The 239047-nt window shown below is 36.4% G+C and overlaps 15 protein-coding genes and 1 non-coding gene across 24 annotated transcripts; 7 read left to right on the top strand and 9 right to left on the bottom strand.

Annotated features, from left to right (window-relative positions):
* The first annotated feature begins 3181 nt into the window (after positions 1-3181).
* LOC142981133 (putative Rho GTPase-activating protein CG5521) lies at positions 3182-28346 on the top strand. Of its 2 annotated transcripts, XM_076126822.1 has the most exons (34): positions 3182-3410; positions 4729-4839; positions 5793-5810; positions 6461-6632; positions 6725-7305; positions 7378-7671; positions 7922-8097; positions 9651-9797; positions 10256-10437; positions 10524-10606; positions 10684-10835; positions 11164-11341; positions 11651-11770; positions 11998-12096; positions 12182-12283; positions 12510-12733; positions 14911-15014; positions 15355-15485; positions 16829-16983; positions 17395-17520; positions 17870-18037; positions 18987-19083; positions 19531-19715; positions 21379-21534; positions 21818-22040; positions 22770-22908; positions 23289-23397; positions 23717-23877; positions 24489-24674; positions 25022-25148; positions 25546-25701; positions 25882-26040; positions 26125-26371; positions 26530-28346. In XM_076126822.1, the coding sequence occupies exons 1-34, from the start codon at positions 3305-3307 to the stop codon at positions 26754-26756; spliced, it is 5601 nt and encodes a 1866-aa protein (XP_075982937.1). In that variant the 5' UTR covers positions 3182-3304; the 3' UTR covers positions 26757-28346. The 2 variants fall into 2 exon arrangements, with proteins under 2 accessions (XP_075982937.1, XP_075982938.1); XM_076126823.1 differs by lacking the exon at positions 5793-5810.
* LOC142981135 (endocuticle structural glycoprotein ABD-5-like) lies at positions 20062-21263 on the bottom strand. The gene is made up of 3 exons (XM_076126826.1): positions 21093-21263; positions 20886-20995; positions 20062-20586 (listed from the first exon to the last, which is right to left on the bottom strand). The coding sequence occupies exons 1-3, from the start codon at positions 21102-21104 to the stop codon at positions 20400-20402; spliced, it is 309 nt and encodes a 102-aa protein (XP_075982941.1). The 5' UTR covers positions 21105-21263; the 3' UTR covers positions 20062-20399.
* Positions 28347-28432: 86 nt separating the features above from the next.
* mr (anaphase promoting complex subunit morula) lies at positions 28433-30892 on the bottom strand. Its single transcript, XM_076126824.1, has one exon. The coding sequence runs from the start codon at positions 30787-30789 to the stop codon at positions 28459-28461; it is 2331 nt and encodes a 776-aa protein (XP_075982939.1). The 5' UTR covers positions 30790-30892; the 3' UTR covers positions 28433-28458.
* Positions 30893-31726: 834 nt separating this feature from the next.
* On the bottom strand, positions 31727-32410 carry Nop10 (Nop10 ribonucleoprotein). The gene is made up of 3 exons (XM_076127019.1): positions 32234-32410; positions 32047-32089; positions 31727-31877 (listed from the first exon to the last, which is right to left on the bottom strand). Exons 1-3 carry the CDS (start codon positions 32285-32287, stop codon positions 31780-31782), a joined length of 195 nt encoding a protein of 64 aa, XP_075983134.1. The 5' UTR covers positions 32288-32410; the 3' UTR covers positions 31727-31779.
* Positions 32411-32556: 146 nt separating this feature from the next.
* Epp (Ecdysteroid phosphate phosphatase) lies at positions 32557-54254 on the top strand. 3 transcript variants are annotated; one of them, XM_076127016.1, is made up of 14 exons: positions 32557-32767; positions 32925-33165; positions 33293-33488; positions 34050-34139; positions 36782-36951; positions 37907-38045; positions 39602-39697; positions 44820-44999; positions 46616-46668; positions 47247-47404; positions 47907-48073; positions 49583-49721; positions 50310-50419; positions 50637-54254. In XM_076127016.1, exons 1-14 carry the CDS (start codon positions 32622-32624, stop codon positions 50888-50890), a joined length of 2139 nt encoding a protein of 712 aa, XP_075983131.1. In that variant the 5' UTR covers positions 32557-32621; the 3' UTR covers positions 50891-54254. The 3 variants fall into 3 exon arrangements, with proteins under 3 accessions (XP_075983131.1, XP_075983132.1, XP_075983133.1); XM_076127017.1 differs by lacking the exon at positions 34050-34139 and having other exon boundaries at positions 32558-32767; XM_076127018.1 differs by lacking the exons at positions 32557-32767; positions 32925-33165; positions 33293-33488; positions 34050-34139 and adding an exon at positions 34733-34755.
* Positions 54246-62728, bottom strand: Alg12 (Alg12 alpha-1,6-mannosyltransferase). The gene is made up of 8 exons (XM_076127015.1): positions 62526-62728; positions 62320-62452; positions 62008-62181; positions 61461-61614; positions 61012-61156; positions 60437-60663; positions 57128-57268; positions 54246-56761 (listed from the first exon to the last, which is right to left on the bottom strand). Exons 1-8 carry the CDS (start codon positions 62649-62651, stop codon positions 55468-55470), a joined length of 2394 nt encoding a protein of 797 aa, XP_075983130.1. The 5' UTR covers positions 62652-62728; the 3' UTR covers positions 54246-55467.
* A 297-nt stretch (positions 62729-63025) lies between these two features.
* puf (ubiquitinyl hydrolase 1 puf) lies at positions 63026-97960 on the top strand. The gene is made up of 57 exons (XM_076127138.1): positions 63026-63199; positions 63348-63444; positions 63739-64493; positions 64605-64876; positions 65016-65234; positions 65784-65984; positions 66111-66189; positions 66272-66344; positions 67070-67188; positions 67612-67720; positions 68143-68320; positions 68697-68846; positions 69512-69639; positions 69805-69883; positions 70130-70308; positions 70607-70787; positions 71073-71223; positions 71673-71976; positions 72373-72568; positions 72889-73017; positions 73226-73405; positions 73704-74037; positions 74291-74415; positions 74758-74877; positions 75277-75399; positions 75688-75840; positions 76241-76352; positions 76583-76797; positions 77191-77359; positions 77731-77957; positions 78372-78575; positions 78946-79118; positions 79658-79824; positions 80036-80126; positions 80612-80789; positions 81123-81263; positions 81622-81782; positions 82099-82225; positions 82418-82528; positions 82677-82753; positions 83100-83208; positions 83732-83890; positions 84780-84962; positions 86633-86779; positions 86997-87161; positions 87347-87628; positions 87846-87980; positions 88355-88545; positions 89875-90072; positions 90368-90531; positions 90807-90922; positions 91258-91510; positions 91727-91912; positions 92104-92243; positions 92466-92600; positions 92782-93040; positions 93161-97960. The coding sequence occupies exons 1-57, from the start codon at positions 63157-63159 to the stop codon at positions 93430-93432; spliced, it is 9924 nt and encodes a 3307-aa protein (XP_075983253.1). The 5' UTR covers positions 63026-63156; the 3' UTR covers positions 93433-97960.
* On the top strand, positions 89249-89320 carry TRNAC-GCA (transfer RNA cysteine (anticodon GCA)). Its single transcript has one exon. It is a non-coding gene; the product is annotated as a tRNA-Cys (tRNA).
* Positions 97961-98664: 704 nt separating the features above from the next.
* LOC142981315 (iron-sulfur cluster assembly factor IBA57, mitochondrial) lies at positions 98665-100102 on the bottom strand. The gene is made up of 2 exons (XM_076127139.1): positions 98884-100102; positions 98665-98803 (listed from the first exon to the last, which is right to left on the bottom strand). The coding sequence occupies exon 1, from the start codon at positions 99933-99935 to the stop codon at positions 98916-98918; it is 1020 nt and encodes a 339-aa protein (XP_075983254.1). The 5' UTR covers positions 99936-100102; the 3' UTR covers positions 98665-98803; positions 98884-98915.
* A 388-nt stretch (positions 100103-100490) lies between these two features.
* LOC142981111 (uncharacterized) lies at positions 100491-115463 on the bottom strand. The gene is made up of 7 exons (XM_076126795.1): positions 115283-115463; positions 104894-104988; positions 103076-103390; positions 102465-102627; positions 101513-101656; positions 101053-101257; positions 100491-100959 (listed from the first exon to the last, which is right to left on the bottom strand). Exons 2-7 carry the CDS (start codon positions 104961-104963, stop codon positions 100723-100725), a joined length of 1134 nt encoding a protein of 377 aa, XP_075982910.1. The 5' UTR covers positions 104964-104988; positions 115283-115463; the 3' UTR covers positions 100491-100722.
* Positions 115464-116336: 873 nt separating this feature from the next.
* On the bottom strand, positions 116337-125295 carry LOC142981121 (uncharacterized). The gene is made up of 4 exons (XM_076126809.1): positions 125012-125295; positions 121841-122017; positions 118201-118328; positions 116337-117951 (listed from the first exon to the last, which is right to left on the bottom strand). The coding sequence occupies exons 1-4, from the start codon at positions 125103-125105 to the stop codon at positions 117163-117165; spliced, it is 1188 nt and encodes a 395-aa protein (XP_075982924.1). The 5' UTR covers positions 125106-125295; the 3' UTR covers positions 116337-117162.
* On the top strand, positions 119785-128808 carry LOC142981123 (uncharacterized). The gene is made up of 4 exons (XM_076126810.1): positions 119785-119833; positions 127043-127172; positions 127833-127986; positions 128459-128808. The coding sequence occupies exons 2-4, from the start codon at positions 127057-127059 to the stop codon at positions 128684-128686; spliced, it is 498 nt and encodes a 165-aa protein (XP_075982925.1). The 5' UTR covers positions 119785-119833; positions 127043-127056; the 3' UTR covers positions 128687-128808.
* Positions 128809-129846: 1038 nt separating this feature from the next.
* Positions 129847-150127, top strand: LOC142981050 (putative helicase mov-10-B.2). Of its 2 annotated transcripts, XM_076126709.1 has the most exons (20): positions 129847-129939; positions 130012-130181; positions 130393-130495; positions 131051-131213; positions 132855-132982; positions 135513-135616; positions 136691-136804; positions 137341-137437; positions 137587-137683; positions 138088-138193; positions 139925-140095; positions 140813-140960; positions 141428-141576; positions 141712-141846; positions 142195-142388; positions 142967-143121; positions 143524-143642; positions 143929-144040; positions 144601-144777; positions 145300-150127. In XM_076126709.1, exons 2-20 carry the CDS (start codon positions 130081-130083, stop codon positions 145570-145572), a joined length of 2646 nt encoding a protein of 881 aa, XP_075982824.1. In that variant the 5' UTR covers positions 129847-129939; positions 130012-130080; the 3' UTR covers positions 145573-150127. The 2 variants fall into 2 exon arrangements, with proteins under 2 accessions (XP_075982824.1, XP_075982823.1); XM_076126708.1 differs by having other exon boundaries at positions 129877-130181.
* A 642-nt stretch (positions 150128-150769) lies between these two features.
* sas (stranded at second transmembrane protein) lies at positions 150770-207987 on the bottom strand. Of its 3 annotated transcripts, none has more exons than XM_076127210.1 (19): positions 207715-207987; positions 186415-186556; positions 162111-162619; positions 161483-161669; positions 161062-161191; positions 160369-160513; positions 159510-159897; positions 158890-159106; positions 158396-158604; positions 156657-157898; positions 155849-156155; positions 155464-155662; positions 155046-155182; positions 154416-154606; positions 153807-154110; positions 153462-153565; positions 152922-153080; positions 152511-152591; positions 150770-152237 (listed from the first exon to the last, which is right to left on the bottom strand). In XM_076127210.1, exons 2-19 carry the CDS (start codon positions 186533-186535, stop codon positions 152230-152232), a joined length of 4638 nt encoding a protein of 1545 aa, XP_075983325.1. In that variant the 5' UTR covers positions 186536-186556; positions 207715-207987; the 3' UTR covers positions 150770-152229. The 3 variants fall into 3 exon arrangements, with proteins under 3 accessions (XP_075983325.1, XP_075983324.1, XP_075983326.1); XM_076127209.1 differs by having other exon boundaries at positions 152511-152594; positions 207715-207986; XM_076127211.1 differs by lacking the exon at positions 156657-157898 and having other exon boundaries at positions 152511-152594; positions 207715-207983.
* A 3856-nt stretch (positions 207988-211843) lies between these two features.
* On the bottom strand, positions 211844-231844 carry Klp3A (kinesin-like protein 3A). 3 transcript variants are annotated; one of them, XM_076126734.1, is made up of 19 exons: positions 231118-231842; positions 230708-230809; positions 230146-230337; positions 229470-229629; positions 222176-222387; positions 221530-221692; positions 220578-221097; positions 219989-220177; positions 218629-218802; positions 217945-218148; positions 217414-217568; positions 216922-217070; positions 216364-216608; positions 215809-215934; positions 215211-215405; positions 214636-214902; positions 214285-214340; positions 212414-212501; positions 211844-212127 (listed from the first exon to the last, which is right to left on the bottom strand). In XM_076126734.1, exons 1-19 carry the CDS (start codon positions 231356-231358, stop codon positions 212119-212121), a joined length of 3447 nt encoding a protein of 1148 aa, XP_075982849.1. In that variant the 5' UTR covers positions 231359-231842; the 3' UTR covers positions 211844-212118. The 3 variants fall into 3 exon arrangements, with proteins under 3 accessions (XP_075982849.1, XP_075982850.1, XP_075982848.1); XM_076126735.1 differs by lacking the exons at positions 211844-212127; positions 212414-212501 and adding an exon at positions 212776-212852 and having other exon boundaries at positions 231118-231843; XM_076126733.1 differs by lacking the exons at positions 211844-212127; positions 212414-212501 and adding an exon at positions 213957-214220 and having other exon boundaries at positions 231118-231844.
* A 1089-nt stretch (positions 231845-232933) lies between these two features.
* Positions 232934-237952, top strand: LOC142981080 (uncharacterized). Its single transcript, XM_076126761.1, has 3 exons — positions 232934-235578; positions 235942-236145; positions 236537-237952. Exons 1-3 carry the CDS (start codon positions 233134-233136, stop codon positions 236615-236617), a joined length of 2730 nt encoding a protein of 909 aa, XP_075982876.1. The 5' UTR covers positions 232934-233133; the 3' UTR covers positions 236618-237952.
* The last annotated feature ends 1095 nt before the right edge of the window (positions 237953-239047 follow it).

The following is a 239047-nucleotide window of genomic DNA, read 5'->3' on the forward strand; positions in this document are numbered from 1 at the left end:
GGCCGGTAGGTAGTTCCCCTCATCGAACCTATTATAAGTTATTGAATACTGATCGATTTGTTAAGAGACCGATTTCACAAGACTCAAGTTTGCAAATTAAACAGCTTATTCAAGAAATTTAACAATCAATACAAAAAATACAACCGATAACACTCAAAAACTGACGAAACTTTTTCGTCCTGCTTGTGTCATAGTTGTTCGAAGCTCAAAATGTTCATAGTTAGTTCAAAGCCGCTCTTAGGGGTTAAGGACTGTTTTCTTAATTGGCAACAACTGGTACCGTCTTTCTTCGTGCCGTCTGAAGCCCGGAGACATACCACTACAACTCACTGATCGTTTACCGACCGATGAGCGAAACTAGTTGTGGATCCTTATGAAAATGCTTATTTTGCATGAACCCCATTTAGGCCAGTTACCTTTATTTGTCATATGTAGGTACGTAAAGTCTAAGTACTATGTCGTCACTTCAAGTTGGTTTTATTGCCCGTTTTCCTCTTTTATTATCGTTGTTATTGTGAAGCGTCAAGAATCAAGAGGTATTGACCGATCTTTACTTAACATGACGTCATTATACAATATAGTATAATTCCCCTAATTTCTAAGTGGATTTTTTGGGTTTATCTTACAGTGAAGTCGAAAAATACGTTAAGCAGATTAATTATTTTGTTCAATTTAACATCCCGTCGGGTCGGTATATAACGCAAAGGTGTAAGTAAGAATGTATGAAAAGCAACTACATTTTACTATGTAAGTCCCTTGTAATAAACGGCTATTTTTGTATGACGTGGCAAATACCAAACTAATAATAATTATACTAATAGAATATTTTAATTGAAATGAGAAAAACATCATAGCATCTTGCACGTCCGGGAATCAAACCCAAGCTTTCGTGATCAGCCTGCAGACGCATGCACTAAACCTCTAGGCGTTGACCACAGAGGCACTGTGTATTTTCTTATCACCTTTTATTTTCACTTTCGGCCATGGTTACTAAAATTATACATCTTACAGTCAATAAAATGCACAGTACGTAATTGATGGTGTATGTCACCATTAAATAATGTATGGTATATAAAGTACATTTACTAAGTAACATGACGTAGGTAGTCTTTAATGATTGCTCTTAACTGTAAATAACTTAACGTACGAGTGAAGTTTATCAATCACTTGATTTTTCCTTGTGTCTAGTTCAGTAGAATTTATCTATTGAAAATATGTTTTGATTTATGACTTCTTTTTAAAAGCGGGAGTCACCTTCTCCCATTTATAATGACCGACTTATAAATGAGGATGGGTTATATGATTTTATAAAATAGTTTTTATTCTATTATTCCAGGAATGTTAGATATGAGCCTGCATGTAGGTGCACTCAATCTATTAAAGTATTAAGTATGTACGTGTAATATAGTAAACCCCCTCAGCCCAACATCTAGAAATAAAACCCGTCGCATCTTAGGTATCTTTAGGCCAACGGTAAACTGAAGTAAGACAGTTTGCTGGTGTGGATGGGACGAGAGAAGAGGCGATTCAAAAAAGTAGCCGTGAGATTGTTCCTAGCTCTTCAGCTCGTGAATTTCTACGCCCTTTCCAAGCTGGAGTGGTAGATTCAGTAATTGTAATGTAATCCTAAGTGTCAATATTTGACTTAAGTGAATAAAATCGATTTTTAACAGTGGAGGCATGAATTCCAATGCCTGAAAGGTGATTATCTCAGTAGGTATTAGGACATAAAATGTATTTCTGCTGCTAGACTCTGGAAACAGTCGTAACTTTAAGTAAACACGACTACCACGACGTAATAAGTCTATGCCAAGAGAAAAGAAGGTGTTTGCATTTGTCAATGCCATGGTTACGAATAATACGAGTCAATATATGTATAGGTATTATGCTTAATCATTACAGTAACTGTGTTTAAATTTGTAGTTAGACATAACTATTATTTTTTCTTTATGTTTTGTATTTTTTATCTGATTAAATAAACTTTTGAAACTCAAAGAATATTATGATATCAAACAAAAATTAAATATCTGTATTACCATTTTTATAATTTATTTATTCTTCAAGTTATGTAAGTAGCCAGTAGGATAAGGCTGGATAAATAAGGATAGGTTATTTGACATTTATTTATATCTAAGCTATGAAACTAATATTCCCAGGTTGGTATATCCACAGGCGGAAGTACATATCTAACTTACAACCCGAGATCTATAGCAGATGTATCATGCAGTCATAAGCGCTGCGCCATAGATATTATCATAAGTTATAAGTTTTTTTTAATTGGTTAATGCTATCATCTAACGAAAAGTTATGCATCTCAAGGTTACTTAAATACACAAATCACTTTAGAAGTAGGTACATAAGTTTCTTATGTTAGTGAATTAAGTACACGTATTAGTTTCTTAGCCAAGGGAGTCGAACCACCGCTGCCTTTTTAAACTTACAATATAAGATATTATGTGTCTGTTTAGAAAATAAATATAATTTATTCATATCCAGGTGCAGAATAGCTGTACTAAACATTGTAACGTTATATTGATAACTCAGCAAACTGTTATTACGCTTTACAGTGGGCGATACCTTAGAGATGAATACACGGAACCGGTTTACTGGTCATTCCTACTATTTTGAAACCATCACCCATATCTGCTTAACCGCAACATCTATTTTTCTTCGACCTAACCGCCTCAAATTACACATGTTAAAGTCAAGTATATATTGCTACCAATTTCTTATGCGTATAAATACCCCTTTAAAAACTAGGTATAGGTACTTGTCATGTAAAATATTTTAAACAAATTATTTGAGATATATTTTTTTTATAAATTCCATTACAAAGCTTAAAAAATACCCACGTTTCTATTTATTACAATAATGCGTCTAAATAAGTTGTTACCAACTTTTAACAAAGGAAGAACGAATCGTTACCGTTGCCTTTGCCATGTAAAAACGTATACGTTTCATTCTACGGAACTGAACCTTACACAGTTTTATCAAGTATTTATATTATTTGATACGATTAACTTTATACTTCTTGTTAAAAAATACCCTTAAATAGTTAAATAATGTTTGTTTTACGACAATTTTTTTTAACCAGAGCTTAATTTTTATCAGACAAAGATAAGTAACACATTTACAAAATTACGTGAAACGAACCAACCAGACTGTTTACGTCAACCGAGATTTTTATGTAAGTGAAATGTCAAAATGGGAGTGAAAACTTAAAGAAAACAATGTGAAATTATCGTATTTTATATAGTGAGAATGAAAAGAATCTACGTAATGACCCTATAAGACCACATCCGAAATGTTTACTAAGAAATCTCACCAAGATGTTAAGAAATCTACAGTTAAAATACAGGACTCCAAAAAGGATTCTGCAACCCGACTAAAGCACTTAAAAATCGTTTTAGGTAAGCAAATATAGGTTTTTTAAGTTTCCAGGCCGTAATAAAGTAAGTAATAGTGATGTTGACGAACTATAAAGTTTCCGTAACATCGTCACCTAACACATTCCGTACATGCTAATTAGTCGAGAATAACTGTAGTTGATGCGCCTCAACTTACAACTGTTTATTGTGTCGAGGAAGTAGTATTTATAAAAGTTTCACTTTAACTTTATTCCTGTAACGAATACTTTATTAAGCAACGTCCATTTAACAAGTGTTCAGTTTTTTATGTTGTCTCTGGAAAGTGTGTTACATTTGTTTCAATTTGCGATAAATCAACCATTTCTAGGTTAACGTCGTTATGGTGATCATTGTTGTTTTACATTACAATGAGTTACAAGAACTAATAAATTTTGTTACCATATCTCTCATGCTATTAGCATTAAGTGATATTTTATATTCTAAAGTCATCATTCTGCATTATTATTGTCAGTTATAATTATCTTTCTTCATTTCAATTAATAGGTGATATTAAGTGCTCATTATTTATAGTATATAACCACAATAATTAGTATAATTGGTGATAAGGATAATTTTGTATTGACAACATGGAACATTATGTTATCATTGTAATGAAAATAGAATTTTCCTCTATAACTGGCTAGACCTTCAGAAGGTATCTATAGGTGTTATAAACATAAGATAATATAAATACTGATGATATCATTTTTCTATATGTATGTGACTCTTAGGTAAACTATGAGTCATGTTTGTTTTATTGATATTTTAGACTATAATCTCTAAGGACAAAGATAAACTCAAAATTTGTTGAATGTAATCAATCAGAATCAAAGAATATATATTTTAAGCAGTTGAGATTAAACTTCATTGACATTATTTCTACTCATCTTGATACCAAACTTTTAAAGGTAGTTTGTAAGAAGCTAGATCAGTTTTGGCTAGCTATAAACTGATGTAGATAGAATGTCAACTTCATAGCAAATTAAGCTAAGGCCACACCTGCACCAACATTGCTATCATGCAATAAGTTTAAAAAAAAACTATTTTATTCTTGAATTTATATTTATATTGATTGATTAATTTTTATAAATTTGAACATCATCTTTCTTAAACTGTTAACAATTAACGGTCAGTAACACTACAAAGTACACCAGATCATGCAATATTTTTGTTCACATAGTAATGGTCTTAGGACAGAACAAATTAAAACATTATTCTAGGTGCACCATTCCTTTCCTACTGTTTTCCATAGATTCATATTGGGAGATAATAGTATGTATATTGAAAGTATCAAATAAAATACTGTTATATATTGTTCCAGAACACTTTGATGTTGATGAATCCAAAACATATTTTGAAGGCAACTTCAGTCATGTCTACTTTATCCTGTACGACAATTTCATCCAAGCTGAAAATAATCTGAGGCAAAGAGGTAAGGAATACACACTTAATATACTATCTTCTCATTTGTGATATGTGAAAATAAATATGTAGTATGTTAATATAGAAACTGAAATCTTTTAAAATGTCAGTGCTTCTAGTTGGGTATACACTTGTTAGTAAATGTTATACAGTGTGTTGCTACTAATACTATTTAGAAAATGACACAGAAAGTAACTTTTTCACTATAAATATTAAATACCATCAGAGTTATAAAATGTGACTTAAATTTTAGTGACCTTTTGTACATAAATATGTTTGAAGAGACTGCCTCTGTGGCGCGGTCGGTAGTATATGCGGCTGCCGTGCGAGAGGTCTCGGGTTCGAATCCTGGGTCGGGCCAAAAAGTCTTTTCTGAGATTTTCTGTTAAGAATTTCTTAGAGATTGCCCGGAGTTAAGAAGTTGAGGTCGAAGACCTCCGTGCCTCGGAGAGCACGTAAAAGCAGTCGGTCCTGCACCTGACCTCTCACTGGTCGTGTCGGTTATCCGTCCCACCAGACTATGAGAGTGATGGAATAGAGAGTGTACCTGTGTATTGTGCACACACTTGGACACTATAAACAAAGTCCTGCACAGATGGCTAGTTTCAATGAAACTGACCGCCGTAGCCGTATCAGCTAGGAGGACATTATGCTTAAAGACATAAATCTGATATTACTGTAATTTTAGAGTCCTATTTCACACTTTTACAAACTCATGCTGAACCTTATTTTTAAATAGAATAGTGACATACTGCATAGTAATACTTTCCAGTGTTTACCCAGTCATAGATTATAATTATACAATTTAATCTTACTAAAAATAGCTACTAGACACATAAAATAGATTTGATGGGCATAAACAAAATAATGTCTAATCCAAACTCCTTTATAGCTGATTTAATTTACTACTAGTACCAATTGTACACATGTTTACTTATTATTTTTCTGTTTTTTGCGGTACAGAACTTCCATTTCATCTCGGTGAGTTTTGGGTGTTTTGATACATCAGACAATCAGTCATGAGCCATACATCAATCTTTATGCCATTATTTAATTAGCTAAATAATGTTTACATTTACAAGCAAGTATTATAGTCAATTAAATTCACTTAGGTGGAATGTACTTCACCAAATAATGAAGTTGTTTCATGGTGTAAATGTGAACATTATTTAACAAAATCATGGAGTATTTTGATATTTAATTGTATGCATTGAGTTTGGTGCTTCACATTGACCTTGGTAGTTGTCATTATCTTATCTGTAGAACACCATCAAGTTATCACAAACTACTGTGTTTAGCATGACTCATTCTGGGATGACAAACAATAGCTCTTGGGCATTATCCTTTTAACATAACATAAAATTAAACAAAGCCCTGCTTGGGACAACTAAAAATAATAATACCATGATATTTTAACATTTACCTTTGCTGTACAAGGATAGATTAAATTCTGTAACAGAGTTATTACTCATGCCTATAACCAAATACGTCGCTAATGGGTTTTACAATAGAAACATAATAGTTCCTTAATTACCATATTAAACTACATTGTCTCCAGCTTCATAACAATCAAATGTTAACCTCACACTTACTCATTTGCATATGAACTGACATTTGTCTGTATGTTCTAGTCCACAAGGCAGGCAGAGAAGAGTTAGAAGGGGCATTGTCCCTTCTGGAAAAAGTATTATGTCTTCTACCAGAGCTCATCGGAAGAAGATGGCAGTTACACTCAATGACAAGGATATTTTCAAAACTCCTCCATAGTGGTAACTCACAGAAGTTAAGAGCTGAGGCTATAAGGTATTTAAGCTAAAGAAATATTAAAAGTTTCTGTCATACAGTAGTTAATTAATATAATAATCTTAATATTAATAATCGTTACCTATTTTTAGATATTTTCTGCTGTGGTATCAAGCACTTGGTGACAATGCTCCAAATGAAGTTCATAAAATGTTCGCGACGCTGGTGCCGGGTATGCCTGAGCCCACTATACTGCCAAGTGGGTCCCCACTCAAGCCAAAATCACTGGACATTACAGTGAATCCAACTAATGAATCCGGCGACTTTAGTATGGAAGACATCATGCATCATCCCAATTTCAACTCGGCCGCTGATAATGCGAAAAAGATAGTCGTAGAACAGACACCTACAGGCATCATGGGCAAACTGGCTAATGTATCAGCGTCCATCTTCCACGATACGAATGCGTTAAACCCAGTACAGAGTGTTGAAATCCAACCACTGCTCCCGCCAAGTGCTAACGAAAAAGCTGTTGACAACGAGACCAAATATTTCTTTGAAATACTTCTCGATGGTATGGCGACATCAGTTACGAAGATACAATGGAGAGACAGATGTCACACGAAGGCAATGAGATGTTTCGCTTTTCTGCTGGAGAAATTCAAGATTTATTATTTGCCTGTTATCTGCCCACAATTTAATAATAAGAACTCCTTGTATAAACCTAATTTAGGTAAGATTTTACACTTTTGCATGCTATTAACTTTAAATAAAAAAAGATTACTAACTTGTACTATATTTCCAGAACTCCCAGTGCAACACAACATATTAGAAGACGACTACGTACTATGTCGGGTTACATTGATTAAATGGGTGGCGAACTACGCTCACTTTATGAAGAAGCAAGGCAGTGACGGTGGGCAGCCTTCGTCCATGACGAGTACGGGCTCGCACTTGCCGCACTCGAACACGCCGACCCCGGCCACCTCGCTGCACCACGAGGAAGAGACCTCCTTCACTGTAGGACACCCATCAGACTCCAGTAGAGCGTCGTCACATGATTCCGCCTCTAATACTCCACATCCCAGTTTAGAGTCAGGTTTGTTAACAGTTTTTATTTCCTAAAACATATTATTTCATACTGATTCCTTTCCCGTTTAAGTCCAGTTTCTACAATACAAAATGACTCAAACCGACCATCTACGACAGTAATTACTCACTGCAAACAAACAGAGTATCACTCAATCACTCAACAATTATTTCAGAAATAAATTGCCATCCTAAAATGTTATTTACTTATATTCTTGAAAGATCTTTAAACCTGATTAATATCATATTTTTATCTACAGGTGTTTTTGAAGAGTTAAGTTCAGAGCAAGTGGTCCGCGACGTGTTATGTTGTTCGTCGCGAGAGCACGTGGACTTCACCATCGAGGTGCTGCGTCAAGCCTTCCTGCTGCCTTTCTCTCACGCCGCCGCCGTACGGCGGGTCATCGCGCTTTATAAAGACTGGATACAAATGAATGTATGTATTACTAGCTGACCCGCGCAACTTCGCTTGCGTCCAATAAGAGAGAATGGGTGAAACTTTTCCCCGTTTTTGTACCATTAATTACTGGTACTCTGCTCCTTTTGGTCGTAGCGTGATGATATATAGCCTATGTCCTTTCTCGGGTATCAAAATATCTCGATACCAAATTTCATGCAAATTGGTTTAGTAGTTTAGGCGTGATTGAGTAGCAGACAGACAGAGTTACTTTCGCATTTATAATATTAGTATGGATTTTATCAGATTGTAGTAGCAAAAAAGGTTGAAAAAAACTCAACAACATATTTTTTTTTATAAAATATAGCCATTTAAATTAGCTATTGTAGGGAGGCTGCGTTGGTAATATTCAGAATACACTCCAGTACGATAAGTAGTTCACGTTAAGACCTGATTAAAAACAGTCCAACATTCAAATTAGTTCGCGTTTCTTTTTTACTCTATCAAAATATAATTAAAACGGAAACAAAATAATAAATTCGTTTCAATTACTTCTTAAAGGCATAAAATAATATGTAGAAATTGTTATAGTTACACGTTTATTAAAGTGACCATGGTTTCTAAAAGGTAACCTATAGTTAGTGGTAATAGCGTCGCGTGGTACGCATCGCTGCCCGTACGCTAGTTGCTCAATGAGCGCAACCACTCCGGGTTAATTAACTATTCTGATAATGAATAATAATATACGCTTACATCGATCATGTCATGTTGCTTATCATAAATGCATGTGCAATATATATGGAGATACGGTATGGAATTATATTTTACTAATGTTGGGATGGATGTTTGTTACTCAATTACGGTAAAACTGCTGAACAGATTTTGATGAAATTGAGTACACAAATAGATTACCATATAATCTAGAGAAATACACATAAGATAAATCGTGATGTCCCTAAAAATCATTTCACGCGGATGAAGTCGCGGGCTAACACTGTATTTTTATACATATTGTTATGTCCTATCTGTTACGTCACCAACATTGTACAAAGAACGCGGTCATCAAGTACTTTCAATTTAAAAGTAATTAGGATTTAACAAAATAACGTAATCATTATTTAAAAATAGTTGTTTGAAAAGTATTTCTAAATTAAACTAAGGTTTTCTGAGGTACCTAAGTAAATAACTACAATCTAAGAGTTCCTAGTAAATTAGAACAGGCCTAGAAGAATAGAAAAAGTAGTTACAATATGTCCGGTAACTTATTGAAGTCTGAAAAGTCGCTATTCCAAGTTTTATAGTATACTAGCTGACCCGCACAGCTTCGCTTGCGTCACATAAGAAAGAGTGGTTCATAATTTACCCCATTTTTGTAACATTTTTCGTTGCTACTCTGCTCCTAATTGTCGTAGCGTGATGTTATATAGCCTTAAGCCCTCTCGATTAATGGTCTATTCAACAAAAAATATTTTTTCAATTCGAACCAGTAGTTCCTGAGATTAGCGCGTTCAAACAAACAAACTCTTCAGCTTTATAATATTAGTATAGATGTACATGTATATATTTTATAGTATATGTCTAATTTGTTATAGGTGGCCGAAATCCCTCCGTTCTTAGTAGAGAACACGTTTGAACAACAAGGTGGTGGCGAGCCCGCAGCGCCGCCGAGACGACTACGTAACGACTCGTACCTCGGCGCGCTCGGACGGGATAATGTCATGGTTCGAGCTGGACTACAGGTATGAAATACTACTGTTATTATCGTAAAAACTGGTGTAATGTTTCTTTTTAGTATTTACTCTCTTAAAAAGTCAGCTTTTTTAGTTATGAACAGAATTTACTAACTAACACTCAGCCCTTACCTAATACAAACAATTCAAGCTTACTTTAGAGAAGAATTTTTCTAGCAAATCAAGAACCTAAGGACGTCAAAATACAATCAAACATTGCGCCATTTTTGGATAACTCGTCTGTAATGTGATGTATGGACAACAATCTTAAACTAGCAGTTAATAATATAAGTCTAACCACCGGTTTCCGAGTGCATTTAGCGGTAGTTTATCTGTTCAATAGCTTCTTTTTTATATGAGCTTAAATGAATAGATAAATTACTGCCAATTATACCTCAGACACTGGAAACCGGAGTCAAGCCCTGTTTTTTCTGAAAATATCATTAATTTTTATAATCTTGTTTCAGAACGTGCTACAAGTGTTCATGACGCAAGCGGCGAACGTGTTCCTAGCGTCCGCGTCGCCAGTGGCGCCGCCTGGTGCACTCAGCCAACAGCAACTGTTGGAGGAACAGACCGACACCTGCAAGCGTGTACTCAACATTTACAGATACATGGTCATGCATGTTGCTATGGACGCTAATACATGGTGAGAAATATAAAGGCTTTTATGGACTTTCTTTTAAATGTATGTTTTTAGAATAGTAGTTTACCTATTTGTTTTCTTCTTCACAGGGAACAATTACTGCTGGTGCTTTTACAAATTACATCGTTGGTACTTACTAAAGTTCCGCCGAAACGTAAACAAGAATCGTTGGGTATGTGAATTTATGACCATGAATATACAACTTTATATTTAGATGATGATGTATAAAGAATTGATTTTTGCTTCTAGGTGGATTTCTTGCGCCTCCCCTCTTCCAGACTTTGATAGTGACGTGGATAAAAGCAAATCTGAATGTAGCGGTGAAGTCGGAGTTGTGGCAGAATTTTATGGAATTATTGACACGATTGACGCATTGGGAAGACTTAATCAAGGAGTGGGCGGTAAGTTTCTATTGACTTATCAAATCTAAAACATGGCATTATTAAGTTATTTATATAAAAGATAGCTAACTAAGCACTAACAACCAGTTCAAAGCCGATCTAGATTCTTAGGCCATCCACACATGGAGTTTGCTCGTTCGTCGCTCGAGCGTGCAAGTAATGCGAGTACCGTGTAATAGTCGCGGCAATGCCGAACTAAGTGTTTTACCGACGTTCGAGTGCTCATGTAACGCAATGTATTATCGCTAGGTTAAGGAACGTTGACGACCTATGTAGGGGGACGCCTTATTATATGTTTTCAATGTAATAAAATTTACTTGTGGTATAGAAAACGATGGAGACGCTGACCCGCGTGCTGGCGCGGCACGTGTACTCGCTGGACCTGTCGGAGAGCGTGTGCGGCGAGCGCGGGCGCGGAGCCCGGCGCGTGGCGGCGGCGCCGGCGCAGCTGCCGCGCCCCGAGCGGCCGCACGCCGCCGCCGCGCACCACGCCACCAGGACGCCCGGTACGTGCCAAGAATACTACACCACACCTACACGAATACCGAAATGTACAGGATATGTTGACTCATCAAAACGCCTTTGGAAAACACGTTCTTAATGCAAATTTCAAAAAAGGATTCTACGTCAAATATATAAGTTAAGAGTGACTTGCGCCCTTGTTCTGTCAATCAGTGTAAATAAGTTAATGCCTAAGAAATTGTAATTTATCAAAAATGCATGCGTATGAAACTACACGTATAAATAATTATGCTTGTGTTCACCTACTTAAAACTCACCTTGTAATATAATCAGCTAATATTTTTTTTTCCTAGGAAAATCACCGAAATCAGGGCACGAGCCCCACACGCGTAAAGAGACTGGCAGTACTCGGCGTCAATTGACAAGGTGTCGGAGTGACCCGCATCTAAGCAAACATGCGCACACGCATACCGGTAAATATATCATACAGTGACACCGTTATCTGTTATATGATTAATGTTGATACTAAAATAATTTAAATTTCATCAGCGTTTTTTAACGACTCTTTAGTTAAATGGCAATCAATTTAAAAATCATTAACGAGAGTGGTCAAAAAATTACCGGACAAAAATTCAGCTTTGATTGATTGTATTGTATAGTGAATGTGTCATGGATTTTAAATATTGTTCTCTCTTTTTAGAAACCAAAGAACCAGCCAATGACAAACCTACTAGGAGATGGTATTCCTTGGATTCGTTAAGAAACTCATCACAACATGAGGAGCGGGATTCGGCGAGCGGTAAATACATACACTTTTTACATTACTTGAAGATGAGACAAAAGTTTTAAAATATATGGTACTTTATTATTATCGTAATCCTTAGGTTCTCGGTCGCCGTCGCCCGCTCCCTCTAGCGGCGTAGAAAGCAGTTCTATCAAAGACTCTCCACTACAGATTGATCTAGCTTCGGATGGCGGGAATGTCGGTGAGTATAACATATTGTTTTGTTTGTTTCTTATACCAAGGAATGTTTATTTAATTATTATGTTTATTTAATTTTAAATGTCCAAATCCTATGAAAAATATCTAGAAAAACCTAAGAAAAAAATCTTTGAAAAAGTTACAATTGAGTCATTCGTAGCTGCTATTTACGGTAGCACACCCAAATCGTAGAATACACAGAAGGGAGCTTAATGTTGTTTCGTGTTCAGAATGGACGGAGAACGAGTCGTCGGACAGCGCGGGTGGGGCAGGTCGCGGCGCGGGCGTGGGCGTGGTGATGGGCGGGCGCGCGCGCGGCTGGCTGCCCGACGTGGCGGCCGTCATGTGGCGCCGCATGCTGGCCGCGCTGGGCGACCCCAACCTGCTGCGCGACCCGCACGCGCACGCCAACCTCTACAACTATCTCATACACCTCAACTGCACGCTGCTCAAGGTGCCTATACATACGTCGTACATACTGCGTATACGTTTTTTTCATCCGCATGGGTGAAACTCTTATACAAAGTTTTCTTTTTCTTCGCTAAGCTAATAAGTTCGTATACAAAGTTCTGTTTGAATATTACTGCGGGACACGAATTTCTTAGCTCTAAATTTAATTAAAACAATCGTATACTCGAAAAATTTAAGATTAATCGATAAAAAATTATAAACTGAAAAGTCGTACTTCGCTTTGACGGCTAAATCATTGTAAAGATTTTTATGGAATTTCAAAAGGGAACTGTTGCTTAATGGTGTTGGTTTTGTAGGATATATTTTTCTTTACAATCATCCTCTTAAACTAACTGCATTAAAGAGGAACCACAGGTAAGCTAGCCGTAATTTTATCATAACAATTGTTCTTACTAACAACAACACCAGTCAGCGTCCACAACTGGGTAGTTATATTCAATTGCTGCGTACATTCGACCATATTTACTTTCCGCGTCCGACACAGGATTTCGTTTTCATCTATCGTTTAAGGAAGCACGCATGACTCAACGTGATTAGCCAATACGTAAAAAGAACGTCTCAATGGTATTGCGCGGTACAAGTATAAACAATGATTCAATCTTTATCATCTCGCATTTCATCTGATACCTCTTATCGGAAATTTCTTTTGTTCTAAACAATTTTGCCATTCTTGTTATGATTTGAAATATGTGTTTGACATTGTCAGTGACAAACAATACGTCGATAAAAAATATAATTATAAAAAAAATAGGCCGTCTTGTTTGTAGTATGTTTTTTCTATTGCGTGTTCGTGGTTAAACTCGACAAGGAAAGGACATCTACGTTTTTAACCGACTTCAGAAAAAGAGGAGGTTCTTAATTCGTCGGAAACTTTTTTTTTACATTATTGTACTATCTTACCGTGGGTTCACTTTCACGCCTATTATGTTACATAGAAGAAACTGAAGTATTCCGATGACAATCTGTTCAAATACACGCAAACGTATCAAATATATGGAGTACATATGTGCAAACGTAAATAATGTTGGACAAGGTTATGCATATGAGAGACACGGTTAGTGACATCGTTACACCTATGCCTTACAATATGATATAATGTTGAAGAACTGAGGTTGCTACTGTTTATGCTATTTTTGGTTTGATTATAAATTTAACTGTACGCACACCTAAAAATAAATATGATCAAGGTTTTGTCATAGTTGTTCATTTACTTAGGTATATCTTAAAGTCTTTTATAATATGGGTACTTTAGTCTGAACATTTTTGAACTTAGGGCAGCAAATCCTATATCGGATATCGTAGAAGAAGAAAATTCCTTTTACAACACAGTCAGGACTCCACGGCGTCACGGGATTCACGTGCCGATCATATTTCGGTTAACGAAAGCGGAAGAAACAAACCGTGTCATACTTGTGATTAAATTATACACAAGAATTGCCAAATCGAGTTCGTTTACCCACCCACGTTGAGTAAACAAGATTTACGTGGAATTGTACACATTAAATATGTTCAAATTGAACCGGTATCGTGAAACACTTTATGTAATGTAATCGTGTTACACCAAAGCCGAGCCATCTGTTAATGTTTATCACAAATAATGGCACGCTGGTACAACTTATCAGTCGATATCTGTCGATGTTTGGCAGATGGTGCAATAGAAAAATCATTGGCATTCATCTCAATTGTGTCATTTGTTATTGTTTTTATAAATAGGGCGTTAGTACAGCATCGTGATCGATCGCGAGGGCCCGCGCCCCTTGAATGGTGTTATTTTCTCTGTGCGAACTGTTGTCCAAGTCGAAAGTTTTCAAAGACTGCCAATGCGAAAGAAGAGCAGGAAAAAGGAGACTCCTCAGGAGGCTCAGGAAAAAAGAGGTCTCGTGTTTATACTTGTGTTATCATTCATATTGTGGGTAGTTTCATTATAATTGAATCGGTTTCGTTTGTTTTGACGTTTGGGGAATGTAATCAAGGATATTGCGTATCACTTTTACACAAACTTAATGGAATATAAATATGAATTTAATAACAATAGCGATTATTGGCGATTATCTTCAGAAGTGGACCGAGATGTTTCGAAGGCAGTACTTTTGTTCGGTGAAGGGTCGTTTGAATGTGGGCTACAGTGAGTTTGTTGGTGAAACGCTGTGTTTGTTTCAGATAAGCGCGAATCAAACTCTAAATGGAAACACGGAGATCCATGTGCCGTTCAACCTCGTGGCGGGCTGGTGTCTCGAGGCCGAGGCATTGCCGCCCTCACACAGGTATGATGTTATTATAGCTTCTGATGTTGCTTTTGTTTTTATGCATTTGCGTATAATTTTGAAATGAGAATCGTGTAATTTGTTTCAATACAATATAATGAGGTGTAAAATTTAATAGAATTAGCAAAACAATGCACGTCATGAAAAGAATAGGGACTACTATGTTGAAATCTATTTGTACTTTTGTTTTCATCATTGTACATGAAACTGCATAACTTAATTTATTGTTTTAACAAACCCACCTACTTGTTATTAAAACCATACATATATGTATATACTTTGATAAAAACTATGGTTGTCAATAAAGTACCGTGTTTAAAGCATTGTTGTTACAACACAGGGCTGGCAAGTTGCTCGCTCTGCGGCTGCTATGCGAGTCGACGCAGGCGCAGGGCCCCGGCGCGCCGTCCTCATGCAACAACCGGCTGCACCTGGCTCATCTCAACTTGTACCAGAGAGCACTGCATCATGGTACGTTATACTTCTGTTTATTTGTTTTGTACTACGGAGAAAAGTAGGAAAACTAGTTTTAAAGCCTGTTACCGTCAGCCTTAGCCATAGATTGTTCCTATTTGTACCTACTTATTCATTTAGAAAGTTTTGCTTATTGAGGCTCTTTTCTTGAGCTCAAATACTGAAATGTTACTTTTATTTTGGTAACGCTTAAACATACCTTTTAGTTTCCTTAATTGCAATATGTATTGCGACAGTCTTTTTTATCTAGCTTCGCGTAATTTAACTGTGCGTGTTTACGTACAAATAATGGTTTATTTATTTATTAGAAGAATTAAATGTTGCTTAGATAAAACAAGTATATCTAGTAACAAGTAAAACAGAAATAAATTAAATTTAAAAAAATATTGAATGAACATTGAGGCCTACAGTTCCTTAAACAGCTCATATAGTGACGAATATCATGTATAACAAATTACTTACTTCAATTGTTTCAATGTGCAATGCACCCAAAGTAACATTTATTGAACTCTTAACCTTATAATATCCCACGTCACAGATTTAGACATTAGACCACTAACAGGATAGCGGATAATAAAGCAAATATTAATAATAAATAATTTTACGTATTTAGTACCATACTTCTAACACTATACCTACTTATATGATTTGAATACCCATTCGTTTATAAATTTCCTCAGTACGATCATGGTCTAAAATAAATCAGTTTATTTTTGTGAGGCCGTTAATATAACTTAAGAAGTAATAGTAGAAGAAAAATGTCTGATACAAAAGTTAATGCTATGCAAATATGTTCTGCAAGTCATTGTTTCGGGAGTGGAAATCCAAGTTACTAAACAATGTTTTAGAGAACTTAGGTAATTTATTGTTATTATTAAATAATGACTGAAATATAATAAAGGAAAGTCTTTATTATATTGCTGTCTTCACTTTCAAATTTCACAGTGGTACTGATACATATTATTATAGGTGCCTTCATTGTTTAATGTTGTAATATTAAATCAGAGGTTATTCTTCGAACCCATATATTGTTTTTAAACACGAGAAAACCGTAAACATATGACATAAGTCATAGCAATCAAACTGTTTCACTAAAAATAATGTTAAGGAAAACGTCGTAATGAAACCTTTCATAAAAACAGTTTTCAAATCAGATGTTTAAAGGACGCAATCAACTCTCACATAGCCTATATTCTAGGCTAAACTATTCCCTCATTCGGGAAGACACTTGCCCAGCAGTGAGACACTAGGCTAAACCACTCCCTCATCCGGAAGACCCTTGCCTAACAGTAAGACAGCAATTACCAATTTTTTTTAAAGTATGTTTCTGTGTTTCCTAGGTCTAACGGGCGAGGATCGTTCAGTAGTGGACGTGCTCGTGGAACATGCGGCGCCGCGCTACTTGTCGCTCGCTCTCGACGGATACTCGCTACTACTACTCGACTTCGTACACGCTTCAACCGTAGTACTCAACTCATCTGATATGGGACCTTCGGTAAGCAAAACCTTTTCAAATCTTTTTCATTTATGTTTTAATTATGTTTTGGTTTTTTTTTTAAGTAATTTACGATTAGTTATGCATAATTGTGGCTTGTTAAGTTTAATACTAATCGTTAGTCCGTCTTTTTTTAAGGTTGTTGAGGTAATAAAATTATTATAATTGAAGGAAATTCAAAGTATAATTTACTGATTGCTCACATTTTAATCGAACTTGTTTTAGTAAGGTGACCTTATATTTAAGTTGAAAGACTTTGAAACTTTTTTTACTATTGGACTTGAGAGCCTTTATTATATTATGTTTTAGATCTTAATTACAAACAAAAAAAATAAGTCCAAGAATAATTGATTATACCTGAGTAATGTGTGTCGTCTTAACAACGTCATCTAATTTGTTTTAACATCCCAGTGTCCTCGCACGGCGGCGGTGACGTTCCTGGGCTCTCTGCTCTCGCTGCCCGACGGCCTAATGGACGCGCCTATGTTACAACCCTACCCGCATCAATACAACACCGTGTCTTGTCCCGATCTTAAGGTAAGTCATTACGAAATGATTACTATTATTAATAAGAACGTCTAGTTTTGTTTCTATAGTTATTACTTTATCATTTTATGGTAAATTAAATTAAAGTAGCGTTGCGAGTATTGCGTTGTGTTGGCCCTTAATTATTACAAAATAAATTAATCCGTGGCGTAAAGTAAGCTCCCACGATACCTAATCTTAATGTTTAGTTTAGTATAGTAAGTTCCCCAAATACCTAAACTTAATGCTTTGATGGATCTGGGCCATGACGCCACACTTAAGTATAAAAGATCTATGAGTTTTAAATTGCTTATAGAATGTGAATCATATTTAATATGGCTATCATTATCTTGTGTCGCAGGAGCACGTGCTGAACATCGTGGTGCGCGTGTGCCGGCGCGAGGGCGGCGCGGCGGCGCGCTGCGCGGGCGCGTGCGCGCTGACCGCGCACGTGTGCCACCTGCTGGCCGCGCGACACCACTGCGCGCGCCTGCCCGCCTACGTCACCTGCCTGCTGCAGATGCTCATGGTACCACTACATTCTATTCTTTTACCAATATACTTATTAAAATTCATGCAACATTATGCCAGACCCAAAGACATTTTCAAAAATTGAGACTGCTGTTTGTGGAGTACAAAAAGTCTTATTTTTTTTCTGTAAAAGTTTAACTCATCGGAACGATAAAGATGAGACGACTCTAGTCAAAATAAATAAAGTTAGCATTAAGTTAATAGATTTTACTTCAAGAAAAATCGTCGAGTTCAAATAAATGTATTAGGTCATTAGAAATCACGTAACTCTAAACAACATTGGAGTATAATACTGATTATTTTTGTAAGCTTCAGTAGCCGATCTAGGTTTTACCACCCATACGCGTCTCGCCGTAGTCACTCTACAGGTAAAAGTAGATGCTCTTATTAGCACTTGGTTCGCTTTCTCTTTCATCTCATTAGCGTAGTGTTACACGATATATTTGACGTCAGTTTAGAAATCGACATGTCGACGGTGCCTTATGTGGTGTACGATGACGTCATATTACCGAAAACGGTTACTTTTATTTAGAAATGTAAACGACCTTGTCAAGAAGAGGCAAATTCACCGCAATTTTCTAGCGCCTATTTCGTATGAACTTTATGTCCACAAGGTAGGCAACTTAGCTTTGTGCGTATTTTTAACTCGCGTGAAGCTTGTGGACGCAATGTCTCGGTATCACGCGAATCGATTCGCGTTGAATTTGCCCCTTCTGGACAAGGACTTACTCTTTTAGTTGATATGATAACTTGATATTTGTACATTATAATTATTGATCATTGATCTTAGTTTTTATTTTTCACGCTTTTACTAGAATCACCTGAGTAACGTTGTTGTAGTTTTATTTTTACACCGTATTGATTATAAACTAAATGTGTGTCGTTGCAGACATTGTAAGAATTTAGTTTCTTATAGATAATTAATAATTCTGAATATTGTTTCGCAGATGAAGAATAAGAACATAGCGAAGGTGGTGAGTGACTGCGTGCTCACTCTGGCGGACTACACGGACCGAATCGTAGAACAATATCCTGGGCTAGCTGGTAAGATGATCCTTTTTACCCTCGTGTAAATTTAATTTATCGAGTTTATGTGTATAGTATACATTTATACAAGTTCAATTTACTTTAGTTATAATAATAAGTACATACAAGTAGAAAATATTTAAAAAATGTTTTCTGATAAGCTATAATTTTGAGTTGAAGTTTAGATATTTTATTGATATTTTGAAAGACCAAGCCGTGAATTTCTTACTGTTTCTTCTCACGAGCAACAGCTTTTCCGAAACGGTGTTAGATAAAAAATATTTTGACGATTTCAAATACTTGTTAAAATTTATGAAATAAAGCATATTTGACTTTGACTTTGATATTTATAATAAGCTTTTCTCGTGTAAATAACGTAAGCACATGGTATCAGTTACGGCACTCGAAAAAAAAAATGTTTTTGCTGTTAAGAACACCTGCATATTCTTTTGTTTTTATCCACAGGTAAAATAATAAAGTGGATATGTGCGTGCCTAGCGCAAATATCTCCGAGTAGTAGTCGCGACTCGGTCAAGCCACTGGCAGGGTCACTGTTATTGTGTCTCGCCGAGTTCGCGGTGCGATGCGGTCCTACGTACCTCATGCAGGAGAAAGACGGCGAACAGTCGCTACTACTCATGATATTTAAGGTAAATATTGGCTTTTAATTATTTTGTTCCTTATTGCCGACTGTAAATATCTCTCCTTTATCCCTTTTTACATTCCTTGATTATGGATTGTTCACACATATTATAATAGCATAGATTTATCAGTCTTAAATGAAAACATCTCATCTTGCTCTTGTATTGGGTGATTAGACTCAAAACGTGTTAAAAGATTAATGGAAGAAGAACATTGTGCGACATTGGTAAAAGATGTATGATTGTATTGTGTTTTCTAAAGTATGACATATTACTCTTAAAGAAGGTCAAGGAAGCAGTCCTTTATCCTTGGACTAGCCGTTTATATGGGGAAGTATAGGTAAGAAGACAACAATTTCAAAATATGTAACAATTATATTTACATACCGCAAGATCGCACAAAGATGAAAATGTACTGCATAATTAGTTCGCGTAGTAAAACCTACACGAACTACCAATATTGAGCAAAGATTTGGCCAACAAATGTTCAATAGCGTTCTATGAGAACGTTTGATCAAACATTTGCAGACACAGTCACATCCAGTGCAAAAAAGGCATAAGTGAACACATATTGATTCTAACTTATGACTTTCTTCCACTGAAAATGCAGCATTGATCTTCGCTGAAAGAAAGACCTAAGTGATTTTAAATTAAAGTCACTTTACGTCCTTTTTCCATTGAAGTTCTTTTGATTTATTGTTGGTCAACGTGTTCTTGGGGTTGGTAGCCGTTTTCGTCAGCGGTGAAGGTGACAGTGTAAGTGAGACCGTCGGGGCCGACGTATTTGTAGGAGCCGGTCACTTCGAGCGCCTGGTGGTCAGCGTCCAGCTGCTTCAAGGTTCCCTTCTCTTGGCGGGAGGTACCGTCACTGGTCTCGAAGCTGAAGAAATAAATCATTTATTAGGCTGATGATATTTATTACAAAAATATTTTCTATTGTGGAACGTTTTTTGAAAGATTGATACTTGTTGGTCGTTTGGTTGGTGATTGATAAGTCGGCGAGCTTAGGTGCGGTCAGATTTTTTGACTAAATTTCAAATATGTCAGTATGTCAAATCCATTTATAGAGTTAGAGAAGGGTTGAGTTACGATTGTTATATTGGGATTAATATTAAGAATGTACAATAGTTGTATAGTCAATAATTTAAGTTAGCTAGTTAAAATTAAAAGTAAACTTACTCGAACTGGTAGCCATCGGGGGCGATTTCAGAGTCGTGCTTCAGAACGTACACCTGATCTTGAGCCTGTTGGGCGGCGGCCACCGCGAATAGGGCAAGGGCGCAAAGTACCTGAACAATTCAAATTAAAACATTTACTATTAAAAGTGTTCAGACGAAAAAAGACATAAGAGATTCTAAGTAGTTAAAGTATGGTAGATGTACTTACGATCTTGTGCATTTTGATAATGTGTGGGTGTTTGTAGAGTAGGTGACTACGGCTGAAGCAGCTGTTGACTGATACATTCTCTTGCAAGTGCCGCCGTTTTAAACCAAACGCATGTTCGATGACAACACTATCACCTCCCGCGTAATATAGTGCTAATGAATAAAAACAACTGCAAGACAAACCAAAACTGTATTGTTACACAAACACTTATTTGTTCTATGACAAAATTTACTCTCTCAATCTATTTATCGATATATTTGACTCTATCTTGATAATTATATTGCAGGTTTTGTACGCAGTTATGAAAGGCACTAATGGATCTAATATTGAAGGCCTATCGTTACCTGTGGACGAAGATTTTGACCCCAATATACAACTGGACAATCTGGGACCAAAGACCTCACCCGCTTCTACGATCGATGTGAAGCTATGGGCACAAACGGTAATTAAAACTTTATGTTTTAAACATTAAGATTTAACTAAGTAATCATTATTTATTAATTTAAACTTCATGTACAGTATTGGTACATCGGCGGACCTAATACAAACTACTTTGTGTAATATCTTTGCTATACTTTGACGAGTATACATTTATTTCCATCATCTCTTAAAAAATACTGAAAATTTTCACGTTCTGGTTTCAAAATTTGCACATACGCAGGAACTACAACCCTTTCAGTGTTGTCACATAGATTATACTTGACCTTAATGTTTTTTTTTTCTAGATATGCACACAACTAGTGTTGTTCCTGGGCCACTGGCCTCTCTGGAACGGGTGGCAGGTGTCATCGTCGGTATGTGAGCAGCACGACAGTCCCGCGCTGGGCGGCGAGCTGGGCCCGGCCGTGCTGAGCGCGCCGCACGTACAGCTACTGAGACTCAGTGACGTCACACTCGCCTCGCTTATTGAGCTGCCTGCGCTTGACATGCCTGCAGCCACCACGCCCGGTATGTATCGAATTAAGATAAGTATTTTATATAGATACTAAAAAACTTCTATTGTACATGGGGTCGGGGAAAAGTCTTATCGCATTATAGTACGTATGAACTTGTAATAAAATCTTTTCTCTACACAAAAAAGGTCGATATTTGGGTACCTCACGAGCTCACTGAAAGAAACCTAATGAACCGTGTACTAATTTGGGATTTTTTAAACAAAAGAGATTTTATTACAAGTTCATACATACTATAATGCGAAAAGACTTTTTCCGCGACCTAATACATACATAGGTCTGGTAAATAAATGAATTTTAGGGTTTACGATACCTTATTGGCTGCCTGACATTTCAGACCGTTGCGCGTTTAAGACCCGTTAGAAATTTTGTATTATGTGTACAACACGTAATAGTGTAAAATCTTTAGGTCTGGTAACTATTTTAAGCTTGGTTGACAGATTCCCATAACCAACCGGAGGGTAACAACTTACACAGTAAAGCAACTTTAGTTTGACTGTAAATTGTTGTGTAGTTTTAAAGATAGCTTTTGATTGCCAACTGCAAACTTAAGACAGTATTAAGATTGTCAAACAACATATCCTACTTATATTAAAAATGCGAAAGTTTATGTATGTAAGTATGTATGTTTGTTATCCTTTCACGAAAAAAGTATAAGACACATTATTATAATTAGGGCAATGAGTGTCCTTAAAATAAAAGCTAACAGTTGTTTCGTGTCCAGGGTTGATAACGTCGGACCGTCAAGTGCGAGTGTTACTGCGCGACATCGCTGGCAAGGCGTGTTGGGACGCGTCGGCGCTGTACTACGACCCCTCCGTCGCTGCTTCAGAAACTATTGAACCGCTAGAACTGCCTGATAGGTTTGTAACTAATTATATAAAACATACGTACATTATATCACATCTGCTATACTCGAAGGTTTAGACAGGTAACATATTATTTAATACATACCTAACTTCACGCTTGTTATAACAGATTGCTTAGGAATGGTTGGTGTGTATACGTTTCGCCATTTTAAATGTTAGTCCCATGTGGAGGCGACACTATTGTCATACTTTCTTACAACCAGTCATGTTGTTCATATCTGACTTTTATATTTAAAAACAAATGCATGCGTGTACTCATACGTAACGTGTATGTATTGTACGTATACGCTTTTATAAAAACTGACTTTTCTCATAAATGACATGTCGATGTACTTTTTATTTGACTTCTTTAACTTATTATGTTTTTGTTCCAGTACTGAATGTCCAAGAGATAACACATTATCGTCTCTTCCTCCACCATTGCCGCCAGACTTGTTGCCTGACTACAAGAACTGCCCGCCGGATAAACATCAACTAGACCATGTAAGTGTATATTATTTTTGTATGTCGTACTTCTCCTTGTAAACTTATAGTGTACACCTTTAATCTTATAACCCGGTAGAATGAATAACTTAACTTCACGAACCTGACCGAACGCTGGTCTTATAGTTTAACCGGCGCTTGGTCAGACGTGAAACCAACGGCTTTACCTACTTCCCGAGGCATGAAAATTTACAGCCACAACTTCCTACCTCGGTGCAATCTACTAAGTATTTTTGGCAGAAATAACCCGGGATCTGAATCCGAATACTCTGAACGGCACTCCATTTTCAGTATTATTATGTAATCGTGTGTGGTGCAGGTCCTGGCGTACATCGGCCACACATCGCCCGAGGTAGTGTGCGGGCGGCGCCTGGACGAGGCGGGCGCGTCGCCGCTGGCGCCCGGTGCAGAGGACGAGCTCGTCGCCACGCTGGTAGCTCACCGGAATCATGAGCGACACTACCTTGCTACCAGGGACAGGTAACTACGACCAATTACATAGCTTTTAGTACTTTTATATTGATGTATTCTCTCTAAACACGGTTGTAAACTTAACTGATCTTTGTAAATAATATATCGTCTGGCGGAAATTGATTAGATTCAAAGGTAGAGTCAAGCCCAGTTCTTACGGTAGTTTGTTTTTTCAGTCTTTTTATCTACATTAGATTTTTTTAAGTTAGGTCCAAAATCCATCATGTTTTTCGAGAATAACCGAAATACCTTGTTCACGTAATGTTATTATCGACGACTTTGGTTTATACACGTTTAACAGGAATAACAAAATTTTGTTATATTTTTTTTATAAGAGACCTGTTTTCTCTGCATAAAACCCTTTCCCTTTTAAATACGATTTTACAAAAATAATATCGGCAAATCGATCCACATCTCCCAGGATATCATGACTGCTTTGTGTTTTCTCCGTGTTCTGATCTTTAGAATCAAAATTCTGTACAAACGCGGTCGGAAGGGATAAAAAAGTATCCTATGTCCGTGTCCTGTCCTTTCTTTCGCTACTCTACTCATTTTCAACTAAATCGGTTCAGCCGTTCTTGGGTTATAAATAGTGTTACTAACTATAATAATTTGTTCAGCATGCACAGCATGGAGGAGGAGGATCAGTCCCGGCTGGCGGGCGCGGAGGCCCCCCGGCCGTTCGGCGTGTGTCGGTCGCTGGCGGCGCAGCTCGGCACGCTGGCGCCGGCGCGCCGCCACCACGCGCAGCTGCTGCGCCGCACCGACCGCCTGCTGCGGGAGCTCCGGAACCTTGATGCGCAGAGGTAATCACTACAGACACACGTATAATAATACTAATTGCTAGTGTTTTCAACGTCTGTAATTAGTAAGTATCATTTAACTAGGCGTAGAAAAGGGGTACAGAGGTAAGACCTTCTGTCTTGCACTTCTTGCCTACGTCTTTCGTGACCGCTTAAAACGAGATAACATACTTTGCCATATTAAGGAACAAGTAGGTCGGTATTACATGCACATATACGCATGTATATTATATGTACGAGCAATGGATCGTATCCATGAAATCGTTTTTTAATTTCAGCATTCCGATGTGAGTAAATCATTTAGCAGCAATTTTGAATGTCCCTAAACTAAATAATGCTCTGTTTCACAGATGTCGCGAGACGCACAAAGTGGCGGTGATCTACGTGGGCAAGGGTCAGGAGACTCGTAACGAGATCTTGTCGAACCGCTGCGGTAGTCCCGCCTATGAAGCGTTCCTTGCCGCGCTGGCGTGGGAGGTAAACATTCACACACTTTATTTCAATTTTTAGAATACTGGCTCAAGAGATTGCCTAGTAGGTCTTATAACACTGCATGTATATTTGCCCCATATACTGTGACTGAATTGTGATGACTGATAAGAGTTCTGCATAATGCATTCTGGAGTAAATTGAAGAATAAATTCTTACTCTCTTATTCATAAACACACTATAAACCTATTTTAGTAAAACAACTACTAAAACATTCTCTCTTTCATTTCGTTAAGGAGTGAAAGAAACAAAACACTTTATAAGCCTTTCATAACTTCATTTATTTTTATGAATAAGAGAGTTAATAATTAAGTGTTCCTGATTTGGAGCTACATGTACGCAATTATACTTAATATAAATGAATAAGTAATCAACGTATTCATAGGTGGAGTTGGAGAGTCACGTGGGCTTCACAGGCGGGTTGCGTGGTGGCGGCGGCGGCGGCATATCCGCGCCGTACATCGCCACGCTCACGCTGGAGGCGCTGTTCCACGTGGCCACCAGGATGCCCGCCGACACACCCGACGCTATACTTAACAAGGTAAATACTTAATTAACCACACACCGCATTATACGGGTCATACCTGGGAGGAATGAAATAGAATTTATCTAGGTTTTGTCGTGTGTACAGCATTTTGTGCTTTTTCAATTAAACTTGTTGCCATGGCCGAACACATGAAGACCAGTATGTTATTATATTAATATAATTATTTTGTTCTAGACTCGCCATCTTGGTAACGACGAGGTGCACGTGGTGTGGAGCGAACACTGGCGCCCGTACAAACGTGACACGCTGCCCACGCAGTTCTGCGACGTGCTCATCGTCCTGTACCCACTGCCCGGGGGACTGCTGCGCTGCACCGTTTCAAGGAAACCTGACGTGAGTAATACAAGCGAGCACTAAAGCGCGGTAACCTAAACTGAAACACAAACAAAACGCTAATACGAGCTATCTTCCTCGCAGGTGTCGGTGTTCGGTCCGCTGTGGGAGGAGTGCATCATCCGCGTGAGCTGCTGCGCGGCGCTGGTCCGCGCGGCGGCGTTCAGCGGCGGGCGGGCGGTGCGCGCCACCATGCCGCTGTACCAGCACGCCTACTCCGAGCGCGCGCGCGAGCTGGACGCGCTCGTCAAGCACCACACCATGCCCACCACCTTCGAGCACTTCGTGGAGCGCGTGCGCCAGCCCGTGCCGCCGCCCGCCGCGCCGCCCGGTAACGAGCCCGCCCCGCCCCGCCCCGCGCGCCCCGAGCGCCGCCCGCGCCCCCGCCTGCCCGCCCCGCCCTGACCCTCCCCGCACCTCCCCTCCCGCATGCTAGTCGCTAGAGTGGCACCGGTGGCGCGACCTCCTCTAATAGCGCTGTGATCACAGATCAGGGCAGCGGGCGCCTGGCGGCCGCGCTGCTGGACCACGGCGCCAGCGCGTGGAGCGGCGGCGCCGAGGCGCACGGCGTGTCGCCGCGGCCCAGCAAGCGCCTCGGGCCCTTCAAGCGGCCCGCGGCCGGCGCCGGGCCGCCCGCGCCGCACGCCGCGCCGCCGCTCAGCGGGCCGCCCGCGCTGCTGGCGCCGGCCGGCCCCGCCCCGCGCCGCAACCGGTGAGCTGCCGCCGGTGACTGCGCTGTCCGCTTCGACTCCCAGTGTACGGTAGATGCGATCGGCCGCCACGTATTGTAGGTGCATCGATGCGAAACGTATTACACGCTAGCGTCGATAGGCGACAGTGGCCGTGGCCGATCTCCGAGCTGTAGAAATTGTCTCCGGTCGCTAAAAGCTATTATGGTGCGTAACTTAAATGTAGTTGTCGAAATTTTGTAAGATATTACGCCTGATCTGTTTTTATTTTTGTTATTCGAGAGTATTGTAGATAAATTAACAAAATTATTATTATTTATTTTGAGCAAAGGGAGTATTTCGTGAGGATGAGTATACAATGATTTCTAATTGATTAAATAGAAATTTTATAACATTGTCCGGAAGAATCATCGATTGTTTACGACCAGTGAGTGCCACTGGTCGCAATCTCAGAACTGTTTTCGGAAGCTCCCGCTCTGTATGTTGAGTTGATTCGTCCATCGAGAGATTATACTTATTACTTAACGGACTTAAAGGAATTTTCATGTACTTAATATTTTTTAAGCTTTTAATATCTGTAGAGTCTTGCATTTAAAATGTAATGTACATGCTTGCTGTTGGCTTAAACGTGATGTGCTACAGTAGTGTTGAAATGTTTAAAACATTTTAGCAAATATTTTTATGTAAATGTCTTCGAAATATTTAAAATTGAAATACCAACGATAACCAGCAACCATTCGACATTACATTGGTGTTTTCTGTACATATGTAAACTAGATGTAGAGCTTTAACTGTTGTAGGTTTGTTTATACAATACTATTTATTATTTGCATAATTGAGATTTAAATCATATTTCCCTTTGTTGTTATTATTTATTATCTGTTTAGTGAGGATGTATATTGGGTCAAAAATAAGAGGGTAGTCACCAGGTACAATTATCCAACCAAGTTGAGCAGTATACTATTTTAGTATCAATATTATTATCATATTTCCACACATCAAAATTAGGAAATTTTTAATTAAATTAATCTCTTTTTTCTAAATTCGATATTTTGTTATTTTCATTTTTATCTTTTTATTTATAAATTGTAATGATGCTACTAAACATTCCATTCTTGATTGTTTGTCTTGATAATTAAATAAAATGAGATAATGTGGTGGTAATATTGTGTAACAATTGACTTGCATTTATGGTTTACCTGTGGTACATACACATCAACAAATCTGATGCATTCCATTCAAAATATATTTTGAAGAATCTGTATTGTTTCTCAGTATCTCTTTAGTTTAATTCATTATTAGTTAGTTATTTATTAATCTGAATGATTATTTCCACTTTTTAATTTTAAACAGTATTTTTATAGTTGTTAAGACTGACACAAGATTATGTATTGCAAACACTAAGTATTAAAATGTTATATTTTATTAAAACTATGTGGTGGTATTACTTATAACTTATATTAGAGCTAATTTATTATTGCTAGTATTTTGTTGATTGAAATAGCTTCAAGAATGTCACTTATTATAAGTAATCCAGATATTAACCCACAGACATTATCTAATGTAACCAAATTTTTATATTTAAAACAATGTAAAAATAAAGTTTTGTTAAACTTTTGCAACTTGTTTCCTTCAATGGTACCCTACTTCCCTAACATATAGAAAAGGTAATAAAAGCTATGTACATACATTATTATTGTATAACAGTTTATTTGGCATTATCTTAAATCTATGTCTTGGGCAGCTTATACATGCCACCTTGCAACACAAGCTGATGAGTTCTCACTTTAGTATCCAAAAACTGTCTAAGTTCTTGCAAACTGCACTCAGTACCTGGTGCTTGTGATGCAAACATCTTCAACATCTGGTGAATACGATCCAATGGCAGAGAATCCAAGTTAGTAAGCATACCAACTATGTAAGACCAGAACACTTGAAGTTCCCCTTCCCTCTGGTCGTGAGCTGAAGCCATCACACTCTCAGTCTCATCATCCTCACAAATCATCTCCTGAACTTGATTAGTTGCAACATTAGCTTTGTTTGCATCTGAACCATCCACTAGTACATAATAGTCTGTATTCTTCTCAGCTATGAGCCCCATTGATTGCCAGTATGTAATCTTTCTTCTCAGAATAGTGACAGGCACTTTCATTACCTTATGCAATTCATCTATTGACCACTCAGGCTTATCTTGAAAGTGCATAATTAATGTTGCATTGAATGGTGATACAGTTAAATCTAATTTCTTATCACCAATCTCAATTTCAATATTCACATTTCCTAGGTGAGGTTTCCAGCTTAGAGTTCTATTACCTTTCAATGCCTCAAATGATTTTGTGTAAGCTTCGAAATGTTGTTTTATTTCTTCTGGTAATTCTAAACTCTCATCCTTAAATGGTGGCCAAAACTGAGCAGATAGAATCATAGCATTTGATGTGAATTTCTTATTCAATGTTTCAATTTCCTTGTCCTGATGAATGAGTGCATTAATTCTCTTAGAATCTGATATATCCTTAAGCATTACCTCACAGTAGTGAAGCTGGGACTCTCCAAACCTTAATTTCAATAATTCAAGGTATCTGATTTCCTTTTCTGTGTTTATTGCACCTTGAGCCAGCAACCTGTCAGCTAGCAGTGTTCTGTACTCATTCACAAACAGTTCCTTGCTGCCATACACATTAACTAACATAGATATGATATCATTAGCTCTTCTTTCACTTGATTCCAAGGTAGGATCAGCATCAACAGGATCAGGGTTCCATTCATCCCATGCTTCATCTCTGTCACTATCAGCATCAATTTCTGCTGCATATTTGACCAGTTCTTCAGCCAGTTCACTCCCAGCTCCATCTTCAGTCAAACTACTAACAACACTGCGCACTGTATCATCTCTGTTCCTCAAGTAATTCCTAACAGGTTTTGTTACAGTTTCAAGTATAACACCTGATGGATCCAAATGTCTCAATGCTCTGATAGTTGTTACATATGCTGTTAATATATCAGGAGTGTTCACTCCGGGGTGAAGCAATCTTGTTTCTAAAGCAGTTTGCAAGCTTTTACAAAGTGTTGTTCTCAGATCTGTCTTTTCTAAACATAGTTTTATGTCATCAACAGCAGGCTGTGAGTCGGGGTATTCTATGATTATGTTAAATAACTGATCTATTCTTAATTTGGTGTAGCTATAGTACAGAAAGTAGCTCAGCTTTTGCTTAAACTTTAAGATAGCATTTTGAATATTTTTGTCATCAGGAGATGGCTTTGATGATCCTCCACAGTAAATTCTAGTCAGCCATGACATCACTGTAGTGTCTAGCCAGTTTTCTAAAAAGCTAATGTGAGACACATAAAAACTGCCCTTGCAAAGCTTTTGAATGTGAGATTCTATTCTCATTTGAATAAAATTAGTTAAAACCTGTCCAGTAAGCCTCTCCAGTAGTTGTAACTCCATCAGTTTTCTGTTAGTCTCATGAAATACTTTAACAATGTACCTGCAGTTGCAATCAGTGCATTCATTTGAACATCCTGCACAGATGACATCTTCACCCATGTCAGAGTTCTCATATTCATTGTCAAACACGTTGAAGGATACTTTGTAGAAATGATTGATAATTATTTGGAAATCCAGAGGTAACTGAGACAATAGTGTGGCTCTAACAAGTTGTTTAAACCCAGAGACAACATCTTTTTCACCATATATTGGTTTACTATCACTGCAGCTATTGTTTAATATAGATAATCTTTGCAACATTCCGGAAAAATTCGTTACAGCTTCAAACAACTCATTTACTGCAGATTTGAATAGTTGAAATCCTTTGACTTCTTCTTCCACTTTCATAAATTTGGCCCAAAACATAGGGGCTACATGTTGACGAAGATATTTCTCGATGTGGATAAAAACAAGATCTCGTATTTTGATCTGAATTCCCAAGCCGATAATGATTTGCTGAACTTCTTCATACTCGGCGACATCACAGTCGCTGAAAATTGTATCGTTGAGAATTGGAAACGCGTAGTTTATCTTATTCCAATAAATTTTTAACTCTTCTTTTTTATAAGACATTCTTATTTGAAGAGGAACGAAATATTTTTAATGGTTTATTGCTAAAATTGTTAAATTAATGTCTTTTCCAAAGTTGACCAAAACAACTTCTTATTTGACGTTTGAACGGTCAGTGGTGACAGTGATAATCTGACGTTTTTAATACAGTTCGAAAATCTTAACGGCTTTTTTCATGTTAGAAATAATTTTACTTTATTACGGTTTCCATGTTCATTGGATATTCACTTTTGGTATTTTTAAATAAGAAAACTAAAACCATCAGAAACCTAAAAGACCAATCGTACCTTTAGCTGCGGAACTTCATTCTCTATCGCTACGCTAGTGGACTGCACTAAGTAAATACCTAAACTCCTTCTTGCTCATTTATCAGTTATAAGTAGTTATAACGACAATAACACTAAAGACACAGTATTTATCAATCATTGCTTACATACATCTTTACGTATTTGTGCCGTTTGGGGTTGAAACCTTGGGACCGTGGGGCCCGAGTGCTCGTAGTCTCTACCGAGAGATTGCGAAGCGTCTCGTCGATGCTACGCGTGACCAGAATGCTGGCCTTTACTTTGGTCAAAGAATTAGCATTGCCATCCAACGTGGCAATGCTGCCAGCATTCTGGGTACGTTACCAGTCGACGATGGTGAGGAGAAATTCTACGACGCGTGACGCACTCCTTTTGTATCCATATTTTATATTGTAAATATATTGTATAATTGTAAATATTTTGTTTTTTTAAATTATTTCTAGTTTAGTTTAGTTTTTAAAAGTTACTTATAGTTAAGTTTTATTGTAATAAATTTCTGTACATAAATACTACTTGAGTAAATACATTTTAGTTGTTTTGAAGTTAGATATGGCATGTAAAGTTAGTTTCCTGTATTAAGTAGGTACCTACAAAAATGAGATTGATGTAAAGCAAATTGAAAATAAAACTCCAAATTATTTAATGTCTTATAATTAAAGTAAAATTAAAACTAACATTAAGTCATATCTTATAATACGGGTTCTGGTTGTTGTGTAAGAAGTAGACCGAATCTCTTCTTGATTATGATTCTTTGCCTTGAAAACTTGTCCTCAGGGGAGAAGCGAGCTGAAACAAAACATCACAATGTCAATTATTGGGCGAAAATTTATGGGCATAAATTAGGCATATCATTTTCCATGATAGAAAACTTTAGTTATTGCCCTATAACTTCGTCAAGATAGTACAACATGCCCAACATGAACGAGTCAAGTTTTGAGAAATACAGTTCTATTACCTGGATGTGCCGATAATGTAGGCTTTCCATAAGGATCAATTGTCTGAAAATAATCAAAATTGTACATTAATAAAGCAAAGTTACTTACAAATATTGTATTTAAAGTAGAACACATTGTATCGAATTGTAAACAAACACGTGAGTTTAAGGTTATGAAACGCAAGTATATGATAGTTTATGAACTTACAGAGAGTGTGTATTGTCTATCTCCTTTTTCGTTTATGTAATATCTGAGGTACATTTTGAAGTAGTTTAGTTGTGCTTAAATTTCAAATAAGCAGGGATATTATGCCCAAAAAATAATGCGCAGAAATCTGTCCGCCGTTCCAAAATGTCAATTTGTCAACAATGAATGAAAATTGACTTAAAATGTTACCATTCGAAAATTAGTGCTGCCACTCTCACAGACAAAAAGTAAGTGTTGTTCTTTCCGAATCGCCTAAAGATTTACTCAAATACGGGCTTAGATACTTAGTTCACCCCTAGTCTTGTATTGGAACAGAAATGTCATGTTTATCAGTCAATAGGAGTCAATGTTTGTTTGATGGCAATTTCAAGTCCATGGCTTGTTTTTTATGCAGCGAGTTTGCCGTAGCCTGCTAGGTCATTTTGTGAAAATGGCAAATCTTCCTCCAAGGAAGGTGTCCTCTTCCAGCAAAGCAAAACAAGATGCTTCTCCACTTCAAATTCTTCTACAAATGGGATTTCCTAGACACCGGGCGTTAGTATAATTAATTTTTGTAACATATTTATCCCTTTTACGTTGAAATGTATTATACTAAGCTTATTATGCTATTCAGTACTCTCGAGCCTTCAATAATTAAGTTATATTTTGCCTTTATGTGTTGAAAATGGTGAAAACTGCATCTTATTTTCAGTTTAAAAGCACTTGCTGCTACCGGCAACCGCAGTGTCCAATTAGCATCTGATTGGCTTCTAACTCACGTCAATGACAGCCACATCGACGATGATGAGCCGAGAGAATATATTTTCTATGCAAGTCCTACTGGGCCACTACTCAGCCAGCTCTTGGAGTTCTGGGATAAGTCGAAGACAGTCGCTGGGTGGAATGGAGCTCATAATTTTCCTCCTCACATAACTTTAGTTTCATTTTTTAAGGTAATTTTGTCTTTCATTTAAATGTAATAACTCCTTTGTAATTTGCACTAGCAATTTGCCTTAAAATGTAAATTATTTTTTAAATATGCATTACAAATTGAAAGGTAAGTTGCCTAGTGTATTTCAGGCACCAGATGAGACATCACTACAGCTAGGGAAGGCAGTGAAGCATGTTGTTGAGAATGTAGGCGAGCCTCCCAACTGCCCTCTCAAGCTAGAGCCTTATGTATCACATAACTTTATGGGGCTGTTTGTCTCAGAAGAACATGCTGACTATTTGAAGAGGATTGCTGTACAGTATGTGAAACAAGTTTCTTCTGTTTGTAAGTATATAAATATAATAGGCTGTATCTTTGTAATAGTTTGAATTTATCATCCTTCACACTTTTGGTGTTACACAAAAAATTCTCTTCATAGTAGTACCTACTGTGTTTTTAAAACACTTTATTGTGTATCAAGCACATATACTTGATTATGAATATAAAAAAAAATGTTTAAATAAAATGGTAATCTTAAATGGTTCTTCAAAGTCTATTTACTGATAATTCCAATAAACTATAAAAAAATAGGGAAATTATTATTTAAAAATGAAAAATAATAAACTGTTATAAGGCCAATTTTTCCATACACAATTTTATTCAATGAATCATTTTATTGGTTTCTCATTATACTTATGTATTTTATCTGACTTAGGAAAAATTGGTCAAAACAAATTTTAATGTAATCACAACAATTGTCTCCCTCACTCTACACACAAGTAGCATAGCAATGGACACATCACTACCTATATACATAATATATTCCCGTAGACCTGTTCCAGATAACACTATGTATTATAAATACCTGCTATTTATGTATACCTAATACTAGCGTCTCTAATCTAGTGGGTGTCATGGTGGATACTTATGAACATCTGGATGTGTTGGGAACATGCTTTCCATGGTGTACCATGCCGCAAGAGAAACCCTTTAAATGTAAGACTCCTAGAACCACTGGTGGTTAAATGTGTACATGCTGATGTCTAAATAATTTTGTAGATTTTTTAATTTTTGTTCTTGGTTACACTATATCATGAGGGTGGTATCCCATCTAATAATAATATGGTTAAGGCTTTAATAATGATCAGATATTTTGTTTGGCCTTAGGAACTATAATGTTTGGAAATCTCTGAGCTTAAATTGTAATTAACATTTTAGATGTGAATTTATGTACACATTTAATTACTTTGGCAACCCCTCCCTGTGGTCCTATTTAAACCTAGCTGTTGTATTCTTTTTTTTATCATCAACTTTATAAATGGTTGGTTCAAAATGCAATTAAAATTAAAAGTATTTCTTAGTTAAAGTTTCTTATTATTTATTTTGTGCATAATTTAGTAATTATTAGAGTATTTGTAAAAAAGTAATTTTTCAATAACATAGATTAAATAGATCCCTATGAATTCAAAGATAGAATTTATTATTAAGTTTTGATCAAATTCTGAGAAGATTTATTACATCAAAATAATTGTTATTTAATTTTCATTTATCAGCTACTTTGTAGGCTAGAGAGTTAGAAGACACCTTGAGCATGTGCATCACGCTTTATAAGGTAATTGTTGTTTATTTTTAATGGAAAAGCAATTTCGAAATGGGCTGATGTAATGTGAAAAGTGCCCCTTTCGAAATTGCTAAATCTGTTATTTTTATTTAGTTAGTTTGCTTATCTCCTTTTTATTATTATTTTTGCTTCAAAGACCGAATACGTAGTTTCGTTTTTTTCTTGTAACATCTAAAGGATTTTGCTAATTGATCACAATCAAACCTTAGACAATGTATTACAATGATCTGACTAATGGGTAATATTCCTTCCTCTAAAATTAACAGTAGATTTGCAAATACAAATAGAACTAGTGTCTCGACGATCTTATTCTCGTCAAAAAGTTCGCGGGCTTATTGAGAAATGTCTCATATATTCATTAATTGGAGTTTTACGTAATAATTATTGTTAGGAATATGCTTGATCGTGTCATTGAACCCCCGGCATTCCGATATAATAAATATCGTAAATATCATTGGACAACTCACACACGGTCATTTGATTCCAAACTAAGCAGAGCTTGTACTATGGTAACCAAATAACTGATAAACATACTTATATACTTCTAAATACATACTTATATAGATAAATTGACATCCAGGCTCAGAACAAATACTCGTGCTCATCACACAAAGATTTGTCCCGGGTGGGATTCGAACCCACCACACGCGGCGCTACGGTTGCTGCGGCGAGGTGACCGCTTAAACCACTGCGCCAAACGTGCAGTTAAATCCGTGATATAATAGTAATTCCTTATAATCCGCGCGTTAAACAAGCGATTTTTCTATATGTAACCTATACTCACTATAGTGATTCATAGCATTATAATGCGATGACCTTTTCTTCATATAGTAAACATGTTTATCGAACTTCATCCTTGAGAATACGATAACTACCTATAAGGTCGTTGGCTTTTCCGTTACATAGTCATGTGGGAAATGGGTGTTCCTTGTAACACCATAAACATCTTTTATATTATTCCTGCCATTCTAGTCTCAATGATTTAAAGTGATTTGGATGCTCTTGAACTAATATTTAAAACTAGCTGAGAGAGAATAGGTCATCATTTTCTCCGTTTTTGTAACATTTTTTACTGGTACACTGCTCCTATTGGTCGTAGCGTGATGATATACAACCTATAGCCTTCCTTGATAAATGACGACCATGATCCACTCAACAATTACCATAATACGAGAAAAGCGTTAATAATCGTGTACAGACGATTGTGCAGAAAAGCCATTAAACAGCACCGTTACTAAGTTCTCAGTTGTATCTATGTAGTTCTTCTCTACTAAGAAACCCTACATGCTTTTTAAAACCATCCTCATATTGCCCTGCATTTTTAAGACGACGCAAGCCTGTAATCCTTTTATTGATCAAAAATAATTCAAATCTGTAATCGTTTTCGGTCTTTGAATATAATCTGTTAATTTGTTTGCATGTTTATATAATTAGCACTAGTATATATCTATCTTTACAATTAATTAGTCATTCTTGGTACAGGTGTAATTATTATCTTATTTGGTAATCGGTTATCACCCTCAGACATTATTTTTCATAATAATGAAGTCTTATATATCTTTATTAGCTGGTAATGGATCTTATATCATCCGTAAATAAACGCCTGTTGAAAAACCATTAATTGTCAGGCAGTTGTATACTAAACTGTAACCGCGCGGTTAGTTGCTCCCGCGGTCAAGCGATGGTGCGTATAAAGGGAGCTAAGTCCCGGTTTCTGAGAACATTTAGCGGTAGTTTATCTATTCAATAGCGTTTTTTATATGAGTTTAAAATCTTTTAAATAGATAAACTACCGCTAAATTTAACTCAGAAACCGGGGGTAAGATTATTAACTGTGGTCTGATCCACCACCTTAAGACATCACTTTTCACCACTACACTGCGCACTCCTGGGAGTGAAAGGCTTAAAGAAAAATCAACATATTCTTTTGTATTAAACATGCGACGCACTGGCTGCAGTACATCCCACAAATCCACTTATGCCTTGAGTTTTAAAACTGTATTCTTCTGTCATACAGCAATAAACCTAGAAGCGCACGTAAAGTCCCTCCACATTACGCTGGCATACCACTTCGAGGAGGCGGCTTACGACACGTTGAAGGGCCTCGTCGATCACATGCAGCCCTCGGACCACTCCAGCTGGGAGTTGCGGCTTTATTCCAGAGACCCTCGCTTTGCTAACCATCAGGTGAGTGGACTTGATACCAAGTTTAATTTATTAATTAACTAATCTAGAGAGATTAGAGTAGATCTTGGTTGTATTGTTTTGTTTGGTCCTTCAGCATACCTTTTATAGTCCGACAACTTAGTAAAGAGCCTTGGCATGCCTGGTTTATCTAGATAACAATGCCTAATTATGATTTTGTAAGAAGTAATAATTCTGTGTTTTCCGTATAAAGTAGCTGTATCAAACAGGTCACCGTCAGCTGTTTAAGCCTGCGGTTTATTGATGTTTCAAATTCGGTTTTTTTTTTACCTTTGCCAGCCGGCAATCTTACATACAAGGCTCTCTACTAAGTTGTCGTACTATAATATTGGGTAGTCGATTGGCCGAAGGTCTTAACTTAGTTCGTTAACTTCATGATAACATTAGATGATAAAGCAGTGTTATGTGTTTTTCCGTAGAACTCACTTGTTTGGCCTTATTTGTTTGTTTTATATGGCAAGTTGAATACTGGTAGTAAAAGGGCGCAACATGTGATAAATTGCCATTTCTACATCTCTATAGGAAAAGTGACTGATTATAATGAGTTAATCGTAAAAAATGGTTGTAAAAACAATTCTCCCATATAAACTAAAACAATGCAAAATAAGTGCCCATTGATAAGCATAATGGATGGCACGATTGCAATGTTGATTTAATACTTAAATCTCGGAGCATAATAATGGTGTTGATAAATACAGAAATACACTGCCTTAAGGCCTAGTTGTCAAGCGTGACTAATAATCGTCACGGCCTGAGTTCAATACTCAAGGTCAAACCGCGTTATTGGATTTCTTCAATAACAAATTCTTAGAAACTCTTCAGTTTGGATTTTTGGAACTATGCCAAGTGGATGGCTCGTGTATTACTAAAATTTGTCTGCCGTCTCAGGTGTTGAAGTACCTATAATAAATATAACACGTGTATTTTTTCCCTCTAGGTGTATAAAGTTACTCAAGGCTACACGCCCAAGGCGAGTGACGAGTTGGAGCTGGTGTTAGGGGACTATATTTATATAGAAGAGAAGGAGTTTGACAGTTCTCCTGACGGATGGGTGCATGGGACATCTTGGCTCACAGGTATTTATTGAACCAGACTTTGAAGCCTGCATGTAAAAGTCATAATTCGATTAGGAAAATGTCTTTTCGTTCGTGAGAATATATTTTTTATGTCGTGGCTGAAGGACAAACTTTGTATATTTGCAAATGCAGACTTGGAACGCTTTGTAAAAAATCTTGAAAGCTAGTAAAGTAGTCACGGTCTAACACGACACGGAAACTTTAGTGATACAATAATCTATTTTGTTTGTTGTTCAACCTCCTTTCTTATGAATATTGTTATCGTCGACGTGTTCCATTATTATTGGGCGTTATTGTGCTATACAGTGTTGACCTTTATACAATACTGAGACTCGGGAAACTTAATTTAAATTGTAAATTTGTCCTGTTGTATGTTATATGTTTTGCGTAATCTGGCAATATTGGCAATGTTTGGTGCTTGTGATATTATTAGTAAATAGATAACTAGTTATCTAATCATCTAATTTTATATAATTTGGTCTTTTGTGTGGTCTCAGATAAGAATATTTGATACGATAACGTTTAAATAACAGTTATGTCATAGCTTCTATACAATATCCAGAGTAGTGAGCACGCGGGGTCTAGTTATTCGTTGAACAAACACATGTGTTTATTACTAACATGTTTTGCAGTTATCAGCGGAGGTGTTACATCACCTCTGATTAGCATTCTGTCGTTACGCCCGAAATATAATATAGGTTTTTTTTTCTTTCACGTCGGTGAGTGCGTAGCTTTATCGGTTGATTGTACTCTCCGCTTAATTGTGTGCTGAAATAGCGTACCCTTGATAGCGACAAGCCAATCACGAGTAACTTTTATACCTACTGTCAGCTGTTTTTAACACAAGCCGGTCCTTGTACACAGTTTATTTGTGTTACTCTTCGTCACTAAATGTTAGTGCCAGTGTATAGTTGACAGTTAACATCTGTTAGTGTGTGCGTTCGTGATTTGATTGGAGGTAATCAGTGTAGTGTGATTAATCTGTAATCTGACATTCTGTCACGTGACAGCAACTATGACGAAGATAGTAAAGACTCTTGGATTATTGAATTTGAGGATCGGAGGTTAGTTTAATGCTGTATAGTTTAATATTATATTGTTCATAGATAATGCGTTTATTTTATTACTATTGTTAGACAGTCTTACGTTGAAGTGAGGTGTAAATTGCATTAGTCGCTTAGACTGAGTCGTGATGTTTGTGTTTTGTTTCGATTTTGCATTCTAAACTGGGGTTTTCGCTTTGGTTTAATTATACAATAATTTTATTTGTTTACATCCTCTTTATTACTGAGAAACTCATTACCTACTAATTGATTTAATAACATAAAACTAAGATCTCACACTAACCAGTTGAATGAGAGTGGGGGATGTAAACATTGCTACTTACGTCTACCCGGTGATACTGAATAATATAAATCAGTGATTCGCGGCTACGGCTTTGTTGCCTAAACAAAGCTCAGCTTACGAGTGACGTCACAGCATCCGACCGTCATTCGGCCACCATCGGCAACTGTCGGCATCTAACCGTTGAATGTTTTTTTCAAACGTTGTTTTAGGAGTGGGTGGTTATTTGCCGGCCGTGTTTACTAGACGTACGGCGGAGTCTGACGCCTGGACGCTACATCGCGCCATCTTGCTCGGAAACAACAACAGTGAGTTTATTTACATTACCTATTTATCTATATAGTTATATGATAGTTAATTTTATTGTCAGTGACCGCTCCACTGAACTATGCCACTTCACTTTAGTAGTAACTTATCAAGTTATTTGTAACAATTAGAAATGGTTCTTTTTTCTATCCTTTGTTATTATCTAGCGGTTGAATTTGCAAATTTGAACTTGATTTAAGCTTATGTTAAATAATTTAGTTTTATTCAACAATATTATCCATTGTTTTCTATGAATTCGAAAACTTCGTTGCTAAGGAGCTAATTTATCGATAAGTTATCAAAACTTGTTTATTTAGTATGTACTTACCTACTTAGTTTGAATAATGAAATTGTTGTTTACAGTAGCTATTTGTATTTGGTAAGGAAAACAATTTGTTTTTTTTATTTTCACACTTACTTACCGTATGTATTACCATACTTCTAGATATTTTTCAAATGTTTTTGAACTTACGCCTTTTCGTTATGTAGGTTTTAATATACCTAACCTATATACCTATTGTGAAAATCCATTCCTGTCCCAATATTTGGCGAGTAGACAAGGGTCTCCCGGCATGAGGGAGACGTTAGGCCTTGAGTCCCCCATCCTGGCCAAGTGCGGATTAGGGGACTAACTGGTTTTTTAAATTCAAAATTGAATGCAAGTCCTTGGTTTACCCTACTGTGGGGTGACAACTGGTTTAGAATATCGGGTTACTAGGTCTTCTGTGTTTAGTTTAACTATATACGAATTATTACATACGGCTAGTATCAACACTTCTCTGCTTACGAATCGTCTCTCTAATTCAATTAGGTTGCGCATAGTAATTGGGAATTGGTGTAACTGGGTGTGTAATATTTACCAAACATTTCACTCTATGAAGGTATTTATTTTAAAATTCCAGTGTCTTTATAATTAAACTCATTTTCAGTTCTACAAAACTGGTCTAGATAAAACTTTGAGTACCTAGCAGCTTTAAAATTTCTTCACTGTTGTTAGCGTCTTTACATTCTAATAATATCAATAACGTCATTACTCAGCACCACAGTATTTAATAATAGTTTATATCTATAGCACTGTGTGCGCAATTACTAAGCGAGAGTAAAAAATATGGGTTCAAAGATCTTCAAATAGCTCTCGGACATTTGCAAAACTTTACAACCAAACTTACTTTGCATCGTTCCTGCTTTTCTGATCACGTCTCCTATTTTGGATTTGGTTCATCAGGAATATCAGACGACTTTCTTTCACGAAAGTTTTTCTGGACTCGATTAGGCAGTTTCCGAGCTTAGCTTAAATAAACTAACACAGAAGAGATAAGCTGTATCTCTTACAGCAAGATGTTTAGATAAAGATATACCTACAAGCAGATGTTATTCCAGTCACAATGATTTGTTATGATTTTAATCTCACCGGGATGATTATCATTATGTTCGGACATGTGATACTTGACAGAATCACATCAGTTTTCTAGATGAAAGTTTATGTAATAGCGTGATGAGATAGAGTCAAAATTCGAGAAATCTTTTAAAGAGATAGTGCATCGAACTTTGAGTATTAAGCAATGGAGCCCGTGTATTAATACGTTTAATCGCAGTGCCGAAATCTTGTGACTGCATTAATACTGTAATATGTTATAATAGACTATCGAGCATAAAAGCATCTGCATTTAGTTGCAGTATTACAATCACGCACTTGAAACAACTGTTTCAAATGCAGGTTGTATGTCGGCATAATAAAGCAATCGTTCGGTAATGGCATTTTGAAAACTATTGATTTGGCTATGTTAAATGTATCGTGTGTTTCTCGACCCAGAAGGCATGTCATTTAAATAATTATCTGCATGTAACCACGTTATTTGCGTTATTCTGACTCATCTAGTGTCAATTTTCCCTTCGTAAATAAGCCTAGCTAACAATCGAACAGAAATCTGAAAAATGCCATAATATCTGTTAAAGAATCCGTACAGGGTATCACGTCACCGTTGCCTTGGCTGCCCTTGACGACGACTGCGCCCAACCCTTATTCACCCACTTCGTAACGATCCGTGCTCACCGCCCACGTCTTTGAACTAAGTACATACCCAAGTACCGCATACATACTAAAATTAGAAATGCGAAAGTACCACCCTGCCATTTGTCGCTGTATGCCACGAGTGCCTGCTAATCTGATTTTTATTTAAATCAATCACTGTGTGATACATGATATCGTAGGAAAGGATAACAGTATAAAATGTAAATACTTAGGTGGTTATTTTATCCCAAAAAAAGACCACGCGAGCTATCCCATTGGTGATAGATCCAATCCATGTTGCACCTCAGGGTCCCCGCTCCTATAGTAATGTTCTGCCCAATTTCTCTTCGGAATGTTTCTCCTTCTCTCTTCTTTATAGCCTGTAAACAATGGATAAATGCTATTTGTTTTATGAATCGTGTTGTTTATGGATATTAGACATACTTATTGTTATCGCTATTTTATTACAATGAGACCGTGTAATTATATTATAGCCGTAAAATATGTGTCAGGATTTTGTGGTTATTTTACTTGTATGTATGTCATAAGCATAAATTTGCTATATTTACGAGATTCTATAAAAAATGCGTGAGTGGTGCATCCCAAAAGTAGCTTATCTATACGAATTATTTTGTTTCCAGTCCGAGACATATTCTTCGACACGTGAATAATCCCTCTGCTGACATTGTTATTATTTGAAATGACGAACAATAGAGACGATTTTGATCGCAGGAAAGGGTCCTTCGATCTGCTACTGAGTTGTGAATTCATTTTAAAAATGCCATAATAATAAATATTTAACTCGTTTTGTTAATGAGTTCCCTTTGACTGAAGACCCCGAACATAACTTTCATCTCTCCCAATAAAATATGCCTTGCAAGTGACCAGTTATCAAGATCTATGGTCCGATAACCACGCGCCACAGTCGTACGGTTTTCTACGATAACACGCACCTGGCACACTGCCTACATGAATCATCGATACATCAAAATGCACAGCAAGATTTCTATGAGTTTCTTTAAAAATTTTCGGTCACAATGATTTGTTGAAATCCTATCGCCGAATAAGCCGACAGTGTTAATCTTTGCTTGTGTACACAGTGACTCAAAGCAGGGATTTTTATCTCTGCAATCCTTCATACTTTTTGTATTGTTACATCATTGTTTGCTGACAATTGATTAATTTGTGATAATAGGTATTAACTTTTAATGTATGAGTAATATGTTAATACTGGGTCTATAATAAGTCTTTATTATCGTTCTGGTAAAAGATTTTGCCAGGTGGGTAACGAAATTTTCCCTTGCGATTTCGTCATGGGTTCTTTATTTGTTCAGCTGGTTCAACTCACTATAAAGAAATACTTATTTACATTATCGTATACGTATTTCGATGATTTACTATTGTTAAAAAAAACTTACTTTTAAAAATTTCGCTCCTAATGGCACTCAACAAAGCTTATAATGCAATAATAAAAAAATAGTGAAAACAGTAGCAGCAAGAACGATTATTCTATAATCACGTAGCATTATTCTAGACACATTAGCATATTAAATGAATCAACTTCACAAAATAGATAACACCTTACGTCTAAGTTTTTAGCATTTGTGTTATCGTGACGGCACTCAAAGCACTTGTGTTTTCCGTGATCTACTCAATATTTAATGATATAAGATATGTAAACACAATATATGGGGACTTGGAGGTGTAACGTTGTCATTTCATTTCATATCTTGTTGTGGATTACACGAAATCTTAAGAGGTGAGTTCTTGCCTTACATTTGTAATTTGTTTTGCGATTATAATGTAGTTGGCTTTGCGTGGTGTTTAAGAGTTAAGACGTCCCTTTCGTTTCAAAGTAATACCAATGTACTAATGCATCATTTGTTCTATATCCTCCGATATAGCAGTGAATTTATAAATTGCAAGTTGTTACTTATAATATGTGTGGATATTACATGGCATATAAATAATTTTATTTCGATTTCAAGTGCCGGCTTACGCTTCGTGTGATCCACGACGAATTGCTTAGAATGTAACACTTGTATAAAAAAGACGGAATGGTAAAGAAACAAAAATTTGTTTTTTTGCAATGTTCACTCTAAGATACTGTGACCTTGTATCCTAAATGGTGTAAATGTAACACGAAAATAATTGAGAATAGAACCAGTTGCTCTATTTATACTTGTTTAAAATCGTCGCTTTCAATTAAGTAATATGGCACTTGACTACAAGTAAATGAGATAAAACACATTTTAGTAAAGAAATACGGTGTCGTGACGTCACGTTTCGTATTTTCGTTGGTATCAGCTGCCTCATAAAATTATTCAGTCTGTAGTACCTACCTAATTACAATCTCAACATTATTTACGAATAAGAGTAGATAGCCCGAGCATTTTAGATGAACCTTTTACGAGTAGGTACCTACAAGTTTATTCATTTTTCGTTCCACTAACCAGTCAGCTACCCAATTGAGCTTTAAAATTAATAGACTACCTATGTAGTTGAAACTAAATTATAAGTTTCATGTGCTCATCCTAACCTTTCAGCACTTTTGAAAGGGTTATAAATGTCCGTACTATCAAATCAATAAAATCACATTGTCAAAAAAGAATCACAGGTACCTTCGCGTTTATACAATTAAACAGGAAGTGAGAAGTTTATTGCGGGAATGGAATAAGATGAATATGAGTACCTACCTACAATGTTGAATGTTGTAAAAAAGTTCGCAATCTCTCAATTCTGCACCGTGTTGCTCGTATTATTTGATGCTATTTCAATGCACTTAATTACGAGTCTGTAGCCAAGGTGCAGCCGATATCGACATAATATACCTAAGTACACTTAATACACTGGATAAAAGTCTTATCTTGACATTATCCAAACACGAGAGTGCCCTTCCGACCTCTACCTTAAATATACCGTCTACTATTGTTTAATTTCGAACCAATTTAAGATAAAATTGAGATTTATGAACATACACAAATAGGTATTTATAGATATCAAGTTGAAATTCGTTGGTCTAATTATATTGTTTCATTATTTTGTGTACGGCGGGAGTGAGAGGTTCTCGAAAATGGAGTTACAACACTTACTACTGGTTTTGTTTTTCGTAGGTTCGGATTGTAAATCAGAGTCTGATTCGAACACTGACGGAGAGATGGCATCGAGTTTCCCTCACGAGGACGCTATGGCGCTAGGCCATGACATGTCGGAAGAGACTTACAAGGAATGGGACAAGTACTGGAACGCTGTGCGGACCGATAAGACTGAAAGCATCATGAACGTGACGCACGGTGAGTTGTATAAATATGATTGATTACCATTTGACTATTTGATAGTCAGGTGCTCCCGAAGTGAAGGAAAATATCGCGGAAAAATTGTGCATAAATCGACATTAGTCCGCTTAAATGTTTAGCCTCACTCATTTAATAGTTAAACCTTGTCAAAACTTGAAGGACTAGCAAAAAATATTGTTAATTTGGTTATTAAATCAATTCAGCCCGTGTATTTCTTGCCAAGTATTTTCTTAAATATAACAAATCAGTTTAAAGTCCATAAGTCAGTATTGATAAGTATCATGTTATCAAAACTTTTGAAGACTTCAACTTTTACATTTGTGTTATCATTTGTCACAGTTTTCTCGAAAACACTTAAATAAAAATCGTATATCTTTAGAACAGTGAGTTTCATTCAACTCGATAAGATTCGCGTTAATGTTTTTTTGTTCATGATGACAAAGGTCAAATGCTATTGACATTGGAGTGATGTCAAAGTGCAACTTATTATAAACTGTCTGGACTGTCTCTTGTCTCGATCTCAATTGATTCGACTATATCGATTGACTATCTAAGACTATTATTATTCATTAGACTTAAAAAATACGAGGTGTTTCTCAATTCATCTGTTTGTTACTTTTTATTACGTGGGCTGATTTCGGTGATTCTTTTTGAAAGGTTCCCATGGCTTATTTAAATTTGAGCTAGATTTGACAAATAGTTCTTTGATAGCTTTAAAACTATATTATACTACTGTGTATGTTGATAATATTGTTATGATCATGTTTGTTCGTAGTGCTCATAGTAATATTTCGCTTTGAGGTAATTTTTCTTTGGTAGAATTATTATTGTACCATATACAGATGTATTGGTGTAAAGTTTAAAACGTGTTCCTAGTTTCCTTACTGCTTGTAAGCTTATATTATTATATAATACTCTTATTCTATTCAAGGAGGATTATGTGTCTGAAGTGTCAAAGAAGTGCATTTATTTCAAGCAGTCTGTATCTCAATTGATTAATCACTTAGATGACTAATTTACTACTTTAGAACTAAGAATAGAGTGTATGAAGAGTTGTCTTGATAAAGGCAGGAACATAGTTTCCATACTTAGCTTCTCTTATAAATTACGTGTTATGAATAACAGCAATCACATTTTGTAACAATAACTTCTTAGTAATACAAGCACTTCAGATTCACATGCGTCGTATTACGCTCTACCGTGATTAAGGGAAGGTTCATACCTGACGGAACATACGTCGCGTAACGCCAGAATAGACAAATGTATAGAAAAACACTTGACCGTTCACGCTGAACTGATGATGCATCGTTGCGAATCCCATACCATTAAGGCTACGCCCGACGCATCTTCCGTTAGATGTGAACCGTCCCTAAGCCTTTCATTAAAATGAGTTGATGCCTGAAACTTATCTAGATGGAGGCATTGTTTTAACATTATGAGGGTAGAATGTGGCACTGCGATTATCCGTGTGTGGTTTAGTGATGCATTCTATTTTTCTAATAAAGGATTCATTCATTTAATTAAATGCTAAGATGAAACACAATTATAATAGTATTATGTATTTGGAAATCTTGTATGTTTATTATAATGTGTTATTAATTTGGTATTTCTAGGTACTCCCATTGACTGGCGCTGCAATAACACGGCGCAAGGAAATGGACAAGCGGTAAGAATACACTTCTATGAATTTAATATTAGAGCCCCTAGTACTAGTTGATCTTTGAACTAGATGTATCAGTTAGTAATTTATGTAATTGTAACTAGGGTAATAGAACTGATATTGAGTAGTGAGTGTCAATCAGCGTCATTACGCGCAAGTTATGCATTAAATTAGTAATTCATTAGTATTTATTGTTGTTGTGAATGATACTGGGTGTCTAAGATCATACGGCAGCTGCTTAATTGGGAGCGACTTAAAAATAATGAGCGCAGAATTAATTGTTGTTATCAATATTTAACGCTGTCTCATGTCTGTCCATTTACTTTGTAAACAAATTCTCTGAAAAAAAAGGCTTTTACTGGCAATAAATTTGTTAAATACAACTTTGTAACTCAAAAGCATGTAACGAAAGCTAACTCTAAAAAAACAGTTTGTTAAAAATTGCATATTGCACAAATATTGACACATTTTGGCATTGTCAGCTTACTTATGTAGTCGAACTATCTAAACTTAGCAATAGATTTTGAAAGAAACAATCTACGTTCTGATGATGGCTGATCACTTTTTTGATGTGTTGTACTTAGGCTAAGTCGAGTGAAGAGAAGGGTCGCCGCTGGGTGTTCGCGATGCGTCACGGCGAGCGAGTGGACCTCACGTACGGACAGTGGGTGCCGTTCTGCTTTGACGAAAACGGCACCTACGTCAGGAAGGACCTTAACTTACCCCTCAAGCTTGGTGAAAGGTACGATTTTTTTTCTATATCTTTTTTCTTTAGCCTACAACTTAGTGTCACTGAAGCCGCTCAAATATGTTTCTGAATAAACACTGGCCTTATACAATAATATCACTATACATCTCAATTCTCAACTAGAAGTTAATACACAGTGTAAATATCAATATCGATGAACTATGAGACTGGTGTCACAAAAACTCTTATATAAAAGTTACCTTGTGCAAAGTATTTCTTTCGCGTCCCCTCCAATAGAACTGCCTTAAGGAACGTTCATATCTGACGGAAGATGCGTCGGGCGTAACTTAATTTGTATGGGCTTCGCACCGTCGCATCATCGGTTGATTGTGAACTGTCGAGGGTTTTTCTATACATTAGTCTGTTCTGGCGTTGCGCGACGAATACGCGACGTATGTTCCGTCAAATATGAACCTTTCCTTAGTTGAAAGCTCTATAAATCAACTAGAACGAACTTCATGGTGCCTTTAAAATTTGTGTTTAATTTGTACGACAGAGCGGGCGGCAAGGACTCGTACGCGAAGGACACGCCCCTGACCCGCGTGGGTCAGCTGCAGGCGCAGCTGGTGGGCGAGGGGCTGCGGCTCGCCGGCGTCAAGGTGCACCACGTGTACGCGTCCGCTGCCTACCGCTGCGTCGAGACCGCACATGCTTTGTTACAAGGTATTATTAATCTATCTATCTATCTATCTACCTATCTATCTATCTACACCGCCAATCACCGTGCATAGTCGACGGCAAGTGTTCCAAACGGTATCCACGAAAATTGACGGCAGAGACCATTACAGTACATTATAGTTATCCAATCCTTGACTATTATCCGTCGGTTAGCGGTCAACCTAGTGTCAAAGTTGTTAAGCCGCCCGAAAGGCCTTGGACATGGCTTAACGACTGTTATCTTAATTGACAACAACCGGGACCGACTGTTTACGTGCCTTCCGAAGCACGGAGACGCTCAATTCAAATACCATTATGCGGTCGCCCATCTATAGAATGACCGTTGCTTAACCCACAGATCGTTTACCGACCGGTGAGCACAACTGTATTGTTAATTTGTGGTTAGGAAGTTTACTATTACACTTATATTCATGTCGCTAAATAGATACGTAGCAGATAGGTTGATATTTTAAATGGTGGTCAGATGTGGTTTTGTGTGCATCACAAATAAAAGTTATTTTTAATTTACCGAATGGCGAATATTAGGTCGGGGAAAAAGTCTTTTCGCATTATAGAATGTATGAACTTGTAATAAAATCTCTTTGGCTTCAAGAATCACAAATACTCAGTTGATTAGTATTAGTATTAGACTACACGGTTCATTAGGTTTCTTTCAGTGAGCTCGTGAGGAGCCCAAATATCGAGCTTTTTTGTGTAGAGAAAAGATTTTATTACAAGTTCATATATACTACAATAAGACTTTTTCTCCGAACTAAAAGTTACGTGTAATTTTAAAATAAAACGTCTTATCTTTTATTTCGTCTGAGTATAACAAATTTATTTTTAATTTTACGTTTAAATACATTTTATCCTCAAGTCATGTAAAGATTTCTCTGTCAAGGTTCAATTAAGATACATTGTCTGTAGGTAATTATGTTATCTGTAGATTTTTTATGAGGAAAGGAAACACAGTAAAAACTTTTTTTTTCCAATAGATAAGCTATCAGTAACTGTCAATAGGTCGTGAGTTTAGCAACTACTGGTGAAATTAAGTAGAAGTAATTTTAGGTAAATTTTATTCTCTTTAAGTCTCGTAGCAGGTACGCAGGTATGTTGATAAGATATTTCTTAAAAATAATTAGGCCATTTAAATTGCGGTTGTACCTATAGCGTAGCATATTTTACGAAGAACTTATGTTAAGAATTCTGATCAATGCTATAACTACGGTTAAAGTAAAAAAGTTCCCTGGCTAAATATCAAGCGCAGCATCATAAATATTCAGGTTCACAAGAACAACTTATTAAAACAACGCACCAGTACCGTAAAGAGAATCGGAAACTCACGATCGCAAAAAAACTTATCATACTCCAAAGATCTTTCGGTAGAATTTATTTAAAGTTCAAATTAATTAGCTTCCCTAAAAGTTAAAACTAAAATTTTCAAGTTTTGACAAGCAACACGCATTACGTCTATTTCTATAGTTCTTATATATGAGACTCTATTTATAATTTCAGGACTGCAAGCGGACCCTTCAATCAAGATCAAGGTGGAGCCAGGTCTGTTCGAGTACAAGATGTGGCACTTGGCTAAGGGCATGGCGCCGTTCATGACGCCCATCGAGCTCTACAAGGCTGGCTTGAATGTCGATCTTGAGTAAGTATTAGTAACTAGCTGACCCGCGCAACTTCGCTTGCGTCTCATAAGAGAGAATGGGTCAAAATTTTCCCGTTTTTGTAACATTTTTCACTGGTACTCTGCTCCTATTGGTCGTAGCGTGATGATATATAGCCTACAGCCTTTCTCAATAAATGGGCTATCTAACACTGAACAAATTTTTCAAATCGGACCAGTAGTTCCTGAGATTAGCGCGTTCAATCAATCAAACAAACAAACAAACTCTTCAGCTTTATAATATTAGTATAGATAACATTTAACTACCAGTTCACTGCTAAGCTTGCCTTTTCTGATGCTGAGCAATGTAGTTAAGTAGTTTCCCCACCACCGTTTTATAGCTGTTCAAAAACCTCTTATGCTTAGTACTAACATTCAGTTTAACTCGGTCGTGTTGAGGGTTTTGTAATTGTTACTTTCCTCGTTTTAGGTTAAAAATATTGCGTGATACCGTATATGAGTTGGGTTCATAATTCCAAATATACTTAGCAATAATTAGACAGATAAGCAATTCTGTCTTGCTTTAAGATGTTTTCATATACATGACTGATGTTTTGCTCTTATTTACAGGTACCGGCCATACAGCGACCTTGACATTAACACGCCGGAGTCTTTAGAAGAGTATTACAAGAGAGGAGAGTTAGTTGTACAGTCTGCCGTCAATGAGACTGAGAAAGAAGGTAATAATATTTCTATGCTGATAAGTGTTGTAGATGCGAAAGTTTGTCACTTACGCTTGTTTCGTTTCACCTAAAGACTGGAAACTTACTAAAGAGTTTTGACGTTACAGTTAATTTCTTTATTAGTTATACATTTATTTTTTAATTAACTGAAATTTAATTAAAGGTCCAGGCTTTTTAAACAAATTTGACTGACATAACGCCTTTTATTTTACAGGCGGCAACATAATCTTCATCGGCCACGCAGCCACACTAGACATCATGGCAATCGCATTGAAGCGCCTCAACGAGCCGCAACGCAAAGACTATCCCCCTTACAAGATCCATCCCAACCTACTTCGAGTACCGTACTGCGCCTTGGCTGCTATGAAGGACAAGCCGTGGCAGGTAGTATGCCCCCCTTGCCCTCCTTCCATCAACTCTAGCTCAGGACGATACGATTGGAGATGGCTGGCTAAAACTGAAGACTAAGGCTTTGTTTCTTGCTACGCTAAATTGGTCGCGTACATTACATGAGAACCGTCGGTATAGAAATATCTACCGCGGTGTTCTTTCCCATAGAACTTTGTGTGAACTCATAAGTTGTATTGATGTATGCGACTGATGTTAGCGTAGGAAGAAATTATGCCTAAGGTATTAAGTACTGCGGCGATACAAGTGTTGTTGTATTCTTAAGTGACGCTTGGTTTGCCAATATACCCGTTTCTAATGTCCGTTTAGCCTCTTGGAACGATGTTTTGCCTAATGGATTATGCACTTTGAAAACAAATAGAAAACAGATTAACTGTCTGTTTTAGAATCAACTGATTTGGGTTGCATACTATAATTACTGAACCACATAAAGATATTGCTAATTCACATAACAATTAAAGTACTTAAAACTGAATAATCTCTTAATAACACATTATCTCTGCCGTGTCCTTATGTGAAAAAGGCGTGATTTTATGTATGTAAAAAAGGACACAAGTAATTCACATTAAAATACAAATATGTGAAACAAAATATGTTAGTTCAATAATTGAACACGTTATTTCGAAAAGGGCACATGTAATATTACTAAAACATAAGTATGTGTCCTTTATCGAAGTTACATAATTCGTTTAGACTATGAAACAATGGAAGTTATTTGTATCACAAAACATTGTTCCGATGGCTTCAATATTATTATTATCTTTGTATAGACATGTTGAAACGGGTCCTAAGTGTTGTGATATACTTCGCAAGTATTAGTGTAAGTTTAGTATATCTGTTAGGTATTTACTGCTATTCGTTTTGCTATTATTAGATCAACGCATACAGTGGCTACTGAAATACAACTAGACTAGAAAATTGTAAAGAATATACAATACAAAGTCTCTCAATAACAGCCGTTTGCGTTGGGTGCTTATTCTTTGTGTCGAATATAAAGATTGTACTTTATGTGACACAGTATAAAGTGCATATTCCAATACTTTACTATCTAGTTGGTAATAAATCGTTAAAGTATGCGTTGACTTTTAAAGGTGCACCCATGATTAATCACTTGTTTTATAAACGTTGCAATCTTCGACAGTGTAATCAACAAAATATGCAATGCTTTGGATAACTTTCTCGTACCATTTATTATAATATTTCGATATAAGTATGTATCATTAAAACTTGAAGACAAATATCGTATGCTGAGAGCTGAGGGCAATTTTGCTTTGTTCCCTATTCGTATGCTTGACTTAAAACTGGGTTAATATTCGTGCCAATGAGTGATTGTTTGGTGTTTAATTACAAGTGACTACTTATGAGTGTGCCGACTGTGCCTCATCATAAATAGCTGTTTCATCTGTACATAGCGTACAAGTCCTATGTTGTATTCAATCCGTTGCGATCAACATAAAGTTCAACTAAGACGTTGCTTATAAAATTGTGAATCATTACCGTGTGTAATTAAAATGCTTTTAATTCAGGTTCTATATACTTTTAATAAAGATTACGTTTGTACTTATAATAAATCAAGCTTCTCCGAGTGCTAGTTTCGCTGTAAACTTTACATAGTTTTTGACATTCCGAACATCTTACATAGGCCAATTTACACATATCAGTGAAGTTACAGTCCGACTTAGAGGCGCCCATAGCCAGTTGCGTTCACCGGTCGGTAAACGATCTGTGGGTTAAGCAACTATTGGCGCGGTCATTCCATAGATGGGTGACCGCATAGTGGTATTTGAACTGGGCGTCTCCGTGCTTCGGAGGGCACATTAAAAGTCGGTCCCGGTTGTTGTCTACTAAGATAACAGTCGTTAAGCCACGTCAAAGGGCTTCCGGGCGGCTTGAACAACTTTGACACTAGGTTGACCACTAACCATACGACAAACAAACAAGTCCGACTTAGCTTACTTCAATTAGCACATGTACAGTGCATCTCCTTCATCAGTGATCGCTGGCGTTGGCATTGTCACTTCTTCTTCTTACTTGTGTCATCACTGATAAACATACGTTCATAGAAAATAATTACATGAGAGAATTATTAACATTCTGACGGGACTAAGCCGAAACTGACTTTACTGATGTGTGTGAATCGGCCCTAATAGTCGTAAAAATAAAAATATCGTGTAATAAGTGTATAATCATGTAATATTAAAAATCGCATTTTATACTTCTGGTTCCTAACAAAGCTATATCTATATAAAGTCTATCTTCAAACTATTTTATATGTTGCGTATACCTTGACATAGATGTAAGTGCTACAGTCGATGTGTTTCATAACAATAAAATAACTAATACACTGATATGAGTGATATGTTTATACAGTATTTAACTCTAGTCAGTGCTTGAACATTAACCCTCTTATTCATAAAAATATATGAAGTTATGAAAGGCTTATAAAGTGTTTTGTTTCTTTCACTCCTTAGCGAAATGAAAGATAGAAAACATATTATAGTGGCTTTTTAACTAAAATAGGTTTATAGTGTGTTTATGAATAAGACGGTAAATCATTATTGTCTTGTATAAAATAATAGGTTTAACTTGTATGAGGATATTGAAAGCGCGGGGCGTGGCCAATAAAGTATACGTGTACTCGTTTCTATGTAAGAGTGTACGATTATAGACGAACAATAATAATAATAATATTATTATACTTGTTAACACTGCAACGTAGCGCTTTCATCGACATCGTTACGAGACAAAGGTGTAAAATAAATTATTATGTACTACTCGACCACATGAATGAATAACAAGATACATATTACACTAGTACGAAATGTTTCTTCGTTGTGTTGTGTGAATTTGTGAAACTAACACCAATTTTGATGTGCTTTTGTATTCATAGCTAATTACTAAGTTATTCAGCCCTAACACTGGCTGGCACCATCTTTAGGTTTGCTTATAAAAATATCATGTAGTCAGTAATGTAAGCAAGTCTTGTGATCGAGTAGTACATATTATTATCATATTGAACTTTTAGTAGTTATGCTACGAATATTATATATCTAAGCAGTACAGAAACTGTGGGTAAGGCTTGCTACACACATTCGGTTGGGCAATATTTATTGAACAACAAAACCGACTCGACACTCGTTCGGCTTGTGCCAATCGCGTTCATCGGGAAATATTCGGTTTTGCCGCCCGGCTAGGTTGATGTCAAACCGAGTATGTGTATAGTAAACCTCATTTTACCCTACAGTTGTCATTAGCTGTTGTACATGTATGTACTTCGTCGGTACCTGTGTATATTAGTGAACTTATTTCTTTGTATGCCTTATTAGACTGATTAGATGTATGTTCATCACACTCGTATTAATGTTAATTATAAATATTTGTACCTATTACCAACTGGGTAAAATAAAACACTATATGAATGATATTGGTATATTTTATTTTTCTTTACAATCTGTTAAGTTGCAGTCGTTGTCAAATTAATATCTGAACTTTACCGAGATATAACTGTTATGCGAATTTACTAACCCAACTTGCTAATAATAAAAAATCATATGTTACTAAGTTTTTTACGGTGAACGGTGATCACCGAAAACCACTACTCAGTTGGACAGGATAATTGTTTTTATTCAACACTCGCTCACCCGCGCAGCTCAGCTCACGAATTTTCGTTTTTCTTACTAATTTTTTAGTATTTTCTCTCCCCATTTAAAACTTTCCCGTGTGTATTACAACGATTTTTTAAAAACATTAAGTATTGTTATTGGTTGAGCCGTTCTTGAATTTTGCGCTTACCAACACATTTTTATTCAGAAGAACATATCCGTCATTTAATACTCCTTACACATAGCAGATATTTATCTGACAACGACGGTATGCTGTTATTTACAACATTTTCCTTTAATGTACTTACAATAACACCTATGTCTGACTAGAAAAATTGGGACAATTTGATCAACAATACGGTTAAGAAATGCAGAACATAATCACATAAGCCGAAAATAATAGAAAATGCTAGTCATTACCCATTACTTAATGAATTAAGGCTTCGAAGGCACAACATGTTCACAAAACATCCATCATAGTTGGCACACTTGGTTAAACCACACTTTTAACAATGATGTAGGATCATCGGGAACTTGTGAGTAAGTAATGCTCTACTTAACTAAACTTTAGATTTAAGTTTCAAGATTTTTGGCACTTAAAATTATCAATGTGTTCCTCATATATTATGCAAGAGCCTCTTAGAGTAAACTACACTCACTATCAATTATTTACGGCCAGTTTCTTAATGAAAAGTAACAACCAAAGTATAGTGTAAAGTAAATTTGGCTGTTACTTTTGATGAAGGTACTGGCCATTAAAAATGAAAAAAGTTATGTAACTTGCCAGCATGTTTCACAGATATTGTCAGAGCCTCTTAGGGTAAACTTCACTATTGATTATTTACATATGGAAAAAGTTACTTGGATTTCTATGCATTAGCGCTTCCTTAAAGTTTCTTCGAAAATATGATTATCGAAAAGACTCACCTATAAGAATTCCTCACAAGCCCAATTCTAGCTACATCTACACTTAACACGAGATCAAATTCAAACAAAACAGGACCAATAGATATGTATAACATCAACATCACACAATTACTTGTCAACATTCGTGTAATTCATCTTCTCAGATAAAACTTCTTCAACTATTCTCTGTATCATAAGTCTGTCTTCCATTCTGATGTCTTCCGGCTTCGTCTTATCGTCGTATATTTTTCTATCTAACAATCTAACTATCACTTCTTCTACAATAGAATCTACGTTTTCGTTCGTAAGATTTGCCGCTTCAGGTATGTTTATTAAGTTTTCTGATGACGTAGTTGTTTCTTTACTTTCGCTTTTCGCATCATCTGTTTGTGTTATTTCCTCTTTCTGTTCGTGTATTAATTCTGCTTCAGGTATGTCTCCTCTACCATCTTTTTCTTCCAACTCTTGAGCGACATCAGATATGATACTGTCTTTAAGTTCATCATCAATATGTTTATGACGTTTCATTATTTCTTTTAATTTCTCTTTGGCAGACGCAACAACTTCTTTTCGAGTTTCCAACTTTATTTTCTCTATAGCCTTTTTCTTTCGTTCTTGTCGCAGCGTTTTTAAGTCATCTATAGCTTTCTTAGCTTTCTGTAACTTTGGACCTGTTGTTATGTTTTCTTTGGATTCTGTAACTATTGGGTCTTTTTCTACTTCTTTTGGTTCTAAGATTTCTTCTTTAGCTAACACCGTTTTGTCTTTTTTGCTTACAATTACCTCACTTTTGTCATCATCATCCATATCATTATCATCAACATTGTCTGGTTTCGTTTCCTCTTTAACTGGTTCTTCAAATATTTTGGTCTCCTCTACTTGGGTTTCAGTAATTTCTTCAATCTTTTCCTCTACTGTTTCTACAGGTGTTTCAGTTACAGTCGTTTCAGTTTCCTCAGATATATTTTCTTTGATACTACCATAGTCAACAACATTAAGGATTTCCTCTCCACTTATTTCAGCTAATTCCTCAGATTCGAATTTAGGTATAGTCTGAGTAAATTTGATATTATGTCCATGTGGATGTTGACGGAAATCGTTCCTTTCTAGAATAAAGATCGCTGGTTTTGTCTTAATCCTAACAGGTGGCATTAGTTTATAGTTCATAGCAACTTGAGAAAAAGATTCTATGCTATCTAAAATCGCATGTGTTTGTGAAAAGTATTTCAGTTTCGCTGAATATTTGCTCTTAGCCTCTATAAGGAGGTGTGTGTACTCTTGCAGCTGTTCGGGTAATAAAGACTCGTTTTTACTGTACATCCACTGGTCATGGATCTGCGTGTATCTTGTAACACCGGTCTGCGCTGCTAAATTACAGATATGTAGATGGACGTATGGTTCGTTTTTCAATAGTTTGTGGAACCTGAAAATACGAAATACATAAATTTTTATAGATGAAAATCGACGACGATTGTAATTTTTATACTTTAAGGGCCTGTTCCACAACTTATAGATAAGTGCCTGCTATTGTACCTGATACAAAAAGTGGCAACAGATGTATACACAAGTCGAGTTACGTGGTGTAACGCCGCCGGAGTGCGACGTCACAGTCAATTCTACTCGTTAAGCATATCAATAGAATCCGGTCGTAATAAAACAATGTTCGGAGTTGCTAGTTATCCAGGCTACTGACGTATTATGTTTTATCCTAAAGTAAATTGTGTGGTCCTGGTTTCAATGGATAATAAATTTTGTATAATTTAAATATAGAACAAAATCTCAAACTCACCTAGTAATAGCTACTCCACCCGGGTAGTTTGTCATAGCTACCAAAGTAAATGCTACTGATATGATAATATTACCAATGATTATGACGATTGTTCCCCAAAAAAGTAATTCAAAAATAGGAGCTTTCGTTCTTCTTATATATCTGGAAAAGACAATAAAAACCACATTAATAATTACTTATATTACAACTAATATTCTTCATTCTCATTGTAGCTCTATACCTAAGAATGACACTTATTACAAGTATTTGGGCTACGCTAGATAAATTAACCAATCGTAAAAGTTCAAGAAAGCCCACAATACTAGTAATTTTAAATGGAGAATGTTACTAGGTATGCCAAATCACTTTAAATTTGTGACACAGTATAGCCTGTGTGTATACATATAAACTAGTTTTTGTTTCAGTCAAAAATACCGAATAGTTTTGATTTTATAAGCATTCAAAGTTTCGAAAAATATTGAGTCCCGCTAACGGCCGCGTGAGTGGTTGTGACGTCATACTACACTTGCGCCGCTCGGGCCGCGTCCCGCTTAGGGTCAGCGCAGACCAAGAGGAGCGCAGCGGAGAGGAGTTTTTAACGCACTTGAAAATCAACTTTAAATTAATTGAAATAAAGTGCATAATTGCTTGAACCTGACAAAAAATGCTCGCGCGTCCTCGAGGATGCGCGGGTATCCCCGCGCATACTCGAGGACGCGCGAGCATCGTACGAAAAATTTCAATGTTGTTACTGAGTTTAAAGAGAGAGAACGTCATTTTTATTCTTCTTCAGTCAAAAGAGCAATTATAATCATGGCCCAGTCTACCATTGTTGACGAATTTTCACGAAAACTGGCCTGTTTAATGAAGAATGGTAACCTAGAAAGTTTTCCTCGCGCAGGCTCGAGCAGTCGCGAGCATGCTCGAGCATCCGCGAGCCGTAAAGAAAATGCTCGAGACCGCGCGAGGATTATTCCGGTCTGTCTGCGCTGGGCCTTAGTATTAAGTTGCCAGTCGTTGTTGTTGGTGTAATAACTTGCGCAGTATTTTGTTGTGTTTGCGTCCGCTTATTACATTTTTAGTGTAGTAATAGTAAATATTATTCAATTAATAAAGTGGATGAAGGATTTGAAAAAGGGCAATCGGATAATCTACCTAAAATAGATGAAAATAATGGTTGCGCATTATTTATCAACAAATAGAGATTTTGTTGCCTCCGAAATCCTTTTTATTATTATAAATGCGAAAGTTTGTGAGAATGTATGCATGTATGTATGTACTATTTATTTATTTGTACTATTTACTCCGTACGTTTGGCGCAGTGGTTTAAGCGGTCACCTCGCCGCAATAACCGTAGCGCCGCGTGTGGAGGTTTTGAATCCCATCCGGGACAAATCTTTGTGTGATAAGCACGAGTATCTGTTCTGGTTGTCAATTTATCTATATTGTCAATTTATCTATATATTGAGAAGTATATGAGTATGTTTATCAGTTATTTGGTTACCATTGTACAAGCTCTGCTTAGTTTGGGATCAAATGACCGTGTGTGAGTTGTCCAGCAATATATAATATTTAATTCAATATTTAATGTATGTATATAGGTATGTATGTACATATATATATGTACGTATGTATGGATGTTTGTATGTATGTATGGATGTTTGTTACTCTTTCACGCAAATGTGACTGAACCGATTACAATGATATTTGGTATATAGGTAGCTGAAGGCCCAGAATAACACATAGGCTACTTTTTATCCCAGAGTTCCCGAGGGATCGGGATTTACACGGGAAGGGTTTCCATGGAGACGAAGTCGCGGGCAGCCTCTAGTATATTATACTTAACTAGCCGACCCGCGCAACTTCGCTTGCGTGATGCGTCACATAAGAGAGAATGCAGGGTCATAATTTTCCCCGTTTTTGTAACATCTTTGGTTGCTACTCCGCTCCCGATGGCCGTAGCGTGATATTATATAGCCTATAACCTTCCTCGATAAATGGTCTATGTAACACTGAAATAATTTTTCAAATCGGATCAGTAGATCCTGAGATTAGCGCGTTCAAACAAACAAACAAACAAACAAACAAACTCTTCAGCTTTATAATATTAGTATAGATTAGTATAGATGACTATTTGTAATATCTATACTAGAATATTAGAAAGCTGAAAAATTTGTTTGTTTGAACGTGCTAATCTCAGGAACTATTGGTCCAATTAAAAAAAACTTTCACTGTTAGATAGTCCATTTATCGAGGAAGCCTATAGGCTATATATCATTACGCTACAACCAATAGGAGCAGAGTACCAATAAAAAATGTTACAAAAACGGGGAAAATTTTGACCCATTCTCTCTTATGTGACGCAAGCGAAGTTGCGCGAGTCAGCTAAGTTAGATATTCACGATCACGCATATTATAAAGAAACAATTTTTAATCGAAATAATCACGTACTTATTGATTTTACATTTTCCCTGCCACTGTAAAATCAATAAATTCGCGATCATTCGGTTAGAAATTGTTTCATTATAAGATAAAGTTAATTATTATTGCTTATATACTTACCTACATAAAATTTAATTACATTTAGGCACAACATATGATTTCCTAGTATTTGAATTGAACATTTTTAAAAGTATTTAGGTATAATTTCAACGCACCGAGCGCGCGACCCCAAGCGGACTGTGTGAGCCAGACTGAGCGTAGTGTAGAGTGACGTCACACCGTCCCCGAGAGCAAGCGTCGTGCGGTTACAACTTGTTTTGCTTATAAATCGGAAACTAATTGAGATATCGAAGTAATTCTTTCACTAGTATTTTTTATTTTTAACAAAGAATAAGGAGTGCTAAAAATCAAAATTTGTTAACATTCTCCATTGTTTTGCGTTGCATAACTATTATTAGACTGGCATTTAGGTCGGCGCAATTTGCGTCAAAACATCAGGCAAAATCTGGGTTAAGTTGGACTGGACCATTAAACATACATAAGAAAAAGGCAGTGTTGTATGAAATACAACACGCATTTCACCATTAACCCATTGACCGCCACGGTCGGCTATACTCGACAAATCAGAAAGTGCTCACGACGCTTTCGTCGGCAAATGTCGAGAAAAATATAGCGTCGTGAGCGTATAGCCGACTATGGCGGTCAAAGGGTTAACAATGTTAGTCCCGTGTAATAGGAGGCGAGCCTATTGTCATGGGCACGTTGCCTAACTCCGGACTACTATTAAGAATAATCATCTATTAGTCCGGGCCACATGGGGTAGTGACCACAAATCCCTGAGGAATAATTTTTAAATAACTTCACATTATTCTTATTTCTCATACTTACATATAGGAGCAAGCCGCGGCTGACGCCATGTTGAGCAAAGGGAATACGTATATAATAAACCTAAGTTCTTTGTGTGGTAGGAACGAGTAGAGCAGTATGTACACGAAGGCGGGGGCCGCGTATTGGATCATTCGCTTGTCTAGGAACAGTCCCACTGGGATAAGGACTAAACTCGGGCCGAGGCCGCGAGGTAACGCTGAGTAGATGTACCAGAGGAATGGAGATGTCTGTAAAGCTGTTAAGGAGATTACTTTATAATAATATAATTATATACTTTTCGTGTACAGTTGTTGCTGTTACACACAGTATACAAATTTTGAGATTTAAAATTCGTCTTTTCGATGAATTGCAGTAAAAGTTGTTGGTCCATAGTCAAAGATAGACACGAAAATAAAAAAAATATAGTAAACTGTGTTATCAATTTTTTCAGGCCAGTTTTACCAACATTACTGGCCTTTCCACATATCATCACTGCTACATATCAACTTGACAGTAATATACGTCAAAAGATAGAACTGAATTCTAATCTAACAGTTTATCATAAAAATAAGTTAAAATTATTTGATAAAGGATACACCCCAGTCAGAGCTCTTGTTCAAGATGGTGTTGTACCAGAACACCTCAGCCTCGGGCCACAGCAGCCGACCCCAGAACAGTGAGTCTACTGCCACTGTCAGTGCAACTAAACCAATTCCAGCTGGTATTGCTATTTTGAATAATCTGCAACAGAAAAAAAAAATTGTTACTAGATTGCTTGTCTAAAAAAGACTAGACAAGTTAGAGGGTTTTAGTACGAGATCATTTTTATTTTGACTTATGTAGTTCATCATAGACATTTTCAGATATCTAAAATGAATTATTTTTTTCAGGATTTAATTAACAGTGTGCACACACCATTATATCATGTATAATAACTTCTTTGGCAACACCAGAAATTTGTATTATTAGTCAGTCTAAAGTTAATCGTTTTTGGCATATTAAGGTCCAAAAGTATTTGAAACATGTATAATTGATTTGTACTTACGTTTTAAAATCAATCTTCTTGAAATACAAGTCAATGATGAGGAACAAACCAAATAACATGGCCAGTTCTGCTCTGAATATTATTATTGAAGCCCCTGCTGATATAATAAACTGCTTGTGTTTGCCTGACAACCAACCTTCAAATGCTAGGAGCACTGGAAAATAAAAAATTACTAATCAATAAATGATTAAATAATTATATTAGCTGGCGGTCCTGTGTGACAAGATATATGGATGAGAATGGGGCAAGAGCTTGTAAAAATCATAGAAAGATTGTTAGATTGTAGACAGATTTTTATTTATAAAAGATACTGATGAAATATAAAGCAAATAAAATTAAATATAACTTGATGTTACGACTAGGTAATCAGACACTATTAATAGTAAAGGATAAATGTTGTCAATCTATAAACTACACTTACAGTATCCTCAAAACAATTTACCTCTTTAATTATTATACTATTATCATCAAATCTTTTTAGGTTCCTTTGTGGGTACAAAGGAACATATAAAAATCCAGAAAATCATAGTCACAGTTTGCTACTCACCCAAGGGTAGTACCATAATATTAGGTAATGGCCGACTCATATAAAACATGAAGTGGTACTGTGTCACTGTGATTAGTGTGAACCACCAGGCAAATGTGTTGCCGAACTGCTTCTGCAGCGCACTTCTCAAGCGGCTCCATGATCCTATTACTGATAACGCGAGTGTTAGACGAACTAGAAAAGAAAACAAAGATTTAGCTCAGTATTCATTGTTTTGAAAACAAAATTATGTTTTAAATGATGGCACAATTCTTTAAACTCAAAAATATACGAGGTAGTTTTTGTCAAAACTTATTGTCCGTAATTACTAACCTACATATTGCATCCAAAACTTGTTGATTCCAATAAGATGTAATATTGACACTACAGGAACAGATAGTGCCGATATTACGAGCGGCCCAACAAAAGTGCGCGGCACAACTCCCGGGAACTCGTTATGATCATACTGGAAAAAGATAGTAATGAATAGATCGCTATAGTAAGCGACTTATGAATCCAAAATTAGATTTTGTAGACACCTGTGATAGGTTATGTCGTAGATACAAAATGTCATGAGTGGCTTGAATATTAAAACTCTCTTCTACTTTCGTAAACGGGCATAGCAAGACATGCAAGCTGGCGATGATATATAGTAATTGGACCATTTCTTTTGATACAAGCCACAATAACAACCAATCAACCCATATCTTCTCCTTGAACTGCCGACAAATGTCAGATTAGACAAATGTCAAGTGTTATTGACAGAAGAGCCAAAACAATAATATCGCATCACTTATTCTTTAGTCGACTATGAGTGCAGTTTCTGTACTTTTGTTTTATTAATAGTTTTACTACATAACAGAGCAATAGTTTTAAATTAATTGATACATTACGAAGAGCTATAAACTGAATGTATAAATACAATTTAATTTAAATCAGAGAGACTTTAAATATGCAATAAATTATAATTAAAATTTATTATCGAATTGACAACAAAACGTAGTTTTGACAACAATCGTCAACAATGGTGGAACGGATACCGTGACATTTTATGGCAGTATTCGTTTTCTGATACGAAAAATATCAATAATGATCAATAATTCACATGAAATAACCTGTGCGATTATATTGCAATAATATTTCGCTCTATCTTGACATAAAACAATAAGAATGTGTGATGTTTGTTCGGAGTTTTCACAGCTTTTAGTAAATTGTAAGTTACATTGTTTCGAAATTTAGCAGCCCATTTGTTCTCTTTATGTATTTTCTTTATTCCGAAATAAACATTATAGAATACGATATCGTTCAATGCAATGTTAGTTATAATAAGCGAATATAACACTGTCGGATCGTGGTTTTAGGTGAATCCAGACTAACCGACGATGTGTCCCAGTATCCAACAATAAGCCAATCGGAGCTAGAAACAGTGCTAAACTACATTCTTTCTTGGCCACAAAGGTAATACACTTAATATATTTCCGTACACAGTCATATTTTCTAACATAACTCCCAAAAGTGCAACAGTCTAGATACATTGCTTTGTTTGAGATCTTTCATACACCTGTGTAGTAAGTGTTTACAAAATTATACAATGGATCACACTTAAATTGTTAGTTTCATTCATGAATATAAGTTTATATGTAGTTAAACTGTTGTATTATACCTTTGTATAAAATGACTATTGTATTGCCTCCTTGTAACTATTGTATATTAATGAATTTTACATGTTAGTAAATTTGTGTATTCTTCTAGGCAATGTATGTGTTGTTACCGGGATGTGAAGAATTTTGAAAGATTCTACCTTGTAGTGCAAAGCATACTATGTTTGTCTGTGTGTCAACTGAAACAGCTAAAGGATGATTTGATCGAAGCAGCTAAGACAGCACCATCACCTGATAATGCACAAGAAAAACAAAAACCTGAAGTGGCAAGTCCCACCACGACTGAGGATAAGAACAATGAACAGAATGAGACCCCACCAGAACCAGAGACACCTAAGCCTCCACCTGAGAGCCCGGAAGAGCCCAAAAATGCTGAGACACCTACTGTTTCAACTGAAGACACTGAAGTATGGTCCATGCAGCAAAAAGAAAAGCTCATGCACATTGTGTCCAAAGTGTTCCTACTGAACTTCCCTCTGTACTTAGCATGTAAACACTCAGCGCTGAGCCGCTTAGATGATTTGTCTGCTCAAGAGATATCAAACCTCAGTACATACTGTGACCTTCATGATACGGAGATACCAGCTTACTTGCTTAGAAATGTCAGCCTGTTCTGCAAGCTTGGAGGAGTGTGTGCTATGACAACAGTGTTTGAACAAGCCACCCCAACGACACTGCCACTGTCTATGGCACATGCTATTGTAGCAGCTGTCGGTAATCTCAAGCTATGGCTGAACTTCAGGGCAGTTGCACAACTCTTTATGCCATTGAGAAGCAAGATATTAAAGTACATGTGCAGTCTGGAGGATAAAGATCTTAGAGTGCCAGCAGTCAAATCTATGGCAGGTAAGACCAATTGGAGACTATTTCTTATCGTAATATATCTGATTGAATAAATATTTTCAGTTTTTGCAGAGAGGTGTATAAATATAACAAATTGTAAATTGTTTTCCATAGATTTTATGTGGGGAGCAGCTAAGGAGCCTTTAGACGCGCCACTGGCGTTCGACGGCGATGGTCTTCAGCTAGCTTTCAAGTACTTCAACAGTAGTACTCTGACGATGCGCCTGGCGGGAGTGGCGCAGATCAACGCACATATCGCAGCTCATAATGAACTGTGCGCGGGAGAACCGGCCGCCGACGCTGAGGTGGCGGGACAAAGACTGGCCACTTGGCTCACTTTTAACAACATCATTGAACATTTGTTTGGACCTAATCTTCATGTGGAGGTCAGTGATTTACCATAAGACTTTAATAATTGCTCTGCTTACTGTTTATTTGGAATTTTCTGTACCAAAATTATGTACAAAGGTTTTTTCAGAATACATTTGCTAAGGTTCTTGTTTTTTTTCGGGTCTGTGTGTGCAGGTGATAAAGCAATCTCATATGATCCTGAAGTTCCTGGCTGTAGAGGGGCGCGTGACGCCGGACCACGTGTTGTTGATCTGGGCGGCGGCGCAGCTGAAGCACTGCGGGCGCCAGGTGTACGACCTGCTGCCCGGTTTCATCCGCGCCCTCGCTCCTAAACCTTGTGCACATTTATACAGTCTACTGTGCGCTTTACCACCCAAGGAACACACTGAACAGGTTAGCTTTTTTTTATTTGCTGGCTGGTTGATTTTTAGCTGTTAATGACTTTTGTTTTCAAGATACGACTGTCCTTGGCGCAATTTCCTTGTGATATTTATTGCAATAATACTTACTTATATTTCATTTGATATAATATGAGCAAAGCATAAAACTTATAATATTGTTATCTAGATTGCAATGAGGAAAACCCACCCAGTCCAGTTGATAAATGATGTGTTTTTGTTTGATACAGGTATACAATTATTTGTCCTTGATTGCAATAAGTTGACTTAATAATATATATCTTGTCAATACTTAAATGCTACACAATTACAATACACTGAATTCCGAGGTTCGATTCCCGGATCAGGCAAAGTATTGTTATTATTTTATGTCGTACAATTCTAAGTAACAGCCTGGAATAAAGACACTTAAATGACAGTATATTAAAAGTAGTATTTCATCATAGAATATTTTATTGTACCTTTGAGGGTAAACTGACTATATAGATATTATAGCTTATAGAACATAAAAACAAAACATGCAAGAACTTATTTGGTTTCCCAGAGTCTGTACTTAGCGTCGGCGCTGATGCGTGCGATGTGGTCCCGCGGCGGAGGCGGCGGGGCGGGCGCGGGCGCGGGCACGCCGCCGCCGCTGGCCGACGAGCCGCCGCTCCGCCCGCCGCAGCCGTCCTGCAAGCCGCACCACAACTCCTCGTCTGAAGCCAGCGTCAGCATGGACCAGACTAACTCTGATGATGATCCCGTAAGCTATTTTTTGTTAAGTTATGTTTTGATTACAATATGTCGTGTTAATTAATAGCCTAAAGTTACGCTTAGTTGTCCAACTTTGTTATAATTTATCGGCGTCTTAATCTTATTTTTTACATAGTGTGAGGAATTGAGCACATCTGGCGAAGAGGCCGGCCCTACTCCGCGCAAACAGAGCAAGCATCAACGTGAATTGACAGGTGAATATAACCACATACTTACTTATAATACCATAGGAATCTATTATGTTACGCATTGTAATTAAATCTATTTATGTGCCAGGTGAACAAGAATGGCTACGAGAGGGAGAAGAACTGACTAAAAAGGAGTGTCCTACACTCAAATCTTGCCAAAAGTAAGTGCTTTTGTTCATACAGCTCTTTAAGTTAGATTCAACTGTAATTTTATGTACGGTATGTTAATGCAATATAATTATCAGTTAGGAGGCCGTTCATTTATATAAAAGTGACGATTTCAGAAACTTCTTAAAACCCTGCCCATAAAATCTCTTGTGCCTATAAAATCTCTTGTGGCTGATGAATAGTTTCAAATATATTTTTCATTCTATCATTTCTGTTGTATGTTATATGAAACGTATTTCTAAGGGTGTTGTGGATCATTGTTATCAATCGACATCCGTCGACGTCGATTGGTGTAGTAGCTTTCATTGATCGACTAATACTGGTCGTCTAACCACTCCATCGATCGTCGTTCGATGTCATCGATCGACATCGGTCGAGGTTGATCGATTAGTGTGATAGCTTTAATTAATCGACGGATAACGTTCGACTATTTACACACAGGGTAACGTGGGGAGCTCAACCAGCATGATTGACGTTCAAGTTGACTTATCCATTCTACCATTGATCGATTGTCGATCGATGACATTGTACGACGATCTATCGATTGTCGATCGATGACATTGTACGACGATCTATCGATTGTTTAATCGACCGGTAATTGGTTTGGTAGACACTATCGATTGACGTCGACTAATCCATTCTACCGTTGATCGATAGCATCCATCGACGATCGACCGATTGGTGTGATAATACTCTAACATAATTGTTTATTGTTAAGACGCAACAAGCGTGCCGGCAGCAGTGGCAGCGCCAGCAGCGGCGCGGAGGAGATGCTTCGTCCGCGCAAGAAGAAGTTCTACAAGAAGCGCCACAAGCCCGCCAAGCCCAAGCATTTCCGTGAGTGCATGGTCCATACACCACATCACATTCTAACTTATTACTATCATTCATTAATCTTTATTTAGTAGTCTAAGGTAATTTTTGTGTAAGTGAAAAGTTTTACGTTAATTTAAAGTTTGCAAAAAAAGCTAAAGGGGATCTTATATTCATCTCAACACAATTATTTTTCCTGCTGAAAATGAGAAATATTTTTTTAGTTCGTAAAAAATAGATCATCTATTTGGAGATTCTCCTGCCTTTGAAACTGGAATAAGAGGGAGGCCACAACTCTTAGACCAGCGTCGTAGATCTTTACAACTCGTCCTAAAGGACCGTTGTGGCCAAGCCCTTAGGGGCAGTCGTTTTTTAAATTTTTTTTTATATTCAATTCAATCGTCATAACAGAATATGATGTATTAAGTCTTGTTTATTGTTGAGCAGCGACACAATTGAAGACGGATCTAGCTGAGTCGGTGTCCGAAGTGGAGGAGGAGTCGTCCGGGAGTGACACCGCACACTGCCAGCTACTATGTGACAATGTCGAAGCTAGGTCAGTACTCAAGTATTTCCTTCGATTATTTATTTTTAAAACATCTAAATTTTATTATATGGTATAATCAAATTTAGATGTTTTAAAAATGAAAATGAAATGAAAAGATGTTTTTTTAGTAGAGTTTGAATCTATATATTATGCTAGTTAAACTTCCTTTACTTGTACCCTGTGTCCATTGTTTGTATATTTGTAAAATACGACATAAGAGCAATCCCCACGTCATAAGAGCAATTCTTAGTGCGGTAATTGTCTTTAAAAAAAGAGGACTGAAGAGGATGTCCAGCCTCGCCCTCCGTTGAGATAACACATTTTTACCCTTTCATGCACAGGCTTAAATTCTTTCATTCTTTGGTAGCACAATTTAATCTCAGTTTTCATGTGAACTACGTATATACTAACGTCAATGTGGTATATCACAGTCGTCGTCTAATGGAGCTGCGCTTAATGGAGAGCTACAAGCGTCGCGGCGGCGCTGGTGGTGAGGAAGAAGAAGGCAGTGCATCGTCAGCGCTGTCGCCACACTCACACCCACACCTTGCTGACTTGGATGAAGACGATTCAGCCTGCGAGGAGGAACTCGCACGTCTCGCGCAACAGGTACTGCTAGTTTATCCCTGGCAAGACTTACGTATATTTCAGGTTGTCTTTCGTTAGGCGTCGTTCAATTTTTGTCGCGATGTACAATTATACGAATCGAGAAGTGAGAATCATCTCGCAATCATACATAGTTATTTTCATATAGTGACTTATTCTTTCAGACACTGCATTACCCCAAGGTAGAAAATGCCTTTGGCATTAAGTCCACCTTTAACACTTTTGTATATAAAGTTTAAAAAATAAATAAAAATCTCCTGCGATATTGCTAATGACTCTTCTTACTATTGTTTTGGATTGTAATATTCATATTACACCATATTAACCTTACATTGTGCTATGTATATAATTACTAGTAAAACTTGACTTGTGTGTCCAGGCGCAGTGCCTGACGGAGTACCAGGCGGGCGGCGGCGCGGCGGGCGGCAAGCGCGCGCGCGGCTCGTCGCCGGCGCTGGCGTGCGACGTGGACGACGTGTGCCGGCCCGGCAACACGCTGCTGTGGGACCTGCTGCAGGACGGGGCCATTGTGAGTTGTATGACCGCGCCGGCACAACTTACTATATCTGCAACTTCTATTTCACACCTGAATCTATATATACATATTATTATATATAAATGAAACCCGTTTTCCGTGGTCACGGCATCACGCGTAAATGGCTCGACCGATTTTACTAATTCTTTTTGTGTTGTATTTGTTATTATTAGGAGATGGTTCTTACGGAAAAAAATATTAAGAAAATCTCACAGAAATATTGAAAAATAGACATTTAATTTTGCATATTTTAGGCGGTACGAAGTTCGCCGGTCACCTAGTCTGTGATATAATGGCTGCCTTTACACATACGCTCTATCGCGCGCTTTTGTTGGTTCACGCGCGATAGAGCGTGTGCGTTAAGGCACCTAATGATCATATCAATGGTTTATCAATGGGCGGCCATGCACCCTCCGGTCAACCGAAAAGTTCTACTTGTTCGGGTAGACCGGACCTTGTACGTGGACCTAGTAAATTAGATGTTTAGCTCTCAAAACTACAGGTCGGATTACATAGATATCCTCTATGGTTAATTCAAACGTGTATAGCTGGTGCTAGTTAATATAAATGTTGTAGGTTAATTGTCGGTATCCTGATCATTCGACAGCCTTCTAATTATGATGAATGACCTCAGAAAAATAAATAACTCTATGTTACAGGAGCAACTTGGCGAAGGCTTAGCGCTCGAGGCAGAGAAAGCGCTATGTGCGTTACTATGCTTCAGTACCGACAAGTTTATAAGAATCAAGTTCATTGAGGGATGTCTCGACAATCTTGCCAATCACAGGTATACTATTTATAGCATGTATTTAAGCCAAATGCGCATTATCTTGCATTACTTTATAACTCGTGCTAATGACTGGCATGTGTTATTCTATACTGTGTAGTCTTTTAATAATTTAAGTTCATACTTTTGTGATGTTAATATACCAATGTAAAATTGTTGTTTCAGATCTGTTGCAGTTTCACTTCGATTATTACCGAAATTATTCTCGTCATTTCAACAATTACGCGGCATGGATATGCATCAGGTATGATTGGTTAACTTCTTATTCACAAATTAATTTCTTTTGTATTAAAATGAGCGTGTTGCATAGAAAACATTATAAAAATTAACTGAAGCATATACCTAAACATATCCTATTTTTGGGCAAAGATCTTCTGGAATGTGAGAACTAGCTCTGAGCGTCTATATTGATTTATTTTATGAGGGCTATATAAATCTAAACTAAGAATATGTTAATAGAACATGTTTAAAGTACAGCGTGACTGTGCAGGTGGTGATGTGGGCGGAGCGCGAGCGCGGCATGATGCGGCTGTTCCTGGAGGACCTGCGCCACTACACGCTGCAGCACAGCGCCGACGCGCCGCACTACGCGCACATCACCGAGCTCACCGTGCGCCTGCACTTCCTCACCGCCATCTTCTCGCCCGTCGGCTCGCCGCAACACTTCCGGTACAAAACATACTTATACTATTTATTGCAATATTATAGTAACCAGAAGGAAATTATACTGAAGTCAAAGTTTACGATTACTCAACATTTCTAAAACTGAAATAGATTATCTCAAAAATCACTGGTTTTTATCGTTATCATATTCGTATTTATGACGAAATTTTTCAATGACAAAATTATAAAAGCTTCTGTCTAGAACTGTTCAAAACATTAAATTATGAGCTTCAAATTTAATCACAAACATCCAACCAAAAGAGACTCTATTATAAAAAGGTTTAATGTATATTCTCTTCATCAGCTTAACAGTGGAGCAAGTAGAAGAGCTATGGAACTGCTTAGTGGTGCGCGGCACTAGCGAGTGTGCTGACTGTCTGTACTCGTGGCTGCTGTCACACACCAAGTCGCCTGATCAACACGCGCTCGGACTTGATGCTCTCAGGTTCCTTTACGTCGAGAAAATGCCTACGCTGGACCCAGAGGTAGGAACTACAGTTCTATAACTACCATATTTTTAATAACATGTATAGACCACTTTTCCAAAGCTTGTAATATAAAACTCCGTCTGATAAAATTAAGCACCTTTTGCAACTCTGTTGTAACTGTTAAGGCTTGTGCAAAAGCACTTTGTTCAGTTCCGTTATATTCCACACGATTCCTTTATAAGGCTTATAAACACGGCCTGGCCTTTGTTAATAGCTTCAACAGTCGGTATTCTTCAAACTCTCATTTTGTTTGAGTCATAATGCAAGTATTTCTTCCTACAGACGATAAGCATAATGGGTCTAAGTCTATATCAACAACTATGCAACCTGGCGCGTATGGCGCTCGGCACGGGCGACTCACGGGACACCGCTCACCCACACACGCGAGCTATGGACCATCTGTGGAAGATTGCGTTACGGGCTAATAGTACAGGTAAATATAGCTACGATTATGGTGACATGACACAATATGAATACCAGTACATTATAAAAAAGAAATGGATAGAATATGCGCGTTTTTATATTGGGAAAAGTGTCATTGAAAAATACGTGCTCGTGCAATACTTAAAAACGCCGTTCTGACTGTGTTTACCACGTCATAAAAAATCCCTTGGTGAGAAAGCTAAAGCGTTTTTATATTGAGTATATTGTCATTGAAGTAAACGCGCATGTGCGACATCGTTTTGTACTTAAAAACGCCTTTCTAACTATGTTACAAGACTGTTACTTTTGGTCAAATTGCGCAAAGCATTGTCTAGTTACAGTAAATCTGAGCCTTATGTAATTAACAGTTTTAATAACTTCTTTCTCTAGCCTTTAATGAAGAACTAAGTTATTTATTTAGCTTCCTTCAGAAAGTAAAGTGTCAATTATCTTTTGCAGACGTATCAATGGGCGCTATTCAATACTTGAACAGTTACTACATGGGCCAGCAGCTTCAACAAGAAGATGACTTCGTAGCCAAGTGCATGTTCCACCTCTCATCGGCCGCCGAGAGACTTATAACTAAGAAACAAGACGGGGAGGGCACGTCACTGGCTCAAATGACATGTGAGGAGGTGAAAGAGGGAGAGAAAACGGTTGACAAACAGAATATATATGAGCATATGACTGAAGAGGCAGCTTTGCAGTGTATACAGAGGGCGCTGCTGTTGTTGAAGACTCATCTTGATACTTTTAAACGGAGGTTAGTAGCGTTATCTAACCCCCGGTTTCTGAGTACATATAACGGTAGTTTATCTATTCAATAGTGTTTTTTATATGAGTTTTAACGCTGTTGAATGGATAAACTACCGCTATATGAACCTCAGAAACCGGGGGTAAGTGATGGTTTCAGATATGGAATTAGTATTAGAGTGTAATACAAAAAAGAACGTTTTTTTATAAAGAAATCTATTCATTTACGTCTTTTTTGTTGATTTTAGAAACTTGTACTTAGGGCGAACTTTTTTATCTAATTTGTTATTGCCGACGTAAATGATGAACTTTTTAATGATACTCTTTATAAAGCTGTAGGATAGCCTTCAAGAGCGCTTATCATTTAACTGATAAATCAATTATTATTAACGTAATATTTTACTAGGTACGCGTATCACCTACGTCGCTGGGCGCTAGCAGAGTCAGGAGCATGGGAAGGCTGTGCCCTAGGCGCGGGCGGCGGCACGGTCCGCGTCACATTACAGCCGGCCGGCGCCGGGCCCCGCGCGTCGCTGGCACTGCACCATTCCGACCTTGTAGCGCATCTGCGAGCACACGTGCATGTGTGGTGGGAGAAACAGGTATGATATTACACGTTTACCTTTACTCGTACCTAACTGATAAGATTTAAACTCTTTCCTTGGATAATCTCGATTATTCTCTAATATACATTATTCTTATATATTACCTTATGAAAATAGTATAATAATAGGTATATTGTGTGATATTTTTTTACGGTTCTTAAAAAACATGTTTAAATAGAGTCTGGATAGGTTTATTTATGTCGAAATGAACATACATACATAATATGTGGAAAGGAATGAGTTCTTTGCTCAAACTAGAATATGAGTTTACAGTATTTTCTGCTTCAGCGTTAAATCATTTCGTTTTAATTACTTAGATTCAAGGCGAAGAGGGCGTGACTGCGCTTTCGACAGACGGACCACTGCGAATGATAACGCAGGGACAGGAGTTGACCATAGACTATGACGAGAGGACACTTTACGACATGGGCTTCAAAGATAATCAGGTAATGTTTCATCAGTCATGTTTACAATTTCCACTCAAGCAAGATTGAAATAAAAGTAACTATAATGTCTTCTTTAGTATATTTTTTTACATAACAACGCTTTGATGTGCGCACCAGTACCTTACGTGTAGGTATTCGTACGTCTTACTTTAAAACTATGTATGTCTATTTAACAGTATATTTTAATATAGTATTGTTATGTGAACAGTTGGTGTTCGTGTCGGTGGGCGTGGGCGGGCGCGGCGCGTGGGCGGAGTGGCCGTCGGCGCAGCCGGCGCCGGCGCGGGCCCGCCTGCCCACGCTGCTGCTGCTCGACCCCACCTACTTCCATCATCTCTTCACGCTCATGCAGGCGCTGGGCCAGATGAAGGAGCCCGGCGCTAATGGGGTATGTACCTCCATCTAAAGTTTTATTTGACTGTTTGATTTAGCACGCTAAATAACTGTTTCCGAATATATTAGCAAACCTCTGCGAGGAAGTGAAATAATATAAAATTTTGTATAGTAATCCACGTAATGATTACTTATTTAGAGCGGCGTTCATCCGTTCCGGCGCACAAAGATATTTGGCGCGTACGATAATGATGAATAGTTTTGAAACAGCTAAAGGCATGGTGTTTCAATACATGCCTGTAAAACTTGCACTGCTTGTATATGCGTCACCTAATAAAATCCCTTAATTACAGGAACCGGTGGCCCACACTAAAGCTCAACTCTTATCCCGTCGCGTATGGGACATACTACAAGCAGTACCGCTCAACCCAACACTGCTTGAAGCGTTCCAGAATCCTATCGAAAGCAAGCTACCAGAATTATTGGACCCCACGAGTCCTCAGAAACTCATGTATTCACTCCACATTATTGACAAGCTGAGCTCAAGTAATACTGGCACGCCAAATGTGAAGGAACCTACTGCTAGTACCGAAAAGAGCGAAGAGGAGAAGACGTCCGTTGAGAATTGGAATGAACTGTTTATTAAGAAGGGAGGGTTGAGATTGTTGTATGATATTATGATGTCAGGTGTGTATCCAATACAGTTTTTAAGTTATTTTATCCTGCGGATCCTGAGGATAGTTTTTACTTTTTCATTTAAAAAGCGACCCATCTATTTTTCTATCAGCCATATGTGTCCCACTGTTGATCAAAGGTCTCCCCTCTTTTCTTCCCGATGTAATCTGTGTTTTGTTTCTTATAGTATTTTTCCAGAATTAAACTTTATCTTTACTAATCTTTATGAAATGAAAGTGCTTATCATGTTATTGTTATGTCATAGGTGTACTACAAAGGAGCGACGACAGTGAATGGCGACAAGATTGCCTCGCTCTATTACTGCAGCTATTGTGTCGTATCGGGACATTGCCGTCTTCGGATCCGGCGCAAACACCCAAATTACACCCAGTAAGTAAACATTAATAAATAAGAGCTATAATAGAGCATCCATGTTATTTTCCGCTCTTTTCGTGGTTTGTATCTAGAGTTACCCTCTTATTTATAAAAATATATGAAGTTATGAAAGGCGTATAAAGTGTTTTGTTTCTTTCACTCCTTAGCGAAATGAAAGGGAGAAAATATATTATAGTAGCTTTTTAACTAACATAGGTTTATAGTGTGTTTATGAATAAGACGGTCAGAATAAAAAACCAATAAAATATAATTACTTTACTTATATGAATAAAATAAAAGTTATTAAAAGACTATCGCTCCGTGATTTTCTTATTACATATAGCTTTTTTTTTGCAGTCATTACTATCGTTGATGAGCGTAGAGGAGACGACGGAGAGGTTGATATCAATACTTTGTGAGGCAGCTACACTTAAAGAACCCACCACTTATAAGACTGGATTCTGGGGACGAGCACAGGTATGTTTTACTTTTATCACTTCACTAGCTGACCCGCGCAACTTCGCTTGCGTCACATAAGAGAGAATGGTTAAAATTTTCCCCATTTTTGTAACATTTTTTACTGGTACTTTGCTCCTATTGGTCGTAGCGTGATGATATAGGCCTATAGCCTTCCTCGATAAATGGGCTATCTAACAGTGAAATATTTTTTTAAATCGGACCAGTAGTTCCTGAGATTGGCGCTTTCAAACAAACAAACAATCAAACAAACAAACAAACTCTTCAGCTTTATAATATTAGTATAGATTTAAGCACTAGTCATTTAGTAACCATAATTTGATGTGTCTATGTACCATATTATAACTCACGTATTTTGAAATTGTAGTGGTAATTAATTATTATTGTTTTATTTCCTAGGTGGTTCAACACGCAATGCGTATGTGTGTGTGGTGGGCGCGGGGCGGAGGCGACGCCGTGGCGCTAGCGTGGTCGCTGCGACGAGCCGCGCCCAGACTACTGCTCGACGATGCTGATCCAGCGGTAAGTAATTTAAAATTGAAATTATTTTATGACTCAACTTATATTATGAACAAAGTAGTTAACCCCGCTTAGCCACAATTAAAGCTCAACTGTACGTGCCTCTTTATTAAACACAAATTAGTTTTACTTTGACCAGTACTATAAGCAAAGTGCAAACAAATTAGAGACTTCTCTTATCAGTATACAAAAATCAAACTTCGCTTTTCAAATGTTTACTAGTTAAAATTGATTATGCTCTAACAGTAAATACTGCAACGATCAGTGTATACCAAATGTGTCATGTCCCAGGTTCGTCGCGAGGCGGGCAGCGCGCTGTACCGGCTGTGCGCGGGCGGCGAGGTGGCGGTGCTGGCGCCGCTGCTGCAGCTGCTGCTGGAGCACCTGCCGCGCGCCGCCGACATGCGCCCGCACCACACGCATCTGCAGCACCATCACTTGCATGTCAGTACATTCACATAACTAGATAATAATAGTTCAATTGAATTGAATTTGATCGAAACGTCGGGTAAACAAATAAGGTATTTTAATTTTAACCTTTAATTTTCAATCGCGCTTAAGACTCGTTACATTACAATAATAGTTGTTGATGCAAAATATCAACACGGCGACCCTCTATACGTATTAATTAAATGTTACTTTACATAGTCAGGTTAAATCTTGACTACGCTTCCACCAAAGATGTTCAAAGTACCTTGAATAACGGTGAGCCAGGAAAAGCTTTATCAAAAAAAACTTTCTGTGTTACACGCTCCTGTTCTAGCAATTCTATTGATGGCATTTTCTTTGATGCCTAAATATTTTATTTTTATTATCTTATAGTAATCATATATTTCCATTGCAGTCTGTCCACCACCACGCGGAAGAGGGCAAGGAGCCGTACGGACCAGCGTGTCGGGATTACTTCTGGCTCGTTTGTAGACTAATTGACGGTTTACCTGAAGATTTCTTCAAAGGTGAGATCTATATATATATTTTTTAAATACACAAATTTAAGTAAGTGGTAAAATGATAATAAACTTCAGTTCAGTCGTTCTGAAAATTTGAAATGTTTTCCTATATTTAATAACTGCGTGTAATACTGCAATAATTATCATGTTCCGAAATTCAAAAGTGAGTCATCATTATAAATTGAAATAATAATATTCTATGAAGTACCAATTACTTACAACAAATGATTTCCCAGAGGGTGCAACGTCCGAAGACAGTGGCGCCCCCGACCTGAACGAGTTATGCGAACAGATTCGCTCGTCGCTCGACAAGCGCGAGATCATAGAGCGGCGCGTGGAGCCGTGCACGCCGGACGACGGGCTCTACGGACAGCTGAGCCTGCTCACTCACTTGCTCAAACACCCGCTGAGGTTTAAGACGTCGGACCAAGGCACTAGGACCTTGGAGATGGTGAGTTCGTGTATAAACTAAACTTTTTTTAAATTAACTGAATTCTTTAAAAACGATGAATAAATCTATATCTATACTAATATTATAAAGCTGAAGAGTCACATAGGTGTTAACAAAAATCTGTGCTTTATTTTTTTCGAATTCCCAGGCCTGACAAGGATCTTAGAAATTACCTAAGGTGTACTGGAATTCCGTAATTTACGTCCATAATGGCTAAACATCTCCGGTCTAAGTACTGTATATTATTGTCGAAGTGGTTCAGTTTAATCACGCGGAATGTAAAACTTATTTTCTTCACTTCTGTCTTAACATTAAGGCACTACGAGCACGAGATTTTCTATTTCCTTTTTTAACTTGGTTCTCTATCATAAATTTATTATTTTTCTGTCTTAGGTGTTCGGTTTTCTATTTGACGTGCCGAACCCGGACAACAGAAACTTGCCTAAATGCAAGTCGCAGAAGTCTCGCGCGGCGGCCTACGATCTTCTCGTGGAGCTGGTGAAGGGCGCGCCCGATAACTACATGGTGCTGCATAATAAACTCATGGAACATCACAAACCTGGTAAGTAAAAACTTGATTTTAGGTGTACTGTGTTTCGTGGTTACCCTTTTAGATTCTGTTGAAATTCACTGTTTAGCTAAGAATAGTCATTAAAGTAAGTTGCTTTTACAAAGTTATGTTTAAGACATCCATCATCCAAAGCCAAGGCTTTTACAAAAATCTTATCTCGACCGTAAATCCTAATTTAAAAACTATAAATCCTTTTACTTCTTTAAAGTAGTGAATCATTTTTGCTGTCTTAAATTGCTTACAACTATCTTACCTTTAGTTCTAAATGCCTGACGTGATTGTTTATGACTACTTAAATTTCTACGATAACTCACTATTTCGTAAACTATTGTATTGCTAATGATGATTTTTTCGTTCGTCAGGTCCGTCATCATCGTACCCGTGGGACTACTGGCCGGCGGAGGAGTCGCGCTCGGAGTGCGGCTACGTGGGGCTGACGAACCTGGGCGCCACGTGCTACATGGCGTCGTGCATGCAGCACCTGTACATGATGCCGCAGGCGCGCCGTGCGCTGCTGCAGGCCGACGTGGCCGCCTCGCGACACGCGCCCACGCTGCACGAGATGCAGAGGATGTTCGCTTATCTCATGGTAAATTATAAAACATTATTAACAGACTTTAAAGGTTTTCCTTTTGTCGCGAATTTTATTGATTTACGAACTCTGTATTCTTTTGATAGATCAAAAATCGAGATGAAATACTAAGGTATTGTTAGCGTAAGATTTGAAAAAAAAAGTGTTTATTTTTTTATAGTGATTAGATTAGATTAGTTAGAGAAAAAAAAACATTTTTAAAGGGATTCTAAGGATAACATTCTGATCTCCGAAATGGTATTTAATGATGTTTTATTATAGTACTATAGAGCTCAGAGGATTTAATGAATAATTTGTTCAGAACTCGAAGTGTCCAGAAAGTGCTGTAATGTATTGCAATGCAACATTAAGTTCTTCTTTATCACCCGCTTGCTCTTCAATTTGCTAATACATTAACATTCTTTGTTATAGGAAAGTGAACGCAAAGCCTACAACCCGCGTAGCTTCTGCAAGGTGTACCAGATGGACCACCAGCCGCTCAACACGGGCGAACAGAAGGACATGGCGGAGTTCTTCATAGACCTCGTGTCTAAGCTCGAGGAGATGACGCCCGAGCTCAAGAAACTTGTCAAGACGCTGTTCTGCGGGACGCTTAGTAATAATGTCGTGTCATTGGTAAGAACATGTTTAGATATTTTGTGCGTATTAAAATATTTTTAGTTCCTTTTAAAAAGTATTGAGTGTGTAACAGTAGGTATTAATTTGGCAGCTAAATGTTGATCTGCTTGTGTGTTATGATACGTGTACGGACGTGCGCGATTAGATTATACGCTCTTACCTCTTAATAAGCTTCGGTTGGTTTTACGTGACTTAACTTTATAAAAAGTTTCCATGGCAATTTTCAATCCGTATATCTGGTAAATTTAACTCTGTTAGTTCATAGATAGTTTTAAATGAACTACAAATAAAAACTTCGATTTTGTAACTAGTTTTTAAAGTTTGTTAAACAGCGTAAAACATTTAAGTAATCTTTTCTTGCCTTCAGGACTGTCCGCATGTATCGCGGACGTTGGAAGAGTTCTACACAGTTCGCTGCCAGGTGGCGGACATGCGCAACCTGCACCAGAGTCTGGACGAGGTGACGGTCAAGGACACGCTCGAGGGAGACAACTGCTACACGTGCTCGCAGTGCGCAGCCAAAGTGCGCGCCGAGAAACGGTACTTTATACAAACGCTTTATTTTTATCTTGCAATGTTTTGTTTATTGGGGTAATGTGTTTTTTTGTTTCAAACTCATGTGAATTCATTAAAATTATTTCCTCATTGGTTATTTAAAATTTTAAATGGATATGATCCTAAATTAAACCGAAGTTAAGTTACAACGCTAATTAATTCTGTAGTAATTTTCAATTCTCATTATTGGAATTACTGATTTTTTTCTGTCTGTCTTACATGACTCTAAATTAATGATCTTAAGCTGCAATGTAAATTAATTCTGTAGTAATTTTAATTCCTCATTTGGAATTACTGTTTTTTTAAGTCGCCTTAAGTATTTTCTAAGCCGCCATTTGCAAATGAAAATACCATACTCCATATTTTTGAATATAATAAATAAATAAATACTAATATAAAAGACTACACTCTTTCGTCTGGCAAAGGATAAGACGAAATATGCAGAGCTGGTTGACAACCTTCACTAGTAGGAGAGGCACTTTAAGAAGAAGAAGAATATAAATGACTATATTTTTGTTCTACAGTGCGTGTTTCAAGAAGCTCCCCCGCATATTATGTTTCAACACGATGCGCTACACGTTCAACATGCTGACGATGTTGAAGGAGAAAGTGAACACGCACTTCTCGTTCCCCATGCGGCTCGACATGTCCGGATACGTCGAGAAACATCTCATGCCCGCGCAGTATCAAGGTACATGCAATAAAAATACTATATTATTAATTTTGATGAAAAACTATAAGAGACACAAATCTGTTATAATGTTTTTATCGCAAATACTGTGTTGGATAAAAAATATCCGTCGAAGTGGTTTCTATGATGCTAGCGACTATTAAACTTCCAGTAGCTTCCTTTGAAAGTTCGTCGTATCTCAAATTAAAATATTATTGTTTTTTATTTAAAGAAGAGAAGAAGAAATCCGCTGAGAAAAAGGAGGGTGAATCTAGTCCAACAGTAGAGAGTGAAGACAATTCAGAATTCGAGGAACATTATGAGTATGTATTTCTTAAATTAACGAGAACTATATACTGCTGCTTTGCTTAATATTTTTTACTTATTTATGAAAATATGTTCATGAGAATATCAATGGTATAAAATCTAGCCAATAATTAAACTAACAGTTATAAAACTCTTTAAAAATAAAAACAATGGAGAGAAAATGCTCGCACTAATATATACGTAACGTACGTACACGCACTTGTTGGCGTACACCATAGACATGATAACTTTTAAACTCTCGCGTTGCATGTTTAATGTATAATAGAATACGGAAATTAACGCAAACACTGGCTGACGTGGTCAGCCTGCGACCATGGCGAGTGCAACCTGCGCCGAGACGTTAGGCATTTTAAGGTAAAATGCGTATTCGCGTTAATTCCCGTATTCTATTATACATCATAGACATGTTCTCTAACTCAGTGCTCGTTTAAAAAGATATAAATATGAAACAATAGGTATAACAGCATCACTCGTTCCACAGGTACGAGTTAATAGGCGTGACAGTACACACGGGCACGGCGGACGGTGGGCACTACTACTCGTTCATCCGCGACCGCGAGCACGACCACCACGACCGCTGGCTGCTGTTCAACGACGCCGAGGTCAAGCCCTTCGACCCCGCGCATATTGCTGCTGAGTGCTTCGGGGGAGAGATGACGGTAAATAGTGCTAATATATTCATTACTACATTACTTTGATACCTTTAACAAAGACAGGATAAACATTCCCGAGAGAATTTTGTAGTAACTTTTAAAGTATTTCATTTCGCGGTGCGTAAACGGATGGATTACTAAGTGCGGTTACAATGCTTTCATTTACGTACTTATTCGCGCGTCATCTAAGGTTAAGCTGCTAAACTCACTCTTAAAAAACGCAATTTTTTCTTACGTTATTAGTAATTTAAAAATTTCATTAATAATACTGACGTCTTATGTTAATTCCTATATTTATTTTATTAAGTATGGATATGACAAAATATTATTATTTTTCAGAGTAAAACCTACGACTCAGTGACGGACAAGTTCATGGACTTTTCGTTCGAGAAGACGAACAGCGCTTACATGTTGTTCTACGAGTGGAGTCCGCCGCGCAGTCAGCGGGGCTCGGAGTGCGGACAGCTTGATGAGGCACAAGTAAGTTTGTTACAAACACTATAGACTTTCAGATTGTGAAACCATAAAAAATATTGGGATTTACGTTAATTATGCCCGTGTCTGAATCGTGTTAGGAAAAAATTATCGAAGCAAAACCTTTTTTTGGCACTGAAACAGGACATTTTAAACGGCTTCTTTTTAATTCCTGTAGAGAAATTAACCTAGTCCACGCTCCTATTTTCTTGCCTTCCCAATACTGTCGTCTTGACACAAAAATACCTACATCTTAAACTATTATACTCAATCGTTCCCTATTCATTTGTATAAGGGTCAAATTTGGACAATACAAATATTCCTTTAAATTAAATAGTACATAAATTAATTGTTCCTTTTCTAGTCCTCAACAGCGGAAGGCGCGAGTCCAAGCTCGTCAGTAGAACGGCGCAGCAGCGACGCGGCGCCATCAGTCAAACTACCGCCAGATCTACTCAAGTGGATATGGGACGACAATATGCAGTTCTTACACGACAAAAATATATTCCAGCACGCGTATTTCACGTAAGTTCTTCAACAGCAACACGTAATTTAAAAAATAACACAACACAAAATTGCTAGTTTTAGTTCCTTTTTAGACTATAATTTGCAAAGGTGGAATTTACAGCCTTAACTTAGATGTTTCCGTAAGAATATACGCAAAGGAATTCTCCTTTGCGTATATTCTTATACGCGTCGAAAATCGCAATTTGGAATGACTCGTAGACATTTTTTTTTGACGCATGTTGATCTTCAGTTTTTGACAATATATTCCTTGAAAGCCTTACGAAATTTTGATGAATTCATATAAAGTTTTAATTGTATTTTCTCATTTGTTAAGGTTCATGGGTCAGATGTGCAGTTCAGTGCCGCAGTCTCTGTTGACACTAAGGCCCGAGGTCACGGAGGTCGCCGCGCGTCTCTCAACGTCTTTCTTCATTGAAACTTTTATACATGCTAAGGAAAAGGTAAGTTTTTCAGTAGACTACCTTATCTCACACTATCCCACCATTAAATTCACCATATGTTTTTCAGAAACGATGCCATTTTATCTAAAGCTAATTTTAAGAATGTCTTCTGATGGTAATACTTAATTTTTTATATTTTGATTTCGAACATATGAACGTTGTTCTAAAAAGCATTTTTCTTTTATTATTTAGCCAACAATGGTGTCATGGGTGGAGTTAGTCACGAAGCAGTTCAACGCTTCGGCGGCGGCGTCCGAGTGGTTCCTGGGACACATGGCCGATGATACGTGGTGGCCGATGCAAGTAAGTACCTATTATACTATACACAATAAATATTATGAAGTGGTTTAAAATAATAACAATAATTTTAAATAATCAATGATAATAAAAATTAAATGTTTTAAGATACTTATGTATCTTGATATTAATGTTTTTATTTCTATTGTTTCAGGTGTTAATAAAATGTCCGAATCAAATGGTCCGTCAAATGTTTCAGAGACTTTGTATGCATGTAATACAAAGACTCAGGTAAATACTTTAACTTATTGTTTCAAATTTAATATGAATAACATTGTTTTCTTATATATTTAAATGTTACAGGACTACTAGTATAAAACAGTAGAGATATTTAACCTACAAGCAATGTTTTTGCGAGCTACGAAAGAGTTTTAACTCAGTATTTCCATTTGCAAGTTAAGTTGGACCCAATAGCGTGAACCACAAATATTTTTTCCGTGTGGGATTCGAACTTAAGTCGCCAAGAGACGACAAGTAATGAGTCAAGCCACTGCGCCACCCGCACTTTGCACTTACTGCTCAGATGTAGTGTTCGTTTGTATGATAGTAGTATTATAATATGTATGTATTGTTTCAGGTCTAGTCATTGTGCGTTGTACCTACAAGGTGTGGAGGAGGGTGAAGATACTAGCAAGTTGGGCGAAGCGAGTTGTGTTACTAGGTTTATAAGAATGTTGTTGTCATTGGTAAGTTGAACACAGTTTTTGTTACAATATACTGTAATTAGTGCAAAAGTTTCGTTGCTTGTAACATCGTTCAATCCAAGTTAGTTGTGTAATACGTTCTAACATGTAACTACTTAATTAATGATAAATTATAAGTTATATTCTAATATTGAGTACAATTAAGAAGCGGATATAGAGATCAACCTTATTTTTTGAAGTGTCTGGTTAGTAGATATAATCGGCCGTAAGGCTGGTTAAGGGACAGAAAGTGGTCTGTTTTCTTTCGGGAGCAGTTTTTAACCTTTCGTATGCGCGATATAGATGCAACGCGCGTTTAAAATGACTCGGCAGATGGGACATTTTTGACGCGGCGCAGGTCGATCGGCATACGAAAAATTATTTAATAATATTCCCTGAAGTATTAGCATGGTTCTTACGGGGAGAAAAAAATGCAATAAAATATTAAGTTTTAAAATAAAGAATTGATTGAAAGGCGGTACGAAGTTCACCGGGTCAGCTAGTTAATGATAAATATCAATGATAGATGGAGAACGGAGCGCGGTCGCACTTGCGCCACCTGACGGAGTATTTCAGCCTGCTGTACGAGTTCAGTAAGATGGGCGAGGAGGAGGGCAAGTTCATGTTGCGCATCAACGCCATATCCAGCATGGTCAACTTTTATCTAGGACAAAATACTACTACGGTAAGTTAAGTTTATTACAAGGTTTATTCATATTTCGTGCTAGAAATGTAATTAGAATATGGTAAACAGACTTTACAACAATGCAAATCACAAAAGGAAACTACTTCTAAAGACTTAAAACAATATCGTAGGAGAGCAAATATTCGCTATAGTAGTTGCTTAGCGATCACCTTATCTACTATATTTCTGTTAATCCATTCGAAATCAAACCCATGACAACTAGAGCAAAGGCAGTGCAATGACCGCCTTTATTTTAGCACTACACTTGACTTCACTCTCTTTGTATTTGAAAACAAACACATAAAACTTGAGCAACGGTAGTCAATACGGTAGTAGCCTACCAGTCAAATCAGCTACTGTTTATGAAATGTCAAAAACACATTTAGTATAGAAATACGTCGTAGTGACGTCACTATATCATATTTTCGTTGGTATCAAATGAGTGTCTAATAAAATGTTTCAGTCTGTAATAATTACAAATTCAACAATATTTACGAAATAAGCTACATAGTCTGAGAATTTTAGATGAATAATTTACGAGTACTAGTTTAATAATTTTTCGTTATCCCAGGCAACTACCCAATTTACGATTACTATTCGCTATTAAAACTAAGGCTAAGTTCATATGATCGCGCAGAGCCGCGGTACAGATTGGAGTAAACAGCTAGCATTGTCTACATCTCCGCGCGGTAACAGAACCGAGAAACCGCGCGCTTTCTCGCGGTTCAAGAACTAGCGCGCGGGTCGGAGCGGGACGCGCGGTATCGCGCGGTGATGTAGATGATACTGGCTGTTTACTTCGATCTTTTGTATCGCTCGGTCGAAAATTCCGCGCGACTCCGCGCGATCATATAAACTTAGCCTTAAACTCATTATTATTATTTCCCAGACGGAGTCTCCAGCGGAGGAAGCGGGCGGCAGTGGTAACGCGGAGAGCGGCGGCGACAAGCTGCGGCCGGGCGCGCTGGACAAGATGGTGGCGCTGGTGGCCGGCCTCGTGGAGCGCTCGCGGGACGCCGCCGGGCACCTCGCGCTGGGAGAGCCTGATGCGCGCGCGCTGCTGCATGCCAAGGTACATGTAACGACTGAATGTGTCCGGGCGCGCTGGACAAGATGGTGGCGCTGGTGGCCGGCCTCGGTAGATGTGACGACTGTATAATGTGTCCGGGCGCGCTGGACGAGATGGTGGCGCTGGTGGCCGGCCTCGGTAGATGTGACGACTGTATAATGTGTCCGGGCGCGCTGGACGAGATGGTGGCGCTGGTGGCCGGCCTCGGTAGATGTGACGACTGTATAATGTGTCCGGGCGCGCTGGACGAGATGGTGGCGCTGGTGGCCGGCCTCGTGGAGCGCTCGCGGGACGCCGCCGGACACCTCGCGCTGGGAGAGCCTGATGCGCGCGCGCTGCTGCATGCCAAGGTACATGTAACGACTGAATGTGTCCGGGCGCGCTGGACAAGATGGTGGCGCTGGTGGCCGGCCTCGGTAGATGTGACGACTGTATAATGTGTCCGGGCGCGCTGGACGAGATGGTGGCGCTGGTGGCCGGCCTCGGTAGATGTGACGACTGTATAATGTGTCCGGGCGCGCTGGACGAGATGGTGGCGCTGGTGGCCGGCCTCGGTAGATGTGACGACTGTATAATGTGTCCGGGCGCGCTGGACGAGATGGTGGCGCTGGTGGCCGGCCTCGGTAGATGTGACGACTGTATAATGTGTCCGGGCGCGCTGGACGAGATGGTGGCGCTGGTGTCCGGCCTCGGTAGATGTGACGACTGTATAATGTGTCCAGGCGCGCTGGACGAGATGGTGGCGCTGGTGGCCGGCCTCGGTAGATGTGACGACTGTATAATGTGTCCAGGCGCGCTGGACGAGATGGTGGCGCTGGTGGCCGGCCTCGGTAGATGTGACGACTGTATAATGTGTCCAGGCGCGCTGGACGAGATGGTGGCGCTGGTGGCCGGCCTCGGTAGATGTGACGACTGTATAATGTGTCCGGGCGCGCTGGACGAGATGGTGGCGCTGGTGGCCGGCCTCGGTAGATGTGACGACTGTATAATGTGTCCAGGCGCGCTGGACGAGATGGTGGCGCTGGTGGCCGGCCTCGGTAGATGTGACGACTGTATAATGTGTCCAGGCGCGCTGGACGAGATGGTGGCGCTGGTGGCCGGCCTCGGTAGATGTGACGACTGTATAATGTGTCCAGGCGCGCTGGACGAGATGGTGGCGCTGGTGGCCGGCCTCGGTAGATGTGACGACTGTATAATGTGTCCGGGCGCGCTGGACGAGATGGTGGCGCTGGTGTCCAGCCTCGGTAGATGTGACGACTGTATAATGTGTCCAGGCGCGCTGGACGAGATGGTGGCGCTGGTGGCCGGCCTCGGTAGATGTGACGACTGTATAATGTGTCCGGGCGCGCTGGACGAGATGGTGGCGCTGGTGGCCGGCCTCGGTAGATGTGACGACTGTATAATGTGTCCAGGCGCGCTGGACGAGATGGTGGCGCTGGTGGCCGGCCTCGGTAGATGTGACGACTGTATAATGTGTCCGGGCGCGCTGGACAAGATGGTGCAAGATGGAACATGTGCTAATTATGAGCTTTTTTGAACCACCTTCCCATAATATTGGCAAAACTATATGATTCGAATTTTCTATTTAATTCAGTTAAAAAATTTGGTCATATAAAGTAATTGTAAATAAAAATAGGGTTTTAAATATTCATACGTGATTGTTTGTTCGGCAGGGGTTCCCTTTCATCTACCAGCAGACGCGCGACTGTTTAAACTTGCAACAGACGCGGTCTCTGATCTTCGCACTGTGTCGCTGGAACGAGCCGCTCGCACAGAAGATCGTAAACATGATCTTCCAGGCCATCGCTAAACATTCCGAGGTATTTGTCAAAAGCAATTTGCTCCGAAATACTCATCTTGTGTTTTCAAATGAACCCATTTGTTATCGTTATAATTGTATGCCACCATACATTGAAATTTGTCCTGTGCTTTATGACTTCACAGAATTGACATAAGGCAGTTATGAATTCGTGAATAAAATCTTATGTTATTAGTAAATAAATAAATAAATAAATGTTATTCTATTGTTGTTTACAGAGCAGTAGTCCGTTTTTTAAGTTACTAACCCTGCTGGTGGAGGGCAGCGGCGGCGGCGCCGGCGCCACGGGTGGCCTGCCGTGCTTCACGCAGCTCGTGCTGGCGCGCCTGTGGGACGTGGCCGACGTGTGCCCGCACGCCGCGCTCGAGTGGCTCGCGCTACAGGTACACTGTTTATCTTTGTGTGATACGTGTTTGTATTATGAGGTTAGTGCTTATGATAGAAAGGACTATTTTCCGATTCGCCTAGTCATCTACTAGGCGAATCGGAAAATAGTCGTAGGAACATGACGTGTTATAAAAAAAGATTATTGATATTATAAGTTGATATGATGATGGTGATGGCGCAGGTGCCGCGCAACAAGGCGGCGCACGCGTGGGCGCTGCGCACGGCGGAGCGCTGGGTGGAGGCGCAGCTGCTGGGCGCGGGCGCGGCGCGCGTGCGGGCCGCCGCCGCGCTGCTGCTGGTGGCGCTGGTGCCGTCGCAGCACTTCCGCGCGGGGTACGCGCGCGCGCGCCCCCTGCCCGCGCCGCACCCGCACGCGCACGCGCCGCACGCGCCGCTCGCGCCCGCCGTCGCGCACGCGCCCAGCGCCAAGCTGCCCGACACCGCGCACCACACGCTGCACCAGGTATACTACACGACTATATATTTCCTATCGAAATGTTGAAGCCCTTTAATAAGAGACGTAAAAATTAAAATCAAATAATTTCAAACATTATTATTAATTACGTTTTTACAAATTGCAACTTTAAAAAAAATATTATATAAAATCTCTTATTCCCGAAGCCATATTAAAACGTAAATATTACTGGCAATATTTACCTAAAATTATTTGTGTTTTCTAGGTGTACACAATGCTGCTAGGCAAGTTGAAGGCGGCTCGTAAATACACAGACATCGCGGTGCACGGCACTATGAAGCTGACTGCGTACTTCGGTGTTATGTCCTACTGCGTCGTCAGCAGGGTTGAGAAACTTATGGTAAGTAACTAGTATTTACAAAACTAATTATAAGTCAAAATCGTAATCATAATCATCATCACCTATACTGCCTAGTAATCAGATTGAGTTACATAGTTGATCGTATATTTCTTTTAAATAACATTATCTAATCGGACATGTTTACACAAATCTAGATTTTAAAAAAGCATATCTTTAATTCTTAATGCTGTCGATTACCAAAACAATTATGTATTAATCTCTTTCTTGAAAAATACTAAAATTGGCAATGTCCTTATAGTAAATATTATTGCTGTGTTAACAAACTAGTAAATCAGCATTCTATGTTTGTATATTTCATTTTCACTTTAAAGCTTCCATATAAAACTCAATATTAAACTGACGTATCTCCACAGTTCGGTCAATACTTCAACGACCTATGGGACCTGTACCACCCAGCTATATCGGAGCCGTCAGTAGCGGTACATCCCAACAAACAAGCTCTCCTTACATTCTGGCACGCCGTCTCGGTCGACTGCCCGGAGAACGTGCAGCTAGCCGTCGCCAACCAACGTCTGACCAAACATATCGCATTCAATTATATACTGTAAGTATTAGTAGTTAAGGTAGATTTTTATGATGAGACATCCGCCCGCAGCGTCGCCAACGTGTAATTTCATCAATTTTCCAAAAAATCCTCTGTTAGTGTCTCTCTCTCTTATGCTCGGTTTCTGAGGCAGCGGTAGTTTATTTATTCAAACTGTTTTTGTATATGAGTTTAAACGCTATTGAATAGATAAATGTACCCGAGAAACCGGGGGTTAGTCCTCTACACTTTCTTAGAAATCTTCACAACAAATTTCAACTGTGCATTGTCCATCAGTCAGGCAGTCAGTCAGTAACGGTTTTGATAGTCTAAGCAGTGAAAGATAAGCATTTTCGTTGTTCGTAAAATATATTTTCGAAGTAGTGTGTTTTTCATGAATAATTAAGTAATCGGTAAGGAAAACATTGAGACGAAACTTTCCAGCCTGAGCGTTCTTTATACAGTCATTAAAGGAATACAACATTCATACTCTGCGCTATGACTATTGTATACTAGTTAATTAGTAAAAAAAAAATACATTTATCTATTTCCTCAGCCGAGTACTCTTTCACTGATAATGAAGTTCTTAATTAATTTAAATAAAAAAAGATTATCAGTGAAATAATTGTAGCGTATCAGTTGTACTTTCAAAGGAAATAGCGATAACATAAACAATTACAGTATTTCGAGTGAACTGATGTGTTATTTCGTTCCTACGTTCATCGGGGATATAGCTCAGTGGTAGAGCATTCGACTGCAGATCGAGAGGTCCCCGGTTCAAACCCGGGTGTCCCCTGCCGGCACAGATCGACGTTTTGGACTTTTAGTCATTGTATTTGAATTTATTTTTGTATTTTTATGGTTTTTTCAGTAAAATATCACTTAATTTACCTAAAAATGCAACTATTTTTTTTATCATTGTTATTTTTATGTAAGTTCTCTCACATTTTGTTAATTATTTAGCAGTTTTTTATTCAATTACATTTATATTATTAATTATACATAAATAAATGATCGATAAGTTTAAAAAAGATGTTGCCCTGATAATTTTATTCGTTTCGTATAATAACTGAGGGTTCTTTAGTAACTTAAGGATTATGTTACTAGAAACGTCATTTATATAATATTAGGATAATTAATACAAATGTAACATAAATTAATAATTATTATGATTGTTGAACATATCAAATATAATTATAGTGGCTCCGAGTTAAGACAAAAGACGTCCGCTAGTTTATAATAGAACTAACACCTGAGTGTTTCTTTAAAATTGAATATAAATAATACAAAATTAAATAAAAAAAAATACCAGTCCAGTATATACAATATTGTAATATTGTGTTTGTGTAGCGCTGACCACGAGGACGGTGAGGTAGTGGCGTATAACCGCGCGATGTTGCCGCCGTACTACGCGCTGCTACGCCTGTGTTGCCGGCGCTCGAGCGCGTTCGCACGTACCCTCGCACAACACCAGAACATACACTGGGCGTTTAGGAATATTGCGCCTCATGCACATCTGTATCCTGGCGCCGCTGATGAACTGCTAAGGTAAGCAAAATATAACTAAAATAAATTTGACTTTGGGCAAGTATTAACTCATTTCTACATGTTTTTAACTTTTTCTTGGTAAGTTTGTACTCAATATTTATACAGCTTTTTTTGTTGGTTAGTTTGTAAAATTGTAAAAAATACTGTGCTATTACAGCTGTCTCCTTTAAAAAAGAAGCTCTTTTAATGAAATAATGTAGAGTTGGCAATTCGGAAATAGTTTTTATAATATTTGTAAGATAAATTAGATAGATGATTAGTAAAAAACATTATAAACCATATTTTTTTGCCCCAGGTTGGCCCGTATCCTGGCGGCTCGCGGCGGCAACGGCAACGGCAACACGGGCAGTGCGAGCAGCGGCAACGGCAGCGGAAACGGAGGCAGCAGCGGCAGTGAAACCGCCGACGGCAGGGAGGCCGCCGCCTTTCGCAGGAGCACGCTCTCTGCTTACTTACAAGGTACGGTTACTAACTACATTTTTCAAACGAAAAACATATTTATGACGAATTTTCTTGATTTATTTATAACAAGTTTTTTACTTAATAGGGTTGTTTATTACCTAGTAGATTCTAAGAGCCGAATAGAACTTTATATCAAGGATCCAGTTTTTAACAGATTCCCATATTTCGGTTAATTCGCCCATCAAATAACAGCGCTTTGAATATAATTTATTTAATTTTGAAATAAATGAAAATATTGACACTTTTTATAATAAATTGTTATTGTTGCGTAGGTCTAAACGGCAGGACATGTTGGACGACGTTAATATCAGCGTTCTGTACGCTCGTTGAAAATGAAGATGACAGACTTTACGTCGTGTACAACGGTGGACTGCAGATGACGTTCGAGGTAAGAACAATGAATTGAGGATTATTTTATGTTGAAATAGATTTTTCATAACGGCAGTTAGTGCAACTTTTGCTAGGATATTTTACAGGTTCCATCTATGGGTCGGATGAAATCTAATTTTGTGACACATTTAAGAGTGATGAAACAATATTTGCGCATGCCGTAAAGTGTGTGTCGTTCTATTTGAATCTTTTCAAACTGCGAACGTATACGTCGACGTGTTCGTCAACTGCGTATACTGCATGCCTGTTCGGTACTCTAGAACTTGACCGCTACGACCGATATGACGGGTTAACTCTATTGCCCGTGTATAACAAACACTGTTGTGGTGCCAGGCGCTGCACAGCCTGCACGCCGTGTACGTGGAGGGGTCGGGCGGCGGCGGCGGCGGCGGCGGCGTGCGCGCGGAGCTGACGGCGGCGCTGCGCTGGGCGCGCGCGCTGTGCCGCACGCTGCGCACGCGCCGCGACAACAAGGAGGCGCGCGCGCTGCTGCTGGCCTGCAAGGACTGGCCCGAGTGCGCGCGCCGCCTGCTCACCATGCTCAACCTGCACCACCGCCACAACCACCTGCGCGACGCCGCGCTCGGTAAACGCACACCTCTATTACACATATTTTATCCCTATTTCTACTTTATTCTTTTTTATTTACCCATATAGCAGCATTAAAAAAAACGGCTTACTGCATATACAATTCAAAGTGATTTTATTCAATAAATGTACTTGAAAATAGCACTTTTCTATCAAAAACTTAAGATTCATATTATGTTGAATGGAACAAAACTAATTTAGTACTGTTGTACAGGTGTGTTGCGTGAAGTGGTAATGATCGGTGGAGGCGCGGCGCTAGGCGCTCTAGTCCCACTCGCGGCAGGAGCACAGTGTGCGGCGCGCGCCCGTCACGCGCACGTATGTGCCGCACGACCTCTGCTTGACCGACACAACGCACATAGACTCGCCTCGTCTTACAGGCCATATCATAAGTTCATAGGTAAGTGTCACGTCACAGTAATACACGTGCCAAATGCATTCAAAAAGACGATGATACACGAGTTTAAGTAATAAGTAATTTCTCAGAGAGGATAATGTAATGTTTATATTACTGACCATTTGTAGGTTTTAGAGTTTCTTGCGAGTTCTTCGTACTAAATTCTCTTCTAAATAACGATTCTTTTTGAACAGATACATGTTGTCGCGTGGCTCGTACACAACGCTGTATGTCGGATCAACTCGTGCTACTATCAGCACTGTGTGCGCTAGAAGCGGTGCCGCTACGATTCAACTACTTCGCTGCCTTCTGGAGGGACGTCGCTGCCTGCCCGGTAAGCACTGCTTATGAAAGATATATGATACTGCTCTAGTAAATAACTTTGTTTTGATTTATTTACTATCCCAATAAAATGTTAAATAGACGATCGAATTACGTGATAGTTTATTTCTTAGTTCTGTTTAATTAAATTCTACTTTTCCTTTTCAACACTAATTCAATGTTAAAATGTTATGCAAATACAGTATGTCATTTATTAACCATGAACGTTTTGTAGGCGGACTCGAAACTGGAAGAGATATTGTTGGAGTGCAGTGTTGCGGCTGAATACGTGGACGCAGTGTTGTTTGACGAGCGCGAGTCGCTCGAGGATCCCGTCATATTCCAGTTCATGCAGCATTACTATCCCAAGGTACGTTTTGTTTTTTTTTATTTATTTCAATATTTCTACATGACAAAGAATTTGTATTAGATCTTTTCTTTCTTTGACGTATGACATTAGTTCTCTTTTTATAATTTTATTGAAATTAGCAAGAAAAGACACCAGAAAAGTAAACCGATATGTAATGCTACATAAATATATTCGTTTACAGCTGGGCGGTGGCGTGGTGGGCGCTAGTGGGGCAGGCGGCGCCGGGGGCACGAGCAGTGCGGGCACGGGCGCCAGCGTGGCGGCTGATGCGCTAGCGGACGAGCTGGCGGCCGCCGCGCCGCGTGCTCCGCTGCGCTCGCTGCTGGCGCCCGTGCGTGCTCTGGCGCTGCTCGTGACGCGCGCTCAGCTGGCGCCCAACCGAGCGCGGGACTTAATGCGGGCCACGCGCGCGCTGCACGCACGCCTGCAACACGCTACCGGTACGTATACGTCCATCATCAAGATTTTTTTTATTACAGTGTCGTATGAACAGCAATAGATATTTTAGATTATAAATCCGGATTTGAGAGTAACGTACACGTATTTATGTGCGGGTGCAGAGGAGGAGACGTCGGAGCCGGAGAGCTGCCCGAGCACGGCGCGCGCGGCGCGCACGGCGCGGGCGGGCTCGGGGTCGGGCAGCGAGGCGGAGGAGGCGGGCGACTCGCTGGGCGCGTCGGGCAGCTCGTCGGGCTCGGAGGCGGGCGCGGCGGGCGCGGCGGGCGCGGCGCGGGCGGCGCCGGGCGCGCAGCTGGGCCACGCGCTGGCGGCGCTGGAGGCGGCGCTGGCGCCCGCCGCGCCGCCGCTCACGCCGCCGCCCGCGGACCCCTAGCCCTAGAACTTGCTGCTGGCGCTCACGCGCCTCTACTTCCCCAACTTATAATCGACGACGAACCGGTGGGTGCCCGTGACCGTTTCTCGGTGTTTCGATTTTGTGAGAAGGTCACGTTCGTCGATCGGAACGCTCCGTGGCGCAGCAGCTTCCCCCTCGGACTCCGGAACTCCCTCTGCTCGTGGAGATCCGCCGCCCCCCCGTATTTGATGTTACGACGTATAGTGTGACGCTCCGACGGTAGCGTGTGTACGTTGCGTACTGTCGTGTGAGGCCCGTCGGTAGACTGTTTTTGCGTAGATATAATATTGATTTAAACGTTGACGTCTCAGTTGCGAGTGCAAATGTGAAAAATTTTAAATGTTTCGGTTGTCTATTATTATATGTAAGTTAATTGTATATACATAGATTTGTGATCGTTGCGTTTCAGTAAGTATATTGCGAATATGGTTATTATTTAGTTAGCTATTGGAACGATACAGTGACTTGTATGTCTACGATTTTGACTCGCGTTTCGTGTAGTGTAATGAAACGTTCGTATAAAACATCGATGTTTAGTATACATTCCAAACTTGTCATCACAAATGTCTAGGACTCGTACACGTAGTATATGAAGTATAACTTGACGCGTCTGCTCTGTGTCAGTCTCTATGTACACACAATAGCTAAGCATGTACCGTACAGACTAACATAGAGTAGACTGTAATAGCTGGGCTCGTGGAAAAGAATCGTAAGCATTTTATCAAGCACTTAGGTAACTTTGTCGCACATGTTTTAGAACTGAACAATTTCTCTGCTCAGTAGTGTTCTATATGTATAAAGTATGACTTACACAAATCCCATATAATCATGATACGCTGATACGAAATTCATTCAATCGTTCAAAAATGATGTCGAATAGAAGAATTTCATTCTTTTGTATAATATAATGAATTGACACTTATCTTTTACGCGAGCTCAGCATCTGTAGCGCAGTATAGCGATATACCACACTTACAAACTAGTGGTACATCGTTATACTACTGATCTCAATAACATATCTTTAGTTAGAGATAGTTTGTCTGGTTACTAAGCATCTAAGGAGGCCTATCTGTAGATATGTTATGGAGACTAATTTGACGAAAACTTTGATATATCAATATACAAAGTTGGAGTATAATGTTTAGAATAGTGGTTATTTGTATATAGGTATAGCGCAGATTGACTGCTTTTTGTTGCCTGATTGCTCATTTTCTAAATAATGCAGATAAGGATTAAAAGTTCAAAAATGTGCCGTTAACAATTAAAACGTACGTAAAATAGAAGCAAAATACGAGATTCGAGATGTTGAATCCGTGGCGCATACAATTACTGGAAAATGTATAAACATTTTTTGTAAACTTTTGTGGACCATGGTTTTTATGCCGCCTATACTGTATTTGTTTAATTTTACATACGTTTCAAATTGAACTACGGCACTACAATTAAACTTTATATAATTCTAATCGGCTACTCTATTCAAAAATCGTGCAATTTCGCAACAAAGAGCAGCGACACGCGCTGTCACATAACTAAACATGACTGCATCATCTCCTTAGAATAGTCAAAACTTTATTAGTAGTTCTATGAAACAACAGTCAAGTTTCACAGGCCTACTAATTGTGATGCCCCGTGCTTTGTGTTATTTATTTAATTTGTAAGAAATTATCACATTTGTTGGCCACACGGCGATTTGAAGACTGCAAGATTTCTTTTTTAATGTGTAAATGTTTGTAAACTAGAAATCTTACGGTCAGTAAGTGTTTTGTACTTTGTATTGTGACGTCATCCCTTACTTTATAGTTTATCCATGCGCCATTTGATCTAAATACTAATGAACTCGGATAAACGCCATAAATGTGGATGTATCTATACATCTGTTTCTAACTCCCCAGGGTTTTAGTATTGGTAAAATAGCGCTGGATAAACTATAAAGATAATTTTATTGAATTAATTAATGTCGCTAGGTAGCATTTCTCTCATATTGCAGCTTATCAAAGCAGTTGTACGATTTTAATACAGCTAGATGTTTATAATTCTTCTATTTAATTTCACTGCTACCTTTTTGCTTTTTCTACTTGAATAATCGTAAGAAATTCTATGCTCATTAACGTAAGGAGTAAATGTGTATTTCAATCTTCTAAGTTATATATCCTCTGTCAGGAATTCGTAGACGTCGTATTTAAATAGTTGTAGCTTTCAACTGACGTGCATTTCTTACTTAGGCGGTGTTCACAGGACAGCACAGTCGAACGAAACCAGTTCACTCAGAGATTTTCCTTCCTACTTTTTAGAAGTCGACGATCTAAGTGGCGAAGGCCGACTGTACTGTCCCCGTGAACACCTGATTAGTGTGTTTAACTATACTGTCAGTACCTATGTGTGTGTGACTGTCGCAAAATTGATATTGTATGTCAAAATTATAATTATGTACATTTAGGCTGTGAGCATTTTGTTAATTTATCTTAAATATTATCTAATTAGTCAAAAATGGATACCCCACCCCACTTTTAGTGTCTAAGTATGGAGATGCTAACGACAAGATCAAAAATCACCCGTCCAAGGCGCGTACTTTTTATTTGTTTTAGCGAAATTATTAAAATTAGGCCAGTATGAGTTGATAGTTGGATCTTTATGTCCTTTCTAATCGTAATGTCTGTGTAAATGTTTTATCTTAAAGTATATATTTCTGTAAAATTTAAACATTTTTCTCGAAATAATCGATTTTAACTGCTATCATAGGTATTTTGTCTGGTGTAAACTTGCATTAAATAGATGGCAATATAAATCACATTCACTGCCCAGTTCAATAAGGTTTTAAATAATTAGTCAATATGAATCTTATAATCTCACGTCGTTTAGAAGATATACCTAAATCATATAATTTGTATATAAGGACATTTTACCTCCAGATTGTTACAAAAACCTGTCCATTTTATATCTTTACTAGCTGACCCGCGCAACTTCGCTTGCGTCACGTAAGAGAGAATGTGTGAAAATTTTCCCCGTTTTTGTAACATTTTTTACTGGTACTCTGCTCCTTTTGGTCGTAGCGTGATGATATATAGCCTATAACCTTCCTCGATAAATGGGCTATCTAACACTGAAAGATTTTTTCAAATCGGATCAGTAGTTCCTGAGATTTGCCCCCGCCGCCGCGGCCGGCCCGTACCGTGCCGCAATACTAATATCGTGATATCTCCTAAACTATATGTCTAAATAACACACTGTAAACTGCAAAAATAATCTAAATTAAATGCTCGTGATGATGAACTTACTTATTTTGATAAGGATATATGTATTATTGGTTATATCACCAGTTAAACATCACCCAACGAATTAAATGTTTTTTTAATACAGAAAAGTAGTTTTTGTGACTTAAATAAAAAAGCTGGATATATGTCATCGCGGACTTTTTTGTAGAACTAATAAAGACCAATGTTTTTGCTATACATTGTTCTTACTTGTATCCAACGGTATAAGCGGCGCACGCACAAATGCAATCTTCAATTAGATTTTTTTTCTGACTTCTTGGACATAAATCGCTATAACTCAGCTAATATAGTTTCAATGTATTTCAATTATGTATAAAAACCTGTCGGAGAAAATACTCTTTCTATTAGTGAAAACCGCATCAAAATCCGTTGCGTAGTTTTAAAGTTTTATGCATACGAAGGGACTACAGACAAAATGGGCGACTTTGTTTTATACTATGTAGTGATAGTGAACACTAGCATGACCTATTTACGCTATAGTCCATCACAAATAATTGTCTAGAATGTTTAAAGTGAAGTTAAATGTTGTACGTAAATCACACATGTATCGTATGTAATCGTAATCTCTCGAATATCGTATTTATCTGTACACGCGTACCGCTTCTGTAGCTACTTACGTGTAGTTGCATGTGGATTTCGCTATCGAAACAAAGCAATAATATTCAACTAAATACGAATTAATCAATAGAATAATTCTCAATTTATCATAATAATTTGTATTTGATTGATGTACCTATCGTTATAGATTATCACATTCGATCGTATTTCGTATTGAGTTACAATGCCGTATTGTATGGAGTGGCTCGCGACGAGGCGGGCATTGCAGTCACTGGGACAGTTTTATATTGGGGTTATGAAAGTAACGTGGTGCTAACAATTTGATCAGAGTGACTGGAACATAAGACAAAACATGTATTTAAGTTTGTCCTGTTTTAGAGCTTATTAATATATACAACTTAATATAACTATGCTGTAATTATCTTTATTAATTTTAAGATTATAATTTGTTTCTAATGAGGTGTGGCGTAAGATGATCGCAAACGTTGTGTGGTACTTACTGTGGTCGCATTGTACCCCATTTCGTTTTATGGCTTTGAATTTGTGTATTATAATAAAATGTGTTACTGAAACTAGAGTTTCAGTCGAATATAACTGTGTTATTGAATACAATTTGTGAAAATTAATGAAAATACTGTAAATCGGACTGGAAAGCCAAAGTAAACAGTATTTTATAATAGCGTTTTTTATTTCAAACCTACAAAAGTCCTATCTATACTAATATTATAAAGCTGAAGAGTTTGTTTGTTTGTTTGTTTGAACGCGCTAATCTCGAGAACGCCTGGTCCGATTTGAAAAATTCTTTCAGTGTTAGATAGCCCATTTATCGAGGAAGGCTTTAGGCTATATAACATCACGCTACGGTCATTAGGAGCGGAAAATGTTACAAAAACGGGGAAAATTTTGACCCATTCTCTTAGGTGACGCAAACGAAGTTGCGCGGATCAGCTAGTTTATTTCATAAAAACTAAAGTGAAAGACGTAATGATATAACTATCTCCAAAAATATAATATTATCTTATTATTTTATTTGAGAACTCTAACCTTTTGATACTGAACATATAGATTTTTACAAACTAAATTTGCCTACTTATGATTTACAGTTAAAACAATAAATGTAAGTGAGTAGTGATATTGAGAAAGAAAAAGACCAGCAATTTACTTATTTCTTTTTTAATTGAACTAATTTATTTTTAATTTCGACAGGAAATGTCTCTATTGATTTATAAGCACAATTGAAACAAAAACATTTTACATAGAAAAAACTGCATTCTTTTTTGAAGCATACACTTTTATCACATTCAGCACATTGAGATCCTATGGCTATCAGCTCACCCTTTCCTGGAGGGCTGAAGGGATCCTTCATCACATAACATGGGTATTTCAGATGTATATTCCTTGAGAATGGTGGGTTTGTGCCTTTGTACTGAACTTTTTCTTCAACATCACATGAAGAACACTTGAAATCATAAAATACAGGCTCTTCCTTTTCCTTAGTCTTTGTTTCTTCCATTTTGTCACTGAAACAAAATTATGTTTATTATTTACATCTAAAATAGAAAATAAACCTTATACACTATTACAATAAAGTATGTATTACCTAATAACAGCAGTAAAATAGTTTTACACTCATTATTCTAGTTTAGCAGCAGCTTTTTCTTTAGGAGCCTCAATTGGCCACCAACTCGGTCTAACAACTTCAAGTGAATGTTTACCAATTATAAGAGCTTTAGCCTCAAGCGCTTCCTTTATCCTAACTAAACCTAACCCATAATCATTGGCCCATGTTTTAAATTTGCCTATATTTGACTTTTTATCATCATCTGTTAAAATTGGTGAGTCTTTTTCTATTTCCTCCTCTATTATATCTTTGAATTTGAGAGGTACTATCCTTTTTCTTACAACACCTGTATGGTGTACTCTAGCTGTCAATTCTTGACCAATGTAGCACCCTTTATGAAAACTGACTCCATGTAGATAATCACAGTTGGCTTCCAAGGGGAAACAAGTCCCAGGTGGTAAATCATCAGCTCCTTCACTAACTCCTAACTTGTATCTCAGATATTTATATCCAGTTTCATCTTCTGCGGTCACTGTTTTTTCCTGAATGACAATATCTACAATAGATGGGCTTGCACTCGCGTTTATAACAACTCTGTGGCCCAAATTTGTAAGACGCGGATCCTTGTAAAAGTTAACTTTACCTTTAGGGTTAATTTTATTATCTACGTCTACTTCGGGAGATGATATAAACGCAAACAATCGTAAATTTTCACTCATGTTTGTTATGTCTACATTTCGTTTTAATTTATAAATTTTAAGATGTTTCTGTAGAGCGTTGTGCACAGTTTTATCGCATTCCAATAAGAAGGAGTCATTGCCTTCCCACTTATGGATAAGAGTGTCGTATAGAACTCTACCCTTATTATTTAGGAACATAGCATACATAGAGTTTGCGCCTTCTTCGAAGTGTTGCATATCATTGGTAATAAGCCCTTGCAGAAATATCGGTGCATCGTTACCGCTGACTTTTATCAATGTTCGGCTTTCCAGTGGATATAGAATCCTAGTCGGTTTCTGACGAAATACATTTCGGACAAATTGTCTCGACACTTTTTGTTGAAATAAGAGTTTATTTACCTGATACAACATCTCTTACTGATCGAAATTCTGTATTTTATTATTCGTATTTATAAACTATACTGAGTGTTACGCATATTTCTATTCAACAAGAATTTCTATATTTATTTTCATTCGATTCACAGTGACAGTTTGAGTCAATTTTGACACACTTGACACAGCTGTCAGCTGTTGCAAATGTTGCTGTTAGAAAAAATAAGTCATAAATATTACTGAGCCTAGCCGCTCCATAGTAGAAATATAATAACGTTAAAATATAATAATAGTATTTACCTACTTATGATTTTATTTTAATTGTATTTATCGATATTTATTCCTTTTTATAGTTTTTCTATTAAAAATACGATATGATAGTGACCGCACTTCGATTTCTCTATCGTAGCAATATTTTTAGCTAAATACTTTTTAGTTTAATGATATACGTGATACCTAAAAGATTATTATCAGTTTATGAACTATACCTGTAATACAGCCTTTACGTGGCGCAAGGTAGTTAATATCTATTCGTAAATGGATCAACACCAATATTATGGCACTGGTTTGTGTGTACTTATAATTAAAACGAACTTTAAATTAAATAAAGGCGTTTATTTACTCATAACTTAATAAAGTAATGTCACAAAGTAATAAAAATAATCATAAATCTTTTAAAACTAATATTGACAAGCACTGTTCGCAAATATGCTCATATTAAATGTTTGCATATTTAAAAAGTACCTGAGTCAAAAATATACTCCAAAATATTTTCCGAAAAGCGGCAGCTTGAAGCACGATTTAACAACATATATTTGGAAGTCTATCAATGATTTTCAAAGCGTTCTTGTGGCGTGTACGCCATTTCAATTTCTTCGGTATTGCGTTGAAAGGCCGTCCTCACTGGGGTGACCATGAGAGAGGTGGGGGCGGAATCTCCTTGATCCACTGAAGCTGTGACCAGTTCCGTGGTAACAGTCGGTTCAGATTTAATTGAAACATTGTCTCCTTGTTCTGGGGATCGCAAAGACTTTTGCTGTCTCTTCAAATGAGGAATGATTTTCTGAAACAGGTAAACATGTTTGCCTTATTATGAAAATCGGAATTAATACTTAACGGTAGGTAGTATCTCAATTCAGTAGGTATTATAACTTACATCTTGAGGGTCTTTGCTAAGATAAACGCCTGTGCGTTTGACAACGAAGTCAGGGGCGGCAAGACATCGCGCTAGAAGCAAGGCGGCCGCGCACGCCCAGGTAGCCCACACGCCGGCGCTGGCGGCTCGAGTCGCCGCCGCACGTCCACCCATGCCCCACGTCGTGTTCCAACTTAGTTCAAGGAATGGGTTCACAGCTGAACAACTGTAAAACAAGGTTTTATTTTTAAGTAAGCAGCAGCTAGCTTCACCAGTATTAATTAATTAACCCACCAAGCTTAGGCATTTCGTCAGAAATCCGATAATTATTATGCATCAAAATTATTCCTCGAGTAGGTAAACTTTAAAGATTAGGAATTCCGGAAAATCTAACTCTTAGTAATAAAGTATTTAAAAATGTATAATTATTTAGTTTAGCAAATACTTTGATATCACCTGAAAACCGAAACAACATACTTACGTCGTAGAGTTGGTGACGTCAAAGAAAGCTTCACAGAAAGCGTGTAGTCCTCCGTTAGTGAGGGTGAAGTTGTGTCCTGTGAGACCGACCATCACCAGGGCGAACAATAATGCTGGCGCCAGAATACGCCACGGTTGAGTCAGCCTTCAAAAACAGAAAATAAAATTAATAACCCAGTATTAAGTAAGAATTACGTGTTAATATTATTTTTCGAATTTTTAATACGGAACAAAATACTGTCTATTAATAAATACTTATATTTGGTGGTAAGTTTTAAACTAACGCTGACCGATTACATATTAGCGGGGTTAGTATCAATTTTTATGAAAAATATTCATCAATTGTACCTAGGTACCTATTGTTGGTTATTGAGTCTGATATGCTAATAATTATGCCCCCATTTTGTCCTACATAGCTTAAATCGATATGCAGAAAAGTTGATATGATGTGGTAGACCATAATATTGAACGGCCGACCACCCAACAGGCGAAGCTTATTCGTCAAATAATTTACAGACATTGTTAACAAGATTTTCTGACACTTCTGTTTTGTTAACCTCATTGGATAGTTGCCAAATGTTACGCGTCAAATACAATGTTTGTCTTGTTAATTATTTCCTTTGAGTTTGAAGTTTATTTCGATTAGTCAACGTGTGGTTCGTCACAAATGTCATTAACGTAATACACTCTTAACTTTCCCTTTGATCATTATCACGTTTTGCTTTAACGCAATTAAGGTTTTGCAAGAGGTTGAGTCTCTGATTCAAAAAGGTCGCCAACCGAAGCAGCACCAATAAAATTGATTCTAAACCTTATCATATACCTACCATTGAATGATATCGATCGATATGAGTATACTTAATAACATTACCTAGTTTATTTGGGTTACAAGTACTTAATTTTTCATACATTTAACGTGTCATAAATTGATATTTCGCCAATATTTTCCTTACCCAGTTCGAACATGTCCACCGCTAGCACACATAGTGAATAGCGTGATCCATAGTAGAGCGAAAACGGTGGATAGAAGTGGCATGTACTCAGCAAAGAGACAGTCGCTGTCTTCCCTGAAGAGAGTCCTCGATATGTCCAGGACATGGCGGTGGGTTTTGTTTTCTGAAATAAAGACGGATAGTTAGCTAATGATTGAACGTCGAAAAATTGCTTCCGTTAGAAGAATACTGTCGTATCGAGTCTCGGTTTTACAGATGAAACTGCGTGGTGAGAATGTTTTAAAGTAACAAATAACAATTGAAAATGATGGTGAATTTGTAAAAATCTCCTACCAACATGTTCCAATTAACTAGTTCTCAAAAGAATTGTATTCAACATTTTCCTATGGATTAAGGAACATACTTTCTTTATAGAAGATTGAAATTGAAACTAGGTCTACTTGTATATAAAAAAGTAATCATAGTATTTTTATTTCACACGCCTTTTCCATTGTTCAGTTATTTTACGAGTTGATTATGTAAATTTTTAACTGCAGCACACGAGGAAAAAACAGTTAAATATTATTGTTCATTAACTACCGCTTTACCGTCGCTTGCTATCAGTAACTTACCGTGGGATATCGTCACGTTTGCTTCGACTGTTGAAACCTCGTTCGCATCAGCAGTTTCGTTATCTTTCGCTTCTCTTTTCACTTTGTCCATCGTAACATTACCAAAAGGTTGAGCATCATCAGTCACATTCTTAAATTCACGAGTTCCATTAAAGTCTAGTATGTTTTGAGCCTCTGGCAACTCTACATAGTGGAACGCCAGTTCTCGGGGAAATAGAACGCAGTTGTTGTCTACCAAATCCATGGTGTTCTGTAGAAATACGTAGTTCAGTATGCCGAAGACGGCTGCTAATACGTACAGTATTAGGTGCCATGCTGTAACAAGTAAATTTCACGTTTCTTTATCTTCTAATCTAGATCTGTAATCTGTATGGCAAAAGATCGCCTAACTGAGTAAAGCCCTAAAAACCCTAATTCCAAAAGATTTAAAGGTACTTAGACCGTGTAATATTTTCCAACGGTTGCTATAAGTAATATAAGCTATAGATATCTCCGTTATTAGTAAGTAAGTTACGTACCGAGCCGGATTTTTTTAAAGGTTAAGTTGACGAAGGGTTAAGTTAACTTAACTTCCTAACTTCGCTAAAAATTTTCGTAACGATTGCAGTACAATACTTATAGTTTCATATGTTTAAAATTCAAACGGCCTCAACTAGGTGTGGTGTGCCAATGCGTGAGGTCATAGTGACATAAGACCGATAAACGATGAGTACATAGAGATACATAGATATATAGATACAGTCGGTGTCCTGCCGAGTGCGGCGAGGATTAGTCGGCTTGTCTGACTAACCTCGTACCTCGGGCCTCTTGTGCAATCAGCTTTGTATGGGATAATGATGTTTAATTGATTATTGAGTATTGTTACATGATGATGATTGGAACAAAAAAGGTCGATTGATATATTGTTTACAGTTTTTTAACTTAATCCATTCTGATTGGAAGGTAGCTGGATTATCAGAATCCTTAATCATTGTACTTGTTTTGTGTCCGCGTCGAAGGGAACTTTACATGCATACAAACTACGTAAATATATAAGTACAGAGTTCCTTTGAATGATATCGGAATCAAACTCACGACAACTTTCATATAGACAGTTGCGTGATGACCTACAATTATTGCGCCCTAAAAGAACACTAAGTTATAGACGATGCGGTCTATTATAGCGCAAAGCTATAACAAAAAAAAAACTTGTTTGTAACGCAAAATAAAGCTTAACTTGCCTAACTTGGAAAATCTTCAAAACTTTTAAACCGATTACTTTTTTAACTACTGTTTAGTCCTCTTTTAAAAAGTGGGTCAGTAAGTACGCATTGCCTCAACTTTATCACAAAATTACTTTATGATAACACGATAATGTCATTCAGACAACTCAAAAGTACCAAGATAATCTTATGAAGTCATCAAAGTGTAGGTACTTCAAGAACGATACTTTAACGTTTCGTTAGCCATTAACACTTATATCTTATGTTTCAAATATATTTTTTTGCGTAGTTATCTAGTCCAGTTTTGATGACTGGAACAGGTTTCTAAGCAGGCAAAGTTAAATGAAAATGTAGAGGAAAGTTGTAGTCCGTGCGAAAGATTGTACAGCGGTTATAGTTTAGCTTTCATAAGCTACGCTAATTCACAAGATTTATTACAAAGGTAGATTCGACCCCTCAAATAAATTCTACATCCACCTATTATCACAAATCTAGCCCCTTTAATACCATAACTGTGAGGATTAAGAATACGAGGAAACGCGTCTATAGATGAAAATCCTGAGTTATAATTTCGTTGATTCGTCGTGGTACAGGCCCAAGTAGTATCATATTTTACCTTTCCAGCAGGTGGTGTGCCTAGACGGCCTCTCTTCCAGGTCACAGTAGTCGTACAGAAGAATCGTCATCTTTACTTCACTTCGTCTTCATTTTCTGTAACATACAAACAAATGTTGTGTGCAACCGATTGACAAAAAATGATTTCCTTCTGTGAGATGTAAAACTAAACATTTTATTTTCGAAAAATAAGGAGGACTAAAGAACAAGAAGTAAAAAAACCCTCGGTATCTATTCTGTGGTACACGGTGAGACTGTGTCCTTTTTTTATTAATAGACTAGCTGACCCGTGCGGCTCTGCTCGCGTGAATTTCGTACTGTTGCTTATTCGTTTGAGCACACGAATTGCGAAGCACTACCTACACACCTACACATAAAAATGCTAACAACTCTTTTGTCATCTAATGGTTATTTACGAAAGGGACCCGAAGGGCACACAATGTGACACAGGCTCAGGCGCGCCTGATTTCCTGTGGTTACCTTCTTTTCCGCTCTCGTCTGTATCCGTACCAGTTTACAGTGTAAAATATAATACCTTATTATAGACTGACCATTGCTTACCCGTCTGGATTCAGAATATTATTATAGGTACAGACAGACCTATCTGTGCCGCAGCTCTTCACACGCGTAATAATGTAGGTATACTTGCGTTGATACGTCCGAAACCGCGTAACCCGTAATTATTTTTTATATATCATCCGTCGTTTATTTTTTAAAACTTACCACATAGTCTGTTTCATAGCTATCCAATTTATTTCCTTAATGCAACCAATTAATTTGGTTACGTGTTACGAACTACAACGTCATCTGTTAGTTGCGGCGAACAACGACAACAAACGAAATTACTCGGTTTGCCATCTAGGATATCCCGACCGCACCGGAACCACGTAAACCAACATTTTTGTGTAATATATCATACAACATTTATGTTTGAAAATCTTATAAATGTATAGCCTGTTTCAAAGGTATTTTTTTAACAATAAAGCAATGAAAATAAATTAATTAGGAAAAACATGCTGTGTTGCGGACTATATCGCCATCTATTGGTTGGTGCGAACAGCAGGTATCGATACGGCAGGCACCGCGTTAACCATATGCGAATGTTGTGAAATGGCTTGCAACGCCATCTATGGTCTCTTTAGGGAAACGCAGGTTCAAACGAATTCTACGTATTTTATTCAATTTTCTAAAAATCTATGAAATTTTATGCGATAAAAAGTATCCCAATACTTGCTCCACTACTTATTCTATGCATATAACAAATGTCAGTGCATTCTATCCGGTAGTTTTTACGTGATAGCGTAACATACAGACGGAGGACAGACAGACAGACAGACAGACAGACAGACAGACAGAAAAGAAAATTATAAATTGCAGATTCGGTATCAGTATCCGTTACTAAACATCCCCCATTGGTTTTTTTTTTAATATATTCAATGTACAGAATTGACCTCTCTACAGATTTATTATAAGTATAGATAGGATCTCTTTAATACACATGTTTTTTTTATGGCCTAGCTATAAAGCAAATCCTATTTTGTTTTCCATTATTGATGGATGACATGACAGTAACCAATTGTAGGTGTCGATCGATCTTCGTTATGGGACAAAACACCATTAACTAAGTAGAACATTAATTATATTTGTAGGTCAATTAGCGTATTGAATTCTATTCTCTCTGGGGGCACGTGGCGAATAATTTATTACATCGTTTGAATACCTTGGGATAACAACACCTTAAATTATGGCGAAAGTAGGACACTGTGAACGTAAAATTACCAATCTTGCGCACACAATGGGTTATTTTTAAGCTGTGGGAGAATAAATCAAGCGAATTGTTGCACTCAAAATTTACGACTTTCGAGGAACTTATAACTCAAATTATTGTATCTCTAAAAAGACTGCCTTAATTGTTGCTGGTAAAAAGGTGTCCGACCCGGATCGGTGTTTGCGTATTTCTATGGTTTTCACTATCTTTAGGGTTTCTTGGCCAAAAGGTAAAACCCCTATTATTAAGTCTCCGCTGTCCGTTTGTCAAGATGGTTTGTTATAGTTTGAATTTCCTCCGACTACGACGATCGAGCAATGTGGCACGCTCTAGGGGATGCCTATGTCCAGCAGTGGACAGTTATTGGCTGATGATGACTATTTCCTACTTAATTGCAAGGACAATTTATGTACTTATTGCATACAGCTCCGATGAGTTGTTCCAATTAATTACATACCATAATAATTTCCTTAATCTCTAACACGTGACACGCATTTATTATTCAAAGAAATATTCCTTTTTTTCTAAAATCAACATGACTGTCATCTAACATTGAAATAATCGTCATGTAACAGAAATAATTTTATTACTACAAGGGCGTAAGGGACTGGTCTACGACGTCATGTGGCGAATATACTGACAGAAATAACTACAGGAAATACCTGATGTTATGGGGAACGTTTATGTATAGTTCGATAAATTTGTAACACTGTGTGTTGATTTAGTTTGCTGTGTGAAGATTCAAGGTTACTGAAATCAGTAAAACGATAGTCTTCCAATTCAAAAGCCCTCCAGGGTTTTATATTGGCAATAGCAAATGGAGAGTCCATCGGTAGTATGTATTAAAAAACCTCAATATCTCTCGCCGTATCAATATGAAGCAGATAAAACTCATTTTGTTGCATGCAATTTCTAAGGAGATGAAGAACGACTCTACCTAGGTGAGGTGGGTAATGCTGTTTTCTGCAAAGCTGTATCGTATGCTTGATAACTGCAAATATAACTCAAGATTTTTATTGAGATTACTCAAGTATAGTAGTATTAAAAAATGGAAAGACCAATTGGGTATTCTAAAACTGATTCTAATATGAGAGATGGGTGTCGCCGCACCTTTGACTGCTAGACGATAAAGCAATGACAGTTGTCACAAAATAAAATCAATTTAACAAAAAAATACGAGGAAATCGATTCTTTTATTCATTTCCTACAATGTGATACACAATAAATGATGTCAGACATATTTATTTACATTTATTCATTTGAAGCTTTGTGTAGACATCGGTATATTCAGTAAAGCGTCTTGGTTCAATACTCGCGCCGAGGTCACCCACTTCGGATGTGGTGTTTTTCGTTACTATGGCATTGCTTTTAACGCAGTAAATAAAGCATTAAGATTTATTATATTATTTCGGTGGTATATATCAGATCATATCTGTGATTTCTAGCAAAAAGGTCAGCAGGTCTATTTGCGACAGTATGGAGTCGAAAATAAAATTTGATTGGTTCGAACAAAATGTTGTATGTAGTTTTAAATTACAAACTAGCGCGTGATGTAAGATTGGTTTAAAATGAAAATAATTTACATCAAATAATCCTTTTACTTTCTCTTTATCAGATCCTGTATGACAAGATGTATGGATGTGAATGACGCAAAGGAAGTTTGTAAAAATAATATCAAGAGCATTCTCTGGTCTCTGCCTACCCCTATTGGAAAAAATTGCGTAATTTTAAGTATGTATGAATGTATGAACGATATTAATACATCAAATATCGCTCTAACAAACTAGTGTTAGTCAGAAACGTAAATAAATTGTATAATTTCCCGGGAGACCGAGTGAATTGTCGGTGAGAATGTAACACATATGTGTGGCTGATACAAGTGTTTATTGTTATAGTTATGTTAATTTATTGTATGTATAGTATTATATCGTTTAGTTTGCTTTGTAGCGTGACGGTCAGAGCATTTTCAATCACAAAGATAATGATTGCGAGCAAGCAAAGAATAACTACTCTCAACTGTGGTACCTTAACTTTCCCATGTCGATTTTATCAACTGAAAAATATGAGTGTTTTCACTGATATTTGTATTTGGTAGATGTATAATTCATATAAGTGATGTTTTTTTAAATGAAAGTCTCGATTTAGTAGCACTTTATCATTAAACTTAACCATATTTGTAATTAAATAATGAACAGGTAGAGTTCATGACAAAGTAAGTTCTACATTTATGTTGGTCATTTTGGTTCAAAATACAGCTGTTAATCCTTCTGAATAAGGCAAAAACATAGAACGTGTGTTTGTGGAACAGCAATAAGATTTAATCTCGTTGACAAGGACAATTGACGCACTAAATTAACGCAGGACACCAACAACAACCATAAAATTCAGACATACCTACTGTGTGTGAATTTAAGTGTATTTATTAACAGATTCAAAGTCAAACAAATCCTTTACATATATCATTGACTAATTCCATTTTATTGCATATATTTTATTTTTATTATTTTTTTGGTACCTACGTGTCAAACAGGTTTGCAGGAATCATTTTTGTTGTGTGACAACGTAGCTTAGGAACTTATCTAATTATCAAGTATCTATCACAAAGATGTTTGAGAATTTATAAATTGTGTGTCACAGACACTAAATTTATAAAAACTATGTTATTATACTATGTTCCCAGAACTATTTAGTAGCTTTACATAAATAATATTTATTAAAGTTATGTTGCAGTGTAGAACTGTTCTGTTTAATGTATTGTGGGTATATCCTGGTTCTAAGAAGTTCTCTTTAAATCAAACGGCGCTTGTTCTTCAATAAATAACGCGATTGATCCGTGTTGAAATAATAAAAATTCTTTCGAATCGTTCTGACGTTAACCAAACAAATACTGGGATCGAAAATACAATCCATTAGTTCGCACACAACAGATGTGGAGGATGTTGGCGGTTCAATATATTGCACATTACACTCTATCAATATAAATACTTTGGTTAAAGAACTGAGTGTTTTGCAACAACACCAATGATTGGAGCAGAATGCAAGTAGCAACTTAAAAATTTAGGAAACAACAAAATGCAGAATTTACCGACGATGTCGTACATAGATAATTGCACATACGTATATAGGACACATTTATAAACATTACTGATTAAGAGATATGTATTCCAAGGTAGGGTCTTTGGAAAACTGCGCTAAATTTAATTAGCCGATGTAGAGCGAATCTTTATAGTAAATAACATTTCAAACGTATAGGAAATAACACTACATAGCAAAAAGCGTGAGTAGGGCTGTCCATATCAACCTAAGTCTTGCACTATTAAAATTCAGACATTAATTTCGGAACATCTAGAGTATGTTGAAACATAATGCAATTGATTTTTACAATAGTTATACGTACTTAATCAAGATGCTATATAGTGGCTATAAATAATTCTATAATTAGCAGGAGTACGTAGGAGCAGGAATAGCTGAAACGAAACAGGAAACTCGTGAGGAAAACACATTGAAATTCATGTTTTGAATAATACATAGAGTCGTGGAATAACACCTTATAACTTGGTATTTACAAGTCCAGAGGGGGACAATAAATTGGAATAGGAATAAATAGTCATAAGATAGATATTTTCAATATCATCGACTGCTGAATAATATAGACTGTAAGCTGCCTCTTAGGTTTCGGTGGTAGTAAACGACTGCTTATGCGATTAACAAATCAGGCAAATTGCTATTGGTTTTTTCTTATTAATATTGAAATAATCTTAATATTAACCCAAATGCTACACTTTCGGCAGGGGAAAGTAGAGACCAATTTAATTTGAATAATTCGTATTTGCAATTTGTATTTTCGTTAGGTCCTTCAATTGCATGTTAATTATTATACACAACCCATACAAATTTTCACTTTAGCATTGACTTGAATACACATCACACTTGTTATAAGTGAAAACACTGTTTTTTAAAAACGAAAAAGCTATTTGTGAATCGTAAAACGTAAAAGTAGAACTTGTTTTGTTGTTGAATAACGCATTTAAATGAATTTTAATAATGTTGCTTTATGGTACACCTATTTTAAAAGACAACTCCCGGGCTAAGAATTTCTTTTGTCTCGCGGGAACTCTTACAAACATACAAACAACGGACGCAAAGTCACCTCACGAACGAATTCCTACCTAGCAGCGCTTAGCTTCCAGTCCTGCACCTTACTTATCTTTGGTTCTATCGGGCTACTGTCAGGATAATGGATGATACTAAAGATTGTTCCCACCTGTATAATGCGCACTTGGCCGTTATAAACAAACTCTTGCTCAGTCTCCAGATTTATTTTATTTCAACGAAACTGCCGTTGCCGAATATCCGTCGGAAGGACATGAATACGTGTTCAACCGCATGTAGCGTAAAATCGTAGGTCTCTTTGTTTACGTCTTCAAGAATTGAAACTAATATAAGGTACCCGCGGGTATTAAGGCCTAGCTAAGGGAGATTTGTAATAAAATTAAGAATATCCAATATAATCAACCAGTTTTTATAATAATCAGTCATGTACTTATATTACTACCGAGTTTAAACAAAAAATAGCTTTTAAAGCTTAAAACTAAAACATTATATCACTTTTAAAAAAACGCTGTCTTTAGGCCTTATTATAATAGGGTAGGGTAAAAAGGCCTATACTATAAACTATTCAAAAATCAACTTAAACTAAATAAATTAGTATTCTTGACATCAATAATCATTAACATAAGGCAATAGAAAGCATAGTAGTCTTAATAAATTAAAAAAATGTCCTTATTCGCATCCATCAGGACATTGAAAATCATCAGTATATTCTGCAGTCAAACCGACACATTCTTCGTGGTACCACTTAGAGCATCGCGAACATTACCTCATAGCATCATCCATTCTATCTTATTTGCAAGCATGACAGTACCGATCATTTTTTTTTTGTGATTTATTTTTGTCAGATCGCCTTCTGACCACAATGCTCGTTTGGGAGGCATCGTGACTGTAAGCACTAAAAACAATAATATATAAATTGAAAATATAAACTACGTATATACTACCACTAAAAAACATTTTAAAAACACGCTCCTACTTATATAGCAGTTAAAAAAATAGGAGTATAATAAGGCCTATTGTAAAATTTTATAGGCCTTAATATCCGCCAACCACCTATTTACAGAAAAGAATAATAATATAATTTTTATAACTACAAGTCTCTTAAAACGGTAATTTACGGACAAGCATACATTAATTAATAAGCGGACAGTCAATACAGGTTTGTAAATATGATATTTTCTAAACAACTTACGTTTTACTAGAGTCAATTTTTATAATTCGTGCTGCTGAACCGCACTTCTGAATGATTTCGACGATATTTGCGGGAGGAGAAGTGCTAGAGTGCGTCCGCCACTTTGCAGTGACTTATATACGCTCTGAGCTTGTGTGACAGTAATCTTGATCGTCAACTACTGTATTTCGTACGTTTTTTGTGATTTAGGCCTTATTACCCGACAGGCCTTAATACCCGCAGGTACCTTAGATCCTGATTCACAGTCACGCCTCTATAATAAGCATCTAATGTCATTACGCAGTAAATCTACGCTATGTGTTAATGTATGTGTAGACATAGTGTATTCGTAATCTTGTTAACGGCAGGTGACGTAATACACTCATTTAATATTCGGCTTTTTATAGCCACGGTATATGCGCGGGAGCACTGCGGTGTTCAATGTTAAACAATCGTTACTTTGTTATATTTTATACGGTAGAAGGTTACTGAGAAATCTGAGAATTACTTCGTATATAATATAGGTTTGCTACACGCCCACGGTCTATGGTCATAGATTGTGGTCATCAATTTTGTTGTTGTGAATGGACCTCAATTTAAAGCTATTGATTCACATTCGTTGATTTTCGGCTGACTAGTTTAATTACCTAAGTATAGGAAACCAGACACATAACTTTAGAGTAGAAAATCTGCCATAATTAACTGAATGACTTCGTGAACATAGAGAAAATTTATATTCTCTTTTCTGTGCTAAAGGAGCCACGGGCTCCCGGGGTTCTAAATGCTACATTGTAGGGAACAGAACATTGTTTGTAGACTGTATGTATCGATAACATAATAAATTAAATTGAACCCATTACTGTCCCACTGCAGGGCAAGGGTCTCCTCCCGTAATGAGGGAGGGGTTAGGCCTTGAGTCCGCCACGCTGGCCAAGTGCGGGTTGGGGACTTTGCATGCCCTCAATAAATGTAACATAATAAATTATTTACAAAATATTCTTGAACACTTTTCGTCAATATTCGATACGGTATCACCTGTTTTAAAATGCAGATGTGGACGTGTAACGCTACGCTATGCTACATACCTACCTATTTGTGGACATAGAGCTAGAATATTATACCAATGTATACTCGCACATAATTATGATTGCTCGCAAGTGCAGTACAATTGACACGGTTAGAACAATTAACAGTATGTTGCAGTCAGTCACCTTCTCACAGTCATTTGTACGATAAGATAGGTAAATGTGCAACGTTCGAGTACCAAACAACGAATGAAATTTTTAAGAAAGGTCGACTTATTTTTAAGAAATAAATCTATACTAATATAATAAAGCTGAAGAGTTTGTTTGTTTGATTGTTTGTTTGTTTGTTTGTTTGTTTGTTTGTTTGTTTGAACGCGCTAATCTCAGGAACTACTGGTCCGATTTGAAAAATTCTTTCAGTGTTAGATAGACCATTTATCGAGGCAGGCTTTAGGCTATATAACATTACGCTACGGTTATTAGGAGCGGCGTAGCAACGAAAAATGTTACGAAAGCGGGGAAAATCAAACCCATTCTCTCTTATGTGACGCAAGCGAAGTTGCGCGGGTCAGCTAGTAAAGAATATGTAGAGCTATAGTAAAACGAAATATATTTTTCTGTCCTCTAATTTGTCCGCGTTGAAACATTTATTGATGTGAAATTAATCCTATGACGATCCAGGATATAAACTATCTGTGTGCCACATGTTATTGAAATTCATTAAGTCATTTTTTGTGAAAGAGCGGCAAATAAACATCTATTCTCACAAACTAAGCATTTTTAATACTTATTAGAAGTTTAAGTGGCGTTAAAACCACGAAATTTTAAATATTTTTTTAGCTATTAAACAACCTGGTAAACTTCCAAAGTAAATCAGAATTGATAGGCGATAAATCTATTTTTATAAAAACGTTCTTGATATTGTTTGAACTCCGCAACATCTGCGGCCGGTTATTAGCTTAGTACAGTCATCTCAAGGGAACACTAAAATATCTTTTGTGTCATGTCATACAGGCAACCTAGGTATTTGTCATAGGAAAATTGTTATGTGAGAACATAATAATATAATTTATATTTAAGACGAAATGTGCACAATTGAGCGCCTGATCCATATTTGTTCTCTGAATCTTTATAATTATGATATCCTCCCAGAGCGCGTTTATTTGTCTCAGTGTAAAATAGGTCAATTTGCCATTTATCTAGGATTCCCCCTGATCTGTCCAAGATTATAGAGCGTGTACGAAAATGACCAGCACTGATAAACCTGGCTTTAGGCTCCGAAATCCCGGTTTTTCGAAATTCGCTTTTCTGTTCATTTTGGTCCAGTATTTCAGAGTACCTACCTAATACGTATAATTTATTTCAAGTTATTTTAGATATTCAATCCAAAGCAATTTCAATGTGACTCTCAAGTCATAATAAAACACGACCAAAGAACAATGGGACCAACTATACCTAAAGTTTCAAGGAGCCACCTAAAATATTCCTTTTTGTTTTATGAAACAAAAAAAAACCTGTCTTCAACCGTGTTTGTTTCGGACCATCTTTCTGGCAGTAACCTATTAGTTTTGTATCTCCAAAACAATGTATCTTATTCGGCCTCAGCATTCAGCTTATTTCGAGGACCCATGTCTGTAGCTCTTCATCGATTGTTCAGAGGTGCAAAGCTAAAACCGTGACGTCACACTCTGGCAAGCGTCTCGGCGTCGCCTGAGCTCCAAGGTCAGGGATGTCAACAAGGACGAATTGGATACGCATTAGGGCTGCCTACATCTGTTTGTATTACCTTTGTTTAGCGAATAATACGAAACGCCCGCCTAAGGATTCTATGTCTTATTTTCAAGGATATAGGGCTTGTTTAAATTTAAAATAAATTTGTGTGTATAAAGGGTATGATTCATGGAATATGCAATGTTTATTCCCTCTTATCAGTCAACGAAATAATACAACGGTGCTTCGATGCCTATCATAACGATAACGATTCGGTTTTATTATTACCTACCTATATAGCAATCAAGTTTTGATTGAAATAATGAATAACTGCAATGTTGTTTATACATGAACCACAATTTTATTGAAACGTCTTCTCATATGAGGGTATTTTTCATAATAAACATAAGCATGATTCTGCTGGTATAATAAAAATTTCATTTTCACTTCAATACGCAGTGGTTCCATCCTATTGATTTATAAAATTAAATGTACTACAGCAGTGTAAAACCAGCATCACGTATTCATCTCAACTTAAAGCTCATTCAAGTGGAATCATCCTTTAATAACTTATTCTATAACTTGAAACAAGCATGCGCCTACCTGATCATCAATAATATCCGTTCGGTGACGATGCAACACCAACAACATAAAAATGTTCACATTTTCATTGATAAAAAGTAATTTTGCAACAAAATATGAGCATGAGATTTCGTATGAGTCCGAGAGATATCACACAACTATTCTACCACGCATGCCGCGTTGACTGACGCTAATAGAAGCCAATTCTATGTGATAAGACATTTTAGTTCCGAAACCCGCTGCGGTTAGCGAATGCGCGGCACAGAACGAGACAACAGGAAAACACGCACGGAAATCAATACATAAGAAAGAGACGGTTATATGTTTCATGCTCCTGTTTTAATAACCTCCGAACTTTTGACAGCTTTGTTTACGTGACGTAACCACATGATGTCATGGTAACCCCGCCATTTGCTATTTCAACCGGTTTTAGCGGTAGTTTTGTTTTGGTAACAAAGATTGCGAAATACTATTTGTAGTTCAGATGTCTGCAGAACAAATTTTAACGTTAATTGGCTCTAGAGCCTGAGGAGAAACCTAATTAGCACTGTTCAATGATTCAATTAACATACGATAGTGAAGAACTACAACTTGAGAATAACTTTTTTTTAAATCAGGGTTAAGCAATCAAACAGCTAGCAATAAGCTACAATATCAGCCAGGATTAGGACACCTGGTCCTGAAATAATCCTGGTATCTTTTGATAAACAATACAGGTCTGCTATGAATATATATACGCATGAGTAAGTAATTCTCACGTCAAAATGGCTAGGCTAGTAAGTATATCAATGCTTAGGTACTAGCCTAGCCACCGAACAGACCGTTATGAATAAATAAGTAGACTATCCTAAATCCGTTTTAAAGTGATAGAAACATATTAACGACTATGATTTCTCTCGCGGTCTCTACATTCTCGTTTTGTTTGTATTTTAATATTTTAATAAAACAAAACGCTAGATTACCAGCGCCTGATAAATAATCTTTCACAAACGGTGTTTTACGTACAAACATGGCGAACAATGTAGGTACAATCAGATCCGATAGCAGGTAGGAAAAAATACAAACTTATAATTTAATTTTCAATTTATTTTACAAAACAAATATTTATACAAATTTGGACCCAAAGAATGCGTGGGTAGCTTTATAATAGGCTACTACATGTGGCGCGTTCTGTGAGCTTATTCAGGGTTTTTACTACAACCAGATCAAATAAAAATAGAGGAAAGGTACTTAGTACTCTTAAAATGTATTCTCCAGCCCTTCCTTAAGTAAATTTCTCGCAAGTGCCGAAAAAACCCTTCTTCGTCACTATTACTTCCAAAAACATTATCTTTCATTATAAATATTAACAATTTTACTTCTTCCAGCTAGCCCTGCTAACGACTGGAATTCGTTAATACATAACTGTAAGCGTCACAAATAAAAAGTACAAGGAAAGAATATATCAGGTATTTTCTTACCCTTACTTATTACTTTTCATTATTTTAGAATATTGACGACATACATATTCTTAAGTTTATTATAAAAACACTGAAAACAAAACAGTAGTGATCTCACATGTATAAAATTCTCTGACAAATGATTACACGGTGCTGCTGGCCAGTTCTTTCTTTGATTGAACTTTGGCTGGACACGATACCGCGTGTCTAGATGTTACATTAACTTTCCTACACATTAATTAACTTAATCTTACGCTCGCTAAAGCAGTTCCTTATATCTTAACTAAATCGATCACAACCTACCTAACAGCGATCCACTCTAATAACCTACTTACAACATAATCACATCTTGTATCAAATTATCACTTCGTTCTCGAATACATTTCTAATTTCACAAAAATCAGAAATGGCGATTAAAAATTTCGTTTAAAGCAGTCTTATCCGAATGTCGGAAGTTCACGATCAGCAGAATATGTACGGTCTGACGCAAATAGGACATCTGTCTGATGTAGCGAGGCATTTCCTCAGACAATCTGCGTGGAAGTAATGTGCACATGGAGTCACGCGCGCTGACTTCATAGTACCGAGACATACTGCACATACGTCCTCGAGAGTTGCAAGTTCTTCAGGCGTCGCTCGTCTGAACTTAGCGAGCGAACCACACGCCTCTCTGAACTTGGCAATCGCTTCTCCCAGCCTATGTCTCCCGTGAATGAAGACACAAACGTATAACACTAAAGCGGCTAATCTCCACCGCTCATAGTACACTAAAGCTGGTACTAAAGGCAAAGCTAGAGCTGTAGTTATACCTCGCGACCAAACACCGAAGTACAAAGCCTCCATGCCTTCCAGCCTCTCGAGTTTCAACGCAGATAGACCGATAGGCCAGAGTTCAAGGAAGGTCTTCTCGGTTAAAAGATAATAGGTGCCGGATATCGCTGTGTATAGAGCAGTTGGCTTGTAATGCTCTAAGCCTTGTTCCAATCCTAGGGCTAGGAGTACAAATGTGATAGTGACTATAAATGTAACAGCTTTTGTCCATTCCAGGACTATTTTGGTGGCAGACATGGCGAGGTGCTTGACGCGGGAGTGGCGCGTGACGTTCACGTACGGTGACCAGTCTTCTTTGGTGCAGATCTCGCGCACGTAGCTGACGGAGTAGGTGACCACGTTGTAGAACATGAGAGAGTAGAGGCAGGTCAGTCTGCCTTGTGAGACGAATAAGCGGTCGCAGGCTGTGAACATCAGTAACTGAAAAGAAATAAGGTGGAATTTAGTATTTAGGTACGATAAAGAACATGGGTTGGGATGTGAAGCTGTAATGAGGTTTCCGACGCCGATGTCCAGGATAGAGTGAAGTCGAGGAGAAAGATTAGGAACGCTGACGCCACTAGATATAGAAGAGATATTGCTGTGTACCTAAGTGTATTGTAATTAATACAGGTAAGAAGTAATGAAGACATAGAAAGAAAGTTGAGTACATAATTATTATTGTGTTACCTGTCCGATCATAGTTGAAAGATTGCTCATTTGCAAGAAAACTCTCTCAGCGCGCTCTACAGGTGCATACACGGCTCTCAGCACTCTCATGACACGCGACACCGGCGCCTTCAGTCTCTTCGCAGCTTCTGTTAACAAAAGAAAGATATAAATTTTATTACACACCTGATCAAAATTTTGTCTCCTGTAGTAAGTCATGTATCTTAAGAAAGTAAAACTGTATTAGTTGTAATACTGATATGATTATTCTTATAACACAGCATTTTATGAAGTAAGACATAGAAAAGGGAAGAAAGTTAAGGAAAAACTCTATCTAGAGTTCATTTGATGATTCGACAACCAATACAAGGTTTTTATTAACATAAAAAACTGTCTAACCTATCCCATATAACGTATCTGATGGCCCATTAGGTACCTACATGTTTTTAGAAAATCTTCCAAGCTGTGAGTTTTAGAAATATGATTATTAAAATATTAAATAAAGTGGTATAGCAACATCAAGTACTTGTCCAGTGACCGTGGCGTGGGCGGACGTCCACAATCTGTCACATCTCGTTGTCCACACCGACTTAGCACTTGCTCGTCTGAAGTATTTTTCCTCATTAACATATTTTTTCTTAAGATAAAGGATAGATTTTACTCATTTCAAGGAATAGAATGGAACATTCAGAAGGCAGCCAAGAAAATATTTAATAAGTACAATATTTAATACATTTTTAATTCAAAGTCTTTATTGAGGCGAATTTATTTTTACGATAAAATGATGTAGAACCTAGAGTTGTATTAGGTAATTGTTGTTCCTTAATTATTTAAGAGCCCCATGTCCATAACAATGATTATGAATGTTGAACAACACTTTGCGCTACTGCGAATATTCTAATTCATCCTACGGTTCTAAGATTTGAAAGCACAATTCATGATAGTCACAATGGACCCGGAACATGGATACTCTAGGACAATCACCATATTCACCATACTTTATGAGCAATACACTGACGAAAACTATTGTATTCTCTTACCTCCTGCGTACACGGGAATTACCACAAATATAATACAGGAAAGTACCTACATATTATGCATACATCATTTTATTTACGTAACTTCGCTTGCGTCACAAAAGAGAATCATAATTTTTCCCGTTTTTGTAAAATTTTTCACTGGTACTCTGCTCCTATAGGTCGTAGCGTGATGATATATAGCCTATAGCCTTCCTCGATAAATGGGCTATCTAACACTGAAAGAATTTTTCAAATCGGACCAGTAGTTCCCGAGATTAGCGCGTTCAAACAAACAAACAAACAGACTCTTCAGCTTTATAATATTAGTAAGCATAGATAAATATAAATAAAATTCATATAAATAAGTTCATTGACGATATTTTATAGTATACCTGCAGTCAAAGTCATGGTCTTTGTAACATTCCCTTTTTAGTTTATTTATTTTATTTCCTTTTTTCTATGTAAAAATTTAAGCGAAAATTAAAAAGCTTGGTGGTTTTAGAATAAGACAGTCCTTAAGGTACTGTGTTGTCCAAGTAAAGTGGTATAAAAGGACCCCCATGGAGTAAGGGAAGCCAGTTCAGAACATCGCTCCATCAGCAACTACCACCTTCACTCAACTACAGAAGAATCTGGTAAGTCTTACTTTACATTACCTTTTTTTATTAAAGATTTGATTAGACTTGATTTTGTAATGTCCTCTAAACTTTAGGGGACTTTAGAGCCTAAAGTAAGTAATACTTTGGAAAATCTGAATTATGTGGTCATGAAAATGCACCCTTTTTATGAGTATAATCTGATAACGTGACTATTATTATTGTACGTAAAAACACAGACTTTCAGATAGTATCCGGCTTCACCAAGAAGCTAGATATTACATTCTTTACATTGTGCAAAGAATTTAAGAAACAAACATTGTATTCTTGCCAGTTTATCAGGCTCAAAAATATTTCTCTTCGCATTAATATGTCATTCAAAACACGATCCACGTCAATACTTTTCCGTTCGATAATGCGTTTCACGGTTAGATTTACAAAAAACAAAGATATATAAATAAACATTTTATCACAAATCTGCGCAAAGCATGTTTGTTCCAAAAGAAATTTCGTGTTTTCAATTCGTAAATAATAAACACGTTGAGATGTAGACAGTTATTTCAGGCGCAGAATTTCAACGACTAGTATAAAAGATCTTTGTTTACTTTAGTTTCAATGGGAAAATAATAAAGCAATGTCTTTATTTTAGCAGTTGACTACCTTAATAGATTACTTGCACTTGTGCGAAAAGCTTTCTCTGACAGTGCAATACGTGCACAGTGATTTATTTAGACAAACTACATTTATAAATACGGCAAGAACGTAGAAGGTGGGTTCTTGTCCTCCCAGACGTTCCATTAGAGTTTGTTTTAATTCTCGGGGAGTGTCAGTCTGATAGGTGTGTTGTATACAATCATGTGTTCGTGTTTAGACGCAGAAAAGTACAAGTAAACGCGTCTGACGCACGTAGTCTGGCCTCTCGCCAGCTTCCGCTGCCCCATTCAGCTTCTTCTCGACAATGACCTGACTTTCCAACATAAATATAAACTCAAGACTAAAACAATAACACTACAAAGCCAATGCTGCAGTAATCTTAGAAATAAATCATGACTATACGAGATACATGTTAATTATTGTTTGTCTAGACATTAGTGTCCGTCATAATTGAGATTCAGTATCATTTTTACAACGTTAAATTATTGTGTTTTTGTAATTTTTCATAAAGTAGTCGGTGTGATACGCTATAGGACTAATAAGAACAATTAAATTTACTAAAATCTGGACCAATTGAATATTAATATTGTAAAGAAAACATTATTCTAGCTTCCGAAACGAAACCTACTACTTTGTATTTTACTCTATGAAGCTTATGCATCAATGTACCACAAGCATTAATCATTTTCCTTGAAAGGTTATGCAGTACAGCCACATGTTATTCATTCGTCATTCAATTGTTATTTGATCTGTAACACTGCGCTTTACGTCATTAGATTGAGACGGATTTTGGATGCACGTCTGTCAATATCACGATAGAAAAACTCTAGTGAATCGTGGGCGGAGCATAGGTCGGGAGATTGGCACACCCCGTTGTTTATGCCGAACTATTTGCGTTACCCGTGTTTACTTTTCTCTAGGCCTAAGACAGCTGTTATTTAGAACATCCTGTGCGTCGGTAGCTCATTAGAGCAGCGAGGTGCTGACTTGTGGACAAAGTTGCGCCATATTGTTGATATCCGCTGTTCTGATTACGCACACAAAACGTTTTAGGTTTGTTTGCGATTGATGCCAAAATACATTTCCGTTGTGGATATCCGATCTTAAAGACCAGGATTTCCTGGATATTTGAGAATCTTTCTCTGTCACTCAATAATTAGAGGTGAAACAGACGATGAAACATCTGACACTCAATAGCCGCAGATCGCAAGATACAAGATGATCACGAGATTGCATTTATCTCATGGATCATTTGGTGTGTATCCGGCTAATAGGTTATGTATTCAAGCAAGTCTTAAAATAGATCAATGGGGAATGCTGTGCTGTGTGTAGCGCAGACAAGTTTTGTATAGATAATTCAACATTTACTAAGAATATTTGTGAGGTTCATACCTTGTGCGAGTTTGACCACGGCAGGGTACCAGCTCGCAGGGTACTTGTAGTTGGCGGAGATGAGCACGGGCACCACGAGGCACGTATACGCAGCCATCAACCACGCTCCGCCGAGGGCCACCAGCAACCCTCGCGGCGCCCAGTATGGGAGTAGCAGCACCAGGGATAACAGCCATACTGAAATTTAACAAATAAATAAGTTGAGGATGGTGTAAACATATTTGTTGATAGATTTCTTGACAAATGCTTAGAGAATTATTTCCGACTTATAGATATTTTGAACCTTCGAATAATAGTATTTTACCATCTTCTTCATCTTAAGACTAAGCATGTTTTAATACTCATAATTTGTTTATCCAGTTTCGATATCATGCATGTAACGGAAAAGGTAGGATTCAGACCCACGGCTATACGGTGGTGTCATTATAATTTACAATTCGACTTTATAACTTTATACAAACTTCGTAAGCTAGTTGAACGGAACATCCTGAAATATCACTTTTAGTTCAACAAGTACGTGTCAATCTTTCGTAGACATTATATAGAAAGCAGCTAATTAAAGAAATCGTATCAAGAAAAAATACAGGCCACTGAAATTCAGTGCACTGTAAACAATTATTATTAACGATCCCAAAATAAATACACTGACGCCATGCGTCTGAAAAATAAAGCCATTCTGAATATTTTTCTCCAAACGTTTTCCTTTATGAAGCTGGGAATATAGTCTTACGGTTTGCGTCAGTACTCTGTTAATCCAAATTATATTTTTATATGAGTCATTATATTGAGTAAATATACATCATTACGTGTATCTATAAATAATTAATAGTTTGGGCAGGGGTGTAAAGCATATACCACCGATGTAGGTAGAGTTTAAGAAAGAGTTATTCAACTAAAATACTATTACCTACCCAGACTTTTTAACACAAAACGTCCAATCCTATATTTATCGTACTAACAGAAATGCACTTCTGAATTTAAAATTTCATTTTCCAAATGGATATATGCAATGAAACTCCTCCCAATAGCTTCGTAAATTAAAAAAAAAATTTGGTGAATTAAAGTTCAGTAGGTAAGTATATCATAATTGAATACTAAATATCAGCTTTATTACTTCGGAAGAACTGACTATTGCATATTTCATTCAACAAATGTATTATTTATTTTTATGAAACATAGAATTGAATATTATTAAGTCGTGTGTTTGTCATCTTCGTTACCTCGGCCCAATTCTTGTTTTACTCATCTCAGAGGAGACTGGAGAGTTTACCAATATATTAGGTCGGGGAAAAAGTCTTTTCGCACTATAGTATGTATGAACTTGTAATTAAATCTTTTCTCTACACAAAAAAACTCGATATTTGGGTACCTCACGAGCTCACTGAAAGAAAACTAATGAACCGTGTACTCATTTGTGATTCTTGAAGCCAAAGAGATTTTATGACCAGTTCATGCATATTATTATGCGAAAAGACTTTTTCCCCGACTTAATATAATACTATTTTATAAGACAGAATAAGATATCATAAAAATAATAAAGAAAGAGTCTTTAATTATCTTTATTATTGTACTCTCAGTTCCTTCCACTGTAAAATATTACGGCCATATCTGGCTCGCTGCTTTGTATAGACTTTTTTCGGGTTAATGCCACCACGATTGGTCATAACTTTGGCAAACCTTGCACAAAATCGAGAAAGTTCCCGAAACTCCGCGTTCCTTGCAATGTTTTCCTTCACCGTTAATGCGAGTACTTTATAGCAATGCGGCTGTTTGTTTTACTTTATTCGCTTGCCTTCGAAACGAACTTGGCATACAAATAACAAATATTTAGCGCAGACATTTAGGCGATCGCGCGATCGTATTGAAATTTTCATTACAATTTTAAGTACCTACCTAAAATAACTAGGTTTACTAGATTCTTATTAAAATGTTAATCATTTTAGAACTGTATTTACTATGATGTTTCCTAGGACAGGTTAGAACTTAATAAACCTAGAAGTTATGCAAAACCCTTTCTGGTAATCAAAACTATGTAAGTTTTTACTGTTTTATGTAAACGTGTGTTTGACCATTTGGGCGGTTGAGCTGTAGGGCGGGCGGTAAATATCCCTCAAATCATGGCTGTAGACATAGTGAGGGTGTGGCAGAAAAACTAAGGGAACATCCCACGCCATCAGAACGAACTACCCAATACCATATTTAGAATGACAGACAAACAAACAACATATTTTTCACAAACTTGTTATTGTTTTTCTCGAACGTAGTTACGTAAAATTAGAAATGGTATTAAGTGATGGTATCTCATGTTTACATATTCTTACTTTGGTTCTTTTTTTTATAAAATGAAGTCTGTTAAAAAGGTATCTTGCGGTTTACATTAAAAGATAGAGTGATTCTTAACGGATTTACTGCATAATTTGTTAGCGTTGACCCGGTGTAGTAAATCGTGACTCTTGGGCCGATTATAACAAAATGTGAAATGTGAAGAAAAAGTCCAGAATAATAAAGGAAAAGAACAAAAAGAAAGCTCAACCTCCTTATAAGTATCATCATGATTAGTTGAACTATAATAGTGTATTATGACAGTGCAAGATGCGCCAGAGCAGCAGTGGCCAGTGGCACGCTTTGTTCCCGCACACGTGTCACTTATCCATGTGATAACTGTAAACATCTGTGACTCACAAATAGAAAACAAACATCATCAATGAAAACCCGTTATTACTGCGTCTGTTTTGTAAATAAATATATCTATTTTTGAATATAGAAGAATGGGCCCCCCTTTCGGCTACTATACTGCGTCCCGCGTTCATTATCCATACATAGTTCTTTATATCTGTTTCTACAACTTTTTAAAGAAAAAATTATACAGTCCACTAGCCTATTATTTGCCATCGATCTATTGCGACTACACTTCTACGTTCAACTTAAATTTTACAGCAAGTTTGGTATTGTTTTACAGAAATGAAAACATGAACTCGTAAACCTGTAAATATTGCACAATATTTTCAATTTCTTACATCGTGAAATATACTGGAACAGTCCAACAAGCACTCTATTTTCTATATTAATACTATAATATAGAAAAATGCTGTCTCTCATTAAGAGTGCAGTGTTAACTTTGTCTTAAAAGTATAAAAGTGTAATACAAGAACTCTGTATATTTCTACTCACCTATGTTGGCAAGTTTGTCCTCAGATTTGAGAGTATGAATCTTCGAGAAAGAATCACTCCTAATTCGGCCTCGCACTCGCGAAATCATACCCATTTTCAATTAAAATAGTCAACAAAGGTATTCAAACAAACACTGTATTGAATAAATCACACAGATGATTTACGAAAAAAGTCTCTCAATGTTTATTTAGAACGAAATAATAATAAATAACAGCGAACTGTTGGCTCCGTATTCTTCGAAGTGTGTCACATGAATGCGTATTTAGAAGGCGATCGTTGGACGCTTGGGCGGGCGGGCGGCGCAAGCGCAGACTGTACTCTACTCTAATACAAAAACGATACTACTAAACCAAAATAAAAGTAACACACACATTACGCTCCTTACTAATAAAAGTATAAAATGAAGCGTATAAACCAAGCAATGTAATCAAAATAATTTAATTAATCGGTTTGCCCTCAGCGACACCCGCGTCACACTGCAGTGACGTTTTATTTTTAAATTTAATTCCATGTCACTGACTCGCGAGTCGGAAATATATTTTGATTACAATCTGTGGTATTTTATATAGAAATATAATGTAAATAAGTGGATTCGAATGATTTGTCGTATAAACTTTTTTCTTAAAATAGAATATTTGAGATTAATATCAGAGATTGATGACTCCTGGCCCTGCTAAAACTCTACCAAATTGTATTTTTTTTTATACGAGTCGATCGAGTCGAACTATTCATTAATAACAATAACAACAGCTGTTTTCCTAAATGACTAACTTTTACTCTTTGGCAGAATGTTACACAATTATGAAGATCACATGAGTCGAGTATTTAACGTAACTAAATATAAAAACCTTGTGATAACAATTACAAACGTTAGATGAAAATAACTTCGTATACGTGCAGAGTTCCACGATGTCAACAAATAGGTCGGGAATATGACGGTACCTTTATTTTAAACTATAATATGAAAACGTGGGATGTACGTAGGCTGACTCTTCAACGACATTCCTTTGATTTCCGTTGGAAATCTGACTGATTCCTGTAAGCATCTTATGACTCAAAAGTACCGAAGAAGTACAGTACAGTGAAGGATTATTTATCTTTTGCCTGCTATGCATCCATATGGTATTGGGGACAGCCTTTTTTGTCTCTTTCCTACACTTCGATCTATCCTTGCAAACGTCTTCAGAATATTCACTCTCGCTGACATCTTTTTGCATTTTTAACACCTTAAACAATAAAACTATTTTTCTTTTTCTATTCAACTCCTCTTCGGCGGGACGAGACAGCAGGCTAAAAAATACGCAACAATTAAATATATTCAATGAACATTCTACAGATGAGAAATAAAGCACGTGTAGAAATAATTAATGTTGAATTTATAATCATTAATATATTGTACTGTACTTTACAATGATTAATATGAGATGAGATGAGTCTTTGAATCACGCGAACAACTGATCACTCATCATTAAACTAATACAATTTCTCAGATTAATAATTATACATCACATTTATTTAAATATATCACTGCAATTGGATATGTGCTACAACAACTAAATAGCATTATATTTCTCTATCAAAAGTAATGAAGATAAATTCCAAGATTTACTCTTTGTATTAATACTTGTCAATTTTGTAAGACACGATGCTACGAATGTTAAGGAAGAATCCAAGACGTAGGATTCGTAGCTCTGTGCTACGAAGACATGAAAGCTACGCGCTTACGGGCTACGTCCAGCTTAACACAAAATTAATGTACCGCTACGCTATTCCGCTTGTTTGGAGAATAACTGAAACTTTTAACAAACGATAATAATCGTTTCGTTCCGTCATTGTACAGTATAATGTACACAATATTATTATATACTTCAGTTCTTCAATTCACTTATGTGTATAGGTGGGTGTAAAACGATTATGCAACTTTTTTTTAGACACATCGACGGTCTACAACCTTTAAGCTGTACCAGTAAAATAAAAAAAAACTACTTTTCGCCCAATGTTTATCTGTACTAATAAAGATAATGATTATAGAACTCTAGGACAAGATGCATTCCCTGTTGTTCCTGATGCTGTTGACCGGTTCCTGCCTGGCGCACTACCGCAGCTCGTACGACTCACGAAACTTCATCGTCAGAGAAGAACCAACTATGGAAGATGACGGGTAATAACAATCATCATAACTTTTATACTTTCTCGTTGCATGAACCAGCACTCATCGCACTCTTGCAGGCAGAGAGCTTGCGACCACGGCGAGTGTAAGCTGCGCCAAAACGTCGCGCATTCCAATTATCGCGTTAATTCCCGTATCCACCTATATTTTAATAACAATCATTATAACATCTAATTAAGCATAACAGTTTAAAAGAGATAATCACCTAATATTTATAAACCATCGTATATGCAATCAAAAGGATGAAGGTATCTATACCATCTTTTTATTACCTAAGTATGTGATTGTGAACTCATTTCTAACATAAGCTTTCAAGGTGCACTATAATCATTTGTTTGCAAGTATTACCATAAGTCTAATCACTTGAAATACACCACTATTATTCCAATGCTGGACGTCGGCCTCCTCTAACTCTGCATATACAACCAGCAAGTTCGAAATTGAAAACTTTAAATCTCATATATCTCAGTGATAAAAGATTTCCTTGAGATATTTCTTTATCTTAAGAAGTTTTGTACTTAAAACTCGTAACGCCTACTGTGTATGTAGCGGCAACTCACTGTAGAGCAAAAACTGAAAACAAATTATTGGTAGGTACGAGGTGAGACCTAGCTTTGTAAAAACTAACAATTTGTATATTTCACTTTCCAGTGAGACGATTGTCGAGTGTCCTGTGTGCGATTATTCCGACGACTCGATGGTGAATAAAGAGCGGTGCCTCAAGATCGGTAATAAGTCCTACAAGAAGTGCAAGTTCGGTACTTACATTAACGAGGTCTGCGGCGGCAAGCGTGATTGCTACAGGGTAACTACATTACTTTTTCTATAGCGCAAGAACTCTGAACTTTATTAATTTGATTTTCATTTATTAGATTTTATCTTCATGATGGTCAACAAACGACAAACTTGTCACGGGATTTTGTTATTTCAACTTTTCTTTTATAATATAAATATAATCTTGTTGTTCAAACATTCTTATATTCATTCGAAGACAGAATCGAATATGCACTTTCATTCCAAACGTTGTGACACCCTATAGAAATAATATTATGGATAGATAGATGTTACCTATAACATAATTAATCATTTAATACCATAAAAGTGTAGTAGCATTAACCCCCGATATCTGAGCTACATTTAGCGATAGTTTATCTATAAAATAGCGCTTCAACTCATATAAAAAAACGCTATTAAATAGATAAACTCCCGCTAAATGAACTCAGAAACCGGGGGTAAGACACATAGGCAAGTAATTAAACATAACATTATCTTTACAGGGCCCCGGTGATGAATGCACGGAAAAAATGACCTTCGACACTTACGGCAGGAAGTGCGCTCCCGGATACTACTGCAACAAGTCTGTAGGAAGGTGCACTGGCTTCGAGTACACCGTCGACAGCGGCATGCTCATCGGTCTCACCCACTTCCCCTACAACGTACGACGAAGCCAACTCAAAGGCATCTCTGACGACGCTAAATTCGCCTTCGAAGGAACCCGCAATTAAATATTCTGTCAATTTGACCCGATACCAACGATTTATTTTAAGACTCCGATCTCGCTTCTAGTCATTATTATTTAAAGAATGAGACATTCCTACGCTGATCTCAAACATTTTATACACTGAATAAAAATATTTATTAAATAAAAATGCAGTTTCATTTTATTTTATGATTTTTTAACAACAATGTATAAATAGGTCATGAATCGCCAGGTAATCAAGATCAAAATTGGAATCGGAATGCACTTGACTGATAATAATTGTAGAGTTGTAACAAAAACACTTGAATCAGGCTAACGTCATACATGTCATTACATGTACATTTCAACTGTCGTAAGCGCTAGATGACGCAACAAGGTTTCAACATGGTTGCTTAGCAATCGGAATAATGTATCTTGTTAAATAATTTATGAATACCGAATACGAATTGGCCGTATTCACCTTGAAACTAGGATCGCCACTGAACCAAAACGTTCACAAAGACATGTTTTGATACCAAAATTTAATAATGCTATTATTTTAGTATACTAAAGTATAACTAAGTGAATTATTATAAAACCACAACGTTATTTCATAAAGATTTTACTTTTATACCTACTATAAATTCATCTCATCCTTATCAAACGATTAGTCACAAACAAACACGTAGTCTACTTCTGCATTATTTAATGTACTAATTCGTGTAATGATAACTTATTAGCGACTTTCGAGAGCTATTTATAAATTCCGATTTTTCAGTCATTACCAAGATTTTTTCAGTTTTTTTCATATATTTGGAAATCCCCGGGAAAAATGTATATTCTTGCCAGCTACAAAATTCATTATACATTCTAAGCATCAGGCTTTTAGGTTTAGTCTGAAATTAGAACTGAAATATAATATTACTTTATTTGAAGTCTTTAGGTCCTTTTTGTATACTTTTGATAAAGAGAATAGTATTGGTAGGGTAGAAACCACCTAATGATAGCGTTTACATCTACTGTGACCAAATTATTTCGACTGCTATTATCTTTATAGTATTTTTTTTAGAAATAATAAGCTACAATGTTTAAAACATTGTTTATTAACAGTTCCATATACATTTACATATCGGTAAACAATAAATTTGATAGTCAGCATTCGTTTACAAACATTAATAACATTTTTTATTACTCTGGTAACATCGATCCGGCGTAATCATAAAATCATTCGTAAAATCAAACTTTTGTTCGTTTGCTGTTGCTGATCAATTAATTATTTTTGCATCTTTTCTTTACATTGTGAGTAGATGGCTCAAATTTAGCTTTTTTTTGTCTACTGAAACTCATTTAGTATTGCAGTGATATTCACAGCTCAACACATACCTGGATAAAAACACCGCTCCGAAATTCGCTCAAGTTTCTCTAAGAAACGATTTCACAATGGATTGTAAGATATGTTTGGAAAGGACCGTGGGTCCAGAGCACGAATTTACAGAAAGACATTTAAAAAATAAGACACTATGGGAATACGCAAACAACAAGTAAGTTTTCTTTATTTATTTTTTGTTGTCACCTTTTTTGTGCCAGTCATAAACTATCATAGAAAAAAAAAATAATAATCAATAAGTAAAATATAGCTCTTAATACAAACATTAAAGATACTAAATGATTAATAAGTGTCTTATTAGAATTCCAGCTCAACATTTTGATAAACAAACATTTTGTATTAAAACATTTTATTATTTTTCATAGGTCCAAATTGTCTGGGAACCGCAAAGGCATCATAGTTGCGTGCAATGTACAATCTAGTTTCGGCCCTTTTTTTGATTGCACCAAAGCTAGGATACCTGTGTCTGTAAGTAAATTTTTTACAACTTCTACTTTACAAAATTATGTGGCTGCTCTTGTCTAAAAAATCCAATACAATTTTAAATTAACTTTCCTATCTATCTGTTACATCTGTTACATATTTCATATGCCTACCCTAGACAAAATAGGCTGTACTTAAATTTAGCGAGTAGATGTATCCAATTTTATGTGAAATAAATATCTTTTATCTTATCTATATAGCATTTATTAATGAGTACTGGCTGTATAGTGTGACCGTGCCCGTTTTAAATTCTGGGAATAAACTCGTGCTTATCAGTTGGTTGTAATGAGATGAATAAGTACAAAGAAGTATTGTATTTCGTTAAGTTGTTAATCTCTTGTGATAAATCTCTACACAAAGCACAATTTATTTACTGTTCTCATTTAACAATTTGATTATAATTAATGTATTTACTATTTTTGTTTTTTTAAATGCTTATAAATCAAATATTAGAATTAGAATTTAGCTCTAATTTTCAATAAGAACTAAGTCCTTTTATAAAAATGTTGATATGTTCTAAATTGCCTTACTTTTTGGCAGGCAAAGCCCAATGAAGAGGTAGTATTCCAGTTCTCAATTCTGAATGATACAAAGAAAGATCAACTCCACGTAGTTTACGTTCATACAATACATTCCAAATACAACTTTGTATTAAACAATCACGGCTTGGATATGGGGTCACCACCACAAACGTTGATGCCTAGTAAGTATTACATAAGTAATTAGCTGCGCTCTCTGTTACCATAAGGCCATAGGTCATAGGCCTTAGGGTGATACTAGATAAACTTATTGAAGATGAGGCTATTGAATAAAAAAGAAATGATTAGTATTCAATGTGTTGTGTTAGAGATTAACTTCATTATATTTTTATTTGATACTTGCTATTGAACTTGACTCTGTCCGTGTGACCTATAGTTAGATGGCTTAGTATTGTACCCGCTTAGTTGTTACCTCTAAGTTAAAACTATGTTTTTTGAAAGTCTGATTATGTACAATATTTAATTAAACTGTACATAATCAGTGCAGTTTGGGCATGAAGAAGAGCCAGATGGATATACAGAGATATTTTGCATTAATATTAATAGTAGGCTAGTAAGTTTTAGGCAACAGTTGAAATTATGTGGTGACTATAAAATAATTAAAGACAATGGATTACTGATAACATTGTTATGTTTGATGGGAATTACAGAAAATAGTAGGCAAAAAATTCGTACCTAATTTTACTCTTTGCTCATTTGAGGGTAGAGGTCAAACTATTAATTATTATCTATGCCACTTCCTGTAATCCTTGTATATTATATATCTACTTTTGCTTTATTACTGGGTATACAATTTTATTTCACTGATTCCACCCCTGTGGGAATTTGATCCCATCATTAGCATACAAACCTAGTCCCAACAATATTAGTTTTGTTTTTATATGTCGATTATTTTTTTATATAGTTATCTTTATAGTTATCATTGGTATATTAGAGTGGGTGGCACTACAAAAAAAAAATATAAATGGGAAAAATAAATACTGCCATAAAATTTCCTTTTTGTTCATGAGGGGTTGATGTCAAACTACAATATTATTATGCTACTTGCTATTATCCTTGTAAACTTCTTTTGTTCAAAAAATGTAAGTGAAAAAAGCGTTATATGATTTATGTATTAAATTTTCTTTAATGTGAATAAATTATATAATTACTCACTACATTAATTATATGCGGTCCCATGGAAGCCGTCCGCGTGCACATACGCGTGAGCAGTAGTGAGCACGTATACGTGTTCGCCGAATGGTTGCCCGTCGCTGACGTCCGTTTACGCTAGGGGTTCCCAATCTTTTCTTAGTCCGGGACTACTTTTATATTATTCTTGTCAGCAGGGACCACTCTCCGTGAAAATTAAAATTTTAAAATTATTTGCGGACCATATTTTGACTTGACTTGACTGCGTAAACCACTGGTTGGGAACCACTGGTTTACGCAGTTTCGGTCCTCAGACAAGAGTGAACGAAATAATTACTCTCTTGAAATATTTTTATAATGATTTCAACATTTTGATTCGTAATAAAAATAATCACTGTATGCATCAGATTTTTTGTATTGTAATGCTGGGGATTCCCCTGATTTTATTTTTGTTGTAATAAAATCACTGAAAAAACTAGACAGTAGCCAGTACAATTTTAAGAACTGCTTTGATAACATACCTATGTAATTTTAACAGTTTCTGTGAATTTAAAAATTACTGAGATTTATTTGACTATTAAGTACATAAAAAAAATCTGTGAGTACTTAGGTAATTATAAGATTTTTTTATAGTTGATAATTCGAACCATTTCTAATTACTTTGTGTATTACAGAGACGAAACTTGGGTTTGATATAACGGTGACATTTAAATATCCACACATCGGCCAGTACGAGACTCCAATAGTATTCGCATTTTGGAAGAAATCTACAAATGAACAAATCACTATTATGAGAGATATGGTGAGTCATAAATTAAAAAAATATCTTGATAAATTAAAAAAATATCTAGATAAATTAGAAGAAATATCTAGATTTTCTTGACGTTAGTACAATTACACCGAGTTTTTAGGACATTCATTAACAATTGAATGTCCTTACAACTCAACGCAATTATCGATGTATGAATCAGTCTGCTGATCGCAATCGAAAACAAATATATAGTACTTACACAGTGTAACTGCCGAAGATAACGTTGCCTTTACTGATATAACATTCTTACATTATATATTGCATTGTCTTGTGTCACGTAAAATGTAGTTTGCTATTTGATCCTCATTATAATCAGACAAAATTAGTGAAAGAGGGGCTCACTGCTGAACTACTGAACCGATTGAAATGAAATTCAATTCATAAACAAACGAATGCTACTCATACCTATTTTATAACAACTTTCTTACGAGGCTATTTTTATTCGCTATGGACAAAGTCCGTTCGACACAAGCACTATAAGAATGTTTACAGTGAATTTGTGCTATCCACTTTCATGATTTCCTAGTACTGATCTACTCATAGCACGATGCTTACATATTATATTATGTGTTAATATAAATAAATAAACCTTGTAGGTAATTCATTAATGTAGCGCATATTAATTTTTTATGTTTTTGCGAAACAATCTTTTTACGTACTATAAAAACGATGTTGATGTTCCATTTTTATTTTCAAAGTCCGTCTAGACGTTGTTACGTACACACGAAGTCTAGGGTTCCAAAAAAAATAAATCAAAATCCCTCAAAGAAATAAATAAACAGTCCGGCTATCTATCTATTGCATGGTTAGCGATCAACCTAGTGTCCAAGCCGCCCGAAAGGTCTTTGTCATGGCTTAACGACTGTTATCTTAATTGACAACATCCGGGACCGATTACTTTACCGATTTTACATGCCCTCCGAACCACGGAGACGCTCAGTTCAAATACGACTATGCGGTCACCCATCTTTTGAATGACCGCGTCAACGGTTGCTTAACCCACAGATCGTTTACCGACCGGTGGGCACAATAGAAAAAGTATAATTCATTGTAAAGGAGCTTAATTTGTTGTACATAGTTCAAATTACCATTGTAATTTTCAGAGACAAAAAGTAAATCAACTAAAATATTTTTTCCTTTATTTTGAAATATCTGTTTGAAATACCAATACAAATAAACAAAAAAGTAAAGGTAAAGTTGTATTTTTATGTATGACCACCCTGATGACGAAAGTTGGGGATTCCCCCCGAATCTCTAGTATTTATCAGTGCTTCAATTTAACTTTCATTTTGTTACATCAGCTCAGAAATGTGAAGTAATGAGTAATTGATATTAAACCTTCGTTACTAATGACTTACACGTTTATAAAACCTTAAAGACTTATTCACTTTTACTTATTTTTTGTATAAGATAAGAAGAAAGGTAAACCACTGTAATTCGTTATGTTATGTCTCTACTACATTGTAACGTCATTGATCATTTACAATGTAAAATGATAAGTTTTAAAAAATATGTTTGACTAGCTGACCCGCGCAACTTCGCTTGCGTCACATAAGAGAGAATATAATGGGTCATCATTTTCCCCGTTTTTGTAACATTTTTTGCTGGTACTCTGCTCCTATTGGTCGTAGCGTGATGATACAAAGCCTATAGCCTTCCTCGATAAATGGGCTATCTAACAATGAAAGAATTTTTCAAATCGTACCAGTAGTTTCTGAGATTAGCGCGTTCAAACAAACAAACTCTTCAGCTTTATAATATTAGTATAGATTACAGTGTTTCTTTAAATACTAAATATTGATTGAAACGTGTCTGGTATTTGGTGAACTCCGACTTGTTCATATGGACAGTGATAACTTTAATAATTAATTATTCATCTTGATTGAACGGTTATCTAATTCTGGAACTGTCATTCTAGATATTTTAATTTAGATACTAATGAGTATTGTTTGTAAAAGTCTCCAGTAAGCAGTGTGCAAAACATTTATCTTTTCATTCAAGTCGTCTTAAGACGGCGCGGTCTTCGCTCACGTTTTCTTCGAGGGCTTGACAGATGAGCGCGGCGCGAGCTCTTTCCTTTGTTATTTGACGCGCGAAAAGGCGTGTGTGTAAAGGCACCTAATCGCTGAGAAATTCTTAACAGAAAAATCTCAAGAACAACTATTCATCTCGGGATTCGAACCTGAGACCTCTGCACTGCAGTCACACCAAAGGCAATCATGTATAACAATAGTCTAACAATATTTATAATGACCCGCGCAACTTCGCTTGCGTCATGTAAGGGAGAATGGGTCATATTATTATTTTCCCCGTTTTTATAACATTTTTTACTGGTACTCTGCTCCTATGGGTCTTAGCGTGATTATATATACCCTATAGCCTTCATTGATAAACGGGTTATCTAACACTGAAAGAATTTTACAAATCGGACCAGTAGTTCCTGAGCGTGTTCAAACAAACAAACAAGCAAACTCTTCAGCTTTATAATATTAAGTAAGTATTGATATTTTCGTATCTGCAGGTTGTTTTTGTGGAAAGCAGTAAAGCAGAGCACGAGATAATGGAGAGTCCGTACGCGTGTAAAGAAGTGAAGGCGGAAAAACTATACAAGTGCCATGGCGTAGAGTAAGTACCTAGATAACTAGCATAATAAGGTATTTTACTAATTAAACGACAGAATTACAAACTTGTACTCGTAAAAGGTTTATCAAAAATACTGTTTATTTTCGTTAACAATGTTGAATTTTGAATAACTGCCATCTGAAACATGATATGTACCTATATTATGCACTCATTTGATCCCAACGAAAATATTAAAATGTGACGTCATTATGTTGTAATTCTACTCTGAAATGTGTTTATGACTTTTATAAAGAGAAGCTGACTTGGCTGGTAGTTAACTATTGTATTGAGGGGTTTATTAACAGCGTAATTTCTTTGAACTGTTATTGGTTAACATAGTATTGGTGTAGCCAAATTAATAAAAAATTGGCGCGAGCCCGCAGCTAACTAGAGCCCCCTTGGAAAGAAGTACGGGGCGCGACGGTGGGGGTATCGACGAGTTGAAACAAAACAACTCCATTATACGATTAGACTGCTTGCTAGTACATTACTCTTGCGTACAACTTCTAACTTTTATTGCATTTGAAATTTGATACCTTGTTTTAGTCTCGGACGAAGCCAGAAGTAATAAACCTATACCAAAAAATATGAGGTAACACATAAATAGACAGAACCGTTACAAATTAATTAGATTATAATCACCTCCTTTTTTAAAGTTGGTTTGTAATAAAGTTACTAAAGTAGAGTGAAACTATTTTTAAATAATTACATGCTGGAACTATAGAGCATAAATAATATTTCTAGCATATTCAGAAACAATGCGCAATCGTTTCGTTACTACGGCTATCTGGATTCAAAGTTTTTAGCGACACCTATATTAAAGTTTACTTTTAAATTGTCTTCAAATAATGACGCAATGACTAGGGAATAGTGACACCCGACAAAAAATATGAAGTTTAAATAAATATGTAATTCTAATAAAATAAAAATCCTACCATCCTTTCAACGGTAGAGACATGCCAGTTAATACGAATTATCTGCGCAAAAAAAATTAAAATCTCGATCACGAGTATGATTTCTAATATTATATTTAATAATTAAACTAATGTTGTTAATAAATTGTTATTTTATTTGCAGCCGAGGCAATGGTTTGTTTCTTGTACCTAAAAACTATAAAGGTATATACGCTCGCCAAATGAAAATGGACGACAAATGTGATGAAATTATGAAAATGTTGGCAGGTGAAATAAGGTACATAATTTAAATTTTACTTTTCTCCTTTAATTTAAATAGAAGTCTGTGTTTGCAATGTATTATATAACTATAACACTTGGTAGTGGGCCTGTAGTGTGCCTATTCAGGTTAAATGAGCTGTGTCAATTTTTTTTATCAAAACCCGTTCACTAGATTTCGAAAGAGTTTTAATATCAATAATGCTGCATATATTAATCCTCATGTTTCCCTTTTAGTCCATTGTAATATTACATGAGCTTTGCATTTGTTAGAGGACGCACACGCTCCCTAAGAAATGCAATATTCGGTCCTTAAATTGTAACACTTCAATGTACTATTTAATATTTTAATACATATTTAATATTTTATGTCGGAGTTTGGCTTCACGTCTCGGCTCTAGTTGCCCTGGCAGTCTTAGATCGCCTCAAACGAAGTAGGGGCGTTCAACAGTACTGAATTTATTAAATAATTATTTTAACTTAAAGTATTGTAAAATCCGATAACCATCTATAGGGAGAAAACATAAATTTTATTGACCCTACATTTTGTTTCAGCCGAATTTTCGAAACGGGTATTACCAAAGAAAATTATGTTAAGTTCTTTCATAATCTACTGTGGTATGAAGAGACGATGATCAGATTTAATATTAAGGTAAGTTCGTAGCTAGAAAGTTTTTAATTTATGAGTTTTTATACCATAACTTTTCCGCTACAATTGCCCTTAAAATAACTATATTAATAAGTTTTAACTTCCTCGGGTACCATTTGATCCAATGTGTTAATAATGATTGTAATCTACAGAAATACAACATGTCGGCAGTCAGTCTGACGCAACACGGCCAATTTTATGGGCTCGTGGTGCCTGGACTTGCCGAAAAGCGTCCATCTTTGATGTTGGGTTAGTTACTAATTATTATTTATTGCTAAGCATTATAGTAACAGTAAAATACAATAGCGCATTTTTATACAGTCGGTACTATAGACTAGCGAGTGTTTGAAATGTCAAATTGCCTTTGAAAAATATTTCTCGCGACAGACGCTAGGGGCGCTGATCAGTTTTTCTTATAGCTAGTCAGTTGTGAGTAGTATACTGTTGAAAATCGCGCTTTTGTACAGTTGTAAATGCTGGGATCTATTCCCGCGACAGACAATATTTGACTTTGGGGTTTATACTGTAACTGACCGATTAACGTGTCTTTATATCAATAGGTTCACCTTATTTTACAAGTATGCTTAAAAAGCGTGGGACACATATTTGTATGTTATCAAAACCGACCTTTAATAATGTTATTAAAATTGTAGGTGATCTGCTATTCGTGAGGCCACATAACAATATGGATGTCATGTTTGAAGCTGTGATTAAAGAGATCAATGACGATGTTGCGCTCGTCGGCAATATGGATGAGAAGTAAGTCAAATGTATATACATTCAATAGTAATCCATACTAATATTATAAATGCGAAAGTAACTCTGTCTGTCTGTCTGTCTGTCTGCTACTCAATCACGCCTAAACTTCTGAACCAATTTGCATGAAATTTGGTATGGAGATATTTTGATACCCGAGAAAGGACATAGGCTACGACCAAAAGGAGCAGAGTAGCAGTAATTAATGTTACAAAAACGGGGAAAAATTTCACCCATTCTCTCTTATTGGACGCAAGCGAAGTTGCGCGGGTCAGCTAGTTAACATATACTTTAACTTATTTAGTACTATGTAACTTATTTATGTAATGATAGCCGAGTGGTATGAATTGATACCACCCATACAAGTGGTCGTAGGTTCGAAACCGAGGCAACACACCAATGACTTTTAGAATTTATGTGTGTACTAGCTGACCCGCGCAACTTCGCTTGCATCACAATAAGAGAGAACGGGTCAGAATTTTCCACGTTTTTGTACGATTTTTACTGTTACTACGTGATGATATAAAATATGCTTTTTTTTCACGAAAAATATTCTCAAAATTATTTATCTCTTAATATAACGAAGTTGCGCTAAGGCATATCCGCCATTTAAACAGTTGCCATGACAACGGAATTTTGTTAATTCAATGTCATTATAATATTGGTTATTCGCGACTTCGTTCGCCACCTGAATTTTCCCGGGAAATGCGTCATTTTTCCGGGGTAAAAAGTAGCCTATGTCCTTTCTCGGGTATCAAAATATCTCCATACCAAATTTCATACAAATTGGTTCAGTAGTTTAGGCGTGATTGAGTAGCAGACAGACAGACAGACAGACAGATAGACAGACAGACAGACAGATAGACAGACAGACAGACAGAGTTACTTTCGCATTTATAATATTAGTATGGATATTAGTATGGATTAGAAATAATTATAACTTGTTCCAACGGTGGAGGAAAACATCGTGGTGCAACTTTGCACGCCTGAGAGTTCTTTATAACAGTCCTTGATTGTATGCAAAGTCCCCAACCCGCAATTGGCCAGTGTGGTGGACTCAAGGCCTAACCCCTCCGTCATTCCGGGAGGAGACCCTTGCCCAGCAGTGGGAAACTAATGGGTTAAAGGAGGAGTAACAGTAGTCGTTAAAAATGTTTAAATTAATGGGTTTACAATATCTTTTGTTGATGAATAATATAATCAGTAATATTCTAGCTAGGTGACTTTTTACTGACTACACTAAAGTTATTCCGACAAGTATCGTCACTACACATATTATTGAGGTTAATATAAGTTATAATACTACTGAATACTGTACTAATAAAAACTGAGTTAGTTCTTTGACGCACGCATATTTAACTAAGCTAGGAGCTCGTGGCTTAGTTAACAACAGCCGCGCGGATCGATCTCTGAGGTTAAGCCATGCTTGCCGAGGTTGATTTGTGTGTTTCGGAGGGCATGTTAAATTGTGGGTCCCGGCTGTCATTTTCGAACATCTTTGCGGTCGTTAACAGTAGTCAGAAGCTTGAAAGTCTGACAACCAGTCTTACCGAAGGGTATCGTGTTATCCCAGGTAACTGGGTTGTGGAGGTCAGATAGGCAGTCGCTCCATGTAAAACATTGATATTCAGCTGCATCCGGTGAGACTGGAAGCCGACTCCAACATAGCTTGGAAGAAAGGCTAAGCTGATATATATATATTTAACTTTTTACAAATATCTCTTCGTGTTTCAGATTTGCGCAGTACTACAATCCGTACGCTCTATTCGATATACGTTTCTTCCTGTCTCGTGTACCGTTGGAGCGTATGCATGTCGCCGTTCACGCCGTCTCCACTGTCGGCATTGAACCCAGGATCTTCCCCAAAGAACGACCCGTTACCATCTTCAAGAAACCCAAGCTTGAGTAAGTTTGTTATCATAATATACAAGCTCAGATATAAAATTATATAGACCTTTGAAATGACACTGGTATCAAAATAATATTTGTATGAGTATGGCACTCCTACAAATATTTGCGTTTATGGATTTAATTCGTAATTTGGACTTAATCCCCATTCCTGTTGAATTCCTCTAAACCAGTGGTTCCCAACCAGTAGTCCGCGGACCACCAGTGGTCCGTGCAAGACAAAATATGGTCCAAATGATGATGGCAAATGATTTTAAAATTTTAAATTTTCAGGATGATCACTTTATTTTTAATATACCTACATATTTGTCCCTGTTAACAATAATAATAGTAAAGTGGCCCCGGACTAAGAAAAGGTCGGGAACCCCTGCTCTAATCGAATAAATATCGAAGGAGCTGTATATTGTTCTTAACTTTTATGTTAGCTGCTAGTTAATGTCTTTTTATGTTATTCTATATCTTTTATTCTGCCCACTACCGTATGATATCGTAAAAATGGCGTTCTGTCAACTTTGAACGCCACTTTTAACGATCCTGCGATTGTCTAATCCATTGTAGTCCCATGTCCTCCCACCATCTACCTAGTTAAGCTATAATAGTAAAATGCAGAATTGGCAACTTAATAAAGGTCCAAATGGAACATTCTCTATTTGAAAACAGACAGACATTACTAGCGTTATATATAGCAACATTGATTGTTATGTTATAATGTAGATGGTACAATCCGATGGTGGAATTGAACCCGGAGCAGCGCTCTGCAGTGGAGCACATCGTGGCAGGCACTAGCGGCACGGCACCGTACTTGTTACACGGCCCGCCCGGTACAGGCAAGACTGTTACCATTGTTGAAGCTATATTGCAGGTCAGTTATACATACCCACTTTTTAGTTATAAGACACTCATAGCTAGGTGAGCTAGATAGTTAGTTAAAAAACTACTTTGTGTCTTAACACACGTGTGTGTCGACACATTATACCGAAATTACGTTGCGCAAAGCTTACTTGTGTCGGTAGTTCAGCGGCAACTTTTCTAGTATTAGAGTTCGGACACTTATACGCATTATTACACGCATATACACGTATCAGCCGTGGAACTTCGACATAGTGAGTTTAAACATTTAGAGTGTATATTTCAAAGATGAAAGGCCGTTTAGTGGCATTTTAGGTGAGCGTGTTCGTGCTTGTGCACAAATGTCGGTCCCGATTGTTATCAGTTAAGATCACAGTTGTTAAGACACCAAAGGCTTTCGGGCGGCTAGAATGTCTAGGATAACTACTGAACATAGATTTACTTGTTTTAATAGCATCTTAAACCTAGTCTTAATTTCAGTTGGTAACAAAAAATCCGAAGAATCGCATCTTGGTGTGCACGGATTCTAATATGGCGGCCGACCACGTGGCCACCATGCTTATTAAATATACGCACTTGTTCGCACAAGACCGACTACTGCTTCGAGCCAGCTCAAAGTACAGAGTTTGGTAAGTTGTCTCATTATAACTATTATCTTTTGATATTGAATATAAGTAACTATTTTTTTTTCTCTTGGTACCGACACGCAATTAGTAATGTATTATATTTTTATCATAACATAAAATGAACGTTTCTGTTTCTAGGGAAACGCTTCCTGAATGCCTGGCGCGCTACTCGAACGGCACGAACCGTGAGAACTTTGAACCGGTCACCGTGGAAGAGTTTGTCACCTACAACATTGTCATCACCACGCTCTCCCACTCTGCCAAGTTTGGAAAGTAAGTTTTACCGCAATTATTTACGTCAAAACTAACATACAGCTGAAATCCGACACATAATGAGAACAAATCTCAAAATCATCCATGAGGGTTTGACCCACAAATAATCGTTCAGTGTGGGAATCGAACCCACGACCTCCCGACGCAATCGTAGCGGCGTGGCGACCTAAACCACTGCGCCACGGAGGCAGTCGTTATGTGCTTGTGTATAATTTGTTTTGTGAGGTACTAGGCAATGACAATATTTTAGAAAATGTTGAGAAACTTGAAAAAAATATTTTTTCGATATATGCTAGAACATCGGTCGTATCAGCAAAAAAAATGGTATTATATTTTGTTAATTTGCAGAGAAGTGTTAAAACAGCACATGCACCGTCCGATCACGCACCTGTTCATCGACGAGGCGGCGCAGGCGTGCGAGCCGTCGTGCCTCATCCCCATCACGGGGCTGCTGGCCACCAACGGTCACCTGGTGCTGGCCGGGGACCCGCACCAGCTGGGCCCGGTCGTCATCTCGCGACATGCCAGCGCTATTGGACTAGGTATGATACTTACGTACACGAACAAGCCCGTATCTTTTCATTTTTTATCTACTAACGAATACCAAATCAGAATTTTGTTTTGCAATCAAGTTTTAAACCCCATTTAAATGTTATGTGTAAGCAAGTTATTAATTGTAGTGCTGTTAATTGTTGCCGCTGCTTCACGAAAACAGATTCTATAATTTAGTAAAAAAAAAGAGCTTTTATTAAGATTTAACAAAAATAGAAAAATCCTAGTAACGCTTTGTACAACTTGAGGTTCGAACTCGAGATTTCTTAATATTAGGTCAGGGAAAAAGTCTTTTTGCATTATAGTATATATGAACTTCAAATAAAATCTTTTCTCTACGCAAAAACGCTATTTGGGTACGTCACGAGCTCACTGAAAGGAACCTAATGAACCGTGTACTCATTTGTGATTCTTGAAGCCAAAGAGATTTTATTACAAGTTCATACATTCTATAATGCGAAAAGATTTTTTCCCCGACCTAATATACAGCCGCCACACACTACCGCTTAATACCCCAAAGACAGTGAAATATTTGGTGTAATAAACAAACATTTATTGTTCCTTGCAGCACAATCTCTAATGGAGCGTTTGATGAAAACGCTTCCGATGTACAGTCTGGAGAACGACAACCCTAACTACGGAGTCATGTTGAGGAACAACTTCAGATCCAACAAGGAAATTATCGACATCCCTGACAGACTCTTCTATAAGGGACAACTAAGGGTCAGTACATACTCACTCACTTAGGCTTTATTTCCTTCTACGCTGACGTCCGTGACGTACGTATTTTCTATGTAATTCCCTATTAACGGTGTGCTCGACCGATGTTCGCTGCCGATTCAGCGTAGGAGGAAAGGAATCTTTAGATTTCCTTTACCTTTAAAAAGGTTAATTTTTATAAATTACCGCTAATAATAAAGTTTAACCAGAAACCATTTAATTTCATTATTTCAAATTTTCATAATCGTGTTTTCTTGCTTAAAACATTTATTTTTATTTTTCAATATTAAATTACTTGGCCCGAGTATCGTGTGAAAATGAGGAACTTATTATGACGTTGTTCCTCAAGAACTTTAATCCGATAGTATAAACCTTTTATATAAATAACAATAACACACTTCACAGGCATGTGCTAAGAAAGACGCGTTGAGCGACGTTGATGTATTCGGCGACAAGAAGTCGAGCAGCGCAGTCATATTTCACGGAGTCTGCTCCAAGGAACAGAAGATCGGCAAATCTCCAAGGTAAATATGTATATTCAAAAGAAGTCCCTTATCAAAAGAGAATTCACTATCACTAAAAACTTTACTTGAAGAACTTTAGTAAAGAAATGTCTATAAACCGATTTAATATATTTTACCTTTAGACAATTTACCTCACTAAGATTCAGATTCAATTCCCGAATCATGCTATCTTATTTCAATAAATCATACACTTCTGTTTATACCTTCGGGTAGAATAAAAATAATAGAATAGAATAGAATATCTTTATAGTATAAAAATATTGTTATTGGGTTCTTTTGTTAACAGTTACTTCAACGCGATGGAGTGTGATATAGTGGAACAATACGTGTCTCGCTTGGTACAGAAACACGGCGTGGTACTGGATGAAATAGGCATTGTTACACCATACATCCGACAGGTAATTATAATATTTCTAGCTTTTGTATTTGAAAACTTGGATGATGCACCAGTCTTTGGAGTAATAAGTGTTTACTAAACCAAAATACTTCATGCTCGACAGTTTTTAAAGTGATCTGAAGTCCTTAAATCCATTTGCGTTGGCATTTGGCCAGTGTACGTTATGTAAGCCTAAACCCTTATTTGATTTCGGGATGAGACCTCGACATCAAAAATGTTATTAATATAATAATAATATAAATCAAATATGTCAAAAATGTTATTATTGATAAAAAATTGCATTTATACACGTATTTGTCATATTTGTGCATAATCAAATTATTACCGCAATACATTGAGAAAAGTCGCATGACGTCACGTTAGAGTACAAAATGTACAACACCGTGACGTCATTAGCCCCCACACCATAACTTTAATGCTTTTTAAGTAAGTCACTTTAAGGTCATTAATGAAAAAAAATAGGTGTCTAATATTTTTAAATTATATGACTGGCGGACTAATTATGATTTATGTTCTTTTACCTTGGAAACATCCCTATTCTAAAGTAAATTTTTTCTTTAGGTATACATGATAAAGAAGCGGTTACGCAACTTAGGCTACGACAAGATCGAGGTGGGCACCGTGGAGGCGTACCAGGGGAAGGAGAAGCGCGTCATCATCATATCAACCGTGCGAGCCAACTGCAACCTGCTCGAACATGACGCCAAGTTCTCACTAGGCTTCCTTGTTGATGACAAGGTAAATTAATCTGTTTTTTTAGTGTTTGTTGTTAAAGCGGCATCGGAAATACAATATCATCTGTTTAACTATCACTGTTGATAAGATACCTCTTGGTGACAGAGAGTAAAGTTTCAGCAATAGGGTCCCGTTTTAATCCTATGAACACGGAATCCTAACTAACACAGATTTTGTAGATTTTACTTGATTAAAAAAAAACTCCCACACTACGAATCTCTTTCACATCGCAGGGTCTTTTTGAATCTTAGCACAAAGTACCACTAGATCCAAAACAACAAATTTTGGAATGTACAAATTTTGTTCGTGTGGGAATCAAATCTGCAACCTCCCAACGCACCGATAGTGGCATGGCGACCACCTTAGTCACTCCGCCACTAAGTCCGTCTTAGCAGTTAAAGAAATGAGTATTAGAGCAAGTAGTAGATTCAGTGTCATGAAAAAAAAAAATATTCACAAGCTAGTTTGAGAGATTCTTTAGTATAAAATCAGTCCATAATCTCAAAAAACCTTACCTTTTTTCAGCGTTTCAACGTAGCCATCACACGAGCGAAAGCCAAGCTTATCATAATAGGCAATCCACTCTGCCTAGAACGTGATATGAAGTGGCGTTTATACATAGACAAGTGTCGAGAACTCGGCACTCTACACGGCTTCGACTCAGAGACTGTCAAACAAAACGACAATTCGCAAGAAGTGCTAACTAAAATTAAACCAATGCTGGCTGAAATGAACATTTCTAAAGCAACGACATCAAAGAAGAAAAACAAATTTCAATTAAGAGTGATACAACAATAAATATGGAGTTAAAGAATGTGAACAATACCTACAAAAGTAAATAAGAAAATCTATGTAGCCATTTTATATTAATAATGCAACGGGTTTAAAAGTTCGATTGAATTGTCAGTCAGCCCGTGACCACGGTCGATCGAAACGTCGGATAAACAAATAAGGTATCCTTTAATTTTCAATCGGATTTAAGACCCGTTGCTTTATAATATTATGTGTACAAGTCGCGAGAGTTTAAAATATGTAGCCGTTATCTAAAATTGTGATATTACCTACATTGTTCCTATAAATGGTTAACCGCTATATACTATGAATCTCTTAGCGATTAAATGTAACCTATAGTCTTAAAACTTAGTAAAGAGCCTTCTTTACAAGGTCCGTAGGCTGGCGGAGGAATACAAAATTTAGAACTTCAGTTGAGCGCATACTTATGCAGCTGACTATGGCCTGTTTGACACAGCTGCATTTTTTAGGAAATACACATAATTATTTTCTAAATAAATTGTGCATGCTAAGGCTCTGTATTAAGTTATCGGACTTATAAGGATTTGACCTTACCTTGATGCATGTACCACCCATATTGTCTGCTAAACTATGCACCAAACATTTGTCAAAGTTTCTTAGTAAATCCGTTTCCCATAGTCCATTGAAATGTTACATTTTTTAGGCCTTAGTTTGCTTTTTCCCCCCATTTCTTCGAAATGGCGGACGGGTAAGATAGGTGGCGATAGCACAAACTATAACTTACGACGACTTCTAACGAAACCTAAATTTTAAAAGAATAAAATTGCGTCTTTTGAAATAAGCAACTTTAAATTTAACTTTTCAATGGACTACATGTGATTTGTAGAGGCCAGCAAGTGCACGAGTCACGTGCGACTAGCGTACAAACTATTTACGAATGCACGTTATTTTACGTAGAAACAATATTACATATAAGTACAGATTAAATAGTTCCCAATTCAGTAGCAGTCTGTTTACATTCTTTAAACATCTCATTGGCTTTACTTACCCCCGGTATCTGAGTACATTTAGCGGTAGTTTATCTATTCAATAGCGTTTTTTTAATAGTTTAAACGAATGAATAGATAAACTGCCGATAAATGTACTCACAAACCTGGCATTAGAGAGTTTTCTTATAAAAAAAACATTATATTTTTCCTAAATATAAGAAGTGTTTGTATGTGTTTTTGTAATCAGCTAGTGATTACCTATGTGGGTAGCGTTTAGATAATAAGTATCGTTTAAGAATTAAGTTCCGATATTTTGGTACAATTTACTAGTATTATTTTTATTTCTGACGATCTAGTATATTTTTTTTTATGTACTGTTTAACTGGGCGGTACTGAGAAATACCTTTTTGAGGGAAGTAAGGAACTAATTGAGAATTAGGCATTGTTTTTGTAGGTTAAGCATACGCATTTAAAAATGCATTTTCGTGCCATATAAATTTATTGGATTATTGGATCGGATGACTGAAGTTATGTCAGATCGAGAAAAAGACTAAAGCTTAAATGTGCTTGTTTAAATATTTGACACGGCATCATAAAATGATGTGACAATGTAAGAAAGAACGTGGAGCGATTTCCTATTTCTATCGACTATTGACAACCGGTCAGCTATCAGCTATCGAAAAAGGAGATCGGCAGATTTCGTACAGCTTAAAGTTGGTGTTGTTTCGTAACAGAATTTGTACCACTTATTAAGGGGACTAAGTCACTTATTTTTATTTGGGAGTATTATTTTTAGAAGTCCGGATTAATTAGAAAGTATTTGTTTATTTAAATAATAATTTTTGGTCTATGGCTTATATTTGTTGACAACTAAAGAAAAAGAAAATCTCATGAGACGTCACTTTTCGTCTGACGTCTACGCATCCGCTAATTTGCTGTTGTTTTGGATTGTGGTTTTGACAACATCTGAGCAATTTAGCAAACTATCGGGGCTTCTAAAAATGGACATAACTTTTACTTCCCAACTTTAAAAAATATAAGAATTTCAAAATAAGCTTGTCTATCATATTAGCTACCAATTAAAACAAAAAGTAAACCTAAACATGACATTTTATAAGCTGTACGAATTCTTCATATAAACCTGCCGTTCGCCTTTGTGTGGAAAGCTGATAGCACCTTTCGTAAAAACAAAGGAGATCGGCAGATTTCGTACAGCTTAAAGTTGGTGTTGTTTCGTTACAGAATTTGTACCACTTATTAAGGGGGCTAAGTCACTTATTTTTATTTGGGAGTATTATTTTTAGAAGTCCGGATAAATTAATAATTAAGGTAGAAAGATTTGATAAATTACATAATATTCTTTGATCTATGGCTTATATTTGTTGACAACTAAAGAAAAAGAAAATCTCATGAGACGTCACTGTTAGTCTGACGTTTACGCATCTGCTAATTTGCTGTTGTTTTGGATTGTGGTTTTGACAGCATCTGAGCAATTTAGCGAACTATCGGGGCTTCTTAAAATGGACATAACTTTTACCTCCCAACTTTAAAAAATATAAGAATTTTAAAATAAGCTTGTCTATCATATTAGCTACCAATTAAAACAAAAAGTAAACCTAAATATGACATTTTATAAGCTGTACGAATTCTTCATACAAATCTGCCGTTCGCCTTTCCGAAAGAAAAATAAATTTTAAATTTCAAAGACTAGTCGATAGTACCGACTGTAAAAATTCGCTCTACTCAAATTCGTCATCGAATAGGAAAATCTTTACTCAGATTGACATTGTACTATTGGAAAGTATTTTCTTATAAAAAGACGAAAATAAGTATAAGTGACTTTTGTATCCAGTACTGTCCCGGTTCAAAATTAAGACAGTATTTGTAGAGTTAAGATGTGTATGTTAGTGCGTAGTTATAAGTGAGGTGTGAAGCCGCGTCTCCTGTTGCTTTGTTCAAAACATTCAACTATCTATCTATCGTATGGTTAGTGGTCAACCTAGTGTCAAAGTTGTTCAAGCCGCCTGAAAGGCATTTGACTAACAATTACGTTTAAAGCTTGCCATATGTTGTATGTTCGGTTCGGTAGTATTTATTTAACAACAAAACCCAAAAAATAATTACTGCATTTGTTTAGTTTGTGCCGATCGAGTAGATCCTTCGGGTCCGATCGTCATAATTCGGTTTAAACATTCAGACGCGGTAATGTCGAGCGACATTTTTTCCCGAATATTCATTCATCTACACATGTTTGGTTTTGCCGCCCGGCTAGGTTGATTAATGCCGAATCGAATGTGAGTAGCAAGCCTTATTTATCACTAACTTTTTGTTTTTTCTAGACATTCGAACATACTATTAGGAGTATATTTTTGTACGTGTAAGGCAGATGACCAAAATTTAAATTATTGTAACGCCTTACAATACTTTTGTATAAAAAAGTTTGTGATATTTTAATTTTTTTTGAGACTTCTAAACAGCATTTAGCGGTTTCATTAAAATCAATATTTAACAATAAATGTTAAGTATTGAATAATTCTAAAATAAGCAGAAAGAAAAGCTCTCTAATATTACTATCATCGAAATTTTCGTATAAATAGTTTTGAGTGTTGATTGATTATTTCAATATTCAAACTATTTGAGAGTCTACCTATTTCTTCTTGAATGTTGAGGACAAGGGGTACAAGACACGCGGCTTAAAAGTATGGCATCTACGAGCTAAGAACTGATGCGGAATGAATACAGGGATACAGATTATAAAGCCAAGGTTTTTCATATCCTAGTATTACGTCATTACGTCTATAGACTCCGTGGCAGTTGATAAATACTATGACGAATTGTCGCTGTTGCACAATGTGCAGACTTATCAAAGCACAAGCATTGTAGCGTGAAGAGGCCTGGCCTCTTCGAGTCGATCCCGGACTAAAATAGGGATGTTAATTATAGGAATACTGCAATATCTAGATTAAAAAAATTATTAAAAATCGTAATATTTTAGACATATTTTCTTGAGCTAAAAGACAATCTACGTGGTTATTTGAATTGTCTAAAAACGTTGCAATAGGGATGTTGGCTACCAGTCAATTAAAATGTTTTGATAAATACGATAGTGACGTCACTATACGTAGTTACGTTGGCATCAAATGAATGCCTAGATGTTTATAATTTAATTAACGAAAAAATCGAAATAGCACGAACATTTTGGACAGAACTTTGGCCGAGTACAAGTTTAATTATTTATTACTGACCTTAAAATTGTTTGATGTACTAATTCATCCGCCTATTCTTATATCTAGATATTACAGTATTCGCAAGCTACAATAGTTTTTGATTAAGTTCAGAACTTTATCAACTTTTTCACGAATGTCATTTATTCTCTCTGTTTTTGTTGCGACACGCACAAATTATATTCGGTTACGTGCCATAACAAATAAAAAATTAAATTTCGTAGTTATTTACACCAGTAACTGGCAAACATAATCATTAGAATATTATTTTTTACACTGTATTTTTTACTATTTTTGAAAAACATTTTTGGAATCTATCTATACCTTGGTGCTATGTACGAGGAGATTTCTATAAAGTATCGAAGTTGAAATACATGTGAACTGTGACTACGTGTTTGATTTTACCCACCACTAACTATACTTATGCGCAAGCTAAACAAAAGGAAAGTATTAAAATAAAGTTTCGCGGAGTAGGCATTTTGTATGAGAACGGGGATAAAGGATATTTAAGTCTGCTCTCAACATCATATCATTGTGGGTTCAGCTTGGACTATGTTCCAGACCCAGAATTTGTTGAATTGTAACTACTTTTATCCAAACGTTTATAAAATCTGTCTAGTCTGCAATTTAGACGATAAACCAAATAAAACGAAGATATGTCAATCGTATTCTTAGCATTCGCACCTAACTGGCAGTAACGAGTTGCGAGTGGTTATCAGTTTGTGATTTTTTTTTTTTTTTAAAAGACAACTCCCGCACTAAGAATTGCTCTTGTGTCGCGGGGACTTTTACAAACATACAAAGAACGGACACAAAGCACAACCAGACCCGAAACAATTATTTGTGGAACGCTCAAATAATTGTCCCGTGTGGGAATCGAACCCACGACCTCCCGTTGCATTGGTATCGGCGTGGCGACCTAAACCACTGCGCCACGGAGACAGGTAAGTTTAAAGCAGTTTAAATGGAGGTAAGTTGTATAATTGAGCCTCAGAACGAAATCTCTTGTGAAATCAAATACTAAAACGGTACGTATTAACATTTTATTTTCATTAACAAATGTGGGGCAGTTTGTTTATCTTACAATAATAGCAACTATACACAGGTATACTTGAATTACGTACAAAGTATTTATTACACTATATACAAAATATGGGTTACATCTAGCTTGCTATTTTATCCATCTGAGAACCAAATTATTTATTTACTACTTTTGTAAATACTCATGTATAGTACAGGTACAAGCATAAACTTCAAACACTTATTTAATCAGTCTAACGACACTTTCAAAACACAGTTTTTATTTGTCTAATTTGTTATTAATATTATGATGATTAGTCCTTGACAATGATCGGTGAAACTCGATAAGAGGGAGAAGCAGCAAAGGCATCGTTACCTCTTATCTCATCGCGTTTTCGACCCGTTTAGCAATTCAGTACTAGGTATGTGTACCAACTGCGACTGTTAAAAACTTTAATTAAATAACTTTGTATTCATATCCATGCTTGTTACTGCACTTACATTTTTAACAATATTTTAAAGTACAATAATTTATAGGTTATTCAATTTAACTTACCTTAACGGATATCACATCAGGTTTTACATTATCGTTATATTTTTGTGCATTACATATAAAGAAAAAGACTTCATATTTTGCTTTGTATTTCAAACTACCTATTTGAAGATTTATGAGGCCGACAAAAAACTGCAATGTATATTTTTAAGCGTTGAATTGTCTTTTTAATGAGAAATAATCTTTGTAAGATATGGTAGGTGCATCCCATTTGGTGCTTACATTGTTACTGAGAGGACAATAGGGAGTACAAAACTACCACCCTAAGAACATTTTCTTTTTTTTCTTGCCTGTTGGCGGCAAGTCCATAGTGGCATGCAAAAGCATACAGTACATGGTACCGTTCACAGAACAAACCGATAAGCATTAAGGTACAGAAAACTAAAAACTAAGTACAAAATACACTATTAAGTTTGTCACCTTCACTATTCGTAGTTCATTTGGTACAGTCACTTGTGAGAATTTCAACGATTCTTCATTCACTTAAGACACTTTAAACACTCCATACGATTTCATAACGCGCAAAGATCCGAGCAACAAATTCACAAAACCCTCTTTGTTATTGTATCGTCTTGATGAGTTTGTCAGTTTAGTTCCTTTGTTATACGATAGAGGCGCTGAACCATTTCAAGTACACAGATTTTTGATAACAGTGGCAAATAGTTCGTGAGACACAAAAATCCATTTATTATCTTCATGACAATGTTTTCAAGGGATAATGATCATTCTGATTTTTGGAATAAGTACTCAATTTGTTTGTATCGTTACTGTAGAGAGTGTTTGTCACAGTGTGTGGTGTTATACAAGGATTTCACACCCCCATCTCGTTGTATGGCCTGCCGTTGGTCATGTCGACGTCGACGGCGCGCTCCGAGATCCCGTTGAGCCCGTTTGTGTGCCCACGGGAGCTTAACTGTCAGAGATCTGCAAAATAAAAAGGATAATAAATGTTCGTCGTTTTCAAGAAAATGTTTAATATCTATTACCTCTATTGGCATCAGACTTGGGATCAAAGTTTTATAGGTTAGATTGTAGCTTTATTTAAGGTTCACAGTTCTATTTTACCTACAATTATAGAAAACTAAGTATTTAATAAATGTTTTTCAATTGATTAATTGACTTCTTCGGTTGTTGGCAGTCTGCAGTGTTTGTCATATAGTTTAGGTTAGCAGTAATATAGTTAGAAGTCATTCATACCCATAGTTTCCTGTTGTAACTCTAGTTTGTACGCGGGGTTGTCGTACGGCGGGAGAGACGACTCGCGAGGAGCCGATGGCACTGCTGTGGGTAGTGACAATTGTTTTATAATATTATTTTGGCCTAGAGCGAAGTAAAATTGACTAAGCAGAAATGATTCCATTAACCAACATAGGTATTAAGTTATTTTAGTAGAAAATTTTCCATATAACTAATAAATAAACTCCAGCAATTTCAATTTGCGATAAACAGACAAACTAACTTAACTTTATGTGCTATAAAGTTATAAATAAGCGCTTTAACTTGACAAACAAATGCCTAAGTTTTCTCAAGGGGGCAAGGCAATATCTTATTAATTGATGACGGTGTAACCACATCACTATTGGACAAAAATAAGTGAAAGCTACTGACTAGTGATAGGCACGGATCTGGGGCGGTGCCTGCGCAGCACGACGAGCAGCAGTAGCAGCGAGGACAGCGCTCCGAGCGCCGCCACCGCGCCCACGCCCACAAGCGCGCCGTAGTAGTCGCCGCTGCGACCTGATACTGATGATGATGATTCTATCTCGTCTGGAAAGAACATAACAGTAATTAATACAGGTTTATAACTAAGTACGCTTCATTATAGTTATTCGTGTAGGAGGAAACAAAATTGATTGTATTATAATTGGATACGGAGATCATGCAACGCAAAAGCTTTAAAGTTATGACAACAAGAATTTTGTTTTTGACTTGTAACTTCGAAATTTCAGTTAGCGTCGCTTAGGTTGTGATACCTGACAGTCAATTTTGTTCTTGTCGTTAAGTACTAAGTCATTACTTAACACAATTATTGTTACGCGTTCATTTTCATTTTTACTTTCCTCGACTCTTAAAACGGCCTTTTAAAAAAATGTTTACCAGTATGAAATCTGTGATAAATCAATATTATAATAGGCTGATGATACTCACTGTCTATAGGCTCCGGATGGTCCAAAGACTTGGTATTGATCTCCAACACGTTGCTTGTCTTCACTTTACCATTTGTCAGGAACAATTCGAGCCAGATACGACACCTAAAAACAAAAACGTCCAGTGAATTAACTTGAACTCGGGTAATTCCGCGATTAAAAAGAGTGGGCAGGAGTTTCTAGCTCGATCTTGCTAGCTCTACCTTATGGACTGACGGCAAATAAACTAAAGTACTGTATCTTTGCCAGTATTATGAATTGATTTTTATTTATAATACTGAAAAGTTTAAAATTGGAAAACTTATCATAAAATACTATAAGTAAGGCTTAGGGATAGTGAACTTACTTTGTATCCGGCGACAACCCAGTAATCGTGATCGCCGGCGGCAGATCGCGAGCTGCCAATCTGAAGGCATCTCTCTCATGCCTGTCATGGTCATGTCCGAGGAAGTCATGGCCGTCATGTCCGTGATGTCCGTGGATGTCGTGCAGGTCATGTCGGTCAGTCCCACCGGTGGGGTTGCAAGCGTGGGCAGCTCGGAACACCCGCACCCACCGCTCTGCCGGAGCAGGAACACCACGCCACCAAACTTCGGCTGCTCCAGAACCGATGGCTCGAGTTTCGATTGTAACCGTCCAGTTATATGGATCTAAAATAATACAGAAGTTTTTTTTGTAAAACTCTATTAAACTCAGACTCTTTCTTCACGTTTCTTTAAAAGCAGAACGACGCACTGGAAACATCAGGGAAAATAGGGTGGATGGAGAAATATCAAAAATGTTTTCTCTCACATTTAGAAACATTGCGATTACAATTTTCGGACTAACGGTTAGATTTTTAAAGGAACTTCAGGATATTTTCTTTTTTACTCTGCCTAGTAACTTACGCTTATTTGGTCAAAAATCTAGGAAATCTTTAAAATGTATTTACTTTTCTGACGCCGTGAATATTTACCAATATAAGGTGCCGTAGTGAACTCCACTTTGTTAGGGTCAGTAAGTTCAGTGGTGGCCTTGGGTGGAGGGACCAGCACCATCGACGCCTCGTACTTGGTACCGGGGCGCAGGTCGTGGAGCTCTGCCGCTGAGCGACTGTGGTGCAGCAGTTCCGTCATGCTGTAGATTGGAGTACCTACTGGACGGTATCTGTGGAGAAGAGAAGATTATAGAGTATATTTAGACGAAATGTATTATACTCGGGCCATTTCAAACGTACGAACCAAGTCATGTCATTTTATCGGAGTCTCTCGCTCGCAGTTTCACATTGTCACATTCTTTCGATTATGACGTAGTTCGCACGTTTGTAATGGCCTGATTATAGAGGTAGTTAGTTCTGTTCTTATATTGCTAGGAAGGCATTGTAGAGGTATTTTTTTCCTGTTTACTGCAAAAGCACTAACCGAGCGACCATTATCTTCATCTTACCATCTTCCACAAACTTCTTCTTCTTCTTACCACAAACAAAAACGAACAGTAGTAATCTTATTGATATTGCATGAAAACGTGCGTTTATTTTACTACTCCTTTTGGCCTGAATCAGATCTTTATTATGTCTAATTACGAGTTTCTCTAATATGTTGCTCACCTGACTTGAATGCCATCAATATGCATAAGTTCCTCCTCATCGAAGCGTCGCCAGGTGACTTGCGCGGTGGTGTCATTGACCTCCACAATTGTAAGGCGACTGTCTATCTCACGACGCTTCTCTTCAATAGGCACCACCTGGAATATCACAAATAAGATTGTTTACACTGTGAATCATGGCAAAGTACGATATGTACGGCAAAAGGTATGCGTTCAACGAAACAAAAACTTAAGTCTCTTTCATCCTGAACCTATGTAGGTTACATATTCGCATCTAAAACGAATCACCATGTCAGTATGGCGTAATTAATGAGCATCTTTTTAATACAATCTATACTAATCTTATGCAAGTGGTAGTTTAGTTTTTGTGTCATTTTACATCTAAATGTTTTTTCACATTTTTTTTCTTATAACCTCACCGAGGCAAGGTCCAGAGTGCGCACAGTATAGATCTCGCTCTCCGGTTCCACAGGCAGGTTGTGCAGATACAGTTTCCCTCTGATCTTGTACGTGGTGCTGGGCTTCAGGCCTGCCAGTCTGAACTCCAAGCGAGGAGTAGTCAGGATCTCGTCGGCCGGTGCGAACACTTGCGAGTACCATTGCGATATGTCTTCGTCACTGGAAAAGAAAATATTAAGATAGAAATTATACTATTGAAAATGTGGTCTGTATTAATACTTCTGAAGAAGACAAAAAGTGGGCTAGATAATTTCTATATGAACATTTAAGTGCTCATAAAGCTCGAATATCATAAATATGATTTCAAACGAACAAACATTTTCATTTCACAGAAATGTTACTTACGCCTTATCTGTATATCTTAAGTCCACGCTGCCTCTCAAGCCCACTAGAACGGTCGGTAATCCAAACAGCATCTTCACACTAGTAGGCGAGTCAGCCTCCAGGGTTATCACCGACAGCTTCTTATTAGTGTCTCCGTAAGGCGGCGGCAGGGTCAAGCCTGGTGGAAGACCAGCCAAGGCAGGGTCTATAGGGCTTGAAGGACGACGGATGCCCTGATCGTAGTCGTTGTCTTCCTGAGGGAAGTGGATTTCCGGAGGAATGGTCGGAAGGAATCCTGGACGAGATGGTATATCTGTTGCTTGTTGACCTGTAAATGAACGTTAATTTTATTAGTTAGAATATCTTCAAGGTCTTTCGTAGATATTACTATAATGCTGAAAAGTAAAATTTCTATAGTATACTTCAATAAAATATGATCTATTGCCAACGTGTATCAATAAATACTGTGAAGTACATAATTATTATAATACAATTGCGATTATGTCTCTGTAAAAGTACACGGATATTGTTTTTCATGGCAAGGTGTACGTAAATCTAAACAAGCGAATATAAAGTTTTAGTACAATGGTAAATAGGTGATTATTTTCATAACTCATTCAAAAATATAGTACATGAAAGTCAGTCATTTGTTCAGTCGGAATCAAGCTATATTTCTGCTGAGTATACAAGGACACAAATAGCAGCATCTACTGAAAGTATGTATGTACATAAGACCGTGTGTGTCAGTCGACAGTATGAAAGTCAGTCAGTGATACATCAAGAAGAGTCTGAAGCTTTAGCATCAAGGTGAGCGGGTGAGGTGACAAACCTTCCGCAATGTCCAGCCCCTTGTCTGCCGACCGTCCTAAGTTCTTATTCACTACAGACTCCACTTCCATCTGATGCAACAAATGCTCAAGATCCAACGCTGTGTACGTTTTGCCAGCCATTGTTGGAGGTTTAGGATTCTGGTTATATCTTGTCGATGGCATGTGAATTTTAGCACTGGGCACAGCTCTAAGCAACACAGTTTCATAAGGGTTGGGCATTTTGGTCAATAAGTGTGTCTTCGAATCCTGGTCGAACATATCGTCATACATATCAGTCGGTTTCGGACTCTTCAAGTCTTTGGTCTTTAATATCGTCACTTGTTTACTAAGCACAGGTTTATCTCGAGTGGTTTGGACAGTTTTAGCTTGTGGAGATGGGATAGTGCGAGGAGGATAATAGGCTGTGGTTCTGTTAGGGAGTACAGGCTCGAAGAAAATTAGATTTGCACCTCCTGACCTAAATTCTGGTATTGGACTCGGTTTTACAGGTATATGGTCAGTTTGATGTTTGGTATAATAGCTTTCAGTTGCTGGACTAATGTTTCCTAAAGGTAGAAAGTAGTTTAAATTTTCTACTCTCGACAGTGGAATCTTCCTAACCGGTTCATAAACGTATTTAGTTGTAGATACTTCTGGGGATGTGGCTTTCTTTTCTGCCTCCGCCGTTTGACTGCGATGAGCTTGAAAGAACTCTTGCTGTTTGTTTTCAGTTGCAATCTGATTAACAAACGGCGTCTGTGGTCGGGTATGGTGATTATAATTTGTGTATGTTATGGCTAAGGGATCTACCAACTTGGATTCAGATTTACTATTAGACATTTCCCAGTTATGGTTAATAACGTTGACAAAGGGTACTTTTGGATGTATGTTCTTAAAAGTAGTATCACCATCGTCTAGTGCGAAAATAGTGTGATTGTTTCCTGGGGGTTGAGCTGGAGTTTGAGGTGGCATAGAGGGTGTCGGCGCGGCCAAGGCTGATGCCGCCGACGGCTGTGACGGAGACTCTTCAGCAGAATCATATTTAGTTGGCATAGAAGATGTAACGGGTGTAAAAGCAGTCTTTATGTACTTCGGTAAGGTTTTGACGGGACTGAGGTGTCTGTAAAAGTCAACAGGCTCAGTGGCGTGGGGTGGAGTGAGTATAACTGGTAATGGTATGGTAGATGGTACAGGTGTGACAAAGTTCATGATTTCACCAATGCTCGGTCTGTTGTATGGCTGAAAAGCCGATTCATTTCCAGCTGTAAGTAATAATGTGTGAATGAATGACATGCAAATGGTATTAGCGCGAATTTGTTACGGAACTTCTGACTTTAGTGCCTCATAACAACGACCGTGGGAAGAGCAAACCAGAAAAATAAAGTTTTTAGAAATGTTTTCGATAAATCCCGATTACTTTCATCGTCTTTGTTAGAAGGAAATAAAATCCAGAAGTCACGTGGAGATATGACATGTAAATGTGAGATGATGCATAAATTAATGTAAATTTGAATTATTTCGTGGATTTTGATGAAGTGCAGGCAAAGCATGATACAGGAATCTGTCATTTGACTTTCCAAAGAATCAGTGATAAGATGTACAAACGGAAAATATAAATTTTATCAGGACCTCATAAAAAACATCAAGCCAATACAGATTTCTTTCTGTTTTCTATGAGACCCCAAGCCAAAGTAAAACTCGAACACAGTTATTTTTGAGATTTTTTTTCTGTTTCATCAATACATATTGCCAGACTTACCATTAGGTACGCAGCCCCATTGCTTGCAGCAATCTTCATCAGATATATTAACAGCGGCCGGTCGATGGTTGGGAGGGCACCGTAGTGACTGTGGTGGTACAGGCGGGAGGGATGAGCAGACTTCTTGACAGTCCAGCTCTCCGTTCTCGCAGAAACACCGTTGCTCACAACCAGTTAGAGATATTGGTACTTCACTCCAGTTTGGTACACTGCAATTAATATTTTTCAAGTTAATTGTTGTTTAAAAATACGGCGGATTTACTTCCCCAAAATATGATAGATAGAAGCTATTTTGTAACCCATTATGGTCCCAGTGCTGAGCAAGGGTCTTCTACCGAATTGAGGGAGTGGTTTATTATTTATTAATATTTACTCATTATTTATTTAAGGTTATTTGGCCAAGTTTGGTATTTCTACTTTCCTCTACAATTTTTTTAACGGCAAATAGCGTCTATCTTAATGATTTTAAACAGTGAACATCAGGTTTAACTTACGCGACTCCCTTATAATGGCAGGTCCCATCACTCAGGCACCTGGCCGACCTCGGGCAGCAGTTAGGAGGGGTAGCCGGCGGGCTGGGCGCCCATCGCACGCAGCCCTTAGAGACTAGCTCCAAGCCAACATGTGAAGGACACACCAGCGCAGCACATTCACGAGTATCAGGACCTGTGCACTCGCACAGCTGCTCGCAACCGATGTGAAATTCATCGCCTGGAGAACAGGAATTAGAACATTGTATGATTAGAAGCTTGAAGAAGCTAATTGGTGGCTGCAGTTAGTGTATCTTTTGTTATAATTATTGTTAGGTTTTAGAATTATTTAGACTACTAGATTTAGTTAATTTTGCTACGGCAATAACGGCAATTGCCGAAGCAAGATGGCGACTGCGGTTTGTTTTTAATTTTTTTATGTTTGGTTATTTATTTAAGGTTCGAATCGAGTCTACCGTACCCATTGACGAAATTATTAATATAGATAATATACTATTACTATTTTAGAAAGAGCACATATAGATTTTGCTGTTTTGATGTCAGTAGATATTCCTTCTTATTTACTCTGCTATCAAATTACCTTCACATGAGAGTCGACTTTGGATATTCAAAGTAACACTTACCGATGGCATAAAAATGTCCGTCATGAAAGCAACCATCTTTTGTATCATTACGTAGATCCTCATCAGGGACCTCATTGGCTCCAGCATCCGATGCGGTTATAGTAAAGTTAAATTTTGTTCCAGTTTCCTTCGTCTTCAAGATGTAGTCCCTTCCACCTTCCAAGTTCAGAATCAGGTTGGAATACTTCAGTTCTACGTCACTGAAAGACTTCCCTCCGTTGTTGCTGAGGAGCAGGTGGATAGGATCTTCGCTCTTGTTCATATGCATCAGGTTCACTTGTACGGAGTTGTTCTGAAGTACTTTGACAGAGCCTATTGGTTCAGATAGCACGAGGGGTCTGGACGGGGTGGAGTCTACACTGTCGTAGTCCTCGAAACCTTTGATTACCTGGAAGTAGATGAGACTATTATATCGAGTTTCATTTAATTTTTTCTCATATTTATCGGATTAGTTTTTGATTCAATTCAATCAAATGAAATCAGAAAAACCTAATTGCTGGTTTAATTATACCTAATCTAATGATGAGGCCATTAAAACCACGAGACTCGTGTCATTGTTACTCGTCGTCAGGTAGGTATATTCTGCGTATTCTTTTCAATTTCTTGTTTTCTTTTTTTTTTATTCTAAAAACCACAACTCCACGCACTAAGAATTGCTCTTGTGTCGGACTTTTATAAACATGCAAATAACGAACACAAACTACAACCAGACCCGAAACAACTATTTGTTTGTACAAATAATTGTTCCATGTGGGAATCGAACTTACCACCTCCTGACGCAATGGTAGTGGCGTGGCGACCAGCTTTACCACTATGTACTGATTTACTGTCTAAACACATATTCTTCTGGAACCCTTACCTCAGTGGTAGTTGATGTAGACGTAGTAGTATTTTCAGGCTCTTCGTGTGCGTCATGACTGACGTCACACACTTGCACTTCACAGCACGCGTCGTTGGGATCCTGCACGTTGATGCACTTGTCTGATACCGGGAGGGGATTGCATCTGGAAGTACAAAGATAATGCTTCTAGAAAATTAGTCGATACTTGGCTTTAGCTCTTATAGTATGGCGTTTTTAATTTATACATAAAAAAAAAATCTATACTAATATAATAAAGCTGAAGAGTTTGTTTGTTTGTTTGATTGTTTGTTTGTTTGTTTGAACGTGGTAATCTCAGGAACTACTGGTCCGATTTGAAAAAATATTTCAGTATTAGATAGCCCATTTATCGAGGAAGGCTATAGGCTATATAACATCACGCTACGGTCATTAGGAGCGGAGTAGCAACGAAAAATGTTACAAAAACGGGGAAAATTTTGACCCATTCTCTTAGGTGACGCAAGCGAAGTTGTGCGGGTCAGCTAGTAAAGTAATATAATAAACATTGAGCAGTTTTAAATTATTCAAATATTCTATTGCTCTGTGTATATGACTAGTTTCCCCGTGGTTAATAGACGAAGCAGAAGTAAGAAAGTTTTCGGTCTCTTCCTATCACAAAGTTGATAAACTATTGATGATAAACTATATGTTTCAGATAAAGACGATACGTACCTTGGTTTGCAAGTCACCACAGAGTTGGTATCGCAGAAGCAGGTTTGTTCGCAGCCGATGTGCCACTTGGAGCCGATTGGATGCGTCTCGTTTCCGTAGCGACAAACTTCTAGTTTTGACACCTTCGTGTCTGAAATAGAAAATATTTTACAATTAGAAAACACGCGATTTACGTGGAGATATCTATAATAGGCTAACTGTACTTCATTTTTGTTACCTTATTTTTTTGTTTAACTGAAAGACCAAGTCTTTTCTACATGACCACGTTCGCTATCGAACTCTTTATTGAGTAGACACTTAGTTAAGTTATTATACTAGAGCTTTTTATGCTACTGAGGGTTTACATCACTTGGATACTCAATCTTCTCACGTAGAACAATTTCTCTAAGCTTTATATACCATAACAGGTATGTATACATACCTCCACTACCAGTAGCGCACGCAATGATGGAGCAGCACTCATCAACAGGTGACTCAAAGCACAGCGGGTCGTTGAGTCGTCTTCCCCGGCGGATGTAGGGATGTTTGCACCGAGGAGTGCAGTCAAACGTACCGCCTGAGGTGCACTCACAAGTCTCTTCACACCCTCTGTCCATTCGATCACCGACCTTCAAACATTAAGAAGTGGTAAAGTAACAATCGGCTAATACGCTGAAGGGCGGTTTTTCTTCTAAAGTCGATTATTATCGACAACTGACGAGCTGTTGATAAATGTTGTATGAAAAACGAATGAGGGCTCCAAGTATAGTTGACAAGACCTATTCTCTCTATAGAATTTAAATGCCAAATACTCGTCAGTCGATAGCATCAACAGTAGAAAATCTACTGCAGTGATGATATTAATGGGTTTTTAAATATCTTTCATATATAGAGAAGGATAATAATAAATATATTTATAATAAATAGATAGGGAGAATTAAAGGGTTTAGAGAATGCTGCGAAAAACAAATGAGAGTCTATCTTTGGATCTTTTTATTGCCAAAACGTGAGCTGCTATAACAACAGGTGAAAGGCAAATCTTGTCAGCTAAACCATCAATCTATACTAACCTTATAGATGACCTCATTTTCCTTACAAGTATCAATTTCATCCGACCCTCTGTCATTCATGAGTGAATGGAAAGGAGCCTGCAAATTTGTATAGAATTTTTCAGGCATTTCTTTATTCTTGGTATCAGGCATCATTCTAGTTTCTTCTTCATCATCACCATCTAGATTGACATCGCTTAAGTCAGCCAAATGCTTTCGATTAGATTTCGCGTTCGTATCATTGTGAAGAGCGTTTGCGAAATTTTGTAGCTCATCAACATTTAAATTTAGTAGTCTTCCCTTAGGTTTGTTTTCATTAGTCATTGGTTCAGGGGCATCCGGCACTTTGTTTAGGTCTACAGGAACTTCGGGCAGTTCTGGTGTGGTGGCTACTTCCACCTCTGTCCTGTTTTCCGTTGTAGTTTCAATTTCGGGTAATCTTGGAGGTGGTGGCGACATGAGAGCGTATCTATCTGTCGTCGTTTGTCTTTTAACTGCTGGAGTGTCATCGTCGTCTCCTGTTATTTTACCTGGAAATAAAGTAAATAGATTTTTGTAGTTGAATTTTAATATTATAAGTGGCTCAGGGAGATTTGGAACAAAAGAGATGAAGCTTTTGCCCTGCAGTCAGCAGGACACGCCATTGGCTACTTAAAGAAAAAACTACAGGAAGAAAAATTCTTATTCATAGAAAAAGTGATGTTCCGTTTTGGTAGAACTTCGAACGTCTTATTTAAAACTAGATTGTGTTTATAGTGTTATGCCTTACCCCTCCATTTCCTCTATACCTATGTATCTTCTAAAGAATTCAACAGGAAATATCTCTACAGAGCTTAGCTCAGCAAAAACATAAGTTATCAAAACTGGTCCGCAACTAGGGCAGGGTCAGTAGGCGATTTACTGGTCATGTCCAATTAGATTCAGACTGTACCGTATTCTTAGTTGTACAATTGTCGATCTTATTACCAACGTTTAAGGTCGAAATCAGAATAGTAGAGAAGTAAAATTGGAACTGCTTGCAAACGACCTGTCGATCGAAATCAATGTAACTGTCATCGAACATCGATTACGATAAAGTAATTTGGAATACTGTCAAATTTCTACAAGGCAATATAAACCTTATAGCAGTAATAATAAAAGTGGTATTTGCTTTCAAGTTTTGACAAGTTTGTGATGAATATAGGACGTTACGGAATTTAGAAAATGATTTGTTAGTACGACGTGAGAAAGTATTGAATGATTGTTATTAATATGTTTAGTGATTGTTTTCATTGCGGTTTGTAAATTGTGGAGTGTAAATCATATGGTTGAATTAGAAAGAATGAGGTTCCTAATTGGTTTGTGGTTGTGTACGTGTCTGTAGGTACGCGTTTGTATGTAGGTGTGTGAAACTTTTCTTCCTGAAATATTACATTAGTGGCTTAGTTATCAACAGCCGTGAGGATCGATCCCTGAGGTTAAGCTACGTGTGTCACGGTTGTTCTGTGAATGGGTGACCAATAGGAACCATCTAATGCATATCAAACTCTTTCGTGTTTCGGAAGGCACGTTAAATTGTGAGTCTCCGCTTTCTTTCATAATATGGGCCCATTCTGTGCTCATATCACATAGTGACTACCAAACAAATAAAATTCAAACAATCCCATTACGCACTCCATTATAACAACAATGGCTACAACAACTGGAACAATTACACTACAATTTGATTAACCATACAACAAATACATATTAGATAATATGCCTGTCATAGTGGGCCTATAAAACTTGGCCAATCTCCCACACAAAGAGCGTTCAGTCACGAATTGAAGCAATATTTTTCACCGCGTTTATCTGATTCAAAGGGCTGGCATAACCGCAAACGATTGGTAACACATGTCATTACAAAACGTCATGCAGTTGATAAATTATGTTAGAGACTGTGTATATTGGCTAATGTAACGTTTGAGTACGGAATTGAGTACCAAAAGGTACCTACTAATACCAATTAAAGGAATGCTAGTCCTTCAACCACTTTTACGTGACTTAAACCACATTAGGTATTTGCTTTAAATATTTTTTGGGGAGATCCTAAAAGACTTTTTTGCAGGATGATTATGTGTAGTTTGAAAGTGAGTCGTGACAAACAGCGTAGAAAACTAACAAGGATTAAAATTAATACTTATTACTATTTATATGTAAACAGTGTCTCTAACTTATATTAAAATTATTTATAACTAATTTCTACAGTAACATCTAATATTATCCAGCCCGAATTCCCATTGATATTATCTCAAATCCGCACTCCGAGGTGAATTCTAGGCATAGCCCTTCCCATTTTCTGGTAGGAGAACCTCATCCAGCTTCGAGATAGTGCTGGGTCAATTTGCTTTTTGTTAAAAGATGTTAAATTTTTGCACATTTCGTTACTTGTTCTAAATCTTCGCCAAACTCAAACAGCTCATAGCATAGGAACAAACGTTTCCAGCAAATGCATGTGCGTTTCACTAATATACACGTACTCTAATACGAAGGTAATAAGTGCACACCTGCGGGCCACCATTAGGTAGAACGACCGGTCGTCCTAGACATGTGGAGCAGTGAACAGTGATTTACATTACTAACATAATGTTGTAACTTATAATGTACCGCGCTTATGAGTTCTTGGTAGACATTTGCATTTTTTGTACAAGTAAGTTGCAATTTAGTTGAGTGACTGATCCAGGCGGTTAGGGAAATTGTAGACAGGATAAGGAGATATAAAATGAGAGTATAAAAATCCTATCAGAACGTTTGTTCATTTAAATCAAGAAATAAGCATCTTTATCTCTTGTCGTTTTTAGGGCTATTTGAGAATCTGTAACATACTTATATTAATTTTCATAAACTTGGACTTATTGACACTAGAGGAATCGCTTATCCTTCCACTACAAAAAAATATTTCTGCTTACTCTCTAAATATGTTCACCATACGTTAAAAGAACCGCACCTAAGACACTTAACCTCGCTGACCGAGTGCAGAATACTTAACTTCTACTCAAGCAATAAATTAACCAATTTCCGAATAAATATCTATTGATAATATACGGATATCCTTAAATAAGTCTGTGATGGCCACACGTCGACCTCAATGGACTAATATAGGTTAGTTTAAGGACGCAAGCAACAGGTCGGCGCGTGCGCAACCGTCGTGCGGCGAGGGATTCATTGTTTACAATATGAAGTACATTAATCACAATAATATAGTATTTTAATTAAGTGTTAAATATGCTGTAGGTATTATTGAACTGTTTATAACGCCCTTGGTTCAATTCCCAGGCAAGATATTAGATATAGTGTGTTATCTATTTGTATTGTGTTTGGGAAACTTGATAGCTAATTAATTATTGATGTACCAATACAAATAATAAAAAGCTATAGGATATCGTGTCATTATGTGTTATGTTTAGGCTTGTCGGCATATATTTCCGCTTATAAATACTGTAAAACAATTACTAAATGTTTGAAATTTTGGAGGACGATAATTCAAAGCTGAATATAAAAGCTTACTTAAAAGAACTATGTAGAGAGATTGTTAAATATAAATCGCATTTCAACTTGATTTCGAACCGCGATACTTTTCAAGATAAACTAACAACCGTTACTAACTTGAACTTGTACAATTTGGTTACAGTAACAAAGTGTGCCACTACAATATTCCAAAAATGCACCTCACGAAATTCCAATGAGTAGGCAACCGCACAAGTGTGTCCATGGCCTATGGGCCATACATAACTAATTGCGTAACAGACATCCGCCTCGTTAGGCCCGCGACAGACTGACGCGTAACCGTTTTTACGACACGTGCAATAATGACAATACACGCGTCAAGTCGCGTCTTACCCTCAGTTACTGTTCCTGTGGTACATTTAATAAATAAATAAATTTAACCCATTACTGTCCCACTGCTGGGCAAGGGTCTCCTCCCGTAATGAGGGAGGGGTTAGGCCTTGAGTCCACCACGCTGGCCAAGTGCGGGTTGGGGACTTTGCATGCCCTCAATAAATGTATTAAACAAATTTTAGGCATGCAAGGTTTCCTCACGATGTTTTCCTTCACCGTTGGAGCACGTGACAATTATTTCTAATACACACATTACTTCGAAAAGTCATTGGTGTGTTGCCTCGGGTTCGAACCTGCGACCACTTGCGTAAGAGGTGTCAACTTATACCACTCGGCTATCACTGCTCACTCGGCTATCACTGCTCATTTGGTACATTTAGCGGTAGTTTACTTATCTATTCAATATCGTTTGAGCACATATAAAAATGACAGTTTGAATAGATAGACTAACGCTAAATGAGCCTCAGAAACAGGGCTAATGATTCTACGAATTTGTCGCGACGAAATTTATCTTGTTTTAGATAATACGTTAAGAATTATGTAACGAATTGTTTTACAATTGGCCTTTTAATATTCGTTGCGTGTTGTTGACTAGATGTAGAAGTTCATTACCGCCGTTTGAATGCCCTTCAAATACAAAATAGATTGAAATTTTTAGACTGTAGTTTAATGGCATAATAATTTACCATTATGTGATCTTTAAACATAGAGAAGTAGGTACTAATGATTTCGTGGCCTTTGAGGAGTAATCTTTACAAAGCATAGCCAACTACAGATATTGACATTTGAGCTGGATGCTGTAGATTGCTGTAGATTTATTTTAATGAGATACTCATCATAATATTGCACGAACAGGCTGTATGGCTCACCCTTTGAAGGTCCTCATTCAACACGATTAATCATGGCTGGCCCTACACATCGCATAAAGGTACCTACTTATGAAACGTCATGTCACGACAACCGTGTACCTAACAACAGTACCTACATGATTTAATCGTGAAATAATAAACTTTGTATTTAATAATACTGCTATTAACCTAATTCACGTAATTTTACAGGTAATCGTTTAAAACAAAAGATAGATTTTAAAGTTTTTTGTAAAGTACATACGATGTCCGCTTGTTTCATAGATCTTGTTGTATGTAAGTATTCATAGATCCTTACTAATATTATAAATGCGATTACAGCATTTACAGCTTAACTACTGGAGCAATTTTCAGGAAAGAGACTACCTCTTTCCCGAAATTTAAATTTTAATTATGTTGTCGTGAAAAACAAAACTTACAGATGTTTAGGTTTTCTAGTACTTAATGTACTTATTCAAAAATTCACACTTAAATACTCATACAAATTTCGTATTCTATACATATACTAGTATGTCTAAAAATAGCGCACATACCTACTAGATAGTTACGTAATATATTTGCATAGTAAAGTATATCCGTAATAGTGTGAACTGTCTGGGCTTCAACTGTTCACGAACGTGACAGGGAAGATAAGCGGGAATTATGCTCACTTTAGAAATATACATATACTTAGGCAGTAATACCTTACACTTATATCTACCCTGGCTATATACGGCGGCGGTAGAACCGTACAAGTTTAAAAGGTTTATATTTATTCTCTTTTATTAAGGAAAACAAACAGCTGTAGTTTAATAGATATTAAGTATTGAATGATGATGATGATGTTCTCCAAACATAAGTAAAGAATATATTATTAGTAATACTGAAAGAACAACTGGTAGATAAAGCACACTCTCGGCTTGAAAATTAGAAAACCCCACAGTTTCTGCTGGAATAAAAGCTAAACATGCACGTAAGCAATAATAAAAATGCATATCAAAATGATCACCATGTGTGTTTATATTATTTATTTTAAACGGCCCTTCGTAATATTTTCCTTATTCAAGATATAATTAAATACATGACGGTGCATAACAGTAATACGATAAATCATAATAAAAATAAAAACCGGTAATTATCGAAATGTTTTTCCTTAACGCGTCAGTGTGTTCTGGTCCTAACCGGCGCGGGCGCATGTTTGTTTATCCGCTCGGCGAGAGGACATCCGACATCTTACGCTTCGATGATCGGCCGATCACATCACCTGAGATGACTTAATTGTACAACATTCAATTCTTCGATCAGAATTAGCATTTTTAGCTATTATTCGAGCAAAATGTGTGGGGTTTCCTAATTTTTATGCCGAGAGTATGTTTTTTTATCCGTTGTTCTTTCTGTATATTCTCAAAAAGTATTTGAAAATGCTAATAGTTAGATTATTGAAAGCGTTAATAGTTTCTCCGTTAACTTGAAAACGCTCTATCTCTATATCTACTTCTAAGGCTCTAGGTTTTTTGGTAATCTCATACTGGACAAGCCTAACACTTTCTTTGTTTCGGTGGGAGGCCCATACAGTAAGAGGGTAATAGGTTATTATAATTATGTTTTATCCACTAAATATGAAACCAAGCAGCATTGTAGTAACTTGAAAAAATATTTAAAAAATTTCATGTAGCTCATACTATTTGATTGTTCGATCTATGATTTATATATCGATTCCTCCGAGAAAGAAGGGTTCTTGGGTCTAAAAATTCTGAATTTCTTAAATAAAAATGTCCTTTAATAAGAAGAGAATGGAAATATAATCGTCAACAAAATCAAAGGTGAACTAGATGCGTTAACCGAAGGCCAGTATCAAATCTTAAGGCGTAAAGGCCAAATACTTATTTGGAATTATAAAAATTAAAAAAGATAACTTTCAAACAAGGAATGTTCGCGTGGGTATCTTGTGTTAAGTCAAATGGAAAATTATGTTGTAGGAATACGAGTTTGTAACCTAACCACAAGGGCGAGATGACTGGCTGGCTACTGTATGAAACGGTTTTTTTTTTTTGGTTTATGGTATCGTGTTGAAAAGTTTACAGATCTTAGGATGCTTCTTTGTACATTTAGTTCTATGATAAGTCTATACTAATATTATAAAGCTGAAGAATTTGTTTGTTTGTTTGAACGCGCTAATTCGCCGCGCAACTTCGCTTGCGTCACGTAAGAGAGAATGGGTCATAATTTTCCCCGTTTTTGTAACATTTTTCGTTACTACTCCGCTCCTAATGGTCGTAGCGCGATGATATATAGCCTATAGCCTTCCTCGGTAAATGAGCTATCTCACAGTGGCAGAATGTAATGCAAATCGGACCAGTAGTTCCTGAGATTAGCGCGTTTAAACAAACAAACAAACAAACAAACAAACTCTGCAGCTTTATTTTATTAGTATAGAAGATTTTATCAGTATAGATTCTTCAATTAGTATATTATCAGTAATAAATAATAAATAAATAATCTGTAGTGTCCCATAATTAAAATATTATTTTTTTGGGCCAGTGCTATCAAACATTACCTTTTTCTTTTATGTTCTGACACATAAAAGAAAAAGGTAAAATACCATAAAATAGATTTTAATAATTGCTTTCGTAAAATGTCTAATTGCTTAAATATTTTTATCTAACGGCTTACGTATTACTTTATGATTACCTCATCTAATTGGCTAGATTGTATAAATTAAATTATTCAAAGCCGGAAACTAAAGTTGTATAAAATTACAGACTACTTTTTCTCGTTACGTCCATCTATGAAAAAAAAGAAAATGAAAATCTATCAATTTTGAACAACTAAATCAATGAAATTTTGACTACAGCTATATTTTACCGAGTTCATTCTAATATCTTCACTTCACGCGCGTGAGAAAACTACAAATATGCCTGTACTTTGTTGTTTTCTGAAGTTTTTCTGAAACTGAAGCACGTCTAATACCTACCTGTTCAAACAAAATCAGTAAACATTCCTCTTTTTTTTAAGTGGGTTAAAATATATTTCGATCTCGACCCCCGGTGTGCAATGCAAAATGGCGTGGTGACTACCATAACCCCTACGTCACGGACATCATCAGCCAACCATCATACAGACTATCCAAAGTGAAACCGACACTGTGTCTAAAATTCAGTACTTAAACAAGACACAGTGTAAAAAATGCAGCTAGTTGGAAAACGGTGGCAGCGTGTCATCGGCTCAGTACGTCGGTGGTCCACTTTCACTCGGTTTATCTCCTGGACCACTTCATCTATCCGGCACAAGGTCGTTCTTACAATGTTAGTGATTCATTCGATCTGCGAATTAGTCGATTAGCTTGAAGGATCTTGCTTGGAAAGAAATATTTAGGTTTGCCAATCGGTAGAGGCTTTAGTCGATTAGTCTAGTTTTATTTTGTTGTATCTATAACAATTCTTTGTGTGGTTATCTTATTCATGGTCAAATGTATTATGTAGACCAGTAGACCAAATTTTGGATGTCGCAAGACCAGATTATTGTTCCTTTTTGAGAAACTCACATTACTTTTAAATCCTTGTATTGTTAGGGATTTTGTGACATAAACAATTAATATTTTCTTGTTCCGTGGAACCATCGCTTGTAGGACTAGATGCATACCATTCTCCTTGCTCATTGCATCACACCTACCGTTATGTCGGAATTTAACATGCCACATCAATGTATGCTTACTTAATTTACTTTCATCTAAATTCATAGGAAATATACTTTCGAATTTACATAAAATTCTATATAATCGGTTACCATTAATCATTAAAAAATATACAAATAAATAAAGTTATACTCATGTTATCGCAATTATATTTTCTCGTAAACAATTTAACGTAATGACAAGTAATGGTTAACGCCAGGTTTACGATATGACGGTGGAATTTTTGCCGGTATGCTAATAACAACCTGGGATCAATGACCTCTGAGTGTACGATGATTATGGCCATATGCTTGATTATACTCGGAATACATTACCGCTAGGCCTAGATAATGAAGATGAATGAACAATTTCACTCAATTGCAGTCTTTGTGGAGCGTAAAAAAAGGTTTTTGAGAACGACTTAATAGTTTTAACCAGTTGGATTCGACGATTTAAGCGCTCAAAAAGTATATATAAAGCTATTGGCTTTTAGGAAATCTGTATATGATGATGATATCTAAAAATGCCAGTGGAAATATTTTAAGGAAAAACGGCGTTCCGATGAAGAAATAAGTAAAAATTCCTATTCGGAAGCCATGCCGGTTTGCGACTCTAAGAAGCGAATACCAAAAACGGCAGATTGACCAACATCATCATAAAAGGCGCGACATTTTGCAAACGCGCGAAACAAACCCGCAGATATTTCTACGAGTCGAAACGGTTTTTTGTTCATCTGACACGAATATTGCATCACGGAAAATTATCACACAATAACTAATAACTGGAGGTAATAAGGTTGATTTTTGCGTGGCTATTATTTGTTTTGTAGCAACTTTCCCGCGCAAAACAATGCTCGTGCGCATGCAGCCGTCGCGCATGACAGCCGCCTGTTATGTCAACGAATTACGTGCAGCCTCTTCCTATATCGTCGCTATATAATCTGTGGTATCGTTACTTCGTGTTGATTGAACGAGGATCGTCGTACTCATTATCTCGGGACATGAAGTTGCATGGAAGTAGATAGTCAAATTAATGGACAGCACTTTATTTAAAAAAATATATTTATTTTAATAAAATAAAGGTGTGCTCGCAGAGCATCAAGCCGAGACAATTACAGGAACAGAACTGGATTATGGTACAAATGACAAAGCTTTTATACATGTGGTTTAAGTCACGTGGTATCCGCTATGGCGTGATACATACAATCATGGTATTCATAAATGGTCTTAACAGTGAACAAGTAATCGTTAATCAAATGGTTATAGTTTTGGCGCTCATTAAAGTTACAGTAATTGACCAACTAGCATTTGACACCGTAACTCTAACCCATTGATTATTGTTCTCTAACCTATTGCTATTGTTTGTAGAGGCCTAGCAGGATGCATAACTCTTCCCTCCTTAAGTTCAAAATCGTCATTTAAATTTTTGTTAAATTTAGGATGATGATTTTGATTACACATAATTTTGCCTCTGTAACGGTATACAAGAACAAGAAATATTATAACTAGGATAACATAGATTAATATAGTTCCTAGACTAACACTGTGTATATTCACTATGTCTATTGGCTTTTCACTTGTTATCACTTCACTTTTTAATGCGTGGGAAAGGAACTGCAAATTTTCCATATTTACTTGATCCAAGTTAATCGCCTTGCGCTGCATTGTTTCCTTTGGAGGAACTATGTTGGGCAGGTGGATGCTCGGCATACTGCGGAACATTACTGATGCTACCTGAAGACGTGTTTGTTTCTTCAGCGTTATCTTCCCAACTTCGATTCTACAATCGTTGTCCAATGTTATGATATATGTGCCGATAATGTTATGTTGGCTTATATCGTTTTCACAATATTCTGTTAGCAGTGTATGAACTCCGGTGTAGATTATCCAGGAGTCTGGTTGTAAAGCTTTGATCTTTACGTCGGAAGATTCGACTGGTATTGGTGCACACGACGTTATTTGTGTAGAGAATTTCATCAAATCTTCGATGCATTTATCTTCATTTTGTACAGACATATAATCTTCATGACATAAGAATTTTCCTTGGTCTATCTCCTTACAAGGTTGAGATAATGGTACGGTTTTCAATCCCTTCGCAAGGATGTAGGAATGTTTAGGAGTTATAAGGAAAGTTAAATTTAGCTTTGGGTTATACATAGGAAAAGGGTGTAGGGAAAAATAGTTATAGGTGTCCGACTGAACCATTGGTACTGACATGATAAAAGTTAATCGTTTGCCCTTTACATATGCTTTAATGTCTATACTATTTTCTATCTTAATTAAATTATCTATAGTTACAGGGAATATAACTTTATCTGTTTTCTCTATTTTCTTTAGTAAATTATACAGTTCATTGGTAGTCAATAAAGATTGATGCAAAATATTTATTTTACTAAAAGCGACTGCTGTCTCGACTTCGTCTAATCTAATTAATAAAATTTGAAAATTATGTATAAGTAAATTAAAAGTATTTATAATAAGTTCCTTGCTCCTTTGATATTGTGTTCTGTTAAGAATTTCCTGAATCTCTTCAATTGTTTTTTCTAATATAATGAAATTATTTCTGGTGGAATTTGTTGTATTGACAAAGGTGTCAATCATCTTAGATATTAAAGTCACCTTATTTATGATCGTATTTTGTTTGTTTTGGATGTTATTTATTAATTGATCATATCTAATGGCATCCTGATTATCTAAGTTACCAGTGATTGCTTTAATTATAGAACCAATCGGGTTAATTAAACCTCTTTTCATTCTAATATTTGGAATAAGTTGGTTATACTTTTCTAGCGTAAGATTCATAATGTATTGAACTTGGAGCTCGGCGTCGATAATACTACCATCTAAATTATATATATTATTTAACTTATCTATCATATATGATTTTATTTCATCATATTTATTAATATTATAGTCTAAATTAGTGCAAATCAATTCTAAGTCTAATATTTTAATTATATCCCAATTATAGAAGCTTACTGATGCTTGGCCTTCTTTCACAGGGAGTATACCTGGGTTGTCTTCAATCGGTTGAAGTTGAAGGGCCTGGCCTTGGATTATTAGTGTCATCATTGACAGGATGTACCTGTGAAGGACGTTTTATGTCTTTAATAGCGACCTTAGTGTCTCTGTTTTTAGTTTTTACTGGGACAGTGTTGCGATTTATTTCGCCCGTAATTGTTGCTTTCTGGTATCGAGGTTTATCTTTACTGCGCCTAATATTAACGCCTTTTACATAAACTTTATCTCCTTTCTTGATGTTGAATTTTGTCTCACCACCACGTTTTTCCTTTATTTTAGTTTTAGAGTCGATCATTTTGTCAGTTAGATATTTATATAAATATTTTGTGCGTTTCGCGTGTTCTTGAACTAATTGTTGTATATATTGTTTATTAAAGTCTACGTTAAATGCGTCCGATGATTCGGTATGTCCGAAGACTATTTCGAAAGGTGTAAGACCTGTTGAAGAGTGTATAGATTGGTTGTATGAGATAATAGCGTAAGTCATGACGGATGCTGCGTCTGTTATCTTCCGTTCGTATTTAGCTAGTCTGTATATTTCCGTAATTGTTGAATGGAATCTTTCAACTAAACCCATGGAATTTGGATTATGGGGTGTTCCTATGTGTAAGTCTATTTTGTAGAATGATAACATTTCCTTCAATAGGTTATTATTAAATTCCGTTCCGGGATCTGAGCTAATGCGTTGTGGTATTCCGTAAAACGAGAAGTATTTAATTAGCGCTCTAATTATTTCCGGTGTATTTCTGCTTGAGATTTCGAAGGCTTGTCCTAATTTACTGAATGCATCGATAATTGTTAAAAAGTAAGTGTTTTCGATTGAAAATATATCTATAAATATCTCTTCGAAAGGTTTTGATTGCGTTTGAGTTAACTGAAGTTCCGGTTTAATGGGTTTTCTGTCGTATTTCATGAGTTTACACGGTTCGCATGAATTTATGATGCTTGCGACTGTTTCGTGCAGGTTATTCCAGTAGTAAGTTCTCTTGAGATGCGCTATTGTCTCTTTAATGCCTCTGTGACATGTCTTACCTTTATGGTATTTCAATACAATCTGACGTTGTTCATTCTCGTCTTCGACGTAAACTACACGCTTAGTGCATTCAAATATTTTAATTGAGTCCTTTTTAAACAATTGTGTTATAATATTTGTAAACGACTCGCGATGTCTATGGTCTTCAAAGTAAATAAAATGTTTGATTTTAGGTCTAATGTATTCTTTAAGAAATTGTTTAATTATCTCTAAATTATCTATTGGCATGTGGACTTCTAATACTTTCTGTTTGTCGCGCGATAGATCTTTAACAGTTAGTTCATTTCTATTCCATGTATATATAAGTATTTGGTTTGGTTTTGTATCGATTGCTTCATCTAATATCGGTAAGTCGGAAGAGTCGGTATTCTCTTCAGAATGTACTGTAGCAAGTGTTGAGTTGTCCTTTTCGGATGCTGTGACAGTTTGGCTGTCAACAGATGGTATAGAATATGTCGATTTTCTTGATCTTATTTCCTCATCGTCCGAAATAACTATTGTATCGGGGGAATTTACTTGGGTTGACATATTATCTTTATCAATCGCGTTTATTTTAATACGTGAAAGTGCGTCAGCGTTTCCGTTTTGTTTACCTGGTTTGTATTTAATATCGTAATCATACTCATCTAGTCTTAATCTCCATCGAGTTAAACGACTGCCTGGTTCTTTAAACGTGTGTAACCAAACTAAAGGTCTATGATCACTAAGTATAATGAATTTTTTACCATATAAATACGGTCTGAAATGTTTGCATGCCCAAACTATTGCAAGTAGTTCCTTTTCAATAGTACTATAGCGCGTTTCGGCGTCATTTAATGTTCGACTTGCGTATGCTATTGGTTTATCGCTACCAATTGGGCCTTGTGACAATACTGCTCCTACTGCGTAGTTTGATGCGTCAGTTGTCAATAAAAATGGTTTACTAAAATCAGGGAATTGTAAAAGTGGGGCGTTTGTTAATATTTCTTTACATTTTTCGAATGCGTTTACGAATTCCTGAGTATGTACGATTTTTCTACCTTTCTTTAAACAATTTGTGAGAGGTTGTGTGATCTTAGAGAAATCTTTGATGAATTTACGGTAATAGCCTATTAAACCTAAAAAGCTTTTTATCTCCGTGGGAGTTTTAGGAATAGGGAAATTTAAAACTGCTTTAATTTTATCTTGGTTTGGTTTGAGTCCATCTTTAGAAAGAGTGTGTCCTAAGTAAAGTACTTCTTTTCTTAAGAACTCGCACTTATCTAATGTAACTTTTAAGTTTGTCTGTCTAAGTCTGTCGAATATTTTTCTGAGCTTTTCTATGTGATTTTGTAAGCTATTAGAAAAGACTAGGATGTCATCTAAATAGACTAGACAATGCATTCCTTGTAGTCCTTTAAGAACATTGTCCATAGCTCGTTGAAATGTAGCTGGAGCTGTCTTTAAACCAAAGGGCATTCTCTTAAATTCATAGTGACCAGATTGGGTTGTAAAGGCTGTTTTCTGTCTATCAGAAGGCTCTACTTCTATTTGGTGATAGCCACTAGCAAGATCTAGCGTAGTAAAATACGTAGCTTTACCTAATTTGTCAAAAAGATCTGTAATATTTGGGAGAGGATACTTATCATCGACCGTAATTTCGTTTAAACGTCTGTAATCTATTACCATTCGGTATTTTTGTTCACCTGAAGCGTCTAATTTTTTAGGGACAAGATGTACAGGGGCACTCCAAGGGGAATGAGATTCAGTTATTACATTATTATCTAATAATTTCTGTACTTGTTTCCTAATTTCTTCGTTTTCTGTTGGAGGTTGTCTATAAGGTCTTATGTATATAGGGTCCTCGTTGCTTGTGCGTATTTTATGTTTTACTTGGTTGGTAAAAGACAAGGGGATTTCTTCGCAATAAAATATATCTTTATATTCTAGACATAGGTTTTGAATACAGGTTCTCTCTTCGTTATTTAAATGTTCTAAACGTAACTTGTTTAAATTAGCTTCTAATATTGAATTTGTTTGACTATAATTCAAGTTATGATTTGTCGTAGTTACTTTAAGTGATTCTGTTAATGGGTGGACTAACAATGGTTTTTCTAGTGTTATTAGAACGTCTTTATTATTGAGGTTTTGTATGATTGTTTCTGCATAAAAATCTTTACATGTTATCATTGCGTCTGGTGTTCGAACGCCTGAACAGAATTCCGTAAATGGGATAATAGCTTCGCCATTCTCTACTGTTGTAGGTAATTTTACTTTGACTTCAGAACGCCTGGGAATATTTATTTTAAAGTGTTCATAATAAAGAATTGGTATTTCGGTGGTATTTGTTCGTAATATTTGGTTTTTCATGTCAATGTTAGCGTCTAATTGTTTTAGCAAATCTATGCCTATTAGGCCGTCATAGTCTTTGTCAACTTTATAAACGAAAAACTTATGAGTAAGATCTGTTTGAAAGGTTTCCGTAAGCGGTATATTTGCTACTTCCGTGTGTTGGCTACAACCATGTGTGCTAACTACTTGGAAAGGCTCTTCATACGTATTATAAGGGAAATATTCATTTATTTTTTCCGGATTTATGAAAGAACGCGTACTGCCAGTATCGATCATGAAAATAGCGTCTAGTTCTGGTATTTCGATATGAGGTAGTCTATGAGCTTGTGAATAGTTTAAATTGATTATTTCCGGTGATCGTCCGGTGAGGCTTCTATGGTAAAATTTTCCTCATTTTCCTCAGACTCTACGTAATTTTCGTACATTTCCTGATCGTCCATATCTATACATTCATTATATGTTTCATAATCCTCATATTCGTCTATGTTGTTTTGTTTTACTGCCGTTCGCATGGAGACGTCCGTGTTAGGCTTAGGTGTTGTATTTTGCGGGAAACGATTCTGATTTAATTGATTTGGTATCCCGAATTTAAATTGATGATTGGGATTTTGTTTGAAAAATCCGCTTTGTTTATAATTATTAACTGCTCTAGGCAATTGTTGTTGCGGGTGACGGAATTGATTAGGTTGTCCTAACTTGTTAGGCTGAGGGAATCTCATTTGGTTATTAACGGGATTATTTCTATTAAATAGATTAGGGAATGTCTTATGCTGAGAGTTTTGTGGAATATTATTATTTATGCCGAATTTAAATTGACTTTGTGGCGTTGGTATGATAGGTTTAGATTGCAATGGTTTATGGTTCGATTTATTTTTAGATTGATATTGCGTTTGGAAATTGACCTCTTCTGTTACGACACTTAGTGCACTTTCCAGCGAGGTGCATTTGTTCAATCTTACGAATCGAAGCATTTCCTCGGGTAAGTTATATAAGAATACGTTTAACGCGGTATTGTTGTATATAATATACTTAGCTGCTTTGATACCTTCGTCAGTTAAAAGGTTGACTTTAGATATTAAAGATGATCTTATATTCTGGATTCTATGGCAGAACTCAATATACGTTTCTCCTTGTTTTATCTTAAGATTCTCTAGTTCTATGGCAATACAGGCTTCAGTGCGTGGATCGCCAAAATGCTGTACAAATAATCTTTTTAACTCCTCCCATGAGAACACATTTTCTCTTTCACTAATTAATATGGCCGCTTTGCCTATTAATCTGCTGGTAATGCAGTGATATAAATAGATATCTTGAGCGGGATTGTTTTCCCCTCTAAATGACTTAATTACATATTCACATTTAGTTATAAATAAGTTTAACAATTTCCCGTCGCCATCAAAGCGTGGGATAATCGCTTGAATTTCCTTAGGAATAAGTTGAATTGTATTTGTTGGCTCATTTGTTGCCATTTTTACAAATATATATTATTTTTAGGGCAAAAGATTAATAAAGTATATTCGGCGATTTTTGTCCGATATATACGCTTAAACTAAGTGTAGATTCGGCTATGTTTGTCCGAAAAGACACGTTCCTATACTAATTGTAGATTTCGCGATTTTTGTCGAAAAATACAAGTAAATACTATAACTAATTGTAGATTTCGCGATTTTTGTCGAAAAATACAAGTGAAAACTATAACTAATCGTAGATTCCGCGATTTTGACCGAAAATACGAGTGGATATATCAACTTAGCGATGTTTGGTCCAGTTAGATATATAAGGATAGACACGGGGTTATGGAAACAGTGCGAATAAGGATTTACTCACAGTAAACTGCTGCTGCCCATGCCGAGTTGCTGTCTTGAACGATGTTAGCGAGATGCTGCTGCTGCCCGATGCGGTATTTGACGAAATTTGTAAGTTCTTCGAATCTTAGTCAGGCTGTTAGTTGCCGCGAAGTACCGATTTTTGTGTACGGAACGACGAACTTTACGCGAACTTAAGATCCGACCCGACTGCGCCAGTCAAATTAATGGACAGCACTTTATTTAAAAAAATATATTTATTTTAATAAAATAAAGGTGTGCTCGCAGAGCATCAAGCCGAGACAATTACAGGAACAGAACTGGATTATGGTACAAATGACAAAGCTTTTATACATGTGGTTTAAGTCACGTGGTATCCGCTATGGCGTGATACATACAATCATGGTATTCATAAATGGTCTTAACAGTGAACAAGTAATCGTTAATCAAATGGTTATAGTTTTGGCGCTCATTAAAGTTACAGTAATTGACCAACTAGCATTTGACACCGTAACTCTAACCCATTGATTATTGTTCTCTAACCTATTGCTATTGTTTGTAGAGGCCTAGCAGGATGCATAACTAGATACATTCTTGTGTTTAACGAGTTTGTTTAGCTTGGATTCAGTTTTCGCTTCAGTCCCTGTTTCATGCTATGCAATTTGTAGAGCTCCTGAATTCTAATTGTCACATAAGTACCTAATCTAACTTTGTTTTGTTTTGAGAGTTAATAGAATTTGATTGTCCACATCTCTACATATTACGACCGTCCCTAGACAGAACAGATTGTAGTTTTTTTCTGAATATTATTTTGTTTTATCTAGCACCTAGGTGTTTTTTTTTATTGTACCCCAAACGACATCAACTAAAGTCATGATGAAGCAGAACTAATTAATTGATGACTAATTAATTCCTTGAAATCTTTTGCCATAAAATCCTTTTCATTTTCAGAGATTTCGTTAAATTTTTAAAGTTTTTTATCTCAATTTCAGAAATTCGCGATTTACTTTCGTAATCAAAATCGAGCGTTTAATCACTTAAAAGCTTTTCTAATCAGCCGTTTTATCGTCATTTGAAAACCAATTTTAGTGTTCATTTTATTTCTGCAAATATCTTGCACATCTACTCCTACATTTTACTTCAAACTTATAATTTTCATTTAATTTATCAATTAAAATGGGTATACTTCTTTGGTCTCTGCCTACCCCTACGGGAAAAAGCCGTGATATTATGTATGTATGTGCTCTATGTACGTATAGGTGTTAAAGTTTTCAAAGATTTCCATTTACAATAAAAAGTCTTATTCCAATGTGAATCTTCACTATAATAAAATTCACAAGTTAACTGAAAACAATTGTCTACATAAGTATGTTCAACGTACATTATTATCATGTGTACATATTTACCTACTTTCTTTGTAACATATACATTAATTATGTTCGCGGTCAAGGCATAATTTGAATTTTACATAGTCTATTTAGCGTTGTATGTTGCACCTGATGCCTACGCACTTACCCACTTGAATACTTTCACTGAATATGAAATAACTTTATACCATAATGGCTTTTAAGAAGCGTCTTAAGATTTCTAAGTATATCTGGCGTTTACTTAGAAAGACATATTAGGACTTGGCCCACTGAGCTGGCTTTATGACCCAAAATACCCAAATGAAAACGTCCATTTTTGAAATGTGGTTTATATCATGTCTGTTTAGTCTTTTCTTAACAACAATATAAATAATTCTGTTTATAGACTCTTAGAGATATTGTAGTGAATAAGTGTCATTTTTTAACTGTCTAAGTAGTCGTTCCTCTGGTCAGTATGCCAAATAATTGCCACATATGTTTTATATGTATCGAAGTAATTATAAATAACAAATTTATTACATGCCACAATTCGTAACGTGTATTTGCCATGTATAAAATAATAAAATCTGCCGCAGACATCAGTTTTAATTGAGGTAAATCATAAAAAAAATGTAAACAAGTATATTAAAGTAATGTCAACCTTGTTGAAATTAAAAATACGGATGATTAAAAAGTTGTTAACTGCCGGAAGTCCGGTATTCATCGACATACATGTTAAATGACATTCATTAATTCAATCTTTTGAACGATTTATTGACCTCTGCCAAAATATAACGATTTTAATATTTTTGCTAGAGGTCGGTCTCAAGGTTCATTTTTGGCTGTTTACCATCTTAGACGAGCGTGAGATTTTATATTTACGTAATTGATATTAGGTTAAGCATTTGTGTCCCATCTCGCCTGATCAATCTGATTAATTTCAGAATGGTGGAAAACACTTGCTGAAAACTGCTTTGAAAACTTGCAGATTTTTGTGATTTTTATGGTACCTACTCGGATAATATAATAATATAATAAAAAATTAAATACTGTGTAAACTGAACCTATTTACTTGTAATATAGACAAAGTAAAGCTTTTAAATTAGGGAGCATTGTTTCAACAACATTGAATGTGTTTTAGTAGAGTGATCTACGTTCACGGATCGGAGGTTTTACAAAGAACAATATCCGGTGTGAGATATTTTTTCAAGGCGAACTCAAAGCTTTGAATTACTAACTATTTGGTTAAATTCCATGACTGTTTTTTTATCAAAGAGTTTTGCTGAGGGGCGATACAGTTAATATCTTCTCTAAGATCCTATAAATATACAGACCAGAATACTTTGGCATGGAACAATTGACTCTTAACTGCCTTAGAATAATCTAGACTAGGTACTCTATATACAACATATACCACATACTAATATCTGATCTATCCTTTTAACAATGTAGTATGCCGTCACTAAGCGAAATACAGGCAGCAAAACCATCTGTTAAATCCATCAAAAATCTTTGAAACAACGCGCTCAACACTTCAACGTAATATCATAACAATTCAGGTTTAATCATCAGTGATTCTGTGTAAAAATAACAAAGGTCCACCTGATACAGAGCGTTGACATCGTATACGGGCCGTCATACTACAAAACGGGGCCTAAAAAGAACAAGATGAAAGAATGTTGGGCTCCTAAAAAGGCGTCGGCGAAGTCACGACTCTCGCCACTTTTAACCATCACGAATTCGGAAGACATGACTAGATAGTCATTTGAGTAAAAAAAAGATAATTAGGGACTCCTTTTACGTTTAAAAAAGGTCCTAGTTTGAACTATGAGTTTGCTGTTGTTTGTTGTTACCTGTGATTTAAGATGATTCATAAAATATTGTCTCGCAAAAAATGGTTTAGTTTAGTTTTATCGAACTACAAATTTTTGTGTTGTGTTCCAATTTGTTATATTATTATGTTTTCAAATGACTCTAATACAAAAACAAAAAGTTTATGTCTTTAACTTAAATTAATTGATTACAGTGAATCTTACTGTGTGGTATATGGACCTAATGTTAAGTAAATATATACCACTGATACCTACTTAATACCCTCAAACTATAGTTTTGTGCGTCTTAGACCTCAACATAATGAAGTTTTATCTCATGTATATTTAGAAAATAATCCTCCATTTATTTATAAGAGTTATTTCTCGTATTCCCTTCTAGTCTTGGGAGTTATTTCTTGTACTCGTAAAGGAAATCAACTGTAAGTTCCGCATAACTCAGTGCTATAAATAAACATGTTTTATAATAATTTATATGTTTTATTGTTAAATATCGCGTAACGGATGAACCGGTCATCGTATTGGTTTTTATTATGCGTTAAGGCTGTGGGATTCCGATAGTTTTGCGATTTAATGGTAAATACACGCGATCTGTGTAAATAGATTTACGATTATATAACGCTATATATTTAGCCTTTAACCTAACTATATTTTTACATAATATATTACTATTATTAGAATTACGAAAGTAAAATGAACATTTGGAAAGATTGACCACTAGTAATCGGAAAGAAGAATATGCTTAGTAGATTACTAATTACTATTATAGTATTTAATCTCTTGTTAACAAAGCTTTTTGACGCAAGTTTTCCGCAATAATTAAAGGATTTTATCTATACATATAAAGTGTGTATAGTATTTAGAAATAGTGCAAGAATATAAATAAGTGTTTATATCAGTTTTCTGGTTATCATAGTACAGCTCTACGAAGTTTTGGATTCTCTAGACCGTGTGTGACTGGTCAAATGATTCTTTTATCTTAAAAGAACACATACACGTTAAGTTTAACATATACTGAAACAAGTTATGCCAAATTATGGTAAACTTGAAGCGAAATCAACAAACAGAGAACCAGAACCGTACAAAAACGTTTTGACAAATCCCACTATTTATATTTATTATATTTAAAGAGATAAAATATTATGTTGTCACCATGTTTTGTTATACTTTTTATAAGAATACGTTGAGGTTCTCTTTGTCCGTCTGTATCGCTTCAGAATGGTTTTTTTTTGTTTTTATAGAACGTCGGTGTGATAATTCAAAGATACTCAGACGATGATGTAAAAAGGAACACAAAAGTGTGTATCTCAAGGCTAAGATAGAGAAGAATTTAACATTTTATTTTGAACCAAAGATATATTATGATATCAATAAAATGCTTACGAAACTACCAGATATTACTATAAGTAAAATGCGGTAAATATTTTGTCGAAATATATATTAAAAATATCTTAGACCCTTCTTACTTACACAAATATTTCTAACAGTTTCTTTGCAATTGAGCTTTTCCAAATGACGTCACAGTTTCACAGGAACTTTTTACAGTAAATATTCAACATCACGGAAAGATGAGTAGTTTTCCTTAACCTTGAAAAAGATATAATTTATACTGTTGTAATTCCTTACAAAGCTTTTTAAAGAGTTCGTTCCGCTATCGCCTAAGGCGTTACACTACAAACTCCATGGCATTTTTTGCGTCCAAGTCGCAAAAACGATTGTACCGTACACTATCAAATAAATCATCAAATTAGAAGAAATAAACATAAATCTTTATTAAATTCTGACAAAAACTAATGGTACTGTCATGAGCAAAAATATGTACACACTGACACATTTTCAATCGTACTTTTGTGTAGCAGAACATCAATTTAATATAATAATTGTTATTATTAATCAAAAATAAACGTGCAGTTAGTTCGAAGTTATTGTAGAATCGAAAATAAATATTAACTTATTAGCCTAGCATAGTTTATTAAGAATTGGAATGTGGTTGGTAAATAAATATTATTATTTTTATTTTATTTATTATATAATAATAAATTAACAGTAGCAAGTTCATTATTTTCACTCACAAAAAGCCGTAGAAGATGTGACAGTGTACACATATATTTGCTTCTGACTATATCTACAGTTTTAGTAACTTGTAAATTAAATTAGAATTAATCGTACATTTAGACATCCGTTAAAGAAGTTATAAAGTAAATCTACAGGCTTCTAAGTTGTAATATTTACGATAATAGGTTATTCTTGAATGTATGACTTCCCGTAAATGTTGGAAGCAGTCGTGATTAAGACGACAGTTGAGATGAGATAATTAAGGAATTATGAAAGGATGTGAGACGAACTTTAGTGCTATTTCAACACGTTAAAATGTTTTGCATTATGTACTGTCGTTTTGCAATTTGACTGGTAAATTTAAAGGACTAAAATGGCAAAAATTCAACAAATACATTATTAGTTATAAGGTATGTTGTTGTAAAACTAGTTGTCGGGGTTATATACAGAACAGACAATCACACCACATTTAGAAGATATTTCGAATACGTTCTTTCTATGAGCTTTATTAAAAGGATTTTTATCCTAATGTTTCTCAATTTACCAGATATATTCATAAACTCCAAGCTACGACTTACGATGTCCAAAATTACAGGAAAAATCTTCAACAATTTGAGAATAAGCCTTATTTTATCGTAAAATGACTAATGCCCGGTTTCTGAGTACATTTAGCGGTAGTTTATCTATTCAATAGGGGTTTGTCATATGAGTTTAAACGCTATTGTACCTCAGAAACCGGGGGTTTAGTACTTCATACCTAAGCTAAGTGTAATGGGATCTAAAAGACAGCCAACAAATTATAAACCAAAGTACCAAAACAATTATGAAATATTCCGTTCGCTCTATTGTGATTATCGCTAATATTTGACAGTGCTATTTAAATAACGGGTTAATTTTGACACGGCTAATTAATAACTGCATGACATAGGCATTCGGTTTAAATTGTTCGATGGACTGATGGATGATCGGTAATACGATAAAGAAGCTCTTCTTAGCGGTACTTTTTTGTTGGTACGTAATGTGGAGTAGGAAATATTCCAATTATTTCATTATACGATGAGTGTGCTTGTAATAGAAATTTCTTTGAAGTTGGCAGTAGAGCTACCTACTTATTTATAAATATGTGTTCATGTTAAACTTATATAAAGAAAACATTTAAAACGCTGAAATATTTTTTTGTCATCCAGAACTTTAAACATCTATGTTAGAGGTTTAATTAAACTTCTAGGTTACGGATTTAAATAATGCTAAAGGTAGAGTTTCGCTATGTATTTCTAATCGTAACAAAAAATATATTATTTTTGAGTTTGACTCCCGTTGTAGATAGCAATCATTTCAAACAATATTAATTAAACAAGATGGATGAGTATTTCTTATCAGATTGAATACATTAGACGTAGTGCAATGACTTCTGGTAAAACGCATTCTATAACTACTTACAACTATGTATTTAACAAAATCTTATGCTAGAAATGAATTATATCATTTTTATCATATAGAAAAGTAATTAGGTATATCGTTATTTCCAACAGTGAATAAAAACATGATTGAGAGTTTCATAAACTGGTTCTTAAGGGATGCAAAGTTCCTCACACGCACGGGGCCCTTTGGTAGATTCAAACAACATAGTCCCCATTTTGGGAAAAGATATGTGTCCAGAAGTGGGGCAGTACAGGGCAATTAATTTTCTACATGTTCCATGAATTCTTCTTGAATTAGGGGACTAACCAACGTATACTTACATAGTTTATTCACCTTTTATATTCTAACCCCCGGTTTCCGAGGTAAATTTATCAGTAGTTTATCTATTCAATAGCATTAAAAGTCATATAAAAAAACGCTATTGAATAGATAAACTACTGATAAATTTACCTCGGAAACCGGGGGTAAGTGTTTTAACTGCGATACAACGTTCTAGTGTAAAGTTATATGCCCGTATGTGTTAGTACTTTTATGGCCAGGTATTGGAGGTATGTAAGCACACTTGTATATTGATAATTTTATGATATAGATTTATGTGGTCTAGTTTCCTTATGAGGTACCTAATAATGGCGGCTAGTATTATAGCGCAGTCACTTAAAACATTCTACTGCATTTTTCTCCAATCGATTCAGATAAATTGTCTAAGAATATATCGTCGATATCCAACATTCGGTCTGATTTTGAATTCTACTGAAGTGTCTGATCCTTTCATCGTCGTTAATCTATTTACTATTTAGTTAGGAAGCATCAAGGGGCAGGATAGCTGAAAAAAGTGATAACACTGCTTGTCTCAGGAATAAAACACAAACGTTGTCCTCCATTACCGAATCAAATGGGACAAGGGGTTGTAGAAAAAATGATAAAATTAGCATTAGATAAACACACGAATTAACTTGTTTAACTCAAAATAGGCGAACTTATTCACTCGCACACATAACACGTTTCTTAGGGGTCTTAACATGAGGTCTAATCTTCTTTCCAGTCCCTCCTTTCCTCTCCTTAAGCTCTCTTTAAAATAATAAAAACACCTCTTTAAATTTAATATTATCAGTTATTTAAAACTACTTACTTAATTCAGTGTCGCAGTCAGTGTACTCGTGGTTACAGTCGACGGTGTAGGCGGCTGCGAGTGAGCTGCCCACCAGCAGCGCGCACCACACCGCCAGCCCGCGTGCGCCCAGTGCGCCCATCTTCGGTTACCGGGACCTCATCTAAAACAATAACATATTAGTTTAGATATAATATATTTATAATTAGCATAATATTAGGTCGGGTAAAAAATCTTTTCGCATTATACTTGTAATAAAATCTTTTCTCTACACAAAAAAGCTCGATATTTGGGTACGTCACGAGCTCACTGTAAGAAACCTAATGAATAATATTCTTGAAGCCAAAGAGATTTTACTACAAGTTCATACATACTATAATTTGATAAGACTTTTTCACCGACCTAATTCAATAGTATGCTTATTGGAGTGTGAAAGCTTTTGCCCGACAATAGGGCAGAATAAGTTAAAAAACGATGCTTATAAAATAACTATACTGTAGACTAAAAATCGCTTTATTTACTGTGTGCTGTGTAAGGGTCTTCTTTTGGAATTAGTAAGAGATTAGGTCTGCAATACACAAACAACAGCGTTGTCCACAATTTCCAAAAAACAACTCTTCACTCCACATTGTGTGTGTGACTGTGAAATGCAACTATGAACTTTTGATAGCTTGTTTTGTTACGTATACGTAATGTACAGTAATTTGTTAGAATAGAGACTAAAATAGTAAATTGTACGCAATTACTTTATGAACACCTAATAAATAAAGTTAACTAAGGTGTGATAAACAATCAATATTGATTGCAAACGAACATTTTCCGATTAACTTCAGAACATGAATCATCATTAGTTAGTAAAGCGCCATAATATTTCTATGAATTGCTATAATTAACGAGCTATATTCAGATCAAGGCGATAATTAGCACCCACAGCAGATTAAACCTGTTTATTAAGTACTTCATTAACATTATAATAGATTCCTTTCAATGGAAATGATTTTGTAACTAAGTAATTATTTAAGTAAACTTTTTTTAAAAATACCGCATTAAGATTTCCTCCTGTGTCGCGAAGACTTTTACAACGGACACAAAGTACAACAAGATCCGAAACAACCATTTGTCGATCGCACAAATTATAATTTTTCCGTGTGGGAATCGAACCCCACGACCTCCCCGACGCAATGGTACCATCTTAACCACAAACAATAACCAGCAAGCAGAAGAAATGTCTCACCGGATACAGCTGAAAAACTAGTGTTTTACACGGAGCGACTGCCTATCTGACCTCCACAACCCAGTTACCCGGGTTATAACACGATACCCTTCCGTAAGACTGGTTGTCAGACTTTCAAGCTTCCGACTACTGTTAACGACAGTCTAAGACACTAAGACAGTCAAAGATCTTCGAAAACGACAGTCGGCAACCACAATTTTATTTTACAATCATTGTTTTTTACAATTGAATGATGACGAGTATTATTGTTTGAAAGGAGTACTTCCATTGTAAAACGCGATTTGATCCTTGTACAGTGGTAATGCACCGTTACCTGACACTCTGTCGGCACCTGTATCGAATGTTTAGCGAGTGGGAACGCGGACTGTGGTTGCGGTCACAATTCGGTACAAAATACTTATAAGAGTGATTTATTTATGTGATTATAAATTGTCTATTGTTGCTATCTTGGAGTACGATCCATTCACGATATTCTTTTTTTTTTCAAGTCTAGTTTCTGCCAATAATCTTCTTCAGATTCCCGTATGATGGTACGTACATGTGGCTCATTTGCTCGTGTACCTACACTTACTGATTCGAAATAGGTACCTCAGATAATTGGCTGCTAAGAGGTATTTCAGCCGAAGTGTCTCTTTACTTTAAAAGGTACGTTCAAAGTCGATCCCGGTTGTAGCTTAAGATTTGTTCCCTGGACTGTATCAAAGGCCTCCAGTTAGCCGGAATGGCTATGTCATTGGGATGCCCATTAACGAAATAAAAAAACCATACATAATGAGATATTCTAAAGTGATGACTAATACTAAACATCTATTAATTCTATTCTATATTGTATCTTTGCTGTTTTAAGAGTCAACATTTGACCTTAACGAATAAACGATTTGACTTTGAAAATAAAGTTCGACAAATTGCATGTCGTTTTTGGTTTGAGTGCTAAAACTAAATCCTAAATGGCCGTCTGGTCGTCCTCTTAATTTGAATTTAGTTACAGATGAGTCAGAGAATTAATCTATAAAACAGAAAACGGATACAAACGTAAGGACGAGTTTGGTCTGGTATAATCATTGTTTTAGCAACGTATATTCACAAAAGATATAATAGAGGTTAAATCGAGTTATAAAAGTGACATCAGAAATTAAGATTGTTTTTTTGTCACTAATTTTGTTCGTTATTCATATTAACACACATGTAGATAACTACTTACTGTAAAGTTCAGTCATCTCTCCATTTTCAGACATCGTCTATGAAGTTTCGGTCAAAACTCACATAGGTATTTCTTCTAGTGAATGAGTTTGCTAGGATAAGGTAGTAAAGGAAAATTACAAATTTTCTCTGAAGGTGATTTCATTGTCTCACAGAATTAATTTCATAAGCAATAATTCATCGATTATTAACATTCATATTGATTGTGGACACAGAATTCATTAACCTGATGTTAATAAGGAAAAGTAATTATGTGCATGTTTCTACTTCAATGCATCCATTAATAACCTATCAAGTGCGTAAACAATGCAATATTACGATAAACAATGATCAAGAAAAATAACGTACTATTTATACTCACTTATTATTATAAATTACGTGTTTTATGATATAACAGTTAGTTCTACAGGTCAACTCAATTAAGCGGTATTTCTAGAAACAATATTCCCTTATAGTATAATAATAATAGTACAATAATCAATAATAATAGTTCGCCAAACCTTCCAGAAACGTTTCTCAAATAAAGCATTGGAATTTTCATATTTTTATTCATTTATTTATGTTACGGAAAACACAAAAGAATATTTGATTGAACTCTAGAAATTGCTGGAAATGATAGCCAACATCGAAATATCGATCATGAAAAACAAGTCATTAAAAAAAAAAATACATGCAAAGGACAAAAGGTGACAGCCAACAGAAATCTTTTTAATAACATTACATCACTATTGAATCACTAACACCAACAGGTACACACAATAACGATTGTTCCGAATATTAAAATTAGTTTTCGCTTTCGTTTGAGGTCATGCCACAAAAAATAATTGGGACAGCATTGTCAACATTGTTATCCAGTTATCCTTTACATCATCGAAGGACATCGAACTTTCGATACGATAACATCGAAGTTCTGTCGTTGAAATGTCAAATGCCGAGTGTGGATCTTCTTTAAAGAGTAATAACGTAATTAGTCCAATGAAATGTTACATGAGTTTTACATTTGTTAGAGGACGCAATTTTATTTTTGGAACGAAAGTTTGTGGGGTGGCCACTCTTGTCCCCCGGCCGCCATCTTGGAAAAGGGGGTGGAAACACTTTTTTCGCTATATCTCGGAAACTATGCGTCTTACAATAAAATTGTAAAAGCATAATTTGTAGCAAATTATTTTACCTACATATGCTTCATAACTTTTTGCCCTAAATTGACAATTAAAGAAGTTATAAGCAAAAAAAAACGAAGGAGGTGATTTACGTAATTTACCTGTTTAGGGCTTAAGATAAAAATATTAATCTAACTCCTGCCGTAGTCCCCAACCCGCAATTGGCCAGCGTGGTGCACTCAAAGCCTAACCCCTCTCATTACGAGAGGAGACCTTTGCCCAGCAGTGGGACATTAATGGGTTAAACTAATTTTTAATTTCACCCTTGCCTCTTTTCGAGAGAAGATTCTATCATGCAGTTTGACATTAATAGGTAAAAACGACTATTTTAGGCGCGGGGACAGCTAAAAGTTACAAAAATACAGGTTTACGCGTCAAAAATTTAATAACATAAACAATTTGTCTTGTTTATTACAAACTTAAATTAAATGACATTACCACGTTCGCGGTGTGGAATTAAGGTCGCTTTCATTCAGCCGACACGTACATATATGTAAGTATAGTGAGTGCAGCCTGATGACACTTGATAACGGTACTGCACGTTGATTGCACTTGTCAGTGAAGATGAACCATGGATGTTTTGGAAAAACCGAAACGCACTTTTGGGGGTTTTGAGAAAATTTATCCTGCATGATATTGAATACTGTATAGTTTAATTTCCTGGTTTATTTTCCTTTAAGTGTATGTTTGACTTAATACGTTCCGTTGCAATGTTCGAAAATGTAAAATTAACGAGATAACAGCCATTAAGCAGTTTTGGCGATTTTCGAAGGAATTTATTCTGTATATTATTGAATACTGTTTAGTATAACTGGTTTATTTTCCTTGAAGTGATATGTTTGACTGAATTGATTTCGTTGCAATATATAATTTAAAAAACGTAAAATTAATGAGATAGATCATCGGACAAATATGTAGAATGAGATGTAAAAAAAAACAAAGATTTAATATAGGTACTCAATTGGATTCACCAGTATTCATTATGCCCAGTTAGTCTTTATTTTTGTAATTACTGCACAAATCGGTGGCTTAATTATTGCCAAAGTTTCTAAGGTAACTAGTATCTAAGTCTACTGGTCTATTAGCAGTGGTTAAAGTTAACAAAGACTTGTTTTTTTAAACCATTTAACGACTAACAATATGGTTTCCAATTGTTCCTTTTGTGAAACAAATATAAAATAACCTCAACAACGGCTTCCTCTAAAATAAATATCAAAAGAAATGACCATTATTTGTATGTCAAGTTCGCCAGTGATTTTAAAAGTTCCGTTATTCACAACCTCACAAGTGTATTGTGCAGAGTGCAGGCCATTGAGACAAATGTGTGAAGAATAACTCATTTTGTTATTAAGGTTAAAGAAAGTTCAAGATTTCGTGTTGAAAAATGCAAAGGTATTTGACAATGGCGAGCCATTATGCTTTATTGACCAGTCACCAGGTTGAGAAGTACGGGCTACTGTTCCCAGGTGTCTGGAGTGAATATGGAAGAGAAAATCAGTGCTTATAGAAATGTAAGTAGTTACTTATATCACTTCTGGTATTGTTCTTGTTATTAATGGGATAGGTTTCCCGGTCATTGTCTCCAGTACGCAATGGCTCTTGGATCCAGATGAGCAAATGAGAGGATTTCAATTTGCCGCTTTGATAAATTGCAGTTCAAAATTGATGAATATTTTACCGAATTTATTACGGCACAGAAAGTTACAATGTTATAGTACTAGAATAAGTCCCTAAACTCGTACTAAAAAGCGCCTCAAACGCAAATCAATAGAAATAAAATATAGCAGAACACGACAGCGCATTTAGTAATACGGTATTCTGTACTAATGTTCCTGTTAATGTACCAAATAAGGCGGGAGAAAATGCGCTCTCCGTCGATGGTCAAAGGGTCAACGACTCGCCGTCTACGGCTGGAATATATTGACATCTGTTGGTTTAATTCTATCATAAGAAAGATTTGTTTGTTGCTTTGTATAGTGTTATTAAAGTCTAGAAAACAAAAAACTAAGTGAATCTTCGTGGTCTTATAAATAAACTATTTGTTTGCCAGTAAAATTGTCCTTTTATTAACCTGGATTGTCCCATTTTTGGGTATATACGTCACCCAAAAACAAATATGGTTGTTGTAAAATGTCTATAAGACTTTTATTAATTCTATCGTGTCCAATACATGCGGCAGGTAGGATAAATTCCCTTATTCTACAGTGTAAGTTGTAATTTAATAACATTTTACTTTAGGTCTCTTTTGCGATATTGATTAAGGTATTTTTTGGTTTGTTACATTTACTGTTCCGAAAACAAGCAATCTAAACAGCACGTATAAATATAAATTAGGATTAGTATTTGTAAGCGTAATCTCTGAAACATCTAATCCTTTTACATCATCACAACAGTTACGATCACGGAAAAATGCACTAATCATGTACGGAAATAATTCTTTGCCGTTTTTCACACCCCATTCGCCAATAATTCACTCAGTACGTAGATAGAACATCGTTACATAAGGATAGATTACCGACCTGAATGTACGCGTGGGAACTTGATACGATCATTAATTTGTTACCTTATGCCTTGTACAATTTCTCAGTATCGTCCATGACCTATCGAACAAAGTATAAAGTATTACATCAATGAATTTGGGACGCTACTGCATCGCGTGTTTTAAGACCCGAATTTTAAAGGTCGCTGGTCGCTTTAATGGTCTATTTGTCATAACTATAGCTGAGGTGTTGAGCTAGAAATTAACTCTTTCTTGATAAGATACTGACCTATGTGTAAGAAATCAAACTTTTACTATGTATATTTTGCATTGTGCATATTACGCTTAAGCTCTACAAACGGTTTTTCTGTAAACCGGCTTTTGCATATTGATTACTATCCCTTTTTAGTTTGAATTCAGACTCCTTAACGCACTAGTCATAATACTTCTTCACTTGTAATTGTCGGAAGGTATAAGATTTGAAAGTGAATAAAGGCCAAAGCTACTCTAAAAAATATTTCTATAGCAAAAAGTAACATAAACTTACAGTAACACGTTTTTGTACAGTCCGTATTTTCGAGTATCGAGAGTATTCGCGAGGTTGACATTTAAAATGTACTGCAAAAATAGTTTCTACGACGCCCGCTTGAGGCGCTAAACCGATTGTCATACAATTTTTCGATAGCTATCTGGTTGTCGGTAGTCGATAGTTGTAGAGAATCGAAGTACAGTAACACTTTGTCACGGGATATATAAGATCATAGGAAATGATTCCAACAGTTGCAGAAACTAAAGTAAATAGTATTTAAAATGTGTGTGAACGTGATGGTGGCGGTGATGGCGAGTACCGTGGGTAGATCGCGGCTAATGGCGTTACGACACAAGCGGGTCACAGCACATCCCACTGTGATCGCTTGCGCACTTAGATTTACGCGAACGATGTTTGTTTGTGTGTAAAGTATGTGTGCGGTGAACGTAGATTATTACGTTATGTTATGAAGACGTTATGTAAAATTATAAAACAAACTCCTAGCTTAGTCTGTCTGTTCGAGATAGCGAGAATATACATATAGTGAATGGAAGTTCATGCTGTTTTCACTAGTAGATAGAGCGTTCCTCAAGAAAGGTTTAAGTGTATTATTTGTAAAGGTTCACCTGGTACAATCGGGAAAAACCGGAGGGCCGTTTGTTATGAATTTCAGTACTAAATTTAATGGAGTTAAAAGGCTTTCAGATAAACGAATTTTCAATAATGATTTACCTTTTAATATTAACTTAAAACCACTCAAATAAATAGTTTTCGGAGTTATAAGCGAATTGTTTTAATCATATGCAGGTATTGTAGGTATAGTTAAACCAAATTAAAAGAACACTAACTTCAAAAATACTGTTTCGAAAAATTCACGAGAGGTTTTTACAGCTGACCTGACCCAATTGACCTCTAAAGAATCAAGGATAAAACAACCTTGTTGTAAAACCTGTTCTTTGTTGTTTTTTATACAATTCAATAGCGTTTGAGAATTGTTGTTACTTCTATAATACATATCGATGTATAATTAACGTAGATACATTTCAAAACTGGACTTTGAGTCTTCGAGCTATCTTTTCTTTTTGTAACATAAGATGCAAAATAGATTAGAAGATGCAGTTTGGATAATAGCTCATGCGTTATGCGTTGGCTATGTCTTATTGGGGTTTTCTATTATGAGATTCAAGGTGACTATAGGAAGGATATTATTGGCAAATAAAATGCAAAAATTCACACGATGTTAACGACTGCATTATATAGCGATTAACAATCAGCTAAGCCAAAAAATAGTTTTTTTATAAACTATCTTCAGTTAGAGATAAGCCTAGCCTACTAAAGATAGTTCGACAGTAACCGTAGCATGATTACACACGACAAAATTTATCGCCTTCAATAACCTATAAATTACTAATAAAATAATCCCACGAGAGCTCCAATAAAGGCATAAAAGTAAATAATTGGCATCAAATGAAAAACTTAAAATTGGTTTAATCTCGATCATTGTTGTTGTTCTACTTTACACGCGTGATCCAGTGAAACTGCGGTGGCGATGTGGCCCGATTTCCTCACATCTTCCCATCGGTGAAACGTGATGGGCCAAATGCTATTGTTTCCTATACTCGTTTACTATGAGACGATAAGTACAAACACGTGATATTTACGACGGTCATTTGGATATTTAGTGACGTTTAGACTAGTGTCTAAATAAAAATGGTCGTAATTTTTCTTTGACTTTTATTTACTGAGGTCTGTTAGTGTATAGATCTTCTTTCCCTCTCTAGTGCATAGATCTCTTTAATGCCATACTCCGGGTGAGTTTCACAGCATCTAGATAAATGGAAGATCTGAGAGGTAAATTTATAAAATAAAGACTGTCAACATTTTACTATAATAATGACGGACGAAAATCAATACTCAATGAAGTAAAATATTAATTTACGTAGGTTCGTAATAAGTATTTTTTTTTATCTACTGTTATTTTGTTTCAAACTACGAAGCTGCCAATACATTCTTCACTTAATGGACATCTGTCATATATCATTAGGTATAAAATAGCTCCTTTACTTTTATGAAAACGTCAAACAAACAGGATAGAAACTAATACCTTAGCAAAACATAAAAGCTATAAAATGTTTATGAGTTGATAATATTCGCGTTAAAACCAGTTTCCGTTATTCCTTAAGAATTTGTTTGGTTGATTAATTACTCGTTTGGTCATTAATTAGTTATAGACTTGTGAGAGAAATCGGAGACAAAATTGAAAGTCCGAAGACACAAGATCATAAAAACTACACACCACAGGAATTAATGCTTTAAATAAAATGACAATAATGTTTGATAACTTAACTGCTGGATAAAGTGACAGCAACTGAATGAAAACAAATGCCATATTTCCATCTAATAAGGTATCTGATAAGTTATCCAGAAGTGGTGGAAAATGGCCTGAATATATAAAACCCTCTCAGATTTGTGTATCTTGTTAACAAATCTAGTCTTTAAGCATAAATAATTATATTATCATTATTAATTTCTTTATGTACCTCTATCTACTAATATACGTAGCTTATGAATCCATTTTATACAATCAATTTCAAACAAAAAAAAGTGTTTAGCATATAGAGATAAGTATTATTTCAACAAAACTATATACCTAGCTTTAAAAATACAATTATCAAATGTCTACAATCTAGGTATGTATGTTACTACTTTTCCCACCATCAACAATTTTATTCATTCAGGCAACATTTATGTACGATTACAAGATACTATTTAAGTAACGTTTTAACTACGATTGCAAGTATTTGGGTAACATTAAACGTAAACATAATCACTCCACGGCAACGTGCAATTAACTAACTATTCGTTAGCTCATAGGCATCGTGAACAAATCTCGTAATTCGCTAGACTTAGGATGTTGTCACACACTTATTTTCTAGACTATTCTATACACACGATCTGGAAAGAAATAGCCCGTTTAAACGTAACATACTTTTCCAAAAGTGAATACATTTTGTAATTGATTCTGAGAGATTCTTATTTAATAAAAATAACAAGAAATGTTACAAAAAGAAAAACAATTTTAATATTTTTTTTTATTTTCCGTAGGCAGTGTCCATTTTCATTCATTAAAGTAGGTTTTTTGGTGCTTATAGTTAAATTTAATCGTTATCGAGACTTGTGCCATTATCGGGTCTTCTTATCAAACTCCCAGGAGATATACACTATGCATTTGGTAGACCCATAGAAGGAACATATTCCTTTCTATTTTTCCTTTATAAAGACAACTTCTGCTCTAAGAATTGCTATTGTGTCGCGAGGACTTTCGAAAACATACAAAAAACGGACACAAAGTACAACCAAACCCAAAACATTTATTTGTGGATCGCACAAATAATTGTTTCGTGTGGGAATCGAAGCCACGACCTACCGACGCGGTGGTAGCGGCGTGGCAACTTGAACCACTTCGCCACGAAGGCAGTCATAGTATTCGCGTACGTAAACACACAACAGAAACCAGTTTAAACGGATGTTTACAAAACACATAGTAATTCAGTTCAACACTATCTCTTAGAATATAGTTCTCTTAACATAGATCTATATTATTAATACTTCTTCTACCAGTTACAACTCTCTTTGCTAAAATAACTCGTATACCGGTACGACTACTACAGCGACTGAGCAATTTTCTAGTATTTCTCTAACAGTCTAACAAGTTTCGCGCATTTCCATACTGAACTGGAAATTAAAGAAAATCTTTGCAAAGTAAGTGTTTACGCTGTTTACGCATTCACATTACAAATGGTATTTTAATATGTTGGGAGACTAAGTTGTGGAATGATTCTCATACACCGATTTACAGACTTTATGACAGGTATTTTAAGTTTTTGTGAACTGTATTCCTGCTGCTGCTGAATAATTGATTTATTCCAGAAAAAAAATCTATACGCTTAGATAAGTTAACTATTTTTAACTTAAATAGTACTAAGCTCATACTTTAAGGGGTGTATATAATACATGAGGGAGTATTCCTACTCTATCCATTTTTATACACTCATTTTTACAGCCCCTTAAACTATAGGAAATAAGCAGTACCTAGGTACTGAAACCAATTTGGGCTTAAAGAGGAATTTTCTCAAATGAGCATCAAATTATCTTGTTTGAGTTGTCCAAAGTCTAGGTTTAGTTACATTTGAGAAAACTAAAAATAATTACAAACTTAACCTATTACTGTCATACTGCTGGGCAAGAGTCTCCTCCCGTAATCAGGGAGAGGTGGCCAAGTTTTAGTAGGAGACTTAGAAATTATAGCTAAGGTCTAAATTATAAGTCGTCCATGTGTCTTAATCCTAACAAGTATTGCTCCATGCACCGCGTATTCCCACGTACGACAGAACAATAGTCTCACTATGCATTACCCGCGGTTTTTCTCGCCTAATCGGTCACCGTTGTTTCGTAACTTATTGTACACACACGTAAGAAATGTGCATTGTTTAATTATCAACATTAGGAGAGGTATGTGCGTATGTACGTTCGTTAAATAATAATTGTAATTAAGGCTTTGTTTTGTTCAAGGTTTTGGAGATTAAATAATTAAAAGATTAAATTCTATTCATTACATTTTTATTTGGTTATCTTGTTTGCTGGTTGAATAGACCAGCTTCTATAATGTTAAAAAGGATAGACTAAAAAATACACTGCCGGGTTGGAAAGCAGGGCTCGCATGCAAATTATAATAAAAGTACCATACATAGAGTATTTAGTTTCAAAACTGACCATTAACATTTCTGTTGGATATGCATGAAATTTAGTTTAAAAAAGAGTATTTTTCTGTTAGTTACTTTTGTAGTGTAATTTCAGGTTAAAGTACGTATATCGAATGCTCAAGGTACTTTGACTAAATGTCTTGTTATTTAACACGCTACCACAATTGAGTAACAAGTTCTTACAAAGGCTGATGACTCGGAACCGTTTGCCCAATCCGTCAAATTCGCGTGTGACGTCAGAGAAAGTGGGTAACACGTGGTTGCGACATTATGACGCGTAAACGGACCTCTTTTAAAGGACACTCATGAATAAATTATGAATAAGTAGTATGTAACAGTAGGTGGTAACAATCAAAGCAATGACTGTCTCTTCTAGGTAATGTTAAAAGAAAATTTCATAATAGTTTAAACATCGTAATTTTATGGCACTTTCTTGCATGTGTAACTTTCTATTTCGCTACTGCAAATCTTGTTAAATGCATTACGATTTTGTTAATTTATCTATATAAGTATGTATTTAGAAGTATGTTTATCAGTTATTTGGTTACCATCATAATACAAGGTCTGCTTAGTTGAAATCAAATGTCCGTGTGTTACTTTGTCTAATGATATTTATTTATTTATTTTTACCTATACGTTTTAAATTAATTTAAAAAGCTTGGTTCGCTAAGAAACGCATTTTTACTGGCCTTACTTAAAATAAAAAAACGTGCCATTAGCCATTATTCTAAAAGGGAGCATAATAAAAGGCAAAGGCAGGCTCATAATGCCACAACTGTCAAAAGCATCAAGATCCCTTATCGTGAACTCAGAGCTGTGGGATAAACGGAGCGCAACCAGTTCCCCGCTATTTGCGAAATCATCTTATCGCTGAGTAGAATTCTTTTCATTTTTATTTTTAGATGGGTTCTCGACACTCTTATTTTCAGACATTGTATGTACATCTCGACAATGTATTCGAACATTTGTAATAAATGATATCGAGCAAAAGTTTTTATTTGAAAATATTTTAGGCATTACAGAGTCCAACCAATATTTTTTATATCGATACCAAACGGACAATGTGTGATGAAATCGATTATGATGTAATTTATTTGATCACGCTAAAGGTGAAGCTACCGCTGGTTGATTTTAAACGCATTTTAAATCGAACACTAAAGTAAAGTTCAACATTTAAAATTGGAATACGTACCAGAGACTTTCAATTAGTCCTTTTTATTTATTTTTTGGTTGGTTTGTAGAGGCAGCTGAGGCCAAGATTCTAACCAAAAAATTCTATGAGTATTTTATTACAATAGAATCCTAACATTATTAATAATATATTCTGTTCTGTGGAGTGCAATGAATGGTCGATTATACAAAGGTTCCCATCGTACGAGCTTGCGCAAGTTGACCTTGTCGCAGGGGCTAACAAGAGTCACACGGGTCATGCTCGCCGTCGTACAGCTTTTTGGCGGGTATTTTATGGCAATACGAATGCTTACTCCTTTTTATGGTTAACGTTTAATCTTATATTGTTTTACAGTGTGTTGTTTTATTTGCATCAAATGCGATTAAAACATTATATTTCAACGCTAAAATTATGGGATTGTGTTTTAAAACTCCCTTTCCTCGCAAAATAGTCTTAGACACAAAATCAACCAAATGAAATCAAACCTGATTAGATTTCACATTCAGTTTGAAAGGTAGAGTCAAATGAAGAAGTCTATGAAAGCGACCATTTATAGACAATACTGAACATAGTTTACGCGACAAGCCAGTTGCTTGTCATATTATTTCATTTATTATCTGGCCAATTTCATTCTGTCTGAGATTACAAAGTACCTAACTATGTAGTATGTATTAATAGTATAAGAAACACTTTCTACTAGACATTAAAGATGATTAAACAACGAAACGAAAAAATATACGTGCTATACACATGACTTATATTCTCTAGTTTAAACGATAATCTTATAAAGATGATATATGTATGTATGATTTATGAACCAAAATATGTTTATAACTGGTATTAATGAGCAGTTTGCATTAATGGACGATAAAACGGACGTTTTCCTCTTAGATGTATTATTATCGAGTCTGGAGAAAGTATTTTTTTGTTAATTTTTTGTGGAATGAAATATGGTTTTAATGCTTTGTTTATTACTTGTTTATTTAGATTTATAGTCGCGTATAATTTGCGACTACATTTTTCAAGACTCGTATTGTACTTAAGTGCACTAATTCTACCAGATGCCACCTTAAGCATCTGCAATAGATGAATAAATAACATTAATGATGATTGAACCAATAGTTGCGGATTTAAGTCTTCAGTCTAATAGTAAGTAGATATTATTATGTTAAAAAATAAAGTCCCCAGCCGGTATTTGGCCAGCGTGGTGGACTCAAAGCGTTAGCCCTCCTTCGGTAAGGAGGAGCCCCTTGCCTATCAGTGGAACAGGCCTTAGTTAAAAAAGAAAATATGTATGTATGCTACAGCAGCATACCTTAGGATTGTTAGGTTCACAGAAATTATAGGAAAACGTCAGCAAAATCGTTGCGTAGTCCGTAAACCTAGGCAAATGGCACAGAAAAGCCCAGCAGTTAGTATTCCTCCTACTATAATGTAGATTTCTTAAATCTAATTCTCATTCAGATCTACGATTCCAAAGATGGCCGGTCGAATTCATTCATTAACTTTTTTGTAGACGGCGCGTTAGTTTACCGTTTCAAAGAAAACCTCTAAAGCCGCGAAACTAGATCGCGGTGAATGCGGTCGATTGCGAAATTTTCTTGTTACAGCTGTACAGGTGTTTTTCCGGGGAAATTTTGTAAGGAACATTTGTATTATAACGTGTTAATTATTCATGATGTATTTGGGTAAAACCTACTTGTACGAACCGGATAGTTACATAGCACCAAATCATGAGGTAATCGCTGAATAAAGATAGTACCGAATAGTTAAACCAATCAACATATATTTTGCGTGATTTCGATTGTAATCCCGTAGGTATTCCTATATAAAGAATATAAAAATTGTAGCAATGCAGAAATTCTGAACTCTTTTACTAACTTATTTTAAAGTAAATGCCTGTTTATTTGTGAATGGTTGTTATAACTGTAGCATGAATGTAACTGTCAGGTCCAATTTATCAAAAAGGCGAAACCACATTAAACACCTAGGCTGTTAAAACGTTAAATCGCCCTTTTATAGACAATCCTACATACCAAATGTATTAGGATATCTGGCACATGCTCAAAACGTATTAATTTTACAATTTCGAACGTCAAACTGTATATTTTTTTTAGATATTGGAAGAATTATTATTAATGTCCCCTGATGGTCAAAATAAAAAAAAAACTAAAAAAATATCAAAACCAATTTTAACACAATAATCAGTTAATCTAATATTTTTTATGAGAAATCACTCAAATCAGTCAAATTAATCACAATCAATATGCAAGATGTTATCAACCATCATTCGTCGATCGAAATTCAAAAATAAGAATGTCTTTTTTTTTTTCGAATTTAAGACTAAAAAGGGCTGTACTCTTGTTTATGATTTTTAAAACACAAACTTTAGTGAGTTTGGAGCCTGGCCTTTTGACCCTAAATCGTGACAAAGCCGACCTTGACAGGGCAGCAGATGTTTAGTCAGCCTTGAAAAGAGAATGCCTCTAATCATGTTGTTTGATGGTGCACATATCATAATGCTTTGCAGTTATTATTAGCTATATAATCTTTGTTAACAAATGTATGAGAAATATGAATCTTTTTCATGACACAATAAACGTATTTTTTATACCAATAATATAATTAGGTACTTTTAATTTTTTGTTTTAGGATTTTAATAAATTTTATTGTCGTCACTTAAAAAAATTACATCATTACTTTTATTATTTTATGCAACTCGACATTATTATTTTCCTGTAAATTATTACATTGAAACTAGGCGACACTAGGGTATTTTTATTTCTTAATAAGGACAATTTCAGTATTAAGTTTCAGCACTAATAAAATTTATCTTGTATCGCCGAATTTGAGTTTTTGTCCTGTCTATCAATCCCTTAAAAAGTATTTAAAATACTTCATTTCTGAAATGCGTGTTCTATTTTACTAAACCTGTTGATTAAAAAGTGGCCTTCGTAATAATGACGAACCAAAATGACTGGTCGGATGAACACCTACCAAAAATTACCATAAATATTTTAATTTTAAACATTAAGCTTCTGACTTGGGTGGTTTGGTTGACTCATATGACCATATAAATCATATGTTTTTAATGCTCTAGTAGACTAACTCATTCTTTCGTATTTTTTTGGTATCTGGGCGTTTTCAAGCTTTAGAAATTGAGTCACAATCGACTTGCTACCTAGTTTAATGGTAGGTATTTGTAGTTGTAAACTACTCCAGTGACTGTCTTCCAAAAGGACGTAAACTGGGATGTATGGTAAATATTCATTGACAGAACCATTAATTATGAGCAAAAACTAAAACTCTTCAGAATAAAAAAATACCTACTAAAATTCGAATACTGTAATCTATAATCTTTGGACACTTAAAAAGAGCTCCAAATCTAGTTTCAAAAATCAAACCTGATTATTGAATTTTAATATTATCTCAATTCACATAGAGTTCTAAATCTCATCACGCAGTTAAGTCCCTTTGATATTGAAAAGCAATGCCAAGTCCAAGGTTTTCAAATACGCATTGAACGCAGTTTCGCGCCCACGTCGATTGTCGTCGATTTGCATGTAAATTCTCAACGACTAGACGTACTCCGGCTATCATCGTGCAAATAGAATAATAATGTACAACTCTAGGGTTGATTGACTACATCACTACATAAAAAACAATGTCGCGTCGTCTTTTTGTTCCTAATAATCAGGAAAACTAGAATATATAGATAGGAATTTTAATGCGACTTTCACTAATAGACAGACTGATTCATTACAAAGATTGATGTAATAAGTTGAGAATTTCTGGAAATTGGGCGAAATATACCGATTTTTTTTAAACCATTACTCTCCCACTACAAGGCAAGGGTCTCCTCCCAAACGAGGGGGGAGTTAACGATATTTTAAATAGAAAAATAATTATTATGCGGCCGGGTTCAGTGTTCAGGTCCGTCCAAACAATAGTCTTATACCTAAGTAATACCTACCTATAGAATCACCCGTATTATGCCAAATCCTTTTTTAAGTGCATTGGTATGCGTAACAATGCAAGTCTAGAAAAACGGTATTGTTTTGAAATCGTGTACACCCGACGGCTGTAACTGACGCTTACGACATTGCGTTGTTATAATGTCCCCGATTCTTGCTCTCGTACGAATATTTCTAGCGTCATATTTACTCTATTTGTATAAGAGAATATAGAAAAACCCGTATGACAACTATGAAAAAATTAATTTTGTTTATGCTTGGATCTAAGCAGTATATAAAAAAAAACTTTAAATGTTCACTTAGTAGCACTCAGCAGTAACAAGAAATTAAGTTACAATCTTTTGGATAACTTAGGTATTATTGAATTATCATTAGCTGTGAAACCAGCTGCTGGTATGATTATTGTAATATGATAGTTCATACAACAGTTTCGTGTTCCCATTACGAAGATTTTAACGGACACTAATAAGGAACAATTATCAAAATAACATTACATTGCAACTAACTAAATACTGACAACAACAAATTACTTAATACGAAACTGCCAAAACTGGAAAATAAATGTGTTTTTTTTTATTTCAAGTAAAATAATCATTGTTAGATTAATGTGGAATTAAAAAAGACATGATTTGACTAATAAAAATAAATTTAAACTTGCTTAATATGTATTATGCTGTTTAAAGATATTATTATGACTATATGACATTGTATAAGTAGGGGAACCTGTTGTACCTTGGCACTATGTGTACCTAGGCCACTGGGCTCGTTTTCATATATTCGCGCGATACTAAATTCTACTGTTTACGGTATTCGATAGGTCACTACAGACTATTCAATGTGTAGTTAGTCGCATACCGCCATTAAGCCGGTGTTTGGTGTTATCGACGCTGAAACTTTTTTGTGTGAAAAAGTAAGTATTTCTAATATATTTTGAAGTCTAATAGTTTTAAAAGTTTTCTAATAGTCACTTAACTGTTATATGCTATCGGTTCTTTGATTTTACAAGTCTCAACACAATAAAAAACTTACGAGATACTTAACTCTAAACTATATAAAATCCACCGTTTTAGTGAAGTTGGAGTAGTGTTGTACCTCGGTCACTGTCGATCAGCTGTACCTTGGCCAGTGGCCAAGGTACAACCTGGATGCTGTACTTTGGCCAGGAGAATATTTTATTAAATTATTTCACATTTACGTAATAATATTCCTAATTAAATATCTTTATTATTTCAGAAATCCATGCAAAAATCACTTAAAAACTGGAAATGGCCTGAAAAAGAGGATTTAAATCTGTACCCGATGAGTGACATTGTCGAAAAAATTAAAACCCCGCAAAAAGTTAACAAGAACAGAGAAATTTATTATGTTCCAGAGATACAGAAGTACTGGGATTTCTACTAAATGCTTAAGGCTGAATAATATATCTACATTATTGATAGTGTTTTTATAATAGCTAGTCCAAATGACTGATTAAAATTTAAGAGAGAAATAATCTATACTAATATAATAAAGCTGAAGAGTTTGTTTGTTTGTTTGAACGCGCTAATCTCAGGAACTACTGGTCCGATTTGAAAAATTCTTTCAGTGTTACATAGACCATTTATCGAGGAAGGTTATAGGCTATATATCATCACGGTACGACCAATAGGAGCAGAGTAGCAATAAAAAATGTAACAAAAACGGGGAAATTTTGACCCAATCTCTTATGTGACGCAAGCGAAGTTGCGCGGGTCAGCTAGTAATTTATATATAGGTAAAGATAATTGTTTCAATATTTTGTTTTCCATTTGCTATGCTATATAGGTATATTGATTTGCTATATTATATTATGTGATATCGTCGCTGCGCCTGCCAAGTTCCACATGTGTCTTTTGTGAGATTTTGGAAAACTTTTTCTTTTATTTGGGACACAAGATTCATTTTTTTTTAACATCAAAATACACATATGGAGTTTGGCAGGCGCAGCGATGTGATGTAACGAAACGGTGGCAAAAAGTTAGTTGTTTTTGTTTAAATATTTTGTTTGAAAAGCATAAAAATAGCTATGAATATTATTTTAATTTTGATCATTTCTAAATGTTGATCATTTGAGAATTTTTAAAATGTTTTGTTAAATACTGTATACTGTAATAATACTGTGTACTGTAATAAATCAAATAAAATGATTTTAGTTAACAAAACTTGATAATTTGCTTAAATTACCCCCAAATTTCAATGTGTCCTAGGTACAACGTACTACTGGCCTAGGTACATAGGGTATGTTGTACCTTGGCCACATTTCCCATTTTTTTCTAAATTTAAAAAAAATATTTAAATATTAAATATACATTTCTGATATTTTTTTGGTGAGTACCCAAATAATTGACATTTCAAAATATGCAAATATGATTTGTGTGCTGCACGTCAAATCACAATAAAAAATATATTTCTAAAAAACCGGCCTAGGTACAACAGGTTCCCTTACATATTTTTGTTTATCACTGTCCTAGGTACTGTTATGTTTGCCTTTCATTTGACATAACAACATTATGTCTAACGAAACAATCTAACAAAAGCATCGATCATTATTGACTAACAACATTGTAAGAGCTAACTGTAAACAAATAAAGAGAACTGTACCTCGATTCTCTACCACTATCGACTACCGACAACCGGCTAGCTATCGAAATTTTGACATTTAGAATGTACTGCCAAAATGTTTCCAACGACACCCGTCAGAGGCGCTGATCAGATTTTCATACAAAATTTCTCGATGACAGTTCGGTTGTCGGTAGTCGATAGTAGCAGAGAATCGAGGCACTGTTCTACTTATATAAATAAATTACCACACTAATTGCGAAGATCATTACAGTTTGTATCGGTCAATGGTTTTATACGCCATTATTTATGCTTTTTCTGGCATTCTACTGGCTAAGGTTTTTATGCGGTTAATGTTTGATAATTATATGTTTAGCTGTCTTGGTGGCCTGAAAGAGTCTTTATGAATGGTCGTGTAAAGTGTAGCTATAGTTTTCTGTTACTTATTTCTTTGGTCCACAGTTTCCTGTGGTCTGTCAACAGGTCACTGTCTTCTGGGATTACAATAAATACAATATTTTAATGATAAAATTTAGGTGTATCTTATGCACCTTAGAAAACTAACGCGAAGGTTACAAAAAGATGACAATATTTAAAATTCAGTGTACTAGATTTGTAAATCGATTGTATAGATTCTATCAATTTATTCTATAAAAAGCAGTCTATCAAAAGAAATATTATATTACGCTCTATATGATGTACAGTTTCCTTTCCCCACTTTCCTCCTTTAGTCTTATGAATCAGTTATAATAAAAGAGATTGATGACGTAACTGCGTGTGCTAACCCTACCGTATCAATCGACCGGTACATGACACGATCGCCATTTCTCCCACGAAGACGTGCGCGGGCGCCACATACGAGTAAAACAAACTGGACTATATGGCTGTCTTAGTTTAGTAGGATACAAGGGAATCACTGCATTGTTGCTTAAGAATATTGTGCCGAACGTGAAGGAAACGATAAAACGAAATATGAATTGATAAAATCAAACGCTGCTGTTTCATTTTTTAAATAATATCATCAGGAAGACTCGTAACTTGTTATAGTATTTGACAAGAATTCTCCTTATTAGTTTATTTGCTAAAATTTCTGAATAGTCAGGAGTTTGAATGTGGTTCTGTAGCGTGGAGCGAAATTTCCAAGTAGGTTTTATGACTTCTTTATCTTCATGAACAATGTTCAGGAAATAGAAACTAGAGCCTTAATTATAGTCGCATTTCTTTTGTAAAATTACTTCAATTTAAAAAACCTGTTTCAAGAAGACATGTTACTTCCCGATCGTTCAGTTTTTAGTAGTGTATTATGACTGTCTATCGCGACTTTGGTACTTCTTTCAGGAAGAGTTATAGAGTATTTTCTTTTTAGGAAATTATGAATAATAGTCTGAAAGTTAATACTACCGCTAAGTTAACAATGCAAAGCACTTTCTATTAGAACGAAATATAGGTCGCAGAAACTATAATAATACTAAAAAATATATTTTATCTATGGTAGGTACGATCTTCATTTTGAGCTTATGAACTATGTTATAAGTAAAATAACCATACAATCTAGAATACCTACAGACATTAATAGTACAAGACTAATTAAATACAAGATATTACATTTTTTCAGCCTTCATTTTCGACTGCAGTCGTTGAACTCTTTTGTATGGAAGCTTGTTTCGCCAAGAGGTTCGGTTATCAAAACAAAAACACTGTAAGTATTATCGAATACGAAGTCATAAATATGACTTAAATGAGATACCTTTCGATAAACCTGTTTATAATATATGTAAGCACGTTCTTGAAATTTTTCTTAAAGAAAAAGTTGCGTTTGAATACTTTTTGGATGGGAGAACGAGTTATTTTTGTAATTTTGTAAAGTTAAGCAATGTTTGTTGGGGTTATAGAAAAGATGGGTGTGCTACTTATGTTGTTATATGTATGAATATCTTTGGAATTTAATTCTGATTGCTTTAAATCAATTTAATGTTAGAAAACAGTTTGTAGTGGGTGTGAAATCTTCTTATAAGCAAAACAGCATTATCACGACGGTTACTCATAAAAATACACAATTTCTTCAATGGAAAGTTTCTTGTATAGTTTGTAACCGCACAGACATTGTAGAGTCTAAACTATCTACGCTAGAGATGCCTCAGTGAGAGGCTTCGTTTCAAACGGCCGCTGTGCGTCGAAACGCGGCGTCCCTAAATAATACCGCTATTATACGCTTAAAACTTCAAACAACATACCGGTGGAATACAGAAAAACACTCCTAGCAGGTAGCAACACTTTCTAACAAAAAAAAAGTAAGAACAATTCACATTCACAATTTACACCACACTGTAGAAAAAACTCAAGTAGTTTTGAAGTGTTCCTTTAATAATGTTTTTTTTTGTCACGAAAATGTATGTTTTATTGTGTTTTGCGCATGCGCGTGCGTGTTGGTAGTTGTGCGCGCCGCGCGGTACTGGCCGAGTGAGCGCAGACGCGACCGGTCGAGATTTCTCCCCGTAAACAACGAAAGCGAGCCTCCGAGCCTTTCTTCGACTCGTGGCGAAACGTGATAGAGCCTCTACTTAGTGTTCTCGATTGAATTACGTTCGAATTTAACGGGTTGATGCTCGTTTGATTTACATTTCTCGCTGTCCAAAAGTGTTATGTATCTAAATACGTATGTTAAATTTTAATATAAAGAACCCAGAGTGCTTATTGCATAATAACTAAGAACTATTCTACTAATAAAATTTGATGTTTTTCGAATAAAAAGAAAATGCCCGCTGGCTGTCAAAATAGTTTGTACCCGATTTATAACTGAATTTATCTGATATTTTCTTATAACGCTATATACTGAAGCATCTACGCAAACCGCTTTGAGAAGTCCATTTTATAAAATAAAGAGGTGAGAAGAGAGTGAAAGAGCTGGATACGATCGATACAATTTACCAAGCAGTGTCGATTATAAAATCGAGAATTAACATTCGTAAACAAATAGTAGAGATAGTGATGCTTTCATTTGACTCACAACTTTGGATGACGCGCGATGCGCTCAGGTTTTGCAGAATCGGTCAAGGTGCTCCATACGATGACCTCATATAACACTCTCAGTGAAAGAGAGGCTTAAGCGACTTCAGATTCATTCTATCTTATGCCCTTTTTCCACTGACACAGGTGAGAATACCTGCGATTGCTCTCGACACCCACATTCAGATGCTTTTACACTTTGTGCATCAAGTTCGCGCCTAAAGATAATAAAGCGAACTTTTTATTGAATCATTTTGAATGACTTTTCAAAAGGTTTTGGTCGAAACATTCTTTAAGCGAGTGGTAGGTATAATAATTAAGTTTTCTTTCACACAGTAAACTGTAGTAACTTACGGTGACTAGAGTTCGTTTACCTATTACTTTAATTACATAAGTCTTTAATTATACTTTTAAAAACTAACTTGTTTGACTGACTTACTTATCGAAACATAAGTAATGATTTCATCGTGTAGATCAAATTAATGGGCCTAAAATTCTTCTGAGAGGACAACCTCTACATTCGATAGCGCTATCCGAGACTCGGGCTGAGAAAACAAATAATTAAATCAGTAGGTTTTCTAAAAGAAATACAATTTTTAAGAAATTGAAATAAAAGTAGAGAAATAAATTAAACCAACTGACAAGGCTGCTAGTACTAAGTACAATCTAATATAGGCAGAGTAAGCACGAAAATATTGAATTACCTGTGTGTGTTTCCGGCTAAAGAAAATGGTTAGCCTGTTAGAAGTGTCCTTACTCATACGTGATGAATCACAACTCATAGGTATTCTGTGTTATTCTTCACTTCACATGGTCAGTGGTCAACATTGTGTGAAAGCTATTCAAGATGTTTGACGGTATTTGACTTAATGACTAACTGGCTGATGACAAAAGCAGATGCTAGGTTTATGTAATTTAGAAAAGAGAGTTTACTGTCTGAACGTTATTTCATTTAAAGATTTCAAGTATTGTCGATTGCTCGATACTAGCAATCCTATAACCACGCGAGTTTAGTTCGAAAGATGTGTAATGCTGTATCTCCACCAGGTATGTGCATGATAGCGAGAAATTCCAACAGAAAATGATTTTTTTGTATTGTGTAAGGGCACAGCCGTGATTAGTAGCAACAGCTCTCACACACAATCAACACAATCTTATTAGCGAAATGTTGCCCCCAGACCATTGGTGGTCACGCTGCCTTAGAAGTACATCGGTCGTGCTGTGTGTGATACGAACTCGCTTCCTCTCGATCGTAGGTTTCTTGAACTACTGTCCGTTTTAATGATAAGTTTTCTATGTTTCAATGAGTTTTGTAGCCAGATCTAGTGCTCAACTTCATAACCACATGGAGAAGTGCGCCACAACTCCATTGTTAATCTATAGCACCATTTCCTGTTTTTACTCAAGCAATTTGGTAGCTGTTTATATTAGATCTTTATTGTCTTTCATTCCATTGTCCCGCGTTATCTGTCGACGTGATTGAGTAGGCTAATGACGGATAAAATAAATTAAAAATATTAATTATATTAATATAGTTATTACATACTTTAAAATTGCCTTATTTTTTGACTCGACCTCTATGACGCAAAGGCTGCCAAGCCAGTGTGCTGTTGTCGTAGGTTCGATTCCTACACCACATGAAATTATTATTTGTGGGACGAAAAAATACTTGTTACGGCCGTAGATGGACTTCGTGTCCGTTGCTTGTAAAAAGAAAGTCTCCGCAGTACAAGAGTAATTATTTATCTTCAAAAAACAAAAAACGCAACGGACCTAAGTAAAATTGTGTTTCGTGCATATTTATCTAAAGATACCTACGTGTATAGCAAAGCTTATTGATAGCCTATATTATAATAGCTGTATTAAATAAAAGGGGTTTCCCAATTCACGATATGATTAGACTAATCTATTATTAATAGTTACCTATATCACTTCATAATCGTTTCTATTACTGGTTGCTAAACAACTACGACGTAAATTAATGATAGGTTTTTTCGAAACCTCTGCAAAACAAGGCTCTGCATTGCTGTTATTTGCTATACCTACATGCCGTATAAACTTTGATCTATACCTACATAGACGGGGCTCACACAAGTCGAAGACGTAGGTTCTTTCCAACCAGAAGAAAAACGCACTTTCTGCAAATATTTAATTTGATTTTGAACTGATTGCTAAGTTTAGGGATTTTAAATGACAGAATTCTAAAAGAAATGTTTCAGTTATCTAATAAACTGTCTCGGGCCTGGTGATTTTATGACTATGTTTGTATGTTTGCAAAGAGATCAAGATTTTACGCTCAACATTCCCGCTCGCATGATGTTAATAATTTGTCTTAAAACTTTCTAAACTTTCGAGCTAAATCTCGAAAAGGTATAATTTCGTTATGGATGGATAAACGTTTGATGTCAATGACCTTAGCTAACGCCATATGACGGTTACCTATGTTGTTAGGATATCAAATAATTATTATCCTTAATAAATAATTCGTTATTTAAATACGGTAAGTATTACATAACGGCCGTCAGGGCAAAAGTGACCGCACCCTGAAGTACGCAGGCAAAAGGGTCTGAAAACTAGACCACTTTTGAATTATTAGCAAAGGAAAGGAAACATTTTTTTGCAGCGTCAACGTGCAGGTTGTGTACTCTACTAACCTAACTAAACTTCACCTTTGAAGATCTATGTGTAAGTGCGAGCGAGAGATTTTTAATAAAATGACATGACTTAGTTCGCACGTTTGTAATGTGCCAGATAGTCTAACTATTGCTTAGGTGGGTAGAATATATCATATAACGTAACACTGCATAGCATTTTTACGCTTGATCTATCAATATTGTCGCAGATCTTGTTTGTAAGCAACTTTATTGATCAATGTTAAGGAATGATCAGAGTTTGATCGTTTCCGACTATTGTTCATAAGAATTTTGTATACATAGCCCTGTAATGGCTGATGGTAACACATTTTTGTGTTTGAAGTAGATTTTGAGAGATTGTTGACTAACAACTACTACTGATACATTTAATATAAGATTCAAATATTTATTATGAGTGCTCGCTCTAATATTTCAGGGTATCTCTGTTCCGATGATCGTGTACTCTACAATTTTATTAAGTCTGGCCGAATACAAATACTTACATTGGTAACAAAGGTAGATACTTTCCCGATACCTCGAATGTCTTTATAGCGACTAACTGTAAATTAATATTATGTTTGATTTTCAGCAATCTTAGGATAGGGACAATCCAAAATGGAAAAACGAGGAAAAAGTAAAAAATCGGCCCTCGTGACAAAATGGCTAAGAAGAAAATACTTCCCCACTGCAGCGCAGCAATAATATAAAGAAACACAAGTTTATAATAAATATTTATTTGGAGCTCCACTCCTCATAATTTTTAAAACAAATGTCATTAACAGACTGGACTTTGCACGTGAATACAAAATGGCGACGCGAGAACCCAGTCCAAAGTAAAATAAAATTTTAAATTACATGTCAATACATTGTACACTTAATTTAGTTAACAATAAGCTTTAGGAGAAAGTTAGAACGATGAGGCACTATTAATTTGAGTAAAACGCATAATATCTAAATTACTATCTTATTATTACTCGCTAGGTATTTTGATCCAGGAAACTAATCAGTCTGAAACAAAGAAGAAATACGATTGTGATTAATATTTATTAATTTAATGTTAAATAAACAGAGGTCCCTGTATTTATCTACAGCTATCACAGGACACGACTCTTCTCCCAAAATGAGAGGGCTATGGGGGAATTAAGAAGTGGTTAGGTATCCCTTTAACCAAGGCGCACTGTTAATGGCTACTAGATTAGGAGTCTAAATCGATCGAAGAACATTACTATCTTCAATTGGAACTTGGAATGGAATTATAGAAATATGTAAAAAAATACTAGTAAACTTTTCTTACCTTTATTGCATTAGGTTCGCCATTTCCCTGATCATGTGGGAAAAAGTAACTTTTCTTCTTCTTTACGTATGTTGCATCAAGATGATTTCTGTAATAAAAAAATACTATTATAGTCGCAATTAACTACTACAAAAACTACAACATACAACTTCTAATGACCACAATTACGAGTTAAAGGTTAATTAAAATGGTATTAATAAGGTAAATACATAGTTCTGCAAACATGAAACGAAACAATTCAAATACGAAATGTCTTACTTTTTATAAAACAACTAGAGAATCAAAATCAACTCTATATTTACTAGTGAAGGTCTAAATTTGATTAACATCTACATTTATTTATTGCAGAACTATGCACTTACGGGAGAATCAAGTGGTCCTCTTAAATATGTGCCAAATGCCGGATATGTTTTTATAGAACGAGTACTTCCTTGGTGGCCTTTAGGAACAATAAAAAGTTGTATTTATTCAGTCAGTTTCTCTGTAAGAGCATAGTTCGCAGAATTATGTTCCAGCGAGAGTTAAAAAGGTTAATGTTATTTTTACAGTACATTACAATCGACTCGATAAGACTTCACCCGGGTGCACTTTATATTGTACTCTAACACCGTTCCCGAAAATAGCTCCATTTTGTAGTGTAAACCGCATGAAATTCCGTTCAGTCAATTTTAAGTTTATTGCCAACCACTTTATTTTATAATGTGTAGTTGCAGTGATGACGACATTGACGACTGCATTTTTGTTTTCATTTTCAATGATACCCTGTGTCCTTTCCGTTCCTAGAAGACTTATCATAGGCAGTTAAGATACTATTTACCACGCACTAGGATTCTATGGCCCACTAGTTCCAATTTACTATTGACAAAAGTAGCTCTCGCTGGAATGCTAAATACGAAATAGAGTGTCGCTTGATGTACATAGTATTTGTTGTATAGTAGATAATTTTGTAGTGAATAAAAAATATTTTGATAAAACATGAGAAACCGTGACTTATTTCTTTTATTCCGCTTCGATAAATAATAGCAACGTGATTAAGATTTCATGCACATATTTCATCAATTTAATAAAAAATATACATATGTTATAAGCTAGCGATTAATTTATGGCTTATAATGGTATCAAGGAAGACAGTAATAGATCTTGAACACAAATCTTTGATGGAGAAAGCAATTGACCGATACATTTATTATTTATAATAACTTCGCATGAAAGATTCTGACTTCCAGGATACATAACTATATAATATCACGCTTGTTATTCCCGAGGTGAAGCTAGAGGTGTATGATTACGCCCGCGTTTCGCCATTAACTATGTTAGACCCATATAATAGGGGATGAGGCTGGTGCTATATACCAGGACGTTACCAAACTCTTGTTGACTATTAAGAATTATGCAATATATTATACTTCCAGCACTTTTATTAAATATGAATGTAAGATACCCGTATAGAAAAAAACTATTAACGTAAATAGTAATGCAAATATCTTGTAAAACCCCTATAATACAACAAAAACTATGCACATCAAGGGCTTATAATCGCGAACATATTTATTATTTAACCTCTCGCATCAACAACTTCAGAATGTGAGAGATCACATTGTACTTGACTTGGTCCATTCCGTACTGCAATATATTGTTCGCACAGTACGTAGATATCGGCGCTAGACAAGTGTTGTATACAAGTAACGCGAACATCCACTTTGGCGTGTTGGTGTTAGCTATAGCGCGTATTGGACGCGGTGTTCGGCGAACGGGTAGTTCTTTTGTCTCTTTTCGATGGACGTTCAATTCTTCTGATGTTTGAAATCTATACATATTGTTCAGTTAGTTGTGTTGTTAGTTTGGTATGAGGAATCGTGTTTGGTGCTTACCGTTTGTCGAAGTATGACGGCGGTGTCGTATCTAGTGATAGTTCTGTGCTTGATGGCTGTGGACAAACATACTGCTTTATTATCTTGCACATAACTGTAGGGCCGAACACAGAAGATCAACATTTTTTAGAGGAAATTCAAACTTGACAAGTGGACTAATTGGGCTGCTAGAATATGTTGCCTCTACATAAGTAAGCAACTGTATGATATTATCCAAATATCATCAAAGGCAAGGATTAAAAGACTAATCCAAAAGCAGCAGTTTTCTCGATAGAGTTGTCAGCTATATGGTTATCACAGCAACGGCTCAAATTACAACACAAATAATAACAGTTATTAACAAACACTTACATTATTCTCTTTATCCTCACTATCAGACGAGACCCTCCTGTTCTTGCAGAGCTCCGGCTGACAGCGGCAGTTGCCCCCGCAGCCCTTGTCGGACTTGACGCAGCCGCACATCTTGGTGGAGCAGCTCCCGCGACACACGCAGTGCGCGGCGCCGTCACTGCCGCGCTTGACCGCGCGTGACGTCACGGGCGCCGTGGATACCGACGTGTCGGCCGTCGACGATATGTCTGCTGCCGTGAAGTTCATTGTGAGCCGGGAACGCTGCGCCTGGTGGTGGAAAATATTATGAATAATAACATAAAATAAAAAAAGAATAAATTAATTTCCAAAACTGGTGCGTCATATACTGACTGCTAATATACTACAATAGAGATTTAACTATCCAGTGATGTTTCACATTCATATCACGCTAATGTTAAGTAAATAAAACACTCATATGTTTACAGAAAGACAGAATGAGGCGTGTAGCAATTAACGCTCGATAATTTCATCTAACCATTTACACTGGGTCATACTTTAAGACTATAAAATATCACATCAGAGTGACAAAAAAGGGCTGTATAATATAAGCTTACTTGTATGCGCTTGAACAGTGGCGTAGCTCTCCAATCAGGATCCTTATCCCTGTCTTCAAACTCATCGTCTTCTTCATCAGTAGGCTCCACGTATTCCACCTTCTTTGCAGCTTCCACACCAACATCCTTCTTGGGTCGCCTTTTAGCCTTCTTACCAGCTGAGCGCAGTTGTTCCAACTCATCTACTAGCTTTTTCTGTAAAATATTGAGTGATATGAGTAAGCTTAGGGGTGTATAAATGTGTTTACGTTAATTAGAATGTACAAATTCAAAAAGTATCTAGTTGGTTATGCGTAAAAAAAATCATATTTATTGATATAGCATTTCCAACACATAAAATTAAGTGTAGTGCAATGTATGAAATGCGTTTTATTTTTGTAATAATACGGGCGTATGCGTGCACGCTGTCCTAAGAGAAAAGCTACACGCACGATCCTATGAACAGATTCTCCTAACAAAATTATCATGTTCTGCTAAAGAGTCGAATAACTGCAAAATCTACTTGTCGTATAAAATCTAACTACGACATAAAACGCGTGTGTCATCTAAAACGTGCTTTAATACTTTGAGTTAAGGTTCACAATCAAGTGGGCCATACATTTTCCTCCTCGACCTGCTCCAGGCGCTCCTGCTGGTACTGTATCACGTTCTGCAGGTGTTTGCACGCTTCGCTCTTGTCACCTTTGCCGACTACGCCTCGCTGGAGAGCTACGAGGGCGGAGAGCTGGAACAATAAATATTGTTAGGGATGTAATATCAGCCGTTAGACAACCAAAGGAACTTCAGATATTAACTATTTAAAGCCCTCTGAAGTACAAATATACACCAAATGCGTGTGCGTGAGATCTGGGTGTCTAAAGATGACTGGAAACAAATGCTTGCGGGTGATGGACTTATTTTTTTCGTGTCAGAATCAGGTACTTATAATGATAGTGTCGACAAGAGCGGCTATCTATTGGTCAACACGCTGATACCAATATCAAAACAGTTAACACGTTTCCTTGTAGTTCATTGTAACAGACATGTAACAATAAGCTAAGATTGGAGTGCCCAATTACTTTAAGAAAGAACACCAAACTTTTATATTGGAAGTCACACCTATTCCGGTCTCTACAACTAAAGCAAACTAAATTAAAAAAACACAGTTCCCTACCTTTTGTTCACTTTGTAACTTCACCATAGCCAACTGTCGTTCGAACTCAGTTTTGCTATTCTCAAAGTCCATGGCGAGTCTGTCGTGGGCTTCCTTTATCTCTTCATACCTCGCCTGGTAGCCCTTCTCACTCTGGTTCTGTAGTTCCCTCTTAGCATCGACTAACAACTCGAATAGACATTTGAGAGCGACTTTGGCTTCGAGCATCGATTGTATGTTGTCCCATTGTGTGCGGGATTTGTTTTCTGAGGAATAATAGAAGGATTATTATTTTTCTAAGCAAGACTGTGTCCGTCTGAGATTATATGCATATTATGTAGAAGTTATTTAATTTACACCAGTGTATATTTTTCGCGGTTATAGTTACTAACGAAATGGTTGAACAGATTTTATTAGGCTTAGTTTGGAAGGTAGAAACTATGTTACAGTGAAATGTTTTATATAATCAAACAACGCCTGAAGAGCGACACGAAGAGAATCTTTCCGACTGCAAATTAAACATTCTACCCAAACAATAACAATATATTTAATACGACATAATAATTTATTGTTAGTTACCTTGATCAGCAGTAAGTATCTTCTGTTGCAGGTCGGATATCTGTGCCTTACGCAGCGCGAGATCGTCCTCAAGTTCCGCTATCTTCTTCCTGTTGGCTTCATCGTCTGTACTGTTGCGAAGGTTCTCGATTTGTTCTGTTATCCATGCTCTAAAATAGAAAATAGTATAATGAGAAAATTAAGTAGTCACGCGATTTTTACAAAATGCAATGAAATTACTTTGTTTGGGATTTAGATAGTTTATTAGGGGACCCTAGCTAAGCTAAAGACATTGTTTAGGGACTTTAGGGAAATGAGCAATCTTTATTTTTGAGAGTCGTATGCCGAAGAACGTCAATATGCCGACGGACCGAAGTAAAGGAAGCAAAGAAAGCAAAAACGATCTTAACTCACAGACTACAGTAAGTAAAGATCGCTTAAGCTGTAAACGCGCGGGAGATCAAATGCTTTACATTAGTTGTACAATTATTATGTAAATAGAAGACACTGTACCTATACTCCATGAGTTCTTCGAGTGACTTTTCAGCTTCCACAATACTGAGGTGTACTTCAAGCTCTTGTTCGATGTACTGTTGTACGGCACCCGCTTTCACGCTGCCTTTAGCGTTGCGCTTCATCTGAGAGAACTTCTGACGCTCTAGGGCTTCCTGGAGACCAAATTTATAATAATTACAATATGTTATAACAAAATATTCCCTCGCGTTTGTCCGCCTGCTAATGATAAACATAAAAGGCCGCTAGTAAAAAATACCTGTAATTAGATATGGCCACCATGTTTTTACGATAAATCCACGATAACTCGGTTAGACGATAAATGAACACGGGTCTACCTTGAACCCCACTAAACTTGGGCTAAGCAAAAGAATATCTTGCCAAAACCTTAGGAGCCATTCATCGCTGCGCAAAAGTCTCGAGTCTCAAGTTTTAGCCAAAGTCAGGTCGTTTGAACAATTGACAGACAGACCAATTTGATTCCATAAAACCCTATGAAAATCTATAATAAGTTTTGCATTGTAAATGTACCTTGAGTCTCTTATTAACAGCCACAGCCTCCTCCATCTTCCGTTTAAGTACGTTCTGTTGCTTGGCGTGCAGCGACTCCATCTTGGCCATGGCGGTGGCTCGCTTGCGGTCCTCATTGCGCAGGCGCAACATCGCGCGCTCGTTGTCCGCCTTCCACTTGCGGAACTTCTCGCTCTCTTCGCGCATTTGTTTTATTATTTTCACCTAGTTAGAGAAACAGATGGTCCATTAAAAGTAATGACCGAAAAAATATTATGACTACGATGACTTTTTATTTCATTACTTTCCCATTGACGGGCAAGGGTCTCCTCCCGAATAAGAAAGGGGTTAGCCATTGAGTTCGAGTTGAGAACGAGGAATGGGTTAGCAGTTATAGTGACTTATGCAGATATTAAATACCAGTTTTCGTTACAGATCACACTAAATGGCAGGTTTCGTTTGTAAACCATTTTTTTTACATAAATCCCAAAGTAAGGATTACTATTGTGTGTAGCGAATATTATAAAACTAGCGAGAAAGAGTACTAAACTTCCCGAAATTACAGAATTCCTGCAAATATTCAAATGGCAATAAAGTTCGTCATTATCATCAAGGGCTATGACGCGAATACCATAGTCATAGCCATGCAAGACATACCCCTAATTAAAAACAATTGAAACTTATGGTAAGGCAAATTAAACTTACTTTAGTGGCCTTCATAGATTGTAGTTCAGCGTTCAACGACGCGATCTTGGCTTCATTCTTCTCCTTAGTCTTGATGATGTGTGCCTGTTGTTGACACGTCTTCTTCAAGTCAGATATCTGCGCTTCCAAGCTCGATACCTTTGTACGACGCTCCTCGTGCGACGGGTCTTTAGACTGGAGAGAAAATGTACTTTTTAGTTCAAAATAATAATGCGGTGTAAAGTACAAAAAACGTTTTAGAACTTAAAGCAAGTGTTTTTGGTTAAAAGCAGTGCATTTCCAAAGAGTTAATTGATTTAGCGGTTTGATATCACATTCGAAAGCAGATTTTACACGTTGTATTAAGTACAAAACATTATGAAAAAATTGTGAGGACCATTTTAATCGCTATTATAACTACACTACTACTACTACAATCGATTGAGTTGAATTTTAGGTTGAGGTTTCTTTAGAAAATTGTTTGAGTTTTCTACTCTCGTACGATACTCTAGGATTAGGCTTAAAACAATTGAAATTAATATAAGTCAATACCAATTTTTCTAAAATTTATTAGTGGTATTTTTATAGCTGGTTGCTGCTTATGTAGAAGTCCTTATGAAAATACAAAATATTATTTCGTATCGAATATTGAAGTTTATATTTATCATTGAAGCATGCACTAGTAAACACTGGTTATGGTTTTCAAGAGCGCATAAATTTTAGCCCAGTATACAACGCGTGATATTTGCAAGTCATTGGAATATATCGAGTGTACGGTGTTATGCAAATATGTTAAGTATTCACTGGCTTCTATGACCTGCGCTACAAGTGACGACCTGACTGGTATTTCCATTGGAATATGGAATATGAAGTATTGTGTTGTTAGTGCAAGACATTTTAAACTCATATAATGAGAGGCACATATAATTTTTATTCACTTTGTTTTTTGGCGATATTGTTATTGTTGTACTTGTACAATTTTAGTGATGATTTAAGCTATTTTATACACTAGTACTAAATCAAAATCACGGGGTGGACCAGTAGACTAAAAGATAGAGCCCCATAGAAGTTGCCTTAAGTCTAGGCTGTCCATGTGGAGATGACACGTTAAACAAGAAATACGCCGCGATTAAATACATATTACCAGGCTTTAAGATACCCTTCAGAGTTTTCTGAGACTGTTAAAGTAGCTTTTTAGGTCTCTACTGACATCTATAGAGACAATGTGTAATTATGTCTATGTTTCAATTGTTTCACAAGTATTGTTAAGTGCCGGCACAAATTACCTTGTTGCCTAAGACCCCCTGGGGCGCCTACTCTTTAGATACACTGAATATAAACCGAGAAGAAAGAAAGTTTTGCTACTAGATGTTTATCTCACCTTAGTCTGTTTAAGTTGTTGCAACAGTTCATCTCGCTCCTTCTCGAGTTGTGAGATCTTCTCTTCGTTTTCTCGAAGATTCTTGTGTCCGTCCAGCATTTCCTTGTTGTTCGCAAGTATCGCTTGTACGACAGAGGCCTTGATCGCCATCGCGCGGTTTAGTTCTTGTAGCTCTTGGTTTAGGGCCACCTGGAGGAATGTATTGATTAGTACAATTAACATTTGAAATGACTTAAGTGCTAATTTTAAGCTAATGTACGATGTATGACGAAAATTCGTGCCAGAATCGAACTCTGTAAAAATATAAAACGAAAAAATGTTCGCCCTTTAGTATTGTATGCATCATTTTGTTACGAAATAAATTTTAATCGGAAAATAAGTTTGTTCCTATAAAGATAAAGCATAAATTTAATAGAAAATTTACTCACTTTTACCAGCCGCAATAAGTAAACATAAAACTGTATTAATATTGTCTTAATCAATCAAAACCCTATTTAAAATATACAATATTCTCGCATACAACTTTTAATGCGAAGATTTATTCAGGCACCACACAAAACCTACCACTAAAACAGAAATATCAACATACCTGTCCCATAGCTCGTTTCTCCTCCTCCAACACCGCTTGGTCCTCATTCAACAACACTTCATCATCAACCTTCTCCAAATCATTTTCATTAACAAACGACAGCTTAATCTCATGATCGATCAACTCCTCATTAGTCTTCAAGTTCACCGACTGTAGGTCTTCCAACCTCGTCTTTATCTCCTTCAAGTAATCCACAACAGTCGTTTTCTGATGCTCATCGTCTGTTGTAGTAGTGTTCAAGTTCTCTATAGTTTGATTACATTGTTCTGTCAACTCATTCAATTTACGTTCAATCTTGTCTTTAGCTGCTTCAGCTAATAAAGCCTTTTCACAAAGGTTTGTGTTTTCTATCAGCATGTTGCTTAAGTGTTCAGTGACTTGTTTGTGCTTTTTCAGTAGTTCTTGGTATCTAGTGCGTTCTCGTTCTAACTCTTCTTGTAGTTGTTCGTTGTTTTGCTCGCTGACGGTCGGCATTTTGCCTAGGACTTGTAGGCGGAGTTCGTTTACTAAGTTGTTTAACCTGTACAAAGCATAGTAATTGTCATGAATTTGTAGTATTGATTAATTCTGGTGGCCTTTAAATGCTTATAATTCTCATCCGAGTTTGTTAAAGGCCGTGTTTAGTGAATAGTATGCATGTCCCATAAGAAGGGAAAAGATAATGTGAGTTTAAAACATTAACATAAATAGACTTTCCTTTTGTTTTGAGAAATTATGTATATAATATTATAGGAATAAATCTGCTGACCCCTGGTTTCTGCGTACATTTAGGTATTGCGGTAGTTTATCTATTCAATAGTGTCAAAACTCAAATTTAAAAAAAGCTATTGAATAGATAAACTACCGTTAAATGTACTCAGAAACCGGGGGTGAGCCGCTGATTTAGCTATAAATAGCGCTGAACGGAATTACCATAATATGTATTATGAGAATGTCATTCAGTAAAGCTCACCTAATAATCTCAGCAGCCTTAGCGTCCTGGTTGATAATAGGCTTGTTGCGTATCCTACGCGCACGGTCTGCGTACCGCAGCGTTGACACCGTCTCGTCCAAGTTGTAGTCAGCCGGGCTTACACACGCCACCATCAGCGTTAGAGAATTACCGCCCAAACTGTCTGTAAATTGAGTCAAAGCAAGCTTTTGAGAACAATGTTTCAAATGTAACAAGTTTCTAAAATGTTCTGCAAGCTAAAGAAAAAATGGTAAAGAGACCTACTTATTTTGCTGTACATGTTTTTCGGCTTGTACAACTTTAGCGCCCATAAGCTCACATCACTTGCGTTTACGTATACGTACATGCATTCGATCACGTACAATATACACGTGTAAAGATTTTTTTTTCTTTTTAGAAGACAACTCTCGCACTAAGAATTGCTCTTGTGTCGCGGGGACTTTTATAAACATACAAACAACGGACACAAAGCACAACCAGACCCAAAACAATAATTTGTGGATCGCACAAATAAATAATTGCTACGTGTGGGAATCGAACCCACGACCTACCGTTGCAGTGGTAACGACGTGGCGACCTAAACCACTGCGCCACGGAGGCAGTCGAACTTGTAAAGATGTAAATATTGATATGTTAATTTCCTTACCTTGTAACAACCTCGTAAGTTTGCTATCACGATAACTGATAAAGCTCCTATTGGTGCCATCTCCTAGCGCAGAGATGACGTTGCCGAGTGCCAGTAGACCTTGGTTGATCTTCACGCCTTCCTTCAGTCGCTCACCACTTGCCTTCGTCTTCTTAATACGCTCAGACCCTGCGAGATCCACTAGGTGGAACTTGGATGTTGTTGCTAAGTTCCTATGACAAGAAAGTACCAAGTTTTAGAACAGACATGGATCAAGTTTTGTTGGTGTATCTGTTAAAACAACCTGTATTGACTTTAAGTAATAAATATAGACAGCTCAGCAAGTAAACCACAGTAAGTTATGAAACCAGCAGTTATGTTATAAATCATAAGACTGCAACATCCCTGAGATTTTTTTTTTTTTAAATCTTTATTTAAAGGGAGATGGTTCAAATTTGAACATGTAACCCCCATAGTTCCAACAAAAGTAACAAAAACATTAACAACAAAAAAATAACAATTAAATTGCCCTATTTTTGACCCCAATTTGGGTCAATTTACAAAGTAATTTGGCCCCCTTGGAGAGGGGAAAAGCTAAAATACTATTACACCAGCCAACGTTAAGGTGTTCTATGTTTTCAGAAGCCACAACATGTCTTCTGAAGACCTCGTTCCGCACACATTCCACCAATATATGGTGTACGTCCTCAACTCTGTCACATTCACTACAATTAGTGGATCTTTCTCTGCCCATCATGTATCCGAACTTATTTAGTGGAATGTGCCCGGCTCGTAGTCGAAAGCTGGTTACAATGTGATACCTTCCCAAACCGCGCCCATGGAACCAAAGGTCGTGAGGCAGCGATGGCTGTATAGTTTTGTACCATATGCCCTTATAACGTGATCTTTCGTCAAAGTACTCGGACCACAATTTGGTACAGTATAATTTCAGATGACGCAACAGGCTTGTGTAGTATGGCACACAGTTGAAAACCACACCCTCAGTCAAAGCCTCCCCTGCAAGTTTGTCTACTGCCTCATTTCCTAGTAAGCCAATGTGGGAAGGTATCCACTGAAGAATTACTATTGTATTATCTGAATTTAATTTATGTAAACTATTAAGAACATCATATGCCAATGTAATGCCTCGTTTTGTGGACGTACACAGTTCTAAATGTTGGAGAGAACTTTTAGAGTCAGTGAATATCACAAACTTACAATGATTTGCTACTGATCTGATATATGATAATGCTTCAGCAATCGCGATGAGCTCAGCATGCATAATAGAAATATCGGATTCCTTTATAGACAATTTCACCGAATCATTTGTTTGTATATCTAAGAAGGCAGCCCCTGCACCTTGACTATCTTTGGATCCATCCGTGTAGATTTTATAAAATTCAGCATACTCCTCATGTATATATTTGTTGCAAATTAACAGTAAATTTTGAGTGCTACACTTATGTTTGGGTGTGTTTAAATTCTTAATATTCGGGTTTATAAAACTTTTAGTGTTAATATTACTGATCCAGGTATCCAAACCAAACATCTCGAGTTGCTCACTAGAATCCACCGGTATATTCTTAAATCTGTCAAATGTAGTGACCAGTAATGGTTGTTTCCTACGTCTCCAATATAAACCCTGACACAAACTTGACAGTTCCTCTAATATTGAACACAAATCATTATCTCTTAGGGATCTAGTCTTAAGGATAAAATTGCCAGCTAAGTATGTTCTTCTTACAACCAATGGTTGAAGTAGCAGTTCCGATTCCATAACATGGATAGGGGTGCTTTTTATAAATCCTCCTATCGCACGCATATACTGGTTCTGCACTCTGTCTAGCTTAACACAGTGAGTTGCACAACTAGAGTCATATAAAAAACTGGCATAATCTAAACGACTACGAACTACAGATATATAGAGGGTCCTCAGGTGACTAGGGTGTATTCCCCATCCGGGACCGGTAAGGACTTTAAATATATATATAAATTTTAAGGCTCTCTCTCTGACCTCGTTTATATGTTTTGCCCATCTCAAGTTTCGATCTAACCACACTCCTAAATATTTGACAAAAGGTACACATTCTAAGGACAGACCATCGATACATAAATTTACAGTTTGTCTTCTATAACCATTCTGAAAAATGCATACTTGACTCTTACTTGCAGATATATTCAGACCTAACTTTAATAGCAGTTCATGAAGAATATTTAAGTTATATTGTAGTTTAGATACACACTGAGTGATAGAAGAACCGGTATAATATAACACGAAATCATCCGCATATTGAGAAATAAATATATCGGTTTCTATAGTTCTACATATCTCAATGGTGGTCACATTAAATAACAAGGGACTTAACGGGTCTCCCTGCGCTAAACCACGCCCTGTAGCTCTACCATGAGTTGGCAACTATAGTCTCCCGCAGACACTATAGTTGAAAAAATGTATGAAAACTCGAACAGCGCCTCTAGCGGATAGTTAAGGTACCAACATTGCTACCATGAGTCGCCATAGTTAGTAACGTGTAGTTAAATTAAACAACAGTGAATGTAGATTGGCTTTGTCGTTCATTCTTTCCGTACGATAATGGTACCATGAGTTACCAATTTGACAGATGCTACAGTAACGAACTATTACTGTAGTAGTTGCGGCACTCACCGACTTTTAGCTTCGTGAGAGGGTATTGTTTTACAAATAATTGAAGTTATTTTCCATTAAAAATGTTCGGTAGAACAAATATTGGTTGTGATATATTCGAAACTGCTGCATTCAAAGATGAACGACGTGAACAAAGACATTTCAAAGTGGTATGCGTGAATTAAGTGGAAATCCCCTCAATAATTGTAAAAAAAAATTTACAAAACTATATCGACTAACAAAGAATTGTTTATAGAATTATATGATTTATTATGTCAACACACGGGTTTAAAATCTCCTCAAAGAGTTTCATTAGAAACAAAGGTAAGCTTAACATACATCTTAGCTATTTTATTTTGTTCCGAAAACCTCTCAAGAACAAATAAGTTTCTTATACGTTTTTACAGGAATTAAGTGCTATACTTTTTCACGCTCACGATGACTATCAGCGTGTTGTTGGGGAGGCGAACCATTTTTTCCCAAGAGGCCACAAGTGTGATCATTGTAAAAGTTACTTCAGCTTTAAACCATGCAATTTTTGCAAACATGTTCATAAAGTTTCCTAGGACGCGGCAGGAAAGAGGATTATTTAAACAAAGGTGAAAATAAAATTACTTATTAATTAGAATCCTTGCACTAGCACTAAAACGTAACTGAGGTGTATTGTTTTGTCCCCGGCTGACAATAAACAAAAAGCAATAACACAAAATCATAAAATACACGAAAACGTACCAAATTATATGCAAGCGACGACTTCTTATTTTTGTTGGTTAATGCTACCATATCAATTTGAAACGTGTGTCGTATTTTCTCTCTGTCTGTCTTATGTGAATAGAAGGAGATAGAACTACATCACTCGAGCATACTCAAGTTACAGATTGAATGTTGACATTATGTCGCAAAACCACAGATTAAAAATCTTACTACGAATGATATAGTTTTAACTATAACGAGAGTAGTTAACGTCAACACAACTCATGGTACGAACATTTAAGCCCACTGTTGTAGTTGCGTTCTCACGTTAACTACTCTAGTTAAGTAAGATGATTTAACTACGCCAACTCATGGTAGAGCTACTGATGTTCTACATATATAACCATCTTCAGTACGTATTTTAAGTTGTCTTTCTGTTAAAAAATTCCATAAGTATTGACAAATTTTGACCCCCACTCCAAAGTTATGTAGGATAGTAATTAACATTTGGATATCGACATTATTATAAGCACTGTCTATATCAACGAAACAAGCAATGGTGGAGTGCCTTTCCGAAAACCCTTTTTGTATTCGTGCTACTAAACAACTTAGACTGTCCAAACAACCTCTAGTTTTTCTGAAACCAACCGTATTGACAAAGAATAAGTTGTTTTTTTCAAAATACCATTCCAATCTCCTATTGATTATTAAATGGAAAATTTTGCAGAGACAGCACATCAAGGATATAGGCCTAATTGACGTCACTAAGTTAGGGTCTCTTCCCGGTTTAGGGATTGGTATTAAATTAATATTACGCCATTGGGTGGGTACAAAGCTATGAGATAAAAATAAATTATATAACTGAAGTAAAATAAGTTTCCCATTCCTCGGCAAGTACTTGATCATCGAGTACGATATATCATCGCATCCAGGAGATGTATCCTTACATTTAATACATTTATCAAGCTCCTGTATGGAGATACTCCTCTCGAGATCTACATTGTGATTCGATAAAATAGGCATCTTAGGTGATACATAATCTGGAGTGAGGGACAAAAGTAGAAGTAGGTTATTAGCTGCAGTACTGTCTACGACCAATCTAGGTGACCTGTAACCCTTTATCCATCGCATTTGCCGCCACATATGGGATGCCGAAGTTTGTTCATCAATTGATGAACAAAACTCGATCCAAGACTGATGTTTAGCTTGCCGAATCAGTTTCTGCGCTATTCTAATTTTATCATTTAAGAGATCCAGGTTAAGTGGTGTCGGATTTTTTCGGAAATTTGATAAGGCCAACCGTCGAACGGCTACGGCCTTCGATAAGGACGGATTCCAGTACGATTTTGGGGTAAACTTTGTGTCTGGATTTTGTGAAATTTTAATAACGGGTATGTGAATATCTGCGGCTAAATAAATAAAGTCAACAAATTTGTCATATGCCATTTGGGGGTGTTCAGGAAGAATGAAGCATGAAAAGAGTTTCTCTAGACAGGTTTCATAACTGACCCAGTCGGCTTTTTTAAAATTTCTTATGATTTCCAAATGGTTATTCATGTTACATTCAGAGGAAATGTGTATTATCAAATGATCACTTCCTAAAGTTTCTTTTAATACAGACCAGTTGAATCTCATAGCGATGTCCAACGTAACAAGTGTAATATCAGGGGCTGACTTTTGCAAATGACCACTAACTAACTTAATACGCGTGTCACTGCAGTTATTCAATATAGCATAACTATTATCGATCATGGCATCTAATATTTGTATCCCTCTGGAATCTGTTTTAATTGACCAATTAGTGTGTTGTGCGTTAAAGTCACCAAGTATAATAGTTTTTCTATTAAAGCTAGACAATATATCACACCAGTCTGAATAATTAGTTCGTACCGACGAAGGACAATATATTGCAATTATATTTTCTATAAAGGAACAATTAAATATTTTAACATGAAGACATTCTATACCCCTATTCGTAATTTGGTAGTTAGTAAGTTGAGCTCTAATTGATTTGTGTGTGAGAATGGCCACTCCTCCGTATGAGTCAGCTCTATCGCGCCGAAATATATTAAAATCCCTGACTCTTAATGAACTATCGGGTTCCAGCCATGTTTCAGAAATTACTGCTATATGAATATTACTTGTAAATAATAGATGTGTAAATGATGTTAACTTAGGTTTGAGACTTTGTGCATTCCATTGCATAATGTTCAGTTTAATACGTTTACTATTACTATCCATTAAAAACACTTAATGCTAACTGTAACAAAGGACTATCTGACACGTTTTCTACCACCACCGATAATACCCACTCAATAAATAATTTAAAAATACTTTTGATTTTCGCCATCAACGAAAGTCTTTTAAGGAAAATAATTTCCTTCACCCGCACTAATAAATCCATAAACTGATACGACTGATCATCGGTATTTTCCTCTGCGTGTGTTTGTGGCGTGTTCTCCTCCGCTGGGTGCTCCGACTCATCCTTGAACAGGTCGCTCCATGTCTTATATTGTGTCTTATTTCTTTTCTTGCCGTTTCTGGTTTTCTTATTTGTTGTCCCAGTTTCCGCTGAGTCTTCTTGCCTTTCTTCTGTACTCAAAGTTATGGTTGGGTGGTCCTCTGTTACATCCAAAGACTTACTGTCTTTAGATGTGGTGTTAACAATCACTCTGTTTTGTCGGGGGGGTTCGGTTGCCACAGCCGCCGCGTGTAAGTTTAAGGCTCTCTTGTAGGTGCAGTTTTTATCAGCCATTATGTCACGAATTTCTTTCTCTCTAATATATGACGGACATGTCCTTGATAGTGCCATATGACGACCTGAGCAGTTTGCACATTTGTAAGTTTTCGTCTCACAGTTGGCGTGCGGCCCGCTGCACTTAGGACATACAATTCTGGCAGACGGGCACATTTAATTTGTATGTCCTAGTCTCCAGCACCGCGAGCATTGGGAGACGGGAAATATATAGGGTTCCACTCTGATTCTCAGTCCGTCGGCATGTACATACTCCGGTAGACAATCCCCCTTAAAACATAGCCTTACAACTTCGCTAGGTGTCCAACCGCCATTCTCCTTATCTCGTCGGTTCAGCCTTCTCACCGATATTAGTTCAAGGTTTTCTGGACAAGTTATGCTTTGTTGGACGGTTGTATCCTCTAGTTCCAGGTCCACGTCTTTAATCACATCGTATGAGTAGCCCACTTCTAGGTCTTTGCTAAAGCGCCAACCTTTTGCCACGAGTGATTCACACAAACAAAGTTTGTTCATATCGGTGACCTCTCTGAATTGAATACGAACGCGATATGCGTTTACATACTTCACCCTAAGTATGTTATTTATTGACAGAGCTTTCAACATCTTAGCCAATGCAAACGACTTAGGTAACTTATCTTTACAAGATATAGTTACTTCCCACTTCGGTGGCTCGTGTTCAGAGTCCTGCTTGCGCTTTCTCTTTTCGGTTCCTACAACTGTCCACTCTTCATCCGATTCTCTAGCTTCCCGATTCCTTTTCCTTGTCCCATCCCGACCCTCTTCCTCTTGCACCAAGATGTAATACTGGTTGCCCACCATAGCATCCACCTCCACATCCACATCCTCATTTGAAGATTGTGAACATTCCATCATTCGTTCGTAATAATGTTATAAACAATATCACGAAGTAAGTGCCTGCGCACTGGCTCAGGTAGCCGGCCGCCCGGCGCGGCCACTTGGCAACCGTGAGAACAAAAGGATTGCGATAAGAGCTAACGAGTTCTGCGAAACGACTCGACCGTACGCGTGCCGATACGAGACTGACCCCTGAGATTTTGATGATGAGAAGATTTCTTTATCGGAGATTTTTTTTATTTCGTTCTTTCACAAATGTTTGTCCTGGGTGGGATTCAATCCCAGCACCCGCGGCGATACGGTTATTTCGATGACATCTTAATAAATCTATATCATAGAAGCATTCGCACAAAACATTTTAGACTAACTTGTCAGTACGGCTCTCTTTAGCGATAACGATGGTGAACACAGCGTGACTGCGACTGGAGGCCTGGTTCATTGCCGTGGAGCCTGTCACGCGGCCTGAAGATCCTCGCTCTAATACCATCATGGTCTCCATGGTTGAAGTCACTGGCAGCTCAGTTATACCTGTAAATATTTGTGTGGTTTTTATATTGTTGAGTTCTAGAGACGCATTTCGCCATGACGCAACTCCACCATATAGCAAGAAAGTTATATTATTATGCACTATTAATTGGCAGTTTTATCCAAATCGTGTAAAAATTAATATACAGCCATCATGAAGAATTTATCTTTATTAAAATTAAAGAATTTAGGGCTTGATCAAATACATCTGTATGTAAGTATGGTGCAAAAAGTAAAAACAGTGATAGCCAAGTGGTAGAAGTTTGCTCCTCCCGTTCAAGTAGTGGACAGTTTCAAGCCTGAGACACCACACTAATGACATTCAAAATTATATGTGTATAGAAATATTTATCACTTGTTCTTACAGTACGGGAAAACAATGTGATGAAACCTTGCATGGTGTGGTAGGCATGCAAAGTAGAGGACCTTAGCCTAACTTGGGGTATATGGACACATACATAGATTATATGGAGTTTATCACTACATATTGTAGAACATTTAACACTATAGTGTACTTACCAGGTAAAATAACACCTTTATTAATATCCTCCCGGATCTCAATAATACTGTGGCCCCTCTCCTTGCCGGAGAGCAAGTCGTAGCACTGCTCCTGATACAGCTCCATGAAGGACACATTCACCTTGAATATGAACTTGTCTTCATGTGTCTCTATGAAGTCAAATATGTCCGCCACCGCTTGGGGTATCACACCTGTTATATGAACAATTTACTAATTTAACTGCTGATGCCTTACTAAGGATTAATAACAAGAGTAAGCACAGCTCATAATGGTGCCTGAAATATTTGCTAGATAGTTGTAATACAACTACTTAGATTGCTATAAGATTACTCCCACATGCCAGTATTATTTTTTTTAAAGATGTTTGTATTGTAGGAAACTCAAAATAAGAAGTTTATTCTTTAAGTTTGTGTTTAAATTATTAATCTTAAATTAATAAAGGCTCTGTACAAATACTTTAAGTTGAAAAATTCTGATCATCAAGTCCTTAGTGAATGGAAAGATAAAGAAGTATGTTTAGTCCATGTAACAATTGATGAGAACATGCTGCATTATACTAACCAAGCCTAGTGGAGTCACCATCTGATCCAGAGTAGTTGGTACCCATAGTGTAGGTCTTGCCAGAGCCAGTCTGGCCATATGCTAATATTGTCACATTGTAACCTGGAATAAACCAAATAATGCATTTTTTAAATAAAGTCTGTCCCTCCACCCATATTTGCTTTTCCTTCTAAAGTCTTAAGTACGTGTGATGTAAACATAGCTCTGCTAATGGTAACACAAATCACAATTCAGTTGTAAACAGAAGTTAAACATTGCTAGTTAAGTAGTTGAAATAGTAGTAAGCAAGGAAGGAGGTAAATATTCACCCCTTAATACCAACATACAAGATTAATCAACAATGCACAGCTCAAAGATTTAAACTAAATGATTTAAGAGTTAGAAATACTGTCCATACATAAATAACTTACCTTGAAACAGTTTTCCTATAAGACCTTTCACAGCGGTATCATAAAACTCCTGCTGTGTGATGTGCATAGGGAACACATAGTTGTAAGTGAATGCCAGGTCTTTGATCTGTACCTGCGGCTGTCCTGCCACCACATCGATGCACTCGTCACATCCTCGCTCTATTTCCTGTTGCATCAATGGCCTAATCCGTAGTGCCACCTGCACTGTGTCTATAGTACCTTTACTGTCCCCTTCAACCATTTTATCAAAGTTTCTTTATATTTATATAAAAAATAAAACTCCACTCCTCTCCTAATTCCTCAACAAAGTTACCATATCCTAAGATTTTTGGTTTTCCAGGCCTGGATCTGGATGATCAGGGTTTGTCAGATGGTTAGGTTTTATTTTTAAATCCAGTGTGCGGCATTCGATTTTGTCAACCCTGACATTTGCATTTGTTAATGCAAGGAGGTTTTAGTGTAACGAATTAATTATCAACTGTAAAATACTTCAAAATCCGCTACCATTCCGAGTCCTACAAGTGTTTGATACAAGAAACAGAAATAATCTTCGTCTTCGTGTGTATATTGTCAATAAACTTACTAATTTACTGAGTCTGAAAAGTTAATAACACAGTGAAAGAAGCAACAATATCACAAAATAACAATAACTATTCACTTTCACAAAAATACTTGCACAAAGTCACGACAATAAACTTTTAAAAATACAACGGTTGGAGTCAGTCAACGATCCTTTTGAATTTAGGGTGGCCAAAAAGAAAATAATCTCATTTTCAATTTTCACCAACACGTGACAGAAATGCACAAAAATATCCGGTTCCAAAACGTACCGTAAAACGGGGTGAATAGAAACAATTTTTTAACTTTGTCCTAAAAATTTGTAGCGAATAACATGTTATTTTTATTGTCAGGTTGTTTTATATCATGTCCGGCGCCATGAAGAAAGAGTTAAAACCATATTTGTCCAAAAATATGCATAGTTTTACGATATTTCATTAAAAAAATGGTCAATTTCTATTCACCCAGCGATAGGGGTGAATCGAAACGACCAAAGGGGTGAATGGAAAAATTGTGTTTTAAAACGTTTTTTCAGTTAACAATATTGTATCTTTATAGATAAATATACACCTAAAGAGATAAACACTCCAAACAACTCATTAGAAAAGAAATTCCACTTTAAATCCAAAGTTTTGAAAAAAATGTATGGACCATTAAGGCATTCGAGGACGGTTGACTTTGAAGCAATTTTTTGGGTATAAATATCAATTTAAACATTTAAACAATTATGACACCGCAGAGAAGTAATATCGACGTGTAATCATTTCAAATTTGAACAAAATTCTTGAACGAGGAGTACTCAAACATTGGGCTTGAAAACTTTCCTGATTTTTTTTCTATTCACCCCGCGAATTCTATTCACCCCGTTTTACGGTATAGGTGTTTACGATATTATTAAAAATGTAATGGACTTATTTATTTTAATATTCAAGTAAAACGTTAAAAAGTTAGTAATTGAAATGCAAAGTAGCATCAAGAAGAAATCGAGCAGCGGCGTTAGAATTTATCAATACGGTACAGTAGTGATTCGATTGCGCTTTTTTGTGAATTATTATATATTATTTTTTCTATAAAATACGAAATACCATTTGCTTTGTACTTATTTTACGCCTGTAGATGTAGCAGTTAGACAAACAAAACAATTTCTTGCACTCTGGATTGACAAGGAGGACTGAGAACATTCGTAAAATACTGGTTGTCAAATGTAAAAAAGTGGAATTTTAGATTATTATCTGTTGTCATTTGTCTTGTCAAATCAAGTGTCAAAAAAACGAGCGAAAACGGCGGACTTATTTTGGAAATATTGTTTGGAAATTCTTGAGATACTTTGAAATGCAAGTTGTTTCTATGTTATTATGAAAAAAGTGGTAAAGAAAATGATTCTGTGAATGACGGCAACCACTGTTATGCCTTCCAGTGTTTAGAGTTGTGGATAAGTGTTTGTTTTCACTAAGCGTCATGCCTCCACGAATTCGAACAAGAGCTTCCAAAGCTCTAAAGGAAAACATTGGTGCTGAAAACAATTTGAAACCTGCTAAGAGTAATGGCAAGGCGCCTCGCAAAGCTTTAGCAGATAAAACGAACTCAGCATCTGATGACACATCATTGGAAGTTCCCGCTAAGAAAACAGTGACGAAAAGTTCAAATGTCAAATCGAAGCTGAGCGCAAAAGCAAACAACGATGTTCGGCCTCGACGAGACAGACGACTGCCCACTCGATTTGTTGAGAATCCAGTTCTGATCAGTTTGACTAGCAGCAAGGACAGTGTTCATTCTACACCAACAAATACCAGTACGAAACAGAAGTCCGTGAACATTTCAAATAAGAAAGACACACCAGTCAAGAATACTGAGGTATCGCCATTCAAAACGCCTTCTAAATCTGAGTCCAGTCTTGTGGTCAGTCGTCCAAGAAGGATATGTCGTCTTCCATCGAAATTCGATGACCATTCGATAAGTCCTAACAAATACATACCTATACAACCTGCAAATGCAAGTACTCCTATACAGAGCAAGTCTAAGGCTCTTCCTATTGTTAATGTAAGAAATCCTATACAACAGAACAAGGCTAAAGCTCCACAAGTTAACAAACAAAAAGGAAACAAAGAGAACAATCAATCAATTGAGAAACCTTCAAACGTCAGGCCGGCAAGGTCAGCCAAAACAGCTGCCCTAAAAAAGAAAATAAGTAACAATTCTTCTACAGAGAAAAGCAGTCCAGACACCAATAACAATCCTAAAGCTGCACTTAAGGCACAGCCTGTTGTGGTACTCACAAGGGCTGTCCTTCCAAAGCCTGTAAGCCAAAGTGCTAAAAAGTTCTTCAATAGAACTGCATCTCCCCAATCTTCACCCACTAAAAAAGTTAGTCCAAAACCTACTAAAAAGATACCAGACAAAAATCTTTCTTTTAAAGTACCTGGAGGCAAGAAACGGTCTAAGGATGGTGATAATAATGAGCTTGATATCTACGAATTCACTTTTGATCCTAATGAGGAACCACAACCACAGAAGAAGAAGAGAAAGAGGCCTGTTGTGAAGAAACCAAAGGCACCAAAACCTAAAACAGCTGTACCTCATAGAAGTGCTTATGACCAGAATATTTCCAAAGCATTATCTGCTTTGAAGAAAGTAGTTAAACCTGCAAAAGCTGTTGAACCTCAGCTACCTCAAATACAAGAAATTAATGATGAAGTTCCGGTAACTTCTACTCATAATAATATAACAGCAACAACTATTGCCAATGCTAATCATGTTGCTACTTTCAATGACACAGGCAAGGGATCTGTACATGAATGTAATTACCCTTCAATAAGAGTAGAGGATATAGCAGCAGACATAGAGCCAAGTATGGACCTTCATGATGACATAAACTATTCACCTGTAAACTCTCCAAGGCCAAAACCAGCTTTACACACTGAATTGGACCCTAGGAGAAGTCCGGAAAGGGTCCCTAACAATGATCCTTTGAACTTACAACAGGACCTCAGTTTCTTTGATGATGTTCCAGTGGCTAGTAGTAGCATGAATGTATCTGTAAGGCACCCCTTAGCAAGCCCATGGAGAGTCGAATTTGGTAGTCTACCTATCAAATGGCCAGTCAATACTTATGTAAAGGCAAATATGACACCAGCAGTTGAGAGCTCATTTATCTGTTCAGAAGATTCTACTAAAAAGAAACATGTTTATACCAACATGGTGCCTGAAGCCAATGAATCATTACCTCAGATAGTTCATACACCAACACTTAAACAGACTAGTATAATATCTTTTATCAAAGAAGTAGCAGAACGAAAGGCGAAAAAGAAGCGAGGTAGATCAGTCTCACCAACTAAAGCTACAGCCATGTTTGATAATGTTGATGTAAATGTAGCTTTTAATAAACAACCAGAAAATGCAGAACTACCTCCTAATATATCTGAGGAAGTGTCAAACAATGATGCTTCAAATGACAAAGAGAATTCTAAAGAAGAAAGGAAAACTAGGAAGCGTAAGAATGATGGTGCAATCAGCGACAGACCGGCGAAATCACCTCGTAAACAGAAGGATAAGGATCGTACTTACTTTGGCTTTGATGAGAGTGAGTCAATAGACCAGGAAAATGTATCACCAGTGAAAGAAAAGGCGAAAGGGAGGTCTCTAAGGCCTAGATCGAGGGTTATTCTTCAAGAGCTAAATGGTCCTGTCAGAGCAGACCTGCCTTTGGCTGCTAAATCTAAAGTAGCAACTAGTTCGGAGGCAGTAAATAGAGTTTATGAGGAATTGAAGTCTGCTGCTGATGCTCCTGTGTTCCCAGAGAAGAATGTTGAGAATAATGCCACTAATATAGAAGATGCATTGTTCAATGATGACTCGCAATCTGTTCATCTATTTGAGGATATTGAAGTTGTACATCATTTGAAGGTATTGATTTGATTTTTTAACTAAAATAGTTTGTGTTCATAGTTCATGACGTTAGTACCCCATATCAGTAGATGTTGTTTGATTCACACTCAATTGTGAAAAGGATTCATATGTTTAACATACAAGTAGCCAAATCTGTAAGTTTTTGAACTCGAAAATATCTGCAAATACAGACACTCCTCAATGTAAAATCTGTAGTATTAGCCCTATAGCTGTTTGTCCTTTAGCACTCTGAAATGTCAATGAAGTCTTGTGTTGCAAGCATTATTGTTAATCCTTAGCACTTCACTTATCCATCACTGGCATTCTCAACTTTTATTATGTGAAAATGTAGTGTAACAATATTTTTTTCCATAATTCCAGCCTACCCGCAAAAGCTATGGCAAAGCAAAGAAAGTGACATTCCGCCAGCGATCAACATCAGACAGTGACACTCAGGAAGGCATAGTACACAACAATGATACTAGCTTTGAAGATGACCTTGCTGATTTGACATTTGAAGTGAAAATGCAGGAGAAGAAGAAAGCTAAGAAGAAAAAGCCTAAGAAGCTTATGACTAAGAAAGAGGTAAGTTCGATCTTAATGCAACTTTTTATAAACATAATTTGAAGTAACTATTTTATGACAATAAGAATAAGTTTTTTTTACACTAAGCAAAAGTTTTTATATTATAGCATTGTTTATGCAAGCCTTGTTATCGACAGCTAAATTTTTGCCACCCTTTCCGGTTAGAGCAGTGGGTAGCCAAGTTTGGCAAATGATTTGTAAGAAAACCCGCCAAAAATCTGGAAACATATTCTCTGTTGCTTATAGACAAAAAAAAAAGTGTGTATTATGTTAAGCCTGCTTAATTTCAGGAAAGTGCAAATACTTTATTTTGTTACCATACATTAATATAATGATTGTTTTTCTGCCTGTACAAGAATGAAAACTGATTTGTTTGTCTTTTTTTTTACAGGAAAAGGAAGCTGAAGAATGGGCAGCAGGCTTCAACTCAATGTGTGAGGAGATAGAGGAATTCCCATTAGTTGTTGAGTAGAACAAATCATGACAAAAAGATCTACAATGTTTCGTCCTTGTAATTATGTACCTATATTTAAAATAAGTTATATTGTTTCGTCTTGAAATTTGGTAACAGATACCATATTAAAAATAGCAATTAGATTGAAAAAATAAATCTTGAATAGTTTTTTCTAATGTAGTATATTTCTCTTTCTTTTTGTTTGGTGTGGATAATTATGTTACGGTCTATATATTTTTTTAAATACTCAAATTGTCTCAAATTCTTTAAGTGCAATATGAAGCACAGAAAATGTTTTCCATTTAACAAAGCTATGGATAATAAGAAAGTGAGTTTGAGAGCTCAAGCCAATGTCTCTGCTTATGAATAAGTGTTGGATAAGCTATCTTATAGTTAAAGTGCCAGTACAATTCCTGAAAATATTTTTTTAAAATTCCATCTGATTTGCTATCCAATGCTTATCCAGTGGTGAAACTGAAGCTTAATATAGTTAGCATTTATTATGTAAATACTGCATTTAATTTATGTCATAATTTTAAAATGTGCCTCGGAACAGTACAATGTTTTTAATCAAGAGATTTTTAATAGTGGCCATATAGTGTGTGTTGCCATTTAATTTTATTAAGTATGACTATTTCATGACATTTAAGTTTTAATGTAGGGTAAGATTTTACAATTAGAATAATTTTAGTTACAATATAATTTAATCACAGAAAGCACCTGTTGCTGAACCGATCTTGATTCGGTTTTAGCTGATAGCAAAATTGTTTCGTGTGGTCTGTTTAAATGTGATCATAATCATGATAATTGAAGTAGAAAAAATATAACACATTCGGGTTCTGAGGAGATGGTCTAGAATTCCTGGGTCTGTAATTTTTTTTCATTAAGATCAGCAGTTGCTTTGGTGAACAGGATCCTCAATTCTTATAGACCTACTTGAAATCAATGGCCTATTGTGATTGAATTATGTTTTATCAATGTGGATGTAATCTCTGTTTTTTGTAAAACAAAATGGGATCATCGACAGACTTTATTTAATTAGTTATTAAGCTCTAAGGGACCATAAGCATTTAAAAATTAAGATGAGATTTTTACCTCATAATAAGAGTAATTTTAATTTTAAAGAGTAATAAAGAATCTTATTGTTTTAAGAATTCTCATATTTTAAGATAAATAATGATTTTATGGATGAATCGATGTTAAATAACATGACATTTTAAAACGTCGTTCTGTGTTGTAGTTTTCTGTTTGATTTAATGGAAGCATTGCTGGTTGTTAGCTCTCCGATATTTATTTTTCGACTTGCCTAAACATAGTACATATGAATTTTAATAATAAATGTTTCTAACAAAACACTAAAAGCCTTTTATTACCCTGGAATTGATTATTATAATCTAAATTAAACGCCCTGGGTGGTTTAACACTAGTGGCCGAGTTTGTGTGCCAATATACCGCAAAATGCCAAAACCAGATGCTGGGAAAAATGTTCAGAAAATTGAGAACAATTTTACCAGTAAACTAAGAAAAATATTCTGAATGAACCTGGATGTTAGAAGTATATTAAAAAAATTTTTTGACTTATAATTAATATAAGGTCCATGGTTCGCCTAGATAAAACAAAAAATCCGGTAAAAAAGTTTATAGGGTTCTCCATATAAACTTTTTTACCGGATTTTTTGTTTAGTTTACGTTTCCGCAATCATGGTCACCCTAGTAATCGCGAACTCTACTCGCTTGAATACTACCAGTTGTCACAAGCGTCCACTAGATGGCGTGTTCCACTAATTACGATTTACAAAATGAAGTTCCGAACGTAAGTGACAGATGGCACTACTGGTATTTATTTTTAAAATTTTAGTCTTTATTCTTTTCGTTTTTGGATTATGCAGCTGTAAACTGAGTTAACTTATGAGGAGTTTTTTTTCCATTTTGCAGGCATAAGAGTTTGATCGTTAACCACTGTTAAACCAAATAAGGTTTTTTTTTCAACATAGTTTTGAAAATCGTCTGGAAAATATGTACCCATAAACTTTTCTTATTGGATTCTTACTTGTTTCGCTAGTAAACATCAGATAAAGAACTGTTTCACTTAAATATCCTTTTGTTTTTTATTCAAAATTAACAGTTCTGTTTTTTTTTCAGGAGTTTTCAATTAACAAAAAGTATATCGGAGCAAAAGGTTTAGAGTTCCTACTAAATTCGAAATGCACTTATACAATCGCTATGGTTTGTCAGGCCACTCTTCATACAAAAAAATCGTAAGATGAGAACTCTTAAGATCTTTTTTAATTACTAATAGGATATTACATTTCTACACCCACAGTGTTATTTATGTTTATGCTTTTTTTCTGTACTTAAGCCCAGCTAGAGTTTGTAATCGTGATCATTTATTTTGGTCCGTTTGATAGTTATTTATCGTTGCTACTGTGGCTGTACGTACTGCTGAAA

Source organism: Anticarsia gemmatalis, chromosome 19 (genome assembly GCF_050436995.1).
Source record: "Anticarsia gemmatalis isolate Benzon Research Colony breed Stoneville strain chromosome 19, ilAntGemm2 primary, whole genome shotgun sequence".
In the NCBI taxonomy this organism is placed as follows: domain Eukaryota; kingdom Metazoa; phylum Arthropoda; class Insecta; order Lepidoptera; family Erebidae; genus Anticarsia; species Anticarsia gemmatalis.

Excerpts from the sequence above, each read along its gene's own strand:
- Epp (XM_076127016.1), top strand. The coding sequence starts at position 32,622 with ATGCAGCGAGTTTGCCGTAGCCTGCTAGGTCATTTTGTGAAAATGGCA. Across the intron at positions 32,768-32,924 it reads GGATTTCCTAGACACCGGGC|TTTAAAAGCACTTGCTGCTA; the intron begins GTTAGTATAATT and ends TCTTATTTTCAG. Across the intron at positions 50,420-50,636 it reads CAATGAGACTGAGAAAGAAG|GCGGCAACATAATCTTCATC; the intron begins GTAATAATATTT and ends TTTATTTTACAG.
- mr (XM_076126824.1), bottom strand. The coding sequence starts at position 30,789 with ATGTCTTATAAAAAAGAAGAGTTAAAAATTTATTGGAATAAGATAAAC.
- LOC142981080 (XM_076126761.1), top strand. The coding sequence starts at position 233,134 with ATGCCTCCACGAATTCGAACAAGAGCTTCCAAAGCTCTAAAGGAAAAC. Across the intron at positions 235,579-235,941 it reads AAGTTGTACATCATTTGAAG|CCTACCCGCAAAAGCTATGG; the intron begins GTATTGATTTGA and ends CCATAATTCCAG. Across the intron at positions 236,146-236,536 it reads AGCTTATGACTAAGAAAGAG|GAAAAGGAAGCTGAAGAATG; the intron begins GTAAGTTCGATC and ends TTTTTTTTACAG.
- LOC142981135 (XM_076126826.1), bottom strand. Across the intron at positions 20,587-20,885 it reads CCCGATGGCTACCAGTTCGA|CTTCGAGACCAGTGACGGTA; the intron begins GTAAGTTTACTT and ends TTATTTCTTCAG.
- LOC142981315 (XM_076127139.1), bottom strand. The coding sequence starts at position 99,935 with ATGTTGTATCAGGTAAATAAACTCTTATTTCAACAAAAAGTGTCGAGA.
- LOC142981121 (XM_076126809.1), bottom strand. The coding sequence starts at position 125,105 with ATGGGTATGATTTCGCGAGTGCGAGGCCGAATTAGGAGTGATTCTTTC. Across the intron at positions 122,018-125,011 it reads GGACAAACTTGCCAACATAG|TATGGCTGTTATCCCTGGTG; the intron begins GTGAGTAGAAAT and ends GTTAAATTTCAG. Across the intron at positions 117,952-118,200 it reads TTTCAACTATGATCGGACAG|TTACTGATGTTCACAGCCTG; the intron begins GTAACACAATAA and ends ATTTCTTTTCAG.
- Alg12 (XM_076127015.1), bottom strand. The coding sequence starts at position 62,651 with ATGGTCCAATTACTATATATCATCGCCAGCTTGCATGTCTTGCTATGC. Across the intron at positions 62,182-62,319 it reads GTTTTGGATGCAATATGTAG|TTCGTCTAACACTCGCGTTA; the intron begins GTTAGTAATTAC and ends TTTCTTTTCTAG. Across the intron at positions 60,664-61,011 it reads ACAAGAGCTCTGACTGGGGT|ACATCTCCATTCCTCTGGTA; the intron begins GTATCCTTTATC and ends ACAGCTTTACAG.
- LOC142981050 (XM_076126709.1), top strand. The coding sequence starts at position 130,081 with ATGGATTGTAAGATATGTTTGGAAAGGACCGTGGGTCCAGAGCACGAA. Across the intron at positions 135,617-136,690 it reads TACAAGTGCCATGGCGTAGA|CCGAGGCAATGGTTTGTTTC; the intron begins GTAAGTACCTAG and ends TTTTATTTGCAG. Across the intron at positions 136,805-137,340 it reads ATGTTGGCAGGTGAAATAAG|CCGAATTTTCGAAACGGGTA; the intron begins GTACATAATTTA and ends ATTTTGTTTCAG.
- Klp3A (XM_076126733.1), bottom strand. The coding sequence starts at position 231,358 with ATGGTTGAAGGGGACAGTAAAGGTACTATAGACACAGTGCAGGTGGCA. Across the intron at positions 229,630-230,145 it reads TAAAGGTGTTATTTTACCTG|GTATAACTGAGCTGCCAGTG; the intron begins GTAAGTACACTA and ends AAATATTTACAG. Across the intron at positions 218,803-219,988 it reads AACAACTTAAACAGACTAAG|TCTAAAGACCCGTCGCACGA; the intron begins GTGAGATAAACA and ends TTTTCTCTCCAG.
- LOC142981111 (XM_076126795.1), bottom strand. The coding sequence starts at position 104,963 with ATGACGATTCTTCTGTACGACTACTGTGACCTGGAAGAGAGGCCGTCT. Across the intron at positions 102,628-103,075 it reads AAACGTGACGATATCCCACG|AAAACAAAACCCACCGCCAT; the intron begins GTAAGTTACTGA and ends TCTTTATTTCAG. Across the intron at positions 101,258-101,512 it reads GACGTCACCAACTCTACGAC|TTGTTCAGCTGTGAACCCAT; the intron begins GTAAGTATGTTG and ends CTTGTTTTACAG.
- Nop10 (XM_076127019.1), bottom strand. The coding sequence starts at position 32,287 with ATGTACCTCAGATATTACATAAACGAAAAAGGAGATAGACAATACACA. Across the intron at positions 32,090-32,233 it reads ATAGACAATACACACTCTCT|ACAATTGATCCTTATGGAAA; the intron begins GTAAGTTCATAA and ends GATTATTTTCAG. Across the intron at positions 31,878-32,046 it reads TACATTATCGGCACATCCAG|CTCGCTTCTCCCCTGAGGAC; the intron begins GTAATAGAACTG and ends GTTTTGTTTCAG.
- sas (XM_076127209.1), bottom strand. The coding sequence starts at position 186,535 with ATGGGCGCACTGGGCGCACGCGGGCTGGCGGTGTGGTGCGCGCTGCTG. Across the intron at positions 159,898-160,368 it reads CTACATCAACTACCACTGAG|GTAATCAAAGGTTTCGAGGA; the intron begins GTAAGGGTTCCA and ends ATCTACTTCCAG. Across the intron at positions 157,899-158,395 it reads ATGGGGCTGCGTACCTAATG|CTGGAAATGAATCGGCTTTT; the intron begins GTAAGTCTGGCA and ends TATTACTTACAG.
- LOC142981133 (XM_076126822.1), top strand. The coding sequence starts at position 3,305 with ATGTTTACTAAGAAATCTCACCAAGATGTTAAGAAATCTACAGTTAAA. Across the intron at positions 8,098-9,650 it reads AAGACTGGATACAAATGAAT|GTGGCCGAAATCCCTCCGTT; the intron begins GTATGTATTACT and ends AATTTGTTATAG. Across the intron at positions 23,878-24,488 it reads TACCTTGCTACCAGGGACAG|CATGCACAGCATGGAGGAGG; the intron begins GTAACTACGACC and ends TAATTTGTTCAG.
- puf (XM_076127138.1), top strand. The coding sequence starts at position 63,157 with ATGTGTGATGTTTGTTCGGAGTTTTCACAGCTTTTAGTAAATT. Across the intron at positions 65,985-66,110 it reads CTAACTCTGATGATGATCCC|TGTGAGGAATTGAGCACATC; the intron begins GTAAGCTATTTT and ends TTTTTTACATAG. Across the intron at positions 66,345-67,069 it reads ACACTCAAATCTTGCCAAAA|ACGCAACAAGCGTGCCGGCA; the intron begins GTAAGTGCTTTT and ends TTTATTGTTAAG.
- LOC142981123 (XM_076126810.1), top strand. The coding sequence starts at position 127,057 with ATGCATTCCCTGTTGTTCCTGATGCTGTTGACCGGTTCCTGCCTGGCG. Across the intron at positions 127,173-127,832 it reads CCAACTATGGAAGATGACGG|TGAGACGATTGTCGAGTGTC; the intron begins GTAATAACAATC and ends TTCACTTTCCAG. Across the intron at positions 127,987-128,458 it reads GCAAGCGTGATTGCTACAGG|GGCCCCGGTGATGAATGCAC; the intron begins GTAACTACATTA and ends TTATCTTTACAG.